Raw genomic sequence first — 288,358 nt, forward strand, 5'->3', positions numbered from 1 at the left:
ACATACAAAATTGAAGATGTTTTATTTCCTCTCTCTTTCTTCAGTATTTATCTTAAAATAAAATAAAACTATTAGCATACTGCTTATCCGATAAAAAGAAAGGTGTCTTTGTCCTTTCTGTCTTTGTCCTTCACCAGTTTATTCCCTACCCCTTCCCTTAATCCTCTCTTTGTCCTCTTCCCCTGTTGGTTTCTTTCTTTCTTCTCTCCATCCCTTGTCTACTAATCCCCTTACATCTATCTCTTTGTGTTCACCTTGCTTATTAACCTGTCTGTATTCTGTGCGTGTTTTGTCCCTTCTGTTACTGTTACTTGTCATTTAGCGTTTGAAGAAGATCCTTCTAGGATCGAAACGTCAGGCCAACTTACTTTTACACAGAATTTTTCTTTTCAGCTAGTTGGTTAAATTTCAATATTTTAATACGGATATCCCGCAAGAGTGAGTTGGTTAAATTTCAATATTTGAATACGGATATCCCGCAAGATGCCTCACTTTTGGCACCTGTATCTCTTACCCTCAACCCTATAGCATCAAACGCACATATTTACAGCATACGACTGTCGTGTTGTGTAAATCACAAGTTGTTCAATTGAACAACTTTCTAACTGTGCGTAATAAATCATGCGCGACTCAAGTAAACCCATTTACATTCTGCGATTCCAGGCGTCTTGTAATATGTTTTACTTTGCGCGTCAAGTTGCCCACGATTCAGTTTCTGCGAAAAGTCCATTCACACGCCAAGAATTTGTCGCGCACGACTGTCGTGCACGACAAATCGTGATGAAAATCGTGTCGTGTAAATGCGCCTTTATAATTAACTTTATGAGTGTACTGAGCATGGAAACGACACCATAATGTTGTTGATTGAATAGCAGCTTTTGTCTGCTCTGCGGCGGAAAGATTTGGTGTGGCTTTTTTACCTTGCTTTGAGTCTTCCACTAAAAGCTTCTACCAAATCATTCCGCAATGAACGTTACCAACAAGAATCTGAGCCCTCAAAGCATACATGAGACTAAAAAAGAAAGAAAATCGATCACTCTATTTCTGGGGAAATCTTAAAGAACTCTAATACAGATAAGCGCAGCTACGACCAGTGTAATCTCTGTATGGAAGAAAAGTTCTTCGCATTAATTAAGAGGCCGACAAAAGCTACAACTCAATCAACAAGGCGCAGCGAGTTTGTGTCTAAGAAAGCCCCTGATCGATCTCAAAGGGAATAGTCGTCCTTGCGAGATTCAGTTGCCTGATGATCGCCGCAGTGAAAGAACTCAGTGTGTGCGTGACACTCTGAGTTGGAACGCGATGGAATAGCGTGATACCGGTGACCAACGCCTACAGTAGAATTACGACCTTTCCTTACCGGTTTCGAACCTCTGGACAAACAATCAACGTCCATAGCCTAGTTGTTGGCCTGGGTTCGAATCCCGGTGGTTGTACTAGTCTCTACTAATTCTCACCTATATATATATATATATATATATATATACATATATATATATATATATATATATATATATATATATATATATATATATATATATATATATATATATATATATATATATATATATGGCAGTCTGAACTAGAGGTACACAGGATGTGAAACAGACTAGGGAATGGCAGGTTTGCCCCGCAGTTGCCGCTCACTGGCCAATGCTGCCATCTGTTGACCAACATCTTAGTTCCTCGACATGCCAGCTGACTGATTACCACCATTGACCAAAGTTGGTTCATCTCATGGTATCAGCATCCTACGACCTGCTGCCATCGTATTCACCGTTACCCTGGCACGGGACCATTACCAGGTGCTACCAGCCGGGTCAGCTATCATATATATATATATATATATATATATATATATATATATATATATATATATATATATATATACATATATACATATATATATATATATATATATTTATATATATATATATATATATATATATATATATATATAGCACAGGATTGGGGTATATGTTGTCACCCAGCAAGGTGGGGTATAGGTTGCCCTTTGGATCATGTGGGTATCATGTTGTACCTCGTATACCACTTGCCACATACCAGGGCGTATATGATTTCAAACCTATTTAGGGTTTAATTATATAACCCGTAAGAGAACGAAATATCCTTTTGGTTAACATAAGTCCAGAGCGCATTTCATATCCCCTATTCGGGGTGTTTGTTTACCACCAAACATTTAGTGTTATTATATATGATACCAATGATATCAAGGTGTATTTCTGGTCAGAAAATAAAAAAAAAACGATAAGGGAGGCTGCTCCCAATTTGCTTCTTGTGCAAAACCCGCCAATGCCAGGTATTGAGAGTGCCACACACGTTTGCTTTCTGCTCTCCTCCAACTGACTGTAGTTGAGCTCATCTCGAACAAGGAATATGAGGTTGACTTTCGGCCATCGATATCTCCTGCCCAGTCAGCATGCATCCAATGAAGTCTTTTGAGCCGTCTTTGGAGTAAATTAGACCATATTTGTGTTGGTTTGGCACTGAACCTTGTCACACTGCTCACAGCATATGTAGTATCTGGTTTTGTCACAGTTGACAGCAAACTAGGACTTAGGAACAGCAATCTGCTCACTGTGATTGGTACTGTCCATGATCTAGATATAACAGTCGTATTTTGCTTTCACAAACTTTGCGCTAGCATCGACTGGAATTGCAACTACTTTGGCATATTCCATGCCGGATGGGCAATCCGAATTGTTTCTCTATCGTGGTCCTGAATGAATAATTTACCCTTCACTTTAAACTGATCGGCTACAGGCCAGAAATGCTTCGTTTAAGTTTCCATACAAATTGTTCTTGGTAATTGACAACAAATACTTCTGGCTGTTTCATATACACCTCCTCTTTGATCGAGTAGGCCATTTAAGAAGGCAGTTGTCACATCCATCTGATGCAACTTCTGTCCGTTCAGCACTGCTAAGGCTATGACTGTTCTAACTGATTCAAGCCTGATCATGGGGAAAAGTTCGTTATAATCAATTCCAAACTTATGAGAGAACCCTTGTGCAACGAGACGAGCTTTGTACCTTTCAACTGGGCCGTCAGCACCAGCCTTGACTTTGAAAGCCCACTCTGCTGCCAACTGCCGTTCGATCCATTGGCAAGTCCACCATATCTCAGAAATCATTGTCACAGAAAGTTCATCTCCTTCGCCATGACAGTCTTCCATTTGGACTCATCTGGGCCAGCTAGTGCTTCTGTCACAGTCGGTTATTTGCTCGTTTAACATATCGCCTGCAAGAGTAACCCATTCTCTGTAATGACTGGGCTGTCTTCTTTCCCTTTCTGATCGTCGTAACTGTGAGTGTACATTAGTTCTTGTTCCTGGAATGAATCAATCGTTATGTTTCGTTTTTCTTCTTGCTCATCGGGCTCCTTCTCAACCCCATAACTAAGGATGATACAGCCGATATCCCTTTGTCTCTGTACCATATCTCAGGAGAATACACTTACTTGCCTTTGAGTCGAGTTTCTGTCGCTCATCTTTGGCTACATGAGCGTAATTGATACACCCAAATATTTGAAGGTGGTAAATATTTGTTTTTATGACCTGTCAAGTGTTCGAATGGTGTCATTCCTGCAATTGCTTTTGTTGGACTCTGGTTTCCCAAGACAAGTAAGCAACATTTGACAAGGCTTCTGCCCAAATATTTTGTTGCAGTTTGGAGTCGGCCAAAATTGATCGCACTGTCTCAACCAGCGTTCATCCTTTCAGCAACACTATTTTGCTCAGGTGTCTTTGGTACAGTTAGCTCTTGTCTTTGGTACAGTTAGCTCTTGTCTAACTTTTTTTGTTTTCAGGTAGTTTTCAAACTCTGCGGACGTATATTCACCACTACTGTGGCCCGTTGAACTTTCCGCTCTAAACATCGTTTGAGAACCTCATCTTTGCGCTTTAGGAAATACGCTCTCACATAGCGAGTGCTTTTATCAATAAAAGTAAAAAAATATTCAGCTCCGCTCAGAGACTGTGTATTCATCTTACCAAAGACATCGCTGTGCACCAAACCAAGTGGCTCTCCTGACCGTTTCACAGTGTCTGTTCGACTACGACCACAGTGATGCTTTCTTCTGCTCGCAGAAATTAATGTGTATTGATGAATCGTAGTTAAAACAATCAAACAACTTGTCCTTGGCCAAATTTTGCAGATTTTGTTCCCCCATGTGACCAAATCGTCGATGCCAGATAGTTTCCTTTGTCACCTATCGTGCATTCTTAGCTGCTTTCATCGTTTGATGGTGGGTCTGGCAATCTAGGTAGTACAAGCTTCCTACTCTAGTCGCCTCAGCAACCAGCTTATTGCATCCGGTGTTTCACAACTATCCTCAACCCGTGGCGTAATATAACAACCCACTCGTATACTTCGTTTAGGATTTACATTGTAAGCCCTCTGACTGACATGCGTCTCACCCCTGTGGCCTGAGTTATACTTCTTCTTGAGCGAGTTCTGTACTATTTCGTTGGCTGTGACCAACTTTTCTACAGTTGTAACAGTTTGGGTCTTTACTCTTTGTTTGCTGCTTCATTACCATTTCATGTCCACCATTCACACTAGCGCCAACCCGGTCGTTCATCTTCCTGTCTTCGTGTTACAATCTTTCCGTTACAATTTCCGTTTTGGGAACATCCGGTTATGCTTCAAATGCAGTCACTAACATGTTCTACGAATCTGGTGTCACGGGTCACGTAAGGCGGTGGACAGGAAATGAGGACAGTAAGGCTTGGTGGTAGAGTTTCTAATTCATTGATAAAATAAAACGAAACCCTGCAAGAGAAATAATAGAATTGCGAAAATGTTAGTATGTTCTCAACAAGTTGGAGTGTACACAATTCTGGGCCAATTTACTGTTAACTAGGCATTGGATCTTAGCTGTAAGCCGCTAAGACCCAATGCCTTGCCAATATTACCTGCACGGTATTTCTGAAACTAAGAGCATTGCAAGTGACATTTTTTATTGGCACCCTTGACATCATTCTATCTTCAATCACTTATAATAAAACAATACAATAAAACTTAAATTTTTCTTCTCTTTTCTTTCTTCAGTGAGTCTTCTACATTGTTAAGCTATTGTATGCTTTATAGAAGACTTCCTTTCACCTTGTATATTTGCACGTGAAAAAACAAAATAAATCAAATCAATCAAATCAAACAGTTCTAACATTCTGCAGGAGGTGATCCGAACTGCACTTTATTTAACGTCAACAAAGTCATCATATATAACAAAAATCCGAACAAATTTAAACTTCTGCTGTCCTCTAATAATTTTCCACCTAACTGCATGAGCCATTTTGAAATCGCTTAAATGTAACGTCCTAATTGTTTGTGAATACGAATAACTTGGAATATCAGAATATCTAGGAAATATGGTTCTTAGAAAAGTAGCCTTATCAGCATACTTAAATTAAAGTGATTAAGTGCGTACCGAAAGAGAAAAAACACATATGTTATATTTTTCATTGTTTCAATGTACCACCGGTGTTGTTCATGGGTGAAATATGTCATTTAATGACAGTGGTAGTTGTTAAACCTAACGGAAACGGGATAAATATATATATATATATATATGTTGTTGGAAAAAAACCCGGCTCTCATTAAAAGGGTTACACTACGCCTCTATATGAGTTTAGTAAAAAAAATACAACACTAATCAGCGACAGTATCACCGGTGTAACACATGCAAACTACTTAAGCTTTAGGTTTAGATTCCAAACTTGAGAGAAAATGTTGAATTGGAAGCCACCCGACGTGAAGTTTAATCCATAAGGCCTTACGGGTTTCTCCCACATTCGTGGTAGCTTAGTGCCGAAGAAATAACTGCCTCATGGGCCTGTATTTATTTACATCCATGGTCTGTCAGCAGTTTTCCGTACTGATTATAGTTGGTACTGTACACATACTACACACTAATCGTGTTACATAGTAGTAGCAGGAGCTATAAACCTGGGACTCCCAGGTTTATAGCTCCATTGTAGTAGGCTGCACTAGTAGTGATACCGGTTTCGTTCTCGACTTAATTATACCTCTGCGTTAGGTTTTATTACCGGACAACTATTTAGGTAGCGAGATTACTGCTGAAGTGAATATACAATTATGATGGTAAGTCAGTGTTCCTACCATCAGCTTCATCAAAACGTCAGTTAGAATTTGAGCTAACCGTTTTTGTTATTATATAACCTAACCAATAGCCTAAGTATAGGTTTAATATTAGTAGTCTAGTCAGAGACCTAGTTCTAATAAAGGTACGCTATTAGGTCTAGCCAGAGAGAGATTGTGAAGATGATCGATGGTCGGTAATACGAAGGGTTTAGTACAATGTTTGACCAAAGGCTAAGTTTTAAACATTTATTACTGTTGTCACCAGTCTGCTATTCCCATCGACGATCGGCGTTCTTCGAGCAAGGAGAGCTAAGTTGGTGCTAAATATGCATGGCAGTGCGGTTCTCTCATTGGCTTGTTTAAATCTAGAGTGCACCGGCGATTTATAATTTGGAAGAGCGCCCCTGTAATATTATGGTTGAAATAAAGGTACGGTGCCAAAGTGAAAACGACTTGCACATGGTACTGTGTGATGTACAGTATCAAATTTCAAACAAATATAAGAGATATTAAAAAAAAGGTTCGTCAGTTACAGAAGCAGATTGCTGTTTGTAGTCGGGGCAGTTACAATCGGTAGTAATCATTTTTAGCTTGTCTTTATGTATGCCAGTTGTTCACGTCACTGTTGGGAGATAATTGTTTACATGAATAGTGTTCGGCTGGGGTCAACGTGAGACGTTGTTTATTTTCTACGTGTTTATAACTTTTAATTGACTTTTATTATGTTGTTCGAAGAATTGGTATATTTGCTGACTTGTATTGTGCAACTGCAGTAATATTCAAGTTACGTAATGACATTGCCAGTTTCAGTCTGTGTGTTTACTATACACGGTTAGATTGTTCATATTTCTTTGTTGTTTACGAATAATATCCGGCCGATAGTATATCTTTATTTGTAAGGAGTTCTCTTGTTTGTTACCGACCGAAGTATGTATGAAGTCCGTAAGAAGTTTGTCCAGATAGTTTAATACGTCCGTCCATCAGTTTGTTGAATTTGGAGCTATAAACATAGTCACCTAAAAAATCTTGTTACGAGCGCTACGTTGAATTCCTCTAATGTATTTAGTGTCAATTGCGCCTACAAGAGGCACGGCGTAACAGAATACAAGAATGAGATTTGACTTCAGCGGATAAATCTTTGATACTTTCGATCAAAAAAATCTTAAATAATGAAACGTTTTTGGCAAAATTAGGATGGTAAAACTTTCTAATTGTTCGTGATTCGTCAGATTAGCAGCTAAAACGAAGTTATTTTTTTTCGAAAATGAACAGTTTCGAAACGCACAGAACCACTTTAAGGAGTTGCAATAACACTGGTGATCTTTATGAGGTATCCGGTTATGTTATGTAAACATGGCATGTATAGATGCACGCGATGTACGCCACATGTCATGTATCCTTGTGCAATGGCAATATCGTGTCAAATATATTTGTTTTGGCTAGACCTTTGACTTCCCTGTTGGTGGTAGGTTATCGGGTTGATAATGAAGCGATTTCAATAGTTATTGAGAAATGCTTACATACGTATTCAGCTAATATACCGTCTCCACTATGTACGTAACCTTCATTGTATACGGTAGCTCAGGGAAGACGTATGACATGAAATGGGATACGACGTAATGATGTCATTACTGCAGAGAACGAAGTAACGTAGACAGATAGAGGGCGGGGAAGGGTGCAATGAATAAATAATTATTTATGGGGATGCTAGTGGCAGCAAGCTATAGAGGAAAGGTGGACATTGTTCCTATTTTTGTAAATCATTATGTTGGTTTACGCCAATCTAAATTGTCTAATAAAAATGAATATTTTAGATAGACAATAGGAAAAATTAAGAAATATTCTCTAAATAATAAGAATTCCTAAACATATAATCAGTTCAAACTTTGCCAATGATAGCTTGCATCCAAGCCACCTTACATAATGAAAAAAATTCCCCTTCCCTTAGGCCCCTCACCCAGGACGGTATCTCCTGCACGGGGTCACAAAGGGAGGATCCTCCCCGGGTGAAAACTATTTTAGGTACGCCACTGAAGAGAGGGAGGTAGAGAGAAAACGAAAGACGAAAGACGAAAGAAAGGGGCGGGATAGTAAGGGGAGGAGAGAAGGTTGGGATGTCTTATATGTAAATGGTAGACAACTCTTTATTTCCTTCACAACTCATTAGTCATTATACAGGGCGAAAATAAGTGTCATTTTAGCACCAAAAATACCGTAAACCTCAGCATTTTCTGTGGTCCTGGACCCCGACTAGGGGACCTTCAGGTTTCAGCGGACCCGTACCCAGTACACCGTACCCCGTTGGACTTGCACTTCGTTTGTCAACATCTGTCGATGTTTTTTCCCCTTTTTGTAGGGCAAAACATGCCACTACACCCCCATATTTAAATGCTCTGTTGACTCCCCTGGGGGTTGGAATCTGTTTTCAAGCTCTAATTCTTCTGTTCTCAATCCCTCCATGAAATACAAATCTACCATAGGCATACCAGTTTGTATTGTCGGTAATTCATGGCATCCGTACGAATAAATGTGAGTTCACTGCGATTGCCATTCATCACCCACCTTACAATATACCATTTTACGAGTGAGTTTCTTTATCTACAGTTGTTCAGTAGCTTTATACGGTACATGTGATTGTACAGTACAGAGGAATACCTCAAACATATGAAGTACAGGAATTTGTTTAGAACTCTAGTTATTCTACAAAAAGTGTCACAACTATTTGGCTGAAAGGTTGAAGAGGTTTCGCATAAAAAAAAAACAATTTCTATGACGAATCGACGGGTTTTTTGGTGTATCGTTCTACACGGACTACATAGTCTGTAACGGAAGACATATAATGACAGGATTTCGAGTGACGTTGTTGATAACACTGTGTCTGGTGTTGTGCCAATCAGCAAGACATGCGGACAGATATTCCATTGCAATAGCCAGTGACGATAGCTCAATCGGTAGGTATGGCAATACAGGGAGTTGTTCCAGTTTCCTGGTAGGCTTAGTCAATTTACTGTCAAAATCATAACCAACAGTCTTTCATTACTGACAAGTTATCTGGCACGTATCTATTTGCAGAGGCTGCAAAATACCCTATACGTACTTCACCATTCGTTAGGTATATGTTGAATGTAATGGTACCCAAGAGACTTTTAGTATTATTTGTGATACATCATGATATAGGCCTAGGTCTATTTAACCATGAAGAGCAAATATGGGCTGATGACCAAGAACGTAACCTCATATAGGCCTAGAATATGCACTAATTAGTTATAAATTTAATTAGCTGACATAGCTTTGTCCAGGCCTGTTGCTAGGATACGGCACCAATTGGAATATATTAGCTTAAGTTCTGTTTTCGCAAATGCGGTACATTGTGTAATAAGCATGCAGGTTTAGTGTGGTATTGATCCTATGTCCAACTGACTTTGTATAAGGCTTAGCTGGTATTCTCATTAACACCAGTGAGGCTTGTGTATTGCATTTTTCCTTGGGAAAAGAATAAACAAATGTAGCACCCGACCAGGACTTGTTGGCATGATGACTTGGTACACTCGCAATCTTCCATTTTTGTATTCGTTTCTGATGAAATCTGCGAATTGCTACTTTCCAATATACAGTCTTATTCCTCTGAGAACTTGCTTGTTCTTAGCGGTTAATTCCATTCTTTTGTCAATGTAAATCACCCTCCCACTACCGACAAGAAGCCCCCTTCTCCCCGTATGGCAATAAAGTAATGGGACAGTCACTAGGGAGCAGTTTTTTCCACATTTCTTATTGTCGGCGTAAGAGATGCAACTGCATAAATTTATTCGTTTGAGGAAACTTAATAAAAGCCGTTGTTTCTGACTTTATAAGAAAATGAACAAGTGGGCACTTGATCATTGTATCTATCAACATGGCATGCCAGATGTAGAGGTTTAAACATGTAACAGTGGGTGGGTGTAAACTCAATAATTTATCCCTGCTCTCTCTTATCCTGTGATGGGATAAGAGAAGATCTCTTATAGTTGCAAATAACTTCAAAGTGTTTTCTTTGCTATCTTTTAATTAATATGAAACAAAAATGTTATCAAACTGCTAATCCACTAAGTAGTCTGCATAAGAGAATGTGTAAAAGTATTGTTATTGTTATATTTCATAGATGAGAGGCAAAGAGGGCGAAATTTGCTCTCCGCAGTTCTAACTGCCCCAAATATTCCGGAATACAGAATCAATTCAGATCTGACAGATATCCGCGGATCATCAACGACATACCTACGCAAGTAAGAGCTAACGCATAAGACTTGATGAGTTGTTCAAAACATACAGGTCTAAAAAGACTTTAAAACGAATAATGGTGGTGGTAGTGGTGGTAGCGATAGTGATGATGGTGGTGGTAAATGAATGAATACATACGTCAATCAATGAATCAATCAATCAATCAATCAATCAATCAATGAGTCAATGAATGAATCAATCAATCAATCAATGAATCAATGAACCAATGCATGCATAAATGAATGAATCAATCAATGAATCAATGAACCAATGCATGCATAAATGAATGAATGAATGAATGAATGAATGAATGAATGAATGAATGTATGAATCAATGAATCAATGAATCAATGAATCAATGAATGAATTTATGTTTATCTCTTTACATTAAAAAAAAAATTTCTAATGTTTTTTCCCTGCTGTCTTGATCGATGATAGCAGGGTTCTACGTATAAGTACGTAAATGTTAAAAATGTGGTATGTCTGTTCTTGATGAAGGTAACAGGGATCTATACGATGATGATGTGGTTTTTGTGTGTGACGTCTTGGCTCGTAAACTCGATAATTCAAGAAAGTTCATGATGCCTTTGAAGGTCAAATATACTTTTAAGTCACAAGAGTATAAAGTTTCGGACCATGTTAACATATCGTAACTACAAAATTAAAGCTTCCATAAACTGATACTCTGTATGTGGATGAACCGTACTATTTTCACACAAGATAGACCTTGGGCATGGAGACAAACAACTTTAAACCACTCTCAACCAAGGTCTCCGATACATAGATACCGTAAACAAGTGATCATTACTGTGATACATCGTCACTTGTGGTATTGTCATATTTGTAGGTCAAAGGATTTTGGACGTCAACATGAGTCTTTAGAGCTAATGTTAGTATTACGAAGTAAATACCCTCACCTCTGCTCTTGCGTTCTTAGACTTGATAGGCTATGTTCGCCATGGTTACACTACGTAGTACAGGTCACAATAAGTTTGGTCGTTAAGCTGTCCTCCAATATAAAAAGCACATACAACACTGGAGACCAATCTCACTCAGTTCCTATCGGTGGTGTTCGAATCTTTACGCCAAGCCGTAGTGGAAAGTTCCATTCAGTATAGTGCCGAAATTGTCGGTACAAGTAGTAGTAGTATATTTTGGTATTGGTAGGACGCCTATGGTTATTAACTAACGAGCAGCTGCTGCGCTTGGCTTAAATTAACTAAAGTAATTAACCGAATTACCCACTGTGCAGACTGAAGGTGAAAGTTAAAGAACCGAGATAAACTGAGCTCACAGAGCAGTAATCAATGTACGCGGGGCAATGCCGAACAAATAAAGTGAAAGCGTTGAAGTTCTACGCGGTAAGAATGTACTTACATGACTAGGTGAATTTATGCTGCGAATAAAGTTCCATACGTCGCGTAGTTCTCAAGGCAAGATTTTTCCAAAACAAAGTTCGAGTCCCTTAAACTATTTCGGGGCAACCCGTCACAAAGAAACTTCCAGAAAATTGGTATATGGCGCCAAGTACTTGAGCGTAGTAATCCTATGGGCATATTGGTATATGTCATATGTCATATTGGCATTGTATCATTAAAGGTCTCAAGTCGAACATTACAAAAACTCACTAAGATTGTTGGATTTCTGTTTATTTACACAGTTTTGTGTTCAGTAATATTCAAACCGGAAACTCAGTGAGATTCACGAAGCTGGATGACGTCACAGCGGAATTGGTTACTTCTGACCTCTCTTTAAATATAAGAGCTGACTGGGAAACGAGAGTGTCGTCACTATTGTAAGTTGCTACATCATATATATATATATATATATATATATATATATATATATATATATATATATATATATATATGTATATATATATATATATATATATATATATATATATATATATATATATATATATATATATATATATATATATATATATATATGAACTATACTTGTAATTTACAATAGTTGTATAATTTCCAAGTATAACGTTTGTTGGTAAACTGACATTTTAGTGAGTTGTATTCAGTACCTCCTTAACTTGGTATAGGGTTAGGTTTGGGATCGAGGGGGGGGGGGTCTGGCTTAGGGTAGCCGTATAACCGTCACTGTTGCTTATCAAACCTCATATTTGATTCCAATGGAAATAAATTAACAAGGGCAATAAGACACACGAACTTGCTTTTTCTTATTAGAATACAAGCGAAGCCAACTAAGGCTAAAAAAGTGAAAAGGTAAAGAAGTGACCCCAAAAAGGAATAATTTAAACTCATATTGGTTATTACCTTCTTTCATAGTTTTTCCGCACACGATACTGGAACGTTATCCTACCAGTTGGACCCAGCAAGACTAAACATTGTTTACAGCTACAGTAAGTTCTTATATTATTCATTTGTTTTTGGTTTTGTATAAGTGTCCATTTCACCCCTCCCCATCCCAAGACATTACTTTCTGTACATATAATACTTACATACATACATATAAACATACATACAACAAATACAATACATGACTTCTTATTTTGTATTCGTCAGAAACATTCTTACCATGCTATGCTATAATGATTAATTATGTAGTGTGGTGAAATGCTCCAATTTACGGTGTACAAAAGTTATTGCAAGCATCCGATCAAGTACCCTGTACTAATTAAATTTTGTTAAACGCATTTGAGATTTTGGGCGAAGATTTGAAAGTAATTTACACACCATCAAAAGTATTACGCTGATCCATGCTAAATAAATTGTTACCAATTTAAAGAAAACATGAGGTTACAGTAATTTTAGATATTTTCGTTAGTATGATTAATCCACAGTTCAAAACAGGTGCGAATGTGATGTTACATATTAATTGTAAGTATTTTCGGCATTTCTGTACTTAATCTGTATAATAATTATATTATACATCATAATTACCGTTACATTAGTGTTGAAATGATCAGTTTGATTAATAAGGTATTTAGTCATTCTCATTTACAAAAAAAAAGTAATTATTGCGCCTATGCAGATCATGGTCCACCAGGAAAACTCGAACAAACAAGGTGCACTGGAGATATTGACTTTTCTCATCCAACTACAACTGCCGACACAGGGTAAGATATGTTTGTCATAACTTTGATTTCATGCCCTATAACGTTACACATCTAGAAATTTGTGCAATCACATTTTGGCATCTTGAAATCTGTGCAATCACATTTTTGCATCCTAAAATCATGAAACGTGATCATGAAATTCATGAAATGTCTATTTTCAAGTTTGGTTTGTTGGTTACAGCTGAGGTGACACAATGTTTGTGGACTAACTTCAGGTGAAAGGGATCGTTAGTTGTTGCCAAACACTTAAAAAAAATATGGAATGTCGAAAAAGACTAAATTATACATGAAATAAATCTCCACTACAATGTTCGATCAATACTACTTTATAACGAGGGCACATGCATCGTCTGATAAAGCTATGCCACTTAAGCACCTTACAAGGACAGCTTGGGAACGGTTTTGTAACCACGTTTTAATTATTGACTACTTTTCAGTGATTCCTGGATGTACACTCTTGTCTTGGATTCAGTTTCAGATGATATTGAAGTAGAAGTCACTACGGGGGTTAGTATTCAAACTTGAAAACATCAAACTGACATGAAAGTTGTGCCAAAAGAATCGAATATAAGTCAGTGGCGCAAGACTCCTTAGAGAGGATTGTAAGAGGAGGGCTATGCCACTGCCTTCTGGAAATATTATTATGATTAAGGCTGCTTAGATGAAATATGGTGGTACTTTGCGACATTTAAATGTAACTATTTGCTCAAGAGTTTCCAATTTTTAGGTCATTCTTCCCGATGTTTGCTTTCTTAGGTCAATGCGATTTCTTCATTGAAATTGTTTTCCTTCACTATAGCAGAATCGTGGTTAATCAAAACTCCAGTAAAAAATGTTTCCCCGAAAGAAAATAAAGGGCAGTATTGTAGAAAAGTTAGCATACATAGGTTCCGGATGTGTAACCTGATTATTTCGCAGATGACATTGCAAGGGCCCTACCAGTACCGCTCAAGATATTTCAAAAGGGGTTATACACGTAATGCGTAAGGTTGTAAGATACTTTTTTGAGTAGTCACATCAACAAATACGTGTGTTTCTAGTACGTATTCTGCCATGCAACCAGTTAGTTTCGTTATATATATTTCGTATTATTTATTTATTTATATATATATATATATATATATATATATATATATATATATATATATTACGACTTTCCTTACCGGTTTAGAACCTCTGGACATACAATCAGCGTCCATGGCCTAGTTGGTTAGGGTGTCCGCGTACAAAGCGGGAGGCCCGTGTACGAATCCCGGTGGAGGCTGGAAGTTTTTCACGGTTCTTGATTTTCCAACTCATTACGATTATCATTTATATATATTCATTTGCCTTTGTCGTTTACCTCCATTTCATTAACATAAAGTCTGTTCAAAGTATCTCTTTCGAGATCCGGCTTTAGGAATCACAAATGATTTTCGAGTTGGTTAGCATCATGTTTGATCTCTAGAGTAAGGCAAAGTATGTCACCGAAAACAGAACTAGTATTGTTCGATACAGGTGGCAAACGCCTACAGTGGAATTACGACCTTCCTTACCGGTTTAGAACCTCTGGACATACAATCAGCGTCCATGGCCTAGTTGGTTAGGGAATCCGCGTACAAAGCGGGAGGCCCGGGTTCGAATCCCGTCGGAGACTGGAAGTTTTTTCACTGTTCTTGATTTTCCAACTCATTACGATTTTCATTTACATATATATATATATATATATATATATATATATATATAGATAGATATATAAAAAGATATATTTCCAAAACAACCTCCACGTCGCTGCAGTCCTGTGTTCTATCGCATCTTGACTATTGCAATGCGCCCCTTATTGAACTTAATGGACTTGAAAACATCAACATATAACACCAATTCTGAAAGAGGTCCACTGGCTTCAAATTGACGATAGAATCAATTATAAAATCCTAGTGCTAGTGTTCAAAGCAATAAATAGTTCAGCGCCGATCTACTTACATGAACTAGTCCAAGAACACAGGCCAAGTAGGGTACTACGATCATTATTAATATTTTCACTAGTTTTTTATTTGCGTTAACTTTTTGTTGTTTACTTACGTTACCCTATAATGGTACCAACCAAAGCTGCAGGTAAACCTCTTGGGAAATGACAGAGTGCCGTCGCTGGCCAATGGATTTGTAATAACAAAGTCTTCGGCTTTGAGTACAGCATTTTTGTATGTTGCCGTGTTGAACGAATGTAACCGTAATCATAATTACAGAGTTTGCGATCCGCGTTATAGTCATTACCGATTTTGCAATCCGAGGTCCCCCTCACAAGTTTGCAAGGTCGTTAGAGGTGACTCCATAGTGACTCCATATTTTTCCCTTTTAGGAAACCAAACAGGGAACATGCATGTTGTAAACGTTATAGCCTATAGTAGACAGAGTACAAGTATTTTGAATTTTGAATTCAAAATTGTTCAAATCACGTTCTAGCGCGTAACCTGATTGTTTACTCTCAAGTAATCATGATAATTCAATGACTCAATTATTTTTTATTTGAAAAATATCAATATGCGTATCACTGTCAATGAATATCAATCGTTGTATGTAAACAAATTTAAGTGCAGAGTATGAATTTTGGAGACGGCTAAATAAATTAGTTTTAAGAATACATTATTTTTGTTTGTATTGACAGGTTGAGCTCAGGCGCAAAACTAATATGTTGTATACGGTTTAAACACTTTATAGCTGTAGTTCTATAACACATCAACATTTTTATTTAGAAATGGCTCTTTAAAGAGCTGAGGTTTGTCAATTAAAGTGACTGAACTGTACACTGTATAACACATGCAGCTTGGTCAGTTCCACAGGAAAACAAAGAGTTTAATGTAAAGAAGCACAGATGTGACAAGCAAAACACGTGTTGAATATCAGCTCTGATGTTAAGTTAAATAAAGAACTTGGTTTTGTTGAATTATCAGAATTTATGAAATAATGAGTAAAAATTAACACTTAAGCCCGCTGCACACTGCATGACTGGTCCCAACTGGTGATCAGTCTTGCAGAAAGAGGAATTTACGTCATCATCAATTTAGCCTCAAAGGAGAATTTCAGACCTTTAACATATTTTGGTCCATTCTGTAATTTTCATGGACTATATTATATCAATACTAAAGTTATCACTAAATTTATCAATTGAACCGCTGTGATTTCTTCCCATGTAGATTTGTGGTTTGTTCGACCCAAGCGTTAACGACGTCGCGGCCATTGGCCTACAGGCGAATGTAGGTAAATACAACATTCCATTTGTAAGTGAACTGTATATGCAAGCTCATGCATTAGACATCTCGAATGACAGCTCATGGAACAAGAAAAATACACGTAAATAGGATACACAATGTACAAAGCGGGTAACATGTAAAGAATGTCGCTCGAAACCAGAAACCCAATACATTTACAGATGCACAAAAACAATTATTCTTACTAAACAAAACTGTTATTGGTCGGTAGAGATAATACATACTTTATTTATGACGATGTTGGTGGATTACATTACCTGTAGCTTACATAAAATGATCGCATAGACAACGAGTTGGACATTATGTAGATTATTTAAAGTAGTGAATAAACTCGAATGGATATAGTTTTATCTTGGTATTCAATTATTTCAAGTAAATTACAGAACGAAGAGGAACAAATTCCTTTGTCTTGAAGTTAGCTTTGTGATTTTGATTTGAAACATTCCATCAGTTGCAATTGCAATTCTTCTTACCAGATATGTTTGAGATCAAATGTCCACCTGTTCCTCACGCTATATTCGCCGGTTGTGCAAGGACACCCAATAGCGCATGCGCCGTGGCCTGTGAAGATGGTTACGTCACGAGTTCAGCTTTAGTTCTCAACTCTATCGTAATTTGCATGAGGGGCGGCGTTTGGAGCGTACCAGAGGATTCCGTGTGCGAAGGTATAGCCGTCTCATAATATAGGCATAAGTGTAAATAGAATGAGTAGTATAAATGAATATAGATAGTAAGAGACAGTGGTGAGTGGAGGGTTCATTCAACTTTGGGAATTGTTTTACACATTTCTGTGGCCCTACCATGAAATCTGTGTCATAATATTGAATGTTCATACTGCTCTTTTTTCAGTTCCATCTTGTGAAAATTCAGCTGGAAGCTGTAGAGGAGAAGGAGAGATATGCGTGGACGATACACCATCTGGTTTCCATTGCGAGTGTCGACAAAGTTATGTTAGGAATTCAGGTGACACCGGATGTATTGGTAAGGTTAATCGATGATAAAAAATAACAAAATAAGTAATATAGTGCGCGACTTTATATTATTTAACTGACGGATCACTATAGAGGCACAGTTTAACCCCTCGTCAAGAAGTAAGACAAATGTAGTTTAATTTTACATCAATTGTTCCTCATTTTCAATGAAACCTTCCTATTATCCTATTATATGAGTACATTTATTTTATTTTATTTTTACATAGTTTGCAAGGAATAGATATGTTGCTGTGTAAAGTGTTGTACATTAGGTTGTTCGTAACACAGTAACATGTGTTACAGGAAGTTGCAGGAGCTTCGATTGGGACGTACCATATGATTCTGTATGCGAAGGTATCGTCATCTCATAATATGAGCATATGTGTAGATAGAAAGATTGGTGTAATAAAATATAGGCCTAGATATTAAGAGAGGGTTGTGAGTGGAGGGTTCACTCAACTTGGGGAATTTCTTTCACATTTCTGTATCACTACCATGAAATATATGTCATATTTATCATATATTTAATATAAAGCATTTACTCGGCTCTTTTCTCAGTTGCTTCCTGTAAAAATTCAGCTGAAAGCTGTATAGGAGAAGGAGAGATATGCGTGGACGACACACCATCTGGTTTCCATTGCGAGTGTCGACAAAGTTATGTGAGGAATTCAGGTGACACCGGATGTATTGGTAAGGTTAACCGATGGCAATATAAATATAAATATATATATATATATATATATATATATATATATATATATATATATATATATATATATATATATAAGTTTAGTGTGTAAGTCAATGTAACTGTCGACCTAAGGTAGGATCCATAGTTATATATATATATATATATATATATATATATATATATTATACATATATATATATACACCTTAACATACGAGAACAGAGGTCTCTAATGCCGAAATTATGTTCTCTCACCTACTAAACACACTGTAATTTGAACCAGTGTATACTAATATAGAGTTCCTTAAACTCATGCGAAAAGTTTCTTCTGTTCATTCGTTTTATATACAAGAACTTGTAACGAGCTCAAGAAACTGTTTTGATTAGAAAGTTAAAATGTTAACAGAAATAATAAATACACTCAAACGTATCTCTGTTAAGTTTTTGTGAATAAAGATATGTGTAACAGTAATATTACCCTTACTTTTTCTACTTTTTTTCTACATGGATTAGTGTTCCGAAATGTTGATAAAATTGCATTTTATTTTGTAATCAAGATATTTATAAATTAAATATTTTATTAAGCATTTATGTCTAGCCGCTTTTGTCAATACTCTATAAATTTTTGCATCTGATACAATTGTCGACAATGCGTTCATATACTCGCTTATTAAATTTAAAATCTGTTAAGTTGTATATTTGTACACATCAATGTTAACATTCGTATACAATATCAATACAACCAGGGAACTTCAAGAAACTATTCCTGGTCTTATCAACTCTGTTGGAACTTAACCATCTAGTAGGCTATACAGAATTCACGAAAATGTGGTAATTTCGTCCGCAGTTTTGGAAGAGAGACTACAGTTTGTTGTTCGCCCAGGAGATGTTACTGTTGACAAAGGAGACCAAGCTGAGCTACTTTGCGAAGTTAACACTGACGAAGCAAGTCTGTATTGGTATAAAGGGACGCGTCAACTTCAATCGAGTAAACTTCTTCAGTTAATTATTTCCCTTTCTCACCAGTCATGATTTTTTTTTATAGTATATACACATAGTGATAGTTTAAGAGATGTTTGCCTTCTGTAATGCTATCGTAAATTCTAGATAGACAGAACATGAGAAACATTGCGTTTTTAAACTTAAAAATTTATGGATAAATCTATGAACAGGTAATATATGAAAATAGCCAAAATAAAGTTTGTACAATTTATCTGTAAACATTGAAACCCTCAAGAAACTTTTAGTTGATAGTGTGAGCTACTCTTGGTCAGTCGGGACTACCATTCTTATCAGGTATGTGAGACGACTAAACGTATGTCCAAGTTAAGTATCTTGTTGATGCGCCCCAAAAGACTACTTGCATGACTATAATGTTATATATACAACCGTAAATATTCTGTCGAAACTCATCCGTTACGTTGAAATATTCTACACTTTGTACGTTAACTTGTCCAGGTTAATTTCAGCAGATTTCCTAATATGATATTTTTCTGTATTTTTGTTTCCAGGAGATTTGGAAGACGGTGTTTTTGTTTCTAGTAACATGGTTACATTTCCCAGAACCGAGACCAAACACGCCGGCAAATACACTTGTGTAGCACGGTTGCCGGGAGGGACAGAAATTCGAGCGACAGCTTTACTAAGTATGCATTTTTTTTAAGACTTCGATGGGCACCAATAATTTAAGGAGGGTCACATTACATGTGCCATGTAACTTTTGAAGCTTGTGTACAACTGATGGTGGCACAGATGGAGGGGGCGGGGGAGGGAAGCCCCATATTTCCTGCAGGGAAGGGGGACGCTCCCCTTTACAACGTTCTGGCTACGGGCATCGCGGAAAATTATGTCATCGACGCCTCTATTTGAACTCTTTTATTTTTCGGACTTCTTAATTATTCACACCGGGCCCCTGCTGTCCCACACGACGCCCTCTCATAAGAAAAGCTTTGGATATATTGAAGCAGATTCAAATGTGGGGTATTGTTACTTCTTACAGCATTTTTTTCCATTGTGGATCATTGGTTCAGTTAGTGCACATTAGTTACATCATTATCCATCGATTTAAACGGGAAGAATGAAATATAATTACATAAATGTAACAGAAATACGGAGGTGCTGAAGGGACAAGTGTTGAAGACACAGTGTTGTAAAACATGAAAATACGACAAATTACAATTTTTGACTTGTTGTCAAGTTAAGTGTAACACAGTAACTCAGCAATTTGATATTTCCTTCCATGATTTAATGTTATCCGCGTAAGTTGTCAACTCTACAAAACGCGACAAACAATTCTATGTAGACGAAAAAAGCAAAATAGTTTCATTATTTGGGTCTAAACTAGAAAATTGATGTTAAAATGACTCAAAACGTGTCATAGATGGACAAACGGAGTAATTTTGGCGTTCTAATGACACATTTGCATAACTTTACCCGCTAACTTTCTGATTTATATTTTTTTTTGTTACAGGTATTGCCTCTCCTGACGTTACTACACCTGCCACCGTATTTGAGCCTGTCTTCAGTAGGCGCCCTGAAGATACCGAATTAACTCTCGGGCATGTTGCTCAGTTTCATTGTGATGTCGATATTGCCAATGCTGAAGTTAATTGGTTTAAAGACGATATCCAAATTACTGTCGGTAATAAATTGTCTAGATACATGTTGCTGATTTTTTGTTGGTTGTCATTACGTCATTCCCCCCCCCCCCCCAACGAGTTCATTGTAGGCAACTCGCAACTTGAGAAAGTAGGATTTTGAAGAAAAAAAAAGAGCAGCATCTAGACCCAGTCGCTGCTCAATCAATGGGTCGCCACCCAAACCCTTTACGGTGTTTCGTGGTATAGCGGTAAACAAGAGATGAAAAGATCGGTGAATATCGTCCCTCTCTCGCCAAGACCCCCCCCCCCCCTTCCACGTGGTGATTAACCATCAGTCCCCATTTTGTGATTTTAGGCATACGAAATGTATGGCTTGCGACTGTAGCGTAGAGAAATCATAATATAGGATACCAAGGAAATAAAATAGTGAAGCAGGGCTAAGATGAAGTTGGCGCCCCTATTCTCACTATTCCTCTTATAAATATGGGCACTTTATTTTTATATTTCTCACAGGAGGAAATTCTAAAGGACTTCTTATACTACTTGACAATAGCTTGGTAATAGCAAATACAGAAATCCATCATCAAGGTTCTTACCGATGTGTTGTGACCAGCTCAGATGGTAGAAGAGCCGAAGCTACTGCACTTGCTTGTGAGTTGCATTTACTTCTTTTCATACATTTTCTTTTTCAAAAGAATTATTCCTTTAAATAAATGCAACTGATTTGTACTGTCTTAATAGACTCAATTGGGAAACTATGAACGAAAAGTGTGATTTTTGTCTATTTCAACTTAACAGACTTTCCCACTAGCTATGTGTTCGAATCAGTTCCGTCTGATGGAACGGTTTTCGATGGAGAAGTCTACCACCTGACTTGTGCTTTGAGAATTGCAACGCTAACACTGAGTTGGTTGAAGGATGGTGCGCCGTTGATTTACAGCGAACGAATATTCAAGGTATTGCGTTTATGCCAGTTTTAGGAATATAAGATGATTTATCGTCTAGATGTAATATATGTGATATATGACAAGTGATAAACAATTTTTGGAAGGTGCTAGGGGTATTCAGTCTGATGCCAAGAGATCCCAAAGTTAGCCATTTTTAAGTGGGTCCATTTTCTGCCTTTTTGCCAGGTGGAAGAGTTGAATGGTAGGAGAAGAAAGGAAAAAATGATGAAATGGTATAAATTATAGCACTAATTTTACACGTAGATCCATACCGTATATACCATTATACTCTTGAACTCCTCTTTACAGTTAGGTGGTGACGTTCTGTTACGTGACGCTACAGCCAACGACACCGGTCAGTACGTATGCGTTGCATCCGATAGTGAGGGCCACACAGTTGCCCAGGCAACAGCAGTAGTCGAAGTAGTAACCCATAATCTAAACGATTTTGGTAAGTTATTGTACGGTCGAAACATATTCTTTATCTAAACTGGGCAACTAATTGTGTTTCGTTTCGTTACAAATCCGCACGACCTAAATATATAGGCAGACGGTAGTGTACTCTACACAATCCGAAACACGCAGTAGCAGCATAGTGTATTAACTTATACATGCAGGATTCCATTTCGTTGAATGACTTATTAAAACTACATTATAAACACATTTTTGTGCCATTGATTTTTAGTATAAAATTGAACTATTTGTAGTTCTTAATAGGTGATAAAATCTCTGTTGTAGCAGTTTCGTCCATCGTGAAGCTATTTACTGTAGGACTTTGCCGGGAACTAGTAACCAAACTAAATTAGGCTCTTTAAGACTCTGGACTGAAATTCTTGCAACAGTTCAACTGATTCTACGAGAGGTGACGAAGTTACTTGAAAACTTGTAAAACGAAATGAAACAATTGAAAGTATGACTGTTACGGTGTAGTAATTGCAGTAATGAAAACAGCATGTATTTAAATAACTGGTTTAGTGACTGAATTAATATTCCATAAATTAAACCTTAGACGGAAATGCTAGAAGACACGTTCAGCTTTGGTTTAACGGTATTCGACTATAGCTGGTGACAAAAAAGTTTTTCGAGTGCACCATACTAACTTTTCTCAGATTGACGCTATTACACGTCCTGTGTATATAAAAGTGGTGATATTATTGATGTTCAATCCTTTCTTACCTGTCTTCTCTCAAATCATGAACTTACCTATCTTCTTAACATGCCAAACTTAATAGCGCTTTTAGCAGTGCGCTTTGCTATGCCACTGCCTTCCGAATCTATTTTTCTAACTTAAAACACCAAAATTCAAGACACAAGTTACATCTGTTCGAATTGTCTTAGTTTTTACATGATTTCTAGTCTTCCTGCTATCAGCTAGTCCTGTTTTAGGGTAAACTTTACTATTTGTGTATGTTTTTGTCCTTAGAAAAGTTCGTTAGATGTATGCTTCGTAATCTTACTTTTAGATGGTATCTATAGAAGTATTCCCATCAATAGTATTGTCATGTTAACACGCAATTATTAAATTTCGTACTTGAAGACGAGAAAGTGGTAAGAACTGCTATCTTTATGAAATCATACCTAGAGCATCAAACGGTTCTATATGAGATATTGCTAGTTACCACTATATGGATACTGATTACGGTGGTCATTATAATGTTAAAACATCTAAACATTTGACTTTGCTGTAGAGAAATATCTCTGAAAGCAATTGGTTCACCACCTATGGAGAGCCGTTCTTTAAACTGACTGAAGCAAAGGTAAATAAATCAAATATATTAACTTTGTTCAGTTATCATTTGAGTTTATCATTCTTTTTTTTTTTTACAGATTGCGGAATTGTTACATCTTCTGAGGTCTTAGATGGTGCCAACAGTAGACGTTTGCATAGTGGTCGTGTTGTTGGTGGGCGGGACGCAGTGAGAGGCTCCGCCCCTTGGATGGCCAGGCTCTATATCAATAGACTGGGTGTTAGAGGTCACCTGTGTGGTGGTTCCCTCATAGACAGACAGTGGGTAGTAACCGCTGCTCATTGTTTTGATACGAAAGTTGAGTTGCGCGCCGAGCATCTATTTGTACGACTGGGGGATCATGACACATTGATCGACGATGAAGCTGAAATATCTATACGGGTAGAGGCCTTCTACGTGCACGAAAACTTTGTCAGCGAGACGTTTAATAACGATATTGCTTTAATAAAGTTAGCCACACCATTATCGAGGTACAGCGATTACATACGTCCAATCTGCTTGGCAAACAGGACAATCGATAAGCGACTGACAGCGGACCGTGTATCTGGGCGGGTAAACGGATGGGGATCTACCACTGATGGGGGTGCTGAATCAGTTTACCTACAAGAGGTATACCTGCCATATAACACATTTCGTAAATGCAAGAAAAAGTATCGCGAGAGAGGTATCATTTTTACGAAAAATATGTTCTGCGCTGGTTATAGGAGAGGTGGAGCCGATGCTTGTCAGGGAGACAGTGGTGGGCCATATGCGGTAAAGGAAGCTGATCGTTGGTACTTGATTGGTATTGTTAGTTGGGGAATTGGTTGCGGTGATGCAGGAAGTGACGGGGTTTATACCAGATACTCAAAGTATCACCAATGGTTGGAAAGAATAGTAAACGAATCTTGAATGCTTGAATTGATACAAGAGAGTGGTGTTTTGTATTTAGTATTCTTACTCATATAGATAAATAACTTCTTCAGCCTCTGAAGAAGATCCTGCTAGGATTGAACCGGCAGGCCCTCTTACCTTCACACATTTTCTTTGCTCTTTAGTAGATAAGCAGTTTGCTAAAAAATTTTCATTTAGATAGATAAGTTGACTGTTGTAACATATATATAGTTGTTACAGTACAGATATATCTTTTGTATAGATAATTAAAATGTATAATAGTTCAATGCGCAAACAAACCAATCTAACCGGGTTTCATGACATTATCCTCAAAGTTGTTATGGTTCGACCAAGGCCATACGGTAATGGTCCATCATATTTACATTTAGACACAAGGACAGAAAAGAAATTTTTATATAATGAATCAATAGTCCTGTTAAGATAAATGTATAACCTGTCGATCTAAAAATTGTTTACATATGGATAGATTTCACGAAATCTGTTGCTGATAATTAGTAAGCGAATGACCTAAACTCTTGTTTGAAGTGTTAATTTATAATGTTCTGATACAAAATATGGCAGAAATTATCCAGCCAACTGTCTTTCTGGTTTCATGATCATAGCTGCCTACTAAGTAGGACACAGAACAACTTTTGCGTTTCGTCAGTATGGCGTTACCAAACGATCGGGAATTCATATAGCCATCATAATTGCCTTTGACGTATTTATGAACTATATATTTATATGTCAATTTACATACTACGAATACACTAAAATGGAATAGAATCGAATAAAAATAATCAGAATCAACTAAAAAGTTTGTTGAAATAAAACGTGCCTTAGTGTTATTTTCTACATTTTGAATCCATCTAGATTGAAGTCATATATACTCTCATATACCAAAGCAAAAATCTTTTTCATTCAGAGTGATATGTAGATCACACGAATCTAAAACCTGAATCATTCGGCTGGATCCTTTGATATCCTGTGAAGAGTAACAGGCAATTAAATTATAATCAAGTTTATTTTGACGTACATAATAGTTCTTGAAGTAGGTGAATATGCAAAACTGTTGAAGTAGAATAACGTTACTTGACTGTTAAAAATGCCTGCGTTTATAAATCATCTGCTGTGTATCGATTCAACGGTAAATATTCATTTAGGGAAGGGTCGACAAGCAAGCCAGCTTAATTATGTTTTACTCACTTTTGGATGCTTCTTTCGCAACTACCGGTCTTGTACATTGAGTATCCGAAATTAAAATTGAGCAAATTCCACTACTGTCTCTTCCGGCAATGAGGGTTAATAATAATTGGATTGACCCAATTAAGAAGGGTAATATTTATGATAAGAAAAGCGTTTTCTGGTTTGAGAAGGGCCTGCTTCGATTTGTATGATATTCTACTACATGCTCCGCATAGGTATTGAATATAAAAAAAGTGGTTGAAATTATACAGCCACGTAGTAGAAATACATCGATTTACCTATATTTAAGTACATTACTTCCAACTACAATGTGCGACGTTTATTGAGTTCCACAGAGGTATATTCATTTTCTCTGTTGTCCCTAATCTAAGTATAGCAGTAACAATCGGGATACCTATTTGGCCTTAGTTTGATGACGTGGCACTCTAAGGCATGAACATCACTCATCTATACTTTGGGTATCATTATAATCGTGTTAAAAGCAGCGTAACAGGGTTTTAAATCAATGTAGGTAAGACTTAGTTTTTCAAAACAACATTCTATGCACATAAATATCCTCAAAATATCACAGGTAGAATTTTTTCTAGATATGACCTACCGGCACTGTTACAAATAATTTACACAAAAATATACTTCATTGGTTCGTTGTAGGTCTAACATTTAATGTGACAAACGTCGAACTATTCTTAGTTACAGGAAACTCTAGAGAAGGCACTTTTTTTTGGGGGGGGGGGGGGCTCACATGGCGACAAAAATACTTTTCCTGAACATATTTGGTTTACCACAACATTTCAGCCAAATCGGATGAAAATGACGAAATGTCAGTCATTCAAAGACGTTGGCAAAAGTGACAGAATTTTGGCAGAATTGCACAATAGCTATAGCTCAGCTGAAAGCTTTCATCTTAGTTACAAAAACCACATTATGAACGCTAGACGTGGAAAGGAGGATAGCCACAGCATTGAAAAATATTGAATGGTATATAATGGTATATTGTTGTAGTTTATTGATTATTTGATTTTCAGGTAGCCATTAGGGTCTTTCCCTATGGATGATAATCGACCTTTTGAGGAAGTTGTAGAGATGATCAATCTAACAGAAACTACAGGCCGGGGAAAAAATTCTATTAAAAGTATAAAAAGAAATCGTTGAATAAGGTACATCTGCACTTCACCTGAACCCTATTACGTCCGGTCCAAAGTGAGAAAATGTTGATACTGGAAAGTTATTGTTTTCATATGGACACAACTTTTAACAATTAATGTGAACCTCATGGAGTGCAGTTAACTCGGTCGGTGGTAACAGGTCTAGAGGCAGGGTAAGCGGAAGTGGTTGCATGTGTTTTACGGTTATTTTGTGGTGCAAATAATTCGGGAACAGTGATACCATGCAATGAGTTGGCTTTAGATCTGGTCATAACCGGATGAAGATTATATTCAAGGTCTGATTGTTCAGGGGGTAATTCAGATATTGAACTGTATGCTAATGGAACAACTTGACCCAGTTCAGAATCGTTGTTCTATGGAGCACGGGAGAGAAAATCAGCCAGTGGGATATCAGATTCTTTCTCGTATCGAACAATAACAACATTATCTGATTAAACGAAAAAGTAGCTTACGTAAACGGGCTGATGGTGGTGAATGTTTTGATTTCATTAGTTGAACTATTGCTGAATGATCTACAACAGAATCAAACTCACAATGTCTTAACAAATGTTGGCAGGCGGTGATATTTATGAGGAGACCGAATATCTCTAACTCTGTTACACTGTATCTTTTACACGCATCGGGGATTACTTTAGAGTAATATCCAATAATGTGTTCATGACCTTCACATGTTTGTGTGAGGTATGAACCTGTGGCAGTCCTTGAGGGGTCACTATATACAGAGTAAATCTACCTTGTTTTCTAGGCATATGTAGAATGGGTGGTCGAGTCATTAATTCTATGATGGCTTCAAAAGCTTTTTAATTATCCGTAGTCCATTTAAAGTCTTTTCGTTTGCGACTCAAGACGATGCAAAATTTATGAACTTTGGAGAAGAAATTAGAGAAACATAGATAACTGCACCTATGAAACGTTCTACTGCTTTAGGCGTTATCGGGACGGGTGTGGTTCGTACCACGATTGTTAAAGGGTTGAATACAAGCTTGGCTTTCAGAATTAATTGTAATAAGGTGATCCATATATGTTACTTCATTTAAAAAAAGTTACTTTTCTTGGGAGATATTTTCAAACCATGTGCAATTAGTGCCTGAAAAATCGATAACAACTGTTTTCGATGACCCGGTGTATCCTGGCTAAACACTGTGATGTCATCGTGATGACTGATGCAAAACCGAGAGGCATTGGGGATATCTCCAAGAATTTCATCCATTTGGGCTTGAAAAATTGCAGGTAAAATGTTCAATCCTTGCGGTAAACGCATGCGCACACTGAGTAGGAGGCAAAATAGGGCGGATTTTAAATCTAGGACACTGAGAACGTTTGCGTTGGAGTAACCAATTAATGGTTCTAAGAGTTTCATTCAGTTAAGGAAAAGGGTGATTGAAACGCTTGATACGATTGTTCAAATGTCGAAAATCAATAACGACTATCTTTTCTTTACTATCTTTCTTGGAAATTAGAAAGACGGGGGAAGCATAGGAATTGTGACCTTTTCCTAAGATCCATAATTTGACTGACTTTCCTAGCTCTTTGTCAATTGTTCGTTTGTCCATGGAGCTATAAACAGATTATAGCTCCATGGTTTGTCTAAGTCAGAAGTTAGGTAAGGGCGGATGAAAATGGGTTAGTAACAGTGAGATGATTATCTACTTGTTTGGGCAACTGGAAATTTCACCATGCGTAGAAAATCTTTCTTTATGTGTTTATCTAAATGTTGGTAAAAGGAGGTTTTCTCCTGGGGATCTAACACGCTGTCATGGAGGTGAATACTTTCACGAGGAACTTCGCGCTCGGTGAGGTCAATGAAAGGGTCGTTGTGATCTTAGTGGCAATAGCGTAATAGTTTTAATTACATTGATGAATACGTAATCTCCCATGAGATGTTTGTTTCCCTGCTTACAACTTCAGGAAGGGTGTTAAGGTGATCTTTTGGAATACTTGTAAAACTCTTACAAAGTCATTGGCATCAAAGTATGCTACAGAATTTGAAGGTGAAAAGGCAATTGGTTTGCCAGTTGCATTTGTGAAAAGAAGTCGTGTACGACCTCTGTCAAACTTTACAAGGGGAATTGAAGGTCATATGTAGTTGCACAATCCTATAGCCATGCAAGGGCATTTCCGAATTCTTTAATGGTGTTGTTATACGACCTTTTAGCAATACACATTTACGAAGTATGTTACATTCAAAATCTAGTTTTCTTTCAATTCGCTAAGTGTTTCTTTACCAACAATTAAATCAACACCAGTAAGGTTGCTGGCAACATACGCGATAAACTCAAATACATGATTTTGAATAGTGATTTGGAAAGATATTTTCTTATGTGCTGCTAGGAATGCACCATTACCTAATTTGAAGTGAATAGTGGGAACAGGTTGTGGTTGTAGGGAAGAAATATATTTTGAGGTATATACAAAATTTTGTGAAATGAGAGTGCGAGTAGAACCACGATCGAATAAAGAAAAGTAAGGATTTCCTATTGGGAAGAATCACGTCTGGTATAAATAACAAGCGCAGTCACTGGAACTCCCATTTAAAATGTTGGGCTGTATTTGAATTTTGGGAACAATTGTAATTAGGCTGAGGTGGCCTACAGTTTTGCTGTGGGAACTAGTGATAGTTTGTTCAATGTTCGCGCGCCTTGTCAGGTGACTTCACGTGATGTATCTTAACATGTCAATCATCATCAAATTGGGATTTGGAATATGTTAATGAGCTAAATCGATGATATGTTAATTTAAATAGGTATATGTCAATTTGAGTTGCTAGAAACTGGTATAAGTCCAAGGAAATTGACTTCTACCGATTTAATTCGACATATCATTTGGGATTTCATTTGGGATTTGGGCTGTAAGGCTGCACTCCATATCGCTCTGAACAGTTACTTTGATTTTGGACGTATCCGAACCTTTAACGCTTGCATTTTTGCTTGTGGAGTACCGTAATTTCATAATGTATCGTGCACTCTAACATCTGGACATTGTTCTTGAAATAAGTAACGGATTTCCGCAACGGTACTGGCCTATATTGGTTATTTGTAGGCTAGCCTATCGCCTGACTGTATGTGTATAATGCGGGTACCTTATTGTGACACTACATATTGAAGCAAACAAGGAGAAACAGTTTGTAATCGGTCAACCGTGGGTAAAGCCAACGTACAGTAATTGGCTCCATTAATTGTATCCAGTGTGGCAGCCATTAACAATGACACTAGCGTATAGCTGGTCGTTTTTGCTTTCCTTAGAGCCTTTCAGAAAAAAAAAACTTAGCAATTAGTCAACCATGGCAAAGACTCGCAGAGAAACTTAAAATCAGCCATTCTCGAGATGTGCCACGCACCAGGAGAGACACAAAAGCGGGTAGAAAATGAATACGAAAAATATCATCCATTGACCGCCAGAAAGCAATCTCCGTATCTACGCAGAATGGTGTAAATATAACAATCTGATCAAACTTATATCTGATCGGGGCAAACATGCATATATCGCCAGCGAATCCAGCCAGCTGGTTACCGAACTCGGTTCCACAACTGGTGTTTACGCTGTTTCCACGTGCAAGCCGTCCACGATACCACAAAGTCATACCAACTGCAACCAACAGTTTAAGACATGATAACTTGTAAGAGGTTAGACGTGTATCTAGGTATGTTACTCACATCAAACGACCTCTCGAAGTATGTTGCTTGAATCCCAGGTCAATTAAGAACAAAAGCATGTCTCTTGGGAATACATTCGGACAAATTACTAAGATTTGGTTGCACTTACAAAACCTGGCTCGATTCAACAGTCGACAACAAATGCACCAGTGAATTAGTGGCCGCCAGCTACTCAATAAATCTTGTCCCTCGTCCTGGAGGGAGACGCGTTGGTTTGGCGCTGCTCTATAAATCAGCACTAGATCTCCGTCTGCTGAGCTCCAGTACTGGTGTACACTACACAAAACTTCGAACATATGGAATGTGAACTAAGCAGCGAAAACCAAAGGGTTCCACTGGCTGTGGTGTACCGACCTCCACCATCTCAACAAAATGGTCTGACAACGGCTGCGTTCCTAGACGAATGGTCTACATTCCTTACAGACTACGCCATTGACAGGAGAGAGGTCCTCATCGTTGGTGATTTCAACTTGTAGTTGGATGTAGATACTGACAGCCACGCCCAATGTTTTCTGGATACACTGAAAACATGCGGCTTTTAACAGCATGTTCGTGAACCCACCCATGTTCATGGCCATACACTGGACGTTGTCATCAACAGGGACACGAGTGATGTTGTATCGGATATGACAGTTGCAGACCCCGTACTCTGTGATCACCTGGGGAAAGCATCACGTGACCATTTTGCTGTTTGCTTCACCACTAACCTGCCTAAGCCTGTCCCTATTTAAAAATTGGTATCCTATCAAAAGTTAAGCAAAATCGACGTGGAGCCTTTCAGACAGGATATTACCTATTCGCCACTGCTAGGTAGTACCCTGGCTCCGTGGACACACTTGTCAACGCATAAAATAATAGACTATCCTCACTTATTGACCATAATGCTGAGGCAGACTTGCCTATGGTATTGCGACGTACTGCACGACGTCAAACACGCACGGCGCAAATTGGAACAAAAGTGGCGAAAAAGTCGTAATTGACTACCAGATTTATCGGGATTACTGTGTTAAAATTCCGACGTGATCAAAGGGAATTTTCAATGTGGCTGAGCATCTGTTAGGCGACGACAAAGGTTCATGCCTTCGGCAAAACTACTCCCCCAGTGAACTCCCCGGTGTATTCAGCAGGTAAATTATTGGAAAAAGTAGTAGATGCCCGTTTGGAACACCATCTTTTGACCAATAACCTAAACGAGACGATGCAGTCTGCATATCGTAAATCACACTCAACAGAGACTGCACTACTTAAAGTACAGAGCGACCTCCTATCATCCCTGGACAAAGGATATGTAACAGCTTTAATTATGCTCGATTTATCGGCAGCCATTGACACTCTCGATCACAAAACCATGCTGCAACGTTTCGAGAACACATTTGGTGTTCCTGGAGATGCCTTGTCCTGGATGTCGTCATACCTCTGCGATCGCAAACAAGTTGTGACCACCGGTGATCATCATTCTGAACCGGTCATCTTGAAGCAAGGCGTGCCTCAAGGTTCAGTTTTAGGTCCTAAGTTGTACAGTATGTACACAGCACCGTTGGGCGATCTTATTCAACGTCACCGAATAAACTCTCACTTTTATGCTGACGACACATAGTTGTATGTGTCGTTTAAACCTAAGAGGATGCACAGAAGGAAGCAATGCATCTAGTATCCGAATGCATAGCTGATATAGAGAATTGAATGCACAAAAATAAGCTAAAGCTGAACCCTGCCAAAACGGAAGTGATGTTATTTTCCACTAAGCTCATCGAGAACGGTGTCAATAACATTTCATTAAATATCGACGATTCTGTTATCACACCAACGCCAACGGTAAGAAATCTTACCTTAATAATAATCTTATCTTACCTTAATAAAAAAATGTCCCAATAAGTTAAGAGTGTTTGTAGGTCTAGATACGCGAGTCTTCGAAAAATCGGTCACATAAAGCGTTATTTAACTGACGATGCAACCAAATCACTCGTGAATGGCCTAGTAACCTCACGTCTATTACTGCTTTTTGGTGCACCACAATCGACTTTGAATAGACTGCAACGTGTCCAAAACACCGCGGCACGTATAATCACTATAACTTCGCGTTTCTCTCACATCACACCTGTCTTTAGAGATCTTCACTGGCTGCCTTTTCACCGTCGTGTCGAGTTCAAACTGTTAGTACATGCATATCAATCCATTCATTTTCAAGCACCTCAATACTTAACTGATATGCCAACTGTGTACAAGCCTTACAGAACATTGAGATAGGCCAATTCCCTTACACTAGTGGTCCCCAGAGTAAGGACTGCTACATACGGCGACAGACAATTTAACTTTGCTGCTAGCAAGCTATGGAATGCACTGCCAAAGAATATCCGTGATGCCAAAACATTAGCCACTTTTAAGAAATTACTTAAAACTCACTTTTTTTTAGACATTTCACTGTAAATCTATACTGTTTTTAAAAATTTTCCTAAGTATATATATATTTTTTTATATTAATATTTAAGCTGCGTCCATTTTATTTTCATATTCATATTTTAAGGGTTTTGTCATTTTGTTACTTAAAATTGCTTACAACTCGCTTTTTCTTTTTAGGAATTTCACTGTAAATCTATATTGTTTTTAAAATTATTCCTTAGTATATATATATATATGTATATATATATATATATATATATATATATATTTATATTAATATTTGAGCATGAAAAGAGCGCTATATGAATGTGGTAAATAATAATAATATCATCGATTTAAACTAGTAGATGTCGATTTAAATTGACATATACCTATTTAATTTGACATATCATCGATTTAAACTCGTATAGGTCGATTTAAATTGGTATATGTTGATTTAAATTGATGATATTTCGAAATAATCTGGTATAAGTCGATTTGAATCGGCAGAAGTCAATTTAAGCTGCTGGAAACTGGTATAAGTCGAAGGAAATTGGTATATGTCGATTTAAATCGGTATAACTTAAAGTCGATTCCCCACGATTTGAGACTGATGGCCCGCCATAATCCTTAACTGGGGCGTCGGGGGTACGGACATAAGTATCGCCATACGGCAGTCACTTGGGATGCTTGGGAGAAATTTGTCCCTAACTTGAATTTGTCCATAATTGAGCTTAGTGGCTGCCTGAAAATTTTTGACAAGTGCTGTTCAGCACTGTCACCTTCTTATAAGTTAAATTGATCAACAAATTAATGTTTGCAATATAGGACTGGTTACGACTAAACCTACTTAAAATGTCCTGTCGTGACTCTTTAACGGTATGGCACTCCCTACCCTCTATCCATAATCTGGCGGTATCAGAGAGAGTTCTTTTACAAATGTTTACCATGTCAGCTATGGCTAGATCATGTGCTACCAAATAATCTCCAAACGGTAAAAAATGGGCTAGTGTCTCATCGTCTTTAATCTCAGAACCTGCCAACCGAGATGGCAGGAAGTTTGTGTTGCAAAGCGTAGATTTGGTCTTAGTGTCTGTCATTTTAAATGATAATTATAGAATCGGGGTACACAAAATATAAAATATAATACCAGAATTTCCAAAACGAAAGAGAAAAGAGCTATCTTTTTAAAAATAAAACCTTAATATTGAAGTGTCCGAGACAATTTTTCAGATCCTTGGAGAGTTCTGACTTAAATTATAGGATGGTATGTTATTTTCAACGGTTAGGTGTACATCTACGGTGTTGAGAGGTGGGGATGCCTTGAGCACTTGTTGGTGGTCGGAAAGAAGACATCCGTTCCCAATACAAGTAGAATGAGATCATCCAGAACCAAATAAGACTGCAAGGTTGTTGAGCTGGCGGTCAGGAAGGTACAAATAGGAGTGCTGTCAGGCTTAATGTATACATATTTGAGTATGAGTTGTGTCACAATGAAATGACGACTGTTACAAACAATGAGTATTCAGGTAGCGATACAGGAAATACTGATGTTCCTTCCAGAGTCACAGAAAAGGAAAAAAATCCGGCAGAGACTGCAAACTGTCTAGGTATTCATGGTTCGGCCATAGTTTGTTTGTGCAAAGATTACATCGCAAAGACCTGTTAGGGCGGCATGTTACGATGGGGTGCTCCTGATCAATTAGTTCAGGGCTCCGTTATTGAATTGGTAGAATTAAAAGCAGATACATAGAAACTCCAGACATATATAGTATTGTAAAATATAAGCTTTATTTATTTTGTGGTGATATTGTTGCTGCAGTGCAGATCCAGAATAGTATATTTGAACTACACTCTCTGAAGTCTGGAATGCTACTCCTTTTTCTAACTCAAAAAACTACAGTATTTAAGTCATTACAGCTTCCTGTGAATAGGCAATACCCTCTCTGTAACATATAAATCTTGGTCACAGAGTATTTTACCTATAATTACTAAGGCACATAGGAGAGGGCTATAACAACCTCATTTGTAAACACATGAGATGCTACAGGTTGTCATCTGTGGTTAAGCATGAATATTTCATGAAATTAAGACAAAAGAGGGCTTCTACAACTATGATGTGGGTGAGTGGTGAGTAAAGTCGGGAACAGGAAGTATAGTAGTTACTCTTAAGACAAAGAGGCACGGAAACACGTGTTTAAAGTAATATGATGGGGATATAACTACATACTACATTACATTATCCTCGAGGATGAGATATGATTCGGATCTGATTCACTGCTCGTCTCGCGGTGGCAGCAAATAACAAGACAGAACAACAGGTAAAATTGATATAATGATAAAATTAGCATTCAGTCTACAAGCGTCTCCCTCGTTATAATCATTACATGTGATTCGGCCATCGGCTATATGTTGGATTGTCAGTACCATACAAAAGTTGTCTTTTCGTAGAATTTTCCGGACTGGACTAACGAACAAGCATATTCGTGCTTTGATAGAAACATTTCTTCCCACAAACATGACAAGATGTGAACAAATGACTAGGCAACAAGGTAGGAAGTGTTGCAGATTGAACTAACACATATAAAACACTTAACGCTAGGGACTCTGAGTATGACGTTGGGTATACTGAATGAAATTGTTTAAACTTCGATTACGTTTCCAAAACCCGACTCTAAGGCCTTCTAAAATCAAATAATTTACTGTGTTTTATATTAAGGATATAAGGAAAAAATTAAAAGCACAATATGGTGCTTTAGGAGTAGGGAAAATAATACTAGTCACGTATGATCACAAACGAGCAGTTTTGGCTGTCGACGGCTACGAATAAAAGTGTTTGGTAATAAAGAATAGTTGAATTCCAAAATGACGAATTTATATTGAGTTTATTCACCAGAGAGCATGAATAGTTGTCAAATAAGAACCATGTTTTTGTCAATTCTATAAATTTGTTAGGAAGAATGGAAAAGGGACGTAGTTTGCTACAAGACGTTGCTTCGCAACTTGAAAGACATGTTCTAACCAAATGTTTCAATGCATATCGAGGTAACACAAATTAGTTTTACCAAATAATGTGTTTAACATGATATCATGTTTCTCGGATTGATGACGAACTTAGAAGAACTTAACAATTACAAGTAGTGGACCTGCTTGGTAACTCTTATTCTCCTTTAACTCTTAATTGCAAAATCATGTAACATTCCGGTTAGCCAAGGTCGTATCATTTTATGCATGGTAATGCTCTCTGACACAACAATGTTGTCTGACACAGGAATTGTGTCTGACACACAAATCCGCAAGGTCATGTAGTAAATCTGTAAACCAGGGGCTTCATCCTGTGTAATAAGTTCATGACACAACAGCGGTGCGTGAGTGGTATTTAATAGGATCACTACTGTTAGCATTGTCTTCTCAAAAGGAATTCTTATGGAAAAACTAAGGTAAGTGGCACTGAGTGGTTCTTCCCCAGTTTATCCCAGACTGCTACTCATGTGATAGTACACGATACATCACATTTCGCGTTTGTATTCTATTTCTGCAGCAATGTCGATGGTGTCTAACAGTTTGCTATATTTTGCTCACAGTCGGAATTAGTGGAACAAGGGCACCTTAACTCAAGTCTCAGATGGTACAAGCAGACAGTCAACACAGCGATAACCAGATTGAAATACATGTAACTCGGGCGGGTTTTCTGTGACCTGGTCGTATTGCCAGTGATATAAAAGTAAACGGTTCTGACTTCTGAAGAAGAGATGACGGTATTAAGCAGAGAAACATTCTTCTTGATAATTACTTTGTCGTGTTGGTTGTGTTATTCAAAAGGTAAATCCTCGCTATATACTTTTCTCTACTATACCTTCTTCATCACACAGAGGCCTATAGGCATTTCGAAGATGTTTTCGACAGGGCATCAATTAGATTTGTTCACTTGAAACAAACATGGTTGTTAGTAATAAGATTTATATCGCTATTTAGCACTGCCGTTGTAACCATAATTTTTAGAAAGAAATCTTTCATACATCATGGAAGGTTTCTATACGATGGTGTTGCAACAGTTTGAAAATATCAGCTATACCTTAAATAAGTTTCGAATGCTGAAATAACAACTACTGCGTCTGTTATTGTCAAGGTGTATGTTGTTGACAGTTGGTATAAATGCCTGAAATCTTCCACCTATATATATAATTATATATAATGATATATATATATATATATATATATATATATATATATATTGATATATAATGATATATATATATATATATATATATATATATATATATATATATATATATATATAGGCAATTACTGTGTTCTAAGTATGAATGTCAAACTGTATTGTAAAAGAACAGTAATTTATGAATTCATGTGTAATAATCTGTTCTTCTCTACATGACAGTCATTCAAAGCATTCGTCTCACTGGTGGACCAACGGAGAATGTTGGAAGAGTGGAAGTCTTGGTGAATGGAATATGGGGAACGGTTTGTGACGACTCATGGGATATTATTGATGCGACGGTTGTCTGTAGACAGCTTGGCTATCCAGGAGCTGTCCGGGCGAGATCTTCGGCGCTCTTTGGTGAAGGGTCTGGTGAAGGATATGGTGAAGGATCTGGAGGAGGATCTGGTGAAGGATCTGTAATGATCTGGTTAGATAATGTGGCATGCAAGAAGTCATCGGTTTCTTTACAAGACTGTCTTAAAAATGATATTGGAGACATTAATTGTGATCACGGTGAAGACGCTGCTGTGGAATGTTTACCATTGGAGGCTGCGTCAACTGTGACACCTGGTAAATGATGTAACCCGTCAAGGTTTGAAAATGGAGAAAGGGGAGGGGAGGAGGCAGGTACCAAGTATAAGGAGACACAATATCATACCTTTCGTCCAACGTTACATGCTACTTAAATAAGGGTTTTGTTGGACGCAACTCACGTGTATGTGATTTTACAAATCCCGATCTCATGATTACAATTCGAAATCAAAGAAAAAAAAATCCAGAATAAATTGCTTATTTTAAAGTACTTCTATATCTCAATATCGTTATCATGAATCACAATGCATTGTAGCAAATACCTCGTTCTTATCAGCAGTCGTGGTCCACCTAAATGCCTACGCATTAAGCAAACAAAATAAACTTGCTCTGCAATGAACTTGAAAAAATGAAACTTATAAATATGGTAGACCTTAGAATCGACCCTCTAAAGTATAAGCAGGATGTTATTTACAGTGTCAGTATATCAACGAACAATACCAATTACAAGAAAACGTCCCAACTCGTTTTTTCTCTATGCAATGCAGTCGTATAATTGTATATTTAGCTCATTGAAATTTTCATATATTGACGAATATCGTCTACCCAGTGGCAACAGAGTGAAGGTAGAAGAATTATTGTATATGTTATGATTTTAATCAAAACTGATTGGTCGTTTCAGGCATTGCAAGAATTCGTCTTGCTGGTGGAAGTACACCAAATGCAGGTAGAGTCGAGGTATATGTGAATGGTGAATGGGGAACGGTTTGTGACGACTCGTGGGATATCATCGACGCGCATGTTGTCTGTAATCAGCTGGGCTATCCAGGAGCTGTCCGTGCGGAATCGTCAGCGCACTACGGTGAAGGATCTGGAAGGATTTGGTTAGATAATGTGGCATGTGCTGTGTCATCGCTTTCTTTACAGGACTGTCCTAAAAGTGAAATTGGGGATCACAATTGTAATCATAAAGAAGATGCTGGTGTTGAATGTTTACCCTTAGATGTTCCAACAACTGTTGCTCCAGGTATGAAGCCATTTATTTTTCATGTGGGTGGTTGGTGGGCATGGGAAGCATCACGAGAACCTAACATTCTCTGCAGTCCTGCTTCGGTTGTATTCAACGTTGGATGCGCAAATATTATTTGCAACTCAACCCTGGCAAGACACAAATCATTGTATTTGGCCCATTCCTATATTAAAACTGATTCGCATCAAGAGTGTTATCCTTAACATTGTTGATTGTGTACGTTTTGACCAACTTGTTCGTAACCTTGGAGTTTATTTGGACGATAGAGAAAGCGGGGGGGGGGGGGGGGGGAGGTTGAGGAGAAAGGTACCAAGTATAAGGTGACAAATTTCAAATATTTTCGTTAGCGTTCTCATTATCGACAGGCTGCTTGATGCATTAACCAAAATGAAATTATTTAATGTTCAATTATTCAGTGAACAATTAGAGTCAAGAGCCAATGCATCAATAAAGTATATACCCCTGATAAAGGATTAATTTAACACAGAACCAAATCGCAGAGTTACAATGCTATGTCCTCAAGCATGTGTTTGATAGCCTCCCACACGACGACAGACCGACAATATCTCAACTGTTAAGATAACGAAACTTTCATAACAAATGAAAATGGGGGAAGGGGTCGGGGTGCTTCCGACGAGGAAGAAATTAATCATGTTTATTTAAACTTTAACAATCCCTGATCTCATGATTTCATTTCGTAATCAACAAATTATTTTTCAAGAAAAAATTGCTTATTAAAAGTACTTCAATATCTCATCATTATGATGAATCACAATGCATTGTAGCAAATACCTCGTTCTTATCAGCAGCCGTGGTCCGCCTAAATGTTTACGCATAGAGCAAAAAATATACTTCCTCTGCAATGAACTTATCATGAAACGTACACATATATTATACCTTAGTTTCGACCCTAAAGTATAAGCCGGATGTTTTTAACAGTTTGAGTATATCAATAAACAATACCAATTGCAAGAAAATGTTTCGACTAGTTTTTTCTCTATATGATGCAGTCGTATAATTGTGTATTTAGCTCATTGAAATTTTCAGATATTGACGAGTATCGTCTACCCAGTGGCAACAGAGTGAAGGTAGAAGAATAATTGTATATGTTATGATTGTAATCAAAACTGATTGGTCGTTTCAGGCATTGCAAGAATTCGTCTTGCTGGTGGAAGTATACCAAATGCAGGTAGAGTCGAGGTATTTGTGAATGGTGAATGGGGAACGGTTTGTGACGACTCGTGGGATATCACCGACGCGCATGTTGTCTGTAGACAGCTGGGCTATCCAGGAGCTGTTCGTGCGGAATTGTCAGCGCACTACGGTGAAGGATCTGGAAGGATTTGGTTAGATGATGTGGCATGTGCTGTGTCATCGCTTTCTTTACAGGACTGTCTTAAAAGTGAAATTGGAGATCACAATTGTGATCATAAAGAAGATGCTGGTGTTGAATGTTTACCCTTAGAGGTTCCAACAACTGTTGCTCCAGGTATGAAGCCATTTATTTTTCATGTGGGTGGTTGGTGGGCATGGGAAGCATCACGAGAACCTAACATTTTCTGCAGTCCTGCTTCGGTTGTATTCAACGTTGGATGCGCAAATATTATTTGCAACTCAACCCTGGCAAGACACAAATCATTGTATTTAGCCCCCCTCCTATATTAAAACTGAATCGTATCAAGAATGGTATTCTTAACATTGTTGATTGTGTACGTTTTGACCAACTTGTTCGTAACCTTGGTGTTCATTTGGACGATAGAGAAAGTGGGAGGGGGGGGGGGGGGGGTTGAGGAGACAGGTACCAAGTATAAGGTGACAAATTTCATACATTTTCGTTAGCGTTCTCATTATCGACAGGCTGCTTGATGCATTAACCAAAATGAAATTATTTAATGTTCAATTATTCAGTGAACAATTAGAGTCAAGAGCCAATGCATCAATAAAGTATATTCCCCTGATAAAGGATTAATTTAACACAGAACCAAATCGCAGAGTTACAATGCTATGTCCTCAAGCATGTGTTTGATAGCCTCCCACACGACGACAGACCGACAATATCTCAACTGTTAAGATAACGAAACTTTCATAACAAATGAAAATGGGGGAAGGGGTCGGGGTGCTTCCGACGAGGAAGAAATTAATCATGTTTATTTAAACTTTAACAATTCCTGATCTCATGATTTCATTTCATAATCAACAAATTATTTTTCAAGAAAAATTGCTTATTAAAAGTACTTCAATATCTCATCATTATGATGAATCACAATGCATTGTAGCAAATACCTCGTTCTTATCAGCAGCCGTGGTCCAACTAAATGTTTACGCAAAGAGCAAAAAATATACTTCCTCTGCAATGAACTTATCAGAAACGTACACATATATTATACCTTAGTTTCGACCCTAAAGTATAAGCCGGATGTTTTTAACAGTTTGAGTATATCAACAAACAATACCAATTGCAAGAAAATGTTCCAACTAGTTTTTTCTCTATATGATGCAGTCGTATAATTGTATATTTAGCTCATTGAAATTTTCAGATATTGACGAATATCGTCTACCCAGTGGCAACAGAGTGAAGGTAGAAGAATTATTGTATATGTTATGATTGTAATCAAAACTGATTGGTCGTTTCAGGCATTGCAAGTATTCGTCTTGCTGGTGGAGGTTCACCGAATTCAGGTAGAGTCGAGGTATTTGTGAATGGTGAATGGGGAACGGTTTGTGACGACTCGTGGGGTATCACCGACGCGCATGTTGTCTGTAATCAGCTGGGTTATCCAGGAGCTGTCCGTGCGACATCCAAAGCGTACTACGGTGAAGGATCTGGAAGGATTTGGTTAGATGATGTGGCATGTGGTGTGTCATCGCTTTCTTTACAAGACTGTCCTAAAAGTGAAATTGGAGATCACAATTGTAATCATAAAGAAGATGCTGGTGTTGAATGTTTACCCTTAGAGGTTCCAACAACTGTTGCTCCAGGTCTGTAGCATTTATTTTTCTGGTGGGTGGTTGGGTGGATGGGGGCGAGGGAAGCAGCACGAGAGAGAAACAAGGAAGGCACTTCATGTTATTGGTGAAATAGTGTAAAATATTTTACCATTGTTAGTACAAAATAAAACCATGATTTGCAATGTAGATCTATAATAAATTGGTCGTTTTTCTGTTTATTCAATAATAAAATTACGAAGAATTACGATCCAGATCAAACGATTAGTACTTTTTAATTACACATGTGGTTATCGTTAAAAGGTAGTAAATGATCGCAAGCATTTGGTATCCTTCGTTGAATTGTGCAAATATGCATTAAAGAAGCTTTGTGTAGCTTTTGCAGACGTTTCACATGAGATTAGTAGACTTTGATTAGATAATAAGAATTAGACACATGAGATAATTAGACTTACATGTGATCATGAGAAGGAGTGTTAGCTCAGTGGTTAACGTCGGTGCCTTCCAATCATAAGGTCCCCGGGTTCGAGTCACTAAAAGATTAATGTATGTCGTCCAGTTGAAGAGTTATTGACAATTGATAATTCATAATCATGGACGTTAAATATGAATCTAAGAGACTGACCTTCGGTGAACTTGCGGCTTTGATAAGCCAATGAGGCTTCTTCGCGAGTTCCTGCTTGCATGAGGATCTGAATTACATACATATATACTTCGAGTCCAAAACGAAAGAGAAAATCACGTGGAGCTTTTCAATGCAGGCGTTAAAAAACTAAACAAATCCTGGAAGAATTAGTGTATGTGTTATGGTTGTAATCAAAACTGATTGGTCGTTTCAGGCATTGCAAGTATTCGTCTTGCCGGTGGAAGTTCACCGAATGCAGGTAGAGTCGAAGTATTTGTGAATGGTGAATGGGGAACGGTTTGTGACGACTCGTGGGATATCACCGACGCGTTTGTTGTCTGTAATCAGCTGGGTTATCCAGGAGCTGTCCGTGCGACATCCAAAGCGTACTACGGTGAAGGATCTGGAAGGATTTGGTTAGATAATGTGGCATGTGCTGAGTCATCGCTCTCTTTACAAGACTGTCCTAAAAGTGAAATTGGGGATCACAATTGTAATCATAAAGAAGATGCTGGTGTTGAATGTTTACCCTTAGATGTTCCAACAAGTGTTGCTTCAGGTATGTAGCCACTTATTTATCTTGTAGGTAGGGGGAGGGGCATAGGAAGCAGCTAGAGGGAGAAACAAGGAAGGCACTTTATGTTATTGGTGAAATAGTGTAAAATATTTTACTCATCCGTATACTTTAATTGTTAGTACAAAATAAACCATGATTTGCAATGTAGATGGATAAGAAATGGCTCGTTTATCTGTTTATTCATAATAAGATGACTAAGAGATACGATCCAGCTCACACGATAAGCACTTTTTATTTAATGGTGTGGTTATCTTTAAAAAGTATCAAATGATTGCAAGCATTTGGTATCCTTCGTTGAATTGTGCAAATATGCATTAAATAAGATTTGTGCAGCTTTTGCAGACGTTTCACGTGAGATAATTGTATTTCGAGTCCGAAACGAAAAAGCAAACCACGTGGAGCTTTTCAATGCAGGCGTTCAAAAACTAAACAAATACTGGAAGAATTAGTGTATGTGTTATAGTTTTCATCAAAACTAATTGGTCGTTTCAGGCATTGCAAGTATTCGTCTTGCTGGTGGAAGTTCACCGAATGCAGGTAGAGTCGAAGTATTTGTGAATGGTGAATGGGGAACGGTTTGTGACCACTCGTGGGATATCACCGACGCGAATGTTGTCTGTAGACAGCTGGGCTATCCAGGAGCTGTCCGTGCGAGATCCTCGGCGCACTTTGGTAGAGGATCTGGAAGGATTTGGTTAGATGATGTGGCATGTGCTGATTCATCGCTTTCTTTACAAGACTGTCCTATGAGTGAAATTGGAGTTCACAATTGTAATCATAAAGAAGATGCTGGTGTTAAATGTTTACCTTTAGAGGTTCCAACAACTGTTGCTCCAGGTATGCAGCCACTTATTTTTCTTGTGGAGGGGGGGGGGGGGCATTGGTAGTAGTACGAGAGAGAAACAAGGAAGGCACTTCATGTTATCGGTGAAATAGTGTAAAATATTTTACTCATCCGTATACTTTAATTGTTAGTACAAAATAAACCATGATTTGCAATGTAGATGGTTAAGAAATGGCTCGTTTATCTGTTTATTCATAATAAGATGACTAAGAGATACGATCCAGCTCACACGATAAGCACTTTTTATTCAATGATGTGGTTATCTTTAAAAAGTATCAAATGATTGCAAGCATTTGGTATCCTTCGTTGAATTGTGCAAATATGCATGAAATAAGCTTTGTGCAGCTTTTACAGACGTTTCACGTGGGATAATTGTATTTCGAGTCCGAAACGAAAAAGCAAACCACGTGGAGCTGTTCAATGCAGGCGCCTTGAGCACCCTGTAGGGTGGATATGTGCGCATTATAAATCTCTGTTATTATTATTATTATTATTCAAAAGCTTAAGAAATCCTGGCAGAATTAGTGTATGTGTTATGGTTGTTATCAAAACTGATTGGTCGTTTCAGGCATTGAAAGTATTCGTCTTGTTGATGGAAGTACACCGAATGCAGGTAGAGTCGAAGTATTTGTGAATGGTGAATGGGGAACGGTTTGTGACCACTCGTGGGATATCACCGACGCGAATGTTGTCTGTAGACAGCTGGGCTATCCAGGAGCTGTCCGTGCGAGATCCTCGGCGCACTTTGGTAGAGGATCTGGAAGGATTTGGTTAGATGATGTGGCATGTGCTGATTCATCGCTTTCTTTACAAGACTGTCCTATGAGTGAAATTGGAGTTCACAATTGTAATCATAAAGAAGATGCTGGTGTTAAATGTTTACCTTTAGAGGTTCCAACAACTGTTGCTCCAGGTATGCAGCCACTTATTTTTCTTGTGGAGGGGGGGGGGGGGCATTGGTAGTAGTACGAGAGAGAAACAAGGAAGGTACTTCATGTTATCGGTGAAATAGTGTAAAATATTTTACTCATCCGTATACTTTAATTGTTAGTACAAAATAAACCATGATTTGCAATGTAGATGGTTAAGAAATGGCTCGTTTATCTGTTTATTCATAATAAGATGACTAAGAGATACGATCCAGCTCACACGATAAGCACTTTTTATTCAATGATGTGGTTATCTTTAAAAAGTATCAAATGATTGCAAGCATTTGGTATCCTTCGTTGAATTGTGCAAATATGCATGAAATAAGCTTTGTGCAGCTTTTACAGACGTTTCACGTGGGATAATTGTATTTCGAGTCCGAAACGAAAAAGCAAACCACGTGGAGCTGTTCAATGCAGGCGCCTTGAGCACCCTGTAGGGTGGATATGTGCGCATTATAAATCTCTGTTATTATTATTATTATTATTCAAAAGCTTAAGAAATCCTGGCAGAATTAGTGTATGTGTTATGGTTGTTATCAAAACTGATTGGTCGTTTCAGGCATTGCAAGTATTCGTCTTGTTGATGGAAGTACACCGAATGCAGGTAGAGTCGAAGTATTTGTGAATGGTGAATGGGGAACGGTTTGTGACCACTCGTGGGATATCACCGACGCGCATGTTGTCTGTAGACAGCTGGGCTATCCAGGAGCTGTCCGTGCGAGATCCTCGGCGCACTACGGTGAAGGATCTGGAAGGATTTGGTTAGATGATGTGGCATGTGCTGATTCATCGCTTTCTTTACAAGACTGTCCTATGAGTGAAATTGGAGTTCACAATTGTAATCATAAAGAAGATGCTGGTGTTAAATGTTTACCTTTAGAGGTTCCAACAACTGTTGCTCCAGGTATGCAGCCACTTATTTTTCTTGTGGAGGGGGGGGGGGGGCATTGGTAGTAGTACGAGAGAGAAACAAGGAAGGCACTTCATGTTATCTGTGAAATAGTGTAAAATATTTTACTCATCCGTATACTTTAATTGTTAGTACAAAATAAACCAAGATTTGCAATGTAGATGGATAAGAAATGGCTCGTTTATCTGTTTATTCATAATAAGATGACTAAGAGATACGATCCAGCTCACACGATAAGCACTTTTTATTTAATGATGTGGTTATCTTTAAAAAGTATCAAATGATTGCAAGCATTTGGTATCCTTCGTTGAATTGTGCAAATATGCATTAAATAAGCTTTGTGCAGCTTTTGCAGACGTTTCACGTGAGATAATTGTATTTCGAGTCCGAAACGAAAAAGCAAACCACGTGGAGCTTTTCAATGCAGGCGTTCAAAAACTAAACAAATACTGGAAGAATTAGTGTATGTGCTATAGTTTTCATCAAAACTAATTGGTCGTTTCAGGCATTGCAAGTATTCGTCTCGTTGGTGGAAGTTCACCGAATGCAGGTAGAGTCGAAGTATTTGTGAATGGTGAATGGGGAACGGTTTGTGACAACTCGTGGGATATCAACGACGCGGCGGTCGTCTGTAGACAGCTGGGTTATCCAGGAGCTGTCCGTGCGACATCCAAAGCGCACTACGGTGAAGGATCTGGAAGGATTTGGTTAGATAATGTGGCATGTGGTGTATCATCGCTTTCTTTACAAGACTGTCCTAAAAGTGAAATTGGAGATCACAATTGTAATCATAAAGAAGATGCTGGTGTTGAATGTTTACCCTTAGAGGTTCCAACAACTGTTGCTCCAGGTATGTAGCTATTTTAGTTTCTGTGGGTGGTTGGGGGCATGGGAAGCAGCACGAGAGACTTATATACTATGCAGTCCTGCTTCGGTTGTATTCAACGTTGAATGCGCAAAATATTTGCAACTCAACCCCCACCCCATCTAAGAAATATTTTTAAAAATGCGGTTCTATCAAACTAAGTCTGAGATAAACGCTATTATCCAATCCATGGTTATTTCTCATATTGATTAATGTAACTGACTTTATTTTAGTTTCAACCAACATTTACATGATCAACTATGGTAAAAGTAGATATGATAGTATGACTGATCTATTCCATGATCTTCATTGGCTTCCCTGGTGGAAATTTCTAGTTGAACTTTTGAACTGGGTTCAACTGGAATTTTCTATACGGAAGTTGGCCCAAATTTGAACTAGGTTGAAATGGGTGAACTGGGGTTCCCAACTGGTTCAACTATGTTTAACTGGGTCCAACTGGTTCAAGATCAACTATGTTTTACTGGGTCCAACTGGTTCAACTATATTTACTGGGTCCAACTGGTTCAACTATGCTTACTGGGTCCAATTGGTTTAACTACGTTTTACTGGGTCCAACTATGTTTTACTGGGTCCAACTGGTTCAAGTTCAACTATGTTTTACTGGGTCCAACTGGTTCAACTATGTTTACTGGGTCCAACTGGTTCAACTATGTTTTACTGGGTCCAACTATGTTTTACTGGGTCCAACTGGTTCAACTATGTTTTACTGGGTCAACTATGTTTTACTGGGTTCATTGGTTCCACTATGTTTTACTGGGTCAACTATATTTTACTGGGTTCAACTGGGTCAACTATGTTTTGCTGGGTTAAACTAGGTGAACTATGTTTAACTGCTTATATTTTTAAATATATAGTTTGAACTGGGATTCTCAACTGGTGTTATCTACACTTACTGTATATAACACCACACTATAAGAAGTTTTCATTTTTGAACAGTAGATCTATACTGTATGTAAGAGTGTTAGCCACTGAAAATAAATGTTTGTTCTTGATCAGAGAACTCTGGGTTTGGTGTGATGACCTAACACAGAGCAACACATAAAAAAAATGGAGAACTCAACTGGATTTGATCAAAAGAAATTATAATTATGAATAACAAACAATGTACAGCTGATCTGGGCCCAGTCAAAGAATTAAATGAAACAACTTACAGTCGTAAGGTGCGCACCCAAAAAATAAAGAAATACACTTAATTTAAAAGTCTGTTCTGGTGAGTTGGCCAGCTGGTGACATCAAGTATTCTACGACCTCAGATCTTCCACGACATCAGATATTCTACGACATCAGTATAGTTGAACCCAATAAATGGTATTATGAATGTCCGATCCCAACAAAAAAGTATCATTTAATTTATATGAAATAGTGTTCCAGGGTATCCTTTAAGTAAAATAATGTTACTTATTAGTAAAATAATATCCTTTGTAAGTGGTGGTGTCCTGGAATATCCTTTATTGTAAAATAATATCCTTTATAGTAAATAGTATCCTTTATAATAAATAGTTTCACAGACTGTCAGTTGAATATCACAACTTCCTAAAATAATAAGGTCTACAGTAACTTGAACTATGTAAATTAAGGTTTAAAACAAACTATCCAGCCATTAAACTACTTTTCTCTTCTTTTACAACTGCCTTGCTCAGATACTAATAGCCAACTGCCAATTCCCTATACCCTCACAAAACTCCTTTGTTCCTAAAATATATACACACAGACCCCATTTCCTGCGAGGGCGAATTTCCAGGAAGAACAAGAAAGTTGCCTAGCAACCCAGAAGAGAGAGAGCTGTTATGAAATCATTCCTTTTGCTGCCACAAGACAACATACAAATATACTGTATATATATATATATATATATATATATATATATATATATATATATATATATATATATATATATATATCAACGAATCGTATAATTGCCGTATAATTGTATACTATTATCGTCGCAGCTTATTGAAATGTTCAGATATTGACGAATTTCGTCTACCCAGTGGCAACAGAGTGAAGGTAGAAGAATAAGTGAATGTGTTATGGTTGTAATCAAAACTGATTGGTCGTTTCAGGCATTGCAAGTATTCGTCTTGCTGGTGGAAGTATACCAAATGCAGGTAGAGTCGAGGTATTTGTGAATGGTGAATGGGGAACGGTTTGTGACGACTCATGGGATATCACCGACGCGCATGTTGTCTGTAATCAGCTGGGTTATCCAGGAGCTGTCCGTGCGACATCCAAAGCGTACTACGGTGAAGGATCTGGAAGGATTTGGTTAGATAATGTGGCATGTGGTGTGTCATCGCTCTCTTTACAAGACTGTCCTAAAAGTGAAATTGGGGATCACAATTGTAATCATAAAGAAGATGCTGGTGTTGAATGTTTACCCTTAGAGGTACCAACAACTGTTGCTCCAGGTATGAAGCCATTTTTTTTTCTTGTGGGTGGATGGGGGCATGGGAAGCAGCACGAGAGACATACATTCTATGCAGTCCTGCCTCGGTTGTATTCAACGTTGGATGCGCAAATAATATTTGCAACTTAACCCCGGCAAGACACAAATACTTGTATTTGTTCCCCCTCGTATATTAAAACTAATTCGTAAGGGTGTTATTCTTAAAATTGTTGGTTGTATACGTTTTGGTCAACTAGTTCGTAACCTTGGTGCTCATTTTGACGACACTATGTTTTGTTTGGCATCAAATCTGTTCAATTGACTCCAAGTGTTTAAAAAATCTAAGAAATATTTCTAAAAATGCGGTTCTATCAAACTAAGTCTGAGATAAACGCTATTATCCAATCCATGGTTATTTCTCATATTGATTAATGTAACTGACTTTATTTTAGTTTCAACCAACATTTACATGATCAACTCCAAACTGTTCAAAAAGTTGCTGCAAGAATGATTTATGGTAAAAGTAGATATGATAGTGTGACTGATCTATTGAATAATCTTCACTGGCTTAAACTCAAGGAGAGTGAGTACTTTAAAATGATATAGATTGTGTATAAATCTGTTAGAGGACTGGGTCTTAATTATATCCATGATCTGTTGGTAACCTCTGACCGTAGCAGAAATATGTTATTAACGGTCGTAGTAGTATTACATATATATATATATATATATATATATATATCAACGAATCGTATAATTGCCGTATAATTGTATATTATTATCGCAGCTTATTGAAATTTTCAGATATTGACGAAATTCGTCTACCCAGTGGCAACAGAGTGAAAGTAAAAGAACTAGTGTATGTGTTATGGTTGTAATCAAAACTGATTGGTCGTTTCAGGCATTGAAAGTATTCGTCTTGCTGGTGGAAGTACACCGAATGCAGGTAGAGTCGAGGTATTTGTGAATGGTGAATGGGGAACGGTTTGTGACGACTCGTGGGATATCACCGACGCGCATGTCGTCTGTAGACAGCTGGGTTATCCAGGAGCTGTCCGTGCGAGATCCTCGGCGCACTACGGTGAAGGATCTGGAAGGATTTGGTTAGATAATGTGGCATGTGGTGTGTCATCGCTCTCTTTACAAGACTGTCCTAAAAGTGAAATTGGAGATCACAATTGCAATCATAAAGAAGATGCTGGTGTTGAATGTTTACCCTTAGAGGTACCAACAACTGCTGCTCCAGGTATGTAGCCATTCATTTAGCTTGTGGAGGCGGGGGGGGGGGGTGGGGGAGGCATGGGAAGCAGCATGACGGAGAAACAAGGAAGTTACTCCATGTGATTGGTGGAATAGTGTAAAGTATTTTACTCTTTCGTGTACTTTAATTGTTAGCACAAAATTAGCCATTATTTGCAAAGAAGATGGATAATAAATGGGTCGTTTATCTGCTTATTCATCATAGGATTACGAAGAATTACGTTCCAGCTCAAACGATAAGTACTTTTTATTTACTATGTGGTTATCGTTAAAATGTATCAAATGATCGCAATCATTTGATATCCTTCGTTGAATTGTCCAAATATGCATTAAAGAAGCTTTGTGTTGCTTTTGCAGACGTTTCACGTGAGATATTTATACTTCGAGTCCAAAACGTAAAGGAAAACAACGTGGAGCTTTTAACGAATGCGTTTAAAAAGCTGCACAAATCATGTACGAATTATTTTATGTGTGGCAACAGAGTGAAGGTAGAAGAATTAGTGTATTTGTTATGGTTGTAATCAAAACTGATTGGTAGTTTCAGGCATTGTAAGTATTCGTCTTGCTGGTGGAAGTACACCACATGCAGGTAGAGTCGAAGCATTTGTGCATGGTGAATGGGGAACGGTTTGTGACGACTCGTGGGATATCACCGACGCGGCGGTCGTCTGTAGACAGCTAGGCTATCCAGGAGCTGTCCGTGCGAGATCCTCAGCGCACTACGGTGAAGGATCTGTAAGGATTTGGTTAGATAATGTGGAATGTGTTGTATCATCACTAACTTTACAAGACTGTCCTAAAAATGATATTGTAGATCATAATTGTGGTCATAATAAAAACGCCGCAGTGGTATGTTTCAAATGTGAAGACTGGTAAATAATTCGCGAATGTTTCGAAATGAGCGAATGGGGTGGGATTTAAAAGGACGTAGGGAATATGGCAAATGATTGTGAAAATTAAATTAAAGATATGTATGTACGAATGAAAGTTGCATATATATAGTTATGCACTTATGAATTTGAACTCGACCACCATTACAAAGATTTAAAAGCAGTATATTTTCATATGAAGAACACACTTTTTGGCTTTGATCCTTCTTTTTAATTTGGAATATATGTGTCAGCACATAATTTATATCACACTTTTCTGAGGCTTGTGTCTATAAGTGAATCATGCGACTGAATGATATGCAAAATAAAATTACAATTAAACTAATTAAGACATTTTTCAATTTCTGCCAACGAGATTAACCTTAATTATTGAGTGATTCATGATTCATTCAATAGAACAATAAAAAATTGTCCATATATTATTAATTAGAAATGAAACTTTTCATTTTTCGTTTGCAGTTTGAAATACAATTGATAGGATAAACGTGTTGCACCCATGGCATCGAGGATCGTTTAAGTAATGAAGTCGTAACTTTGAAATTAAGTTATCATCACAAATTTAAAAAAAAATTATTATTTCATATTGATGAATTGTCACACACTAGTATGTTACCTATCACTATCTGCTGTGAGAAGAAAATGTTTACTCACAAATCAAGTTTCATCTTTACAGTCTCGCCTGAAACACTGCAATTTGTAGTGGCCCCGACTGATGTTACTGTTGAGGAGGGAGATGTTGTGCAGCTATTTTGTGAAGTCAACAACGAAGCAGCAAGTCGATTCTGGTTTAAAGGGATGAGTCAAATTTCATCAGGTATACCTTTAATTGAGCGATTTTTGAAATTATGCCTATTAGATCAGGGAGTTGGTAATAAATTTGCGTAACAGGTTGCAATTGACTAATGAAACGTCAAATACTGTGTACAGCACCCAGTTGGAACACTTTTTTTCCATACTGTACGTTCATGTTCCGCGCCCTAAAGCACTTGTACCGTCCGTATGAGCAGCATGAACGTCATGTTTATATCAGATGAAGGTTAGGAACTGTTCTTACTGTCGATACGAATGCTTTGAAGAATGATATGGGTGGACAGTTTAGATAGGTATTATCAGTAGAAAATTGTCCCAAATGGCTGTTTACAGAGATGTTTCATGAACAATTGCATATCTCGTGTGTTCGGTATGCACCTAAGAAAACTAAGGAATTGTGCATGTCACTTTGATGGGGGCAAACCTTGAAAGTTCAACTTAAATGGAAACAAATTGTAACAAATACGCCTATATAGTATGATTGGATATGCAGAAGAATTGTCACAATCATAAACATTTCATTTGAGAAATAAAATTAGCTATCGAAGTGGACCTTTATTTGCGCTTTTACGAATTACAAGGTGAATATTAATATTTATTCCATATCTAAAAGCTTTAATAAATTAGGAAACGAAAACGAGATAAAGGAGAACTTATGAGGGGAGATGCTGATAACAATCTACTTATACAAAGAAAAACTATTAAAGGCAAATAAGATATCAGACGACAAAAACAAATATATTTTTCGTATAATTTTAACCGTTGTATCCATGAAGACATCATAATAATACTAAGATAAAATATATAAAGTAGTATACTAATTTTATTACAACTTATTACCTTTTATTGTTGTTGTTATTATTGCAGAAGATTCCGAAGAAAGCGTTCATGTTACAATCGACGGGAATCTGATTTTCGTCAATACAGAGGTCGGGTTTACTGGCAGATACACATGTCTTGCCCGTTCTCCAAGTGGACAAGAAGCTAGAGCCTCGGCATTTTTAAGTACGAAATTTTAATGCTTAGTTAACAGAAGAGCCTAAGCCACAAATTGCGTTACCAATAATGTTATTTGAGACTAATTGAGACTGTAAATGAGAAGAAACTGAGAGAAAATAAAAGAAAGGAACAAACAAATGACACACATTTGCTTACTATGTCTATGCGAACCTAGTTTATAAACTCCTTAAGGTATGTCTGGTATAGTCCTGTTTCATTAAAGGTATTCTAGAACATCTAGTTCAATTCATTACGTGATACCGGTAGCTAAAAGTCTGAGAGACGGTATTTCATACAATTATAGTTTTGAACTTTTTAATTTTTAGCGTGCTCTTTTCAGCAGAAACATTAAAAATTTCATTTCAAAAAGCCAAAGCAATTTGCAGGGAGGCTTCAACTTGTTAAATTTACTTCCTTTTGTTGCTTGTACACGTTATGCAACGGTTCTATTTTTAATTTATAATCTGATGTAATCTTAACAGTTATTCTTAAAAATTAAGTTCGTTACATTCCCTTGGCGTAGGTGGATGTGGGGAATGATTGTCCCACCAAAAGAGCATATAGGGAGAGCATCTTGTCAGCAAGACTAGTAAAATTACTTTATCTTGTATACAATTCAGGGTGTAGATATTTGACGGATATAGAACAAAATAAATTGTCTCATAAAACAAGCATTTTGGTTCTTACAGCTGTTACTGCTCTGCACACTGCGACAAATGTTCCAAGCCGACAGCTTTATTTCTTGAAGCGCCCCGAAGACACCGAATTAGCTCTTGGAGATATAGTAGTATTCCATTGTGAAGTTGATGACGCGAGTGCTGAAATCACTTGGTTTAAAGATGATATCCAAATTGCTCAAGGTAATTAACATATCCGTCTTTAGTTACATATTAACGTACTGGTGCATGGGGTAAAGTGACGTGAGGCTTCGATCGATAGAAAACTTACTTAAATTGTCTATGTTTCTCAACATAATCCGACACGACAGAGGTAAATATCTATTTTCATTCAGCAGATAAAGTATCGACAGATAATAAATAATGTCCCATAATCGGTTTATTCAAAACGTACCACATGAATTAAAAGAGAATTATTAAAACCCAGATAGATCATTGCTGTTAAAATGAATATATTTATACTTAATCTGCCGATTTCTTACTAGTCCGATCTTGAGATTGTTAAACATCACTGAAATAATATCTATTATAGTATTATCCACTCAAGTTCATGAAATAAAATGGTCACATCACAGTTTAAAAGACCCTCCTTAGAAATGTCAGTATCTGTACAAATTACACAATTTTCATAATTATGATTGTCTACTGAATAATTTATTTTGGAACTTCAGAGCATGCAATACTTAATTGTCCAAACATTTCCAAACAATTCTGTAAGAATTCCATCTATAACTGAACCTCTTTTAGTCAGTTTGGTATCCTATCTTTTTATGCAGGGCTTATTAATGGACTAGTTCTGCTACGTGATAATAGCTTGATAATAACCGACATAGAGGTTCATCATCATGGGACCTACAAATGTGTTGCAACCAGCTCAGATAGCAGAAGAGCCGAAGTTACTGCACGGGCTTGTGAGTTTAATCTACATTGTTCTCTGCTTCTTGAAACAGAGTGCCTTTGGAATGAAATATTAATACATCGTGCTTGCTGTTTGCTTCTGCAAGCATGTCCATCATCTTAAAAAAAGGGTTGCTAAGGTTGATGACTCATACCTCTTGGCATGAGAGAGTAATTAAAATAAGTCGATTTGCTGAGTTAAGGGTAATTAGGATTTAGTCCGATGACGTCTATAACTAGCTATGTCATATTTAATGACTTGCATCTTTATTTATCAACAGATAAATCAAGTTATCTAACACATTTATTGACCATAAAAATGTATTTGCTAACTCGTTGATACAGTTAAAATTCGTAACTTTAACTTTATAGAGCTATATACATGTTGCATTTTCACAACGTTTGCTCTTCCATCCAAGAATAATGTCATTTTGTAAGTCCTACATTAAAAATATATTCTCATTTTATTTACACAGACTTCCCTACTAGTTATGTGTTTGACTCAAAGCCAGGCGATGCAACGGTCTTTGATGGTGAAAATCATATTCTGACTTGTTCGTCCAGTATTGCAACGCTTCAACTGAGTTGGTTGAAGGACGGTTCGCCCTTGGTTTACAACCAACGCACCATTGAGGTATTATGGATGGGGGTAATAGGACTAAATGAGTTAACTCATGTAATTCCAATGAGCTTAAGGAATGTATTGCCCTGTAAACATTGAGTATAATGAGGAAAAGTCAAAAGCAGAACACGATATCTTAGAATCGCCTTGCTATGCAATTTGTCACTTCAGCTTCTTCAAATATACTGATCAAAAGTGTCTATTTTGGTTACATATACGGAGATTTTTATCTCAATTTCTGCAATACATGCTCTACTAGTTCACATAGACGATATTATAACCTAGGCTTTTTTTATTTCATTTTCAAGACAGAAGGTGTGGCCCACTTTGCAATTGCCAATATACTAGGTATTCGGGATATAAACGAAACGAAGGAGCTTGTATCCACCGCTCGAGGCTAATGGTTTTCCAACTTCTTCTCACATCCTTTGTTTTATAGATAGTTGATCGCGTTCTTTTAAGAGACGTCACAGCTGACGACAGCGGTCTTTACGTTTGTGTTGCAGCCGACAGTGAAGGACATGTTGTTGCTCAGGCGAGAGCAGCAGTTGACGTTTTACCGCACACTCTGAACAATGATGGTATTTTGGCTAAACAACTTACGTCATTTGCAACACACATGAAAACTATAGCTTTAAACTGGAAGCAGCTCCGGTATACATGCACAATGTGTTGCAATGGCGAAATAAACAATGACCACACCAGGGAGCTGCTACTAGTAGCAACTCCCTGACCACACCATGGAGGTTATATTGTGTTGTCTGACATTGTTTGAAAATGTGATTGTTCAAATATTGCAACTCTGTTTCACTCATGAACAATCTTCAGCTATTTAGCACAGTGGAACTTGTGAGGGGTCTGTTATGTTATCAAAGTGCTTACTTTTCCAAAACTTATCATTCATACAATTTAATCATGTTATTATTGTAGCAGTGCTGTTACACTTTTGTCAAGTCTATTTCATGAACATTATCCAATAGTGTTTGTTATACATCAAGGTACTTCAAGAGTTATGAGTAATATGAACCTGCCAGGAAGTTAATCGTTTTATTGCCTGGCATCTTTTTTGCAAGTTCAAAGGGTCAACCTCGAGCGAAATGATGAAGTTTGGCTCTGATTGGAAAAGTAAGTGTACAGTGGAAAATAATTGCTGTCCATAATTTATAAAGGTAGAAAGAAAGAACACAAATATAAAATTCACTGCCACCTACTATATTCTGTTTTTTTTTCTCTTCTGAAGATTGCGGAATTGTTTCATCTCCCGAGGTCTTAGAAGATGCCAACACGAGAGGTGTACATAGTGGTCGTGTTGTTGGAGGGCGTGACGCTGGGAGAGGCTCCGCCCCATGGATGGCGAGGCTATTTCTAAGAGAAGGACTACACGGGCGTGGTGGCTTTGTATGTGGTGGGTCTCTCATAGACAGGCAATGGGTCGTAACAGCTGCTCATTGTTTTAACATTATTGAAAATTTGAGTGCCAGGCAATTATACGTAATACTGGGGGATCATGACACATTGGCAACAGAGGATAGCCAAATATACGTTTTGGTTGAGGCTTTCTACCTACACGAAGAATATGACATCAACACATTTAATAACGACATCGCTTTAATAAAATTAGCCACTCCCCTGCAGAGGTACAGCAGTTACGTACGACCAATATGCTTAGCAAACAGGACAATTGACAGAGAGCTCTTAGTCGTCGGTGTATCTGGACGAGTAAGCGGATGGGGAGCTACGACTGAGGGTGGTGCTCCATCCCTTTACCTACAAGAAGTGCAAATACCATTTATTCCATACCCTACATGCAAGGTAAATTTCCGTCCAAAATACGTTTTTACAAAAAATATGTTCTGTGCTGGTTATGAAAGAGGTGGAGCTGATGCTTGTCAGGGAGACAGCGGTGGACCGTATGCAGTGGAGAAAGCTAGTCGTTGGTTCTTGATGGGTATTGTCAGTTGGGGAATTGGTTGCGGTCGACACGGTAGTTACGGGGCTTATACCAGATACTCAAAATATCACCAATGGGTAAAAAGAGTAATAACGAGCTATTAAGATGCTTGTTAATTAAGATGCTTGTTAGATGCTTGTTAATTAATGCATGTTAGATGCTTGTTAGATGTTTGTTAATTAAAAGAAATGGAATATGTTCTTGTATTGAAATTTGTTATAGTCAAGCTTGCAGAAAACGTTTTTCTACAATTTACTTTCTAATGTATCACGAATTGCATACCAATCCAAAAAATACCAATGAGATATGTGAGGTTTTTGACATTGACTTTCCTGGTGAATGCGGTATCCTTTAGTACATGGAGTGGTCTCAATGATAAAAGTCTATATTAAATGCCATTACCAAGGGGCGAAGAGGCATCAAATACATTCACTTTCAGATAAACTAATGTGAGTGTATGGCATTTCAATCGTAGACAGAAATTGAAAACAAATGTGTCGTGATTGAAGCACAGTGACACGTTGTTAGCTGTGTCTCTGGGTTTTTTTTTTACACGTTTGTTTTTATACCTGTTTTCTTTCATATAAACGTAGGCCTATTTGCTTTAAGATAATGAAGAAAATTTGTACTAGAAAGTAGCAACTATGAAAGAGCAAGCTAGAATTAGTGCTTACGATACATGACGTCGCATCAGCTCTGTCCACGAGGATCGGTTGCATGGACTGTGCTTGTCAGTATGTGATAGCAAATCATCAAATAACTTCAATTTAATGAAAATATATGGTACATTTCATAACTTTATGACTGTACTGAGCAAAGAAACGCTATGCTAATGTTTTTGTTTTTGTTTTTTATGTTTTGATATTGTGAACATTAATATGATGAATTCATACAAGGGCAATGGTTTATTTACGCATAGTTATCCTTGTCGAAACGTCAGGTCCTACGATGACATTTTCAGCAATGGCAAACTTTCTAACACAAGTTATACAGGCTCCCTTAGGCAACCGTCCGGCTATATTTCCAAACCACTACGGTACTTCGTAAGAGATTACAAAGTGTTTGTATAGTCTTTGTATAGTGTAAACCACTATCGGTACCTCATATTAGTTTGTATAGTGAAGACATGGATTTTTAACATAGGGTGATATTTTTAAATGTATCTGGTAAAATCAGAGTGTATGATTTCATTACAGTTTTGAGCTGAAACTTCATGTGGATAAACTCTTAACACAGAGAACATTATTGAAGAAAAATTCCAAATTTATCCATTTCAAGGATGAATCAATAACAAGATTATAAAAGGCTGAAAAGGAAATGATTTAAGTAGTTCCGCAATGATGATATCACTGAGTAACTAATGTGGTACTTTTCTTAGACCAATCAAAATAGTTAGTTATAAGCCAATGGAACAGTGTGAACTGTTCCATTGGCTGTTATCCCGTTTAATAGTATGGTGCGTTATTCTTGAAAAGAAACATAAAATATGGCATTATCAATGTGCCATACATGGAGAGAGAGGATCAGAGGGGGTGGGGGGGGGGGTAACTCTGGTTAACTGAGAGGGAAGCAGAAATAATGGCACATGGAATGTATTCTAATGCTCATAACGACACTAAGGATAAATGAAGACTTCAGAATCGGGGTCCCGTGACATAAATACCCCCGTAACAGCCCCCTAGTTTGAATAGGAGAGAAATACCCCCATCTAAAAATTTGCTTCTCGACCTTTGGCCAAGACAATGTGTAGTATATGTTCCCTTTCGAGGGGAATCGTGATAAACACCTGACGATGACACACAGCCACCGTCTCGGTGCAAGGGGAAACGTGCAAGGGGAAACACACACACACACACACACATATATATATATATATATATATATATATATATATATATATATATATATATATATATATATATATATATAAATATATATATATATTTATATATATATATATATATATATATATATATATATATATATATATATATATTTATATATATATATATGCCATGCCAACAGCCGCCATGTGCAGCTACGATGGGGTCGAGGTATGCGAGCTCTTAGGACTTTACATCCTAAACATCCTAGAAAAAATAATATGGGAAGGAATGCATTGGTCTATACAGGGACGACGGCATAGCAGTCTTCAAAAACACCAGCGGAGGTAAAGCATACCGGATAAGAAAACACCTGACCAACTTATTCAAAGAACTGGGGCTCAACATCACTATCGACCTTCAACCTCAACACCGGAAAAAAATCCCTTACAGGGAGCCCAACCACCGCCCACTGTACATCCACAGACAATCCAACCACCAACCCAGAATCACCATGGTGACCTGCAGGTCCCTACCAGCCTCGATTAGCATCTCCGCCATCTCCCACGGACAAGGAGATCTTCAAGAAAGCCGCACCAGCCTACGAGGAAGCACTCAAATCAAGCAACTACACTGAGGGTCTATCATACATCGCTAACCAACCAACCAACCAACCAAGAACAACCGTTACAGTAGGCGCAACATCAACATCTGGTTCAACCCGCTCTCAGCAGCAACGTACCCTCAGGAAACTGAAGATATCAAGAACCAATCTCTAGTACAGCCATCATCGGTACTTTTACCGTTACTTCTCTTTACACTAACATCCCTCATGCTGAAGGTATCACAGCCACGTGTGCAGCCATGTCTAAGAATGTCCATCCTTGTCCACCTATCTCTGACATCAAAGTTCTCAAGCAACTGGTTCCAACCAAAAACAACTTCACGTTCATGGACAAGCATTACCTTCAAAGACACGGGGCTGCCATGGGTACCAGGATGGCTCCTTCCTTTGCTTGCCAGTGTTTATGTCCATCCTTGAAGAACGCATGTTCAGTACAGCTCCCTGCCGTCCTCTCATCTGGTGGCGCTACATTGATGACATCGTCTTCATTTGGACCAGTGATGAGGATAGCCTGCTCACCTTCATCAATCACATCAATTCTTTCCACAGCACCATCAGATTCACCTCTGATTACTCTCACCAACAATTTAAATTTCTCGATGTGACTGTTCGCAAGGAACACGGTTCTCTATCTATACAGACATATAGTACACAGGGGCGTCGGAAGCTTTTTGGGATTGGTACGGCAGATCAGAGTGTAGCCATCTATCATAATCAACGGGGGGACGTTTTTGAAGTATTTTTCATTTTGGTTCTTTATTTTTTGCCATTTTTTTTCTTAGTCCTACTTTTTGTCTTCTTTTTTGCGCTGTGAATATTAGTCCGACGCCCCTGGTACACCAAGCCCACAGAGTACAGACACACCAGTTTCTCCATTCTTCAAGCTGCCGTTCCCTGTCGTCACTGCAAGTCTGGAATTGTCTACAGTGTTCGTCTTCGTCGCATTTGCTGTAACAATTCCTCTTTCATTCGCCATACAGATGCTTTAGAAAAACACCTTACTGACAGGGGCCATAGTGCCAGAAGGGTGCGTGAAGCCATTCAGAGAGTCCGCTCTCTTTCCAGATCATTTACTTTGGCAGTGAAGGTCCAAAAAGGGACGAAATTGCGACAAAGAGCTCCCCCTGGTTGTTATTTTCCACCCAAATCTTCCTCCTCTTCAGCAAGTGACCTCTAACAACCACAACATTATCGTCACTTCAGATAGACTCTAATTCGAGCCGTCCCTGAAAAACCCACCATCGCCTACAGGCGACCACGCAACCTACGAGCCCTTCTTGTGTGTGTTGCTGTTCCACCTCGTACTTCTAACGTACCCTACACCCATTCAGCATGGTACTTTCAACTGTGATCGTACTTCGAGATGCATCCGCAGCCACCACATTGTCGAATCCAATTCCATCACCAGCCACAGCATGCAACTCACACACAAGAATAAGGGTCACATCTCTTGCAAAACCACTAATGTCATCTATCTGATCCCTTGTAGAGTTTACGGCATCCAGTATGTTGGCGAAACCAAAAACCACCCTCAAGAAACCAACGATCCATAGTCAACACCATGAAGTCTGAGACTCCAGTTGGAGAACACTTAATTAATTTAACCTTCCCAACCGTATCATCAACATGTCTCTACAGGGGATTGTATCCTTAGGTAGCCGTCCTGACCTAGTACGAATCAGCAGAGAGAGGCTGTGGATGCAACGCCTTCGCATCATTCAACCGCATGGGCTCAACATTCTTCTGCCCCCTCCTTCTCCTCTTGCCCCCCCCCCCATCACTCCTCTTCTCATAGCTCTATTCCGCCCTTTTTCTCCACACCTTTTTGTCGTTGTCCGTCTCCAGTTTATTCCCTACCCCCTTTCCTTAATCCTCTCTTTGTCCTTCCACTGTTTATCTCCTACCTCTCCTCTTCCCCTGCTGGTTTCTTTCTTTCTTCTCTCCATTCCTTGTCTACTAATCCCCTTACATCTATCTCTTTGTGTTCACCATGCTCATTAACCTGTCTGCATTCTGTGCGTGTGTTTGTCACATCTGATACTGTTACTTGTCATTCAGCCATTGAAGATGATCCTGCTAAGATCGAAACGTCAAGCCGTTTAACTTACTTACATAACATAACAACATAACAATTAATATTTATATAGCGCTATTCTATCTAGATCATAGCGCTTGTGACACAGACACAAATTAGCATGGAAATAGGTGAGTCTTAAGATTACTACGAAATTGAGAGATATTGTCAGTTTCTCTTATAGTACGAGGGAGATTGTTCCATGACTGTGGACCGGCTACACTGAACGATTTCTGACCCAAGACCTTGCTCGTTCTAGGTACATTCAAGCGGTTTATGTCATGAGTAGAGCGGAGAGTTCTTTGAGGAGTATAAGGTGACAGTAGATTGGATAAATATACAGGTGCAGTATTGTTCATGGATTTAAAGACAAAAAGACAGAGTTTAAACTGAATCCTTTCCCTTATTGGCAGCCAGTCGAGTTCTTTGAGTGTTGGAGTAATGTGATCTCTCTTGGATATGGAACATACCAACCGGGCAGCATTGTTCTGCAATCTTTGAACTCTGTCCAATTCATGTTCCGTAGCACCAAAAAGAAGATTTCCATAGTCGAGACGAGAGATGACTAAAGCCCTGACGACATGATGGAGAGTTTCTTTATCAAGATATCTCTTAATTCTCCAGATGTTTCTTAACTGGAAATGTGTTGATTGACAGAGGCTAGATATTTGTTTAGTCATAGTCATATTTGCATCAAACATTATGCCCAAGTTCCGAACCGACTGTGTTGGTTCAATATGTGAATCACCGATTTTCAGTAACACAGGTGGCAGTTTCTGAAGAAAATAGGGTGATCCAAGCACAATGAACTCAGTTTTGCTCTCGTTTAATTTTAACTTGTTGCAAGTCATCCACTCTTGGATTTCAGCAATACACAGTTGAAGCTTCTCAATAGCATGCTGCCGTGCACCTGGTATTTTTGGGTCAAAAGAACAGTACAACTGTGTGTCATCTGCATAGAGATGAAAGTCTAAGGCATGACGACGAATGATTTTACCAAGAGGGAGTGTGTAGATAACAAACTTTAAGGGACCAAGGATAGAACCTTGTGGCAGTCCATACTCTAAAATAAATCAACAGGATCAGAGTAGTTGTTGCCAATGGAAACACGGCTTTGTCTATCAGACAGGTAGGATTTAAACCATTGGAGGGCAATCCCTGATATTCCCAACTCTGTATTCATTCTCTTAAGCAGTACATCGTGGTCTATAGTGTCAAAGGCGGCGGACAAGTCCAATAACACCAGAAAAACAACATGAGACTTGTCCATCGCCTTAAGTACATCATCTTTAACCCTCAAGAGTGCTGTCTCAGTACCGTTATGTGTCTTATATGCAGACTGGTACGGCTCGTCGAGATTGTGCAGAGACATGTGTTGTTTCAACTGTGTGGCAACAGCTTTTTCAATGAGCTTTGCCACAAATCTGATATTTGAAACAGGACGATAACTACTTAAAGCATTGTGATCCAAGGAAGGTTTTTTTTTCAAAATTGGCGATATTATGGCTTGACCAAGAGAATTTGGGAAAATGCCGGATGAGAGAGATGCATTTATGATTGAGGTAAGTGCAGGCAACATGATGTCTAGATTGTGTTTTAGTAGCCACGTGGGAATGGTGTCAAGGGTGAATGTTGTCAGTACTTTTACACGATAATAATACTGTATTCGTTACAAAAGATAAAATCTATTTTACGCTGGGAGATTCATTGGCAATATCTTTGTTCGTTAATAGATATATACACCCAACAATATTTAATGGTTAATTCACTTATTGATGTATTAAATTGACGAGTACTTGTATCTTTTTGTCCTTTAGGTAAACGTATATCAAAAAACCAGTGGTGGATCGTCCATGCAGTCAGGGGGGGGGGGGGCGGATCCCCCCCCCGACGAACTCAAATGGACTGCTGGCGCCCTTTTCAGCTCTTTACCACGTTTTACTTATTCTAGATTATTGACTTTTTTATTGCGCTCTCATCTACTTATTGATTTTTGTTGGTGTAATTTGGCGATGACACCTATTTATTCTTCGTTTATCTGCAAATTAGCCAGGCCCGGAAAGGGTCATTTCCGGCGATCTAGGGGGGTATCTCTACAGGCTCACAAATTTTCTGTACGCTACCTGCCAAACAGTAATGGCACTCTACTTAGATAGTGTCGGAAGTGCCCCTACAGACCATTCTCGCCCCTCCTGACCAATACTCCTATAGCTCCGCCACTGCAAATAACTTCTGCATTGTAGGCAAATGTCTACAATGCCACTAAAATGCAATTTTATGCACACGGTAAACAAAACAAAAACCGCAAATTGTAAGTCACTCTGTATTTTAGGGTATATTGTCAGGTAAACAGATGTATCGATTTTCAAAATAAGTCAACAGCAACGTAACTTTACAAGAAGAAACACGTACAGCAAACCGTAAGTCAAAATATATGATACCCGCCCTCTTTACATGTAAGATCTCACTCTCATGACCTTGGCTAACGAAAATACTAACTTTGCACAGCCTCAATGTTTCTCTTACATAATATACCCCATGGTGCGAAACAGATTTTCCTATATACCAAAAGAGGGAAGAAAGCAATTATATGTTCAATCTAATCATGCAATGTAGTTTAAAGCAATTTCATTATGTTGTAGATCTTTCATTTGATGTTAGTGCAGGTCGCAAATTTCGCTATACCACTCCTAACATTAGAAAGTCATTAATAAAAATGGTTGAGCCACTATTTTAATACCTACGAAATCGGTTTAATAAAAAACATGTAACTGCAATGCATGGCTTCATATCAAGGTCGTGGGAACCGGTGGGCTGGGGAGGGGACGCCCCCCAGTGGAAAATATGGAGGGGCGGAAGTATCATTCGCCACTGCTTCATATAAATAAACGGACGATGTGTTACGCAATAGAGGCAAAATGTTCCAACTGTTGACTTCTCTGCATTAAATAAGGACTGGGCAGATGGCAAAGTAAAGCAATTATTACTTAAGTACTAATTAGTTTTATAGACAACTCAACAAGCTTAATTACAGTACACACGGCGATAAACCATGTCAGCCTTCCCCCTACTTCATGTCTTTGAGAAACGTAAACACTATAGCAAGTTTGCGCTATCAAATTATGGTCAAACGGTTTCATAGCTTAAAAAAATGGCCGACCATTACAACCCTTTCCTAGAAGATAACGAAGACGAAGTTGAGGACATAATTACCAATAGCATTTCAACGGCAACAGAAAACCTTGAAATAACAGAAGAACTTCCAGAGGAAACAGTGGACGATGTGTCTCATCTCAAATCAGAGCTAAATTACGATGCAATCGCCATCAAGCTAATCAAAGACAAGTTAATATTAACAGCTCTAGAGTTACACACTGAACTTACTGAGGCCGGGAGGCAGCTGTCGCCTTTGCGAGATTTTTTCTCAAACCCTGGCAACTTCGAAAAGCAAACCGGGGAGCAAACGTTATCATTGCGTAAGGAATTTGAACAACCTTATAAAACAACAGGAATTAGGCTACCCAAAAAGAAAGGACACTATCCAAACCTACGTTCGGTGGTTCTACAGTACACTCAAGCCTACAGTGTACACTGGTTACAGTAGGCCTAGGCCCTAGGCTACAATAAAATACTGTACTCAGCCCATCTGTACATGCAGTACCAAGCTCGTACCAAGATTAGGACTCTATATTAGGGTTGGGCGATATTTGCTTTTTAATGACACGATAAATAGTTCAAAAATTATCGCGATATTTCGATAATTACGATAATTTTTTCTTGTTGTTTTTAGTGTGTTCGCGAACACACTAAAAACAACTGCCATTTTCCCACCGGTGTTTTCGCGCAGCAAACACACCGAGCATAATGGAGTGGGGTTCAGGGGCCCGCCTTAGAGCCCCGTTGGGGTCAAGGGGTGGAACCCCTTGTGGGGGTCCAGGGGGCGAAGGACCCCAGAAAAGTTAAGTATTTTTGCGTGTCTGGCGATAAAAAATTCGCAATTGAGGATTCAAAATACTGACTAACTTTATGAATTTAAATTGTCACGAAACTGATGAAAGTTTTAAAATGACAAGTTAGAGTAGCTATATAATGTGATAAAATGAAAAGAGAATTAATCTGTCTTACAATCTTTTTTAACTTACAAAACTGTCGATATTATGAAACAAACTACGTTCGGCAAAGCCCCGTTTCTAGACTGCCTAACAATCAGTTTACAACTGCAGTGATTAACCGTACTTAAATATCACGGTAGGCTACATGCGCTTCCAATTTTCCCAGGTACCTTACCAAACAAGTTACAACCCCCCTGTCTAACACCTGTTTGTTAACATTTTTGGCACGGTTCCAAAAAACTTTTCATGGAGTAAACTATTTTGGCTCCACTCTAGAATTAATTAGGTCAGTCAGTAAAGGATCGGTAAAGTTATGCGAAATATTATCTTAGACGTTAAAGGAAAGTAGGTAAATATCCCCGTAACATTAAGGTAAGTAAAACACACCTCAAGCCAACCGACTCCTCCGCATGAACAAAACAATCTATTCCCCATGATACACGAGGCACAGTCTATACCATACAGACATAGCACGATATCAAGGCCCCAATAGCTACATTATGGCCATCTTTATGAAAGCAAACCCTGTAATTCCATGTTTTAGGCCACCAGGCATGATTAACTTAATGCTAAATATTGTTTCCATGTCCTTGTAGAAATCGTCAACTTCGCAAAATACAATTAGTTGTGTTTTTGTTGTTACGTGAGATCCGTAACCGACGAAGTGGTTAGGCTATTTACTATACACTTAACTATGGTAGGATATTATTATTATTTTATTTTTTTGGAAATTCTAGAAAATACTTTCTTTTCCCCCCGCTTTACACCATATGTGGTCTTCTGGTTTATTCATAAATGGGTGTACTAGAGCCTTGTTTACATGACACTTGTTGCATTTAGCACGATATGCCAGTTTCGCGTGAATTTTTCGAAAGTATTTTGCTCGATCTTTCGTAAAATTAGAAAGGTGTACCAACTTACTTTTCGTACACAATTGGTAATTTCTCTACTGATATTCAGAGTTTTGTTCTCTATACAGTCAATGTTGTAAAGGACGGGTTTTTTACGAAGTGCAAAAGTCAGTAAATGAAGTTGATAAACTTTATTTCTTTTCAACTTTCTTAACCATGGAATGCTAGAATAACATTTACCCATAAAATGGAGATTTTTTACTACATTTATTTCAAATTTCTTTCACAAGAAATTATCGTCATTTGTTCAATCCTCAAAAAATATCGTCTTGAAAAAAAATTATCACGATAATAATAATTTTCGATATATCGCCCAACCCTACTCTATATGTCGAATTTTTCAAACTGTTACTGTTGAATATATATGTCCAGTCTGTAACGTAGAACAAAAATCGCCCTTGCCAATTATCAAAATAAGTAAAGTCAAATGGGCTTCACTGTTTTTTGTAAGGTCCCATAGATTGATCATCCTTTTGACATGCCTCCCAAGTGTTGATGAGCGTTGATGAGCATACCTTTGCAGACTGATGACACCAACTTCCATATCCTACCCTCTCCCCTCACCCACCCTCTCTTCAATTTTCTTGTTGAACAATGGTCCCAAGGTTAAAATCATTTGAAGTACCAATGGACTGCTTTATCATAGCCTTTATAATTATGTTGGTGACATGTGACTGATTCTACTTCAAGTACAATCTTGTTATGAAAATATGTCCATTTTCACAGAACTTTACGAGTTAGACCCTAGTACTACCTCTCTGTGCAGCTAGCCTTCTCATATGCAGTATATGATCAGTTATATACAGTACCTATGTTCACTTAGAGGAATTGTCTGGTGGAAGATTTGATACATTGTCCTCATAGTTCTTATTTTCTCTTCCTAACCATGTGAAAATTGTCCCCATTCGGTGTTTCCTTCTTGTAGAAATCTGGTTTTCAAATTCACCAGTTTCTCACCAAAAGTGTACTAGGCTCTATTTAAATAAAAATATATATCAGATTTAATTGAATAAATCCTCATTTCTTTTATTTTTTTTCCAGAAAAATTACAAATCACTCATTCCTTCCTATATTGATATTATTACTGTATATATGCTGTGATCCATAGAACTTAATGTCATAGTACAGTGAACTATTGTATATATACATAGTGTTCTGTACGGTAATTCTGCAGGCTTGTTATCAATGTAGTGGGAGTCAATAGGGACTGTGGTACTCTACAGTAGTTCAGTGACATAGCTCATACTGTACTTGAGTTACTATATTACATTATTCATGACTCGAAATGACAATTTACAATATTGTTTTAGTAATCTACTTCATGAGTGTAGTTCAGTACTGTTGTAGTGCTGTAAGTTGATATTCTGTACATACTGTACTATGTAGTGAAGGCAACTATATTAAAGTAATTTGACAATCAAATGAGTCATGAAATACTTTCTAAAAATTAACTTTCATTTGGTACAAATTGTTCCCATAGATCGCACTTCAAGTGAGCAGACGTTTGATTCTTTAGATTTAGCCCGGTACTCAGATGATGGCAATGCCCAAAATGAGGACAAATGTACAGTGCTGGAGTTTGAACTACGCAAAGCAAAGGAAACAATCAAAGCTTTGAGGGCAAGTTTTACAGAGAAAGCTGGTGAGTTCATTGGATATTTGTTTGTATATGTGTTTGTATGTGCACATCAGAAGAATACATGGATACAGTGTACAGAACTGTATATGGAGAGTTACGACAAATAGTTTTCACGCATGTTCCAACCTTCATCAAGTATTTTAATGATTTTACGGCAATTTTTCGAGGATTTTCCATCAGTTTGCATTTGTCATTTACTGTCTTATTGAATACTTCTGAATGCATTGCCAGGGAAGTCAATTTAAAGCCAGTTTGGAGCTTTAAAAACTGTACAGAAAAATACACTTGAAAAATGTTGGTAACTTTGAATCATATGCTAAATTCTGGACCAACAGTACTCCCTGTGATCTTTTAACTGATAGTGAGTATTTGGAGAAATTTGTTCTTGAAACTTAAATTTTGCGAGCAGTTTAGTCATTCTAGATTCCTATGGTGGATACTGAAAGAATTGTGAATTCTGTTAAGATGTGTAGAGTAGGCCTAGATTTGTGGCATTGTTGCTCCCCCAAACATACTACAACTACAGTACAGTATGTACAGTTAACTTTGTATATGTCTGACAAGGTTACCTCGATCAATTCGTTTTGATGCCAGACTTATAGAGAATATATGTGCAATGCTTCATTTACCTGGGTATGTCAAGTATTTTCTATGGCAACCTAAGATTACAAACCTGACCTTTTTTTGGGGGGGGGAGGGTGGGGGGAGGGTGTGGGTTGTAGACAGGTTTTTTTAGGTATGGATTTATGTTACATTTCACTTTCTATCTGACTAGTTCAGGCACCGGAATGGGATATATTCCACTATATATATCGTTTATACATAGACTTCTAGGAAAAATTATGTGTTGAATATATAGTACAAAATTTAGGATATTAAACTCAAAAGACAGAGGAGAGACCTGTTTACCAAACTGGCTGGTCTTCTGTCCTCAGAGAATCCTGTGTATTGTAGGCAACTGTACATAGCAAAGTTTGAGTGTACTTGACAGTTCAACCCTATCAGGACCAAAAAAATACAGACCTGCCTAAGCATTGGGACAGACTGTTATGCAAGGTTCAAGTTTAACCAAAGTCTCTTATTTAATATAAAGTGTGAAATACAATGTGCATTTTACTAAGCTATCCATGCGTACAGTCACTAGTTTATAGTTTATAGTTTATATATATTGTGTACTTTCATAAATCCTGCAGCTGTGTGCACAAGTTGACAAAAAAGACATTTAAGAGGGCTTTACATTGTTGATCCTACAGTTAAAGAGGCCATGACACGAAAAATCCAACTCATCGAGAGTAACTTCCTCTGAATCTATGAGAAAATCTATGTTCAAAACTATCCTCAACACCTTGAAAACCTCAAGGACTAATTAGTAATTAACGTTTTAATATTCGCATCCGAAAATAGATATCTGAGAATGCGATTTCACAACAAGACAATGATGACGTCATGTTAGGAACACACGTGCAAAGCCCAGGCATGTATCGGATGCAGGCTTGGGGCGATTACATCTGAATGTAATCGATTACGATTACGATTACTTGAGAATGTATGATTACGATTACGATTACAGCCTAAAGTTGAAGTAATCGATAACGATTACGATTACATTGTAATGTAATCGTGATTACAATCACGATTACATTGTGGTTACTTGCACAATCCTCTGCATATCTGTTTAATATAACTCTCTGCCGAGAAATAGGGCAAAGGAAGGGCATTTACAGTATATACGGACAAAATTGTGGAACTATATCTACAATTCCTACCAGGCATTACACATTTATGCCTTAACACGTTTAAGATGTGTAACCCATAAGTCCAGTAAAAAATACAATTTAACAGACAAAGAGTAAACAGATAAATACTGTAGAGTAAGTAAAACAAATGAAGATTTTCATGCAACACCATATTTTGTTAACTAATAATTTCTGCATAGCAGCAAAACTAAAACTCTTTTACATTATAACACCAAAATAAAACTAAACAGCTTTGAAATGGGGCATTCCACAGTACATGGGACATGGAAGGCCAAAGTAAAAGTAAATTATTTTCATCAAAAAGTGGTCAACTCTGGTAAAGCAAATTCTGATCCACCAAAATACTTAATTTGCAGTGATTTTTTCAGCAACAAAGTTAATTACATTAATTAAAGAGGTGTAAATGGTGCAAAGTTGGATGGGTTATTGGACAATGGAATGTAGGCAAATTTCTGAATAACTTTTTTCCCCACAACATGAGATGAGTACATTTAACGTTTTACTAATGAACATTGAAATGTCCCGTCCGTGATGTTTTCACAAGAATTTTTATGCTAGCTGCAAATGCGTTTTGCTGTATTTCTGTACAAGCATTACTGCCATTACAGTATGCTATAACTAACACCTGAGCCTTGTGGCCCACTGAACATGGCAAATGGAATTATTTATCAAATTTACTTACTTAAATTTAATACTAATTTAAAGGGTGTATTTTGTCAGCCTGACTGTTATTGTTTTATAAGTGTTTAATATAGTACTAATGAAATAATTTTCTATAATCAGCACACCATGTCAACTAATGTCAACCAGTTGTGTATGCAAAAGGATTGTGAACGCTGAGAGGCAGCATTGAACAGAATAATTCAGGTGATAAAAAATCCTTGAATATGGCGATCAAATCCCCAGTACTTCTTAGTATAAGTTTATTGTGCTAGAGAATTCTAGAAGCAGGAACACTTCTTTGGTCACACTAAAAGCCAAAAGTAAGATTTAGTTTTAATCATTTCTACTAATTTTGCCCTTCTCATTCAAATTTCACTGTAATCATAAATGTAATACGATTACGATTACTTTGCCCTTGTAATCGATTACGATTACGATTACTTTGTAATTTTCAAAAAAGTAATCGATTACGATTACGATTACTTCAAAAAATGTAATCGATTGTAATCGATTACGATTACTGATTACGATTACCCCAAGCCTGATCGGATGCGCGACGATCATACCGTTCCATATACAGTACACGCACATTTACACTGAGAGAACAACCACTGTATTACGCTATATCGTTAGAAATTTCAAGTTTGTTTTACAACTGTTGTAAACTATCCGAGAGAAATGCCGGTCCGTTGTGTTGTTGGGGGCTGCATAAATATCATTACCCATGCAAAATTTTAGCCTTCATCCATGGCTGAAGGATGAAAAAAACACTGCGATTATGACCAAGTTAGTGCACAACACCAGCGCCGATTTCACTGGGCCTAGCCAGTATGCAGCTCCGAATGAAGCGAACACTTCGCGGAAGCATACTATGATCCCTCCTTTTTGTTATGAAATTAAACAAATGGACTTTAACGGTTCGACATAAAAGAGTCATTCTTCTGTCAAGTAATCCACAAAAAAAACTACTCTGAAGACCAGATCGGGGAACAGGAAACCTCCAATGGGGCAAGTGGCGATCCTTAGGAGGTAGCGCGCCGAGCACTAGTAGTACTATAGTATTGGCGTTACTACACTGAAGTCGCAATAGACGAAGAGATTTTACTGTATCATCTAAATTAACACCCCCTTCATTGCTCTATTGTCTACTAATAAGCTATGAAGTTAGCTTCAGAAGCGATGGGTTACATCTTCTTGTGAACAAATCTCAGTGCCCCAATTTATTTCTGGAATATGCTGGATCAGTTAGTTATAGCAATAATTTCTTATTCCTATTCCAGGAAAACCATTTTTTATGTTGTGGATGGAGTGGGGGTAATGGGGATGGGTCAAAATACGTAGGTAAAAAGATTTTATTCCAAAGGGTGTTTAATTAAATCTCAAAACGATTTATTTTAAAGTCACAGAGCCAAAAATTCACACAACATACTGTAGTTCAAGTGTTTAATCATTGAACAAAATTTATTCAATATCAGTTCTAGACAGTCATTCTGGACAATCTGAACTAACATTAACAACAATCATTGTATTATATGACATAAAAGTAAAACTACTTTCCATAAACATTATCATTCTTAAATTACACTAATGTAATTTGTGACATCAAAGGAGGTTAAAAGAAAACAACTTACATGAATTTTTTGGCTTTAAGCCTACAAAGCAGTTGCATGTCCATCGCTATCAATCGTTGTTATGACAAATTAATTAGAATAATCCAGAAGCAAATACAATACTGTAAAGGGTTATTTAAACCAAGAAACACTGCACGAAGTAACTCACATGCAAAAATGTTACACAAGCACGACGACACATACAACACTGATGGGCAATGTGAAACACAGCATCACACGCATTAAAACAATCGAAGACCATTAACAGGGTGTACAGCTGAGTTTTTGAAGAAAGACTACAAAACAACCCACCTGCTGCTGAAGAAACAAAGTCTAAACATTCAAGAGTTCTGCTGCCTCCATTAGTCTTTATTATGACTTTTCTGTCAAATATCATTGGTGATATGGATATTTTGGCTTCCAGATTAAAGGTACGAATCAAACGTCTGGGAGGTAAATGCCCCTAAAAAGGTCAATGCCTGTTCCCTTATGCACATATTATATGACATCACGGTCACGCCAATACTTGTGTCCAAATGCTTCAAAACATGCCTTTTCTTTCATTGTTGATGTTGGGTCTGGAAAATAACCTTTTCATCCTGAATTAAAAGTCTTGAATTTCAATATATCAACACTGAGGGAACCCTGACGGATTGATAATCCAACACAATCGTAGTTTAGTAAAGGTGTTTCTGGAGGAATTTCTCAACCAAGGCTTCCTATACAATGAGTTTTCTCCTGGCAACTTGAATCCAGTGTAATGACCATTGGCTGGAAAATCACTTCTGATCATTTGGACTGCACATGATGGTAGCACAACCCTGACGTGTCTTGCTAGGAACCCCAAGTATCATTGAACCTGTTGACCGTAGGCTATGTATCTGTACTGCCTGGGAAAAAATTTATGAAAGTTCAAAATGTATTAATGTTGGCCATGATGTCCACAATATCAAGCAGGCATACAATGTACAGTTATGGTTACATTTGTTGTGATTTTACACCTTCCATGTATCATGAAATATTCTTTTGTTTCAGAAAATTGATTTGCAAAACTCCAGGCCAAAGTACTAGCCAAGTAATAATGAGTATGAAATAACACATATGCCTACCTAGCATGGCTGCATAATGCAACTTACATCCCCGAGCCAAACTTTCAGTATGCAACCAACCCTACTAGTACTACACACTCTACATATGGGTTGTAAGTTACCGTAACAAAACGCACAATACGGTTTAGGGTGTTCCGCGAACTCCAACAACACATGCACAAAATGGACTGGATTTTGTTTTTAAATGCTTCGTTAATAAATTCTTACCACGTTGTATGTTCCTTGCAATGGTTTCGAACGGATTTCTTCTTCGATATGTTGTGGAGCTTCAATTTCGGCTCGTTTAACAGGCTCGAACTGATACGGTTCTAACACCTCCGCTCCACCCTCAACGTTCGGTTCAATATTGGAATGATCATCGCCTTCACTCTCTGCTTCGAATATGAGAAAGGTCACTCTAATTATAGCCCAATTTCACTGCCTAGTGAAGAACCATTATCACTTTGAACTTCGGTTGCCGCAATTGGTTCTGGATCCGCCATTTCACAGGAAATTTTGATTTGATATCGCACTTGTGATCGGTGTTTTGTTTAGTAACTACTAGTGGTATGTGTACTTGTCTACTGTGTACGTGAATGGTATGTTCGGAGGATCGTAAGCAGCGACAACAAATGTGTTCAAAACGTGACGTCACATTACGTCATGCGAATCGGAAAATTTTCGAGTAAACAAAGTTTCAAACGCCGAAAAGGGTAAATTCATTCTCAATTTTCGACTTGAAAAATCAAGTTTTAAACTGGCAGATTGGTTGGTACATGTTCTAGAGAACATTCTTTGATGGATCCCAAAAATATAGGACTTTGAAATTTTCGTGTCATGGCCACTTTAAGTTCTCTTGAGAAGGAACCTTGGTTCATGGAACATTATCAGCGCACTTTGACGGGCTTCCTTATGGGGGCTTCAGTGTGGGTCTTCAGTGTGGGTCTTCAGTGTGGGGTCTGTGAGGTGTGTTTCAGAGTTGCTTTCTACTGAGCAACCTCTGATAGCGAAAGTTGTGGCAATATATAATGCTTTTCTTCATCATCGGATATTACTATACAGCTTGTTTATTCTTCACTCAATAACAATACAAGGAAATGTCCAATTCATAAGAAATTGCAGGTTCCTCAACATTTATCCTATTAATCTATACAAAAAGATTCAAAGCAAACCCTGGCAAAAAATGCCAAGTTTTGCATGTGAATAAGTGATATGAAAAAGTGTCTGGGCAATAAAATGTTCAGAACCAAATAGAATCAAGCATTATTCGCCATGTAATATATACTGTAAAAAGCAGGGTTCGCAGGTTTCTTCCGGGGGTGGAAAAAACCGCGGAATAAACCGCGGTTTATTCCACTCGGAAGAAATAGGTTTCTTCCAGTTTCTGCCGGACAAAATGGAAGAAACTCATTTTTGGGGGAAAAACTGTTGATAAAGTTTCATAACAACCTGCAATGATTTCTAGCTATGTAATAAATGGACAAGAAGCACTATAGTGTCATCTAGGTAGTCTATATTTACTGTAGGTTTGAGGCACATGACCTGCTTCCAGCATATACTGTACACAATATAGTACTAGGCTACTAGCATCGGACAATTCAGGGAACAACTATGCATGGGCAAGCTATATTTTGCAGACCAGGATGGTCCTGATTATAGCCCAGTTCTTAGTTAAAAACTAGTTTCTGAGTGGAGGGCCAAGTGTTCCCTGGAAATTAGTGTACGCCTACTACAATGCACACTCACTACTACGATTACATTGACCACTATGACCATATTTTGCGGAGATTGAACTCAAGACATGAGGGTTACAGATTCGACTGGAAGTTGTAGTATGAAATGAGGGCTGGCTCGTGGCCAGCTGTGTTTAATTGTGGATGTTTGTTCCTTCTGCTGTTGGGATGACAAATCCTCCTGTTAACTACAAGTTGTAATTTAGGTGGTTGCAGAAATTAAACTGTTGCCTAAATCTAACAGATATAGTTCGGCTATTTTCTTGGTGTTCATTGTATTAAATCCTCAATTCATGGGCCAATCCAGGTTAATCATTCATACAGTATGGCCAGTTATGCAATTCTGGTTGATGGGGGGGGGGGGATCACGAGATGATAAGCAGTCCTTCAATATTGTGATATAAAGCAAACATCTTTTGGTGTATAAAAACAACCCAAAATTATAATCAAAACAAAAATATCATATTTTGATGGTTTCAATGGTTTGTATTTCAGTCAGATGGTGGTAAACTATTTGTCTTTTTATCATGTATGTGGGTTGTGCTGCTTATATGCCAATTTTCACAGTTTCTTCCGGTTTCTTCCAGTTTCTTCCGGAAGAAACTGGAAGAAACCTGGAAGAAACAGGTTTCTTCCAGTTTCTTCCACGTCCCCGAAAGAAATAGGTTTCTTCCGGAAGAAACCGAACCCTGGTAAAAAGTATTCATTTTGTTATTACCATCTACTGTACGGTACCTTAATGCAATCTTAATTTTGCTGTCATAGGAAAAGTATTTCTTAACTTTTGCTGACCGAATGTAGAAAATTTGCTCAAAGTATATACAGTACCGTTTGAAATGGATTTATCACTTGTACAGTACAGTACATATTTGTTCTCCAACGTAGCATTCGGTTTTGTATAATTTGTATCAACTGATATATTTAGCTACACTTGTCACTGCAGTAGGGATTATAACAGTAAGCCAGAGAGTTATAATATTGTGCGTTACATTCTAACTACAGTATGTATAGTTAAATATGTCAGTAACATATTGACATGTACTGTACAGTACTGTATGTACAGTACAGTACAGTATGTATACAGTATACAGGTACATGCATACTGTATGCACAGTAGTATGGCTGCTGCACTCTGAATGCTTTACCGCAGATACAGTACAGTGTAATCCAAGATGATTTGTGGATCTAGGGTTTCTCTTGTTCAATGCATTTAGTATACTGTACATACAGTATACTGCACCACCCTTACTTTAATATTTGAATACAGACATGTCATGTGCACTACAAATTCATGAACATTGGCATTTTGAAGTGACTAAGAATAGGATTTTTTAAAAAAAATTTTAAATGAGCCAGTTTCTTGTGTAAATCTTTTGCACAGAATGGTTGGAGTATCAAAGTAATATTTTAGTGTAAATTTGCATAGCAACTTTTATGTTTGATGAGTTTCCAAATGTGTTATGAACTTGTAACTGTACTGAATTCATGTGTGTACATTAACTGTATGTACAGTATACTGTAGGCCTACTGTAAAGAATCCATTTATTACTGTGTTTGTTTGCATAATGTAATGCATAATATTGGTGAAATGGTTTGCTCAGTCAGTCTTGTGTGAAATTTGTACAAACAAATGCGAAAAGATTCTGTGTTACGGAAATTTGTTTGTGCATCTTTGCATTACACTTTGTTGTACAGTAGTGTGGTCATTTTGCATTGCATTACGTGGGAATATTCCAAACCATGGAATAATTTTATTTGGTAACTACAGAAGAGTATATATAGTGTATAATGCATCTAGCTAAATACTGGGCACTATGCAGGAATGACAGTTTTTGTACACTGTTCAAAGCATACTAATATATTGTCAGTGTTTCATAAGAAGTTATAGTTAATTATTCCCTGCAGAAGAATTTAATATTTATGGTTTTGATGTATGATGCATAGTATTGGTTACAGCAACATAATGTTAAGTTGGACACAAATGTATTAAATTATTTCAAGGACTAACTAAACAATGGAAAACTATCTGAGAAATGGGATCAATAAATTACAGCAAATAAAATTCAAAATTTCATTCTTATTTTATCAGAAACTGCAACTTCATCTCCGGTTCATGTTCCCCAACAAGCAGAGGGTGAGAATCCTCAGTCAGAGGTAAGTTTTTATGAAAGAATGCTGTTAAAACCCAAAAATATGTCTTGTGGAAAAGGATACAAAATTTATCTGTATGGCTGAATGGTATAAGGTAGTACTGAGCCTGAAAACGCAATCTTCTTAAACACTTTATTCCACCAAAATTGTTTCAATGACTCACAGTTGCAATATTATCCTTTTTTAGATCATGGTGATCTTTCCTGGACTTCTTGTTCACTCCGTGTTTTAAGTACTACCATATTCTTTGTATATTTCAGGAGGGGATAAAACCACTCGAGAAAAGAGCTCTCAATTTTCTGGTCAACGAGTACATGCTGAGTAACAGCTACAGACTAACTTCGATAACATTCTCGGATGAAAATGAAGACCAGGTTAGTCCCTCACTATCTTCTCACTCTCATGAGAAGTCACTCATAGCAGCTTTCTTTAATTTTGTCAGCAATTTTGCCAACTCTGCCGACTATAACTAAGAATCAGAAGGCAATTGATCAAACCACACTGTAGTGATCAGCCAAACTCGTTGTATTTTGAACCAACTGAACGATAATGAACTAGAAATAAATATGCTTCTTTTGATCCTCAAAATCTCCTCACCCAGACAGTTTTAAGAAAAGTGATATAAAAACCAACTGAACGATAATGAACTAGTTATAAATATGATTGTTTTGATTCTTAACATCTCCTCACCCAGACAGTTGAAAAGTAATATGAAAGCCAACTGAATGATAATGAACTAGTTATAAATATGTTTGTTTTGATCCTCAACATCTCCTCACCCAGACAGTTTTAAGAAAAGTGATATGAAAACCAACTGAACGATAATGAACTACAGTTATAACTGTAGTTAAAAATATACTTGTTTTGATCCTCACCTGGACAGGTTTAAGAATAGTGATATGAAAATTTTTAACATTTTTTAAATATTCTCACTCCAGTATATTTAAAATGAAACTGCACTACTGAAACTATGGAACTGCATTGTTGTGGGACTTCACTATGCCATATTACCTGCAAAATATATCAGAACCAACTCGTGAAGCTGCTTTGCTACAAAAAGAACATAGGATACGGTTGTCTACATATATTAGATTGAAGTGCGTGTTAGGGTCATGGGGCAGTGACATCATTTGACAAAGATGAATGGATTTTGTTGCGACTATGAAGTATAATGTTCAGTTAAACAACGTTCAGGGTCTTCATCGTGGAGATCAATCATTGGCTAAATTCTATCTGTTTATTTATGGGTTTTTTTAAACTCTTTCCAGGATTTTGATGACTGGGATGATGTCGGGCTCAACGTCCCTCGCCCACCAGATCTGTTTCACCTTTATCGGGACTATGGCAAGCATGTGATACCACCCAAGGAGATGGTGGATGTCGGATGCGGTGATGACACCGTTGAAGAGGCTCAGCCAGAGGAAGCAGAGGCTGACATCGCCATGGCTTTCGACCAGAAACGCCTTCAAATGGTGAGAACATATACAGGGAGGTCTCAGAGTCGTTCCCCTCCCCCCACTCCCCCCTCCCCAGATAACCTCTCAACTACTTTATAAAAGAGAACATTTAGTGGGCTGTCTCTTACCATAGGTTGTGTTTTCCTTCATTGAATGTTTTTTGATCTTCCATTGTAAACTGCTGCACTTGGATCATGTGCTGTTATGTGCAAGAATTCCAGCATTTGGAAAGAGATTTTTAAAGATCCATGATATTTCTCATGATGGCACCATCTCTCGGCAATGTTACCAGAGACTTTGTTCCAATATAAAACAGGAGAAACTTGGTACATCTGTCATCAAACCATCTGGAATGACTTCATATATATTGAGTCAGAACATTTACGTTTTATTTGCATTCAAAGTTGAATATTTGATGTCAGATTAAAATCCCTTGAAGGACATATATTCATAAGAGTAAGCACAATATCTTTCCTACTTACACTGGATGTGTTGTACATATACAAGCAGACTGGAACCAGGACATCATTGATACAAGAACTTTGAATAAAAAATATGTACAGTACTGATTTCGCTTAACTCCCGTTGAAAAAAAATCAACGATCGATAAAAAACGTTGAAAATCGATAAAAAAAGTTGAAAATCGGTTAAAAACGAATAATTTCGTTGACAAGATTTAGACTACTGCGGGCACGGGTTGTCAGCGAAGTTTCAACGAAAATTCCACGAAAGTTATCGCGATCAAAAACCGCAAAGGCTATTCTAGACATATCAAGGTTGTGACTTGCGTTGAATCCTTAGTTTAACTACAGCCGTTTTCAGACTCTACCAGAAGTTGTAGAGGAATATTACAAATGTTACAAAAGTTTGATTGTAGATAGAGTAAGTTCTTTACTAGGTGTTTGAAAAATGATTTGGCTAGGATAGTAAAAACTAGTCTTGATCGATCGTAATAAGCACGTTCTACGATAAGTTATAGGCTAGTATTAAACTAAGATAAGTTTAGGTTAGCTCACCAAGGAACGCAGCGTCAGAAAAACTAGAAATAAAAAAAATATCCACAATGAAACAGTCGTAGCTGGATATCAAAGAGATCTTTATTTCCAATAAATTCCTGTGTTACTTGACGTACTACAGTACCGTTTACTACAGAACATCACTCACTAAACAAACTTTTCTGAGCGCATTCCGTACAAAAAATCTCCCCCAGCTTCAATGCACGCAAAAATAAAAAAACATCCTGTTATTTTCCCCCTAACCCGTTACTGTAAGTTGCCCGCGAATGCAGATGGACTGCCCTGGTATTTAGGTCGCAGCCTGGGTCTGGGCCACCTGCAGTTTGCTGCTAACATGTGTATTCCCTACCCTGGATATCCCCACCACCAAACTTTTTTTTGAGAGGCTTAGTCCAATCATAAACCTGGCTTTGTCAAATTCACGCCTACCATCTGTTAATTAGCATAGTATTTATCTGAACCTTTGGCTGGCTGCCTCTAGAAGCAAACATTATTTTACCCCTACTGTTCGTAATGGAATGGATGTTACCTGAAAACCAAATATTCATTCATATTATAAGTAGAACAATCCAGCAGGGATAGAAAGTTTATCTTGAATGAACCAATCAGAAGTCGTGCTATTAATAAAACTTGAAACACCTGGCCAGCAAGAGAGTTGCAAACAATTGTATCCATGACTACTAAGAAAATAAAGCAGTGACTTGGGGCCCACGTTGGGTAGAAATCTGTGGAAAATGAATATATTTTCATTGCTTATTTGAGTATTGTATATTGGGAAGAGCTGATCAAACATTAGTAGGGAGGGCTTTCAACTGGCCTGACGGCTTTCAACTGGCCTGACGGCATGTACATTTAATTTAATGAGAAGGGGGAGTTTTTATGAGTCTCCCGGTATGCGTCACATGAGAAGTAAATGTTTTTGTTTTTCGGTTTTATCATCGTTTTTCAAGTGGAACAGCTCATAAAATCATATCAAATGAAAATAATACATATTTGAATATCCTTCCTTAGTTTTACTAATCAGGAATGTTTAATAAAGCATGCAATGCATCGTTCGAAAAAGGTAATTTTAAAGTAGAATTGAAAATGAACGACATAAAACAATATCTGTGAAGCGTGCGGAGCACAACTTTGAATATTCGTTGTGAAAGAAAACATAGCGAACGATGCTTATTGCGTACAGTAAATAAATTTCGCGGAACTGGTATAGAGAAATTACGTACTGCAGCTTACGTCGGAGAAGCTCATAAATGACACAGGTGGATAGAGCGCATCAAAATTCGGTTTAGGAAATCCCTATACAGCCGACAAAAGTCGATATCTCCTTCCGTTTTCGAGTTATATGCGATTTTGTGTTTTTGCGATATGGTTTTTAGTATATTTTCATTCAATAAGGTCGTTTTTGTGTGTGTTTAAGTAAGGGTGTGACCCAACAGATATTTCGCTAACCGTTTCACCGTATCGCCTGCCGGTCGGTTTAACGTTTAAACGCCGTTTCCCGATCGCGGTTTTTTTCGACGCACGGTCACTCGACTTTTAATGAAAATAGGACATAATTAGTACAATAATTAAGGTTTTTTCCCCAGCAGGTAGCAATTCAGGCAACAAGACACTCGATCAATGTATGTTAATTACTAATTAGGCCCAATAATATTGCGAACCTTTCGTGTAATAATTGCTGAAAAGAATAACACACATGATCAGTATTCGTGGTGTTCAGAAGTTCAGATCACTGAATTTATATCACTCGGCCTTCGGCAACATCGTAACTTTTGAAGAAAAAAACAATATATTTGTCTATCTATCACAAGATTTTTAACAAAAACTCGCCTAAATTAGTATACTTACCCACCTTTCCTGCTTACTTATTAAAAGTCATGTTAAGAAAACAAATTACGCACGCACGTGTTGTGCGATGGGTTGTAAAAATCAAGTTGAAACTGGTTTGAGCAGCCTCCGATTTCATTTTCTTTCTCTTGTGTCACATACATGATACAGTACCTTACATTAGATACAAAAGTTAATTCAACAACAGCCAAAATTTGTGTCGCAATAGGTTAAGTTTTAATCGCGCTGCGCAGTACCATTCATAATTTGCATATAACATCAAAATTTACACTCGGCGTCCAGATGGCGGGAGATGTAACATCATGTTCAATCTGTTGTGTTGTTCCCATGGTGCGATGAACTTGGGCAAAGTTCAATGACCTACTTATGTTCTGTGACCAATGTCAGTGGGAATTATGTGTGTAAAATCTCGGGTTTTTCCATGTGTTATATATATAGAAGTTTTACGTAAGCGGAGCGAATTTTAAGGCGGCTCGTTGATTGTGAGGAAGCACTTATCTAAGCATCAATATTTGTGAAAAATATCGTAAGTTTTTCATTTTCATTCATTTTCTTTTATGTTTGCCGCAATCCCGCCCGCAATGCATGCACAGCATAATACCATGTGTGAAAAAAATGGCTGTACACGTGCAGACCTGAGAGAGCAAACTGGCCTTGTGTTGTTAATGTTATGACGGTACTTTCTAGAACGACCATTTGCCTCTTTTGGGGTCAACATATTTTCACACGGGATTTCAACATGCCATTGATCGATGTACACGGGTGATATGGTCAATTCCACGGTGACTTGCGTGACATTTTTACTAAAATTCCTCTCTATTTAATATCATTAAACAAATAAAGAAATTACCTGGGAGAAAAGCATTCATTTAGTCAGTAAGGTAAGCCTTAATGCTTACAACAGTAGACAAAAAATATTTATACCTCAAGTATTGGGGGTGAAATTGGCGAAAAACTAAACATGACTCGCGTGACAGTTACTATTAGCAAAAATCAGAATGCACACACAAATGTTCGATTTCTTATGTCTTATTAAAATATTTCCAATCACTTTTTGTAATCATACCGAAGTTGAAAAACACCTCTACCTCAATTGCTATGCAACTTTGAAAAAGTGTTGTAACGCATGAAAAAAACGATGCAGATGTATTGTGACTCGCGTGACAAGAAAACGTGACTCGCGTGACTAGTTCACTTTTCGGATAGTTCTAGACCAAATGCAGTAGTGAATCAAAGGTATAGATCTTGCATAGTGAAATATAACATTCATTGGTCTAGAAAGTGTCCAAAAGGTACTTCCCTTGGGAAAGTCCAGATGATATTATGTCCCCAAGTTACCTTCATGACTGCAGACAGTAGGTAATATACTGTACGGGTAGTACAGTTGTTCAGGCAATATATCTTGTCAATTAATATTTGTAACAACATTTATTCTGTTGAAGTCACTCATTTGAGAGTTATAGAAGAAAGAGATCTATCAAAATGTGATTCAAATTACCATTGTCATTTGTCATATTTGAATAAACCAAAAGTGTAATATTTGAGAAGATACATTCGCTCATGGGATTTTGGGAATGATTGAGCAGTTAAAACCTTAAGGTTGTCAAGTCATAGCACATGGCATTGCCAGATACAATGTTTTTGCATATTACTTAAAAATCAATGACAAGTGCTAACTTTCCAAATGTGGTGATAAAATAGGCATTACATTGCGAATAAATATTCATGATTTTAAATTCTGATACTTCAAATGAAATTATCATAATTAGTTGCTTTATGTGTGCCCATAGTATTCAAGTTGCCTAATTAAAGGGGAATGCATATATGATATCTTTAATCAGTGATTCATTCATCAAACTATAACATCCCTGCAAATTTCACACAGTAAATAGGTAGAAACACTATCTTGATTTGACGTGACTCGCGTGACGTGACTCGCATGACATTCGTAAAGGGTGATTTTCTGCAAAATTTGAATATCTTAAGAAAAGGAAAATTCAGTAATCCTTTTGGTATCTATGTGAAGACGTGATATTCATTATTTGGAGTAAAACTATTGTGCAGGCAAGGAGAAAAGAAACAAAAACAGTAAATTTTGTGACTCACGTGGCAGTAAATCGAGGGTGTTTACTGTTTTCAATTAACCACTGTTGTCTAATGCCTTGATGTCAAAATAAAACTGAAGCTATAAAGTGAGCACTATGCTATAGCAAATATAATTAGTCCAACACACAGTTAAAATAGGTAGAAACACTATCTTGAATTGACGTGACTCGCGTGACGTGACTCGCGTGACATTCATAAAGGGTGATTTTCCGCAAAATTTGAATATCTTTTGGAAAGGAAAATTCAGTAATCCTTTTGGTATCTATGTGAAGACTTGATATTCATGATTTGGAGTAAAACTATTGTGCAGGCAAGGAGAGAAAAAACAAAAACAGTAAATTTTGTGACTCGCGTGACAGTAAATCGAGGGTGTTTTCAATTCACCACTATTGTCTAATGCCTTGATGTAGAAAAAAAATTGAAGCTATTAAGTGAGCACTATGCTATAGCAAATATAATTAGTCCAAAACACTGATGATACCTATGATTAATATGTACAAATCTGCACAAAATGAAATTTCACTGTATTTTTCATAATTTAGTTACTACGGGAACCATTTGTTATTACCGACCCCATAATCAAACAAATGATGTTTCTGGGGTGAAAAAATTATTTTTAGTAACTACAAGTATTCTATTTATTGGAAACTTATACATTTTTAATGTACAATGATTTTAAATTTTTTGGTATGATGTTGACCTTATCATGGAATTGACCATATATGTCACACATATTAACTGGGAAAACGAATTGACGACACTATCATGAGCTTGTGACTATTAGCCTACTACTTGAGTTATATTGAACACATTATTCATGCCTAAAACATCGTTTTTCTGTTTTTTTATAGATAGTTTGCAGTACATTACTAAGTTCTTCACATATTTTTAAATAATTTTCATGTTTAAAATGTAAACAAAATAGAAAAAATAAAAAGAGAAAACGCCTTTTTGAAAAATGGAAGCGTCCTCGCAGAATGGGCGGGGCATCTTTATTTTGCTTCAAGTAACATGTTTTCGCTCGGAAACAAAGTTTCATACTTCAACTCTCATAAAAAAACAAATTTACATCTCTTAGAAATAACTATTTTTCGTATTCTGCAAGTAAACCAAGTTTATATGTCCATTCACTGTTATTTAAATGGTTAAACAGAACTTCAACTTATTTGGAAGGGTGCCTCGTGGTACATAGCTTTGACTGCAACCTCTCTAAAAGCCTGGCGAAGTTAAGACTTATGTCACTGTGTTTGGGGTTCACAGTCAGAAAACGTCCCCCGTCAGTTTAATTAAGCGTTTCTTTGAGTGTTACTACTCATATAAGCATGAGAATGCTTTCGAAAATATTCCCTCTTTCAAACGACTGAACTAAAGTCTAACTGATATAAATAAACGAAGTTACGCGTTTTCCGACGTTTCGTGTAACCACAAATTGACCTTCTATTTCGTTTAAAAAAGAATTTCAACGTACCGTTGAAAATTCCACGAAGGAAATGACTGAGATAACCAATCGATAAAATTCGATAAAAAACGATAAAAATCGATAAAAATCGCCGAATTTCGATGAAAAACAAAGAATTTCGGTTATTTTTCTTTCAACGAATTTTAACGGGAGTTAAGCGAAATCAGTACTGTATAGTATATCAACACATACCTATCCTGTTGGCTGTTATCTAGGCTCTGTCATTAGTGACAGATACATACCATAACTTTAGAAAAGAAGAATCCATGAGCAAATTTGAATATAAAGATCAAATTGAGCTTTTCCATGCTTTTGTTTAAACACAGACAAACCCATTGATAGTCAAAACTTGTGTGCTAGTATGTATGTTTACACATCTCTGTATTCCTTAATGTTAGATTAGTTTTCCATGTTACATTAACTAAGTCCTCTTTTGTCCATCCCCTCTCTCTGTCATATGCACACACACTCGTATACATTTTTTGGTACTTTAGGAAGACTGTAACATTGATTTGGCTGGCATAATGTCATAGATTCCGTTTGGCATAGTCTTGCATCAACACTTGTCGAATTGTTTCTGCAAATTTGGTTCTCTTCAAAACTGAATCTCTCCATATCTTATAATTCACAGGAGACCGACATTTCGAAACTTGAAGAAACAGTTCGACAGACTAATGAAGAAAAGGAGAATTTAATGAAAGAATTAGAAGCAGTTAGACAGTAAGTAGAAATACAGTTTGGAAGGCAGTTTGTACATGATTGGTTGCAAAATATATATATCAACAAGATCTTTAAATTGTTTCTCTCTGAAGCATTTTTTTCACCATTATGGAGTCAAATTTATTAATACCCTCTCACTCTACTGTGTCAAGAGTGAACTATGTCTAAATTGAATTGGTAGAGCTCTAAATTGAATTGGTAGAGCAAAATGGTAGAGTGAACTGTGTCTATTGAACTAGAGTGCTAAGGTTCTGAGGAGACAGTAAGCTCATCACTTGTACAATTAACCCCCAACCCAGTAAATGTTGGGATTTTCGAGCAAATTATTGTTAGACATGAAGTTTCAGTTTATAACAGTTCAGGGCTTGCTAGTGCTATGTTTAACTCAATTAGTAAGGGAACGGTTATTTCCTTACAAGGGTAAACATGTTACTCTTGTGGAATCGAGCACATTGAACTTTGAGGTATGAACTTTGGTTGATTTGCGAACCATGCAAAGTTCAGGACAAACAAAAAGGAGGAGGGGAGGGGGGGTCAAGATGGATGGATGCCATAAAAATGGAATAGACTAACTTAGTGAAGTAAATCTGGTTGTTTTAATGTCCTTTTCTACAGGGAACTAGAAGACTTGAAACATCAGAATATCTTAGCATCCAATGAACGAAAAGCCATGATTGCAAATTCAGAAGAGCCAGTAAAGGAGCCAGCTATCAACGGACCCTCAACGGAGAGGAAAGAGGCTAGGCAGAACCACACGCAGGAGCAGGAGGACAAAGAGGTACAAAATGATGAAGATGAGGCAGACATTGGAAGGACTGAGAGCGGAGGAGAAGATTCCGGTCCCGAGCAGATGCAAGACTCAGAGAAGAAGACCACTGGGAACAAGAAGAGGTGCGTAGAACAGCTAGGATTAATGAAAACAATGGCAAATGACTGACGAACAAAGAAACAAGTGGGGAAATTGTGGAAATAGAATTACATTACATCCATTTCCAACATGTATCTATTATAGTGTAAAAGACTCACTGGGTTTTATGATGTTAATTAAGTGATTTACTTCGCTCCTCGCTTACCTGTCTCCTCACAACCTTAGCACCTCATTCTACCGTGCCTATAAAGTCCTGGTAAATAAATAACACTGTGCGCCCTCTATGACCGGACCCCCCTTCCGGTCCCTCCTCCTTTTTCATTCTACCATTCCAAGTGCCTACACGCATATTTTTCTTGTGGATAGTTTCCTTGGAAATTTGTCTTGGTTTTCTTCGACGATCGCCGGAAGTTTTTTAGCTTCGGATCTTTAGAAGTTTGACAGTCCTTTCCTGACCGATAAGTATCCTTTTTGTCAAAAAGGGAGGGTTTTGGGGACTGTTTTCGTAGTGCGTTCCTCCTCGGGTTGGTTTGCGGCGGGGTTAGCAGTTCCGCGAAACTGCCTAGGTTCCCGCCCTATTCCTCCCCACGCTGAGGCGTGTTGTTGTTAGTGTGTTTTCATAGCTTGTTTACTCGCAACAAAGCAAAGAGGCCTCCCCCCAATTAGTTTTCTCTCGTCCCCCTTTTGGGGATTCATATTTCACTCTTTTTGTATGTATTTCTCGCTCTCTCATTTTCGTTTCAGCTAGCATTTTCTTGTTAGGCCACCCCGTAGCGTTACCTTGTTTACCGTTGCTAGGTTACGCTACGCTCCACCTAAGCCTAATTCCCTCCCTAGTTCTCCCTTCTTACGTTAAGCTTCTATCGTTGTTCATTTATCACTAAGAAGTAATCTTCCTTAATCCAGTTATTCAGCATGTCACGCAATCCATTGAAGTGCATCAACTGCTCTATGTTTCGCCCAGGCAGAGCCTGGGACGAACACGACCTTTGTCCGAAATGCAGATCCTGCACTCGACGAGACCCCTGCCTGGTGTGTATTAAGTTTACACCAGCTCAGTGGCAGGACATCGACCTGTGGCTTGAGGGCTTACGTAGCAAGCTCCAGGGAAGGCTGGACTCGATCCCGAGCGCAATCGGGGCGCCGGAGGTTCCAGGAATAACGGGAGATAGAGAGGAGGAGGGAGTAGTAGAGAGAGAGGTGGAGGAGAGTGGCCAGGAGAGGGCCGAAGGAGAGAAAGAGGTAGAGAGAGAGGAAAGAGAAAGAGAAAGAATTCCCCTAACGGCCCCGGCTACGTCCGGATCAGTTACGGCCAGAGGGAAGGGCAGGAGCAAAGGCAAGGCTCCTGCCAAGAAAAGACCTCCGAAGCAGAGGCACAGCTCGGCCGGACTGGAGACTCCGTCTCAGTCCGGGCCGCAGCTAAACAAACCCACAGAGCGCGTGGGAGGCTCGGGTCCAAAAGAGAGAGTAACCGAGGGGACGCGGAGACGGAGCCGGTCCCGTTCCAGGGAGCCGGACAGGGAGCCGGAGAGGCGGGTTCCGACGGAGATCCCGGCCCGAGAAAGCAGGGAGAGAGAGTCCTCCCGCCGACCCAGAAGGGAGAGATCGGGGTCGCATACAAAATCCCCAAGACGGAGGGAGAGGAAGAGATACTCTCCAATCTCCGACGAGTCCTCGGACTCTTCCGACGATGGATACAGAAGATCCAAGAGGAGGCGCCGGTCCCCGAGACGGCACCAGGAAGAGGAGCCAGCTTGGCTATCTAAACTCACCGGCCTGCTACGGCCCCTGCTGGAGCAAAGGACGTCCACGGTAGCCGACGTGGCACCGGGCCCTACCAGCCCCGTACCGACCATGACCCCGCAACCGGCCCCGGACCCAGACGCTCTGGATTGCAGAGCGTCGGTGAATCTTTCCGGCTTGGAGGACGAAGGGGAGCCCATAGATCCAGATCCTCTCGACTACGATCCTATGGAGGACAGCTTTGGCCACAATTACGAACCGGAGGAGGCGCCCGTGACAGGAGGAGCCCTCCCACAGGAGCTAATAACACGGGCGGCAGACATATTTAGACGACACCTGGGGTTCGAGGAACCCGAGACGCAACCGCAGAAGGCGGGCCGGGTATCAAAATTGACAGCGACCGGCGAAGCGTCATATAAGCCCAAAACTACCGCACCAGTAGACGCAACCTGCTATGACAGATTTGAGGCCATTGCCAACAAGACCAAGTGGACGGCCTTCCCGGCCAGGGCAGATAGAGCGGTCAGGGTACCTGACGAGGCCTGGAGGGATCTATTTAGATCTCCAACCATCCCCCAGGAGGCCAAGGAGAGGCTAAAAGCCGAACAAGGGGCCTCATCCACACACGTGTTCAAGACCCCGGACCAGAGGAAGCTAGAAGAGCTCTTGGTAGAGGTAGACATGGCAGCCCGTTCGGGCATGAAGTTCGCATCGGTACTAATGCTATCAGCCGAAGTCCTCATGCGACACCACCAACAACTACCTGAGGACAGCAGCCAAGTATCCAGGGACGAAGCGGGCCAGCTCCTCCTGCTGCTGGGCCCCCTCGTCAGGCTCGCGTACGATCAATTTGCAAGGATCGCTACCAGGTCCGTAAAGGCCCGTAGACAAAACATCGTCTCCGCCATCCATTGGCCTTCGACGGAGGCTAAGGACAGAATGTTGGAACTACCAATCCTCGGGGAAGACCTTTTCGCGGGCTGCTTCCAAAAGAAACTGCAGGAAGAGGTGGCCCGAAGGGAGACTCTGGCCAAATCAGAATTCCGACCCCCACCTACCCAGAGAACCAGACCCTTCCGCCCGAGGGAGAGCAGAGCACCTAGAGGAACGAGAGCAGCACCCGCCAAATCTATGAGCAGAGGAGCTCTCAGAGGCAGAAGCCGGGGGGGCAGCCTTCCGTCCGACCCGCCCCTGGGCCCCCAGAGGAGGCAGAGGCTCGACGTCGACCAGACGGGACAGTCACCGCTCCTCCATCCGACCAGCGTTCGCCGCCCGGCCCTAGGGGTGCCCACCTCACCGCGGCCATTCCGCCGGTGGGGGGGAGACTATCAAACTTCTCCCAGCAATGGGAATTTATTGGCGGGGACAAGTGGGTGTTGGACACAGTCAGACACGGGTACAAAATAGAATTCTCCTCCAGCCCACCTTTCGGGGGCGGAGGAAGGCAGACACTCACACCCACGGACCCCGTCAAACGCTTAGCCCTAGAAGGGGAAATTCTGGCCCTGCTGGCCAAGCAGGCAATTACAAGAGTTCCGGAAGAGACGGGACCGCTCTTCCGGTCCTCCTTCTTTCTGACCAAAAAACGGGACGGCTCCTGGCGTCCCATCCTAAACCTAAAACCCCTGAACACAAAACACATCAGACCAAAACACTTCCGTATGGAGACCTTAAACTTAATATTACCCCTACTCAGAAAGGGCATGTGGGCGGCGACCGTAGACTTACGGGACGCTTACCTGCACATATTGATACACAGAGAACACCGACGATTCCTAGCGTTCCGGTACGCAGAACAAGATTACCAGTTCCGGGCGCTCCCATTCGGCCTAGCCACGGCTCCCAGAACCTTCACGAGAGTCGCGGGAGCAGTAGTCGCCTACCTCAGAAAAAGAGGAGTCACCCTCTACGTATATCTAGACGACTGGTTGGTAGTAGGGAACAGCCTATCGGAAGCAACCAACAACGTCCACAAAACGCTCCAGACCCTTCAAGAACTGGGCTGGATCGTGAACCAGAAGAAATCACGACTATCGCCCTCCCAGACGATCCAGTTCCTCGGGGCCATACTGGACTTCACCACCGGGGTAGCCCGACCCTCAGAAGAAAGAGTCGCGGCAGTCAAGGCGACCACACAACAGATCTTGGTACACCGGGGGTCACCAACGGGGACATGGCTCCGGGCCCTGGGACTCATGGCCAGCCTCGTCGATATAGTGAGACTGTGCAGGCTACACATGCGACCCCTGCAACTGCACCTCCTGAGGTCCGCAGACCCTACAGACCCAGACAAACAACGCTCATCTACAGGTCAGAGGAGGTCACCCAACACTTTCGATGGTGGCTCGACCCAAACAACTGGAGTTCAGGGGTACCCTTTGCGATACAGCTACCAATGACATCGATAACGACGGACGCGTCACTGTCCGGATGGGGAGCTCATTGGAGCAATCGCACAGCATGGGGGACGTGGTCCCAAACAGAAAGATCTCTCCACATCAACATCCTAGAGATGAGGGCGGTCAAAAGAGCCCTGGAAGTTTTCAACGACCACGTACAGGGAACGATAACCACAATCTTCACCGACAACACGACAGTGGTGGCCTACATCAATCGGCAGGGGGGCACCCACTCAGAGAGACTGTGCTGACTCGCGTGGGAGGTGATAACAGCGGCCGAGGACTCCGGTACGATCCTACGGGCTTCCCACATCGCGGGCAAGCTCAACGTGATGGCGGACGCCTTATCCAGGGGGCACATAGACCCCAACGAATGGTCTCTGGAACAGGAGACCTGCGACAGAATCTTTTCGATCTTCGGCAAGCCCACGATAGACCTGTTCGCAACACACAAGAACAACAAACTCCAGACCTTCTGTTCCAGACGATTCCACCCCCTGGCCTACCACACGGACGCAATGTCCCTCTCTTGGGACCGCATGGAGGCGTATATCTTCCCGCCGCTGTGTATGATAGGACAAGTCCTCAGAAAAATTCGGAACTCCAAGGGCAGGTTCACACTAATAGCCCCGTTCTGGCCTCGCAGACCCTGGTTCGCCGAGATCCCTCAGCTCCTCATGGACGTCCCAGTGAGTCTACCGGACAAGCCCCACCTACTGTCCCAGAGACAGGGAACTCTCTCCCACCCAGACATCAAGGGGTTACAATTAGTTGCCTGGAGGCTGTCCGGTCTTCCCTACGACAGAGAGGCTTTTCAGAAGCAGCTGCCGCGATGGCAGCCGACGCTAGAAGGGGAACGACCGCAGCGACTTACGATTCCCGTCTGCGGAAGTTCGACCAATGGTGCCGACCGAGACAGATACTGCTGCCTGCTGCCTCTGTGACACAGATAGCCGACTTCCTCCTCTCACTCTTTGGAGAAGGGAAACAAGTCTCCACTATCAGGAATTACAGGTCGGCCATCGCCGCCATCCACCAGGGCTTCCCAGATGGCTCCACACTGAGCAATAACCCGTACATTGCACAACTCGTCAAAGGCATGGCGAACCGTCGCCCACAGATCAGACGGCTGGCCCCCTCCTGGGGACTCTCAGCAGTGTTACATGCCCTGGCATGACCACCATACGAACCAATGGCTAACGCCTCCCTGGCTGCCCTCACAAAAAAGACACTCTTCCTCGTCGCAGTTGCGTCAGCAAGAAGGAGGAGTTGCCTCCACGCCCTATCCACCAAGCAGAATCACATCAGATTTGAGGGCCACGGGTAAGGATGGTTCCAGACCCGTCATTTATTGCAAAGTACCAGACCTTGACCTTCTTGCCAGGAGACATTTTCATCCCGGAAATTAAGACCATGTCATCAGTAGCCGAGGACAAACGATGGTGTCCAGTCAGGGCACTGAAGTGGTACCTGAGCAAGACAGAAAAGTTAAGACAATCAACTTCTCTCTTCATCATACCACGGCCACCCTACGCAGCGGCCTCCAAAGACACTCTATCCAGGTGGCTAGTAGAGATCATACGCCCGTTCACATCGGGGACCTCCCGACCAAGGGCTCACGACGTCAGAGGGGTCGCGGCCTCTACAGCCCTATTCGCCGGCATCCCGATAGAGGACATACTCAAAGCAGCAGCGTGGAGAACTCCAACTACGTTCGTCGCCTGCTACTTGACCGACACTTTACACGCCGAAGCGGCATTTGGTAGCGCGGTGATGCGAGGTCCGGTGGGTAACAGGTCCCACCCCTCGGGCCTCCCACCATCGGGCAGTGCCACTCGGTGCTAAGGTTGTGAGGAGACAGGTAAGCGAGGAGCGAAGTAAATATTCCAAAACTTACTGGTTTGGATATTTACGAGTGACGAGCTTACCTGTCTCCATTCCCGCCTCCCTCCCCCGAGAGGGTGGTGGGACACAGCCGGACGGAGGAGCGGTCGCTCGACTTGACTCACGACTCCGAGCTTCACACCAGATAGACAGATCCACCTTCCACCAGAGAGCCACCGACAAGGTCTATCGGTGAGTGTACCTAGGTGTTTTCGTATGCGTTTGCGTACATAGTCTTCCACTTACGTTCTCACCTAAGTTGGTCTAAAGGTAACAAGTGGCGGACCGTAAACCTTTAGGCTCCTTGTTAGTTTAAGGGGTAGTTCCGCCTGCAGGGTTCAGGAGAGTGTCCCCCCTTCCCGCTGCGCCGGGGAGGGTTACACTCCCCCCTGCTAGGAAGGCGTCAGTGAATTTTTGTTAGGGGTTCACTTTGGGAAGTTAATTCGACGGGAGTCGTTGGGGGTGGCCAGACCTTGCCACCCCCACTCCCGTGTCCGTGAGGCCACTCTTTAGGAATGGTCTCATGAGAAAGGAGGAGGGACCGGAAGGGGGGTCCGGTCATAGAGGGCGCACAGTGTTATTTATTTACCAGGACTTTATAGGCACAGTAGAATGAGGTGCTAAGGTTGTGAGGAGACAGGTAAGCTCGTCACTCGTAAATATCCAAACCAGTAAGTTTTGGAATTTCTGTTGCATACCTGCATGGTTATTATGATGATTAAGCAATTATATGTTCTGTTGCAATACTATGGACATTCTTTATACCCCGGTCTAAAAGCAAAAGAGCTGCTAAAGTTGTCTGTATAGGTCTTGTGTCATACAAACAGAACGGAGTAAGGAGGTTGCATTTGTTCAAAGAATATTCCATGACTGTTGAGGTTGGTTCTAGGCCATGGTGATCTGTGGTATGCCTGTGCAACAGTGTTATTCTTGGTTTTGAACCCATGTGTTGAGAATTGCTACATTGCTTCATACTCACATGTGTCCTACTGAATATTTGTACTCTTTAAATATCTATTATGAACTATCTTCACATGTTTGAAACCACTGAAACAATCAACAGTTTGTTTTTTGAATCAATTTCTCTCCTGGCGCCAATGTTAATAAGCTAGCTTACTATTGGCAAAGGAATATTTCAATTTTATTCACTCATCTTCTAATAATTTCCAACCTTCACCAACTGTTTAGATCTCTCTTCTATAGCTCATCACCCATCTTCACATACGTTTGTTCTTCTTTCATCCCAAAGAACCCATTCAGCTGCATTCCATCAAGCTCTCCTTGAGACTATCATGCCATCCAGGACCACCGGAGAGACGAGACTCGTAGATGAAGTATCCCACATGAGCAGTTCCCTAGACAGCCTCGTCGAGATGTTAGCCCGCTGTCTACCCCACATCACCCCCAACGTACTTCTTGCCAAACGAGAGGTAGGTTTCTCTCTCATGAATCTTTTCTCCTCCAACCTCATCAAGACACCTCTACTTACAGGGTAGTGATCACACATTTCTCATCCTTTATACTTTTTTCTTCTTTTACCTTCAAGGAATTGGTTCCCCTGATTCTGTCAGCTGGTACCCTCCATCCTGACCCTAAGGAGAGAGACAAGCTCCTTAATCTTCTGTTCAACCTTATTAAGAAACCTGATGAAGAGCAGAGGTAACTTTTGTCTTTTCTAGATGTTAAAAGATTTATGTAAAATTTTGGTTTTATGTAAAATTTTGCACAATTTTGGTTTTGCTATCCATCATTTACAACAGTTCTTTGTTCATGGTTTCTGTCCTTCATTTGTAATGTTAAAGAAGTTGACCATAGTTCCATCAAAAGCCACTTGTTGTCACTCAAAAATGTGCAATTTCAGGCTATAAACGTAAGTCAAACACTTGTTGACGACAATTTTATTTGTCTCAAATCTTACAAGCAAATAAATAAACTTTTTTTGTCCTGTTCAAGATGTTGAACAGTAAAACATTTCGCAGTAACTCAAAATGTAAAACACGATGAATACAACAAAATACAATTTTACTCTCAAGTTTTGAACTGTTTGAAAAAGTGTAACATTACCAAATGCAGCCAATTTCTCCACTGATAGTCAGCTAGGTGTGAGTCGTCCACGAATAGTCACAGATGTTGTAATTGAGATGTATTTCCCTTTGAGGGTTCAAAAAATGTTTCTACTTTCTTTTTTATTTCTAACATAGGCAAGTCATTCTGAATGGATGTGTGGCGTTTGCTAAACATGCCGGGCAAGGCAGAGCAGAGACAGAACTGTTACCTCAATGCTGGGAGCAAATCACCCATAAATTCACAGAAAGAAGACTCTTGGTCGCTCAGTCTTGTGGTGCTCTCGCTTCATTCTTACCGGTAACCTTAACTCTTAAATGACCATTTGATTCATCACAATGCTTAGGTTTATTAAGAGGGCTACTTGTCTTGTGGTGCTATCACTTAATTCTTATCGGTAATCTTAACTGACCATTTGAGTCATCACAATGCTTAGGTTAATTAAAGAGGGCTACTTGTCTTGTGGTGCTCTCGCTTCATTCTTAGCGGTAAACTTAACTCTTAAATGACCATTTGATTCATCACAATGCTTAGGTTTATTAAAAGAGGGCTACTTGTCTTGTGGTGCTTTCACTTCATTCTTACCGGTAATCTTAACTGACCGTTTGAGTCATCACAATGCTTAGGTTTATTAAGAAGGATGCTAGTAGTATGGTGGTCTCACTTCATTCTTACCGGTAACCCTCTTAAATGACCATTTGATTCATCACAATGCTTTGGTTTATTAAAGAGGGCTACTTGTCTTGTGGTGCTATCACTTCATTCTTACCAGTAATCTCAACTCTAAAATGACCATTTGAGTCATCACAATGCTTAGGTTTATTAAGAGGGCCACTAGTCTTGCGGTGCTCTCGCTTCATTCTTACCGGTAACGTTTACTCTTAATTGACGTTTCCATCCATAACAATGCTTTGGTTTATTAAGAGGGCCACTAGTGTTGTGGTGATATCTTATGTCTTGTCATGCTCTTTTCATGCTTCATTTGTACCAACAAAATGATGTTTTATTCAGCGATTTGACACATCACGATGTGGGGGAGGGTGTAAGTACTTCAGTCACTCTCTAAATGGCAGCATGCTTCATAATTGAGATAATCATAATCTCACAATCACTGGCTAGGTTGACAATAGTCGACAGTTACAGCATCTCTTGGTCTGTTCTCTCCTTCAGTCTGCTATCGTTGGTTCGTTGGTGCTCTCCATGTTACAGCAGCTTCTGGATGATAAAACAGAGGAGGTCAAAATAGCAGCAGTGAAGAGTCTCGGGATGGTCTTCTCTCTGATTGAAGATGCTGATAAATACAACCAGGTAAGAGTCCTTCGTTCACTATCGGCTTGCAGAATTAATGATTTTGTCGAGCTACAAAATAGTGCTCTTCATAAATAGATAATATCTGAACTTGTGAAAGAATACAGTCCGACATCACAACAGTTTCCATCGAGCAGATGTATCTAACATATTGTTTACTGTTTCACCAGAGCGGCTTGCTATTTGTTGCTATTGGAAAATGGCTACTTTAAATTCTGGAGTTTTCCCCTCCTGTTATGTATTGTATGCTCATAATTACTAAGTTTGTTGGCAACGTTGATTGCTAAGATAGATATGAAGAGTACCCACAAAGTTTAGTCATAGTTTGTTGCAAGAGGTGTTAGAGGATGGGCCCAAATACTGCATATTCCATACAATAATAGACTTGCCTTATTAACACGCTTTGAGTTCAGGATGTGGTTGATAGTACACCACATTACCATGAAGTGTTCATAAAAGGAAAGGCCATACCTAACACTTTTAACATACATTGTGGTTGATGGTAATATGTGTGGTACAGTATGCAAAGTTATCAGAGAGTGTTAATAAATGAGAAGGTCTTTATATAACACTTTTAGCTTACATTGTGATTGATAGTAGGGCCTGACATTTCAATCCTAGCAGGATTTTCTTCAGAGGCTGAATGACAAGTTACAGTAACAGAAGGGACAAATGCACACACAGAATACAGACAAGTTAATGAGCAGGGTGAACACAAATGAGATAGATGTAAGAGGATTTAGTAGACAAGGGATGGAGAAAAGAAAGAAACCAACCAGGGGAATACTTATATTTAAATACTTGGCCAAGAGGTTTCCATCCAATTGTCCATGCACTTAATAAGTATCCTGAGATGTGTTTGTCGTATACACAACACAAAACAAGTTACGTTATCTCGTACGGTTCTTTAAATACATATCTTCTCTTGCGTTCATGTTCACACAGGGCCTAGACTTGCTCCTGAACACATTGAGGAACAGCTCACCTGCAGTGAGTTCTGCTGCCAGGGAGGTATTCCTTCCGGCATTTGCATCCTGGGCCCAGGAACTAAACAGACTTGAGACAAGTCTGGTAACTGCTATAGTGAAGCGTCTAGAGGTAGCAGCAGTGGTAAGCACATTCCCCTTCCATGGGCTGTATTTTACTTGTTATATATACATAGGAGGGGGTAACCTACAAGGTTTTAGTGCAATTAACCCTACAATAATAGATTTGTTGAAGCTTCATAGAAGTCCGTATTTCATTGGAGAGTGACACTTTTTTATATAACAAGAGTAGTCAGTTCCTTATGTGGTATATGGTTACCTCCTTCATCTTTCAAGGGTTGTATTGCTTTATATATATAGAGAGAGTGAGATGGGATGTTATGCTGCAATTATTCATTGGTTGTGGTTGTCTCATTGGACAGTGCTGTAGTGCCTACAAGTATGTTTGCAGTTGGTTCATTTTCTGGTAGGGTCTTTCCAAACAATTCAGATGATAAAACACTTAATATTTTGACTTTAGAGTCAGAAAATGGGAATGGACTGTTAAGGGTGTTGACAGAGATAATATTTACTATGGAAAATTGCTGTAAGTTAAGTCTAGATAGCAAAGGATTTGTAATGACATATTTTACTTTCTCCATGCACACTGATCTCGTCGTGGATGTACCGGAAAACTATTGTAGTATTAAAATGGGCTGGGAATTTTCTGGCTATAACACAGGATTTGAACAAGGGACCTACCTCATGATGACAAGCCCACCTTCCTTATTGCACTCTACATTTACTTATATTTTAAAACAGAAACATATTTAGAATTTTTGCACTTTGCAGACAGTTTTAAGGAATAAATTAGTTCTGGCATTTTTGTCATTGGCAGCAATGCCAAGCAATGATATGATCTGAAGCTATATATCCTGGTGTATGATAATAGAGTGATATGTGAACATCCATCTTCATTAATAGGACCTACAACGGACTTCTGCAGATTCTTACGACAATGAACATCTGGTTCAACTCTACTGCACATCATTACAATGTCTCGTTCCCAAGCTTTACATCTCAATAATGGAAACGGCTCCCTTCAAAGACTCCGCGCTGGCCTCAGAACATGTGGAGGAACTCCAAGGTAGGAGAACGTAGAAGGAGTTTGCTTGGTACTCACATGAACAGGGATGAAACAGAGGATGGGGATTTGGGTGGTGATGGAGCAACATATTTAAGACGAAACAATAATTAGGTAGATTCCAAAGTGAAAAAGCTTCAAAAAGAAAAAAGGAAAACTAACAACAACAAAAAACTAAAAATATGCAGTTTGAACATGTGTTTGTGGCATTGTGCCAGACGTTCCTTTCAAGCTCATCCAGCTACTGAAAAGGGAATGTACGAAGGAGTAACTAATGGAGAGGACCAGCAGTGGGTGCAATGGCAAGAGACTACTTGCTCAGCCTTCACTGCTATGAGGACATGTTAAAGATTTTCTTAATGTGTTGTGGTGGAATGTATCTGAAATTGTTTTTTTTTTCATTAGAACGGTCACAGAAGTTCTTAAGTTATGTAACTTCTTGAGCATTGAATAAGTCCAATTAGCATATCTATCAAGTTTTGTATCATTATTTGGTCTCAGTCAGGAATGATGATTATATTTTAGCTGGTAGCACTGGCATTTTAATCTCAGTCACTCTGAATCTCAATACCTCTGATTCTTTCTTCCTTTCTCTCTCTTCAGCTTCCCGATTTCCCACCCCATCATCAGCTCTCTTAGATGTCCACACCATCGTCGGATACGAGTCTAGGTTAGCTCGACTGGTTCGTGCCTTTGAGTCTCATATCAGCCAAGATGAGGTGCAATCTTGGGATAGTCTCACCTGGTTCACTAATGAATTGTGAGTGTTTTCATTAGCAGATTCATTGACTTTATAAAGTTATGTGATATATTTGATGTAGAAGTTTGGCTCCTGGAGACACAGAAGTTGCAGAGATTGGCCTGTGTTTTTTGGTACTATTTAGCTTTCCTGATCATTTCATAAATTTGTTATTATGGATGCAGTTATGTATACTAGGATTACAGAGTTGAAAACGTTTGCATTCGTCATGACAATGTTCCTTACCCATAGATTTTGATATTTGCATAGAAAACTACAAGTTTAGCTCAAAGGACACTTTTGATGTTTTTGCCAATTTTCACAGGAGCAGATACTATTAAATAGTGAAAATAAAACCAATGTTGCTATACAAAATGGAGAACTTTAGAGCAAATTAGAAATACTAACAAGAGTATAAAACAACAGTTTTAATATTTTCTCATGCCTTTTGGCTAACACTAGCAAGGCTGGTGAGTCTATATATCTCTCTGTTTGACTGGCATTTCCAAAATTTCAGACAAAGTTCTGAAGTTTGATGAAACCAAGTTGAAACTATGATTCTTGTCAGAATACTTTTGTATAATTTACTTTCATTTTGTTTTCTTTTTCCCTTTCACGCTCTTCCAGTATTCCACGATTGATAGAGGTGGTGGGCCGTTTGGAAGTCAATAACTCAGAAGTCACACAGAAACTCTGTTATTTGTTCTTCTTTATCTCAAGGACGTTCGGTGAGCACATCACAGAGACGAAGGTAAATATCCTACTTAAGATGTTTCAGTCTGTCTTGAAGAGTTATTATAAGCAGCATTTTGCATTGGTCAACATTTCAATGTTGAACCAGCTAGTGCTACTGTGGACTGGATTAAGGCAATGGCATTACATCTCATACAGGAAAACTCCTTGTTTTTCCATCTAAAGGATCTTTCAATTTGTAAAATTGAATCCAGAATGAGCTTAAACTGTAACTTAGGTAAGAGTTCGAACCAAAGAAGGCAAGGTTATAAGTCATCTGGCTTCTCTTGCCTTCCCGGCCAAAATGCTCTTCCCGGCCGATAAATTTGTTTACCCAAACCTCCCCAGAATTAACAGAAAACAAGATTTTATTTGTTCAAATGAAAACACCCTTCTAGTGAGGGTGTAATGAGTGTGTGATGAATAAATAATTTAATTCCTTTTGCAACATTTCCCAACTGTTTTGTATCTGAATTCATAACATGCCAGAAAAAGAAAAGAAAAACATTTTTTTTTAATGTCTGAAAATTTGTAGGTCATGCCATACTAGTCTTGTGGATTTTTTGCATCAAGAAAACTTAAGCATTGAAAATTGATCAATGTCGCCTTCCAAACAGGTAATTCTTACACTTACAGGCAATAATAGTTTATAGAAAACATTGCTGGTCCAAGGGCTGGTGTTGTTTTGTTATTTCTGTGCCTCTGTGATTTCACAATTTATGTTTAGCATGATGTAAGTACTCTTCAAAGTAATACAGACAGTGCAGTGTGTAATGATGTATGTGATAGAATCAGTCACAAGTGAAACCTTGGCAGACCTCTTTATTGACTGTAGTTTAGACATGCAAGATTTCTCTTATCAAACATATATTATATTTTGAAGTTGGGATTCTGTGGTTCTTAAAAGTGTATATTTGGTTCCATTCCAACAGATCAAGCCAAAATTCCAAGCAGTGCTCACAGTTCCACCTGACCAAGCAGGTTCGTGCTTATGATGTGTTGTGACATAACATGACATGATGGGGTGGGATGTGATATGATATGACATATTGCAGCAAGGTCAACTCTGACTATTGTGGATTTTGGTGGTCAAATGGAAAGGCATGGGACTTGCCGACTAAGGGTCACAGCTTTGCATCCTGGCCAGATCATTACGTTGTGTCCTTGTGCGTGGCACTTTACCTCCATTGCCTCTCTTCACCCAGGTGTATAAATGGGGACCTGCGAGGTTACTTTTTTTTATAGTTGAGTGCGCTGGTTTCTGGCTGCACCATATGAGATATGTAGATGTGGCAAATAGTAGTAAGTGTCCTGGGAGACTGACTGTTTGAATTGTGCACAGGAAGGGGGGGTCTGACTTACCAAGGGCCTGGGGTGAAATGTTGTAAAGAAAGCTGAGTGAGAAGGCCTTGCCTTGATGCAAGACCAACTTTTCGCTTTTATTTGCATTCCTTCTCAAAATTTAGCTCCTTTAATAATTGAGACCAATAGGGACTCCCATTTTCAGTTTGTCTTAACAGTGTTTGCCAACTTTTTGCACAACTCAAAATTATGACCACTGGATATATCCCTTTCTGACTCTCAATTTCTAAAGTTGATTTTTTTTTTTTTTTTAGGATTTTTTTTTCTTTTTTTTTTCTGTTTGTCTCTGAAAGGTTTGCTTGTTCTAATTTATGATTCAGTTCGATTAATGTAAGTCACTGGTACTTAATTTGTTGCAAATGCTCTCTTGTTTGTTAGTCGCTCACTTTTGCGTTTCTTGCTCGACAAGTTCTCGACAGGATATAAGGATGAACAAGTTTTGTTTTCAACCCCAGGCTAGCTCATCTTCATATTTTTTTAGTCTCACTTTGCAATACCAGTATATCAAGTCACAGAGCCTGCTTTCTACAATACAGCTTCATAACAGTGTCCCTCAGTTATTTTTATTTCTACAAATGTTGCTTTTTTCTCACTTTGTTGTATCCACTGATTAAATATTCATTTTCCCATTTTTCATCTGTGTGTAAAATCAGCCGGCATGGCCAAGTCTGGTCAGTATCCAATCACCAAGGCAACCCTGCCAGTCTACACCTGTGGTGTCCTGATCACCTTTGACAGTCCAGAGAATAGAAACCAACTGAGTACTTTCTTACAGGAGTCCCTGACCCAGCTGGCCCTGTCCGAAGCCCCCACGGAGAGTGTCCAGGTGGCCTTCAGTAAATTACAGTGAGTAATACTTGAGATAATAATAATAAATGCAAATTTATATAGCACCATTATCCAGAGGAAAACCAATGCTCAGTGGTGCTAGTGCTCAGGGAAGGCAGTCATAAATAGATAAGTTTTGAAAATGTTAACGTTGGGTGCCGACTTGATGTGCAGTGGAAGTGAGTTTCAAAGATGAAGGTCTCTATGGCCATGGTTGTTAGAGTAACTGCCTCCATTTGTCACAACCATTTAATTTAGGGTTTCTTCTGTTTGTTCATTGCAAAAACAAAAAGGTTTGTAGTTGTGTTCTTTCCTTTATATGGTAGCAACTTTATTGCTCATGGCTGTACTGCAGGGATGCTTATTGCCCTAACCTCCCTCAGTAGTTTAGAAAAGTGGTTATAGTCTGGGGTAGTCTCCCATCCATCTCTCATCCATGTGGATCTGGTGGTTCCAGGAGTAGAAAACATTGATGTGGGAACTACACGGTTACGTAGCTTTGAAACATGTAATCAAAACGTTTATGTATAAAGCAAGTTTCAAATGACAGTAATTACTGGTAGACCTGAATCATCTAGACCAGGGGTTCCCTAACTGGGGGTACATGAACCCCCAGGGGGTGCGTGAGTCCATCCCAGGGGGCTCGTGAGACGATTCTGAAAGTCAAAACTAGAGTACTTTTTGTTGAACTAAAATCTGATATATCATATAATTTAGTAATGTACAAAAGTCGTACCTATCGACAAACTCTACAATATTTCACTATGAACTTGATCTTTTACGAAGCACTGTTATGCGTATTGTAGTAAATAATGACTCAGATCGTGTCTCAAAAATGTGGGGGTTCGTGGACAACTCTGACATCCACATGGGGTTTGTGGGGGGATAAAGTTATGGAAACCCTGATCTAGACATATTAAGACCAAAACTTGTCCGGGATTGGAAAAACAGTTATAAAAATGCAGCTTCCTGAACTGTTGTAGTGTAGTCTGCTAATGCAAGTACGGCCCCTACATTCATTAGCTCAATGTGTTTGATAATGTGATACCCAATGCTGTAAATGCTGCTTAGTACATTCCCTCTCCCTGTTTGGTTTATGCTGCAACTGAATGGAAATAAAAAAATGTAATTGCTTGATTGATAGATGGATTGATTGATGAGAACAAAATTTTCATTATTATACAATAATGATGGGTTTGATATCAGATCTGGATAATCCCCAAATATTTAAATAATCGGGATGTGGTTAAATCCAGGTTTTTGTTTACTATGTTCTAGATTTCAATGTAATTTCCATGTTCTTAGTGGATAGATCAACAATTCTTCAGAGAATAAGTTCACTGTTGATAGCTAATCCAGGAATTGTGAACAGAAAGCTTACATCTTAAAATTTGAAAACAGTTGTGAATTGCAACCTCTACTTATAAATTATTTGTTATAAGTTTTGCTTTCACTTTATTTTCCCTTTTTTTAGGGCAACAAGTAAAGATATTTATTATTTTTTATCTAGAACAGGATTTATCTAGAACAGGATTCAAACCAGTAACTGGTACACAACAACAAAAATTGTTCCCCTCTAAAATTGTTTACAATTTTTCCAGTTTATTTTTCTTGTAGTTGATTCACTGATAATATTCTCTATCTTTGTCACTATTTCCTCAAGTCATGTTTTCCCTTGTTATTTTCTTTCATATTTTTGATATACTTTTACATTCTGTCATAGAGAACCATGACTTCAATCTGCCATGTTTTTTTCCTTCAGTTCCAATTCAGACTACCACGACTTACTCCTAGCCACCCTCTGGACCTGCGTGGTACACACCCAAGCCTCTGTCAGAATCCTCACTGCCAAGCTCTTTGAACTTCTCTCTGCTGGACTGAGTGAGGCCCTGGTATCTTCCAGGGTTGTACCAGCTCTGATCACATTGTCTGGAGATACCAATGTGTAAGTATGCAAGAAACTAAGCACTTTCTTACCCAGGATTGTTCCAATTAGAAATTAATACAGTTTATGTAATAATTTTGCCAGAAGTTAGTTACTTTGTCGAAACTTTTTTTGAATGTTGTCCTTTTACTGAAAAGTTTTTTTCATTTTCAGCTGGATTATCTAATTCTGATGAAAACTTAGTTAATAAGCAATGCAAGTCTTCTCCTTATTAATATCTTTTTGATTTCTTTTTGTTAGATCTGTCCGGGTGGCAACAATATCAGCATTTGGCACAATTTTAGAAAGAACTCCATCCAAAGAGGTAAGATGAAAGATTGTTTCTTCACGTCTCTTTTTTTGTGGAAAAATTCTTGAAGGAATCGCAACGACACAAAAACTTTTGTCATGGTTCACAGACTGTGACTGCTATTTTCAAAGTAACCATCGGGCAGTTGATATGAAATGTCCTGATCTTTCATTTTCCCCTAGTCTGTATATTTCTTAACCTGTTTTATGCAGGGGGAAAAAAATATTTTTTTATCCAAATTACCCCAGTTTTACATGGATAATATAAATAAGTTTATCTGTATTGCTTCTGTCTGGATTGGTTTTACCAGAGCGAGCCATTACTGTGTGAAGTTGTTCACAAATATGACAGATATTCAATTTACTCACGGTAATTTCTTTCAGGTGGTCGAGCGTGTATTCGCCCAATTCCAGTCGTTTTTGGATGATCCTCTTAACAAGGATGAGCTGATCATCATGAAGAAGACTATTCTTACGATGGGACAGGTCGGACCTGCCTCGGAGCCGAGGTTTAGGGACGAGTGTAAGTATTGACCAGATTAATACCCCATCTGATTTGTAGGGTTAGCTCACAGGACAGGACTCCCAGCAGCGCCGAGTAGAGGGCAAGGAATATACTTCTACTCTTCATATGTTGTGTAGCTATTTTGAAAGCTCTTGAGCTTTTGTCTTTGTCATTAAGTTCTATGGTTACTGTGTATGAAAACTGGTATATATCTTTACACTTGTATAGCAACTTTGCCATTTTTGGTTTGGCAATTTGCAATGCGATACCAGATATTAACTTGCCTTCCCTTACCAGCAAATTTATGGGGTGGGACTCCCAGTCGCGTTGAGTATAGGGTACAGAATATTTATCTTATCTGGGGGTTGATTCCATGTTAGGTTACAAATCTTTTAGAGTGCTGCTTTGAGCACTTCAGGTAAACCTATTAGATGAAAATTTACAGAATAAAAGTAATAAATGTTGCTCTGATTCTAAGTGAACCCCTCATTTCACTTTTGTGTTTTCTTTGACCCCCCAGTTATATTACCCAGGTTGACAGCCATCGCCCATGGCAACTGTAATGTCGTTGAGGAGTGGAAGAAGAGGGAGATAGCCATGGCTCTATTTGAAGCTTACAGTGCTCTATCCTGCTGTTGTATCCTTATATAATTATAACTGCTATTCATTATACAAACTTCTCCACATTAGGCAACAATAGTACAGAGAGGTTTAAAGAAACTCAATGGAGGAATGCCAAACTTAGATGAAATTCTGAAATTTAAATCTATGTCGGTGTCAAAATGTTTACATGTTGCAGAAAATGTATCAAAAGTGTCATCTATCTTGTTGATCTGACCTGCCAGATTGATACTTTCTAGCATATTGGAAGCATTCCTGATGGATTATACGGAAAAGTACGTTGGGAAATAATACTGGAGGGAAAACAAATTAACAAACTTTTTATCTATTGCAAACACCCTGAGTATGTAGTGTGTAAATGCAAACAGCCTGAGTGTGTAGTGTGTAAATGTAAACAGCCTGAGTGTGTAGTGTGTAAATGTAAACAGCCTGAGTGTGTAGTGTGTAAATGTAAACAGCCTAATTGTGTAAATGTAAACAGCCTGAATGTGTAGTGTGTAAATGCAAACAGCCTGAGTGTGTAGTGTGTAAATGTAAACAGCCTGAGTGTGTAGTGTGTAAATGTAAACAGCCTAATTGTGTAGTGTGTAAATGCAATCAGCCTGAGTGTGTAGTGTGTAAATTTAAAAAGCCTGATTGTGTAAATGCAAAACAGCCTGAGTGTTTAGTGTGTAAATGTAAACAGCCTGAGTGTGTAGTGTGTAAATGTAAACAGCCTGAGTGTGTAGTGTGTAAATGTAAACAGCCTGAGTGTGTAGTGTGTAAATGTAAACAGCCTGAGTGTGTAGTGTGTAAATGTAAACAGCCTGAGTTTGTAGTGTGTAAATGTAAACAGCCTGAGTGTGTAGTGTGTAAATGTATAAAAGCTGGAGAGTCTCATATCTCACTCCGAGCAGGTTCTTCTCAGTTCACCTTTGAGAAGAAGGTCCTGCCGTAGGATCAACATGTCAGGTCCTCCAACTTTCAAATATGAATCGTTCAAAAACTGATGGCTAGTATAAATCAGTTTTATTTGTTCACTGTCTGGTGTAATTATACTAGCAGTCATCTGGTCTGCTAAAGTGGTAAGCCGACATGATCCTGTTGAGTTCAATATTTCTGTAAATTGGTTATTCCATCATTTGTATTTTGGTGGCTTTCTGGTCATATCTGGCTGCCTTGATTGGTAAGCTGACATTGTCCTGTGAGTTTCATATTTCTTCAGTGTACCTGTGAGTTCGATATTCCATCAATTGTGTGTGTTTACTTTCTGTTGTAGTAGTAGTACCTGCCATCTAGCCTGCCAGAATGGTATAAAGCTAACATTGTCCTGTGAGTTTGATATTGCTTCAATGTACCTGTGAGTTTGATATTCCATAAATTGTGTGTGTTTACTTTCTGTTGTAGTAGTAGTAGCTGCCATCTAGCCTGCCAGAATGGTATAAAGCTAACACTGTCCTGTTAGTTTGATATTTCTTCAACGTACATATGAGTTTGACATTCCATCAATTGTGTGTGTTTACTTTCTGTTGTAGTAGTAGTAGTAGTAGTAGCTGCCATCTAGCCTGCCAGAATGGTATAAAGCTGACACTGTCCTGTGAGTTTGATATTTCTTCAATGTACCTGGGAGTTTTATATTTCTTCAATGTACCTGTGAGTTTGATATGCCATCAATTGTGTGTGTTTACTTTCTGATGTAGTAGTAGTAGCTGCCATCTAGCTTGCCTGGTATAAAGCTGACATTGTCCTGTGAGTTTGATTTCCTTAACACGTTTCATCAGTTATATCCGTTGAGCTGATTCAAAGTGCAATGTTACCAGGTCTCCGCTGCCTCAAGAGAGATCTCGATTTGCTTTCACCGGAACATGCGGTGAGTTTAACCAATTTACTCATTGATTGATTAAAATATTCATTCTTTAATTCATTCTCTAATGAATCAAATTATTTTGTGATATCAGATATTGCCAGGGGGGAGGGCTTATGGCATAACTTCTTTTCAAAGTTAGAAGACCCTATTGTAGGATTAGACCCTACATCCTAGATTAAATAATAGGATTAGATATATCATCCTAAGCCTAAAGACGAAACCCCTAGTAACGGTGACTTAGCAGTTTTCTCCATACTTTGCCACTGAAATGTCAAAAAAATAGACCCACTTCTTTGTGTATTTCTTGCCATTCCTACATTATGTACTGATCTTGTGAAAGACTTTTGAAAATGAATCATCTGGTATTATGTAATAGTGGACTTCTTTTGTAAACTTAAGTCCTTGACATGTATGTAGAACCTACTGTCAATGCTGCATATATGGAAGCCTCTTGTGGTAGTTATTTAAATTCTAATGAAACCATGAATACTGCTTTGAAGTGGTTAAATCATGCAGTAGTGAAACAGATAAAAACCCAAATTATTTGTCAGTGAAACTAAATGCAGTGATATTTTCCCCCTCGCACGTTGTTAATCAAATTATTTGTTTGCATTTCTAGGCTGTGGTTGGGTCAATGATGAAGGATTTGGAGAATAAAGTTTATGGAAGAGAGAGGTAAGTTTTAATATTTAACTTTTAAAAGGTAATTTGTGTCAGTAGCAACAGTCTAAACTGTGGAGACTATGAAACATCTACTATATGACTTTGTACTAAACTGATAGTGTAAGACTTCATATTATACCAGCTGTCTTCATTGCCAATGGCCACAATCCCCCCCTCCCATTCCCTTCAAAGTCATTGGAGCTGTGATCCAACAATGTACTGGTTGCCACTATATATTTGGAAACTGAATAATTTCAAATTGAACTGATAGGCCATTGGTAAATTTAACTTTACACAGATGAGAGAGGGGAACATATTTGAATAAATTTGTAAGCATCGTGATGGAACTTGCATACATTTTCTATGGCCTATTTCCGGTTACCAACAAGTTTAAGTTGTTACATATCGCACCAAAAGTGAATTTATGGTTACTAACAAGATTGAGTTGTTACATATCGCACCGAAAGTGAATTTACGGTTACCAACAAGTTTAAGTCAACAAATCGCACCAAAAGTCAATTTAGAGCAGATAGAAGGGATAGTCATAGATGTTCACTCACAATATATTGTTTTATGTTTAGCTTAGAAAAATTTGGTTCCAATTTTCTGCTTTCAACATTTGGATCCATCTAGATACGAATACACTATGGTCATTACTAAAATTTCAACTTTAGCAAACCAATGTTCAGTTGTAACCAGAATTCTGGTTCTCATATTCTCCTTTAGATTCTTCTTTCATACCTTACAATCAATTACTGTGAGATGGTGCCCCTATTTTTGTTTTTAATCTTGAAACGTGATACTATTCTTGACCCTGTTAATGTTGCAGGGCAATATCGGTTGGATCCACTTCACCCCCGAGTGCCACCCCCGGGGTGCAAAACTCTGTGACTGGAGACAGCGGCAGCTCGCTGAAGAACAAACTTGGCGCTCAGAAGTCGCGTGTCACCGGTGTCTTCACTCGTAAGAAATGAGAGCTGTCCGTCGTAAACCAGCCATTCATCGTAGATTCGGTTAAGGCTCAGGTTTCGGGGTTATGTGCAAAAGAAAATGTTTCAATCAGGTATTTAGAATCAAAAAGAAAAAAAAAATGAAATTTGATTGAAATATTAATTCATCATCAGGGTTTGAAAGCAATTATCATGATTATTATTTGGATATATTTGAAAGAAAGGAACTTAATGACGATCCTGTGATTTTTGGTAATTATGAGTATTGAATAATTTCCCAGACTCATTTGCAAGTTTGCAGACTAAATAAGAGGTCGCTGTTTTTATATAGTGCTCGGATAAATGTATCAAGACATTGAAGTCAGTCAGAATTCCAGTGAGCAGTGTAGACTTCAATCTGTGTTTCTTCACTGCCTTGCCAGTATATTTAAACACAGAGAGAAGTTTTGGGTGCATTCACCGAAGATTGTGAAAATTTAATATTTAGTGACCATTTTTCAAGATAGTGCTGCAAAGGTCAGTATTATAGTTTAGAATGCACACAGAGGGCACTGTTTGTGATTATTATAGTTTAGAATGCACACAGAGGGCACTGTTTGTGATTATTATAGTTTAGAATGGACACAGAGGGCACTGTTTGTGATTATTATAGTTTAGAATGCACACAGAGGGCACTGTTTGTGATTATTATAGTTTAGAATGCACACAGAGGGCACTGTTTGTGATTATTATAGTTTAGAATGCATACAGAGGGCACTGTTTGTGAGTATTGTATTTGTCGTACCCCTGCGTGGTTTCTCTACGAGGCAGACATAGCTATAAAGCAAGAAACATGGCCAGCGTGATTATCCGCCTAGTTTATTCGGTCCGTAGTATAACAGTGATGAAGATAATCTTTAAACTATGGTCTCTTTCACATTTTGAAATTCTTAAACCCTACATTTTCCCCCATAGTTAAATTTACGATTGACAACAGTTTTGTCATGCTGTCGCTTTTGTTGTTTTTTGTTCAGTTGAAGTTGTTTTTTGGAGATTTCAACGGATTAAATCCATACAAGATAGTCACTCTCGACCAATCAATAATTAGTAGTTTGTGGGGTCATCCTGCATCCTCCTCCTTACCCCTTGTTTTATGTTTTCACTGCATGTTCAGCCAGACCATCTGATGAAGGATGATTGGGTGCGGTTGTCATATGCTCTATGCCATTTCTTTTACAGCAAAATTTGAAATTCTGAACTGGTAAAGCATACTAAAGCCAACTGCAAATAATGACATCTTCCACATCTGTCCCTTATCGTCTACTGCAGTTTCGTCTGTACAACTAGTTGCGTCACCAGCTGATTTGAGGTCCTACGTGTTTTTTTACCCTTTTGAAAAGTTAAGTTCGCTGGGGCCAGCAGACTTCTCTGTATACAGTAATCATTTACACCACATACCAGTCCGTCCCTTAACATTTTGTTCAAGGTTCTCTGGTCATTACAAAATTCTGTTTGAGCCTTTTTGTCTGATACGACTGTTTAACTTGAATCTCTGTACCGTTTCTGATGGGCTGGTGCTATGTTGTGCGGATATAACTGTCACCAATTCCTTAAAACTTTTGTCCATTGTGTTGCTGGTGGAGCTCAGTTCCTCAGTAACTTATAAGCTTCTGGTCCAATAATGCTAAGAAATACAGAACATTTCTTTCCTTCTTCCGAGATTTCATGGGACGAAAAGAAATGTTGTAATCCTGTGGCCATTCCTCAAGTCCCTCACAAAATTCGTCCAGTATTCCGAGAAGCAACATGAATTTGCTTCACAAATAACAATTACAAATGAATAAATTTATTCTATCCCATCCTACTGTACGTCGCCAATTTATGTCTTATCATTGTATGGTTTCTCTACTGGACAGACGTAACAGCAAAGTATAAAATGAGACCAGCATTGGATATCCGTCTAGTTAATTAGGTCCGTATTATCACAGCGATTAAGATAATCTATAAAATATGATCTCTTTGACATTTAGGTTTGCTATATCAGTCGTTTGGTTTGAGTTAACACAGTATTTAACTCGCTTCACACTAACCTATTAACAAGACAACAGTTATTGTATAGAGTACTCATATGCAAACAGTCGCACATTACTTTCTCTCAGTGAAGAATTTGTTGTTCATTTGTCTGGCTTTGTGAAAATCACAAACAGTTCTTTCTTGTATGCCACTCTTTGGTCTCCCGTCTGGCGATGATTTACATTTTCATACATGTTTGTTTTTACATTCATTTGTCAATATTATTGCTTATTTTAGATGTTATGGAAAGAAGGGATATTAATGCCAGTGTGTATCCAATGACAGTGTAAAGTCATATTTATGTAACCGAGCTGCTTGTAAACTAAATTCTTTCAAAATAGTTGTTTTTTTGGGGGCCATTTTGGGTTTTTTCCTCTCACGTATTCATCATTTCTGTCCAGGGGAGCCATCTTTCTTTTGATCACCTTGAGAAGGGAGCTAGCCAAAAAGATTGGACCTACAGTATCTATAATCATCTATTCACATTGGTTTATATCTCAGTAAATTTTTTACACTCCCTAAACTTGATTTCGCTTTGCTGATGAAAAGAAAAGAAAAGAATACCAAATTAAGAGTCCTGTGTACACATTTAATTCAAGCAAGCATGCATGCCTTAATATGTTGTACTTGTTCGCAGAAAAATTGACATATTCTAAGTCATTTATTTGCGATTTACTTCCAGGGATTGAAGTCAGATTGATTGCAGAAAGTCTAGAATCTGTAGTAATAATAGAGGAGGGTTTTTTTCAAATTTTGTTTTGATGTTATTTAAATGAGTAGTAATCAGGGTATTAAGATTTCTATGTTAGGGAACATTCCACTTGAAAACAGGGGAACCCGATGTGCCAACATTATATTGGCTCGTTCTTTTTTCTTACATGTTTTTTTTTTTACATAGCTGTGAATCATTAATGTAATGTCTCAAAATATCCCCCTCCAAGCAAATGGCATTTTGTGCACTATGTGTACATTGCTTCCACAGAAGGATGAGACAAGGGATAAGGATGCCTGGGGGTGAGGGGGGAGGGGGGCACATAAAGTACCCGCTAGTGTTTTACCTTATTCAGAATGTACAGTAGCTACACTTGATAATGGCTACACACACATCAGCTGGAGTTGAGTGGCTTGGTTTTTTATGCTCGGGCTCTATCTTGGGTTACTCTTCTTAGATAGTACCAGGTTCAACAGGAAGTTCAAGGATTTAATAGCAAGTTTTTTGGTGATTTGGCTCCTTTGATAAACACCCAGCGAAATGGGCTTTTCTGTGAGGTTTAATTGACAATGGAAGAGTTTCATTCTGTATTAAGCTACTTGACCCTTTCCAGCTTAACTTTGTCAAGTACTTTGCAAAAGACATTTTATCAAAAGTCCTTTGATTATTTGTGAGTTTTAATTATCTTTGAGAGAAAGAAGCTTGGTTACTTTCGACCATATATCAATTACAACTGAGGTATGTTTGATACATATTGTGGTAAAAGTAAGTCTTTAAATGCTCATTTTACACTGTGCTGTGGGTACTGACCACAGCTGTATGTACTGACTGTACATTAGTGTCTAATTACCGACGGTAGCAAGCTGTGTGTGTATTTTCTGGGATCAATGGCGGTGTCTAACACTTCTGTTACACCTCATTCGAAACTAGGTCAGATTACCTGCATGAGACGTTTCTTTTTGTGCGAGTCTTCACACTCTTTAAGACAAGAAGAAATGTAAGATATCTATAAATTCCAATTTGACAAATTTCAAGACTTTGGAGGAATTCAGTGGTGTTGTGAAGTATATCTGTATGCAATTTAGAACTGGTGGAAAGAGTGGGTTGGGATGATGGGGTGGCGGTTAAAAATGTAATACCATAAAATAATGATTTGGCTGTGTTTGATGGTGTGTGTATTTTGTTCGTCACTCACTGTTTCAATGTCAGCCGTGGGAACAGTTTTCTCGTGAGATTTTCTTTCACTGCCAAACTTTATCATGCCAAATTGTAATGCCAATTATTAGTGAGATATTTTCTTAACACCAAATGTGCTACACCAAACTTAAATTTCATGGTTGTCTTGGACTCTGTGGGAGAAGGAGTTGGGAAGAGAAGGACTTGTGTAAAGATGTGCATATCAATTAAATTCTTTAAACAAGTCTATTTTGAGATTCTAAAAAGTACTGTATTTAATTGAAAACATGCACTGACATCATGTGCATTGTTTAGAGATGATTGATGGGGTGGGCAAACTGTGTGGAAACTATTGTTTATCTGTAGATTGCATGAAATCTGTGTGCAGCCAAAGATGATGAGCTTAATTTAAGGAATTAATGCTATTTTTTATTTTTTTACTTTTGGTCAAAAACTTAATCTGGGTCTGTTTTCCTTGTAAAATGTTGAGTGTCTTCAATAATGGGAAGATGCTATTTTTCTTATTCTGGACTTGAAATAAAAGTCATAATCTTCTCTTCTGTTTTTTCATTTAAAATATTTGAATCCTCTTTCATAACATTTTAAGGTCATCATGGGTAAAAATGTACAACTGCAACATTCCCTTTTATGTTTTTTATTTTGATATGATTTGTAAAAATTGTTGATGGGAATTGAATGGTTGTTACAAGATTAAGTAAAATGTAAGTGGAACCATCACACATTCTGAAGATGTTTGGTTCAGCCATGGTGACTACAGTTGACTTTTTGTCACTGGTCCTCTTTCTACATTGTGACATCCTCTTTCTACAATGGTCTCTTTCTACATTGTGACATCCTTTACACTACTCTACTGTGGTGAAATGAGCACACTACAGGGCACAGGCTTGTTTTGTGCAGTTTGCTGACCCACGCTTAATCTGTGTAAATGTGGTGGCCCTGAATAATCAAATACTGAAGTAAATAAGTTTTGCAGTTTAACATAGCAATGTTGCATTGATTCCACTATTATAGGAATACAGTGAGAGTTACGCCTGCCTGGTGTAGCGCTCGAAGCTATTCAGAGCAAAGTCAATGTAATGGATGCCGTTCAAATTATGCAAATTAACCCAATATGCAAATCACTGTTGCATACATTTAGGCTGCTGTCTGCTATTAAACCCTGAGTAGTCACTTTGGTGATAAATCTCTTTTACTTATCATAGCAGGGAAATCCTTTGGTAAATCCTACAAAGTTGGAATTTAATGTTAGACAACATTATCAGATTGATAACAGAGATGTGGCAGATGTTATCAATCTGTTTGTGAACAGTAAAATGTAAAAAGCCATGTTTTAAGCTGTCTGCTATGTAGCAGGCATATGTCATGTTTGTTTGTTTTTTTGAAAGCCTTGCTTGAGTAGCTCCATTATTAGTTGACAGGCACAATATTCTTGTCCTTCCTTCTGATATACCATGAACTCACCTCATGATTTACCCCATTAAAATCATTGTCTTTTGTTGAGTAGCAAAATTGTGCAAAATCAATACAAAAATCTGCTTGAAAGAAAGGTTTGAAGAAATTCAACAATTCTTCAAAAATGTGTCCTACAATAGTTGGAGACTTCTCATAGCCTGAAAATTCAGTTCATCCTAAGAACTTTTTATAACCTAATCATCATCAAATGTAGAAATAGCATTAAATCGATATGACGACAACAACATGATAGCCAAGATTAGTTGGGAAACGGTTGAAAGAATAGAGTAAAACAACATTTCGTAGTTATTTGCAGGTGAAGAGAAAAATAGTACTGTTTATATTTTATTGGGGGGAGGGGGGGGGGCAGGTGTGGTTAATTTAATTTCAAATGGAATTTTTCTTTCAACCTTTAAGTTGGAGGAGTTAATGCATTGATGTTGTATTATTTTTGTAGTTATCTACAATAGATGTGAAAATGAAGAATGTCTGTAAACAATCGCAGTTTTAAGAATCAGATTGGAGGATATTTAAGGAAGTTTCACGATAGGTATAAACCCTTTCTCAAAAAGCATTTTGTATTCAATGATTGTCATGGATTATTATTTTTTTGTGCAAACTTAATGAATTTATAAAGGATACTAAGAGAAATATTTATGTATATGTGACTTTATATATATTCGATGGAATAAAATAATGTGAAGGAGAAAAATTAATAATTTGTGTAAATTTTATTTTTCATTTTTGTGGATATTGCTTTTAATTTTATGTTAGACTATCAAATGATAAAGGGTTATGACTGTAGTAGAGTAGATGCTGTTAAGTTGACCTCAAAGCAGTTTAATATCGTGTTATGTAACTTGCAGAGTAAAAATAAGTTATTCTATCATCAAATATCACTGAAGATAAAAAATAAATTGTTTAATTTGCTTCAATGACTGATGCTAGATAAACTGTTGCAATTCAATACAAACATTAATGGGATATTTTGGTAGCTGAAGTTAATACTTGCTGCAATATCAAACACTGCTGAAAATGTTTCCCTTTACGATGACTGTTACTTCGTCTGCCGATACATTATCCCTTTCTCACTAAGACTAGACCAACATAGGCTGCTTGCAACTTATCTCAATTTGGCCCAGAAAGAAGAATTATACCACAGTCTTGCACTTATTGGATAAACTGTTGCAATTCAAGACAAACATTAATGGGATATTTTGGTAGCTGAAGTTAATACTTGCTTTAATAGCAAACACTGCTGAAAATGTTTCCCATTACGATAACTGTTACTTCCTCTGCCGATGCAATATCCCTTTCTCACTAAGATTAGACCAACATAGGCTGCCTGCAAAATAACTCAATATGGTCCCCAAAGAAGAATTATCCTAGTCTTGCACTTATTGGATAAACTGGACCCTCATTTAGACTGATTTAAGCTCGACATCAAGAACGAGACACGGTGACAAATTCATTTATGTCTCCTAGAATTCCAAATTAAACTGGCCAAAATTATCCTGATCACAAGATTCTCACATTCAATTGTCATCAGAACCAATTGTTGTAATTTGGTATAACTTTTCTAGAAAACTTAACAGAGTGAATAGCAGATAACATATATGAAGAATTAGTTACAGCTCAAGTTCACAGTGAGAACTGTATCAATTTACTTATGAAAATACTTTTCAGGCTTTTTTTGTGTCAAATTCGGGTCACTTAAAAATGTTTCTCTCCATATGATCAGCCATCCCCATATCTTTCATCCCCTCCCCTTCCACCCCTCCTGTTCCCTGCCCCCTCATTGCATTAAAGTAGTTTAATCAATGATGAGGTTTCTTGAATAGATCTTCCCAAGTTATATTGAATCAATTTGATCAAGGAGGTAAACTATTCAGTCCAAATGCTTACAAGAACTATCTGATATGGATTTCGTTATCAAGGTGACTTTTATAAAGAGAAAGAAATTAAGAAATTAAATTGGAAAAGTAAATTTTTTTTTTGTCCATTAGTATTTTACACTCTCCAATTAAGAAATAAATTAACCATACCAAATTGTAAGGTAGTAGAAGGAAATAGTAATACAATATTTTTAAGTAAAATAATAAATTTTTAATCTGTTCTGTAAAACTTAATGTTGCAAGTGCTAGTTATCAAAATCAAAATACCAATTTATTTCATTGCCCCGTATTTTTTTTTCTTTTCTTGAAGGGTAAAAAATAATTAATTACACACAAGTTTTACATGACTGATCAAGAATATCCTTTACTAGTTTTCACACGGGATACTAAATGATAATAAAACTAAACTCCTGTGAATAACAAACAAAGCCACATACCCTCCTCTTTTCATTCCCCACAGTTCAATATATTAAATTTGACAAATTTATCTGTAGACCTATAGACAACCTAAACTTCACTTCATCTTCAAATTTTGAACTATGTACCCTTTACATGGTTCCCTGGCACAGAATATTCAACAATTGAAATGCTCTAATTTGCTGCTAAAATTTCTCATTTGTGCATAAAAAACTCACCTCTACATGGATGAAGTTGGAAGGTAACGTTTTGAGGGGGCTCAGGCCCATAAAGTCCCCATTAATCATGCATATTATTCATGGATTAGGGAGGGTATGACTCATTTTTAAGGAGGGGAATGCCAGTCTCCAGTAAGCCACTCCCCTTCCTGTAGACACTACACTGGGGGAGGGGGGTGCTGTCCATACATTGCTCAAAGATAATAAACCCAACACAATCATGCAAACATATAAATCACACAAGTGTTCTCTGCAGTAAGGGCTAATTTTGCCAATTTTTCCCATTTGTTCATCAATGAAACATGTACACGTCCCCACAGTGTCCAGTCCAGTGTAACAACCTTCCACACAGTGGCTGTCTGATTGTTCCATCCAATTAAGAAGTTTCAAGTCTGTTTTAATTATTTGAATATGACCGAAGAGATCTTAAATCATGGCGGAGTGATGAGGTGTCATCAGGGTGAGTCAATCCCTTCAACAGACAGACAACTTGGATCATAGATAGTAACCGACGCTACGTGATGGTTTGGCATCGCCTGAAAATAAACAGGAAAAATTTTTTTTTTTTACTTTACATTTAAATAAAATAATTTTTAAAGTTATTATGCTCTCTTGCGACGGAAACTTTATATTTACATGTTCACCTTTCCAAATTGGAAGAAATTTGCTTGAAACATTGTGTAATAATGTCACGCCTCACGTTCCATTCTGTTGCTGAAATGAACAGACAAACTGCATTCCATTCTTTACAAGGCTCATTCAAGTAACCAGTGCAAGGTTAGTTAGAAATCTTTAAGCGTATGTAACAGCCTGGAAAGCACACACAGAAGCAGCAATTATCTTGTATAAGACAAATTAGCTGCAATTGTCTTGAACTAAAAATACATACTAAAGTGACAAATCATGACTTGCTGCAATTATCTCTGATTATAAGCAAACCAGAAAGCTGCAAATTATCTTCTTTAAACGTACTAGATGTAATTATCTTGTAATAAAAACACACACAAAATCAAAAAAAGGAGCAATTATCTTGTATTAGAGAAATACTACTGTAAACACCTTGAAATATTTAACACACACAAAATAGGAGCAAGTGTCTTGTATTAGAGAAAATAGCACAACTATCTCAGATTAAACACACAAGAAGCTGCAATTATCTTCCTTAGAATAACTAGCTGCAAATCATCTTGTATTAAATACACACACAAAAATGGGAGCAATCATCTTGTATTTGAGAAAAATAGCTGCAATTATCTCTGATGAAACACAAAAGAAGCTGCAATTATCTACCTTAGAATAACTAGCTGCAAATCATCTTGTAGTAAATACACACACAAAAATGGGAGCCATCATCTTGCATTAGACAATATAGCTGCAATTATCTCTGATTAAACACACAAGAAGCTGCATTTATCTTCCTTAGAATAACTAGCTGCACATCATCTTGTATTAAATACACACACAAAAATGGGAGCAATCATCTTGCATTAGACAATATATACTGTAGCTGCAATCATCTGTTACACGGAATGAATTAGCAAAGTAATAGTCAATGGAGAGTAAGACACAGCTTTTTCCAAGATCATAATTTACCTCTACTATCATGTTTCTGACACCATAGCAAAACGTTGACCCGAATGGGTTGGTTGTATTCATATGTGAGGACCGATTCAGAACCACCGGCTTCTGACTGGACTTGACCAAGTATGGACTGAGTGTGTCCCACTGTCGAAAAAATGGGATTAAAAATGGAATTATAAACTATTACTCTGATTATAGGTAACTGTATTTCTCACTTACATGTTGCTGTGTGCCCACAAACAATAGTCTAATTTTAGCCACTACATACAGAGAAGATCTAAAGCTGTACCAGAGTACCTTACCACTTACTGTACCTTACTGCAAGTGTTAAGAGAAAGATTGAGTACACCAGCTTACAAGTGTACCTTAATACTTACCTTACTGCAAGTGTTAAGAGAAAGATTGAGTACACCAGCTAACAAGTGTACCTTAATACTTACCTTACTGCAAGTGTTAAGAGAAAGATTCAGTACACCAGCTTCAGGGTCGTACATTACCGGTGCAACATTAGGCAGCGGGATTTCAAAATTACAACGATGGTATCTGAAAAGGAAAAAGTGTCAATGCTAATGTTATATTAAGTTTATGGGGTATCATAACGTAACAATGACCGTGAGGGTTCCGGTAAATATGGGGGAGTTGAAAAATATCACCAAAATATCAACAACTCCATGCACATAACACTTTCTATACATACCAGAAAGATCAGTTTAATATTCACAAACTATTATAATGCAATACTTGCTACATATAAGGAAGATACTTAAATGCATACAGAGAGAATCATATACAAACAAATGCTTCACACACAAATTTGAGAGAGCACATACTTCATATCTAAGACACTTCATATAGAAATAGTGCAATACTTTCTACACATAAGGAAAATACTTAAATGCATACAGAGAGAATCATATCAAGAAAATACTTCATACACAAATTTGAGAGAGTACATACTTCATACATGAGATAATATATAAACAAATAGTGGAATACACATAAGTAACACACAATAAGGAAAGGACTTAATACAACAGAGAGAATCAGATACAGTAAACACTTAATTCATATGCTAAACACTTCATACACATACTAAACACTTCCTGCACAATTTAAGAATTTGTATGTATCTACTACATAATTTATACATGTATACTTAAACGATTTTAATAATAGTTTATACACCAACCGCAGAATTAATGCAGCTATTATATACTTGATAGACCTAAATATTCCACTACACAATTATGAGACAGTTCAGACCTAGATTGAATTGACAATGTTTTGAGGATAATATTAAAGATTTGGAAACAACTTATCAAGAAGAATAATAATCAATTCATTTTGTCTTCATTCATTTTCTTCCACTAAGCAGAGAGTATTATAAATAAAAGTATTCTGGTTCATAAAACAAAAACGAAAAATCCCATAACAGGTGTGTACCCAAGATGTAATTTGCTTTTAAAGCAAAATACAGTTTATACAAATGATATGCGCTGTGTTTATCTATGCATTATATTCATTTCATTAATATCATTTCATTTCATTTTATTTGTTTCTTCACAACATTATTTACATATTTATATAACATATATACAAGAAAATAGCATTGGTACAGAAAATTTACAATCATATAAATATAAGAAAAAATTAGAATGAATAATATTGTGAAAGGAAGTGTTGTACAAAAACTCTGGAGAGCTTAACAGGGTACAACACTCCCCGATACAAATAATGATATATAATTAATATATTCGACCTCCCTATGATACCTAAGATATTTACAATATGATATATAAGGAAATAACCAAGCTTGTTTAGCGACACTAAGTCTGCTTATACTACACAACCAAAAAAAAACAATTTAGGTTTTATTAGCCTATTACAAATCTTCCCACTTGTGGGGTAAAAACTTTGACATTTTGCATACCATCAGGCTGTTCAGTAGCAAAAAAATTATTTCCCTGGTATTAATAAACTTACATATTAAAGTTATAATGCCCTGGAAAATTTCCATGTAGAATAAATTTCTTCACTTGATGAGTGTTTGCATCAAGTAGGATATCCTGAAAGAATAGAAAATACAAATCATTGTTTTATCTAAATGTTATGCAAAATATGTTGTTAATATTATGCAAATGTAACAGGAAAAGGCAAAGGAAAATATCTTAAGCAACCAGCACCTGCTAATTCAGCTTGGAAAAGTGCAATTGTGGAAGGGAGACAGATATGTCCAGAGGACATTACATTATTGTCGATACCGCATGCATCCCACCGCTGCCACCATACTTGCTAAACATGCTTTGAATGTTGACTTACCACACCGAGGGTGAAATAGTTGTAGAAGTAATCAGAGGTTTGTTGTTTGTCCACACTGAAAGACTTGGAATGTATCTTCATCTGAAATTAATGATATTGATCACTTTAGCTACACAATGTCAACTGAAAACAGCACACTCAAACTACCTCAGTTGAACAACTAATCAAACAAATTTAAATGGGCACTGTGTTGCATAGGACTATGTCTCTTAAAATTACCATACTGATGTTAAACTGATGTTTTGTTCCATCAAGAGCAGAATATTTTTTGAGGTCACACAAGTCTTTGATTACAACAAAATACTGGGTGACCCATTTATGGTACTTTTTAAGAAAAGTCAAACAGGAAAGAACCTGGGCACGAAAAACCAAACTACCGAACGACTGATCCGCTCTCAACCCGGTCCCCTTGCATCGGGACTGTGACTGTGTGATCATCGTCAGGTGTGTATCATGATTCCACTAGAGGGGGATCAGATACTTTGGGTGACACTTTCAAGAACTTTGTATTGTCTCCGATTTATTTCTATTTCTACTTTGGTGAATAACTCATACTGAATTTGCTTCATCTCATGAATATTTATATTTTTTCCCTTTCACTAGCAGAATATTTGATGAGGATCGTGTAATGCAATTATTGGTCAACTATTCCTAGGTGAATCATTCAAGACAGAACTTTATATTGTCTCTTCTTCATAACATTTGTTAAAAAACTGTTTGTTTCTCTAATGTATATCTATAATAACCTTTAGTTTCTTCTTATGAATATTTATGATGAACTTTTGTGTCTCCATATGAATATGTATGATTACCTTATCCTCTGACTTGTAGAATGTTTTATGAGGTGCACCAAGAGCACTGATAACATCCTGTACAGAATCACCAAACAATATCTGTCTGACGAATGGCTGTCTCTTGGCTTCAGGAGAACGACCCTGACTAGCATCTGCGGCAAAGAAACAAAGAGGGAGTGAGATAGCAAGGCAATTAAAGAATCTCCAGTCAAGCCCTAAATCAACAGAGGGCGCTATTATATCAGATTCTTTCTCGTTCAGCGAGACTTGACAAGCTCCAGTGTCTTGATATCACTGAGAATTCCTATGAGGAATCTCAGACAGACACTTTTTGCACATTCTCCAATTCACATGTTAGTGTGACATATTCAAACCAACATTTACCCCTCATAACAAGGATATTTTAGCAACACAATGTTGTCCACTGTTCGTTTGGCATCTGTACACAAGACTGGTTGTCAACCAATCAGAAAGGTATATTTATTCACGTCTGCTAAATGTGAGTTTCCGCAATGGAATATACTGGACCTATACCTGCGATTGTTTGTATGATTATTGAAGACAAGATCTGTTTAGCACTCACTGTCAGCAAGGAGATGAAACGTCATTCCCATTGGCAAGTCATTCTTTATGATGGCTTCAGCTTTTTCGGTGAAAACATTACCGCAAAAGCAAGAGTTTGGGATGGTTGGTACCCTGACAAAAGAAACAAAAGAGAGAGTTGACATATCAAAAGTGGAGACTGAAGTTGAAATCAGCAGGAGATATGTGATTCGACATTTGTAAATCATTAACAGTCTAAAGCAATTTACAAAACCTTGCAAACTATCCAATCCAGGTTTGTGCTCATCACTGGAATTTATCACTCAAGAAATCAAAATCATGAAATAAATATAAATACATAAGTAACATAATATAATTATATACTATAAAATGAAAACAAATATAAAAATAAAACATAAACCTATAGGGTCTTAAACACTTGAATTAAAGCATATTCTTTTGGACATTTCATTTACCCTTATGTATCAAAACTGTTTGGTTGTCTACTTCGCGAACAATCATAAGAAATCGCTCATACCAGCAAAAGTGCTTGTGACAAAAAATTCAGAATGGTTTCCAACCATGCCATTGCATTACTACAGTATTAGTCATGTGAAAAAGTTAAAAAGAAGTCAGTCTCAGGAAAGCCTGTTTATTTCATCATCAGTCAAGTCCAGCAAGTGCTCTGCAATGTAGAGAAACATGACCAGCATGCAGATTTCATTTTCTAGTTCTTTAAAATACCGACATAAAAAAAGGTTCTGCCAAAAGTTATCATTTGACACCATACTGAGGTATAGGTTCATTCATGCTAGTATCGGATGCAAATGGTGCTAATAATGTACGTATTACCTCAAATCAGACAATCCAGTCCCACCATAGATGTATATTTTATTCACATGTGCCGCATTCTTATTCGGCAGAGGAATTGAGCCAAGGCCGTGAACGTTTGGCTGCGTGAAAAACACATATGGATGGAAAATTAATATAAGTAAAACTTTACTAGATATTTTTATGTATATAAACTCATACACACACACACTTGGTCCACTTCATCATAGCACTGTTATAAATATTAAAATGTAATGCTTGAGAACTTTCATTTGCAAACTATTGTTTTTTTTTTTGTCTAGAGATTACATCACTCTTGGTGGGACATCCCTTGGCTAAAGTTGCAGATCATATTTACAGGTACACTGATATCCTTATCTCTCCTATCTAGTTGGTACTGCCACATGGCGACGAAGAAAAACCCTCAAAATACAATATTTTACGTCAAGGTCCTTGAACTGGCGCAGGGGAGTAACGAAACAAGTTCTGTGCAAAAAAAAATTAAACCTCTTTTAATTAACGTCACCTCAAACTTAGCATCCGCAGGAATTGGGAAAAGGAAGGCCAGCCCTCTGAAATTAACCGTGAAGAGTTGTTGGGTAGCATCATACACAGCTGGCCTTGTGGCACCGAATGAACTGTTAATCTTCTCAATGGTAGGTTGTACTTGTGGGGAGTTGAAGTGCTTACCACTTTGATGAGCAAGAGAAATGAAAGAAGAAACCAGAAAGTACACAGTTACTTCTAAGACTTTGCAAAAGAGGGCCAAAGACAGCTGCGAAAAACTTTTCTAAGATGATCTATAATTTCCGACAACGGGTCATGGACGAAAGGATGTTGTGATCATGTGAGGATAAATGTAACATAAATGTTTTATTTTGGTTGGTTCTAATTGGTAGTTATTTGCTATCTCAGTATGACCGCTCGTTAGTACATAATATCTATGTTGTTCTTTCATTTCCATAGCAACAGTATGCCCCCACAATGTCACAATTCTCGGCCCTCTACTCAACAAAAGCGGATGTTTCAATAAATGTTGCAAAAACGTTGTTCTCTTGAAAACCAATAATAATATTTAATACTTGATTTTTATAGCGCTTTACACCAGCGATACGTCTCAAAGCGCTTTACAGACGTTATATTACCCCTGGTCAATGACAACTTGTCCCAGAGACAATCCCTCCCGTCGGAAGCAGTTTTATACTGGGCCCAATGACAAGTTACCTCACAGGTACCCGTTTAACCCATGGGTGGAGAGAGGCAAGTGAGATATAGCATCTTGCCCAAGGACACAACGTAATGAACTAGGCAGGAATCGAACCAGCAATCCTTGGATCATGAGTCCGACGCCTTAGCCAATTGGCCACCACGCTCTCAAAAAACGAGGACATTTTCCTGAGGTTTGTCTAAATAAAGCAACATTGGTGTACAAAACAGACTGACATAAACACGGTCCTAGTTTGACAGCAATTTTCTGTCAATAAATTGCTGGCAATCTCACAGGGTATCTAATAGATGTACAAAAAGACTATGTGAGCATCTCAGAGTGCCAACCCACTCCTTGAAATCAGCTGGCAGTCTGTGGCCACTTCAAGTTTCAAGTTTATTAAAAATCCAGTATAAAAACATTAAAAGTACAGATTTATAAATAGGATATGAAAAACAGTTAAGAGTTATAAAGCACCCTGAATAAATAAGGCAGCCCTATAAAAGAAAGAATTTTTAAAACGTACCATTCAAAACCTAGTGAATGCTGTATTTACTTCTGAGGGTCAATAAGCCAACATTACAATATAAAATTTAATACTTACCAATATTTTAATTTCACTTTGCTCAAGTTGTAAATTTCAATAACCTGAAAAGAAAATAGAGTGACATTCATATTGACATAATTTCAATTCTTATGGAGGAAAATACCTGTGAAGAAAATGCTTATCTAATGCAAAATGCCTTTTTTTGGTAGGTGCAGTACATGATGGCCTGTGTAAAAGTATTTAAAATCATCAACAGAAATTTGATAATAACATGATCAGGTAACAGCGACAGATACAGTAACTTGTTTTTCGGACAAAAACTGCCTCTCTAACTCTATAATTTGTTGCCCACCCATGTCTATACTGTATCAATCAGTTCATCCATTCACAAGTTTGGCCACTGGGAATGGGCCACATGTTCCCTTGCTGCTACTTGAATCATAAATGTTGCATTACACTCAACTGTTCATCAGGCACTGTAACAAGTATGTTTAGCTTACCATAAATTCTGACAAGCCATAAATAACAAAAACAATTACCTTTAACCTCTGAGAAACTGAATCAAAGATTAACTTGGTGCCATCCTGAGTCAGATTCAAGACCATGTCCATGGACAAAGGTTGCTGAAGAATTGAAAGGAATTCACTTTACAATGTAAAATATTGTCAAAAGTTGTCATTTGAAGCAGATGGTTACATCTCAATTAACGTTGACACATACTCTAATAATATGTGTGAAAAGAAATACTTAGTAAAGCATTAAATAACACCAAGTTTCTAGTTCAATTGTACTGTGCAGCAAGAACACAGCCAGTATTAACACTTCACAGCCCAGACCTACAACATACACCTCCACAGCAGTGCTTACAGAAGGTTAAGCCTACTACATTTACTAAGTACTGTGCTTCAAGCAATGTCAATACTGTAATTTCAAACATCCAGAAACAGTTGAAAATATTCACTACTTACTGACAACAAAAATGAACTAACATATAATATCCCCTTTTATTTTATTGTAACAATACATGTTTTCAATATGTTTGGCTCCTATTGCAATCCCATTTCTCTATTCAATGGCTGTTACTTCACAGTAGGCTTTAGCAGTAACAATTGCAAACTCCCTCACCCCCCTCCCCCTACAAAATCTTCTTCACCATTGTCCTACCTGATCATGCTAAGACCTGCCTTTGAATTCCTCAAGCACAAAAAGGCAAAGATTTATGTGATCAGAGTAGATTTCCAAGTATTTTGAAAATTAAGAAGTCTCTCACTCTACACAAAGGTCTGGAAACTATGTACTAGTGCATTAAATTCATTTAATTTCATTTCTTGTTTCACATTTCTTTTGACCTACTGTACAACTCTCCTTGTGAGTATACATTAAAGACTATGTACAGTAACTGTTGCATGTGATGCACCCGAATTAGACAGACCTGATCACAATATATCACGTGGATGTCCTTTATCAGCCGGCACTGTCTCCGTAGAATGTTCACAACTTGACCAAAGGTCATTCCTACAAAAGAAAAACGCAAGACAAACACACTAGTTTACTGGAAAGAGAGAAGGGAAAAGATAAATGATATGTACCGTACAGTAGCATCATCATTTTACACCCCAGTAAGACCTCTGCTATGGTACTGTACCACAAAGGACATTAGGGACATTGAATCACATTCATTATCCTCTCTCCAGACCGCAACAACTTGTCTTTCTTTCTTCCGTCAGACAAAATATGGGAACCACAGGTAGAAAGGATTTAGTGTTACAAGGACTGGATTGTAATATTGTGAACTACAGTATTTTTAGACAAAGCTTTGTCTATATTTTAGTATCAGTAAACTATAGCAGTGAATAACTGTATTTATATTTTACCATACAAGTTTTCAATTTTTTTTAAAATCACTAGTACACTTGCACAGAAGCATGTACTGGGTATGTAGTATATGAAATGCCTAGTATGTCTTGCAGGGGCAAAAATTTTCAAGCTGCTTCTGTAATGTACTATAGTTCTACAATAACGGCAGCCAGCTGCTTAACTCTGTCCTGGATATTATCAGCACACAAAAAAACTCAAGCTTTTTACACTGCACAAACTTTTCAAATCGTAGACTGGATGCATAGCGCAGCAGCAAGATTGTATATATGGTAAATTTGTTATAGTATAACTTAAAAAAGGCATAAGGTGATATGTTCTTTTACTGTATTACTGTAGTTTCAAAGAATTGTGATGATCTCGCTGATGTTGTTCTGTGGTTTAGTTCTGTCCTTCAGCTATGTTGTAAGGTCCTATACTGTAGCTTGTTTATCCTATCTTAGGCTAGTCTATTTTACTTGCTGGCATGCATTAGACTATTCTGGTCACTAATAGCGCTAGTTTACTGAGGATAGTCATCTATGGCATTGTTGGTATTCTATATATTGTTTACACTGTAGGTTGAGTTATGTTTGGAAGCTTTTATGGCCAGGTCAATTGGAGAGTACCCAGGTGCACATACACTGGTGTGATCACATGTTATACAGGTGTAGATATTTGTGAGAGGTGGAATGACCTAGTGGGAGTGGTCCGTGGTTTCCACCTACCAATAGGATTGTGTTAAACTAGGGTGTTGATATATGTTAGTGTTAATTCGTTATGTATGTTGGCGATGTTACAAGAGAATAATATAGAGCAGAGCTCCTCCAAGCTGTCAACTTGTCTTGTGTCATTCTTTGTTGGTTGCATGTTTTAGTTTGTTCTAGCTGTTACTGCTTGGTCACTACAATGTAATTGCATCGATGGTTTGAATACATTCCGCCCAAAACAGCAAGAATTATACTAGTTAAGGTCGGTGACTCAATTCTGCTTCAGATCTTAATGTTACTATAAGACTAGGGTTTGATTGTACACTTTCAAATTGCGTAGTAAGCCTAGCCTAGGTCACAACATAGGCTTCAGTAGGCTTAAGTTATAATTATGCAATCAGTACGAGGGCACTGATGACTGATAACTACAGACAACACTAAACTTCTGATTACCGAGAATAAATTCCCACTGGTCACTTCCAAGCGATCGACCAGGTATCACCTCTAAATCCAGCATTTTTGTGACAGCTAGATTCCCTCCAATACAAGAAGAAAAGTGACATCCAGGGTTGTTCGTCATTTGTCAACAATAGAGTCGAATATCACCATTTGTTTATCGATTTGAAACTAGCAGCCAATGAAAGACGAAAAGTGACATCCGGGTTCTTTGTCATTTATCGACAATGAAGTAGAATAGCACCATTTGACGGTCAGCAGCCACTAATGACAGCAACAAACATTAGCCAATAATATAAAAGCCATTATAGGGGCGTCGGAGCCGGTACGGCAGGTCCAGCGAACGCCGGACCAATATTCACGGCGAAAAAAAAAAAAAAAAAAGTAGGACTAAGAAAAAAAATGGCAAAATAAAGAACCAAAATAAAACATACTTCAAAATGTGTTTCAGAAGAATAATCGGGTGGCAGGGGTCTTGTTTTCGAGTTCGGGAAGTGCCACAAACGTCCCCCGATAATTATGATAGATGGCCACACTCTGATCTGCCGTACCAATCCCAAATAGCTTCCGACGCCCCTGCATCAGCGTCAGTGTTCTATTTGTTTCGAATCTAAGTCGAATTTGTGTTTAACATCGTAACATGTGGCATCCAGAATAACTGGAGCTGGAGCTAGCACATGGTACGCAGCACAGGTTACGAAACCTGGAGCTAATACACTAGATTCAATTCTGCATGTGATGAATCCGCGGCATGTGCTATAGTGCTAGCTTCAGCAATTGATTTTCAACGTTGCTGCTCTACTGAATGCGTTGAATAACTACATCCAGAGAAACGATTTACGAGAGCCAGATTTACATATATTGGGTATATCAATAATTAAATTCAATACACTGACACATGACCCCCCCCCCCCCTCGTGTCATTCAACAATATGAAATATCAATGCCGATGTAATTTCTTTACTGCTCGAAATCCTGGAATGATGCATGTAAATCGAATAATGATAAAAAATAACAGTGGCGTAGGAAGGTACTTTTGAGTGGGGGCTGAAGACTGATGGCCGGCCTGGGGGAGGGGTTTAAGGGGAGGGGGTGTCCCCCTCCCCTTTGGATTTTTTTGCATTTCCAGGTGGCCTCAGATGCAATTTGGTGCAATATAGCACACTTCAACCCATCCACTCCATTTTGTAAACTTAATTTTGTATTTTCACCTGGCCTTAGATGCAATTTGGTGCTCCAAATGAGATTTTTTTCTCATTTAGAAATGAAAAAGGGGTTTTCTGACTTGCGAACCGGGGGGGGGGGCGGAATGATACTTTCGCCCCTCCACATTTTTCACTGGGGGCTGGCGCCCCCCAGCCCCCCCCGGTTCCTACGCCCTTGAAAAATAATCGAATAACACATTAAATCCATTGCTACAGTATACAGCACTCGGCAGTTTCGGTAGGGCCGATAAAATAATATGTGGCTAGGTATGTAAAGGTATGTTCAGCCCCCAATATTTGCCAAGTGCTCCAAGAAGTGGGGACCGCGGGAGAATTTCGAAGTGGGTGCTGAACATATTCTTGATCGGTCCAATGCACAATATACTAATAATTTTAGGGGTAAAGAACTGTCTAGATGCGATTTATTGTTACCAGAGGTGTCATTTTTGCTGATCTAAGATTTCCTTTTGCTTAAATTTCGACGCGCCGCGCCAACTGATGGTGGTTCACCCCTAAATAGTGACGTATAAGCTTCAGTTGTACATCACCATATAAGTTCTCCTATCCGTCCTCCCTAAATTTACACACGTTCATTAATTGTTTAGATGCAATTTAAAGCCTATATGGGTGTTACATTTACCGAGCTAAGGGTACCTTTCATCAAAAATTTCGAAGCTCCTTGTCAACCGATGATGGATGGCGCTCCGCTTAGATAGTGACGTATAACAAAAGTTGTACATCACCATCTGACCATATGTTCTACTATCAATCCTCTTCAAATTTTTAAACGATAATTAACTATCTAGATACAATTGCAGACATGAGATCCATATTTCAAGGATGGGTACATGCAGCTTATAGCACTCGGGAAGTGCCGTTTTCGGCCATCTGGAGGGTTGGTAAAGCCCAAAAATTGCTTGTACACTCCGCGCCAACTGATGGTGGCGCTCCGCTTAGATAGTCTTGCTTTCAGATTTGCCCTCCCCCCCCCCCCACTTTCACAACTCAAATCCCGCCCCTGGCTGTGCTTCTTCTTGGCAGAACGTTACTATTGGGGTTCAACAAGGGATTGTTTGGGGCCCTTGTTGATTGCTGCATGTACACAAAATATCTCCATCAATGTCATTTGTAAATGACATTGATGGAGATATTTTGTGAACAGCCAAGAAGTTTGATGATGACACCAAAATGTATTCTGAGGTCTCTTCCAAAAGCGGTTCTGAGAAATTCGTGATTGACAACAACGTTGGATTTGCCGTAAAATAATGTTCAAACTAAATCGTTTGCACATTGGTAGAGTACACGTGACGGTAAGTAATCCAGAAACTTCACGGGTATTGCTCAATATGGAGGCAACCCCACGTGACCTTTATGCATGAAATGCAAATGTAATCGATAGAACGTTTATATGCGTGGCTTAGCGTTTCATAATTAGCCATTTTGCTGACAAAAATATTCATCCTTTTTGCTACATGATTTTGTAAGATTCGAGACGTTTTTCGCACAAAATATGTTTCGTATACATGTTTAGAGTAGTGTAAGGTTCACGATTAATGGTACGCAGGCGTCACTTTGGGGTGATACTTAAACGCAATAATCCTTTAATTAAGAGCAGGCAATTGGATCAAACATTAATGAACACAAAATAGTATCAGTATGGAGCTAATACATTCGGCTTTCGTGAAATCTAGATTTAACATTGATAAACAAAGTATTTTTAAACGAAAGTTACTTTTAATAATTGACCATTAAATGCAGTTAATCGATATAATTTAAATCAATAACCAAACAAGTCAATAAAATATTGAAAATAGGATACCTTTATGAAAGAGATTTAAGAGCCCATAATACTACCATAGAAACATTGAAACGTTTCTCTTTCCTGTGATATAAGTCAACTATCAGTTACGAAGTTTTAGACCAGGCGAGAAATATAGGCACATACATCTTGATCCCATGGTCTGATTAGCGTGGATAAAGCATGAGTTAATCTGATATGGATTCGACAGGTTTTTTTATTTTTATTTATTTTCACCGGATTAAACAACCCAAGTTACGGAGTCTCTTGACGTAACTACATCCATGCACCTTTCATTCCCTAACCTCCACCATACGTGAAAACTTTAAAAGTATAGTTGAGGGTTTAACGATTTATATAATAGATTTGAAAGGCGGCAATAATACCATAAATGAGATGAGACTAAATCAAAATTAACAACCGCGTATTTTGAAAAGTGTTATGACGCCAGTTAATTCGAGCCCTGTATTGGGATGCTAACATATATAGGCATATTCGTAATCATACTAAATTTATAAGTCTTGGTACTTTACCAGTACTAGCTTACATAAATAAATATAGAAAACCATCTATTAAACAGATGAATGCAATACACATTAGTTATAGTAGCAGCAGTATAGTAACCGTATAAGCTACAACTGCGCATTTCTAGCCTACACTATCACATGCAGCGTCGTACTACTTCGTAAAAGGCAGTCAGAAGATGATTGCGTTATGACAGCATATATATATATATATATATATATATATATATATATATTGCTGACATACCTTACTGAAAAAATTGGTACCATTGTGGTATTTTACATTATCATATCGTTAAATGTGTATCCCGTGTCTATAGAAAGGGAAAATTTATAAATGTGTCACCCAAGATATACGAAATCCGGCAAGCTAGTTAACTGATCCACTCTTAACCCCAGTCCCGAGAGAGGGGGGGGGGTTGCAGTGCCACAATACTGTATAGATGTCATCACAAAATGCAGTATTAAGAAAATTTAACTATTCATCCTGCTGGTATCCGTTACAGACCCACCTAATCGATATACGCATATAATTATAATATTCTTCATAACACCATACAAGGATAACCAAATAAAAATCACTCCATACAAGGATACTTAAAACCAATCGTAAAGTTGCTAGACATTGTCTCCGATGCGATCACATTAATCGGATCATCACCAAAGAGCATGAAATCCCGGAAATAATCTGTAACAGTTCCAACTCGAACTGAGGTAACGCAAGAACGCAAGCTACTGGGCTGCCAGATTTGGCAGAGATTAGGCGCATAACGGCTCACTGCGCATGTGATATTTTCTGCGTGTGAGCAGAACTTCGTGGCAGAAGGATTACAATGGCAGTACTCGAAGTGAGGTTCGGGAGTTCCAAGTTGCAAATCATGAGCAACAAATTCATCAAATTCGTGTCGAACGATCGATGGTGGCGGAATACAGGGATGAGTTTGTCTGTCGAAGGTCACGCTAAATTCGTCATCACCTATCTGAACATAAGCGCCGTTGTCATCCAGTGTTAGCTTGTCAGCAGGAATGTATGGGTAGAGAATATTCGGTTTTGGAAAATCACCTCGACTGCGATCGTAGAATTTAGCGAGGGCCAGTGAGTATGCAGGGGGTCCATCTGGTTGGTCAGTCAATAAAGGAATAGTAACGGCGACTTCTATACCATAAAATAGAGGGTTTTGAGGGTCGCTACCATCTTCAAACTCAAAGAATGTCACGTATCCAAAGTCGATGTAAATTGGGTGTTGACCCTTGTTGAGCAGTTTTGGAAACACACGGTAGTTTGGTAAGAATAACCTGGGACCTGAGCAAAGAAGACGGTCAAATGTTTCAAATGAATGAATATATATGTACCAAATACACACCGCTGTAACTAGAAAATGTAATCAACTTTACTACCCAACTTGACACCAATACGGAAACCGAGAGGTTCTGGCGCTTGCCCCAACGATCGAGTGCGTTTACCACGACTAGTACGTTTGAATTCATTTTGCGTATGTGTGTATATGTGTAGGTGTGTGTATGCGCATGTGCATGTTGCACCTAACCATAGTCGAATTCTATGCTAGAAGTATGTACATTCAAGGTGATTGCAACTACGTTAATAAATTGATTTCAATTTCCACGTCAGGTCACAATAGTATACTGGTCATTCCAAAGCTGTTATAACAGAAAAACGAAAACTAGAAGGGAACTTTGCTTAGGAAGTATTAATCAAATGAAAGAAATAATTAAAAGTACGGATTGGGATGTCTTCAGAAAAAGTTGTGACAATATAAGTCATCTTACTGATGCGATATCAGAATATCTTGGTTTTTGGTTTTGGTAGACTAACAACTTGAAGTTACTGTAGGTAGACTAAAACTTGAAGTTATTGTAGGTAGACTAAAACTTGAAGTTATTGTAGGTAGACTAACAACTTGAAGTTACTGTAGGTAGATTAACAACTTGAAGTTATGGTAGGTAGACTAAAACTTGAAGTTATTGTAGGTAGACTAACAACATGAAGTTACTGTAGGTAGACTAACACTTGAAGTTACTGTAGGTAGACTAACAACTTGAAGTTACTGTAGGTAGATTAACAACTTGAAGTTATGGTAGGTAGACTAAAACTTGAAGTTATTGTAGGTAGACTAACAACTTGAAGTTATTGTAGGTAGACTAACAACTAATTAAAGTTACTGTAGGTAGACTAACAACTTAAAGTTACTGTAGGTAGACTAACACTTGAAGTTACTGTAGGTAGACTAACAACTTGAAGTTACTGTAGGTAGACTAACAACTTACTATCACAACTATCAGAATTGGCCTCGTGCCACTCGTCTAACCTCTTCTGAATGACTTCTTTGCTTACCGGGATGTAAAAACCCACTCCATCCCAATACACACTTGAAACATCCTTTACTGTGGCAGCTCCATTGTGCTGCACACACACAAGAAGACACAACACACAGAATACATAGTTTTCATAATTCATGATGAAAAGACTTTCAATTCAGTATGTCTGAGGAACCCTAATTGTTGTGAACTACTGTGACAACAGTTTTGAGTGATAAGTAATATATAACATGCAGTGTCCACTCACTACCGGATGCACTAGAAAAGACAATAGTAAAAACGGTAGTTAATTAGCTCGGGCGACTTTATGACTGCATGCACAATTAAACCAATTTAAGTAGTTTTGAAAGTAAATTTGAATTCTTTACGTATTTCGATGACAATCGTGCAAATATATATGAACTGTCGATATTTTCAACTATATGAACACGCAAGTTAAGTTGTTTAGTTGTGTTCGCCTATTCAATAAGTTAGCTCGTTACCCTCCCCCCCCCCCACACACACTCCCAACCACACACACACACACACATCCCTTTTTCTCTACCTCTCCCTGTCTCCAGATATTGGTAAATATATAAGTACATGACTTTAGGAAGTTTTCTTACTATTTTAAGATTGGAATGCCTAATCCCACCACAAATGAAAATTGTAAGTGTAGGTAAAATTTCTATAGATATTTCTGGGTTTGAAGATATTTTTCTTTAAGATATATGTCTGAACTGCTCATTTAACTTGCCATGTGTCTTAGTACCTTACATTGCCTCAATCTGATTAATCGATATAACATTAACACTTACCTGGCAGGATACCCCTCTGAAACCCCTCTGAGCTGTACAAGGTGACAACTAGTAGGGCTCTACACAGTTTGAAGAAAGAACCCTGCGTTACAGTCCTAACGCAACCGTATGGCCAGCCGTTTTACTTTATATTCTGTATTTGATGATTTCATCAAACATTTGATGATATCATCAATTCGATTGCTGATATCACCAATTATTTGACGATATCAGCAAATAATTGGTGATATCAGCAAATGAATTGCTGATATAAGCAATTCTACATATAGTGCTATTTAATTGGTGATATCAGCAATTGATTTGCTGATATCACCAATTATTTGATGATATCAGCAAATATTTGGTGATATCAACAAATAATTGGTGATAACATTAATTATTTGACGATATCATAAAATCGATTGATGATGTCAGCAATTGAATTGGTGATATCAGCAAATGAATTGCTGATATAAGCAATTCTACATATAGTGATATTTAATTGGTGATATCAGCAATTGATTTGCTGATATCACCAATTATTTGATGATATCAGCAAATATTTGGTGATATCAACAAATAATTGGTGATAACAATAATTATTTGATGATATCATAAAATCAATTGATGATGTCAGCAATTGAATTGGTGATATCAGCAAATGAATTGCTGATATCAGCAATTCTACATATCGTTAATGAATTGGTGATATCAGAAATTGATTTGGTGATATCAGCAATTGATTTGATGATATCAACAGATGATTTGATGATATCAGCAAATGATTTGATGATGTCACCAATATCCAGGAGATATGCCTTATTTGAAGATATCATCAAATGAATTGCTGATATCATCAAATGATTTGATGATATCATCAAATCATTTGTTGATATGTACATATCACTAATTTAATTGCTGATATCATCAATTGATTTGCTGATATCATCAAAAAATTGGTGATATCATCAAATACAGAATAACAGCTAATACGGCTTGCCATAGAGCTGTGTAAATATACAGGTCAGAGTTCTAATGTGGGTGCATCTGCATACAGCTCTGAATTTAAGATTTCTTATTAAAACAAATTACCGTTTCATGTGTTTTGCATCATAATTGCTAATTGAGCTTGACAAAAAACTATAATTGTTAAACTCACAGGAACTGAAAATTGTTTCTGTTATTTGTACCGGTATAGCACTAATTGGATTTCCTTCCATATTAGCAAAGTATAGGACTGTTAGTCTGTTAATAAGTAGAAAGACAATGGTTGTTTCGTAAATTGTATCAGCAAGTCGCTCAAGACTTATGTATCGTAGCTCCTGTTATCCCAATTTATCTAAGTCGAGGGCGCCGACACATTTCTTTATTCACTAGCGTGACGTATGACACCCACGTGGACGCCCGTGCATCTTGCGGTGGCATACACCTATTAGCGTCTATATCAATCCGCCCCATGTGTTTTCCTTCAGGAAAAGTGCCAAAATGCAGCAGGAGAACATCTTTTTTGACCTGTTATCAATCATGATCTAGTTTTTTTTGTGGCTTGAATGTTGACGAGCATGAATTGAAGTACATGTAGTGAGAACATTTTACATGTAGAGAGAAAATTGGGTCAATTGAGGCAAATTTAGACCCCTTTAAGGACTCCCAGGAGCAGCGTAGGAAAATTGTTTACCACTGAGTGAAGAGGTTTGTTTACAAGTGACGAAAACTTCCGGCTCGGATAGCAAAAAATCTACATGGTCATGATACGGAAAATTGATAGTGCCATGAAAGGCCAACTTGTCAGCTATCCGGTGATGGGTAGCGTTTAGCTAGTGAAAACTTCTAGACTTAGAGACCACATTACTTTTGTGATTTAGTGTGTAAGTCAATGGGGCCTTTAATGGGCGTATGCTACCTTGCGCGTCACTGATATTGTGCCTCGTGTTAAAGAAACGGGTTTAGACTCGAAAAAGTACGGACGCTGGTATAACGAGGCTCTTACTCTTGGTAAAAGAAAGGTCGACGGAGCTTGGGTTTCCATCATTTAGGCCTACTGGTGAGATTTATGTATCTTTGTCTTAATATAATAACTTAGTAAACCCGATTCCGCGGTAGTGAGTGTTATACTAATTATTTTAACCATAATGCTATCACCTAGCGGTATGGACCAGAAATATAGGGCAAGAATAAGGTTTTCCCTGTTTGATCACAACCTGGAAGGATTTGACCCTTATTTTAAGTGAATAATTGCAGGATTCCCAGTACGAGGAAGTATAGGGCGGCTCCGGGCCTATATCTTGCTGTAAAATAAGCTTAAGAACACTTGACTTTTTAGGATTCGTAAGAAGCAACCGGTTATATAAGGGTGCGTGCGTGCTTCACGTACAGATGAACTTGTTCTTACTGAGTGTGCGTGCGTGCGTCTGTTATAGAGTGAATCTCACCGAAGGTGCGTGCGTGCGTCACGTACAAAGGAACCTGTTCTTACCGAGGGTGCGTTTGTCGGTCGTAGAAGTAATCTCACTGAGGGTGCATGAGTCCGCTCTGGCGGGAATCTCATAGAAGGTGCGTGCGTCGGTGACGACCGCTACCATATACATTGTTATGTTGAATGTGATCAGATATGTAATTTTTCTGATATGTAAATACTTTAATCTTTATAATATACTGTGCCAATTGTAATTTTGTCTGTTTGGCTCTCGGTTTGCTTCCGTTGTCTCTTCTTCCTTGGATCATATTTTACGGCCCATCCTACTAAGAATTTACGTGAGATTGAGCGCGTTACAACTGGTGGCAGCGATGGGATGGGCTTCTAAACAATAATCTCGTAGGAAGAGACATGGCACACAGAGGCGTTACAACGACACGCCATAAAGAGGAGGAGGCATCACCCAACTGGGTTTTATAGATGAGTGCCACACGGATTCACCGCAATTGTGGAGTTCAAGTGGCGATGAGCAGGAAGAAGCAATTGGAACGAACTACCCGGTGAAGAAACCTCCAATAGTCGACGTTTCAATCCCCAGGGGGACCTACTGATGACACTGGGACAGCGAAGGGTACTGAAAATACCCCATTGCGTACCCCAAGGTATAGAGAACACAGGAGTGTCCAAAGTGAAACACCTCAGTTGACGTCCCATCGAGGAAATTCATTCTTTAATGGTCACCAGGTGTAGGATGCGCCCATCTCGGCAGGGGGTGGGTCACAATGTTTCCGACAACAGAGGGACCCTTTGGTGCTCAATAGAACAGGTACCACGGGTATTCGGCCAGGAACTTACGACGGTACAACGCCTTGGGAGGACTACCTCGCCCAGTTTGAAGTAATAGCAGAGTTGCATGGCTGGGAAGCAAATGGTATGGCACTCTGCCTAGTGGCTAGCCTGAGAGGGGAAGCTCAAGTCGTGGTTGCTGATATCGACGTAAGGTGTCATAGGAGGTACACAATTGTGGTTGGTGCTTTGTTACAAAGAATTTGTCCCACCCACCAAAAAGAAGTGTCCAGAGTCCAGCTGAAAAGCAGGCTGCGCAGAAGAGATGAGTCCCTACCGGAGCTAGCACATGGGATCAAACAGTTGACCTGACAGGCTTACCCGATGGCGCCCGGCGAGCTACAAGCCATACTGGAAAAAGTCCATAGCTTAGATGCTTTGGATGATCCAGACCTACGGCTTGGGGTCTATCAAATGAAAACCGTGAATCTGGAAGAGGCAGTCAAATCTGCGCTGGAAATTGAAGCCTATCACATTGCAGAGAGGCAGATATGCCACGATATAAGAAGGAGCGTGCGTATGGTTAGCCAAGGCAATGTACGAGAGGCTAGATAAACCACAGGTGAAACAATGTGTGACGAAATAAAGAAGCTGATGGTCGATGGAATACAGGGACAACGGACAAAATATGAGGAGAGCCCTGTCATCGAATAAAAAACACAAACTACGCCAGGGTAATACTGATGAAGCCGGAAAGAGACGTTTTCAGTACCGTAATAGGACATTCCCAGCCTACACGGACGACGGCACTCCGATCTGCTTCCAGTGCAAAGAACCGGGACATATGAAGCGGGAATGTCAAAGACTCCAAAGCCACAAAGTTCTTCTTTAGTGCAGGAAAACGATCCGATGTCGGGATGGGGGGTCGCAACCCGGCAGTATATCTTGGGCCAACTGTATCGCCGTGTTAAATGGGATACCTGAATTAGCCAAGCATGGCTTGAACCTGAAGAGTAAACTAGGAAACCAAGATGTGTCCTGCTCAGTTGACACTTGGGCCAATATTTCCTTGGTCCATGCAGGTGTGTTTCACAGTCTACCACGTGAGTTCAGACCACTGTTGCAACAAGAAGGTGTGTATATGATATATGCGGATGGGAAGCGCGTACTTGGTTTTGGGAATGGCTGTATTTGAGATCCATGTAGGCGGAAAGAAAAGACAGCATGCTTTATGGATTACAGATTTTGGGCCTCATTGCATACTGGTACTAGATTTCTCAGAAGTCACAATTGCATTATCCACGCCGGGAAGGCGCAAGTGGGGATAAATGACAGTTATGTGGTGGACCGTATAGAATAGGGAACTGATAATCAGACAGTGTCTTGTCGGATTGTTGCAGCAGAGACGCTGCTTTAGTTTTGCCACCATACTCGGAGATGGTTGTGAATGGCAGGGTGAAAGACTTCCACCCAGTACTCCAGCCAAAAACGGCTATTATTGAACCATCTCCAGTGCTCTTGAACAGGGAGAGTGTTCTAACGGCTATGTGTCTATGGGAAATCGAAGAGGGGAATCTTCCAGTTAGAGTGATAAACTTGAATGACCATGCGGTTACAGTGCACAAGAATACAACGTTTGGTGTGTTTGAAGGCGTCAAGGAGGTAGCTCCAGTGAGTGGTTACGAGGGTTATGTCGTCCAAGGAGACTCAGGTAGGGCATACGAGGTACCAAAAAAACCTTATGGAGCTGTATGATGATTGCACGGAGAAATCGGTTACTGGTCTGTTGTGCAGGTGGCGAGGGGCTGTTGCAAAAGGGGCACAGGACATAGGACGGACGCACGTTGATAGGCACCGCATAGACACGGGAACTTATCCACCGATTAGGCAAGCTGCAAGAAGGTTGCACCTTTACAATAAAGAAGAGGCCACTAAGGAGATCAATGAAATGCTCTCTGGTGGAGTGACGGATTCACATCCCCTCCCCAGGATAGACGATACTCTGGACTTGCTAGGTGGAGCGACATGGTTTTCCACGTTAGACCTTGCCAGTGGGTACTGGCAGATCCAAATGGACCCCATTGACCGAGCAAAGACAGCATTCTCGGCCCATCAAGGATTATTCCAATTCAAAGTCATGCCTTTCGGGCTCTGCAATGCCTGGCTACCTTCGAGCGCCTAATGGATCGAGTATTAGGTGGTCTGAAGTGGGAAAGCTGCTTGGTATACTTAAAGGATGTAATTGTTCACGGGAAGACACTTGAAGAACATCTCAAACGGTTAGAGGACGTTATCAGTAGACTACGCCAAGCCGGGCTGAAGCTGTCACCTGCTGAAGAGGAAAGTGAGTCTCCTTGGACATATTTTGAGCAAAGATGAAGTTCGCACCGATCCGGAGAAAATTAGAGATGTATCGGAATGGCCGACACCAGTGGATGTACGAGAGGTTACGAGCTTCATCGGTCTATGTAGTTATTACCGTCGGTTCATACGTGGGTTTAGTTCAATTGTAAAACCTCTGCACAGACTCACCGAGAACGGCAGATAATTCAAGTGGACTAATGAATGTGAAGAATCCTTCGAAGAACTAAAGAGACGACTAACATCAGCTCCAGTTCTCAGCTACCCGACCAAGGATGATCCATTCGTGCTGGATACAGAAGTGAGTAACGAGTTGTAATTGGGCACTACAGCAGGACACTGTATAAACAGGAAAGGCGCTACTGCGTTACTAGGAAAGAACTTATGGCTATCATTGATGGCACCAAATGGGCGGAAGTTCTTGATTAGGACTGATCATGGAGCGCTTCGCTGGTTGATGAACTGTCGCCAACCAGAAGGTCAAATAGCGCGATTGCTTGAGTTTCTATGTTCTTACGAATTTACTGGGTAGGGTTCACAATAATGCAGACGGACTGTCACGGAGACCCTGTTGTGGCTGTTACCATTGCGAGAAGCTGGAGAAGACGGAGTACTTGAGTGCTGAAATCTCTAACTTAGAAGAAGGAGCTGACATTTGTAGCGACAGAAGGGCTTGTCGTGGAGTTGCAATTCAAGAAGGGACTGTGGAGCAAGAGGAAACTTCATATACGCAATCCTGGTCATTTGAAGACCTGAAAAAGTACCAAAGAGATGATCCCGACTTATTGGCAGTTTTGCAGGGGAAAGAAGCCAGAGACCATTGTGGGGCGAGTTTTCTGGTGGAAGTAAGACACTACAACAATATTGGTTACAGTGGGAAAGCTTGGTTTTAAAGAGCGGCCTGTTGTATCGTAATTTTGAATCACAGGGGGCTACAAAATGTGGTTACAATTTGTAGTGCCTGTAGCAGGGTTCTGCCCAGGGTAGATTGAGTGCCGGCAGGACTATCTAAGCGGAGCGCCACCATCGGTTGGCGCGGAGCGTACAAGAAAATTTTGGGTTTTGGAAACCCCCCAGATGGCCGGAAACGGCCCTTCCCGAGTATTCTGAGCCACATATAGACAGCTTTGAAATGAGATCTCATGTCTGGAATTTTTCATAATTAATGAAAAAAGTTAGGACAAATATCTGGAGCACCAGAGTACAGACCAGCCGGTGGTGCCTATTAAGTATACTAAAAAGCAATAGCAATGCACCGTGCACATGGCTGACTAGTTCGTGTAGCCGTCACGTATAGTCACTACGAGGCGGAGTGCGCTGGTCGTGCCTAATGCAATATGATGTAAATTCACCCGCTACGAAGGTTAACGGCCGTATGTGTACTAGCTAGCTGGATAGTGCCTGTGTCTCGCGCGATAAAAATAGATATAAATGAAACTATCAAAAGTACGATCGGGAGTTGGAAACGGAAACAGTCATTGGTCTGGAATGCGGAACTCTGGTAATTTTTACTAAGTATGACACTGTGATGTGTTGGATATTTTGAATTTGAACAGTTATGAACTGGATTTCCCCTAGTCTCAAACAGATTGTTTCTGTACGTTCGACCCTCCGGCTATGGGGCTGTTTTTTGGAGTTCCTATCGAAAATAAGTGCCGGTCGGAAAAGTCACTCAGGCAGATTGTGGCGGTCGGTAATTCAGCGTGCTGGTCGGGCCCGACCGGCGCCGACCGGCAGCGGCAGAACCCTGCTGTAGTGCTGCGGAGGCAAATATGGAAGTTGGCCGATTCACATCCCTTGTCCGGCCATTTCATGTCAAAGAAGACTTCTAATCGAGTATAAAAAGAAGTTCTACTGGAGCGGGCTCTCCAAAGATGTAGTTCAGTGGTGTAAGAATTGCTCCGGCTAGGCTCATTCTTTTACGGTTTATAGATATATTATATTTTGTGCACCCATATTTTTTGTCGGAGATCCTAGCCGTTCTTATGGGGACCTTAGCCCCCCCCCCCCCCAGTGTCGAGGAAATCATAGCGCCACCCCTTATTTTAACGATAACATAGATCAATGAGGAATAAAAATGTATGGAACTTAGAATGTTGTTATCTTTTTTCAGGAGCACAATGGTTTAGGGCCTTTCTGAAGAGCGATTGCAGTGGATAGAGATGGGGAGGCTCTGTGAAAAGAAAGAGCTATGTTAACGAGCGACTTTAAAAATGGTTCGGAGACTATAAGGCTTATATCAGTTCCGAGGAGGTGGAAACTGGGTGGAAATTCTTAATGATGGTAGTCGCATTTTCTCCACTGGCAGGAAGCATGGAGAAAATGTTGGCCCCAGTAGAGACAAGGAACATCTACCAGTTGAGCAACACGGACTGGCCTGTGTGGACGCTACAGGGTTTTTCTTGGAGCCTTTGTTAATCTACCCGAACACCCGCTTCTGTTACGAACCCCTCTAGGGTGCTCCAGAGGAATGGTGCGTATCCTCGAACGGCTGGATTAACACGGAAGTTTTTAACGAATGGATCGCCATTTTTTTTTTACCGAGCGTTAAGAGAGAGGACATCACCTTCCCTATCATCCTGTTTGTTGAAGGGCATAGCTCTCACATCACCCTCGAGACTGCAAACTTCTGTGCTGAAAGCATATCATCCTATATTGTCTGCTGCCTATTCATCGCATGCACTTCAGCCGTGCAATCTGAGTCTCTTCAGAAGTTTATGTATGGTCTACTGTAATAACTCAAGCATTCCATATTGCACATTCTACGTTTATTTGAGTCTTATATGGGACGAGAGGAATTGCCCTTTAATATCTTTTGCCATGAATGCTATTGTGAAAGTCAGTTCATATTCGTTATAATTGAACAATTTTACAATTCACTTTAAAAATTTCTATTCCAGTATCCTATCTAAATTTGTAATGTTCTTGCCAAATAAAAATGTAGAAATCAATAGATTTCCTTTAAAAAAATCTGACAGAGGCTGCGGGGGGAGGGGGAAGCCCTGACAGGGTGGCAAAAGTTTATATATAAATGTTTATATATCTTTATGTAGGGAAATATATCTATATATAGGGTGAAGCACACAAAACATTTTTGTATATATATATTTTAGAGGGTTCCCCAAAGTTTTTATTAATTGAAAAAATCGTTGTGCAGAATTTCTAAATTTTCCAACTAGGAGTATTTGTTTATTCCTGTGAATAACCTAAGTATTTGCAAGTTTCAGTTAAAATTGACAGAAAATCATCCATTTTTACCACGTTTCACTCGTCAACTTTAACAAATTGTATCTTGCGATTCTTATACTCCACCGTACAAAACTTGGTATGAATTTTAAGATAGAATTACACTGTTTGCCGGCTTCAATTCTGCGTTTTGTGTACTATTTTTGTTATTGGGTGGGTCGACCATGTTTGCTAGCTTAAAATGAGTTCTACAATCTACATATACAAAGTCAATGCAAACCGTTCCGGTACGTCACACTTAACCAAGTTCTTGATTCTTTGCCAAAATGGTTTATATTTAATTTTTTTTTATACATAATTACACCCCTAACAGTTTAGGAATATTTTGGCCAATTTTAGACAAGGAAATATTTTAATAGATATTTTCCCAAAATATAGTTCAGGCGCACATGTTTTTTTTTAATTAATTTGCTTCAAAAGTTGCAATAGCACCAGATTATATCTATGGACCTTTAGTTATTCTCAAAGTTGAGGGAACACCCCTATTCTTAGATTCCTCCTCCATGACAGCGATCACAAATAACCTTAAACCTCCTGCTTCCTAAAAATCCGGATCCGCCCCTGTAGTTTTTTGTAGTTCAAGCGGATAACTTATAAAGTTATAATTAGTCGCGTAAACAGCTACGAGTAAGTTTGTGAAGGGAGGGCAATGGGCACAAATTTATCAACATAACCACAAACGTACCGACCATAGGCGTACGAGGTGGGGGCGTCTGTCCCTCCCCCCTCCCCCCAAAAAAGACCTAAGATACGGGCAAAAAATCTGCAAATTAGGGCAAATGATAGCACCATTTTGCAGATAATCCCCCATATATAAACAATTTTTTTTTTTCAAATGGGAGGGATACCCCCTTAGACCCCTCCACAGGAAGACGGTCTGAAGTCGGGCAACAGTTCGACTTTCCGTCAAGAACAGTTCTGCCCCCTACCCCAACCTTGGTCAAGTAGTTCTACCCTTCCCCCTCCCTCCCATCCCAGTCAGAAATGGACTTTTTTTTAGTTACTCCCATTATAGTAACTATGATTGCCATCCCATCACCAACCCCACCCCAATTATAGCCTATCCTATATTAAGTAGGGCATATGCTTAATTTAAGAAATATCAGCTTGAAGCATATCAATGATGTTGATGCACGCAAGTCTACTGAACCCGTACTTCGAATGCATCTGGCGGTCTGTCCATTGATCTAGTAAGTTGGTTCTCTCCCTAAATACACTTTCCCTTGGTAGAGCTCATTGGTTTTCTCTTTCAAGCAGCCCAAAAGCCATATACATAGCCATCATTGGCATCCACATTAAACACGTAAATTAGCAATGATGTGTTTTGATTGAAATGTCCCGCCTAATTGACATGTGACACTTAAGTGTGATGCTGATCATTCTTCAAGTTAAGAATGATTCACGACAAAGATAAGTATGAATTCTTCTTAAGTTGCTTCATGAAATAGAAGATAAGAATGTTCTGAAAGTTAAGAACAATTGCAGAATTAAGAAAGATGATTCTTCTTAAGTCCAAGATAAGAATGTTCTTAACTTTTATGAAATAGGGCTGTGTTCTTACTGGGGGTGCAGGCGTGCGTCTGTCGTAGAGGGTATCTCACTGAGGATACGTGCGTCCGCTCTGGCGGGAATCTCATAGAGGGTTCGTGCGTCGGTGACGACCATGCAGCTACCATATATATATATATATATATATATATATATATATATATATATATATATATATATATATATATATATATATATATATATATATATATATATATATATATATATAAATATATATATATATATATAAATATATATATATATATATATATACACATATATATATATAAATATATATATATATATATATATATATATTAAATATATATATATATATATATATATATATATATATATATATATATATATATATATATATATATATATATATATATATATATACCTTTGTGAAATTGTTCTGACTTACATAGTTATGTTGAATTTGATCTGATATGTATTTTTTAATAAGGGACAGAGTTGTCGGTATTGGTTAGGCTATCACCTACCTGCAGGGTATACACAACTATTTATCGAATTATCATCTAATTTCAAGGGCGGTGAGATATTTTACTTCACTCCATATCAGAAATATGAATATGTTTGTGTGGGCTTCTTCTTTTTTGGGGGGCCTAAATTGTGCGAAAAAGTCACGTTTGCGAACTCCTCCTACACCCCCAGAAGTCTGATCACGTTCGAACTGTGTGGGTAGGTGCCTGACCATGCAAACTCGTGTCTGCGTGATTGTTGACGTCATAAGTCAATTGTCAGAGGTCAAAGGTCAAGTACCCAACAAACTGGTTTTTTTTTTTATAGCCATTACCTGTTTATCAGTATGGAAAAATTCATTAAGCCACAAGCTTTGTAGAGAGTAATGGGACAAATTTTTAAGATAGCATCCAGATGCATTCAGAAGTAACCCAATAATCACTTCCGCCATGGAACAGATGAGTCTTAACGCCATTGATTGCCCACTTGTTTCACCTTTATATTTGTCCTACAAGAAAACTTCACCGTGTTTGAAATTATACAAGGCAATAAATTGTTACTAACTGCGGTTATTAAACACTATTTAGATAAGGTACGGACGTGTGCTTAGTGTTGCATAATTTACTTAAAATGGAATCTATCCACTCGTTTTTTGTTTTGTTTTGTATCTACATTAACACTGGAAGAAGTCCCCCCTTATGATAAGGGGTATGGGTTTGATTCCAGGAATTATTTGCTTGGGGCTAAAATCCTCCCCACCCCAAAAAACCAGAATATCAAAGGAAACATTGGGTTGCGATATATCAAGTTAAAATGGTAACTATATTCGTCCTAAAATTCATGTTTTTTTACGTAAACGATTATCAGGTATAGGTTTTATGTAGATGACATAGATGACAATATATATATATATATATATATACATATATATATATATATATATATATATATATATATATATATATATATATATATATATATATATATATATATATATATATATATATATATATATATGACATTTTATATCAAAATATGGAAACCGAAGGCTCATATAATCTGTGTTTTGTAAAGTTAACAATGTTTACAAGTTAATTGCACATTTAGTTACAAGACTGGCATTGACACACGTACACACGTACCATACAAAATGTTATTCAAATCTCCTATTTCTAATTATTTATTCTTAATACCAGCATTTTATACGAGGTCATTGTGACGTTGCAGGGCAGTAACCATTCACAATGAACTTTCTATGTAAATTCTCACTACAAACCGTTAAGCAAACTAGTTTACTTGTCGAAGTTATATCCTCTAACACGGTTTCAACTCTTTTTCATCATGAAGTACGAAAACTATTTATTCTGTGTATTGTGTCTTCTTGTGGTCACGCATTACAGTGGAGCATTGATAGAGGAAGATGTTTCGCGACTTTACTGGGATGGAGTGGCTTTCTACATCCCTGTCAGCAGAGATGTTATTCAGAAGAGGTTAGACGATTGGTACGAATCGAATTCTGATGTTTGTCAGGGTAAGTGTTCTCAATGATAAGAGTCAAAGGAAACAAAAATGTATGTAACGGTAATAAATTGCCTTATAACTCTGTAAATAAATGTGTGTCACAGGTGAAGCTTTGCGTTGGGTGTAACGTCGCATCATTTTGACCAAACCGTGACATTTTGAAGGTCGCTAAATTTAGCCACAGGTAACGCCGTTATTCGATTACACTAAACATTGGCTGCTCTTAAATATATCGCATTACTAACAAATTTAACGTATGGTGGAAGTTTTCGCTATAGTATTCATGGTAAGGTGGAGAGGGGGAGGTGGGATGGGTGATGTGGTTTAATTTGCTGTGCAGTAAGCTAAAGGTTATACTTATGTTGTTTTAACGATCGAGCATGGTATACATACACTGTATACAGGGGCGTATCCAGGATTTCTAACCCGGGCGCGAATTACTATCTAAGCGGAGCGCCACCATCAGTTGGCGCGCAGCATAGAAGAACATTTCTGGTTTTGATACCCCCAGATCACCGGAAATGACACTTCTCGGGCTTGAAAATGACCATGATCCTGTGGATCATTGTTTTTTGTAAGTGATTCTACGTCACGGCCCACAATACCCGACAGCCCCACTTTTGAAGGTTTTAAGACAATTTTTTGTTCAGAATTTCAAAATTCACATTTCTCGTGATTAAAACTCACTTCAAAACATACCCATAATGTTGCAAAAAAAATTCATCTATGGACAACCAATATAGAAAACCTCCTTGAACCCCTAACAGACTAGTCAAAATTGCACGAGTAGAGGGAAGTATGATGAAGAATGTTGGTCAGGAAATTTTCGAAAATTCAGACACAGTTAATTTATTGGTGTACAAATATTGAAACCTCTTATAACGTCTATAATAAAACTTCGTTGAAGGAAATGAAAAAAATACCAAATATTTCCGAAACCGAACACTACACACATAGGTGAAGGAGGCGGGGGGGGGGGGGGGCCTAACGAAATATTTCTTTCTGAAAATTCGTGCAATATGCTGAGAATTTTTCGGGCACCTATACTGAAAGAACAATACATTGCAATGATGTAGCTAAAAGAAATGAATAGTTTAAAAATTATCTCCTTAGTAATTAAAATAAAGTTCTAATCTTTGCCGACTGAATCGCCATTACTAATGTAAAAGACAGTTTTGACATAATTGGACCTCCATGCTTTTTCTCCATCTACATAGGACAATTCGTTGTTTACATGAGCATCCCGCGGTATACTGCGCAACTTTCACTGACCGTACGATACATGATGGCATGCGATGTAATAACCGATGCTTGCTTATATGATATTGACATTAACATTTTGAACGCGCGAAAATGTTGGTTATATATTTTTCGGGCAAGTCGTTACAGCTCCCAAAATCAAATTGGGCTCTTTTCGCCTTTGCCTACACACATAGACAGTTTTAAGGCTGTTCATCCTGGAACGTTTTTATGCTCACTGATATGATGAAATATCTGCTGTTTGCTTTACAAATTCGAACAGGCGCGTAACGAGGATTTGCCAAGGGAGGGGCGAAGCCTGTAGGCAAACTATCTAGGCGGAGCGCCACAATGATCTGGCGCGAAGCGTACAAGAAAATTTTGGCCGAAAATGCCTCCCAGATCGCTGGAAATGACACTTCCCAGGCCTTGTAAATTGCATGTAAGCATTTTATATTTTGATATTACTAGCGATATCATAAAAAACAAATTCGCTCGGGAGGGGCGGTCGACCCTTCCCGAAATGCGTCATGTTACCCGAAGACTCAGTCGAGTTCGAGACCAGCCACAGTTGGTTTCATAGCACAATTGTACAATTGTTTAAGGCGTCCATATACACACACACACGCGTTATGATAGACCTTATATAGTATATATATAGAGAGAGATACATTAGTGAGAGAGGCAAAATGGAAACGTCGAAATTGGAGTTGTCGGTCACGCCTCTTCCGAAATCCTCGAACCGTCACTGGCTACCCTGTGTATATAAAAGGGATCAGCGCTGTAATGATGTCACTGTTCTTCTTTCTCTTCCCGGTGTCTTGGCGTTTTTCTTTTACTCACTCCTTTTCTCCTTTTTCTCTCTTTCTCTCTTTCTTCTTTTTCTTTTTCCTTCCTCCCTCTACTCCTCCATTTTTCCCGGCCCTCTTTTTTCCCTTTTTTCTTCTCTTTTTTTCTCTCCTTTTTTCTTACCCGGGGGGCGCGCCCCCAACGTCCCCCCCTGGATACGCGCCTGAGTATATAACAAACTCAACTCTTTTTTTTATAACTTTATTTAAAACCTTGTTTATAGATGTATTGTAAAATGGCTAAAGAAATTGATATCAAGAAGAGGGTCCGGGAAGGGGGAGGGGGTGTTACACGTAAAAAGAAGCAGCTGAAAAGTAGATATAAAGGGAAAAGAAGGTTTGGTAACGTAACGGGAAAAGGGAGATGCGGCAAGTTTAGCTTCAACTTAAAGAAACACTGTACTTAATTGTGCATAAATTCCTTGATAAAAATCAAACCAAAACCCTTCCACCTACTGTTTCTCTATAAACTCTTACAAATGACTTTAATAAGTATTTTTACGACAAAATAGCACAAATACGTTCAAATTTTCAGGACATTGATAGAGATTCTAAACAGCTTGCTACTGCTTATCGTGGAGTTGTCTTATCTCAGTTTGAACCTATCACTATTGATGACTTAAAGGAGATAATTAATAATATTGGAATTAAATGCTCCCCTAGTGATATACTTCCGAGAGACCTCCTACAAACTAATATTGATCTTCTTCTTCCTTGCATATGTCATCTTGTTAATTTGTCTCTCATCACTGGCAGTATGAATGGTCTTAAACTTGCAGATATTTCTCCTGCCATCAAAGGGAATGGCTTTGATCATAACAATTTAAAAAAGTATATATTGATCTCCAATCTATCTTTTTTGGGTAAATTGATTGAAGGAGTTGACCTTAAACGATTGAATATCCACGTGCATTCTAATAGCCTCAATATTTCCAGGCAATCTGCTTACAAAAAATACCATAGTTCCGAAACCCTCCTCCTTTGAGGGTGACTAGTGACATATTAGTTGCCAGTGATAGTGGACATGCCACTGTGCTGGTACTCCTTGACTTAAGCTCGGCTTTTGACACCATTGACCATAATGTACCTTTGTCCGCATTATCTAATGAAATTGGTATCACTGGTATTGTCCTAAACTGGTTTAAAGGTTTTATTGTGGGCAGATCTCAAAGAGTTAGAATAGGGGGCTGTACTTCTGATCAGATTACTATTAAGTTTGGTGTGCCACAGATCTGTTTTTGGATCCGGTCTTATTTAACATCTATATTCGTTCACTTTACGATGAAGTTTCTAGAATGGGTTTAAATATTCATGGTTTAGCAGATGATCACCAGGTTAATAAACACTTCAGGCACCATAATCAAGGTTCAGTTCTGGTTGACTCTCTGCAATCCTCCTTTGGTTGTATTCAACGTTGGATGCGCAAATATTATTTGCAACTCAACCCTGACAAGACCCAAATCATTTTATTTGGTCCCCCTCCTATACTAAAACTGATACATATCAATGGTGCAATTCTTAACACTGTTGATTGTGTACGATTTGACCAAATTGTTCGTAACTTTGGTTATCATTTTGACGATACCATGTCTTTTCCGCATCAAATCTGTTCACTTATATCCAGGTGCTTTCAGAATCTAAGAAATATTTCTAAAATGCGGTTCTATCTTACTAAGTCCGAGTTAAGCACTATTGTCCAATCCATGGTTATTTCGCATATTGATTATTGTAACTCACTTTATTTTGGTATCGTCCAACATGATATGATCAGCTCCAATCTGTTCAAAATTTTGCTGCAAGATTAATATATGGTAGAAGTAGATATGATCATGTGACTGATCTATTCCATGATATTCATTGGCTTAAAATCAATGAGAGGGTGTACATTGAAATAATATTGATTGTGTTAAAGTCTGTTAGAGGACTGGGTCCTAAATATATCCATGATATATTGGTAACCTCTGACCGTAGCAGAAATACGTTATTGATAGAGCCTCGAGTTAAATCCTCGTATGGTTATCGCTCGTTTGCGAAAGGCTGGACCCAAAAGGTGGAATAAGTTTTCCTGACAGCCTTAAAGAAGTCCAAAATGCTGAGGAAATTAAAACACTGCCTATTTTTCAATGGTTCTGATTTCAGCCAGAATCATCTCGACCAGGTTTTAACTTTTGTATCGTTACTTTGAGATTTATTTAGTTGTTTTCCAGCACAGCAGTGCACATAGTTTTCTGTAGTAGTTGTGCTTATAAGCCTTTATTATATTATTATAACATATATATATATGGTTACCAAAATGGCACCGTCTTTTGCCAACATCTTTACGGCAAACCTCGAGAAAGAACTTCTATCTCGACAAAACTTGAAACCATACACGTGGTTACGTTTCATTGACGATATCTTCATGATATGGACTCATGGCGAGGCAAATCTAAAACTCACCATTGATGACATAAACTCGTTTCATCACACAATCAAATTTACTGCAGATATTTTTTTGGACATGAAGCTCACTTCCTGGACACCACTGTGACCCTAAAAAATGGTTCACTCAAAATAGACTTGTTCAATAAACCCACGAACAAGCACAACTGCCTTTTACCAAGCAGTTGCCATCCACGTACTCTACCAGAAATATCCCGTACAGCCAAGCGTTGCGCATTCGAAGCATTTGCTCCTCTGAACTTTTCTGAAGTCGATTTTGAAGCCTACAGTAGAATTACGACCTTCCTTACCGGTTTCGAACCTCTGGACATACAATCAGCGTCCATAGCCTATAGTGGTTTGGGTGTCCGCGTATAGAGCGGAAGGCACGTGTTCGAATCCCGGTGGAGGCTGGACGTTTTCTCCCTGTTCTTGACGTTCAAACTCATTACGATTTTCATATATATATATATATATATATATATATATATATATATATATATATATAGGGTCACGTAGCCTCAAGTTTGTACCACAGAACCACACTTAGCACTTAACCTTACTGTAAGAAGTTCTTTTCAAAATATCGCTGTAAAAAATACCATCACCTATCTGGATTTATTTTGTGTTCATCTTCATTCTCTGGCCAATTACAATACTACATCTTAGGCCAAGAACCCTGAATCGGCTGCTTGGCGCTACTCACAGAGGAAGTTGTACAATATATTGGATATATATATATATATATATATATATATATATATATATATATAATTAATTAATGTGTAGAAAGTGGTATGACCGATATATAGTAAGTTAATAAAGAATAACACACCGGAAAAATTCTACTTCACGACCGGTTTCGTCCTTTTGGGACTCATCAGTCTAAGGTAGGAATCGAACCCCGGATCTTTGTGTCACAAACCGAAGTCCGTATACCACTCGACCACAGTGATTCTACTGGTGTGTGATGCGTATAAATTGGCTATCTATAACTGTCAATGCGGGCGTTTTGTCCAAGTGTGTTTGGCTTGCCTATGAAGAGTGGTTATTCTGTGTAAAATTGTCAGATTCAAAACACCAGGGGTGCACTCTGTTCAATCATAACATTCCATATATATATATATATATATATATATATATATATATATATATATATATATATATATATATATATATATATATATATATATATATATACAAATTTCTTACCCTTCTTTGAAATTCTTCTCGGCTACAGCAGAGCGATTGACGTCATCATGGCTATTAGGCTGATTTTGTTTTTGATTTGATTTATTTTTTGTCCAAAAATGGGTTATGTGACTGATAAAGACCTATGTTATGTGACTAGTACATATAGTATGTGAATGGTATATTTTATATCAATGTTATATGTTTTACAAAAGGCACGGACTTTGCTAGCAGTATCCAACATCTGTTACTGAAGGTCATTCGTAGGTGACCTAGGTTTTACAGCATTCTAAACCTCGCAAATGTTCCATATTACTCACAGAGGGTCTTAACTGGTCCAATTTATGCACATATATTAGTATACATTATAACTTCCCTCTTTCTTTCTTTTTTATACTGTTTTCCAGGTCCTAGATTATTTTTACCAAACTTCCGTGTGTTTCCAGAGTTAATGAACGAAACCCAACACCCAATATACATCGACTTTGGGTACATGACGTTCTCTGACTTTGAGGATGGTAGCGACCCTCACAACCCTCTCTTTTACGGCATTGAAGTCGCTGTTACCATTCCTTTATTGACTGACCAACCGGATGGACCGCCTAAATACTCGCTGGCCCTCGCTAAATTCTACGATCGAAGTCGGGTTGATTTTCCAAAACCGAATATTCTCTACCCATACATTCCTGCTGATGAACTTACACTAGATGACGAAGGCGCTTCTATTCTGATAGGTGAGGAAAGGATGAGCGTTACCTTTCAAAGACAAAATCATCCCTGTATTCCGCCAGCAGATGTTATCCGTCACGAGTTTGACGCATTTGTGAATGAGGATTTTCACTTGGGAATCCCGGAACCGCATTTCGAGTACAGCAAATGTGATCCTTGCAAAAACAAGTTCTGCGCAGCGGAAGAGAAATTGCAATGCGCGGTGAGCCGTTATGCTCCTAATCTCTGTCAAGTCTGGGTGCCTATTGACGTCTTTCCTTGCGCTACCTCAGTTCAAGTTGGAACTGTTACAGATTACTTCCGGGATTTCATGCTCTTTGGTGATAATACTATTAATGTTATCGCATCAGAGACGTTCTTTGGTAACTTTACGATTGGTTTGAAGTATCCTTGTATCGAGTAATTGTTGCGGTAAACTTTACATGATGGTTTAGAGTATAGTATAGGGCTCTCATACGATCATATCTTTCTTTAATTAATTAGCATTTTAAATCAAACTCGGTGAAGGTATAGTTTATTGTGGCATTTCTAAAAGTAGATGTTGCAGGGCTTGATATTCGCAGAGAGAGAGAGAGTGACAGGTGGAGAGAGCGATGAAAGATGCACCCCGCCATTGACTTGTGTCATATTTCAACTACCTCCATTTATTTTTTGTATCCCCTCGATGTAGTATATGAGGGTTTTCTTAAATTCATATGGCGAACGTAGAAAACCGTACATATTTCCTGCTTCAAAACTTTCCAATGATGTAACTCCCTCATTAGAACAATAAACAGGTACAGCATTTTAAATTGTTTATATCATACTTATTTCTAGTATATATTCCCATGACCAAAAAATTACGGTTACAGTCAGGGACAAAGCCATGGGGGAGCAGGGGGAGCGACTGCTCCCCCCTTTCAGTGTCGCAAAAAATATTAAAAACTGTCGTTTTTTTAGCATGGGATTTTGTCAGTGCTCTTTTGATCTTGAATACTCGTCAGCTCCGTTAACTCGATTATAATCATAGTAACATTTAGGCTTACTGATTCAGCACTTACTTAGTTTGGCAGATGCAATTAGCTAAATTTAGCCTATAGCCTTTTACAAGCCTACAGTTGGCCACTGCGTATAAAATGCATATTGCCTACTTAACCGCACTCGATGGATTGTCACGAACCGTACGCACAACGACGTCGACAACATTCGTTCTCATCCTTTCTATGATTTGTCCTAACTTGTTGCACGAACAGCATGTTATGAAGCTAAGCTAGCAATCGCAAGTGATACGCGCTTCCTATAAATAATTATTACACTGCTAATACACTGCGATAACGATATTTGTTTTTAGGCAACTGCACATCTGGCTGTCTTACAAAATAAGAAAGTTTATATTGTCCCTCAGTTAAGATCGTCATATATATTAAAGTCCAGACATTGGACAATAAACAAGAAATATCCTACTGGAAAAATTGTAAAAGAGCACTATGTTTGTCTTTCTGATATATGTAAAAGTATATGTGAAAGAATTCAAACAGGAAACAAAATCTGCTGATAATAGGATATCACATAATAATGATGAAACTGGCAAAACATTGCACTAGATCGCATTTAAGGACCTTCAATTGTTCAAAAAACCTCAAAGGGGAGGGGGACACCCCCTCCATTTAGAACCCTCCCCCAAATCAATCGCAAAATGTGCTCCCCTCTTTCAAATTCCTGGCTACGTCGCTGGTTGCAGTAAGTGTTGTGCGCAGTATTCAAAGGCGAGGGGGAGGAGGAGGGGGGGGGGAGCCTAAATCAAACTTCCCCAACTGATTTAGGTATAGTCAAGCAAATACCTGTAAAAATATGGCATTTTGTCATACAAGCATTAGCTTTGGCACACATGTAGAGGACATAGTAAGAAACATTTCTGGAAGTTGAGCCATCGCGAAAAGAGCCTACATCAGCAATGGTGGCCATTTTCTAAAATGGCCGCCAAAATCGACATTTTAAGTGCAAAATCATTGATTGCACTGAATTTAATAGATAATGAGAGGTATTGATATACCTGAAAATCACCTTATATGTGATAATTACATATATGGAATAAAAGGATTTGAAATAGATGGGTACATGTCCTATGTGGTGGCCATTTTTAAAGATGGCCGCCAAATTTTAGTAATGAAATGGTAAAGTGTACTGCAGTCAGAATATAATTCGTGGAAACTACTCCTGGGAAATCACAAATAGTCTAGTATATATCTAGTATATATATATATATATATATTCGAACCCCGGTGGAGGCTGGAAGTTTTTTTACTGAGTGTTCTTGATTTTTTGAGTTTTAGATTTGAAGGTTAGGACTAATGTATGTATTTATGATGGAAGTGTGTTTTGCTGTGGTTGGGGTTATAGTTTTGAGAATAAAACAGTCATCAGTCGGAATCTGTATCGAGAACTTTGTCAAAGGTTTCGTTTCAAGGACATTATCTGTTTGTCTTGAATAGTGGCTGTAGCTGATATTGGCATTTCTTCATCCAACCCTGCGATATTGTCCTTGATGAGGGATGAATACGGCAGCATTAGTAGTTTCTTCAATGTCTCTTCTATGGATTTATATTCCACTGTGTCATGATCAGTTGAGCAGAGTAGTAGGAATGTTTTGTCTAGGGATGCAACGGATCAAAATTTTTGGATCCGGCCGGAACCGGATTTTGCCGGATAGTACATGAAATCCGGCCGGATAAAATCCGGCCGGAACCGGATTTTTTCATTACACAAAAATAAGAAGTAGAAGTATGAAACAAGGAGCAAATCTTAGGTGATGTATACGCATATTATAAAGAAGGTGAATTTAAGACCCCATTTATGAGATTAAATATGACTTGAAGTGGTGGTGTAATCTACATTCCTTAATAAAATAACTACAATATAATTGTTGACAAGCTTGATACAGTATGTAAATTTGTTTGCTGGAAAAAATACTGCATACCCTACCTATGAAGTTTGTTTTAAAACGGGAAAATGATTTCACTGCAAACTGTATTTGTTGTATATACTATAGCTTCATATTATTACAGTAGTTGTATTATTTTATTTTGGTTGATCTTTAGAAACAGTGGGTCAGACCATTGAGAAAATTAAATTAATCATGTTAAACCTAATTTTGCCTTACTTTGAATGTTTTTATTAATTTTTTATAATAGTTTACATTGATTTAAGTACCAACACTTTTTTAAGGAATAATTCAGGCCAGATTTTAAAAAAGATCCGGCCGGATTTTGAAAAATATCCGGCCGGAACCGGAACCGGATAATTTCTCACTATTCGGCCGGATAGTCCGGCCGGACCGGATATCCGGTGCATCCCTAGTTTTGTCTTCCACAGTGTACCCAGTGATTTTTAGGGGGTCTCTAATGCAGGTGTTGGTTTTACCTGAGAAGAGAAATGAATAGTTTATGAATGAATGATGTTAGGAAAGCATGGATATGTAGTACATTATCATTTCATGTTTGAGCAATTTTGAGGCAGAGAGGTGCACAGGAATGCATTGCTATAAGGAGCCTTGTTTTTATTTTGATCTTTAGTGTTTACATTATTATTTATGCAGTGCCTTATGCTAGAGTTAAATCCTTTAATATGGTGAAATAATTGGGACTATATTCAAACAATGGTCTTTTATAACACCTAAATGATCTTTTGAACGCAAGTTCTTGAACACGGACAATTAAATAGACAGTGTGTATGGACAGACAGGTAGACACACCAACAGAGAGACACATGCAGAGAGAGTGGTAGTTGTTATTCACCATAACAGCTCACAATAGCATATTATCAAGCCTCAATTTGAAGAAAATTAATGGTCGTCCATTGGAGAACTTGTGTCTTGTTTGGTTGTCCAAAGGAGACATTTGTTGTTGAAGAGGACATTCTACATGTTTTCACTTTGTTCAATAATTTCTTCTGTTTTATTTTCAGGAAAATGAGTTGTCAGAAATACATGAAACAGTTTCTGTTTGGTTGTCCATCTGTAATATTTGAGGCAAATGGATGATCATCAAATGGAGCCCTGACTTAACTTGTGTGACAAGTATGAATACTGATGTCACAAAATTACTAGAATATAGTGTTCTACATGTATTGTATAATTTGAAGGTTACAGTATATTGACTCACTGTTATTTGAGTGTTTTGGGTGGTTGCCACAGATGGTTCTTGGTAGAAAGCATAACTTTCATTAACATCAATGTGGCTTATTTCTCCCAATTTCCAAGCTTCGCTGGAGAGTCAGCAGCACTCCTCCATAGGGCAACTTCAATGTCTTTGGTGTAGGAATGTTTCTCACATATGAGGGTTGTGATTTGGCCATCACCCGTTTTGGTTTTTCATCTTTTATGTACAATATGGAAAAGAAAAATGTCAGAAATGAATTATTTTGACTTCTTTTAATATGAGGTTATCTGATATCTGAGTGAGAGTCATTGGTAATGGGGTATTAGTGTTCGAGTGATCAACCAAAATAGGCATTTCAATCCCCCTTAATTAAATGTTTGAGCAATGTTGGAGTCATCTTTTGGTAACAATATCTCAAGCAGCTACTGAAATCGATATGATTCTGATCACCGGTAACCACCTATAAGGGTAATAACAAATGGACACAATCTCCTCATTAACAGTACAGACTAAAATAAACAGTAATATAGTACGAGGCTATTACAAGTATGCCTACTATTAGGCCTACTAGGAGAGGAAGTTACTTCCATACTGAGTACAGTTTTGTCAATATTAAAACCTTCATATGATAAGAATCAAAACGACTTGCTGATGAGTTAAATATATTCCAACGAATCAACAATATCGATACGGACTAAATAGGACGAAGAATTCTAACCAGATTATCCAAATGTGAACGCAACACAACATTCAACAGTGCCACAGTAAAAAAACACTTTCACTGTGCGTTATTTGTTATATCAATCAGCGTTACCAGCGACAGTTGACGAAAAAACGCTAGATTTGCGAAAATAAAGCCCTAGAAAACGCTAAATGGTAGTTTCCCTAACATTCGTGTTGTTTGGAGTCAATTTAGCACAGATTCGTAGGATGAATGCGTCACCGATCACAAAATAGATTTTGAATAGTTGATTTGAGTGTAGTCTGACCCAGAAAATTTGAAAAAAAAATATGGAAATTTTCGGTAGGAAATTCCGAAGATTGGGCAAAAATACTCAAAATAAATTTGGATGGGTCTCCAAGTAAGAATTTTGTCTAAAAAATCTGAAAAGTGGTCAATTTTTGGCAAATTTAACTAGTTTTAGGCAAAAAACGGTAGAATTACCAAAATTAGAAAAAACGTGCGCTAGAACCCCACAAATGACTAAAAACGCTAGATCTAGTGTAAAAACGCTAACTCTGGTAACACTGATATCAATGTCATTCGCTTGTTAATCCCACATGCACAGCTTCATAGCAGACGAAAGTACACACTGCATTTATCGGAATTTGCAAAACATTGGTCGAAGTTTGCAGACGGTAAGCTCCGCCCACAAGCCACCAGTATAGAATGTAGAGTCCACGCTACATGCACTGTGTCAATGGTTGCTACCGTTCAATGTTGCTGCGCTGCACTCTAACCCCTATTACATACATGGTAAAATATTAATAACGTGTGATCAGTCGGCTACATGTCACTTAAAGTAAATGGCCTAAAACTACACAAAGAATACAGCCTGGGCATGAAATTGAAATAATCTGGTACTAACGTCAACCTTCTTCTCTGTATTTCCAAGTAACAAGACAACTTCACCGATACGCTTCCAAGTAACAACACATATGCAAGCGTGAAATGTGCAACTCGATATGCCACAAGGATGCCTTCGTCACGTCAACAAAGCCAGTACGTCGTATTGTTAACAATGCCAGAAACAATACAAATGCAACAAAATTGTTTGTGTATTTGTTCATATTTCCACCTATTTTGATCAGACAATGAAAATGAATAAGTAAACACGTTTACATTGTATAATAAGTAAGTAAAGAGAATATTTAACAACAACAAACGGAACATTATATTAAAATGTATATCAAGTTAAACTGTATCCAGACTTCAGTAGTCGTCTGTATGCAAATACGCGTCAACAATGATTCTTGATAATCGAAACAATCATGGCGTACGACAAACTCGAATGCCAGATAATATAAAGAAAGTAACGTTTTATAATGAAGTAAACATGAAGTAAACATTGAACAAATGTTAATTTAAATTTATTGACATGTTAAATGTTATATAAATATATTCTAAACACAATATATTATATCAATTGCAATTGGTACCAATCCTACCCTCATAAAAATGAACTTCTTTTTCTCTGTCTTCGCATATTCATGAGATTTACAAAGTGAACATTAAAATGATAATTTCTTACGAAAAACTGCATGAACTATACTCAGAAACTGTCGTTCCCGATTCCACTTATGTATCAATTATTGCGTTAAACAATGACACCAAAGATGCCTTGTAGCAGGAGATAATGCTGACGAAACATTTACGTCACGTGATCATAATTAGACGTCTAGGACGCATAACTGACCATGACTGATGGTCAGTAAATAAAAGTATGTTGAGATCCTTCACAAAATACGAAAAGTTTATATAATTGTGGGTTTGGGTTTTCTTCTTTTTTTTTCCTTTTTTTTTGGGGGGGGGGGCTAACTTGTGCGAAAAGGTCACGGTTGCGAACTCCTCCTACATTCCTAGAAGTCCGATCACATTCGAACTGTGTAGGTAGGTGTCTGACCATGAAAACTCGTACCTGCGTGATTGGTGACTTCATAAGTCAAATATCAAAGGTCAAAGGTAAAGTACCCCAAAACTGTTTTTTTTTTCATAGCCATTACCTGTTTATCAGTATGGAAAGGTCATTAAGCCACAAGCTATGAAGAGAGTAATGGGACAACATTTTAAGATAGCAACCAGATGCATTCAGAAGTAACCCAACAATAACTTCCGTCATGGAACAGATGAGTCTTTAAAGGAGAAATAAACTCTAGGTTTTTGGAGTGTACATGCGGTAGGGGATATTTTTCTGATACGATTTATGAAATTACTTAGCAAAATATAGTTTCCCTGAATTTTCCAATTTTTTTTTTTTTACCCATTTGAACAACGGCCATTTTGTTAATTTGAGTATTAAGGGCGCTTCAAAAGTGACGTAGGCTAGCCTCATCGTAACTTCAAAACAATGAAGCTTTGCATGCGAGTTATAGTCTATTCACACTATGTTCGAGCATCTTGCTTGCTTATTTCACCGGTTAAAATGCCCGAATGCCAAGCCTTTGGTTGTGTTAACCGAAGAGGGGAAGAGGGAGCAGAAAAGTGTAAAAGATATTTCGTTATTCCAGATGGAATAAAATATGAGAGTGAACTTTCACTGAGGTGTACAGTACCTATTCGTTATGTTCTCAGCAGCCGTAGGAAAAGGATTCTTCTTCTTGTACCTCAAGAAATTTACAAAACAGAGTTCTAAATGAACTGGCTGCAAAAATATCTGGGAGAATTCAGGTCTGTTGGTCAGACATTCTCCTGCGTTCAACAAAGCTATTTCTGCGAACAATCCACAGCAGCATACCCTCCCCTTGTCGCTTTCCAATGGCGAACAGAGTGCACACAGACACCATTCTTCGCAGTGGCTCGCGGAACCGGTATTCGTATCAGCATTGGAATTCGACACAACATTAACAACAGTCGCGGACTGATTCTTTGCACAAACTCCTCCTCTCGATATCTCAGTTCTTCCTCTGAATATTCTGGTTCGAAAAGATACGATTCCAATCCAAAGGCTTCAATTTTCTATTTTGAAGATAATAGCTCGACAGTATATTGGAGTGCAATGATGGACGTAAGTAACGCTATCGCTAGGACTGAGTACGGTATGCGTGTTGAAAGCAATCTAATTTAAACACGTTAAAAATCAAATCCTTGAAAAGATCCCAAAATTTATATTTCTACTGATACTCGTTCCAATAACAAATTTCACACACTTTTTAAGCATTTTTACAGATCAATAAAGACAAAAGATATTTTTTGATCGATATTTTATTTCACCTCAAAGAAGGGATTTTTATGCTTTTCTTTTGCTTTTACTAGAAAGACCATCTGTCAAAACGTAAGAATGGATGCAAAAAAAAAACAAAAAACTAGGGTTTATTTCTCCTTTAATGCCATGGATTGCCCATTTGTTTCACCTTTATATTTGTTCTAGAAGAAAACTTCACAATGTTTGAAATTATACCGAGAAATAAACTGTTTTATTCACTACAGTTATTAAACACTATTTAAATAAGACACGGACGTGTGCTTAGTGTTGCATAACCTACTTAAAATATAATCTATCCACTCGCTTTTGTTTTGTTTTATATCTACATTAACAATGGAATAAGTCCCTCTTATGATAAGGGGTATGAGTTTGATTCCAGGAATTAATTTTTGGGGCTAAAATCCTCCCCACCCCCCCCCCAAAAAAAAAACAGAATATCAAAGGAAACATTGGGTTTCCGATATATCAAGTTAAGATGGTAACTATATTCGTCCTAAAATTCATGTTTTTTTACATATACAATTATCAGGTAGGTTTTATGTAGATGGCAATATATATATATATATATATATATATATATATATATATATATATATATATATATATATATATATATATATATATATATATATATATATATAATTAATTAATTAATGTGACATTTTATATCAACATATGAAAGCGAAGGCTCATATAATCTGTGTTTTGTAAAGTTAACAATGTTTACAAGTTAACAGCACATTTAGTTACAAGACTGGCATTGACATGTAAAGACGTACACTAATTACTTTCAATTTGGTTGATATATAATATCTTATACACACGTACCATACAAGATATTATTCGAATATCCTATTTCTATATATTCTTAATACCGGCATTTTATACGAGGTCATTGTGACGTTGCAGGGCAGGGCAGTTGCTTAATGAACTTTTCTTTTAAACTCTCACTACAAACTGATTGGCAAACTAGTTTACTTTTCTCCTCTAACACGGTTTCAACTCTTTTTTATCATGAAGTACGAAAACTATTTATTCTGTGTATTGTGTCTTCTTGTGGTCACGCAGTACAGTGGAGCATTGATAGAGGAAGATGTTGCGCGAGTTTACTGGGATGGAGTGGCTTTCTACATCCCTGTCAGCAGAGATGCTATTCAGAATAGGTTAGACGAGTGGTACGAATCGAATTCTGATGTTTGTCAGGGTAAGTGTTCTCAATGATAAGAGTCAAAGGAAACGAAAATGTATGTGACGGTAATAAATTGCCCTATACCTCTGTAAATGAATGTGTGTCACAGGTGAAGCTTTGCGTTGGCTGTAACGTCGCATCATTTTGACCAAACCGTGACATTTTGAGGGTCGCTAAATTTAGCCACAGGTAACGCCGTTATTCGATTACACTAAACATTGGCTGCTCTTAAATATATCGCATTATTAACAAATTTAACGTATGGTGGAAGTTTTCGCTATAGTATTCATGGTGAGTTGGGGGAAGGGGGTGATAAGGTGTAAATTCTGTGGAGTAAGCTAATAGGTTATACTGATGTTTTTTAACGATCGAGCATGTTAAGCATACACTGTATATATCAAACTCAACTGTTACATTTCATATCTTTATTTAAAACCTTGTTTATTGATGTATTGTAAAATGGCTTAAGAAATTGATATCGAGATGAGGGTCCGGGAAGGGGGAGGGGGGGGGGTTACAATAGATCAACCAATCTGTTGCAAATCTTTTCAATCTCCCAAAATCATTTGATTGAGAATTTGTGTGTTATTGCCATTGACCAAAACGATTCTTTGAAAAGATCAATCTAGAAAAGGGAAAGAACATTTCTGGGAACTAAACCTAAAGACCACGGCACCATTCAGTTTAAACATCAGAAACGGTCTGCCGTCCCAGATAAACCAAAACAATTCCTTTGAAATTGCAACGGAATCGGATTAAAAAAATCCGACACGGATTAAAATAATCCGATTTTCCAAAACTTCTGATACATCCAGCAGAAATCAGTAAGTCGTATTGACTTCAATGCCATGCCGACACTCTTTTCTATTAATACATACATACATACACACATACATACATACACCCATACATACATACATACATACATACATACATACATACATACATACATACATACATACATACATACATTCACCCATACAAACATAAGTCATTCGTAGATGGCCCAAACTGCAGGTTGTACAGCATTCTAAACCCCTAAAATGTTCCAAAGTACTTACTGAGGATCTTACTTGGTCCAAATTGTACACATATATTAATAAGTATACATTATAACTTCATTTTGTTACTGTTTTCCAGGTCCCAGATTATTTTTACCGAACTTCCGTGTGTTTCCAGAGTTAATGAACGAAACCCAACACCCAATATACATCGACTTTGGGTACATGACGTTCTCTGACTTTGAGGATGGTAGCGACCCTCACAACCCTCTCTTTTACGGCATTGAAGTCGCTGTTACCATTCCTTTATTGACTGACCAACCGGATGGACCGCCTAGATACTCGCTGGCCCTCGCTAAATTCTACGATCGAAGTCGGGTTGATTTTCCAAAACCGAATGTTCTCTACCCATACATTCCTGCTGATGAACTTACACTGGATGACGAAGGCGCTTCTATTCTGATAGGTGAGGAAAGGATGAGCGTTACCTTTCAAAGACAAAATCATCCCTGTATTCCGCCAGCAGATGTTATCCGTCACGAGTTTGACGCATTTGTGAAAGAGGATTTGCACTTCGGAATCCCGGAACCGCATTTCGGGTACAGCAATTGTGATCCTTGCAAAAACAAGTTCTGCGCAGCTGAAGAGAAATTGAAATGCGCGGTGAGCCGCTATGCGCCTAATCTCTGTCAAGCCTGGGTGCCTATTGACGTCGCTCCTTGCGCTACCTCAGTTCAAGTTGGAACTGTTACAGATTACTTCCGGGACTTCATGCTCTTTGGTGATAATCCGATTAATGTTATTGCATCGGAAACGTTCTTTGGTAACTTTACGACTGGTTTGAAGTATCCTTGTATCGAGTAATTGTTGCTGTAAACTTTGCATGATGGTTTAAACGGGCGGGGAGGGGTTGATTGAGATCCCTACATGTATATATGTCCATTGTATGATGTAGCCAATGACATTACTAGCGTCGACAGGCAGCAGGCTTTTGTCAGCAGTGTTAAAATGCTCTCATTCTATCATATCTTTCGTTAATTAATTAGCATTTTAAATCAAACTCGGTGAAGGCATACTTTTTTGTGGCATTTCTAAAAGTAGATGTTGCAGGGCTTGAGATGCGCAGAGAGAGAGAGAGAGAAAGTGGAGGGGGAGAGAGAGGTGGAGAGAGCGATGAATGATGCACCCCGCTATAGACTTGTGTCATATTTCAACTATATCCATTCATTTTTTGTTTCCCCTCGTTGTATTATTTGAGGGTTTTCTTAAAAGCATGTGGCAAACGTAGAATACCGTACATATTTCCTGCTTCAAAACTTTCCAATCATGTAACGCCCTCATCGGAACAATAAACAGGTATAGCATTTTAAATTGTTTATATCATTCTTATTTCCAGTATCTTTTCACATACCATAAAGTTACGGTTACAGTCAGGGACGTAGCCAGGAGAGCGACTGCTCCCCCCCCCCCCTTCAGTGTCGAAAACAAATATTAAAAACTGTTGTTTTTTAGCATGGGATTTTGTCAGTGCTCTTTTGATCTTGAATACTCGTCAGCTCCGTTAACTCGATTATAATCATAGTAGCATTTAAACCTACTGATTCAGCTACTTACTTAGTTTGGCAGATGCAATTAGCTAAATTTAGCATATAGCCTATTACAAGCCCACAGTTGGCCGCTGCGTAATAAAATGCATATTGCCTACCTAGCCGCACTCGATGGAGTGTCACGAACCGTATGCACAACGACTTTGACAACGTTCGTTCTCCACCTTTCTATGATTTGTCCTAAGTTGTTACACGAACAGCATGTTATGAAGCTAAGCTAGCAATCGTACGTGATACGCGCTTCCTATAAATAATTATTAAACTGTTATTCACTGCGATAACGATATTTGTTTTTAGGCCACTGCACATCTGGCTGTCTTACAAAATATGAAAGTTTATAATAATAATAATAAATGAACTTATAAAGCGCTAAAATCTACGAAGTATGCAATAGCGCTGTACAACCCTAATAGAACGCCAACTTGAAAAATGAGTCTTCAAACAAGACTTGAACTGACTGAGAGTGGGAGAACTCCGCAGAGATATTGGCAGACCATTCCAGAGCTTGGGCCCGGCTGATTGAAAGGCACGGTCGCCATAGGTTTTCAGTTTAGTTCTGGGAACAGTGAGAGTGAGTGTATTGCTAGAACGCAAGGTATAACGATTATTGACCTGGAAGGACAGATCGTCTGACAAATAGGCGGGTGCCATTCAATGAATGCACTTATACACCAGGAGCAGTACTTTGAACTTAATATGAACTTACTCTGAATTCAACAGGCAACCGGTGCAAAGAATGGAGGATACTCAACGATGGTGTGTTGAAGTCATAGCAGTCTACAACAAGCCTGGCTGCGCTGTTCTGCAGACGTTGCAGTTTCTGAATCAGATACCCTATATTGTCCATCAGTTAAGATTGTCATATACATTAAAGTCCAAACATTGGACAATAAGAAAGAAACACCCTACTGGAAAAATTGTAAAAGAGCACTATGTTTGTCGTTCTGATTTTAGGTATATATGAAAGAATTCAGACAGGAAACAAAATCTGCTGATAATAGGATATCATATAATAATGATGGAACTGGCAAAACATTGCACCAGATCGCACCTAAGGACCTTCAATTGTTCAAAAAATCTCCCTTTAGAAACCTCCCCCATATCAATCGAAAAATGTGCTCCCCTTTCAAATTCCTGGCTACGTCGCTGGTTACAGTTATTGATGTGCGTAGTATTTCAAAGGCGAGGAGGAGGGGGTGGGGGGAGCTTAAATCAAACTTTCCCAACTGATTTAGGTATGGGCTTAAATCCTTATGGAAGGAACAGAGACGAATCAATGATTTTATAAGGGAGGGGTGCTCCCTCTCATATCATCATATTTACTGACGGATAGCAAGCCCTTGGATCTCAATTAATTCGAAGATTTTACAGACAGTTAATTAAAAGCCACTGTGATAAATACAGGTTGTATTTCGATACCACTTATATTCTTTCTTTTTTCTCTCTCTATTTTCTAGAAATGATACTTTAAACATTATAGAGTCTATTAATAAAAATGGCGTAACTATGCCTACAGTATAGCACACGAACTATATATTTTTTAAATACGAAAACATAGACTTTTAACTTGTTAACCATCATGTTATTCGAGTGCACATGATGTTGAATGGCATACATCGATGCTCTGTTCTAAAAAATATATTAAAAAACAAAATCAATATGAAATTTGACATTAACGGATTACGTTAGCAATTCGGATCGGACTAAGATATGCCAAATATAGCATAAACGTGTTCTTAAAGCTGTATATTACCCGTTGCAATTGCTCCAATCTCTTGAGACAGTTCTCTGCCGACAAAGGAAATATACAGGTGCGGATCCAAATCAGGTTAAACGTTAAAATTGGGTCGGGTTACTTTTCAGAACATGTCACATAATCAAGAAACACACTATGTGTCTCGTTCCACATGGTAATGACACACACACACTCTCACATTACATTTGAACCCCAGACCAGCCCAACCCCATTATTGTCATCGTGGTACACTTATTGTACAGCCTACTGATGTACACTGACTCACCAAGAGGTGCAATATATCATCCCAACAACAGAACAGTGTTACAAGTTTTCGTGTGACATTGCGTCGAAATATAAATGATTAACATATATATTATAAACAAATCACAGGCGCATACAAAATCATCATTCAAGCCTTTTTTTTTGGCGACTGTCAATAATTGTGAGTGTGGGGTAGTGATGCAACTAGTTCAAGAAGGTACATGTGTAACAGTTACGCATGTCCAGGCATAACGAAGTACCTTCTTTGTACAGTAGGTAAATACCAGCCGTAAAATGCAGCAATATTGCTATTGCTACGGTGGAATTGTTAACGCTATACTTCATTTATAAATTCTTATGTGAAAGCTCAAACCAGATATTTTCATTACGAAATATGTGACCTCAGCATAAACCAAGGGTACCTGTATTAATGAAAATAATAATTAAATATGCACACAATTGTTTGCTGTACTGTAGGAGCAATCGAGGCGCGGGGGGGGGGGGTCTAAATGACTGAGCATTGATAAAACTGAAATGAGCGCCTTGATGCCGAGCCGGGTCGGTTCCATTGGCCCTCCTTGGGGCCCCAGATTGCCCAGAGGCAAAGCTCCGATGGGGTCCCAGGTGCGGACTCACATCTAGAAATCTTTAAGTTGCTTCTGTTCGGTCCCTGAATTGATATATCAGTAAACATGTTTCTAATATCACATGTGACAAGTGATTAGACGTAAATTAAGAAAGACTTTGGGCCTTTACCAAGATCAATAAAACTGAGACTTAGCCAAAAACGGAAACAATCTTAAAGTTTGCACACAATAATGAAATCACATTGTTATACAGAAAGTCTACAACACGCATGCACACATATGGTATCAAAAGTGTAATTAAAAAGAACTGTTGGGTATCCGGGTAAATTCACTTTATCGGAAACATAAAAAACTATAAAATAAAGATACTTCGGGGCAGTAGCCTAGGTAGAACCTCTAGGGAGCATATATGGAACATCGAGCAACATTATGTATCTCCCAAATGTTACATAATGATGTTTTGATGTGTGTTTATGCCAGCTGGGCCATTTTCAGAAAGTTTTAGACTGCCATTTCCCTAAAGAGACTATCATGACACCAGAGCCGTATATAGAGAGAGTTTGGCCAACTGGCGATTTGTGACGTCACACGCAAACCATGGGCATCAAAATAGGTCCAGTTGTCGTTACCAGTTTCGCGAAACACGAAAAACACCACACACAATATATAGCAGCTTTGCACACTGTGCTCGTTGCGAACAAACGAAGCGACTCAGAATGTCAGATTTTGACAGGCATACGAGGAACAAAATGGATATCAGGTAATGAATTAGAGTATGCGTTAGTTAATCACATTTACGTTATCTTCACACCTGAAATGCATAGAAAACTAGCTGAAAACCTGTCATTACACTTGTTTTATTTTACGCCTCATACTACTAGTCCTACTTTAGTCATACAAACGAAAAGAGTCCTGGCTAGGCTAGATTACAGACGCACAACTATAGCATCAGGCCTACATTAATAGATCCTTCAATTAAATAAAGTAGGCCTACACATAAAATGACAATTTATGCTTCACTGATCTTTTCAGGTTTGCCAAAAGTAGTTGTACCAGAGATTGTATTAAACTCCAGAAGTTACATAGTAGGATTAATATTCGGCATAACTTTTTCTCTAAAGTCTAATACAACTTATACAAGGGTTGTGAATGGATGGAATGGTTTGCCTGAGAAGGTTGAATTGCAAGTAGTGTGAATGGGTTTAAGAATACTTTGGATGAGTACATTAAGCATTGTAATTGGGTATGACATTTGATGTCCTCGGTTTTATTCCTCTCATATAGCCTTAGGGTCCTTAATGGGGACTTGAGTGTCTCTCCTGGTCTTTTTTTCTACTAAACTAAACTATATACTTGAGTGTAGGAGTTAGCAATAGTTGGGAGTCTGTGGGCAAACCTAAGACTGATATTGTGGTGTTAATTTCTCAGGAATGTAGTACTAGGCTATAGTAGGTGTAACAGATTGAATGGGTCTGTCGAGAAGAAAAAAACCTGCAACAACTGAATACTGGTGTATGTTGTAGCTTATTTATTTTCCATTAACATATATACTATATGGTCATGTCCTTAATAAGGTTTCATGGATCACACTGACATAGTGTGCCTGCTTGTCAGTGTTGTCAACTGAGCACAGGGCTGATGACATCATTCAGTTTGTTATTATGCAGACAGCAAATGGCCATAATGATAATTATTAATTGTTACTTATTCTTCATACTGCCCTTACTGGCCTTACCTGAACAGTGATGTATAAAAATGCAAGAAGTCGTTAAGCTTTCCATTTAAGAATCGTTTCAGCCTGTCCTATTTCAAACATATGATTGGCAGGTTTCCACGTTACATAGCTTATCAAAATGGAGCTGTTCTGTAAAGCAAGAAAATCACACATATGCATGCATACAAACACACTCATATAACAATTTCTGAATATCTTTTCAGCTGCCCAAAGGTACTGGAATGCAAGCTCTGTTGGGTGAATTAAAAAACCCTCATTGTACTCTTTTATTATGGTTGGCGTAGCTGGAACCAGCAATGATGGTGATGTGGATTTGACAGTACCTAGACAAGAATTCAATAGCTGCTTTGTGTTGAAGTGGGTTCAACTTGCTCAAGGCCATGACAGGATGACGACTAGACATCAGGATGAATTATCTGTTGCAGAGCTCTATAAACCAGGCAGTTGTTAAAACATCCATTGGGTGACCCTCACAGTCTACCAGGCACTGCATCGCAGAAGCAAAATGAAGTGTGTGTGATACCTTCGTCTTATGAGAGTGGAATGGTATCAGTGTGGCCTCTATCAATTTGGCTTGAAGTCTTTGTTTTCTTGAAAGCTGAGAAGATCTTTCAGTGGTTTTACACTGACCTCTGTACTTGACAATTCATGTGTATTTGCCAGCTCAGGAGGAAGCCAGATTTTAATTACATTAACCAATGCTGACTTTTTTTTGGACATGTGGTACATCTGCAAGGAGGTGAAGGAAGCAGTTGGAGTTGCATGGATGTGGAATCTTGTTGATAGTCTGGCAGTCTTATCCACAGATTATCCCAAAGCTTCTCCACATTGCCACATTCAGAACTTATTACATTGATAAACTTGAAAATTGCAGGAATCTAACAAAGCACCCATCAAGGGAATTTGTTTGTATAATTATTGAAAGCTGTGACCTTCTGATGTGACAGACTAATGTGAAATAAAGGGCAGTAGATTACCTTGTAAATGAACCTTGTTATTGTTTGATTGTATCTAATGTTTGCAAAATTTTAAGTTGCATGCTACCAATTGAAACATAATTCTTTCTCTATTAATGGGATATAAATACTTCTCCTTAAAGGGTGTGGAGACTCCTGCACAAAGAAACGTCTCATGCCGGTTATCTGACCTAGATTCGAATGCGGTGTAACAGAAGTATTAGACACCACCATTGATCCCAGAAAATACACATACAGCTTGCTACCATCTGTAAATAGACATTAGTGTACAGTCAATACAAACATCACAGTCAATACCCACAACACAGTGCACATAGCAGCGTGGACATCTCAGGTCTAGATAAAAGATAACAAGGTATCGGGTTTCATTACTGTCTGCATTTTGCAGCGACACAAACAAAAAACTTCACTTGCAAGCAACGGAAAGTAAACTTTTTCAGAGCGCGGCATGCAGTTTAGGGCAAGTCTTCAATACCTTTAAATATACTGCATCGGTTGTTGTCACTTGATCATTTGCTTGTGTGTGAGCTAAACAGCTTAAATAATATGTAAAAAAATAATACAAACTTTCAAATTGCCAGATATTTACTTGCTCAAAATCATTATCCAATCATGATTTGTTGCTATCCTTGAGTCCATTATTCAGATGATGAGGCAGATTCCCTTCGACTCTCCATGATGAAGGTAAAACCTTATATCTTAACCAACTGCCATTGAGTGTCCATTTGAAAGTTTCAAACACACAAGTGCATTGATTAAAACAAAGACTTTATTGCTGTGGTTGCAGGAACTGGATTTCAGTCTAGAAGTCACTCACCAGGTTTGTCATTATCACAGTCTGCTAACTGTGGCTTTTTATGTTAGGAGTTTTTCTTCAGAGCACATGTCACCTTTGATTTGTAAAAAAAGTCCTGAAGTTCAGGGAGTTAAAATTTACTGTCTAAAGATAATTTAAAAAGGTTTTTTTTAACTTCAATCGTCAATGTGGGTGTCAATTAAGGGAATAAGGAGGTACTGATGCAACTTTGATAAATGATAGTTGACTGCATCCAAATTAAACCAAGGCCTAGGCTATACTTTTGAAGAAGAAAAAATTAGGCTGAATTCATGTTAGCCTAAAAAGGCTAGGCCAATGCTGACAATTAACACAAACCAAGATCATTTAACCATTTGGGCACTTGTTTATGACATACTAAAAGGGTCTATATAATTAGGCTTGTATGTGTACACAACCCACAAGTTGCCAATGAGTATAGACCTAGCCTAACTAGTTTAGGCCTAGGCTACTTTGTTTTCCTTAGACCTAGTTTAATTGGGCCTTATACTGTGCCATATTATGTAATGTGCTATAACAGTTGTAGTAATAGAAAGAATGGTCCAGGTCTAACTAAGCCCAGGCTTAACTTATGCTTCGGGCTTAACTAAGGATTAGGGCTTTACGTGATGCCTAGAGGCTAGCCCACCCTTTTACATAGAACTAAAAGTGATACTTTTTTAGGCTAGGCATAGCCTAGGCATACAATAACTAGGAATTAGGATAACTATATGTGCGACTGAAACTGCCATGCCTATGATTAGGAGAGCTGGCATAATGAAATCGAATTTGTGGATCGTAAAACGAGAGAGAATAGCCATGCATGTAATTACAGAAACCAGTTTGAACGTAAAATTCTCGCATTGCTTGTACATTACTCGTATTACACTAGGGCCTATGGCTAGTAGTATGGGCCTAGGCTACACAGACTTTTTTTCATTAGATCTCCATCTTGTTCTTTCTACTTCCAAAAAATTCCTCTTCTTTTATGGTCAGTCGGATAATCAAACAACAATATCCATGTTCTGACCGATTGCAGCATCCCCAGCACCATTTCTTTCATAATTTCGTACTTTTTTCGTGTACAAAACGATAGTCTATACACTGTGAGTATGCGTGTCGTCTGCTATAAAGTTTTCAAGTGGACCTATTTTACCACCCTGTGTGGGCGTTTTCCCTCTCGACCAATCCAAATCGGTTACACGGTTGGCCAAACTCTCTCTATATACGGCTCTGCATGACACTAAACGAGAGCGCCACCATCTGTGGGCACGTAGCGTGGCGATTTTTTTTGCCAATAATAGGTACAGTACCTCCAGATTACAGTTACACCTCTCTTTAAATGACTCCAATTCGTCATGAAGATAACAAAGAAAGGCCATGTTCGGGTATATCAGTAGACCTACTTATAGCAAAAAGTTACTAGATACGACTTCATATTACAATCACGTATTAAAGAACTCACACTCAATGATTAGATACAGCAACTACTCTCCCACAACCGTGAATCAGTAATAACTACTTTGTATTCCTAACATGTGTATCAGGACATGAACAGTAGTTACTTATGAGCCATGAGTACCGGTTGTTTTTGTATACAATTAAGGTCTCTGCTGTGACACTGTTTTAATGAATACTCCAGAGGCATGCTATGTACAGGAATACTCTAAAATTAGACTATATAAAATGAAATGTTTTTGTAAAATGATGTCCACTCTATAAAATTGTCATATATAATAGAAGGGAGTTATTTTCTGTATGGCTGATGTGATGAATTCGCTCACAAAGACTCACATTGGTGTTGCCATATATATACATTCTTAAAAGTTCACTAAATTATAAGATCACTTCTCCAAAATAAAATATGATTTATGGATATTGTTTCAACATATGCCTCCAAAAATGTATGGCAAGTTGTTAATTCAATCACATCCTAACATCAGCCTCGTCGTTATTGTAAAATGTTCACAAAATCGGATAAATAAGGGGATTAGGGGAGGCATTAAACCCAGTTCCCTCTCCCACAATGGATCCATCGCAAGGTTTCACAATAGAAAGATAGTTTCAGTCAGATCTGGCCAGTCAATCTCATTACACTGTTCCTGCAGTAGCTATACACTGACAAAATATGGTAGGAAAATTGTACCAATTATTAGTGCCGGACTGGTTGCCGGGGGTACTTGGTAAGCACCCCAGCCTTGGCCCCTGAATCATCAATTTGAAATAAAAAAGTAAAATTTTGAACCACTTGTCAGATCTCCTTTGTTTCTTTTTCACCTTTTTGTTTTTCTAAATTTTTCCATTTTGTAGCTAATATGGGCCTGTCCCATCCCCACCAACCCCCCCCCCCCCCCATACCGTTATCTGAAAAATCTGCTACTGTGTCACACTTTTGTCAAAAGCGAAATTGTTGATCTTTGGAGGGGAACGCATTTCCCGACAAAATATGTCCCTCCAAAGTGAAGAATATTACACCCATTATGTCATATTGAATTACCACTATGCATTACATCAGTGAAAATACCTGAAAATATAAATCAGCATCACATCATGCACTTGGCCGACCCAAAAATTTAAGAATTTGTTTGCCCACAGTGCAGAGGTGAACCTTCAATGTGTGTAAAAATTACCCCCATGTCTGACACTACAAATTGTAACAGGTCATTCCAAGTAGAACATTTAACAACTCCCTTGGCATTCTCCAATAACATAAACATCTAGGTCTATACAGCATTCCACAGTCATTCTACTATGATTGAGGTGAAACAGTTCTTTTCACTGCCTGAGCTTCCCCCCCCCCCCCACACACAATGGTACAACCCCTAATCGGACAGAATCAGAAGTTGGAGAAAAATAGAGGGCGCCTGACATTAATTGCTTGGCTGGATTCATTGTATAGCCCCTTTAAAAATTGCCGGAAATGGCACTTCCCAGGCCTTGTAAAGTAACATCTAGGCCTAAGTACTTATATTGAGATCTCAAGTTTTAGAAGTTTACACCCCCCCCCCCCTAAAAAAAAAGGTAAATTAGAAGAAGAAAAAAATTAGGTAGAATCCCTTTTTAGAAAAATAGGACTTTACATTACTTTATAGACTCTGCATGATCCATTGTTTTACACAGGTAATTGAAGATATAAAAGCAAGTCAGTGCATTCTGATGGTAGCCGTAGCCTATATATGCTGAGGGAATCCATATAGGGCATTTAGGTGAAATTAATTGTGAGGTTTGTATTATTATTTGTTTCACATAACAACAAGGGACCTACGGGGGGGGGGGGGATGAACTGAGTGGGTTGGGCCGTGTAGGGGACTGCGTGTCAATGTTTTTAGTTAAAACATGTGAGCACTGATGTAGAGGCAAACAATGAAACTGATAGGCCTCCTATAAACATATTGACGTAATTAATATATTTATTAACCGTAGTTTTACATTAGACTGCTACACTGTTCACTCAGGTTAAATCTTAGGAGCTCTCTGCGTTTAATGTTATTCAAAACAAATTCATGAAACCCAAAACAAACGCACGGTCATCGCATCCTCAATCCTGCATATATACGTAATGAGCGACCTTTTGGCTAAGATAATATGTAGCATTATGTTCCCCTTGAAAGGGAATCGTAAAACACACCTGACTATGATCACACAGTCACAATCTCGATACAAGGGGACTGGGCTTGAGAGCGGATCAGTCGTTTGGTTGTTTGGTTTATTTCGTGACCAGGTTCTTTCTTGGGTCACTTTCCTTAAAGAGTCTCAAAACTCCTATGAAACATATAATTATCTCCAAAACACTTGCAACCTATCATGAGTGGCATTGCTCATCAATCTAAATGCACATTATAATTTACATATAGTGTTATTTTGCTTGTGCGTGAAACGAAACAAATTATAAATATATGGAAAGAAAAACGAATATACTGGAAAGGAGATTAGCGAATGCTGCGGGCTTTCAATATCTGCTGGCTTAGCAGATAATCTCAGCGGTGTATGCATGGCACAGTTCCTCATTAATTTACGGTATAAAAGAAAACCGTCATTCTTACTTCAGCCGAGCTGAGTAGTTTAATTTTTCATTGGGGAGGGGGGGGGGGGGTTCGAGCGGTTGAGCAGATGAGAATAAAACATTACTAACTACTAATCTCATAGCACAATGTTTGAGCTCCCTTTAGGAGAAACACGAGTCATTGTGAGCCTGAAAGGTCTTGCGCCTACACGATTCCGTTACTAATCCCGGGGGGAGAGACATTTGATATTGTGACCCCACCCTTCAAAAAATGGTAGACGTGTCCCCGCCCCCCTGCCCCCAATTGTTTGACGCCCCTGATGTACCGTGCCTTATTGCAGTGAATGAGTATTCAGATAGACGAGGACGAAGTCAGAGTCACTTTTTAGAGACAAAATTATCCCTGCACTCCACCCCAGATACCGTTGGGCACGAATTTGACAAGTTTGAAACCGTGGATTGGCATCTTGGAGCAGATAAGTTAAAACTTCATGGTAGTCCGCAAGATTAATTTCGTGCCCACCACTGATCCATAGATGGTGAATCTGCATGGCCTATAGTTATTAATTATTATGACTATAATTGTGGTGTTCCACAAAATACAAACAGGTGGTGCTGCACGGATTTCTAGTCTTCTCTTTTTATCCATTTGTATCGACTATACATTTTCGTGGAGAGAGATACACTTATCTGGAATTTTCGCTCTTTGGTTACGTATAGTCCCCTCACTCTCCCCCCCCCCCCCTCTCGCTCTCTCTCTCGCTGATGTGTATATGGGAATCGACCGGTTCTAGCTGCATGCACTCCGTGAAACACCTTCGGGAGGAGTAAAAATTTGGATTCTGAATTATAAAAATGACTTTGATAGTAGTATTGACGAAGAGTGCGTTACATATCGATACTGTTTGTTACAGATGGAAGCAGGAAAAAAAGGCGGGAAAAAGAAACAAAACATGAACAGGACACCGAGCGGGAGAGGAGCGCTAACTCCTTTACACTACATGATTTTTTTTTTTAAATTTATAGTATGTTGTATGTTGCTCGTACATGCACTATAACACTATACAAAATTATATTGTGCATTCAGTTTGGTTACCAATGCCAATCATATAGGAGTTTTGAGACAGCTGCCTATATGGTGCTAAGCCTGGGTGCTAGGCTGGTAGTCATGTTGTTGTTATAACCATGTTACTCATACTACCTTAAGTCCTTCACTTTAGTAGTTATTTACATAATTATGTTCACAATTTTTTCTATTTTTGATTAAGTTAACTGATGCCAAGTACAGGACCGTAGCCTGTGGGGAGCGGGACAGCTGCCCCTTGCTGAGATTTCCACTTCCTAAATAAAAATGAAAGACAATGTGAACACCTGGACAGTATTTCATTTAGTTTTAGCTAAAGTTTCATACCAGTCTTTTGGTTTCATTAGTCAGTATTGTGCAACCTCAAGATTTTCGGCACGTATTGCAGGAATGGAGATAAAAAAGTACACATAGTTAATGTTAACGACTCATTACTCTTAAGTACGATCGCGAATGCGATGACCGTGCGTTTGTTTTGGTTTTCAGGAGTTTTGTTAGAATAACAATAAACGTATAGGGAGCTGCTAAGATTTAACCTGCGTGGAATAGTGTATAGCAGTCTGATGTGAAGCAACCGTTAATATATATATTTATTACATGTATATGTTTCATGTAGGCCTATCAGCCCATCGTAAGCCTCTTTATCGGTGCCACAATGTTTTAACTAAAACTATTGAGGCACCGTCCCATACGCGGCCTACCCACTCATCCCATTGCCAACCCCACTCCAACCCCCCCCCAACATTTTTTTTCTTTTTGGAAGTGAACAATTTTTACAATGCCTTGGAATTGCCATTTCTTGCAAAATGGGAGACATTTTTGGTAATCATTGTCTTGCTACGCTACCCGCCAATTGATTGTGGCGCTCCGTTTAGATAATGAAACGGTTGTCACTTTTAGTAAATAGCCTAACCAAATAATAATTTCTTAAAAATATATGCTATATAGGCATATCAATGCATCACTGTATCACATTTGATGATAAGTATAATGTTTCTCGATGCTCCCGGATGTTAAATTAGATAAGTCTTTCTAAATTAAAGTCCAATCACTTGTCAGATGTGACCCTCGTTACCATATATCTATGACTGACATGTCAATTCAGGGACCAAACAGAAGCAAACTTGAACATTTCTAGTTGTGATTCAGCCACATGCCCCCTCCCCCCCACCGGGTCTTCGACATTGGAACCCATCTGTACCCCTATGGCAGGCCCTGGACCCCATCCGATAAAGGCTTTGCGCAATGGCGCTCGCAGTGTCCCCTTCTCCTTCACTCCCCCTTTAAGTACACTTGAAAATGGATACGTACCAGACAAAAGTGACACAATATTTCAGTACTTGATTTTTTTCATTCAACATAAGTGCATCCTATGATCACGGCTGAGTTTTCAGTTATAAAGGTACATTTAAATGGTTTGAATCACCAAAACTTTTCTTTTATTTGTGCCTTCAAGTTTAATGGTCTGATTCGTTGTTGCCGTTGTTGGAGTTTGGCGGTAACAAAAAACAAAAACAAAACGTGAAATTATTACTCACCAGTTCGCCTAGCACAGCAAAAAATAAACTCCGGTTCACTGCGTGGTCCGTTGCGAATGAGTTTTACAGAAAATACAGGATCCATCCATAACTAGAAATGCGGTTACGAAAATTCATAACTACTCTGCCCATAAGTCTTGGTCTATAGATCCAGGTAATTGCTTAGTAGCCATTTTCGTCCTTTCTTCCATCATTCAAACTATTTAACCGGATTTTCGACATGATTATTAACATGTATACTCAAATAATACAAACAAATGAATTCAAGGGATACTTGGTTAACATTCATTGATTGATTGATTTATTTGTTTTATCACGTGAATATATACAATGTGATAGAAAGTCCTCTAAAAAACCTTCAGATGGGCTAAACAAAGTAGAGGACTCCCTGTAAAGAAAAGGAAAAAGTAAACTAAATATATAAGAAAATATGAACATGTTCAATTAATAAGATGCAATAATTATTTGAATAAAGTTTCTTCTGAATGATTTTGCAGAAGGTTTATTTGTAAGGTCGTCTGAGAGAGAATTCCATGTTTTGATTGTACGTGCCCCTAGTGATAACATCACCATTGTAGAATTATACCTGTTATAATGTGCATTGCCTGAAAATCTGGTATTGTGATGATGAATATCACTGTTACATATTAAGTAGTCATTAAAAGCATTTGGTAACAGTCCATTTCATGCCTTATAAGCAAATGTATGAAAGTTAACCCTAATAATGTCATCAGGTTTTAACAACTTAGAACGCTTAAAAAGAGGATTTGTGTGGTCCTGTGGTTTGGCATGTGTTATATGGCGGACTGCTCTCTTTTGTGTAATACAAATGGATTCAGATTGGTTTGTCTAGTGCCAGACCATATGTTACAACAATACGTAATATGTGGACTAATGTCTGAAAGAGAATCTTTAATATGTGTTTTGGCAGATAATGCTTAAGCATAGCTAAAACACCGGTGTTTTTTGCAACTTTTTTTACAGACAGTTGTAATGTTGTTGGCAATTAACAATTAACAATTCATAATCATGGACGTTAAATATGAATGTAAGAGACTGACTTACCTCCAAATATACTCAGAACACTCTATATAACTCTGATTTTACCCCAATTAACTTATTGCACGACTATTTGGTCAGGAACCTATTCTACAAATCTTAATCACCTATGTGTCCTCCAGAAGAGAGCTATCCGCCATATATCACATGCTGCACCACGTGATCATACTAGCCCATTATACAAAAGATTAAATTTATTAAAACTAAATGATATTATAAGAGTCCAGCTTGCAACATTTGCATATAAAGCATGGAATGGATTGCTACCCGAGGCTTTTAAAGATTTTATATATAGTAATAGACTAATCCACAACCATCAAACACGCCATTGTAATAACGCCCATGTTTTATCCCAACGAAGTACTTTAAGTTCTTTTAACCCTCGTATTCGTGCTGTAAAAACGTGGAATAATCTCCAGGATAATGTTAAGAATAAGCCTTCTTACTCTGTATTCAAAAGGAATCTCCAAACTGTAATTATTTCTCACTATTAATGGATTTATTCTTGTGTGTGTGTTTGCGATTAAGATCATTATAAAGATTGTTAGGATCGCTTATTAACATTATTAATTTCTAGTAGAGTCAATTCGATTATTTCATCATTGTAGATGCTACTATTAACTTTTCATTTCTATTCTTAAGTTTTTCTTTCTTTTTTCTTTTTGGGGAGTCTCCTACTTTGTTAAGCCTTACAGGCTTTATAGGAGACTTCCCGTCACACTGTAAATTGTGATGAAACAAATAAATATACAAATACAAATACTTAGGTCAGCTTGCGGCTTTGATAAGCCAATGAGGCTTCTTCGCGAGTTCCTGCTTGCAGGAGGATCTAATATACATACATACATACATACAAATGTGGTCACACCATTTAAGTTCATGATCTATATATACGCCTAAAAATCTAGTGCTATTGACTTGTTGTTGTCGTTTACCACCCATAGTAATATCAGCATTCCATGTACAGATTTTAGAAGTATTAAAAACTATATAGTTTGTTTTATCAATATTCAATGATAATTTGTTGCCAGCGAACCAGTCGCTGAACTTGTCTAATTCAATTGATATTTCAATATGAAATAAAGTTCTCGATTGTGATACGAAGAAAATATTTGTGTCGTCAGTAAACAAAACAACTTTAACTTTATCAGAAACATTGGTAATGTCATTGACATATAGGATAAAAAACAATGGACCAAGTATAAAGCCTTGTGACATACCACATTGAATTCTCTCCAGTTGGGAATGAGCATTTTTGTAGGATGTATATTGGTAGCGGTTTGCTAAGTAACTGTCGATCCAATTTAGGGGGGTTCCTCTCATGCCGTAACGGTGTAATTTATTAAGCAGAATTGTGTGGTCTATTGTGTCAAAGGCCTTTGACAGGTCCATGCAGGAAAACACTGACACAAGTACTATTCTTGTCAAGATTACTATACAAATTGTCAATGGCATAAAAATAAAATTAAAAAATGGCGCTGATCAAGAGCGACACGGTCACTAGAGCTCTCCTGTTTTTAATGTTATTTCATGTCGTCATTTCATCTGTATCGTCCACTTTCCTGCAATATTCCAGAGAGGATTTATTACGATTACGCCAGGATCCTTTCTCGCAATTCGACGGTTGCGGACTCAATGAAAGTCAATTTTCTGTGGACTGGCCAACCGATGCCCCTTGGAATGAGCCTAAGCCTAACGTAAAGCCTACACGTAAGCGGGGCAGGAGAGGTGGCAAACTAGTAAAACTTCGTCGCAGACATCAGAACACTCCAGTACCCAGTATTATCGTAGTGAACGTGCAGAGACTTTTCAACAAGACCGGTGAGTTATTTTCGAGAATCGCAAACTTCCGTGGTTATGCCGACTGCAATGTGTTTTGTTTAACTGAAACCTGGTACACCACAGATCACCTCGAGCTGGTATCGGTAACTCTGATCACAACACAGTGCTACTTATCCCTATTTACAAACAAGAGTTGAAGATAACGAAGCCAGTGAAAAGAACGGTCAAAGTGTGGACTCGGGAAGCGATCGATAAACTACAGGATTGTTTTGATGACACGAATTGGGATTTGTTCAAAGAGGATAATGATTTGCATTCATTCACAAATACGGTGACCGCGTACATCAATTTCTGCCAGGACATTTGTATACCAACTAAGACTGTCACACAATACCCAAACAACAAACCGTGGTGTGACAAAGCTGTCAAAGTAAAAATAAAGGCCAAGGATGAAGCTTATCGGACTAAGACCACTGGACCCAGATAGATACCAACTCGCCATGTCTGACCTCAAGAGAGCCATTAGGAACGCGAAAAGAGCACAAAAGGAACTGATTGAGCAAAAGTTTGATACTGTTAACCCGAGAGAAGCATGGGCGAACACCGGGGAGATTACCAACTACAAAGGGGTGAAGAGGTCAGCGGATAGTGATGATGCAGAGCTGCCAGACAAGCTTAACGAATTTTATACCCGGTTCGACAAAGATAATAACAGCAAACCATCTCCAGCCAACAACACAAATGTCACCGCGCCATTTTTCATCGATGTGACCTCGGTGAGGAACAATTTCAAACGACTCAACGAACGGAAAGCGCCAGGACCCGATGGCATCACTCCAAAACTGCTCAAAATTTGCGCCGAACAACTTGCTGGCGTCTACACTGACATATTCAATTGGTCGCTGAGCACGTCAGAGGTACCCCGGTCATTCAAAGATGCCACCATAGTACCCATCCCAAAGAAGGACAAAGTATCTGGCTTGAACGACTATCGACCGGTCGCGCTTACATCTGTACCGATGAAAACATTTGAACGTTTTATCCTTTCTTTTAGCATATCACTTTTACCCGACCGTTTTGATCACTCGCAATTCGCCTATCGCACGAACAGATCGGTTGAAGACGCTATTTCTATATGGTTACATGGGACCCTGGCTCACCTGGAGAGGGAGTGTTCCTACGCTCGGGTACTTTTTATCGATTATAGCTCAGCTTTTAACAGTATTATTCCTTCACAGTTACATTTTAAATTATTGGAACATTTTAAATTCCCTCCTTCAATTTGTAATTGGATCCTGGATTTCCTTCTGGAACGCAAATAGACTGTGAGGGTCGGTAACAATTATTCAGCGGCTGTCGTTCTCAACACGGGCACCCCACAGGGGTGTGTACTTTCGCCACTGATGTACTCCCTGTTCACACATGATTGTGCAGCCGTCCACCCAAACTCGCGGATCATCAACTTTGCAGACGACACCACAGTGACTGGCCTGATCACAGATGACGATGAAAGCCACTACCGTGATGAGGTAAACCTTCTAAACAAAAACACAAAGGACCATCTGATCATAAATGGTTCTGTTGTAGAGCAGGTGCACACATTCAAATTATTAGGCACATTCATTATGGAAAATTTGTCTTGGAATGAAAATTCACATGAAATATTGAAGAAGGGACGTCAGAGACTATTCCTTTTACGGACTCTTAAATCTTATGGTGTTAGTAATCTTATTTCAGTGAATTTCTATCGTGCAATTATGGAGAGTATTTTAACAACAAACATTTTAGTCTGGTTAAGTCGTGTGAGTCAGAGGGATCTAGGGAAACTTATCAGGAGTACTGAGCGTATAATTGGCACTAGTCTACCGTCCCTCCATTCACTATATCAGGAGCGAGTACTGAGGCGTGTAGATTGTATTATGAAAGATCATTCCCACCCAACATTTGTGCATTTCAATGTCCTTCCCTCAGGAAATAGATTACTAGCTTTTAGAGGTTCAAAGCGTTTTACCAACAGTTTTTATCCATCTGCAGTGAAGATTTTCAATGCGCATCATAGTCCCTAACTTATTTATCACTCCCTGTATCTTATGTCTTATTTGTTCTGAATACTCTTTTATTTGAATTAGCGCTCTGTTTATCGTACAAGTATACATTATATGGTTCATGCCGTACATATTTCTCATCATTCGTACTTTTTTAAATCGTCACTTTTATCGCAATGTTTTTATACCATTGTTGATAGCCTACCGGTATTTATTACTCATGCAATATCAATTTTTATATGTGTTTCATCGTTATGTGTTTCAATTTCATGTCTGTTTTAGAGCTCTTGTGTTTGAACAATTTCCATTGTATTTTTTATGCATGTGGCTGAATAAATCATCTATCATCTATATATCTATAAAGTTAAAAATACGATTATACATAAGCCTTTCAACTATTTTGGGAAAAAAAAACATGATAATAATGATAAAGGTCGATAATTTTCAAAGTTTTCTGAATCTTCTTTCTTAAAGACAGGGATGACCTAGGCAATTTTTACCATATCAGGAAAAATACCGGTATTGAACGACAAATTGCAAATATGGGTTAATGGTTTGGTAATAAATAGGATAACTTGTCTTACACTACCAGGCCTAAAATCATCGTATCCAGCTGCTTTATCGGGTTTCATGCAAGAGGTGGCTGTTTTTAACAACTCCTCCTCACTGACAGGATGAGAAAAACATGGAGAATGGAGAACATGGAGAGAAAACATGGAAACATGGAGAAAACATGATTATTTCTTTCTTGAAGTTCGTTAAATCGCTTGATTTTTTTGGGAACATTTTGGAAAGCTTAATGCAGAGGTTGAAACTAAGAAGAAGTGGATAAATGTGCATAATCATTACTATGACAAGAGCACCAATGGTGCAGTAGTTGATAATATAGCAGTATCATTGAACACAAAATAATAGTGCGGTTAGTATCGTAGAAGTTGGTTTATTGATGGGCAGAAGTTTAGCTGTACGGCAAGAATGGTTTTAGTACTGTAAAACGTTATTAGTTTGTTATTGACGGCTAGAAGTGTAGCTGTAAAGTTGGAATGGTGTCTGTACTATACAAAGTTACCAAAGGTGAGATGTTAAGGTAGGAATGGTGTTAAGACTGTACACGGTGGCCAGAAATTTGTAGCGATAGAGGCAGTATGTTATTTTAAGTATGTTAAGAATTGAAGATGAAAAGGATGGAATTGTGTTAGTAATGTTTTATGCTTGTAGTGCTGTTTATGTTGGCAAGAGTTTTAGATTTAAAGGTTAGGACTAATGTATGTATTTATGATGGAAGTGTGTTTTTCTGTGGTTGGGGTTATAGTTTTGAGAATAAAATAGTCATCAGTCGGAATCTGTATCGAGAACTTTGTCAAAGGTTTTGTTTCAAGGACATTATATGTTTGTCTTGAATAGTGGCTGTAGCTGATATTGGCATTTCTTCATCCAACCCTGCGATATTGTCGTTGATGAGGGATGCATACGGCAGCATTAGTAGTTTCTTCAATGTCTCTTCTATGGATTTATATTCCACTGTGTCATGATCAGTTGAGCAGAGTAATAGGAATGTTTTGTCTAGGGATGCACCGGATCAAAAATTTTGATCCGGCCGGAACCGGATTTTGCCGGATAGTAGCCTACATGAAATCCGGCCGGATAAAATCCGGCCTGAACCGGATTTTTTCATTACACAAAAATAAGAAGTAGAAGTATGAAACAAGGAGCAAATCTTAAGTGATGTATACGCATATTATAAAGAAGGTGAATTTAAGACCCCATTTATGAGATTAAATATGACTTGAAGTGGTGGTGTAATCTACATTCTTTAATAAAATAACTACAATATAATTGTTGACAAGCTTGATACAGTATGTAAATTTGTTTGCTGGAAAAATACTGCATACCCTACCTATGAAGTTTGTTGTAAAACGGGAAAATTCAGGATAAAAACGGATAATTCAGGCCAGATTTTGAAAAAGATCCGGCCGGATTTTGAATATTTCCGGCCGGAGCCGGAACCGGATAATTTCTCACTATCCGGCCGGATAGTCCATCCGGTGCATCCCTAGTTTTGTCTTCAACAGTGTACCCAGTGATATTTAGGGGGTCTCTAATGCAGGTGTTGGTTTTACCTGTGAAGAGAAATGAATCGTTTATGAATAAATGATTTTAGGAAAGCATGGATATGTAGTACATTATCATTTCATGTTTGAGCAATTTTGAGGCAGAGAGGTGCACAGGAATGCATTGCTATAAGGAGCCTTGATTTTGTTTTGATCTTAAGTGTTTACATAATTATTTATGCAGTGCCTTAGCTAGAGTTTTTTTTTTTTTCTCCTGTTTATTTCTTCGACAGTATATATACAAAAACATACAATGTCAAATGTTAATTTGTTGTTACACAATAATTAATCGAGAATGAAGCTGTTTTTTAAGTCATCATATAAATAGCGTTTCTTACAGTACTGTTGAACTTTTACAGCAAACTTAAACTTATAAAAGAATGTTTCCGTGTCTAGTTGTACATTCCTTCTTGAGCAATCAGAAATATAAATCTTCATATGTAAAATCAGAAAATTATATGGACTATATTCCTGATATAGAAAACCAAAGAAAATATCTTCTTTCGAAAAGAAAAACTGCTTGTTCAATAGTCGTCTCTCAATATCTAAAATAAAATAGGAGACCAGGCTACAATCCCAAAAGAGGTGTTCAATAGTCTCCTCATGTAGTTTACAAAAAGAACATTTTGGCGAGTCTACCATATTCATTTTAAAAAGCAATTTCTTAGTAGGGATAATTCTATGCAAACATTTGAACTGAAAATATTGCAAACGTGCTTCAGTAATACTCTTGTATGGCATCCTAAACAACATCGCCCACTGCTCAGATTCAAAAGAATAAACAGTGTTCCACTTATTAAGTGAGGTGGGCAAAGAGGTTACCCCTTTTAGAAAAACCGGATAAAGTATGTGGGAAACGGAATAATTACCCATAATTTTCTCAAGTAAGAGTTCACTGACAGTAGGGTTATTATCGGTATCCTGTAAGCCGATTTTCCAATGACGAGGAATCGCTTTAATTAAACCCCCGTAGTGAATAAACGAAAAATTACCAATATTGTAGGTTCTAACAAAAGTAAGGAAATCAAGAGGCTTAGCTAGAGTTAAATCCTTTAATATTGTGAAATTATTCGGACTATATTCAAACAATGGTCTTTTATGACACCTAAATGATCTTTTGAACGCAAGTTCTTGTACACGGACAGTTAAATAGACAGTGTGTATGGACAGACAGGTAGACATACCAACAGAGAGACACGTGCAGAGAGAGTGGTAGTTGTTATGCACAATAACAACTCACACTAGCATATTATCAAGCCTCAATTTGAAGAAAATTAATGGTCGTCCTTTGGAGAGCTTGTGTCTTGTTTGGTTGCCCAAAGTATACATTTGTTGTTGAAGAGGACATTCTAAATGTTTTCACTTTGTTCAATAATTCCTTCTGTTTTGTTTTCAGGAAAATGAGTTGTCAGAAATACATGAAACAGTTTCTGTTTTGTTGTCCATCACCTATCTACAATATTTGAGGCAAATGGATGATCATCAAATGGAGCCTTGACTTAACTTGTGTGACAAGTATGAACACTGAGGACCCAAAACACGTCACGCTCTCGAGCGCAACCAAACGCGCCACGACAGCAGCTGATATAAATCTATGTTCGTTCCTAATACTTAAAGTTCCAGAGACCGTATGAGATCGCTGCAAAAGCAAACTGCCGTGGTCGGGTCTCGAGCCCAGGACCCAAAACACGACACGCTCTCGAGCGCAACCAACCGCGCCACGACAGCAGCTGATATAAATCTATGTTCGTTCCTAATACTTAAAGTTCCAGATACCGTATGAGATCGCTGCAAAAGCAAACTGCCGTGGCCGGGTCTCGAGCCCAGGACCCAAAACACGTCACGCTCTCGAGCGCAACCAACCGCGCCACGACAGCAGCTGATATAAATCTATGTTCGTTCCTAATAGTTAAAGTTCCAGAGACCGTATGAGATCGCTGCAAAAGCAAACTGCCGTGGCCGGGTCTCGAGCCCAGGACCCAAACCACGTCACGCTCTCGAGCGCAACCAACCGCGCCACGACAGCAGCTGATATAAATCTATGTTCGTTCCTAATACTTAAAGTTCCAGAGACCCTATGAGATCGCTGCAAAAGCAAACTGCCGTGGCCGGGTCTCGAGCCCAGGAACCAAAACACGTCACGCTCTCGAGCGCAACCAACCGCGCCACGACAGCAGCTGATATAAATCTATGTTCGTTCCTAATACTTAAAGTTCCAGAGACCGTATGAGATCGTTGCAAAAGCAAACTGCCGTGGTCGGGTCTCGAGCCCAGGACCCAAAACACGTCACGCTCTCGAGCGCAACCAACCGCGCCACGACAGCAGCTGATATAAATCTATGTTCGTTCCTAATACTTAAAGTTCCAGAGACCGTATGAGATCGCTGCAAAAGCAAACTGCCGTGGTCGGGTCTCGAGCCCAGGACCCAAAACACGTCACGCTCTCGAGCGCAACCAACCGCGCCACGACAGCAGCTGATATAAATCTATGTTCGTTCCTAATATTTAAAGTTCCAGAGACCCTATGAGATCGCTGCAAAAGCAAACTGCCGTGGTCGGGTCTCGAGCCCAGGACCCAAAACACGTCACGTTCTCGAGCGCAACCAACCGCGCCACGACAGCAGCTGATATAAATCTATGTTCGTTCCTAATACTTAAAGTTCCAGAGACCCTATGAGATCGCTGCAAAAGCAAACTGCCGTGGCCGGGTCTCGAGCCCAGGACCCAAAACACGTCACGCTCTCGAGCGCAACCAACCGCGCCACGACAGCAGCTGATATAAATCTATGTTCGTCCTAATGCTTAAAGTTCCAGAGACCGTATGAGATCGCTGCAAAAGCAAACTGCCGTGGTCGGGTCTCGAGCCCAGAACCCAAAACACGTCACGCTCTCGAGCGCAACCAGCCGCGCCACGACAGCAGCTGATATAAATCTATGTTCGTTCCTAATACTTAAAGTTCCAGAGACCCTATGAGATCGCTGCAAAAGCAAACTGCCGTGGCCGGGTCTCGAGCCCAGGACCCAAAACACGTCACGCTCTCGAGCGCAACCAACCGCGCCACGACAGCAGCTGATATAAATCTATGTTGGTTCCTAATACTTAAAGTTCCAGAGACCGTATGAGATCGCTGCAAAAGCAAACTGCCGTGGTCGGGTCTCGAGCCCAGGACCCAAAACACGTCACGCTCTCGAGCGCAACCAACCGCGCCACGACAGCAGCTGATATAAATCTATGTTCGTTCCTAATACTTAAAGTTCCAGAGACCCTATGAGATCGCTGCAAAAGCAATCTGCCGTGGTCGGGTCTCGAGCCCAGGACCCAAAACACGTCACGCTCTCGAGCGCAACCAACCGCGCCACGACAGCAGCTGATATAAATCTATGTTCGTTCCTAATACTTAAAGTTCCAGAGACCGTATGAGATCGCTGCAAAAGCAAACTGCCGTGGCCGGGTCTCGAGCCCAGGACCCAAAACACGTCACGCTCTCGAGCGCAACCAACCGCGCCACGACAGCAGCTGATATAAATCTATGTTCGTTCCTTATGCTTCAAGTTCCAGAGACCGTATGAGATCGCTGCAAAAGCAAACTGCCGTGGCCGGGTCTCGAGCCCAGGACCCAAAACACGTCACGCTCTCGAGCGCAACCAACCGCGCCACGACAGCAGCTGATATAAATCTATGTTCGTTCCTAATACTTAAAGTCCCAGAGACCCTATGAGATCGCTGCAAAAGCAAACTGCCGTGGCCGGGTCTCGAGCCCAGGACCCAAAACACGTCACGCTCTCGAGCGCAACCAACCGCGCCACGACAGCAGCTGATATAAATCTATGTTCGTTCCTAATACTTAAAGTCCCAGAGACCCTATGAGATCGCTGCAAAAGCAAACTGCCGTGGCCTGGTCTCGAGCCCAGGACCCAAAACACGTCGAGCTCTCGAGCGCAACCAAACGCGCCACGACAGCAGCTGATATAAATCTATGTTCGTTCCTAATACTTAAAGTTCCAGAGACCCTATGAGATCGCTGCAAAAGCAAACTGCCGTGGCCGGGTCTCGAGCCCAGGACCCAAAACACGTCACGCTCTCGAGCGCAACCAACCGCGCCACGACAGCAGCTGATATAAATCTATGTTCGTTCCTAATACTTAAAGTTCCAGAGACCCTATGAGATCGCTGCAAAAGCAAACTGCCGTGGCCGGGTCTCGAGCCCAGGACCCAAAACACGTCACGCTCTCGAGCGCAACCAACCGCGCCACGACAGCAGCTGATATAAATCTATGTTGGTTCCTAATACTTAAAGTTCCAGAGACCGTATGAGATCGCTGCAAAAGCAAACTGCCGTGGTCGGGTCTCGAGCCCAGGACCCAAAACACGTCACGCTCTCGAGCGCAACCAACCGCGCCACGACAGCAGCTGATATAAATCTATGTTCGTTCCTAATACTTAAAGTTCCAGAGACCCTATGAGATCGCTGCAAAAGCAAACTGCCGTGGCCGGGTCTCGAGCCCAGGACCCAAAACACGTCACGCTCTCGAGCGCAACCAACCGCGCCACGACAGCAGCTGATATAAATCTATGTTCGTTCCTAATACTTAAAGTTCCAGAGACCGTATGAGATCGCTGCAAAAGCAAACTGCCGTGGCCGGGTCTCGAGCCCAGGACCCAAAACACGTCACGCTCTCGAGCGCAACCAACCGCGCCACGACAGCAGCTGATATAAATCTATGTTGGTTCCTAATACTTAAAGTTCCAGAGACCGTATGAGATCGCTGCAAAAGCAAACTGCCGTGGTCGGGTCTCGAGCCCAGGAACCAAAACACGTCACGCTCTCGAGCGCAACCAACCGCGCCACGACAGCAGCTGATATAAATCTATGTTGGTTCCTAATACTTAAAGTTCCAGAGACCCTATGAGATCGCTGCAAAAGCAAACTGCCGTGGTCGGGTCTCGAGCCCAGGACCCAAAACACGTCACGCTCTCGAGCGCAACCAACCGCGCCACGACAGCAGCTGATATAAATCTATGTTCGTTCCTAATACTTAAAGTTCCAGAGACCCTATGAGATCGCTGCAAAAGCAATCTGCCGTGGTCGGGTCTCGAGCCCAGGACCCAAAACACGTCACGCTCTCGAGCGCAACCAACCGCGCCACGACAGCAGCTGATATAAATCTATGTTGGTTCCTAATACTTAAAGTTCCAGAGACCGTATGAGATCGCTGCAAAAGCAAACTGCCGTGGCCGGGTCTCGAGCCCAGGACCCAAAACACGTCACGCTCTCGAGCGCAACCAGCCGCGCCACGACAGCAGCTGATATAAATCTATGTTCGTTCCTAATGCTTAAAGTTCCACAGACCTTATGAGATCGCTGCAAAAGCAAACTGCCGTGGCCGGGTCTCGAGCCCAGGACCCAAAACACGTCACGCTCTCGAGCGCAACCAACCGCGCCACGACAGCAGCTGATATAAATCTATGTTCGTTCCTTATGCTTAAAGTTCCACAGACCCTATGAGATCGCTGCAAAAGCAAACTGCCGTGGCCGGGTCTCGAGCCCAGGACCCAAAACACGTCACGCTCTCGAGCGCAACCAACCGCGCCACGACAGCAGCTGATATAAATCTATGTTCGTTCCTAATACTTAAAGTTCCAAAGACCGTATGAGATCGCTGCAAAAGCAAACTGCCGTGGCCGGGTCTCGAGCCCAGTAACCAAAACACGTCACGCTCTCGAGCGCAACCAACCGCGCCACGACAGCAGCTGATATAAATCTATGTTCGTTCCTTATGCTTAAAGTTCCAGAGACCCTATGAGATCGCTGCAAAAGCAAACTGCCGTGGCCGGGTCTCGAGCCCAGGACCCAAAACACGTCACGCTCTCGAGCGCAACCAACCGCGCCACGACAGCAGCTGATATAAATCTATGTTCGTTCCTAATACTTAAAGTTCCAGAGACCCTATGAGATCGCTGCAAAAGCAAACTGCCGTGGCCGGGTCTCCAGCCCAGGACCCAAAACACGTCACGCTCTCGAGCGCAACCAACCGCGCCACGACAGCAGCTCATATAAATCTATGTTGGTTCCTAATACTTAAAGTTCCAGAGACCGTATGAGACCGATAGTTATATATCTAATCGGTATCAATATATCTCTTACAAAAACTCTCATTCTCATCTTTCAGAAATTCAATGTGGTGTTCCACAAGGCTCAATTCTAGGCCCTTTACTGTTTATTATATATATCAATGACATCTGCCACGTATCAGAAATCGCAAACATTACGTTATTTGCCGACGACACAAATATTTTTTTCGAATCAAATGAAAATGAAAATTTATTTCATATTAAAGTGTCTTCTGAATTGAATAAATTTAACGACTGGTTTGCCTCTAATAAGCTATCGCTTAACATTGGCAAAACGAATTATATCGTTTTTAATACATCCCGAAATTTTAGCTGGGATAAAGATATTTTTATGGGAGGTAAAATTCTCAAAGAGGTATTTTCTAATAAATTCTTAGGTGTACATATTGATCATAAACTTTCATGGGGTGATCATATTTCCATAGTATGCAAGAAAGTTGCAAAGAATATAGGAATATTATCGAAATTGAAACACTACCTGCCACAACACATATTAAAGACACTTTATCAAACTTTAGTGGTCCCACATTTTTCTTATTGCTCGATAATTTGGTCTGGTACACGTGATACTAATCTTAAGCCACTTATTATATTACAAAAGAAAGCTGTCCGCCACATATCACATGCTGCACCACGTGATCACACCAACCTTCTATTCAAGGATCTGAATGTATTGAAAATTAATGACATAATACGTGTAAATCTTGCCACCTTCACTTATAAGGCTTGGAATGGACTCCTACCTAATGCATTTCATAATTATTTAATCAGTAACTGGGATATACATCACCACAACACAAGACATGCAAATCATGCGCATTATCACAACACGAATACCTCAACAGGAATGTTAAGCCTCAGAAATCGAGCAATAAAAACCTGGAATTCTATTACTGACATTATTAAAAATAAATTATCGTGTAGGACATTTAGAAAATGTTATATTAAAGAAATAATTGCATCATATTAATTAAAATATCATATAATTGATTTATTGTCGAAACGCTTAATTTGATCTTTAATTTTTTTCTTCTCTTTTCTTTCTTCAGGGAGTCTTCTACATTGTTAAGCTATTGTATGGTTTATAGAAGACTTCCTTTCACCTTGTATATTTGCACGTGAAAAAAACAAATAAATCAAATCAAATCAAGATCGCTGCAAAAGCAAACTGCCGTGGTCGGGTCTCGAGCCCAGGACCCAAAACACGTCACGCTCTCGAGCGCAACCAACCGCGCCACGACAGCAGCTGATATAAATCTATGTTCGTTCCTAATACTTAAAGTCCCAGAGACCCTATGAGATCGCTGCAAAAGCAAACTGCCGTGGCCGGGTCTCGAGCCCAGGACCCAAAACACGTCACGCTCTCGAGCGCAACCAACCGCGCCACGACAGCAGCTGATATAAATCTATGTTCGTTCCTAATACTTAAAGTTCCAGAGACCGTATGAGATCGCTGCAAAAGCAAACTGCCGTGGTCGGGTCTCGAGCCCAGGACCCAAAACACGTCACGCTCTCGAGCGCAACCAACCGCGCCACGACAGCAGCTGATATAAATCTATGTTGGTTCCTAATACTTAAAGTTCCAGAGACCCTATGAGATCGCTGCAAAAGCAAACTGCCGTGGTCGGGTCTCGAGCCCAGGACCCAAAACACGTCACTCTCTCGAGCGCAACCAACCGCGCCCTGACAGCAGCTGATATAAATCTATGTTCGTTCCTAATACTTAAAGTTCCAGAGACCCTATGAGATCGCTGCAAAAGCAATCTGCCGTGGTCGGGTCTCGAGCCCAGGACCCAAAACACGTCACGCTCTCGAGCGCAACCAACCGCGCCACGACAGCAGCTGATATAAATCTATGTTCGTTCCTAATACTTAAAGTTCCAGAGACCCTATGAGATCGCTGCAAAAGCAAACTGCCGTGGCCGGGTCTCGAGCCCAGGACACAAAACACGTCACGCTCTCGAGCGCAACCAGCCGCGCCACGACAGCAGCTGATATAAATCTATGTTCGTTCCTAATGCTTAAAGTTCCACAGACCCTATGAGATCGCTGCAAAAGCAAACTGCCGTGGCCGGGTCTCGAGCCCAGGACCCAAAACACGTCACGCTCTCGAGCGCAACCAACCGCGCCACGACAGCAGCTGATATAAATCTATGTTCGTTCCTTATGCTTAAAGTTCCACAGACCCTATGAGATCGCTGCAAAAGCAAACTGCCGTGGTCGGGTCTCGAGCCCAGGACCCAAAACACGTCACGCTCTCGAGCGCAACCAACCGCGCCACGACAGCAGCTGATATAAATCTATGTTCGTTCCTAATACTTAAAGTTCCAGAGACCCTATGAGATCGCTGCAAAAGCAAACTGCCGTGGCCGGGTCTCCAGCCCAGGACCCAAAACACGTCACGCTCTCGAGCGCAACCAACCGCGCCACGACAGCAGCTCATATAAATCTATGTTGGTTCCTAATACTTAAAGTTCCAGAGACCGTATGAGACCGATAGTTATATATCTAATCGGTATCAATATATCTCTTACAAAAACACTCATTCTCATCTTTCAGAAATTCAATGTGGTGTTCCACAAGGCTCAATTCTAGGCCCTTTACTGTTTATTATATATGTCAATGACATCTGCCACGTATCAGAAATCGCAAACATTACGTTATTTGCCGACGACACAAATATTTTTTTCGAATCAAATGAAAATGAAAATTTATTTCATATTAAAGTGTCTTCTGAATTGAATAAATTTAACGACTGGTTTGCCTCTAATAAGCTATCGCTTAACATTGGCAAAACGAATTATACCGTTTTTAATACATCCCGAAATTTTAGCTGGGATAAAGATATTTTTATGGGAGGTAAAATTCTCAAAGAGGTATTTTCTAATAAATTCTTAGGTGTACATATTGATCATAAACTTTCATGGGGTGATCATATTTCCATAGTATGCAAGAAAGTTGCAAAGAATATAGGAATATTATCGAAATTGAAACACTACCTGCCACAACACATATTAAAGACACTTTATCAAACTTTAGTGGTCCCACATTTTTCTTATTGCTCGATAATTTGGTCTGGTACACGTGATACTAATCTTAAGCCACTTATTATATTACAAAAGAAAGCTGTCCGCCACATATCACATGCTGCACCACGTGATCACACCAACCTTCTATTCGAGGATCTGAATGTATTGAAAATTAATGACATAATACGTGTAAATCTTGCCACCTTCACTTATAAGGCTTGGAATGGACTCCTACCTAATGCATTTCATAATTATTTAATCAGTAACTGGGATATACATCACCACAACACAAGACATGCAAATCATGCGCATTATCACAACACGAATACCTCAACAGGAATGTTAAGCCTCAGAAATCGAGCAATAAAAACCTGGAATTCTATTACTGACATTATTAAAAATAAATTATCGTGTAGGACATTTAGAAAATGTTATATTAAAGAAATAATTGCATCATATTAATTAAAATATCATATAATTGATTTATTGTCGAAACGCTTAATTTGATCTTTAATTTTTTTCTTCTCTTTTCTTTCTTCAGGGAGTCTTCTACATTGTTAAGCTATTGTATGGTTTATAGAAGACTTCCTTTCACCTTGTATATTTGCACGTGAAAAAAACAAATAAATCAAATCAAATCAAGATCGCTGCAAAAGCAAACTGCCGTGGTCGGGTCTCGAGCCCAGGACCCAAAACACGTCACGCTCTCGAGCGCAACCAGCCGCGCCACGACAGCAGCTGATATAAATCTATGTTCGTTCCTTATGCTTAAAGTTCCAGAGACCCTATGAGATCGCTGCAAAAGCAAACTGCCGTGGCCGGGTCTCGAGCCCAGGACCCAAAACACGTCACGCTCTCGAGCGCAACCAACCGCGCCACGACAGCAGCTGATATAAATCTATGTTCGTTCCTAATACTTAAAGTTCCAGAGACCCTATGAGATCGCTGCAAAAGCAAACTGCCGTGGCCGGGTCTCGAGCCCAGGACCCAAAACACGTCACGCTCTCGAGCGCAACCAACCGCGCCACGACAGCAGCTGATATAAATCTATGTTCGTTCCTAATACTTAAAGTTTCAGAGACCGTATGAGATCGCTGCAAAAGCAAACTGCCGTGGTCGGGTCTCGAGCCCAGGACCCAAAACACGTCACGCTCTCGAGCGCAACCAACTGCGCCACGACAGCAGCTGATATAAATCTATGTTCGTTCCTAATACTTAAAGTTCCAGAGACCCTATGAGATCGCTGCAAAAGCAAACTGCCGTGGCCGGGTCTCGAGCCCAGGACCCAAAACACGTCACGCTCTCGAGCGCAACCAACCGCGCCACGACAGCAGCTGATATAAATCTATGTTCGTTCCTAATACTTAAAGTTCCAGAGACCCTATGAGATCGCTGCAAAAGCAAACTGCCGTGGCCGGGTCTCGAGCCCAGGACCCAAAACACGTCACGCTCTCGAGCGCAACCAACCGCGCCACGACAGCAGCTGATATAAATCTATGTTCGTTCCTAATACTTAAAGTCCCAGAGACCCTATGAGATCGCTGCAAAAGCAAACTGCCGTGGCCGGGTCTCGAGCCCAGGACCCAAAACACGTCACGCTCTCGAGCGCAACCAACCGCGCCACGACAGCAGCTGATATAAATCTATGTTCGTTCCTAAGACTTAAAGTTCCAGAGACCGTATGAGATCGCTGCAAAAGCAAACTGCCGTGGTCGGGTCTCGAGCCCAGGACCCAAAACACGTCACGCTCTCGAGCGCAACCAACCGCGCCACGACAGCAGCTGATATAAATCTATGTTCGTTCCTAATGCTTAAAGTTCCAGAGACCCTATGAGATCGCTGCAAAAGCAAACTGCCCGTGGCCGGGTCTCGAGCCCAGGACCCAAAACACGTCACGCTCTCGAGCGCAACCAACCGCGCCACGACAGCAGCTTATATAAATCTATGTTCGTTCCTAATACTTAAAGTTCCAGAGACCGTATGAGATCGCTGCAAAAGCAAACTGCCGTGGCCGGGTCTCGAGCCCAGGACCCAAAACACGTCACGCTCTCGAGCGCAACCAACCGCGCCACGACAGCAGCTGATATAAATCTATGTTCGTTCCTAATACTTAAAGTTCCAGAGACCCTATGAGATCGCTGCAAAAGCAAACTGCCGTGGCCGGGTCTCGAGCCCAGGACCCAAAACACGTCACGCTCTCGAGCGCAACCAACCGCGCCACGACAGCAGCTGATATAAATCTATGTTCGTTCCTAATACTTAGAGTTTCAGAGACCCTATGAGATCGCTGCAAAAGCAAACTGCCGTGGCCGGGTCTCGAGCCCAGGACCCAAAACACGTCACGCTCTCGAGCGCAACCAACCGCGCCACGACAGCAGCTTATATAAATCTATGTTCGTTCCTAATACTTAAAGTTCCAGAGACCGTATGAGATCGCTGCAAAAGCAAACTGCCGTGGCCGGGTCTCGAGCCCAGGACCCAAAACACGTCACGCTCTCGAGCGCAACCAACCGCGCCACGACAGCAGCTGATATAAATCTATGTTCGTTCCTAATACTTAAAGTTCCAGAGACCCTATGAGATCGCTGCAAAAGCAAACTGCCGTGGCCGGGTCTCGAGCCCAGGACCCAAAACACGTCACGCTCTCGAGCGCAACCAACCGCGCCACGACAGCAGCTGATATAAATCTATGTTCGTTCCTAATACTTAAAGTTCCAGAGACCGTATGAGATCGCTGCAAAAGCAAACTGCCGTGGCCGGGTCTCGAGCCCAGGACCCAAAACACGTCACGCTCTCGAGCGCAACCAACCGCGCCACGACAGCAGCTGATATAAATCTATGTTCGTTCCTAATACTTAAAGTTCCAGAGACCCTATGAGATCGCTGCAAAAGCAAACTGCCGTGGCCGGGTCTCGAGCCCAGGACCCAAAACACGTCACGCTCTCGAGCGCAACCAACCGCGCCACGACAGCAGCTGATATAAATCTATGTTCGTTCCTAATACTTAAAGTTCCAGAGACCGTATGCGATCGCTGCAAAAGCAAACTGCCGTGGCCGGGTCTCGAGCCCAGGACCCAAAACACGTCACGCTCTCGAGCGCACCTTTTTTTTTTTTTTTTTTGAAAGTGAACCCACTGGTTTACCCATTCACTAAACAATATATACAATGAGTTCCTACAGAACTAAATAATAAAAATAAAAATATATTTACTTGTTAATGTTCTTATACTGTACTTTGAATGTTACTCAGAAATACCTTTAACTTAATTCGATTGTAATCTCATATCGTATAAAACTTGGAAATGTTGTTCAAGTCGATAATATATCGTTGAAATAGTACTTAGCTTAATTTTTACAGATAAAGCCCTACTTAACTATGCGTATACAGGCATAAGTAAATTATTACAATTTATCATACCATTTGTTGGCTCAAAAAAATTAGCCTCTATCTAAATGGTACTGGTAGGTATGGTCTTTGTCGGCTAAAAGTAGAATATTACCTTTTCCAAAAAACTGAAAAAAATGATCTAAGTTGTTATGGCTCGCGTAAACCTCATACATAAAACGTAACTTCTTCTTCATATAATTATGAAAATATGCTGTAATATTCATAGTACCACCATTATAAATAATTGCATTGCGGCTTTTCCATATTACAGTTTTATAGATATTGAATATATAGTCTATAAGGAGACCATCTTGATTTTTTGCATTAAGACCCAGACCAAATAATGTACCTAAGGTCCAACCATAATGGCTGTCAACAAAATGTAGTTTATTCAGTTTGTTGGTTAAATTTTCCCAGAGTGGGAATAACTTAGGACAAGTTATAAAAAGGTGATGTATTGTTTCAATCGAACTTCTGCAAAATGTACACATAGGAGAATCAATCATTTTGAATTTATACAATTTCTCATTAGTAAATAAAATGTTATGTATTATTTTGTAGTCGATTTCAGCTTCTGTATTACTCTTAGGCGATTTAAAGACATTTTCCCACCTAGTTTCAAAAGATAGATCTGCATACGTTTTCTTCCAATATATTTCACCTTTAGGGGTATTATTTCTTAAAGTACGTAAAAGGTCAGATGCTCTCTTACAAGTTAATACAGCACCATCAATAGTGTCACAACCACTTTGAAAATGAACGGCGTATTGTAAGTCCGATTGTGTAGATACCACAATGTCGGATGAATTGATCTCTGTCAACCAGTTCTCGGGTAATACATTCATTACCATAGAAATAACCGTTTCTACCTCATTCAAGGAAATGGGATTATCGGGATTAGTGAGTGTTATGCATTCATGAACGGCTTCTGATGGCAGTTGTGTTGGGATGACCTCATACATAAGGTCACCAACCATAATTATACCTCCATCAATAAAAATACTGTTAAAAAGAGTTTCACCGTTCTCATCGCGTAGGAGAGGGTTATGAAAAATTGGTTGGATAAGCATCTCCTCACGTGTGCTAGGTTCTACAAAATAGCCCTGTGTAATATTTTTCCATGCGAGTAGCATTTCTCTGGCAAAAGGTTGCATAGTGAGTAAAGATTTAGTCTGAGGGTCAACTTGAAAAATACCCAATCCAAGCTTCATATTTTCGTACTTATTAAGAAAATATAACATACATGTCTTCAGTTTTACATTAACACTTCCATTTAGCAGTTTGCTAACTAATTTAATCCTTAAAGAATCTCGCTTAATTTCTAAATCACATAGTTTGAGCCCTCCTTTACTTATAGGCAACATTAATGACTTAAAACTGATTAGAGGTGTTTTCCCATCCCATATAAAATCAGTTACTGCCTGACGAAATGAGTCTAATACCCAACCTGGCACAGTCAAAATACTCATTAAATACGTTAACCTAGATATTATTAAAGAGTTAACAACTAAAACTTTGCCTTTAAGTGATAACTTCCTAAATGTCCATCTTTTTAGTAAGGATGTACATTTTTCTATTTTATTTTCCCAGTTTTGGACTTCAATAATCCCATTCACATTACCAATAGAAACACCTAGAATATCAACATAATCTTTCCTCACAGGAAAGTTAAAATCGTGAGGTTCATCCAGTTGGTAATTGCCTATAATTAATAGCTCAGTTTTTTCCAAGTTACATTTTGAACCTGATGCTTGTTCATAAATCTTAATTGTATCTAAAATTGCATATATACTTGTAACATTTGAAACGAAGAAAGTTGTATCATCAGCATGCTGAAACATTTTAACTTCGGTGTTGCAGATCTTAATTCCTGAAATTTCAGGATTATTACATATTATTTCATGAAAGGGTTCTGCGCTCAGAACATATAAAATAGCTGAAATTGGGCAACCTTGCCTCACTCCTCTCTTAATTGGGAACAGGTCAGAGACAAAACCATTATGTTTAATACATGATTGAATATTAGTATAAAGAATTTTAATCCATTTTTGAAAACTTGGTCCAAAACCCATTTTGTTAAGGACATTAAATAAATATTCGTGGTTAACACGATCAAAAGCTTTGTATTGGTCAATTTTTAGGATGAATCCATTTAAATGATTTTCTTTGACATAATCGATAATAAGGTTCATTGTAATAACATTTTCACTAATATCATTTCCTGGATTACAACATGTTTGATCATCAGATATTAGGTTACTTATTACGTTATTAATTCTGTTTGCAAGGGCTTTACTTATTATTTTATAGTCTGTATTAAGAAGACTTATTGGTCTCCAATTATTGAGTCTTGTTAAGTCTCCTTTTTTAGGGATTAAAGAAATAACACCTACTTTCATGGAATCACACAATTCCATACTATAGGACATTTGTTTGATAAGGTTATGAAAAATATCAGTAAAATCCCACCAAAAATGTTTGAAAAACTCCGCCGTCAGGCCATCTAGTCCTGGACTTTTATTTGCTTGCATAGAGTCTAAGGCAGTCTTTAATTCGGCTGTTGTTAAATCTTGTTCGCAAATTTCGGTTTCAGTCGGGGAAAGCATTTTAGAGATTTTTGGTAAAATAAGTTCTTGTGCATTGCAATATGTTGCTTCCGCAGTATAAAGGTCAGCATAATATTGACATTGGTGTTTTAATATTTCATCTTGATTATGGATTATGTTACCCTGTTCGTTAACTAATTTTCTTATTACCTTCTTTTTTTGCCTGCTCCTTTCAAGTCCAAGGAAAAACTTTGTAGATTTTTCTCCTTCATCATACCACTGAATCTTAGCTCTAATTGCAGCTCCTCTGAGCTCATTTTTGGTTATTTCATCTAATTTTTCTTGCAGGTTTTTAAGTCTATTAATAACATAGTCGGCATATTTGTGGGCCTTTTTCTTTTCAAATTTGATTTCTTTGATAAGTTTCAGTTTCTGTTTGTGTAGTTTTTTTTGTTTTAGTCTACTGAAATTGATTGAAGTGGATTTTATATCTTTTTTAAGTAATTCATACCATTCGAAAATATTTTCAGTAAAACTGTCTTGCCTTTTCCTAAAATTAATAATTTCCCTAATTTGATTACAATAATCTTGGTCTAACAGTAAGGCGCTATTAAATATCCAATACCCCTTTCCTCTTGGGATGAGAGATAAATCCATTGTTAACTCAACAAAATTACGATCTGAATAAGGGTACGGTAAATGTCGGGAGGATGTTATATTAGCTTTCAAATCGTTAGAAATTAAAAATCTGTCTATTCTTGAGGAACTATTATAGTTCATACAATTTCGGTTACAAGAAAAGTCTGCTTCTTTTGGATTTCTCTCTCTCCAAATATCGATCAAATCAAAATTGAGCATAAGGTCCTTTAAGGTCTTTCTAGACACATCAGAGAAGTATTTAACCGGATATCTATCTAAATAAGTATTGATTATGTTATTGAAATCCCCAGTTACAATTAATTTACTTTTATTTTTGTGAAGTCGTTTGTGTACATCTAAAAAGAAGGATTTCCTTTCAACCGTATTATTTGGAGCATAAATATTAATAACAGTAAAAGTTTGTTCTTCTATAACTAGATCGGTCAGGATAATTCGACCTGTTTGGTCAGTTTCATAACTTTTCACTTCAATATCTGACTCTTTTCTGATTAGTGTGGCAACACCTCTCCTATTCTGGAGAGAATACATAGATGAAAAAATTTTACCATCCCATTCTTTCGTGGCGATTTGAAAAATGTCCTCATCCCAAAAGGTTTCTTGAAGAAAAATAATATCGTATTTCCTTTTGATTAAAGTTTCAAAAAGTTCGTTCCTTTTGTCCTTCCTTCTTAGACCGTTACAATTTAATGTTACTAAACGGAATGTTAAGTTTTATTTGTGTTTATCCTCTGTATAAAACGTCTTGCCACGCTAAGGTTTGGGGTGGTATTTGCTCCTCTTTTATTGGTATTTACAAAAGTGTCGTCTTCGCTTGAGATTGGTCTCTTCATTCCGGTCGGTTCAGGAGTTCTACTTGCTGTACTAATTGATGGCTGAGATGCTGATTTATGTTCAATTTTACTGGATGACTCTGGCTTGGTTTTATCTTCTGTTGTTTTGGTCGCATCTTTCTCCTTGGCTGCATTTGCTTCCTGATTTAGTTCAGAACTGGTTTCCGCAGGTATTTTGGTTACAATAGGGCTGGCTTCTTGTTGTATTTCATCTTTGCTTAGTTCATTCTTGTCCGGATTACCAGCGACGGTAACGTTGTCCTCCTTTCTGTTTTCAGGGCACTGGAAGCTTTTGTGGCCATCTTTGTTACACTTGTAACATCTTATTGTATATTTGTATATTTATTTGTTTCATCACAATTTACAGTGTGACGGGAAGTCTCCTATAAAGCCTGTAAGGCTTAACAAAGTAGGAGACTCCCCAAAAAGAAAAAAAAAGAAAGAAAAACTTAAGAATAGAAAAAGAAAAGTTAAAAGTAGCATCTACAATGATGAAATAATCGAATTGACACTAATTGAAATTAATAATGCTAATAAGCAATCCTAACAATCTTTATAATGATCTTAATCGCAAACACACACAAGAATAAATCCATCAATAGTGAGAAATAATTACAGTTTGGAGATTCCTTTTGAATACAGAGTAAGAAGGCTTATTCTTAACATTATCCTGGAGATTATTCCACGTTTTTATAGCACGAATACGAGGGTTAAAAGAACTTAAAGTACTTCGTTGGGATAAAACATGGGCGTTATTACAATGGCGTGTTTGATGGTTGTGGATTAGTCTATTACTATATATAAAATCTTTAAAAGCCTCGGGTAGCAATCCATTCCATGCTTTATATGCAAATGTTGCAAGCTGGACTCTTATAATATCATTTAGTTTTAATAAATTTAATCTTTTGTATAATGGGCTAGTATGATCACGTGGTGCAGCATGTGATATATGGCGGATAGCTCTCTTCTGGAGGACACATAGGTGATTAAGATTTGTAGAATAGGTTCCTGACCAAATAGTCGTGCAATAAGTTAATTGGGGTAAAATCAGAGTTATATAGAGTGTTCTGAGTATATTTGGAGGTAAATAATGTTTTAATTTGCATATAATACCAGTATTTCTAGCCACTCTGTTACAGTGCGCTGATATGTGATCACGCCACGAAAGTTTATTGTCTATGTGTACACCCAAGAACTTAGTAGTGTTAACCCGATTAATAATTTTATCATTCATGGTAATATTGTGATCCCATCTGAATGAGTGACTAGCATTAAACACCATATAATTAGTTTTTTCTATGTTAAGAGATAATTTGTTTGCCGCAAACCAGCTGGAAAATTTAGTTAGTTCAGTAGAAACAGTTTTATGTGATGAGAGTAGATTTTGGGAATCGAAGAAAATATTTGTGTCGTCGGCAAATAATATTGTTTTAGCAATATCGGAGACATTAACGATATCATTGACATAAATTATAAATAGTAATGGACCTAGTATAGAACCCTGAGGAACTCCGCAAGCGATTTTAGCAAGTTCAGATTTAGAATTTTTATATAAAGTGTACTGGTATCTATTTGAAAGATAACTATCTAGCCAATTTATGGTTGTTCCTCTGATACCATAAAAAAATAATTTACTTAGTAATATTTTGTGATCGATGGTGTCAAAAGCTTTGGATAGGTCGAGAAATACGCCTACACAGGTATTATTCTTATCAAGACTATTATAAATATTGTTGACTGCATCTGCTAAAGCTAATTCTGTAGAATGGTCAGGACGAAATCCGTACTGCTCGTTATTAAGAACATTATATTTACATAGAAAACTGTATATACGATTAAACATTAATCGTTCAATGATTTTTGAAAACACTGACAATAAAGATATAGGGCGGTAATTCTCAAAATGGCTGGGGTCTCCTTTTAAAGATTGGTTTTACCTTTGCTATTTTAAGCTTATCCGGAAAAATGCCGGTGTTAAAAGAAATATTGCAGAGATGAGTTAAAGGCTTTACAATGTATGGGATAACTTGTTTAATAATACCTGGCTTAAAGTCATCATAGCCTGCTGCTTTGTTTGGTTTCACATTTGTGTGAGCAACTTTTAAAACTTCTTCTACTGTTACTGGATATGTAAATATGGAATGGCATACTTTGTCATTATTATGTAAAAAATGTTCCGCTTTTAGTTTAATATTAATCTTACTAGCGAGGTTATAACCAAGATTTACAAAGTATTTGTTAAAGTTGCTAGCGATGTCATTATCATTGCTAATTTCGCAATCATCATTTTTAAATGTTGCTGGATATGATGAGTCTTTACCGTTTTTATTGAGAATTTCATTAATTGTACTCCAAGTACTGTTTACGTTGTTTCTACTCTGCTTGAATTTATCATAAAAGTATAATCGTTTGGAATATCGTATAACATGGTTTAATTTATTACGGTACATTTTGTAAATAGACTTAGTATGTTCAGTAGGATTCTTCAAATAACGTCTAAATAATATGTTCTTCCTTTTGATTGATTTTAAAATGCCCTTAGTGATCCAGGGATGTTTTTTAGTACGTTTCTTTTTTGGATTGAACACTTGAGTAGGAAAGCAATTATTATACGTAGTATTGAAATAATAGTATAATGTATTATAAGCAGTATTAACATCTGGTTCGTTTAGGACATTGTCCCACGTAGTTTTCCCAATTTCAGAAGTGAAATTTTTATATTATTATCACTGTAATTACGTGCATAGATGGGATTATTTTGTCGGCGATTAGTCTCGAGGGCATTGACAAACACTGGAAAGTGATCAGTGATATCAGTTACAAAGATACCTGATGAAAGTTTAGAATTACTATTGGTTATAATATTGTCAATCAAAGTTGAAGAGGTACTGTTCACTCTGGTTGGTCTTGATATTGTTGGATAGAAACCATTTGAGTAAAGGTTATTTAGAAACTCTGGTGATTTGTTTTTATTTAACAAATCAATATTAAAATCCCCCATAATGTAGGAAGTACAGTTTAACTGATTAATGGTAGTACAAATATTTTGCATGTTATAATAAAATTGTTCTAAAGAACCATTTGGAGGTCTATAAACAATACCAATAATTATTTTCTCTTTAGAATTTGGCAAGTTTGCCTCAATAAATAAGGATTCAATGATATCGTTAAATGTTGATAGATCTGGTTGGTGTTTAAAGTTTAAACCATTGTGCACATATAAGCAGACACCGCCACCCCTTCTATTAACACGATGTTTTTCTATAATTTTGTAATTTTTCATATGAATAAGAGGTGATGGGTGGTCACTTAGCCACGTTTCGGTGAAGCCAAGTACAGAGAATTCATTCTTTAGTAGTGAAATAAAGGTATTTATTTCGTTGAAATTTTTGTTCAGACTTCGACTGTTTAGATGGAACATAGATAGGCAATTATTTGGTGGTAACCTGTTGTAAGAATCTACGTCAAAATACTCACAAAGAACACTGCTATCATTTGAATCCTCGCAAACATTATCCATTAAATTAATATTGATTATTTAGCGAGGTTGCGAATTCCTGGCTTTTCGCAGATTTGGAATGAATGACTTTTTTTCAGTCTAACAGTTCTAAATTCACCTTCGTCATAAGACATTTGTCGTTTCAGATGTTGAGGTAATTCCATGGCTGGTTCCTCTGACGTTGTTTTGTTACCGGTGGAGTTAGTGGCTTCAGTCGCTTTGTTTCCTCTAGTTGCTTTTGTATTCTCAGTATCCTCTTGAGTTGGTTTGGTGGGTCTTTGTTCATCCCGTTGAGTTGTCTTTATATTCTCGTTTTGCTTCTTTTTAGTCTCGTTGGTCTCAATGGCGCTGCCTTTTGTTTGGGATAACTGGTCCATGGCTTCATCTTTTGGTTGGTCAGTGTGTTGGACGTTGGCATGCTTAGGTGGGCTTATGGTGTTTCTGCCTGTTGCTGGGTCACCGTTACCATGGTGATCATTGTTGTCATCTCCGGCTTGTGGACAATTGAAACTTTTGTGTCCTAGATCGTTACATTTAAAGCATCTTACTTGTGGACATTTCGCTTCCCAATGACCTTGTGAATTACACTCCCTGCATACATATATTGGGCAATTCCGCATAATATGGTCATTTTCCAAGCATAAATTACATACCCTGGTTTGTCCATTGTGCTTTAGTCTCATATGTACTCCATTCAGTGTCATTGCATATGGTAGACTTTTGCATTCGGTTGGCAGTTCCAGTCGTATGTAACGAATCCCATTTTCAATATTGGGAAATTCCGGGTATGTGTTGTGGTGCCATTTCCCTTTAAGTTTACAGCCGAATTCGAGTAGTTTTTCTGAGAGTTCATCGTCGTCAATGTAGGACGGAACACCAAATAAACTCACAGTTAAAAATGATCTCGACACTCCATAGACGTTGCAAGTGCAATCGTTTATAACTATACCTGTCTCTATTAATAGGTCTGCATCATCCTTGTTTCGTAAAGTTATTATCCAGTTTCCAGATGACTTCACACAGCTTAGTATCTTTCCGTTCCCAATATCGTTAATGATTGATTTCAGCACATCCTTGACTTCATATGAATCGTCCATAACTCTTACGCTACACTCCTTTAAGGCACCCATCCTTTCATGTTTCGCGGAACCCATCTCAATGTACCGTCAGGCAGACGAACGCCGCAAGGCGTCGTTGCAAAAATTAAACAATTTATAAATTCCGTATAGTATCCGGAAATGATAAAATAATGGTGCAAGACAACGTGTGGGCAGTACTCCAACAATATTCCGTCGAAAGCACCAATCAGTTGGTGCATATAATAGGGAAAATAATGGAAAATAATGAGGTACTGAAAACGCTGACTACTATCGATGACTACTATCGATGACTACTGACTACTGATTTTGTTGGGCTGACTATTGTTGACTACTGACTATTGTATTTGTATTTGTATATTTATTTGTTTCATCACAATTTACAGTGTGACGGGAAGTCTCCTATAAAGCCTGTAAGGCTTAACAAAGTAGGAGACTCCCCAAAAAGAAAAAAAAAGAAAGAAAAACTTAAGAATAGAAAAAGAAAAGTTAATAGTAGCATCTACAATGATGAAATAATCGAATTGACTCTACTTGAAATTAATAATGTTAATAAGCAATCCAAACACACACAAGAATAAATCCATCAATAGTGAGAAATAATTACAGTTTTTAGATTCCTTTTGAATACAGAGTAAGAAGGCTTATTCTTAACATTATCCTGGAGATTATTCCACGTTTTAATAGCACGAATACGAGGGTTAAAAGAACTTAAAGTACTTCGTTGGGATAAAACATGTGCGTTATTACAATGGCGTGTTTGATGGTTGTGGATTAGTCTATTACTATATATAAAATCTTTAAAAGCCTCGGGTAGCAATCCATTCCATGATTTATATGCAAATGTTACAAGCTGGACTCTTATAATATCATTTAGTTTTAATAAATTTAATCTTTTGTATAATGGGCTAGTATGATCACGTGGTGCAGCATGTGATATATGGCGGATAGCTCTCTTCTGGAGGACACATAGGTGATTAAGATTTGTAGAATAGGTTCCTGACCAAATAGTCGTGCAATAAGTTAATTGGGGTAAAATCAGAGTTATATAGAGTGTTCTGAGTATATTTGGAGGTAAATAATGTTTTAATTTGCATATAATACCAGTATTTCTAGCCACTCTGTTACAGACTGCTGATATGTGATCACGCCACGAAAGTTTATTATCTATGTGTACACCCAAGAACTTAGTAGTGTTAACCCGATTAATAATTTTATCATTCATGGTAATATTGTGATCCCATCTGAATGAGTGACTAGCATTAAACACCATATAATTAGTTTTTTCTATGTTAAGAGATAATTTGTTTGCCGCAAACCAGCTGGAAAATTTAGTTAGTTCAGTAGAAACAGTTTTATGTGATGAGAGTAGATTTTGGGAATCGAAGAAAATATTTGTGTCGTCGGCAAATAATATTGTTTTAGCAATATCGGAGACATTAACGATATCATTGACATAAATTATAAATAGTAATGGACCTAGTATAGAACCCTGAGGAACTCCGCAAGCGATTTTAGCAAGTTCAGATTTAGAATTTTTATATAAAGTGTACTGGTATCTATTTGAAAGATAACTATTTAGCCAATTTAGGGTTGTTCCTCTGATACCATATTGTTGGGCATTTCGTTGGGCATCTCGTTGTTGGGCATCTCGAGCGCACCTAACCGCGCCACGACAGCAGCTGATATAAATCTATGTTCGTTCCTAATACTTAAAGTTCCAGAGACCCTATGAGATCGCTGCAAAAGCAAACTGCCGTGGCCGGGTCTCGAGCCCAGGACCCAAAACACGTCACGCTCTCGAGAGCAACCAACCGCGCCACGACAGCAGCTGATATAAATCTATGTTCGTTCCTAATACTTAAAGTTCCAGAGACCGTATGAGATCGCTGCGAAAGCAAACTGCCGTGGCCGGGTCTCGAGCCCAGGACCCAAAACACGTCACGCTCTCGAGCGCAACCAACCGCGCCACGACAGCAGCTGATATAAATCTATGTTCGTTCCTAATACTTAAAGTTCCAGAGACCGTATGAGATCGTTGCAAAAGCAAACTGCCGTGGCCGGGTCTCGAGCCCAGGACCCAAAACACGTCACGCTCTCGAGCGCAACCAACCGCGCCACGACAGCAGCTGATATAAATCTATGTTCGTTCCTAATACTTAAAGTTCCAGAGACCCTATGAGATCGCTGCAAAAGCAAACTGCCGTGGCCGGGTCTCGAGCCCAGGACCTAAAACACGTCACGCTCTCGAGCGCACCCAACAGCGCCACGACAGCAGCTGATATAAATCTATGTTCGTTCCTAATACTTAATGTTCCAGAGACCGTATGAGATCGTTGCAAAAGCAAACTGCCGTGGCCGGGTCTCGAGCCCAGGACCCAAAACACGTCACGCTCTCGAGCGCAACCAACCGCGCCACGACAGCAGCTGATATAAATCTATGTTCGTTCCTAATACTTAAAGTTCCAGAGACCGTATGAGATCGCTGCAAAAGGAAACTGCCGTGGCCGGGTCTCGAGCCCAGGACCTAAAACACGTCACGCTCTCGAGCGCAACCAACCGCGCCACGACAGCAGCTGATATAAATCTATGTTCGTTCCTAATACTTAAAGTTCCAGAGACCCTATGAGATCGCTGCAAAAGCAAACTGCCGTGGCCGGGTCTCGAGCCCAGGACCCAAAACACGTCACGCTCTCGAGCGCAACCAACCGCGCCACGACAGCAGCTGATATAAATCTATGTTCGTTCCTAATACTTAAAGTTCCAGAGACCCTATGAGATCGTTGCAAAAGCAAACTGCCGTGGCCGGGTCTCGAGCCCAGGACCCAAAACACGTAACGATCTCGAGCGCAACCAACCGCGCCACGACAGCAGCTGATATAAATCTATGTTCGTTCCTAATACTTAAAGTTCCAGAGACCGTATGAGATCGCTGCAAAAGCAAACTGCCGTGGCCGGGTCTCGAGCCCAGGACCCAAAACACGTCACGCTCTCGAGCGCAACCAACCGCGCCACGACAGCAGCTGATATAAATCTATGTTCGTTCCTAATACTTAAAGTTCCAGAGACCGTATGAGATCGCTGCAAAAGCAAACTGCCGTGGCCGGGTCTCGAGCCCAGGACCCAAAACACGTCACGCTCTCGAGCGCAACCAACCGCGCCACGACAGCAGCTGATATAAATCTATGTTCGTTCCTAATACTTAAAGTTCCAGAGACCGTATGCGATCGCTGCAAAAGCAAACTGCCGTGGCCGGGTCTCGAGCCCAGGACCCAAAACACGTCACGCTCTCGAGCGCAACCAACCGCGCCACGACAGCAGCTGATATAAATCTATGTTCGTTCCTAATACTTAAAGTTCCAGAGACCGTATGAGATCGCTGCTAAAGCAAACTGCCGTGGCCGGGTCTCGAGCCCAGGACCCAAAACACGTCACGCTCTCGAGCGCAACCAACCGCGCCACGACAGCAGCTGATATAAATCTATGTTCGTTCCTAATACTTAAAGTTCCAGAGACCCTATGAGATCGCTGCAAAAGCAAACTGCCCTGGCCGGATCTCGAGCCCAGGACCCAAAACACGTCACGCTCTCGAGCGCAACCAACAGCGCCACGACAGCAGCTGATATAAATCTATGTTCGTTCCTAATACTTAAAGTTCCAGAGACCCTATGAGATCGCTGCAAAAGCAAACTGCCGTGGCCGGGTCTCGAGCCCAGGACCCAAAACACGTCACGCTCTCGAGCGCAACCAACCGCGCCACGACAGCAGCTGATATAAATCTATGTTCGTTCCTAATACTTAAAGTTCCAGAGACCGTATGCGATCGCTGCAAAAGCAAACTGCCGTGGCCGGGTCTCGAGCCCAGGACCCAAAACACGTCACGCTCTCGAGCGCAACCAACCGCGCCACGACAGCAGCTGATATAAATCTATGTTCGTTCCTAATACTTAAAGTTCCAGAGACCGTATGAGATCGCTGCAAAAGCAAACTGCCGTGGCCGGGTCTCGAGCCCAGGACCCAAAACACGTCACGCTCTCGAGCGCAACCAACCGCGCCACGACAGCAGCTGATATAAATCTATGTTCGTTCCTAATACTTAAAGTTCAAGAGACCGTATGCGATCGCTGCAAAAGCAAACTGCCGTGGCCGGGTCTCGAGCCCAGGACCCAAAACACGTCACGCTCTCGAGCGCAACCAACCGCGCCACGACAGCAGCTGATATAAATCTATGTTCGTTCCTAATACTTAAAGTTCCAGAGACCGTATGAGATCGCTGCAAAAGCAAACTGCCGTGGCCGGGTCTCGAGCCCAGGACCCAAAACACGTCACGCTCTCGAGCGCAACCAACCGCGCCACGACAGCAGCTGATATAAATCTATGTTCGTTCCTAATACTTAAAGTTCCAGAGACCCTATGAGATCGCTGCAAAAGCAAACTGCCCCGGCCGGATCTCGAGCCCAGGACCCAGAACACGTCACGCTCTCGAGCGCAACCAACCGCGCCACGACAGCAGCTGATATAAATCTATGTTCGTTCCTAATACTTAAAGTTCCAGAGACCCTATGAGATCGCTGCAAAAGCAAACTGCCCCGGCCGGATCTCGAGCCCAGGACCCAAAACACGTCACGCTCTCGAGCGCAACCAACCGCGCCACGACAGCAGCTGATATAAATCTATGTTCGTTCCTAATACTTAAAGTTCCAGAGACCCTATGAGATCGCTGCAAAAGCAAACTGCCCCGGCCGGATCTCGAGCCCAGGACCCAAAACACGTCACGCTCTCGAGCGCAACCAACAGCTCCACGACAGCAGCTGATATAAATCTATGTTCGTTCCTAATACTTAAAGTTCCAGAGACCCTATGAGATCGCTGCAAAAGCAAACTGCCGTGGCCGGGTCTCGAGCCCAGGACCCAAAACACGTCACGCTCTCGAGCGCAACCAACCGCGCCACGACAGCAGCTGATATAAATCTATGTTCGTTCCTAATACTTAAAGTTCCAGAGACCCTATGAGATCGCTGCAAAAGCAAACTGAAGTGGCCCGGTGTCGAGCCCAGGACCCAAAACACGTCACGCTCTCGAGCGCAACCAACCGCGCCACGACAGCAGCTGATATAAATCTATGTTCGTTCCTAATACTTAAAGTTCCAGAGACCGTATGAGATCGCTGCAAAAGCAAACTGCCGTGGCCGGGTCTCGAGCCCAGGACCCAAAACACGTCACGCTCTCGAGCGCAACCAACCGCGCCACGACAGCAGCTGATATAAATCTATGTTCGTTCCTAATACTTAAAGTTCCAGAGACCCTATGAGATCGCTGCAAAAGCAAACTGCCCCGGCCGGATCTCGAGCCCAGGACCCAAAACACGTCACGCTCTCGAGCGCAACCAACCGCGCCACGACAGCAGCTGATATAAATCTATGTTCGTTCCTAATACTTAAAGTTCCAGAGACCCTATGAGATCGCTGCAAAAGCAAACTGCCGTGGCCGGGTCTCGAGCCCAGGACCCAAAACACGTCACGCTCTCGAGCGCAACCAACCGCGCCACGACAGCAGCTGATATAAATCTATGTTCGTTCCTAATACTTAAAGTTCCAGAGACCGTTTGAGATCGTTGCAAAAGCAAACTGCCGTGGCCGGGTCTCGAGCCAGGACCCAAAACACGTCACGCTCTATGTTCGTTCCTAATACTTAAAGTTCCAGAGACCGTATGAGATCGCTGCAAAAGCAAACTGCCGTGGCCGGGTCTCGAGCCCAGGACCCAAAACACGTCACGCTCTCGAGCGCAACCAACCGCGCCACGACAGCAGCTGATATAAATCTATGTTCGTTCCTAATACTTAAAGTTCCAGAGACCGTATGAGATCGTTGCAAAAGCAAACTGCCGTGGCCGGGTCTCGAGCCAGGACCCAAAACACGTCACGCTCTATGTTCGTTCCTAATACTTAAAGTTCCAGAGACCCTATGAGATCGCTGCAAAAGCAAACTGCCGTGGTCGGGTCTCGAGCCCAGGACCCAAAACACGTCACGCTCTCGAGCGCAACCAACCGCGCCACGACAGCAGCTGATATAAATCTATGTTCGTTCCTAATACTTAAAGTTCCAGAGACCCTATGAGATCGCTGCAAAAGCAAACTGCCGTGGCCGGGTCTCGAGCCCAGGACCCAAAACATGTCACGCTCTCGAGCGCAACCAACCGCGCCACGACAGCAGCTGATATAAATCTATGTTCGTTCCTAATACTTAGGGTTCCAGAGACCGTATGCGATCGCTGCAAAAGCAAACTGCCGTGGCCGGGTCTCGAGCCCAGGACCCAAAACACGTCACGCTCTCGAGCGCAACCAACCGCGCCACGACAGCAGCTGATATAAATCTATGTTCGTTCCTAATACTTAGGGTTCCAGAGACCCTATGAGATCGCTGCAAAAGCAAACTGCCGTGGCCGGGTCTCGAGCCCACGACCCAAAACACGTCACGCTCTCGAACGCAACCACCGCGCCACGACAGCAGCTGATATAAATCTATGTTCGTTCTGTAGACTCAAGACATAAAGAAATGACAAAACACGTGGCTTGTTGTGTTTCTGCGCTCATGTTGTTGTTGCAACTCTCTCTTTCTCCATTATAGGATCGTAGACTATTTCAACTGGTCGAGAGGTTTACAACTATATCCAACTAGGGCAGAATTTTAATTAATTTATACCGTGATCGCAATCGATCGTAAAGTTAGCACTTTTCTTAAGCAGAACAAATTTGGTGGCGCTATTAACCAACAACGACGCTACATTCCCAGCCCCAATGAGCTAACTTGGGGTTACTCGTTCCCTTTAATTTCTTGCGACGTTGTCAACACTGCTCCCAATTTCCCAAAGAACTAAATACACTTAAAAGATTACTTACAGATATAAAGCATTAACTGAACATACAAGAACTGAAATGGATGTAAACATTTAACATACTGCAACTATATGCAGAACATAAGGACCGATAACATTTGAATACATGTCTTTGCTGAACGTAAACTAACAAGACCTATAAACTGACGTGCAGTCAATTACTCACTATCAGCCTCCTCCAATAGGCACAGTTTCACAATTGGGCGCTTGTAATATTGGGAACCCACTCTTATTTCTACCTGCCTCACCCGACCGAACCTATCTGGGAACACCTGTTCCACCCTTCCAACGGACCACTTCCCCCTGGGTAAGCTCTCATTAACCATGAGAACCAGGTCGCCAACTCTGAGGCTTCTCTTTTCCTTGTTCCACTTCTGACGCGTCTGCAATAATGGCAGGTATTCCCTTATCCAGCGCCTCCAGAACTGATTTGCCAAGTACTGGCACTGGCGCCATCGGCGACGTCCATATCCATCGGTCTTAACAAACTCTCCTGGAGCAATATTTGGATTTCCTTTCAAGAGGAGCAGGTGATTCGGCGTCAATGGTTGGTTATCTCTTGGATCCAAACTGATCTGTGTTAGTGGCCTGGCATTGAGGATTGCCTCTACTTCGGTCAGCAATGTGGTCAATACCTCTTGATTGATGAGCTGCTCCTTCACTAACGCCTTCAGAATGCGTCTCACAGACCTGATGATTCTCTCCCATATGCCACCCATATGGCTTGCTGCCGGAGGATTAAATTGCCACTCAATTTCCTTATTTAGCAGGAAATTTTCCGTTCTTGCGTTGTTCAGTGACTGCACCGCTTCTCGCAGTTCTCTTTCTCCTCCCTTAAAGTTGCTGCCGTTGTCACTCAGAATTTTCGCTGGAGTCCCGCGCCTGCTTATAAATCTTCTCAAAGCATTCAAGAAGGAGTCGGTATCCAGGTTATCGGCCAACTCTATGTGAACTGCTCGCATGGTCATGCAAGTAAAAACACATCCCCATCTCTTGACTTGGCTTCGACCCTGCTTCACCCACAGCGGCCCGAAGTAGTCAACACCTACAAATGTAAATGGTGGGTTTTCCGGTGTCACTCTGACTGATGGCAACTCTGACATAAACTGGGAACCGCGTGGGGCATTTCTCCGCTTGCAGTCGAAGCACTTTCCAATTACCTTCCTTACTGCTGCTCCTCCCTTCAGTATCCAGAATTTGTTTCTGAGGGAGCTCCAGGTCATGCCCGACCCTGAGTGACCTACAAGGAGATGGTGATGGATAATGATCAGAGATGTCACTCGGTCATTGGATGGTAGTATGATGGGATGCATTTCGTCATATGCAACAGGAGCATTTCTCAACCTCCCACCAACCCGTAGGACCCCGTCATGTAATACCGGGTTAATCTTGTTGAAGGCATTGTTACTCCACAGCTTACTGACCTTCTTCTGCCTGAGAAGATGTAGTTCTTCATGAAAGGCCTTCTGTTGGACGTACTTGATTACGGCTAATTCAGCTTCTTTCAGTTCTTGCAAGGACAAGACAGTCTCCTTACATGGTTGTTTACCCCTGTATCGTGCTACAAGGTATTCCTTATACCGAAGAATCCAAGCAACCCCTCTTTTCAACCGAGTCCATGATGAGTATTTCTCCAGCAATCTGGCAACCACACCATTGGTCGTGTTAAGGTAAGTTTGCTTTTTCACCTTACATTCATCCTGGATATCCTCAGGTAATTCCCTCCCCTCTAGGTTTTCTATCCCAGAAGGAATCTCTGGCCAATTCTCCTCGGCATCCCACAGAAATGCAGGTCCATTCAGCCACCTGCATGTACTCGTTAGGTCTCTAGCATGTAGTCCGCGCGAACCATCGTCAGCTGGGTTCTGATGAGTGTCGACATACCTCCACTGGTCTACGGTACTAGCTTCTCGGATGGCAGCCACTCTGTTTGCAACAAATGTTTTAAACCTGCGACCCTCATTGCGGACATACAACAGGACTGTTGTGGAGTCCGTCCAGTAAGTTGTACTCTTCAGTGGGATGCTCAACTCCGACTGCAGAACCTGGCCGACCTTGACAGCCAAAGTCGCTGCTGTTAATTCTAATCTTGGCACGGTTACTTTCTTAATGGGACATACTCTGGCCTTGCCCATCAACAGTGTACAATGAACCTTCCCTCCGGAATCCTTTGTCCTCACATAGGCACTGACGGCATAGCCTCGTTCTGATGCATCCCCGAATATGTGAACATCGTAACTCACATCGTCGAAGTATGGTGGTTTGATGCACCTACTGATCTCAGCAGACTCTAAATCTGGTAATTCCTCTAACCAGTTCTGCCAACGTCGAAGTTCTCCATCCTTCACTGGTTCATCCCAACTCAGGCCTTGCGCACATAAGTCTTGTAGCAGAACCTTCCCTTCCAGGGTAAATGGGGCGACAAGTCCCAAGGGGTCATAAAGTGAGCTCGTTGCTGACAGAATACCTCTTCGAGTGTTTGGGACGTCTTTGACAGCAACCTTGAACTTGAACCGATCAGACTCCATGTCCCACAGTACCCCTAGTGTTCTTTCTAGTGGCAGATGAGTAAAGTCCAAGTCTACCACCGATGACGCTCTTTCAGCAGGAGGGACCATTGATAGTACTTCTCTATCATTGCTTACCCATTTGGTAAGACGAAATCCACCTAAGCTCAACATATCTCGCAGTTGGGGGATTAATCTCCTTCCATCTTCCGTTGTTCGTACTGACCTTAAGCAGTCGTCAACATAGAAGTTGTCATACACTGTTTGCCTAACTTCCTCATCAAAGCTGTCTTGATTGTCATCTGCAGTTCTGCGCAAGGCGAACCCCGCGCAGCTCGGCGATGATGTGGCACCAAAAAGGTGTACACACATTTGAAATTCTTGTGGTGACGTTGTGAGATCGCCTTCATCCCACCACAAGAACCGCAGAGCATCAAGATCCCTTGGTGCCACTCTGACCTGGTTAAACATTCCCTCGATATCCGCTGCAATGGCAATCTTCTCTTCTCGGAATCGAGTTAACACCCCAATCAAGCTATTGGTATTGTCCGGCCCCTGCAGGAGCTGACTGTTCAGGGATAATCCTTGGTATTGCGCCGCACAGTCAAAAACGATTCGCAATTTATTTGGCTTATTGGGATTAATCACAGGATGATGTGGAAGGTACCAGATCTCGCCTCGCTTACATACATCTCCGCTCACGTCTACCTTGCGTGCATATCCCTTTCTCAGATAGTCTTCCATAACGGCCTTATACCGCTGATGGAGATCCTCATCCTTGAGGAGCCGCTTCCTCAAGCTCCCAAGTCTTGACTCAACCATTGTCCTATTATTTGGCAAGGAAGGTGGATAATGGCGCCATGGCAACCTCATCTGATAGTGCCCGTCTTTGAGAACGACGCTGTCTTTCATGATCTTGCGAGCCCTTTGATCATTAATAGAGTTGCATACTCTTTCATCTGCAGATCCCCCAAACCCATGGTCCAGCTCCCAGAAGCGCTTTACCTGTTCTTCGAGCCTTTCATGGGCAACATGATTCACTAAAAACGACCTGGGTGACCCACATGAACCAGCTAGGGGGCCCATTACCGTCCAACCTAAAGGTGTTCTCACTGCGTACGGTTCCTTTCTTTTTCCCTTTCTCTCTTCGAGGACCCAAAATGCCTCAGGGGTATCACTCCCTATAAGAAGTTGAACCTTCTCCCTATCCATAGTCTGGAACTCTATGTCCCTTAAGTGTGGCCATTTGTTCACCTGGTCTTGGGTAGGAATACTACGCTTTGTTACGGGGAGACTTTCGACTGACCATACATTTAGCAACTCAATATTCTCGTTGCCTTCCAGGCCTACGACCTCAAGAGCTATTTCTACACCCTTTGTCACAGTGGCAGGGGAATTAACAGTACTTAGTTCATATACTGCACTTTCTCCCACTATTCCTAGTTCTCTGACTAGCTCATTTTCACAAAGAGATGTATCACTGCCCTGATCAAGTAATGCGAGGGTAGTAACTTCTCTACCATTACCTCTTACTTTAACAGGCAATACTCTGAGACATACTCTTGGAGACTTAACTGTCGAGAGACTAACTCCTTGAGTTCTCTCATTTGATTTGTCCACCTCCCCGGAACCTGTCTGGGGACTCTCGCTGTTACGTTCAGTAGGGTAAATATGCAAAAGAGTATGATGTCTCCTATTGCATCCTTCTACCTGACATCCAGGTTGTAACCTGCAATCACTTGCGATATGCCTAGGCTTAAAGCAATTATCACATAACCTCAGTTTACGAATCAACTTAAACCTATCTCTTTGTGACTTGCTCTGAAAATCTTTACATACTTCAAGGCTATATCTGAGAACAACATGGACATTTCCATGCTACCTTGTTTACATAGGTTTCCCTTTGGGAACTCTGCGTGGTTAATGTAGTCAACCTTCTCCCACCGTTCATGGGGTACTTTACTCCCCTAGGAAGTTGCTTAGTTTCCTTTACTTGTGTGCCCATATTTCTCCCATAGATACTGTTTCCTACCTGCACATACTCTTCCACAAACTCTGTGATATGCCTGAAATTAGGAACAATGCCCCTTAGCATGTTAGACTGTGCTCTTTTCGCCCAATCTGATTGCATATACATGGGCAACAATTTTTGGACCTTCAGCAAGGTGTCACTAGAATGCAGGTCTGCCAAGTACCCTGTTTGACTCAACGTTATCTCACATTTTCTCATACTTCTTGCAAGGTCAGACAACTCTTTGGCATCGTTAGGCTTAAGCTGGGCTCTATTTAACACTTGTTCAATCAGAGCATGTGCGACCACATGCGGTTGCCCATACTGTTTTGCTAAAATGTCCCTGGCACGCTGGTAGCCTTCTGTAGGCTCCATGAGCACACAACAACTTATGCTGTCCTTTACCTCATTCTCACAGAACTGCAACAAGTAAGTTAATTTAACTCTGTCGTCACTCACCTTACTGGCAATGCTTGCCTCAAAATTATTAATAAAGCTCCAGTATTCTACTGGATTACCAGTAAACACCTCTAACTCTGGTTTGGGCATGTGAACAGACAAATTAATGGCCTGCATGAACTGTGACAGATTACTTTCATTTGACAAATTTCCATTGCCCATAGAATCATAAACAGTCTCTACATTATTAATGAATTCTGGTGCATTAGGATTTAGTGTAACACATGGACCTTTAACTTCCCTAGGCTTGTCACCAACCTTCACAGCATCCTCAGTTCCTTTAGGTTCTTCACCTCGGCCATCTTCAGTACGTATTTCTTCTTGCCATATGTGTAGTTCGGCTTCAGCACTAGCAATGTCGTTCTCTACTTCAGCCCGAGCAAGTTCCTGTTCTAACTGAAATTGCTGTTCTCTCAGTTTCTGCATTTTAATAAACTGCTGCCTCTTCAGATCTGCCAATGCCTTCTTTGCCTTAGCCTCCTTCAGTCTGATTGATGAAGTGTCGCTTAGCGCACTACCCTTTGACCGATAGCTTCTAACGGATTCTACTTCTGTGTCGCATCTCGTTGGCCTATCATCTTTGTCTGGGACCTTCTTGACTTCCTGGAACCATTCTGTTATTCGTTTGTCAAACTCAACTTTGTTTACACGGTTAACTTCAAACTGCTCAGAGGCTACATCTGCCTCCTTCTCTTCCAGCTTACTGGCGTACTCATTATACCTTGTCACGTAAGACTCAAATATTTTATTCAGCTCAGCGTATTTCTTAGAGGCCAGTTCATAATTCATGGGGTCTGTTAAAAGCGCCTCCAGCTCCTTGTAATACCTGGCTAATAGACCCACATATCCACAACAGGATCTCTTCAACGTTGTAACGTCACTCACACCGCTATCTTCAACCGGCTTTGGTTCTGACTCAGCCATACCTGCACCGTTGCAGTTGTAAACCTTTTATGTAGACTCAAGACATAAAGAAATGACAAAACACGTGGCTTGTTGTGTTTCTGCGCTCATGTTGTTGTTGCAACTCTCTCTTTCTCCAACATAGGATCGTAGACTATTTCAACTGGTCGAGAGGTTTACAACTATATCCAACTAGGGCAGAATTTTAATTAATTTATACCGTGATCGCAATCGATCGTAAAGTTAGCACTTTTCTTAAGCAGAACAAATTTGGTGGCGCTATTAACCAACAACGACGCTACACGTTCCTAAAACTTAAAGTTCCAGAGACCGTATGAGATCGCTGCAAAAGCAAACTGCCGTGGTCGGGTCTCGAGCCCAGGACCCAAAACACGTCACGCTCTCGAGCGCAACCAACCGCGCCACGACAGCAGCTGATATAAATCTATGTTCGTTCCTAATACTTAAAGTTCCAGAGACCGTATGAGATCGCTGCAAAAGCAAACTGCCGTGGCCGGGTCTCGAGCCCAGGACCTAAAACACGTCACGCTCTCGAGCGCAACCAACAGCGCCACGACAGCAGCTGATATAAATCTATGTTCGTTCCTAATACTTAAAGTTCCAGAGACCGTATGAGATCGCTGCAAAAGCAAACTGCCGTGGCCGGGTCTCGAGCCCAGGACCCAAAACACGTCACGCTCTCGAGCGCAACCAACCGCGCCACGACAGCAGCTGATATAAATCTATGTTCGTTCCTAATACTTAAAGTTCCAGAGACCCTATGAGATCGCTGCAAAAGCAAACTGCCGTGGCCGGGTCTCGAGCCCAGGACCCAAAACACGTCACGCCCTCGAGCGCAACCAACCGCGCCACGACAGCAGCTGATATAAATCTATGTTCGTTCCTAATACTTAAAGTTCCAGAGACCCTATGAGATCGCTGCAAAAGGAAACTGCCGTGGCCGGGTCTCGAGCCCAGGACCCAAAACACGTCACGCTCTCGAGCGCAACCAACCGCGCCACGACAGCAGCTGATATAAATCTATGTTCGTTCCTAATACTTAAAGTTCCAGAGACCGTATGAGATCGCTGCAAAAGCAAACTGAAGTGGCCGGGTGTCGAGCCCAGGACCCAAAACACGTCACGCTCTCGAGCGCAACCAACCGCGCCACGACAGCAGCTGATATAAATCTATGTTGGTTCCTAATACTTAGAGTTTCAGAGACCGTATGAGATCGCTGCAAAAGCAAACTGCCGTGGTCGGGTCTCGAGCCCAGGACCCAAAACACGTCACGCTCTCGAGCGCAACCAACCGCGCCACGACTGCAGCTGATATCAATCTATGTTCGTTCCTAATACTTAAAGTTCCAGAGACCGTATGAGATCGCTGCAAAAGCAAACTGCCGTGGCCGGGTCTCGAGCCCACGACCCAAAACACGTCACGCTCTCGAGCGCAACCAACCGCGCCACGACAGCAGCTGATATAAATATATGTTCGTTCCTAATACTTAAAGTTCCAGAGACCGTATGAGATCGCTGCAAAAGCAAACTGCCGTGGCCGGGTCTCGAGCCCAGGACCCAAAACACGTCACGCTCTCGAGCGAAACCAACCGCGCCACGACAGCAGCTGATATAAATCTATGTTCGTTCCTAATACTTAAAGTTCCAGAGACCCTATGAGATCGCTGCAAAAGCAAACTGCCGTGGCCGGGTCTCGAGCCCAGGACCCAAAACACGTCACGCTCTCGAGCGCAACCAACCGCGCCACGACAGCAGCTGATATAAATCTATGTTCGTTCCTAATACTTAAAGTTCCAGAGACCGTATGCGATCGCTGCAAAAGCAAACTGCCGTGGCCGGGTCTCGAGCCCAGGACCCAAAACACGTCACGCTCTCGAGCGCAACCAACCGCGCCACGACAGCAGCTGATATAAATCTATGTTCGTTCCTAATACTTAAAGTTCCAGAGACCCTATGAGATCGCTGCAAAAGCAAACTGCCGTGGCCGGGTCTCGAGCCCAGGACCCAAAACACGTCACGCTCTCGAGCGCAACCAACCGCGCCACGACAGCAGCTAATATCAATCTATGTTCGTTCCAAATACTTAAAATTCCAGAGACCCTATGAGATCGCTGCAAAAGCAAACTGCCGTGGCCGGATCTCGAGCCCAGGACCCAAAACACGTCACGCTCTCGAGCGCAACCAACCGCGCCACGACAGCAGCTGATATAAATCTATGTTCGTTCCTAAAACTTAAAGTTCCAGAGAACCTATGAGATCGCTGCAAAAGCAAACTGCCGTGGTCGGGTCTCGAGCCCAGGACCCAAAACACGTCACGCTCTCGAGCGCAACCAACCGCGCCACGACAGCAGCTGATATAAATCTATGTTCGTTCCTAATACTTAAAGTTCCAGAGACCGTATGAGATCGCTGCAAAAGCAAACTGCCGTGGCCGGGTCTCGAGCCCAGGACCTAAAACACGTCACGCTCTCGAGCGCAACCAACAGCGCCACGACAGCAGCTGATATAAATCTATGTTCGTTCCTAATACTTAAAGTTCCAGAGACCGTATGAGATCGCTGCAAAAGCAAACTGCCGTGGCCGGGTCTCGAGCCCAGGACCCAAAACACGTCACGCTCTCGAGCGCAACCAACCGCGCCACGACAGCAGCTGATATAAATCTATGTTCGTTCCTAATACTTAAAGTTCCAGAGACCCTATGAGATCGCTGCAAAAGCAAACTGCCGTGGCCGGGTCTCGAGCCCAGGACCCAAAACACGTCACGCCCTCGAGCGCAACCAACCGCGCCACGACAGCAGCTGATATAAATCTATGTTCGTTCCTAATACTTAAAGTTCCAGAGACCCTATGAGATCGCTGCAAAAGGAAACTGCCGTGGCCGGGTCTCGAGCCCAGGACCCAAAACACGTCACGCTCTCGAGCGCAACCAACCGCGCCACGACAGCAGCTGATATAAATCTATGTTCGTTCCTAATACTTAAAGTTCCAGAGACCGTATGAGATCGCTGCAAAAGCAAACTGAAGTGGCCGGGTGTCGAGCCCAGGACCCAAAACACGTCACGCTCTCGAGCGCAACCAACCGCGCCACGACAGCAGCTGATATAAATCTATGTTGGTTCCTAATACTTAGAGTTTCAGAGACCGTATGAGATCGCTGCAAAAGCAAACTGCCGTGGTCGGGTCTCGAGCCCAGGACCCAAAACACGTCACGCTCTCGAGCGCAACCAACCGCGCCACGACTGCAGCTGATATCAATCTATGTTCGTTCCTAATACTTAAAGTTCCAGAGACCGTATGAGATCGCTGCAAAAGCAAACTGCCGTGGCCGGGTCTCGAGCCCACGACCCAAAACACGTCACGCTCTCGAGCGCAACCAACCGCGCCACGACAGCAGCTGATATAAATATATGTTCGTTCCTAATACTTAAAGTTCCAGAGACCGTATGAGATCGCTGCAAAAGCAAACTGCCGTGGCCGGGTCTCGAGCCCAGGACCCAAAACACGTCACGCTCTCGAGCGAAACCAACCGCGCCACGACAGCAGCTGATATAAATCTATGTTCGTTCCTAATACTTAAAGTTCCAGAGACCCTATGAGATCGCTGCAAAAGCAAACTGCCGTGGCCGGGTCTCGAGCCCAGGACCCAAAACACGTCACGCTCTCGAGCGCAACCAACCGCGCCACGACAGCAGCTGATATAAATCTATGTTCGTTCCTAATACTTAAAGTTCCAGAGACCGTATGCGATCGCTGCAAAAGCAAACTGCCGTGGCCGGGTCTCGAGCCCAGGACCCAAAACACGTCACGCTCTCGAGCGCAACCAACCGCGCCACGACAGCAGCTGATATAAATCTATGTTCGTTCCTAATACTTAAAGTTCCAGAGACCCTATGAGATCGCTGCAAAAGCAAACTGCCGTGGCCGGGTCTCGAGCCCAGGACCCAAAACACGTCACGCTCTCGAGCGCAACCAACCGCGCCACGACAGCAGCTAATATCAATCTATGTTCGTTCCAAATACTTAAAATTCCAGAGACCCTATGAGATCGCTGCAAAAGCAAACTGCCGTGGCCGGATCTCGAGCCCAGGACCCAAAACACGTCACGCTCTCGAGCGCAACCAACCGCGCCACGACAGCAGCTGATATAAATCTATGTTCGTTCCTAAAACTTAAAGTTCCAGAGAACCTATGAGATCGCTGCAAAAGCAAACTGCCGTGGTCGGGTCTCGAGCCCAGGACCCAAAACACGTCACGCTCTCGAGCGCAACCAACCGCGCCACGACAGCAGCTGATATAAATCTATGTTCGTTCCTAATACTTAGGGTTCCAGAGACCGTATGCGATCGCTGCAAAAGCAAACTGCCGTGGCCGGGTCTCGAGCCCAGGACCCAAAACACGTCACGCTCTCGAGCGCAACCATACGCGCCACGACAGCAGCTGATATAAATCTATGTTCGTTCCTAATACTTAGGGTTCCAGAGACCGTATGCGATCGCTGCAAAAGCAAACTGCCGTGGCCGGGTCTCGAGCCCAGGACCCAAAACACGTCACGCTCTCGAGCGCAACCAACCGCGCCACGACAGCAGCTGATATAAATCTATGTTCGTTCCTAATACTTAAAGTTCCAGAGACCCTATGAGATCGCTGCAAAAGCAAACTGCCGTGGCCGGGTCTCGAGCCCAGGACCCAAAACACGTCACGCTCTCGAACGCAACCACCGCGCCACGACAGCAGCTGATATAAATCTATGTTCGTTCCTAATACTTAAAGTTCCAGAGACCCTATGAGATCGCTGCAAAAGCAAACTGCCGTGGTCGGGTCTCGAGCCCAGGACCCAAAACACGTCACGCTCTCGAGCGCAACCAACCGCGCCACGACAGCAGCTGATATAAATCTATGTTCGTTCCTAATACTTAAAGTTCCAGAGACCGTATGAGATCGCTGCAAAAGCAAACTGCCGTGGCCGGGTCTCGAGCCCAGGACCCAAAACACGTCACGCTCTCGAGCGCAACCAACCGCGCCACGACAGCAGCTGATATAAATCTATGTTCGTTCCTAATACTTAGGGTTCCAGAGACCGTATGCGATCGCTGCAAAAGCAAACTGCCGTGGCCGGGTCTCGAGCCCAGGACCCAAAACACGTCACGCTCTCGAGCGCAACCAACCGCGCCACGACAGCAGCTGATATAAATCTATGTTCGTTCCTAATACTTAAAGTTCAAGAGACCGTATGCGATCGCTGCAAAAGCAAACTGCCGTGGCCGGGTCTCGAGCCCAGGACCCAAAACACGTCACGCTCTCGAGCGCAACCAACCGCGCCACGACAGCAGCTGATATAAATCTATGTTCGTTCCTAATACTTAAAGTTCCAGAGACCCTATGAGATCGCTGCAAAAGCAAACTGCCGTGGCCGGGTCTCGAGCCCAGGACCCAAAACACGTCACGCTCTCGAGCGCAACCAACCGCGCCACGACAGCAGCTGATATAAATCTATGTTCGTTCCTAATACTTAAAGTTCCAGAGACCGTATGAGATCGCTGCAAAAGCAAACTGCCGTGACCGGGTCTCGAGCCCAGGACCCAAAACACGTCACGCTCTCGAGCGCAACCAACCGCGCCACGACAGCAGCTGATATAAATCTATGTTCGTTCCTAATACTTAAAGTTCCAGAGACCCTATGAGATCGCTGCAAAAGCAAACTGCCGTGGCCGGGTCTCGAGCCCAGGACCCAAAACACGTCACGCTCTCGAGCGCAACCAACCGCGCCACGACAGCAGCTGATATAAATCTATGTTCGTTCCTAATACTTAAAGTTCCAGAGACCCTATGAGATCGCTGCAAAAGCAAACTGCCGTGGCCGGGTCTCGAGCCCAGGACCCAAAACACGTCACGCTCTCGAGCGCAACCAACCGCGCCACGACAGCAGCTGATATAAATCTATGTTCGTTCCTAATACTTAAAGTTCCAGAGACCCTATGAGATCGCTGCAAAAGCAAACTGCCGTGGCCGGGTCTCGAGCCCAGGACCCAAAACACGTCACGCTCTCGAGCGCAACCAACCGCGCCACGACAGCAGCTGATATAAATCTATGTTCGTTCCTAATACTTAAAGTTCCAGAGACCCTATGAGATCGCTGCAAAAGCAAACTGCCGTGGCCGGGTCTCGAGCCCAGGACCCAAAACACGTCACGCTCTCGAGCGCAACCATACGCGCCACGACAGCAGCTGATATAAATCTATGTTCGTTCCTAATACTTAGGGTTCCAGAGACCGTATGCGATCGCTGCAAAAGCAAACTGCCGTGGCCGGGTCTCGAGCCCAGGACCCAAAACACGTCACGCTCTCGAGCGCAACCAACCGCGCCACGACAGCAGCTGATATAAATCTATGTTCGTTCCTAATACTTAAAGTTCCAGAGACCCTATGAGATCGCTGCAAAAGCAAACTGCCGTGGCCGGGTCTCGAGCCCAGGACCCAAAACACGTCACGCTCTCGAACGCAACCACCGCGCCACGACAGCAGCTGATATAAATCTATGTTCGTTCCTAATACTTAAAGTTCCAGAGACCCTATGAGATCGCTGCAAAAGCAAACTGCCGTGGTCGGGTCTCGAGCCCAGGACCCAAAACACGTCACGCTCTCGAGCGCAACCAACCGCGCCACGACAGCAGCTGATATAAATCTATGTTCGTTCCTAATACTTAAAGTTCCAGAGACCGTATGAGATCGCTGCAAAAGCAAACTGCCGTGGCCGGGTCTCGAGCCCAGGACCCAAAACACGTCACGCTCTCGAGCGCAACCAACCGCGCCACGACAGCAGCTGATATAAATCTATGTTCGTTCCTAATACTTAAAGTTCCAGAGACCGTATGCGATCGCTGCAAAAGCAAACTGCCGTGGCCGGGTCTCGAGCCCAGGACCCAAAACACGTCACGCTCTCGAGCGCAACCAACCGCGCCACGACAGCAGCTGATATAAATTTATGTTCGTTCCTAATACTTAAAGTTCAAGAGACCCTATGAGATCGCTGCAAAAGCAAACTGCCGTGGCCGGGTCTCGAGCCCAGGACCCAAAACACGTCACGCTCTCGAGCGCAACCAACCGCGCCACGACAGCAGCTGATATAAATCTATGTTCGTTCCTAATACTTAAAGTTCCAGAGACCCTATGAGATCGCTGCAAAAGCAAACTGCCGTGGCCGGGTCTCGAGCCCAGGACCCAAAACACGTCACGCTCTCGAGCGCAACCAACCGCGCCACGACAGCAGCTGATATAAATCTATGTTCGTTCCTAATACTTAAAGTTCCAGAGACCCTATGAGATCGCTGCAAAAGCAAACTGCCGTGGCCGGGTCTCGAGCCCAGGACCCAAAACACGTCACGCTCTCGAGCGCAACCAACCGCGCCACGACAGCAGCTGATATAAATCTATGTTCGTTCCTAATACTTAAAGTTCCAGAGACCCTATGAGATCGCTGCAAAAGCAAACTGCCGTGGCCGGGTCTCGAGCCCAGGACCCAAAACACGTCACGCTCTCGAGCGCAACCAACCGCGCCACGACAGCAGCTGATATCAATCTATGTTCGTTCCTAATACTTAAAGTTCCAGAGACCCTATGAGATCGCTGCAAAAGCAAACTGCCGTGGCCGGGTCTCGAGCCCAGGACCCAAAACACGTCACGCTCTCGAGCGCAACCAACCGCGCCACGACAGCAGCTGATATAAATCTATGTTCGTTCCTAATACTTAAAGTTCCAGAGACCCTATGAGATCGTTGCAAAAGCAAACTGCCGTGGCCGGGTCTCGAGCCCAGGACCCAAAACACGTCACGCTCTCGAGCGCAACCAATCGCGCCACGACAGCAGCTGATATAAATCTATGTTCGTTCCTAATACTTAAAGTTCCAGAGACCGTATGAGATCGCTGCAAAAGCAAACTGCCGTGGCCGGGTCTCGAGCCCAGGACCCAAAACACGTCACGCTCTCGAGCGCAACCAACCGCGCCACGACAGCAGCTGATATAAATCTATGTTCGTTCCTAATACTTAAAGTTCCAGAGACCCTATGAGATCGCTGCAAAAGCAAACTGCCGTGGCCGGGTCTCGAGCCCAGGACCCAAAACACGTCACGCTCTCGAGCGCAACCAACCGCGCCACGACAGCAGCTGATATAAATCTATGTTCGTTCCTAATACTTAAAGTTCCAGAGACCCTATGAGATCGCTGCAAAAGCAAACTGCCGTGGCCGGGTCTCGAGCCCAGGACCCAAAACACGTCACGCTCTCGAGCGCAACCAACCGCGCCACGACAGCAGCTGATATAAATCTATGTTCGTTCCTAATACTTAAAGTTCCAGAGACCCTATGAGATCGCTGCAAAAGCAAACTGCCGTGGCCGGGTCTCGAGCCCAGGACCCAAAACACGTCACGCTCTCGAGCGCAACCAACCGCGCCACGACAGCAGCTGATATAAATCTATGTTCGTTCCTAATACTTAAAGTTCCAGAGACCCTATGAGATCGCTGCAAAAGCAAACTGCCGTGGCCGGGTCTCGAGCCCAGGACCCAAAACACGTCACGCTCTCGAGCGCAACCAACCGCGCCACGACAGCAGCTGATATAAATCTATGTTCGTTCCTAATACTTAAAGTTCCAGAGACCCTATGAGATCGCTGCAAAAGCAAACTGCCGTGGTCGGGTCTCGAGCCCAGGACCCAAAACACGTCACGCTCTCGAGCGCAACCAATCGCGCCACGACAGCAGCTGATATAAATCTATGTTCGTTCCTAATACTTAAAGTTCCAGAGACCGTATGAGATCGCTGCAAAAGCAAACTGCCGTGGCCGGGTCTCGAGCCCAGGACCCAAAACACGTCACGCTCTCGAGCGCAACCAACCGCGCCACGACAGCAGCTGATATAAATCTATGTTCGTTCCTAAAACTTAAAGTTCCAGAGACCCTATGAGATCGCTGCAAAAGCAAACTGCCGTGGTCGGGTCTCGAGCCCAGGACCCAAAACACGTCACGCTCTCGAGCGCAACCAACCGCGCCACGACAGCAGCTGATATAAATCTATGTTCGTTCCTAATACTTAAAGTTCCAGAGACCCTATGAGATCGCTGCAAAAGCAAACTGCCGTGGCCGGGTCTCGAGCCCAGGACCCAAAACACGTCACGCTCTCGAGCGCAACCAACCGCGCCACGACAGCAGCTGATATAAATCTATGTTCGTTCCTAATACTTAAAGTTCCAGAGACCGTATGAGATCGCTGCAAAAGCAAACTGCCGTGGCCGGGTCTCGAGCCCAGGACCCAAAACACGTCACGCTCTCGAGCGCAACCAACCGCGCCACGACAGCAGCTGATATAAATCTATGTTCGTTCCTAATACTTAAAGTTCCAGAGACCCTATGAGATCGCTGCAAAAGCAAACTGCCGTGGTCGGGTCTCGAGCCCAGGACCCAAAACACGTCACGCTCTCGAGCGCAACCAATCGCGCCACGACAGCAGCTGATATAAATCTATGTTCGTTCCTAATACTTAAAGTTCCAGAGACCGTATGAGATCGCTGCAAAAGCAAACTGCCGTGGCCGGGTCTCGAGCCCAGGACCCAAAACACGTCACGCTCTCGAGCGCAACCAACCGCGCCACGACAGCAGCTGATATAAATCTATGTTCGTTCCTAATACTTAAAGTTCCAGAGACCCTATGAGATCGCTGCAAAAGCAAACTGCCGTGGCCGGGTCTCGAGCCCAGGACCCAAAACACGTCACGCTCTCGAGCGCAACCAACCGCGCCACGACAGCAGCTGATATAAATCTATGTTCGTTCCTAATACTTAAAGTTCCAGAGACCGTATGAGATCGCTGCAAAAGCAAACTGCCGTGGCCGGGTCTCGAGCCCAGGACCCAAAACACGTCACGCTCTCGAGCGCAACCAACAGCGCCACGACAGCAGCTGATATAAATCTATGTTCGTTCCTAATACTTAAAGTTCCAGAGACCCTATGAGATCGCTGCAAAAGCAAACTGCCGTGGCCGGGTCTCGAGCCCAGGACCCAAAACACGTCACGCTCTCGAGCGCAACCAACCGCGCCACGACAGCAGCTGATATAAATCTATGTTCGTTCCTAATACTTAAAGTTCCAGAGACCCTATGAGATCGCTGCAAAAGCAAACTGCCGTGGCCGGGTCTCGAGCCCAGGACCCAAAACACGTCACGCTCTCGAGCGCAACCAACCGCGCCACGACAGCAGCTGATATAAATCTATGTTCGTTCCTAAAACTTAAAGTTCCAGAGACCCTATAAGATCGCTGCAAAAGCAAACTGCCGTGGTCGGGTCTCGAGCCCAGGACCCAAAACACGTCACGCTCTCGAGCGCAGCAACCAACCGCGCCACGACAGCAGCTGATATAAATCTTGTTCGTTCCTAATACTTAAAGTTCCAGAGACCCTATGAGATCGCTGCAAAAGCAAACTGCCGTGGCCGGGTCTCGAGCCCACGACCCAAAACACGTCACGCTCTCGAGCGCAACTAACCGCGCCACGACAGCAGCTGATATAAATCTATGTTCGTTCCTAATACTTAAAGTTCCAGAGACCCTATGAGATCGCTGCAAAAGCAAACTGCCGTGGCCGGGTCTCGAGCCCAGGACCCAAAACACGTCACGCTCTCGAGCGCAAGCAACCGCGCCACGACAGCAGCTGATATAAATCTATGTTCGTTCCTAATACTTAAAGTTCCAGAGACCGTACGAGATCGCTGCAAAAGCAAACTGCTGTGGCCGGGTCTCGAGCCCAGGACCCAAAACACGTCACGCTCTCGAGCGCAACCAACCGCGCCACGACAGCAGCTGATATAAATCTATGTTCGTTCCTAAAACTTAAAGTTCCAGAGACCCTATGAGATCGCTGCAAAAGCAAACTGCGGTGGTCGGGTCTCGAGCCCAGGACCCAAAACACGTCACGCTCTCGAGCGCAACCAACCGCGCCACGACAGCAGCTGATATAAATCTATGTTCGTTCCTAATACTTAAAGTTCCAGAGACCCTATGAGATCGCTGCAAAAGCAAACTGCCGTGGTCGGGTCTCGAGCCCAGGACCCAAAACACGTCACGCTCTCGAGCGCAACCAACCGCGCCACGACAGCAGCTGATATAAATCTATGTTCGTTCCTAATACTTAAAGTTCCAGAGACCCTATGAGATCGCTGCAAAAGCAAACTGCCGTGGCCGGGTCTCGAGCCCAGGACCCAAAACACGTCACGCTCTCGAGCGCAAGCAACCGCGCCACGACAGCAACTGATATAAATCTATGTTCGTTCCTAATACTTAAAGTTCCAGAGACCCTATGAGATCGCTGCAAAAGCAAACTGCGGTGGTCGGGTCTCGAGCCCAGGACCCAAAACACGTCACGCTCTCGAGCGCAACCAACCGCGCCACGACAGCAGCTGATATAAATCTATGTTCGTTCCTAATACTTAAAGTTCCAGAGACCCTATGAGATCGCTGCAAAAGCAAACTGCCGTGGTCGGGTCTCGAGCCCAGGACCCAAAACACGTCACGCTCTCGAGCGCAACCAACCGCGCCACGACAGCAGCTGATATAAATCTATGTTCGTTCCTAATACTTAAAGTTCCAGAGACCCTATGAGATCGCTGCAAAAGCAAACTGCCGTGGCCGGGTCTCGAGCCCAGGACCCAAAACACGTCACGCTCTCGAGCGCAAGCAACCGCGCCACGACAGCAACTGATATAAATCTATGTTCGTTCCTAATACTTAAAGTTCCAGAGACCCTATGAGATCGCTGCAAAAGCAAACTGCCGTGGCCGGGTCTCGAGCCCAGGACCCAAAACACGTCACGCTCTCGAGCGCAACCAACCACGCCACGACAGCAGCTGATATAAATCTATGTTCGTTCCTAATACTTAAAGTTCCAGAGACCCTATGAGATCGCTGCAAAAGCAAACTGCCGTGGCCGGGTCTCGAGCCCAGGACCCAAAACACGTCACGCTCTCGAGCGCAACCAACCGCGCCACGACAGCAGCTGATATAAATCTATGTTCGTTCCTAAAACTTAAAGTTCCAGAGACCCTATGAGATCGCTGCAAAAGCAAACTGCCGTGGCCGGGTCTCGAGCCCAGGACCCAAAACACGTCACGCTCTCGAGCGCAACCAACCACGCCACGACAGCAGCTGATATAAATCTATGTTCGTTCCTAATACTTAAAGTTCCAGAGACCCAACCACGCCACGACAGCAGCTGATATAAATCTATGTTCGTTCCTAATACTTAAAGTTCCAGAGACCCTATGAGATCGCTGCAAAAGCAAACTGCCGTGGCCGGGTCTCGAGCCCAGGACCCAAATCACGTCACGCTCTCGAGCGCAACCAACCGCGCCACGACAGCAGCTGATATAAATCTATGTTCGTTCCTAATACTTAAAGTTCCAGAGACCCTATGAGATCGCTGCAAAAGCAAACTGCCGTGGCCGGGTCTCGAGCCCAGGACCCAAAACACGTCACGCTCTCGAGCGCAACCAACCGCGCCACGACAGCAGCTGATATAAATCTATGTTCGTTCCTAATACTTAAAGTTCCAGAGACCCTATGAGATCGCTGCAAAAGCAAACTGCCGTGGCCGGGTCTCGAGCCCAGGACCCAAAACACGTCACGCTCTCGAGCGCAACCAACCGCGCCACGACAGTAGCTGATATAAGTCTATGTTCGTTCCTAATACTTAAAGTTCCAGAGACCCTATGAGATCGCTGCAAAAGCAAACTGCCGTGGCCGGGTCTCGAGCCCAGGACCCAAAACACGTCACGCTCTCGAGCGCAACCAACCGCGCCACGACAGCAGCTGATATAAATCTATGTTCGTTCCTAATACTTAAAGTTCAAGATACCGTATGCGATCGCTGCAAAAGCAAACTGCCGTGGCCGGGTCTCGAGCCCAGGACCCAAAACACGTCACGCTCTCGAGCGCAACCAACCGCGCCACGACAGCAGCTGATATAAATCTATGTTCGTTCCTAATACTTAAAGTTCCAGAGACCCTATGAGATCGCTGCAAAAGCAAACTGCCGTGGCCGGGTCTCGAGCCCAGGACCCAAAACACGTCACGCTCTCGAGCGCAAGCAACCGCGCCACGACAGCAGCTGATATAAATCTATGTTCGTTCCTAATACTTAAAGTTCCAGAGACCCTATGAGATCGCTGCAAAAGCAAACTGCCGTGGCCGGGTCTCGATCCCACGACCCAAAACACGTCACGCTCTCGAGCGCAACCAACCGCGCCACGACAGCAGCTGATATAAATCTATGTTCGTTCCTAAAACTTAAAGTTCCAGAGACCGTATGAGATCGCTGCAAAAGCAAACTGCCGTGGCCGGGTCTCGAGCCCAGGACCCAAAACACGTCACGCTCTCGAGCGCAACCAACCGCGCCACGACAGCAGCTGATATAAATTTATGTTCGTTCCTAATACTTAAAGTTCCAGAGACCCTATGAGATCGCTGCAAAAGCAAACTGCCGTGGCCGGGTCTCGAGCCCAGGACCCAAAACACGTCACGCTCTCGAGCGCAACCAACCGCGCCACGACAGCAGCTGATATAAATCTATGTTCGTTCCTAAAACTTAAAGTTCCAGAGACCCTATGAGATCGCTGCAAAAGCAAACTGCCGTGGTCGGGTCTCGAGCCCAGGACCCAAAACACGTCACGCTCTCGAGCGCAACCAACCGCGCCACGACAGCAGCTGATATAAATCTATGTTCGTTCCTAATACTTAAAGTTCAAGAGACCGTATGCGATCGCTGCAAAAGCAAACTGCCGTGGCCGGGTCTCGAGCCCAGGACCCAAAACACGTCACGCTCTCGAGCGCAACCAACCGCGCCACGACAGCAGCTGATATAAATTTATGTTCGTTCCTAATACTTAAAGTTCCAGAGACCCTATGAGATCGCTGCAAAAGCAAACTGCCGTGGCCGGGTCTCGAGCCCAGGACCCAAAACACGTCACGCTCTCGAGCGCAACCAACCGCGCCACGACAGCAGCTGATATAAATCTATGTTCGTTCCTAATACTTAAAGTTCCAGAGACCCTATGAGATCGCTGCAAAAGCAAACTGCCGTGGCCGGGTCTCGAGCCCAGGACCCAAAACACGTCACGCTCTCGAGCGCAACCAACCGCGCCACGACAGCAGCTGATATAAATCTATGTTCGTTCCTAATACTTAAAGTTCCAGAGACCCTATGAGATCGCTGCAAAAGCAAACTGCCGTGGCCGGATCTCGAGCCCAGGACCCAAAACACGTCACGCTCTCGAGCGCAACCAACCGCGCCACGACAGCAGCTGATATAAATCTATGTTCGTTCCTAATACTTAAAGTTCCAGAGACCCTATGAGATCGCTGCAAAAGCAAACTGCCGTGGCCGGGTCTCGAGCCCAGGACACGTCACGCTCTCGAGGTACAGAGCACAACCTCTTTTTTTCTTTTTTCTTTTTTGGTAGGCGAGTCCACTGGCTCACTTATCTCAAAACTGTTTATATCAATGTTTATATAAACTGTAAATATAATGTTCTTAATAACGAGCAGTACGGATTTCGTCCTGACCATTCTACAGAATTAGCTTTAGCAGATGCAGTCAACAATATTTATAATAGTCTTGATAAGAATAATTCCTGTGTAGGCGTATTTCTCGACCTATCCAAAGCTTTTGACACCATCGATCACAAAATATTACTAAGTAAATTATTTTTTTATGGTATCAGAGGAACAACCTCAAATTGGCTAGATAGTTATCTTTCAAATAGATACCAGTACACTTTATATAAAAATTCTAAATCTGAACTTGCTAATATCGCTTGTGGAGTTCCTCAGGGTTCTATACTAGGTCCATTACTATTTATAATTTATGTCAATGATATCGTTAATGTCTCTGATATTGCTAAAACAATATTATTTGCCGACGACACAAATATTTTCTTCGATTCCCAAGATCTACTCTCATCACATAAAACTGTTTCTACTGAACTTACTAAATTTTCCAGCTGGTTTGCAGCAAACAAATTATCTCTTAATATAGAAAAAAACTAATTATATGGTGATTAATGCTAGTCACTCATTCAGATGAGATCACAGTATTACCATTAATAATAACCATTAATAATATTACCATTAATGAATAACTTACATTTCATGAATTGGATACAGTGCTATATCTTACATAATCAGAATTATGATAAATTTATCAATGTTTTTAAGGGTGTTGCAATCATTTGATATTTACTAATATTATCTGAATGAAACCGATGTATTCTCATTATCATATAAATTGAACCAAAGCGAACCTTTCTCTATCTTCAAATGACAACTCAACAATTGACCAATTTTCAAAGGTCATGTTTAAGTTCGGTATATTCATTGGGTCTAGAGCAGTGAACACTGGCTTTTGGTGAGCTATCTCCATCGAATGTATTCACATGTTGACATGTCGTCTGTATTTTGTATAATTGATTCAGTCTGAAAAGAATGTATTTTTTAATTGATGGAGTAAATACAGGCACAACTTTGAAGACTATTTCTGTTTAAAAAATATTTCATTTTGTGTGAAATGAATTACAATAGAAGTGTTATACTAACGAAAACAAAACATATATTCCACACATTTGAATACCCCCCCCCCCCCAAACACACACACATCACTTGATAGCTCCAGATACGGCTGTATTAACTGTTACTTGCCAGATGAACTTTTTATTATCATTTTAACTGTTACTAAAGAATGGATTGCAATGTCATTTCTTATGTTAGAAAATGTTAATAGTTTATTTCTAAAGTTGGTTGAGTCTTCCTTTAAAAGTCTTCTTTTTTTCTCTCCTTCATATATTGGAATCATATTTCATCATTTCACAGTCACTGAGAAGTAATGGGGGCTACTCTTATACATGGTAAAATAATTCAGAGAATGCATTTTTGGGGCTTCATAAACAAAACATTGTTCATTTTCTGGCTCAAGATTCTCAAAAAAAAAGTAGCGTGACACATATTGGAAATATTTGGTGGATGTTCTCTGATGAGATTTTTTTAAATCAAAATGCCTCTTTTTCATGAAGAATCTTCATAAAGTATAATAATCCCTTAGTCTATAAGGATTTAAAATGTTACAAATGGGGAAAAAATACCATACATCCGTTCAGCTTGATGGATGATGTAACTTCTGTTGAAAGATATATTTATTAAACTTAAAAAAGTTTACATCTTTGCAGCTCGATAACAAGCTATCAGGTATAGAGATTTCTGCTGATGCAATTTCTGCCATCTTTAGACTCATTTAATATATAGTACATGTTTGGATCTCTTACCAATGCAACATTCTTTGTGTCATAGTGAAATAAGTTCATGGAAGGTTTTTCTGGTGTTATGGTAATTATTTGACAAAGGTCAAATTCTACTGCCACTTGTAAGAATTAGGAAACAAGAAACTGAAAAGATATTGACAACATCCGGGCTCAACTTTCACATACATGTTAATGAATTTCAAAGAGTTAACTGCTTTGTAAATGCCATTTTAATGCCTTAAATAACTCAAGAGTAGGGAGCTAGCTTGGATGGTGCATAGCTTTATTACCAAGCAACCCCCCTGTTTCCATCAAAGTATTGCGTAGTTCTTTAAAGAGATGCTCATCATAGCTGAAGCATTAGGGACCTCCCCAAGCTTTTGCTTGCTGGCTTACTCCTTTACAGATGTATCAATCAATCCTTCTTTCTCCCATGTACAGGGAAAGATGCAAAGTAGCAATCTCATTCAAAACCCAGGCGCGTATCCAGGGGGGCGTTGGGGGCGAGCGCCCCCCGGGTAAGAAAAAGAGGAGAGAAAAAAAAGAGAAGAAAAAAGGGAAAAAGAGGGGGAAAAAGAGGAGGAGGAGAGGAAGGAAGGGAAGGAGAAAAAGAAGAAAGAGAGAAGAAGGAGAAAAGGAGGTAGTAAAAGCAAAAAACGACAAGGGAAGAGAAAGCGGAACAGTGACATAATTGCAGCGCTGATCCCTATTATATACACAGGGTAGCCAGTGACAGATCGAGGATTTCGGAATGAGCGTGCGCCTCACCTTACCCCTTTCACCGACAACTCCGTTTTGGACGTTTCCATTTTACCTCTCTCACTAATGCATCTCTATATATATACTATATTTGGTCTATCATAACGCGCGTGTGTGTATGGACACCTTAAACAATTGTGCTATGAAACCAACTGTGGCTGATCTCGAACTCGACCGAGTCGTCGGGGAACATGACCAGGGGCGTCGGAGTTCACCGGACCAATATACACGGCGTAAAAAAGAAAAGAACAAAAAAACAGGACTAAGAAAAAAAAGGCAAAGAATAATCTGGGAGGTATATTTTTTCAATAATTTTCAATAATGATGATGGCCAGTACGCTACATGCGACTACTCTGGCAGGTCTTGTTTTCAAGCTCGGGAAGTGCCATTTCCTGCAATCTGGGAGGCATTTCTGCAAAATTGTCTTCATTACGCTACGCGCCAACCATGGTGGCGCGTAGCGTAGTTTTACCTACCAAACGTCCCCCTATATAATTATGATAGATGGCCACACTCTGGTCTACCGTACCAATCAAAAATAGCTTCCTACGCCCCTGATGACGCATTTTGGGAAGTGGAGGAACGCCCCCCACCGAGTATATTTGTTTTTATGATATCGCTAGTAATTTGAAAATAGAAAATGCTTAGATGCAACTCACGCGGCATGGGAAGTGTCATTTCCAGCGAGCTGGGAGGCATTTTCGGCCAAAATGTTCTTGTACGCTTCGCGTCAACTCATGGTCCTGGGAAGTGCCATTTCCAGCGATCTGGGAGGCAGTTTCGGCCAAAATTTTCTTGTAAGCTTCGCGCCAACTCGTGGTGGCGCTACGCTTAGGTAGCTTGCCTACAGGCTTCGCCCCTCCCTTGGCAAATTATTCGCTAAGCGCCTGTTCGAATTTGTAAAGCAAACAGCAAATATGACATCATATCAGTGAGCATGAAAATGGCGGTTCCAGGATGAACAGCCTCAAAACTGTTGATGTGTAATCTATAGGAACCCAATTTGTTTTGGGGGCTGTTACGATTTGCCCGAAAAATAACCTAAATTTTTCGCGCGCTCCGCGCGCGTTCAACATATTTCAGTCAATATCATATAAGAAAGCATCGGTTATTACATCGCATGCCATCGTGTACCGTACGGTCCATGGAAATTGCGCAGTATACCGCAGGATGCTAATGCAAAGAACGAAATGTCTTATTTAGATGTAGTAAAAGCATGGAGGTCAAATTATGTCAAATTATCTGTTTTACCATCTGTTTTTACCCTCTGTTTTTACCTCCATGCTTTTACATTAGTAATTGTCTGTTTTTACCTCCATGGTAATGGCGAATTAGTCGGCCAAGCTTAGAACTTTATTTTAATTGTCAAGGAGATTCATTTCCTTTAGCTCCATCATTGCAATTTATTTTTCTTTCAGTAGGAGCCCCCCCCCCCCTGCCTCCTACGCCTTTGTGTGTAGTGTTCGGTTTCGGAAATATCTGGTATTTTGTCATTTCCTTCAACCAAGTTTATAATAGCCGTTATAATAGGGTTTAATATTTGTACACCAATAAATTATTTTCGAAAATTTCCTGACCAACATTCTTAATCATACTTCCCACTACTGGTGTAATTTTGACCGGTCTGTTAGGGGTTGAAGGTTTTTTTTCTATATTGGTTGTCCAAAGATGACATTTTTTGCAACATTATGCGTATGTTTTCAAGTGAATTTATAATTCGGAACAAATAATGGGCTGAAAACCTTGAAAAGTGGCACTGTCGGGTATTGTGGGCCGCGACGTAGAATCACCTACAAAAGCAATGATTCACAGGACATGCGATGAGGTCGAACATGATGTGTGGAGATGACTGGTGAAAATCTTGAAAAAGGTTATGGATGGGGAAAACACTATTGGGAAATACTTGGTTCTCAGGCTGAAGTGTACATCTGGTTGGTTATTTTCAAGCCCGAGAAGTGCCAATTCCGGTTATCTAGGGGGTACCAAAACCAGAAATTTGCTTGTACGCTGCGCGCCAAACGATGGTGGCGCTCCGCTTAGATAGTAATTCGCGCGCCCCGGGTTAGAAAATCCTGGATACGCGCCTGAAAACCTAATACTGGACTGAAACTGACAAAGCCATTTACCCTGTATAGGGTAAGGGATGAAATAGCCTACTGCCATACAGTGTAACAGGTCTCAACCACACCTCTCCTTTGCAGTCAAAATTGTCTCCACTGTTTCTGGTCCAGGCACCCTCTCTGCCCTTCCTCTTTTTAATGTGCATCTGATTAATTGTATCACTGATAAAACATGTCATTGCAGTAGATTATATAAAGAATAAAATGTAATTCCTATCAATGAATTTCTTCAAATCAAGGATGAGGCATGCATCCCATGATGCATCAGACTTTCATTAAGAAGTTACAGAGAATAAGGATCAGCCACTTTGCATAGAATCTTTTTAAGAACTTCCAGATAAGTTACACCAGACGCCATAACAGTTATTAAATTCTTTTAATGAAAGCAGTCGAATTATATCAAACGAAATGGAAAACTGTGAAACAAAGACACCTTTGATATTGGAAACAATATTAAAGACCATGAAATCAAATAAACCCCCTAAATTCTGATTCAGGTTTATGAGAACCTGTTGACACAATTGATGTTCAAAAGGTTTAACAGTTAACAAATATTTCATTATGTTGTCATTCAGTGTCATAATTTTCTACTGTTGCATATAAAACATGTCAAACTTTAATACTTCAGGTAATATTAAACTCCATTCTTTCAATAAACCCCACCACCATAAATGAGCATCATAAGTAAATGTTTCAATACCTTCATTGGTTGTAATTATTGCTGCTAAATTTGCATGATAGCAGTGAAAAAAATGAAATGGTAAAAACAAAAGGAAGTAAAGCAAATAGTATGATAGATTCTATCTTAAAAAGCACAGAAATCTACTTTACAGTTTCTAATTTAGAGCGTGTCTCTTGCTTCACCTACTTAATAATAACTGCATCGATTTTCAGTTGTGAAAAACATTGATGAAAACAGAAAAAGGATTTTTTTTATCCTGTTCAAGCTTTGAAGAGATTATAATTACTATTACACTAGGAATCAAAATTTATTCTAATTTAAAAAAAAAAACAACAACACAGATAAACTGTGAGAGTTAAAGTTAGTGCTTTGCCATCCTTGTATTTACCTTTTGTGTGATCAACATCATTAAACTGAAACAGACGACAATGAAAGCTGCATATCTCAGGCAAATTCAGATACATTTTTTGACATCTTTATCAGGACCATATAAGTATCCTGCTGATGATTTTTACAGAAAGAGAATGTAGGTAGACCTTTAAGCTTGTCTCGTTAAGTTAAACAAATTTCCTTTAAATATTTCCGAACACTGCCGGCAAAATTTTTTTTCAACAGATAGTTATTATGTATAGTAGGCAGAAGGATTAGAGACCAGCATTACTTGAACTAATTTTTACTATATTATCTTTTATCAATCTTTTATCTATGTGCATAGACTATTACATATGAAATGCTACAAGCATTGATGTACAAGAATGTTCTTTAAATGTCTTCCTTTGCTAAAAAAAGGAAAGAAAATTTATATCCAAAATAGCCGTAAGTGCAACGAAGATAAAGCTTTTATAGTTTAATACTGTACTCAGTTGATGATAGCTACTTCGTCTTCCTTCACCATCTGGTTTTGTTTGAAAAGATTTTTGGAGACCTGACAGAGGGCAATTGCTAGAATGCCAATGATGATAACCAAGACACCAACCACAGCCACGAACGGTAACTGCCGATTGAACTCCACACCATTCCCGTCCGTCTGGTCAACTGGGTGAGAAATCAGAACCGGAAGCATGGGAAATTATGATTGAATTTATTAACATGTTAATACCCACCAATCAGTCTAAAATATCCTGTGATATGTAATAATAGAGTTGAGGATAATAATGCCCCACCCCCCCACCCCTCTTCCTCCCACACCCATCCATCCACCACTCCAACGTTCCTGTTTCATCATTTTCAAATACTATTCAAAATTGTCCGTATGATTCGAGAGTCTCCAGATGTAGGAAACAAAGAAGGACAAAAACAAAAACAGGTTGAAACTTTTTTCTCTGTTGGAGAAATGATTAAAAGGGAGGTTGACACTTCTCGATCAACCTAATAGATGTGTAATACATTACAGTTTGTATGTATATGAGGTAAAGCACCTACCTTCACATAGCATCCCACTGTACTCTTCGGGACAGTGGCAGAAAGATGTACGTCCGTCCTCTACGTTAAGGCAAACTCCTCCATTCAAACACGGACAAGCTTTCGTTTCCGTAGATAGAGAATGAATCAAAATAAGAAAAGTAAAAGAAATTAATGGAATAAAAAAATACTAGTTTACAACGTATAGCTACTTGATACGCACACGACATTGCAGAACACAACATAGCAAGCAAGAGATTGAAGGTGTTTATACATTTAGAAGATAACAGTTGTTCACAATCATTGAGAAAATCATGAGAAAGATCATGAGAAAAAGATTGAAAAAAGGTGTTCACATTTATTATACACTGACATTAAAAAGCAGGGATCAGGTCTTGATTGCGCCCCCCCCCCCCCTGTCCCAATTCCATGAAAGAAAATAGAAGTCTCAAGACACAGAACTATGAAGTCTATAAAAAAATGCAATGTTTGTTTGTACATCTATGGATTGATACAACAGACCTATGATATCACTGTACATTAAAACATGAGACCTGCTTTAAAATATAATATTGAATTTTGCTGTAAGTTTCTTTGAAGGGAGTAATGAATTATGCAACATACCTTGCTTTGTGAAAGTGATATCGACATCTTTCTTTCTACGTCCTGTGCCTGTGGCTAAAAGTTCGAAAAGGGGGGGGGGGGGGGGAAACGAAAAAAATACAAATTATGAACATGGTGTAAATTATTCCTCAAAAAAAGATTTATATATATATATATTTTTTTCACTTTGGGAAGATTCTTGGAAGAATAATTACAGGATAGTAGACTAGAAGCTATTTTAAGATAAGTTGAGATCACCATGTATCACTTAGCTATACTTGAAAACATTTTCTAAAATTATTAAAAATTTGTTATTCATAGACCCAAACTATAAATAGGAGTTGACATTCCATCTTAAGGTATATTATGGTCAGGTTGAAATGGTCCATAATTGATGTTAAAAATATATAAAATTTCCAAACTAAATGAACTATTTATATTTCCCTCCTCAATTCTTCAAAATGATTGTACATGAACACAAAATTGAGACATTTCAAAAGCACTATAAAATGGTGATTCAAGCAAATTAAGGTAGTTAACCCTACTTATATGAAGCCCATGTGACTTAGTTTATAGCACAGTAAAGCTTACAAAAACAAAGGCTGTCATCAAACAAAACTATGCATAGCATGTAAATAGATATTGCAAACAGAATCCCTCCCCCCCCCCAACAAAAAGAGGGTTGAAAATGGTAACAGAAATTTGATATTTTGTGATCATTTTTGCATATATCAGGGATGAGCCTGGGTCACGGAAACTTTGCAAAACTTGCGGTATAGGCTCCAGTTTGCGTATATTACAGTGTGTTAGGGATAATAGTTTTTGTCCCCAAGGTTTAAAAGAAATCACGGATATTCCGCGAATTCGCGGAAAACCTCATACCTGATATATAGATTTTTTTGGGGTGTCACTACAGGAGTCTCTTTAAACTTTAATATGGAATTACAACTTACTCTGTAACGAAATCAAAAATTCACAAGTGGCAGCATTGCCTGCAAGATCAACTATTGTATAGACCACATTGGTGATGTCCCCGACTCTGAAACTATCTCTAGGAGAATGGGTTTGATTGGCCCTGATGGTGCCACCTTCATCATCATAAGTTGGTTCTGTCCAGGAGATGGGGATGGAAAGCCCAGCAGCAGCAGGTGGTAAGGTATTGAATATCATATCATTGGGACAGGACAGGAAGACGGGTGGTATGGTGTCTGTGAATAAAAACAAAATAGGAATATTTGGAAAATATATATAATAATAATGACGACGACGACGATAATAATAATAAAAATAATAACAAAATAATAATAATAGTAACCTGCCATTTCAATCAAAATTCCAAGGCAATTTTCACATTTGCCCTAGAAATGTTGACCCTGTCCCTAACGATTGGTAATTTGAGCCCCGGTATCAAGTAACGGCTTTCTACTTTTGAATCATGGAAACATTCTCCATACTGCATGCTCCGATTCAATTTCAAATAGCAACCAACAATGGTGCATTCGTTTTGATCACAGAATTCTTTCTTTCATGTTTTGTTCGATAAACGGTGAAATTACACAGTTTGAACTACCAGTGGCCCAAAACTAGTTACAGGTAATGTGACATATATGCAATTACGTCTTGAAGGTTCTTCATTTCATTTTTCATGAATGTTGACAAATATCGCATCTTTGTGTATGTTATATGTCCTGTTCATGAAAGGTTCCTCTATTATATTTAACTGTTTGTGTGCGCCGGCCTAGTATACTAAGGGGCAAATGAATACTTCCAAAGAGTGAAGGGAGGGGGGGGGGGCAAGTAACATAGTCGTCCCAGGGTACCAACGTGGACGCCACTGTGTGTATGCTTTTCTAGATGTCAATGTGTGTATGCTAATGTGGACGCCAATGTGTGTATGATACTCTGGAAGCCAATGTATGTATGCTACTTTAGATGCCAATGTGTGTATGCAACTGTTGATGCCACTGTGTGTATGCTACTCTAGATGCCAATATATGTATGCTACTGTTGATGCCACTGTGTGTATGCTACTCTGGACCCCACTGTGTGTATGCTACTGTTGATCCCACTGTGTGTATGCTACTGAGGACCCCACTGTGTGTATGCTACTGTGGACCCCACTGTGTGTATGCTACTGTGGACCCCACTGTGTGTATGCTAAATTCGAATAATTTCAACCTTCAGTTCCCAATTCAATTCTCTGACTCTTAGTTTGTGTCTTTTTTTTTATTTACAAGGACCACAAAGAATCAAATTTGACAACTAAGTACAGACACCACATTTTTTCCACTGTTATGAATTTATTGACTTTTGAATGATTAATTTTTGTGTCAGAGATACAAGTTAAACCCTATAAGAACCAGTACTGCAGACTTCACAACCAAAAATATACCTTACCTCTTAGGGGAGTCGTAGGTAATGGGCCTGTACCTATTAGAAAGAAACCAATAGAGATGGTGAAAGTTATAGGTAGAGAACAAGGTGCCACCACAAAATCACACAATGTTAACCCTCCAGATCTTTGCATAATATTACCAGAAACGAGAGCAGCAATGCCGTGCTTGTACGGTTATGACGAGGACGAGCCTGTTCTCATGTGTGAAAAACAGCTACTTCAGGATGGAGACATTAACCCAGTACATGCAGCTAGTAGCAATGGAATACTAATACACATTTCAAGGCAAAAGAAAAAATTGCAAAGGTTGGAAACGATACATAATGGAGTAATATTATCGGAACACAAAACAAATATGTTATAAAGTTATTTGTGATTAATGATGTTATAATGTTATTATAAGTATGGAAGAATAAAAAAGAAAGTTGGGTTCCCTGGATGATGTGCCAGACATGGCAAAAACACCCTTCGTGAGACAAACACTAATCCAATAGGCCCTTCTGGTTGCCGGAAGGTTACCCGGAGGGATATAATTAACTGACAGGTTTGATATTACCAAAAATATATGAGGCAAGTGATGCTGTTAAACTCACCAACCAGTTTAATGGTGTGCCACCAACTAAAGGGAATTGAACTGGCCAATCGATTTAATGCTAAGTAACTGAGAGAGTCTAACTAACCAATGAGCATGATGGTAAATAACTGAGAGAGTCTAACTAACCAATAAGAATAATGGTAAAGAACTCAGCGAGTCAAAGTCACCTATGAGAATGATGGTAAAAAACAGCGAGAGTCAAAATGACCAATGAGAGTGATGGTAAACTACTGCGTCTGTTGGAGGTACAACTTCAAAGAGCGGACCGCTCACCACACCTGCGATGGAGGAAAAAGTATCAATAGAGGCTAAGAAGATAGGTGCCAGTAATAAGTCTACTGTCTGGGTCTTCGACAGAAAGGACGGATCTGGAACCAGTCCATCCCGTGCAGTTCAAATCTTGTGTCCGAGCAGCACCGACAGAGGGTGGAGGGCACTCCAATGTCCAGCCGATGCTGCCGTGAGAAGATAGGCCACCTCGTTAGACAATTCTAACAGAGGACAAGAAGACAGGGGCTCAAAGGGGGAGAAGCCATGAGGACCGCCTTCATGACCCACAAAGTGACCTAAGTCGTGGCCATTTTGAAGCAATGGCACAGACCTGGAGCTCTAGGGATCGAACAGATGGAACTACATCGCCTCCTGGAAACCCCTCATGGATAACACAAATAGCAACCCTGAAGGTATTGACCTGCTTCCCGTCCTCAAACATCCCGACAGTCGACAAAGTCGGAGGAACCTGGAGATCAGCACGCCATATTTGGTATACTCGGAGTCTCGAATCATACAGGCGAAAGTTGGAATGTCGCCTGCTGTGGGATGCCAAAGAGGCAGCCTCCTCCGCAAGGCCATCGTTTCGGAGGGAACGCGTGACAATTTTCATGCAACCAGGTGGAGACACTCGAGGTGATCGTGGACCCTGTAACCACAGTTTTATAAAAGTTGCAAATTTTGTAATTGCATTTACCCTTTTTGTTACTGTCTTTGATACAAACTGGTTATGCCATGGTAAACACAGGTCAGTCTACTGTGCGTGGCAATACCAACTAAATTGGGTCTTGTGCCCAATGTGATGCATCCACACACCAAGTATGAGAAGTATCAATGATTTCCATGGTTAGATATCATGATAAAGGCACTTCAGAGGTTGACCTTTGCTGACCTCAAATGAGATTTGACCTCATAAGCAACAGCATTCTTGTACTCAATATGGCAAATCCATACACCATGTAGCCTATGACAAGTATCAAAGACTTCTACCATGCGAAATGTTTTCAAGGTTTTCAGGCCTGACAAATGTTTATAATGCACTCGCTATTTGGCATGACCGAGACTAATAGTCTACCCGCCAAAACGCAAAATTCACTCGCCACTATGACTGCTGTTCAATCTCCATAGTACAGATCTACAACATCAATACTTTCTATGAACAAAGGTTATAGTTACATGGTGCTACATAATTGCACATTGGCAAGTTTCTATGCAGTATAAAGTTAAACTTTTTTCCACCAAAAGTAAGTGATGAACAAAATAAAACATGTCGCAGAATCATAAATAAGCAGCTTGGCAAAATGTAGTGTCTTAAACAAATACAAATAAAACATCTGCAAAAATACCTACAAAGATAGCTTGGCTTCTGTTACAGAAGGGCTCCACTAAAACAAGTCATATATGAAACAGTAGCTATAGGTGTGCGTGAGTACCTCACTGCTACTTTGAAACGCTACTTACTAATTAGCACGAGTCATACTATTTCCGAATATGTTATTTTGCATTTTAGCTGCAGATTGGTGTTCGAAAATATCGCTATTACGTCATTTATCACTGCCTCAATCAAAGTGATCGTTTACGCACTGCCAAACTAGACCGTTTTACACAATTAATTCGCATTTAGATTGGTCAACCTTCCAATAGCACTGCTGTATGTACAAATACACCTTTTTGCACGCAATGTATGTAGCCAAAGTATGCTCCGGAGTTACGCAATGAGGGCTATGGGGATTTTTGCGTGGGTCTTGATTCGATTCTATGGATGACCAAAAGCCTACTTCCAATGCCAACAGCCCCGTGTGCTTACGAGGCGTACTGCACGTGTTATTTACTAGGCTGGTCGTTGGGAGATACGGTAGATTAGGAAACAAGATTCCACAATTTGGACTCCACATGACCTTTGAAATTCATAGAAAACAATATACTAATTGTACTTAACATGTCACAACTACATACTTAATGTGAGACTTGTCCAAGCTTCCCTTCTTGAGATATCATGCTTCCAATATTTTCAAAATTTGAGCGTTACTGACCCCAAATGACCTTTGACCTCCACATAAAATAATAGGCTTCTTCTACTTAATGTGGTACTTCTTCACACAAGATACGAGATTGATCCAAGCTTTTCTCCTTGAGATACCGTGATTTCACGGTTTTCACAATTTGACCCCTGGTGACGCCAAATGACCTTTGACTTCCTATAAAAACGATTGCCTTCTTCTACTCAATGTGGTTCACCTACCCACCAAAAAAGAGATTAGTCCAAGCTTCCTCTCGTGAGATATCGTGTTTACAAGCATGGCATCACACACATACGCACACACACACCTAGGCCAGGTGTGTTTTACATTCAGAAAGAGGATCCCTTTGTTTTGCAAAGTGCACGTACCCTAGCCTCAACAATACTCCATAACAATAGAATTCTTTCGAGGACGTGGTGATTTTTTAGAAATCACATTGTTCAAGTCCTCGCTCATAATACAAACAAGTGCACCCATACACACATACGCCATCATGAATGCAAAGGTCACGATATTCATCAAACCAAAAACCAAGAAATATCGAACAGATCAACGTAAGGACAGCATAGCCAGGAAAAAGAGGTCCCTACCTTGTGAACATGTTGTCCCTGTGAATCCAATAGGACATCTACAGGTGAAACCACTGCTATCACTAAGACTACAAGTACCACCATTCTGACAGGGGTTGGTGCTGCAGGCATTTTGACCTGAAATATGAGAATTAAACATTTTAATGTTGAAGACAACATCTAAAATAATAAGTGTTTCATTCCTTGTGACTAAACTAATGAACTTAAACTATTACTAGAGCCAAAACAAAATACAGGCAGCAAATGGAATACCAGAAATTTCGAGAGGGTCAAAAATAAAAACATATCAACTGAATCATTATTTCATCTGTGCATTTATCTACCATTTGAACTCAACTTATTTGTACCCACCTAATTTGTTCTCTGGACATACGTTTTGCTTCCCATGGTAATATAAACTCCCCCTCCCCAACCCTAGATGTAATCCCACCTAATCCTAAAAAACCTTGGCTTAACTGAGTTACATACTAGTGAAACAATAAATAAGGACTTTTAGCCCGATATAACACTCTTATTCTTAAACCTCACCTTGTTCACATCTCAACCCGGTGAATGTTCCTTGACAAAAGCAGAAGAAATTTATAATTTCGAGAGCAATGCAAAGACCTTGATTCAGACAAGGGTTTGGTGTACAAGGATCAGCTGCAAAAAGGAAGGAAAAATATCTTTAAACAACGCGATAGCAGATAACATCGCACACAATGAGGAGCTATTTGGATATAACACTAGCATTATCCTAAAAAGGAAAATCAACTTTAACTCTTGTTCTTCTCTGTTAAATATCAATCAAATGTACAACGATATCACTGCAAGCTGGTATGGAAGCCTTCTAGGTACCTATGCCGTCTAAGCAACATCTACAATTCTAAAGTGAGTTGTATGAAGCAGAAATTGATCAACGCAGTACTAACTTAAGTAAATTCTGTAGAAGTGATCCTTCTCTTCTAATCTCAAAAGTAATTATTTTACAACATACTGTAAAATATAATAAATGGACAACAAATGTCATAAAAAGCATACCATTTATATCATTAACAATCACATCAAATGTAACTGTTAATTGATTCCCTGCAGGGTCTGAATACAAATATTCAACAGCAGTTCTTCCAACACTGAACCGAGATGCGCCAGAGAAATGTGACTGGCGGAGTAGTGTGACAGTTCCTGAGTTATCTGTGACCACAGGTTCTACCCAATTAGCAGTTACACTAGTTTGACCAGACTGTAATATTAGAACAATGGTGTCAGATTGACTGATGACTGAGGGTGGTAAATTATCACCAATCACTCCACCTAAGGCAAGAATAAAACAGTTCGGTTAAGTGAAAAACAGGGTAGATATGAAAGGGAGAGAGTGTGGGTTGGTAAAGGGCAAAGAGAAGGGTGAAATAAGGACAAACTAACAACAAGATTACACCAAACTGATCCGATGAAGGTTTGAATGCTAGTCCCAGTGGAAGAGCTTGCTGGTTTTCTAAATTATACCTGACACATTGTTGGAATCATAAAATCACAACCAACTTAAGAGTGACTCAGAGCCGTCCGCAAATGATTGATATAAATCAAAGCAAGCATCGTTTATTTTTCAACTGAATCCAACGTTTTGTCTGTCAAATTTTCTTTTCAAATTCTTTTCAAGATTATCACATACAAACTCAAAATCATCACACTTTCTTTTCTGTTCAAAGTGTTTTCTTCTTGAAATTTTATATACACGACTAGTTTGATGTGAATCAAGTAACATCTTTGTATATACAATGCTATGTATATTACAAATTTTGATAAGCAAATCACAAGATATTCACAATTTATTATGAAATGGACTGTCACCCTACCACATAACAAATCAACAGGTTTTCTTCCTTGATACAAGCCCAAGATAAGAACAAGTTCTTTTTCGATGAAGAAGTTTTCTTCTTTCAAATTTTCTATACATGACCACTTTGATGTGCATCAATTAACATATTTGTATTTCCAATATTATGTTAATTACGAATCTTGATAAGAAATTCACAAGATATTCTCAGTTTAAATTGAATTGTCACCCTTCCACATAAGAAATCAAAAGGTTATTTTCCTGAAAAAGAAATAAAACAAAAACAAAGCAAAACATATGGTCAACATAAACTTTTTTTTAAGTACAGCAGTGTTTTATGAACGACGTTTATATGAAAGACCAATGAGACATTTGGGAGACATCAGATTGTAACTTACCAACTCTAAGAGTGAAAGTACAAGTAGAGATATCTGTCCCAGAAATGAATGTATAGGTTATCATCAATTCCTGATTTGGGGATAAAAAGACTGGAGGATTCCTATTAACTTGTGGAATGATGGCATTATTTAGCCTGTCAAACCCTGTGGGTGGTGTCCAGGTGAATTCTGTCCCAGCTCCTCCAAATCCCGCCGGTTGTGTAATATCATTTGGACAGTTCATTATCCGGATTGCAGCTGTAGAAACTAAAAAACAAGTAAATGGTGAAATATTCAATATCTTTCCAAAACAAAGCAATATATATGCATGCTTGAGGAAACTAATTACTGTACATATTTGGAATTTGCAAATCAAATTTGATTTTGCATACTTGCTAAAGGTAACTTCAGTGTCTTACACGAGAGACATTCATCGATATCACAAACACATAACTACATTTGAAGATAACAGTCTGTGATGTGCTGATCGAGTGACCTACTTGATTAGCAACAAATTTTTCACTTGTTACCAAAAGAAACTGTTGTACCAACATAGCAATAATAAACATACTACAAAATTCTATGCTTCTTGACTTTTATAATAATACACTAAAATACAACAAAGAAATATCAAACACAATACCAAACCAGTATCATCATTTAAAGTAGTATGATAGTAACTTCTCTGTCATTGACCTACCAGTGACAATTACAGGGAAGGTACAGGTCTCCATGTTTCCAGAGTTATCAGTAAATGTATAGGTGACTGTTGTTGATCCCACTGGGAACGGAGTTCCAGGCTGATGGGTAGATACTCTCATTACAGGAGGATTGGCAACAGTGCCTTCAGGTTCAGTCCATGTGGCCACTGCTCTCCCGTTAGGATCCGTTGTGGTGACTCTGACCTCATTTGGACAGTTTCTAATAGATATGCCAGTTTCTTCAAAGAAAAAGGAAAGTTGCAATTCATTAACTTACAGTGGCCTTTAGCACTGCCAGCCGAGTATTAAAATGCATAGCAAAAATATATCGCCTAGCTTAACACTAGTACCAATGATTAAAACTAATTACTTGAAGATATTATCATGAGTTTAAATAATAGTTACTTATATATGAAGTACTTAGCAAACGATGCCTTTAATTATTCTATCACAGTGTATCATCATATATGTAAGTTCTGGAATACTTAAACTGCAACATAAGATCTCTTTGCAGCCTGGCTTTCAAATTCTTTTAATACCTTTAGTTATTGCATATATAGCTACTGTGTATCATCATGATTTGCAGCTTAAGACACTTTCAATGATATGTTAAATGTCTTTGTGGCCCGATTTTCAAAGTACTTTATAATGCCTTTAATTTCACTAACATTGGCTATACCAAACAAAAATCTTGCTTTATGCCTTCACATAAAATGTGAATTTAAGGTCCATGGGGTTTTCTTACTTCACAATTATCTGTGCCTCTGTATCTAAATTGTACCAATGAGTGTTTTGGTATACAAGTCTACTACAGGCCATTGTATATGTACTCTGTAATAACGTTACACACTACGACTTGAAGAGGACTGTCAAGACTTAAATTATTTGCGTACTGAGAATGTATCATATAATGCAACCATAATTTGAACCCATTATTCACAAATTATCTACCACCGAAGCTTCATCGATAGTCACTGACATTCATTGTATTCATCTTCACTGGGTAAAACAATTGACTCAGATCATGTCAATATTGCATTGAATATAGTCCCAAAACCAAGGTTTTCTTTCTTACCAAACGCTACGTTCACAGTGAAGATGCAGGAAGCTTGATTGCCTAAGTTGTCAGAGTAAGTATAGATCACAACGGTTGTTCCCAAGTTGAATGATGATCCACTGAATTGGGATTGCATCGTATTCAAAGTCTGACCACTACTGCTACTTGCTGTTGGACTAGTCCAAAGAGCAACTGCAGAACCTGTAAGAGTTCTTAAATAGATATCACCTGGACACCCAACGATTGAGATGGCAGGGACAGTCACAGCTGAGAAGGAGGAGGAGGCGGAGAAGAAGAAAAAGGGAAGATATATATTGAATTGTACAGTAGGTAATATCTCATTAGATTGCCTACTCTCATGGTTGGGTTAAATTGAAAGAGACAATTATCTTTACACTGTTCAAGGATCACCTTTAGCAATGCAACATCATAGAGAACCAGCTTCCTTGTTATTAATGTAAAGTTGTGCAATTTGTTTTATTCTATGTCAACAATATCATTGTTATTTTTTACATGTGAATTGTGGTGCATTGGTAAGCGCAGTGTATAGGAGGAGGAGGCAATGCAAGAAAGGAATGGGGTTGGTGGGAGGAAGGGAGGGGGTGTTGGCCTGTGTAATGTAAATAAAGTTAAGGGTGGAACAAAGTGCATTAATTGTCATGTAATAATTGTAAAGCATGGGATACTTAAGTGACCAGCTGTGTCAGTTCCCTCGGGTTCGAGCACCACCTCGGCGTTTGAGCACCACCTCAGGGTTTGAGCACCACCTCAGGGTTTGGGCAGCACCTGGTAGCGTGGCCTCACATTGTTAATGAAGGTGTATTTGTTATACTTACATCCAAGAACTGAGACGACAAAGGAGCATGCTGCTTGGTTGTTGGATGGATCAACATATATGTAGGATACTGCTGTGTAACCAGGAGGAAACAGGAAACCAGACATGTGGGACACGAATAAGACATCAACAAACCCGCTGTCATCAGACGCTGTAGGTGCTATCCAGACACCCACCACAGGCTCATTAAATCGACTGTTCAGTACTATGTTCTCTGGACAGTTCCTTACAACTGGAGCAGTTATGTCCACTGTAATACACAGAATAAAGAAAATAACAAACTTTACCAAACATATGAATACTAAATATAGTGAAAAGGGCAAAGTTCATAAAGATGTAACAATTTACAAATGATGAAAATATAACTAATCTGATGATAGTGAGATCAATATAAGCTCACATTCCATAAAAACCCAGACTAAAGAAAGCAACTATCAAGTTAACGTTACATAATAAAACTTATGAACACATAATAATAATAATAATAATAATAATAATAATAATAATAATAATAATAATAATAATAATAATAATAATAATAATAATAATAATAATAATAATAATAATAATAATAATAATAATAATAATAATAATAATAATAATAATAATAATAATAATAATAATAATAATAATAATAATAATAATAATAATAATAATAATAATAATAATAATAATAATAATAATAATAATAATAATAATAATAATAATAATAATAATAATAATAATAATAATAATAATAATATTTATGTAGCGCATAATCAGCAAAGCTGCTTAAAGCGCTCTACATATGTAAAACCTAAAAACCAAAACATTAAATATATAGAACCATTAAGGCAAAAACTGTAAAAGCAACAATAAAAAAAATAATAAAAAAAACAAAAAAAAACACATGTACTAAACGACACTAAAATAAAACAAAATAATTAAAAAAACAAGTAGCCCAAAACGCAATAGTCCAAAACAAATTCAGAAGTACGTAAATAGTAAAATAGATTCAATCGTAGTCAATGTTTAAATATAAATAAGTATGAGAAACTATAGCATAGTAGGACAATTAATGTAAAAGCCTAAAACAGACTAAATATATATAACGTGTACTCCAAAACAACTGTTGAGTTGTGGGTTACTCACAGGTTGGTATATGACAGAACGTGCCCATGAAACCAACATCACAAGTACATATGAAGTATTCCTGGAATGAAGTACAAGTTCCTCCAAACTGGCATGGAGCACTGTTACAAGGATCAACATCTGATAATAAACAACAGTCAAATAAAAAATCAATTACTAATGAAGTGATTGATTTGTATTCAATGAATATGATAAACATTCATTGCCATTAATTATTTACATATTGGGTCACATCATAAATAGTATTGAACCTACAAGTAAACTCTTTTGGTCACTGGCCCAATTTAAGAATTTCAACCAAAGAAATATATATTTCTTGTGATTCTGCTTTTTTTAATAGAATTATAGTGGACGTGGCACCTCAGGCATTCTATGTTGACAGTAGGTCTGGAAATACTTTGTTTGAGGATATATAGGTTTAATAAGACAATTTGCATAGAGATGGAATTAAAGCTGCCAATAACAGCTATTAATATGCTTACATGCCCTCTCACAGTTCTTCCCAGTATATGGTCTTGCACAAGTGCAGACATAGTCCACGTCTCTTGAGAAGCTGTTGTAAGTATTAACACACTTTCCTCCGTTCAGACATCCAGACCCCGTTGACTGACTACAGGGATCCATGTCAGGAGCTACCAAGGCTGCAGAGAAATCAGCATCATGTATTACTCTCCATCCCAAGAAGACCTTTGCCTATGAGATTCTTAAACCATTGATTCAAATGACAAAAGAGAATAGTCATGTATTACTCTTAATGACAAACCATCTCAAGAAGACCTTTGCCTATGAGATTCTTAAAACATCATTGATTCCAAATGACAAAAGAGAATAGTCATGTATTACTCTTAATGACAAACCATCTCAAGAAGACCTTTGCCTATGAGATTCTTAAAACATCATTGATTCCAAATGACAAAAGAGAATAGTCATGCTTCCTCTTATGACAACCATCTCAAGAAGACCTTTGCCTATGAGATTCTTAAAACATCAGTGATTCCAAATGACAAAAGAGAATAGCCATGTATTACTCTTAATGACAAACCATCTCAAGAGACCTTTGCCTATGAGATTCTTAAAACATCAGTGATTCCAAATGACAAAAGAGAATAGCCATGTATTACTCTTAATGACAAACCATCTCAAGAAGACCTTTGCCTATGAGATTCTTAAAACATCAGTGATTCCAAATGACAAAAGAGAATAGTCATGTATTACTCTTAATGACAAACCATCTCAAGAAGACCTTTGCCTATGAGAGTCTTAAAACATCATTGATTCCAAATGACAAAAGAGAATAGCCATGTATTACTCTTAATGACAAACCACCTCAAGAAGACCTTTGCCTATGAGATTCTTAAAACATCATTGATTCCAAATGACAAAAGAGAATAGCCATGTATTACTCTTAATGACAAAACCATCTCAAGAAGACCTTTGCCTGCCATATTACATTAATAGCTAATCAAGTGAAAACTATTGTCAAAGCTTTGAACTTTTAACAAATGATACTACCTTAATGATCATGATCATCATATGTGTATGAAACAGTATTAGTTCCTTCATGGAGTGAGTCATCTGATTTTACATGCAAGATGTTCAAGGGCCTAAGTTCAGTTTCTTCTATTCAATCATATTAATTGAAAATGATAATTAGTAAACTACCCATCTGATAATGGTTCATGAAATATGCTTGCTATGTTAATAGGTAAATAATCATCATTTTATTGTAATTCAATTTTTAGGTTAACAAGTGGCACATGAATAACAAAGTTATTTTACCAGTATTAATGAAACAGTTGAATCCAGTAAACCCTGCTGCACATAAACAAACATATTGAGGTTGGTAGAAACCAGCTGGACTTCCACTATCAAAGCTCACAAAACAGTTTCCACTATTCTGGCAAGTGTTGCTTGAACACAAGTCAGCACCAGGAACTGAAAGAAATTAAAGTTAAGGTATGTGGTTCTATGTAGAGATGTACACTTATTCCATTGTATGTAATGTAAATAAAATCTTATATAGCGCTCTACGCATCTGTGCCCTTTACAAACAATCTTGACTATACAATGACATCAAACAGTAAATGCATATACCATATACAGATATACAGGAAAATGAGATCGAAAAATGATTAAAAGCACCGGTGAAGAGTAAAGCGATAAAACAGATTGACTACAAAATCTACAATTGGAATGCTAAAACTTGAAAATTCCGATTGAAGCCAGAACCTAAAAACCAACACAACAGAACATCATAAAATCTAAAAAATCCTAGAAACTATCATTATAGTGCGCTTGAAAGAGATGCGTTTCATTAACCAGTAGGGTTACTGTTAAGAACACATTTTCGATCCAATAAAACAGATATTATACCACAAGCAGTAAGTTTGTTGTACTCTTTGGACATGCTAAATTGCCTGCAATGCTTCAAAAGTCTAATACAGGACACATGATGAAATAAAATCTTTATTGAGTTTTGTTTGCTGACGGTTTAATAAACTTGTACTTCTGTATTTGAATTTGTATATTTATTCGTTTCATCACAAGTTACAGTGTGAAGGGAAGTCTCCTATAAAGCCTGCAAGGCTTAACAAAGTAGAAGACTCCCCAAAAAGAAGATAAGAGAGAAACAATTTAAGAATAGAAAAGAAAAGTTAATAGTAGCATCTACAATGATGTAATAATAGAATTGACGATGAAAATAATAATCTTAGTAAACAATTCTTACAATCTTTATAATTGATCTTAATTCCAAACACACACAAGAATAAATCCATCAATAGTGAGAAATAATTTCAGTTTGGAGATTCCTTTTGAATACAGAGTAAGAAGACTTATTCTTAACATTATCTTGGAGATTATTCCACGTTTTTATGGCACGAATACGAGGGCTTAAAGAACCCATAGTACTTCGGTGGTATAAAACATGTGCGTTATTACAATGGCGTGTTTGATGGTTGTGGATTAGTCTATTACTATAAATAAAATCTTTAAAAGCCTCGGGTAGCTATCCATTCCATGCTTTATATGCAAATGTTGCAAGCTGGACTCTTATAATGTCATTTAGTTTTAATAAATTTAATCTTTTGAATAGTGGGCTAGTGTGATCACGTGGTGCAGCATGTGAAATATGGCGGATAGCTCTCTTCTGGAGGACACATAGGTGATTAAGATATGTAGAATAGGTTCCTGACCAAATAGTCGTGCAATAAGTTAATTGGGGTATATTCAGAGTTATATACAGGGTTCTGAGAATATTTGGAGGTAAATAATGTTTTAATTTGCATATAATACCAGTATTTCTAGCCACTCTGTTGCAGACTGCTGATATATGATCACGCCAAGAAAGTTTACTGTCTATGTGTACACCCAAGAACTTAGTAGTGTTAACCCGATTAATAATGTTCTCATTCATGGTAATATTGTGATCCCATCTGAATGTGTAACTAGCATTGAACACCATATAATTAGTTTTTTCTATATTAAGAGATAATTTGTTTGCCGCAAACCAGTTGGAAAATTTAGTTAGCTCAGTAGAAACAGTTTCATGTGATGAGAGTAGATTTTGGGAATCGAAGAAAATATTTGTGTCGTCGGCAAATAATATTGTGTTAGCAATATCGGAGACATTGACGATATCATTGACATAAATTATGAATAGTAATGGACCTAGTATAGAACCCTGAGGAACTCCGCAAACGATTTTAGCAAGTTCAGATTTAGAATTTTTATATAAGGTGTACTGGTATCTATTTGAAAGATAACTATCTAGCCAATTTAGGGTTGTTCCTCTGATACCATAAAAAGATAATTTACTTAGTAATATTTTTTGATCGATGGTGTCAAAAGCTTTGGATAGGTCGAGAAATACGCCTACACAGGTATTATTCTTATCAAGACTATTATAAATATTATTGACTGCATCTGCTAAAGCTAATTCTGTAGAATGGTCAGGACGAAATCCGTACTGCTCGTTATTAAGAATATTATATTTACATAAAAAACTGTATATACGATTAAACATTAATCGTTCAATAATTTTGGAAAAGACTGACAATAAAGATATAGGGCGGTAATTCTCAAAATGACTGGAGTCTCCTTTTTTAATGATTGGTTTTACCTTTGCTATTTTAAGCTTATCCGGAAAAATGCCGGTGTTAAAAGAAATATTGTATATTTTGCGTATATATTGCATACTTCTTATTTATTTTTGATGTTGATGTTTTCAGTGTTGATATTACATGTGGTACTAAATGAAGCTGTAAAGTAAAGTAACAACAGAGATTAATTTAAAAAAGTGAAATGTTTTTATGTGCATTACTGCTACACACAGATGTTTGTATTGGTTCTAAAACAGATATATAGGTTTGTATTGTACCTGACATCATATCGCAGTTGATTCCAGAGTATCCAGATCTGCAAAGACAGACATAAGTAGTCTCACCAGGAGCAGACATACACGACGCACCATTCCGGCAAGGGAAGCTGTTACATGGATTCGCCAGTGCTATGACCTCTGTAATAGACAAAAAGATCACTTTAGTGCATTGTATTCCAACAATTTACTACACTGATTTGGAAGGTAACATAGGTTCTTCTTTAGTACAGGACAGCAGTCAGTATAGACCAAGATTGATCACTTCCTGCACCAACCTTATCTCCATCAGAAGTCAACAATTGTTTTATTTAGATGATTTTAGTATCTTCTTACTCTTCAAGTGATCATCTAGCACTGATCAATACACCAACCTACTTAATTGTCATTGAATGCTGACAAAACTTACATCGAGGATCATCAGAATAATTTAAACTCAGCATAAACTGAATGGCTTACGTTGCTCACAGTTGTCACCATCAAATCCTGTTTGACATCGGCATGTGTAGGAAGCACACACTTCAATATTTCTGGTACAGGTTCCTCCATTCAAACAAGGGAAATTATCACATGGGTTTGGTATGGCTGAAAGTAGAAAAAACAGTCATTTTTTAAAAGAACTTTCAATGTTCAAAATGGTAAATTTGTGCAAAAGTTAGCAATGGATCAGTCCATATAACTTTCATGGATGTATATAGCTCTGGATAAACTAAAGAAAGGAGCATTGCTTTATAAAGCACCAAGGCAACTAACAATAACTCTAACCTCCTCCATTGTTCACTCCTGCAGGACAATCATTTGACATTTGTTCGGGATAATTTGAATGGTGTCATGAAAAACGAGTATAATTGAAGTTTCTGAAAGGCTGGGTAAGAATATGCAATGTACTCTGTAACACATCACAATTGCTTAGGTTCCTTTCCTTATGGAACCTTACACACTAAAACCATGCAATCCGCATTAATCTCCACAATTTGCTGCAATCCTCCATCAGAAGTAACGATAAAACAAAACTAGCAATAACACTATATGAGTCCATGAGTATTTCCAAATATTGAAATGTTTCAGCGTCTTCTTGAGAGTTATAAATTCTTTGAAGACTCTCAAGTGTGTGCTACCTCCCTGTCACAAAGTACATAACACATTGTGTCAATATACTGCTATATGCAGGGGCATAGCCAAGATTTTCAAAGTTGTAGGCACGACTATATGAGCGGAGGGCCACCATCAGTTGGCGCGGAGCGTACAAGAAAATTTTTGTTTTTACAAACCACCCAGATGGCCGGAAACGGCCCTTCCCGAGTGTTCGTTCTGGTTCCCTGGCCTCTTGCTAACTTGAGACACCTCATTCAATAGCACTTTTAAACCCAAACATCAAACAAGTTAAACTAGTAATAGTGATAGAAATGACAGCCTAGATGGCAAAAGAATAGGTCACCTAATTTAGCCATATTCTTGCTACGTTCATTTCAATAGTTCTTCCTGTCAAGACTCTTAAACTCGTCCAGCAAGCTTATGGATTTGAATTATGGGTGTTTAAAAAAAATAGTAACTTGGCCAAAAAAGTGTAGGCCTGGGCCTACAGTGCTACATACTGGCTACGCCCCTGATATGATCATTGCGCAGAAAAGAAAGCATCGTCACCAGTTTGTATAATTACTGAGTGTCGAGACAACATAATGAATTGGTGAAGACTGGCGGTATCAGTGAAATGTATTACTAAAGAAATTATCAAAGCTACTGGAACATACGTAGTTCGCAGTTATATCCAGAAAAGCAGCCAACGCAATCACACCGATAGGCACTGCACTCCATGATGTTAAGATTTGAGCAGATTCCATTATTGACACAAGGGTTTGGAACACATCCATCAGCACCTGTACGAAGAAATCAAACCCAGAATAAATATTCAAAATTACTGCACGAGAAACCATCCAATTGGATATTAATATCCATGGACAAACTACAATGGGTTTGGAAAGGGTATTTTGTGCTGTTCAAAACAAATCAAACAATTTAATCAAATACTGACTTGAATTATGAAAACCCTTTTTTGGGAATCAAAAGCAACGAAACTAAGACACTATTCTCTGTCTTACCTATGTGTATTGGCACAATTACTGCAACATGTCACATTCCCCATATCATAAACTGTATTGAAATTTATCTTGGCATTGGGACAAGCTATGGGGACAGGGGTTAAACAAGTGCTTCTTTTCATTTGCCCTGAATTAAAAAACAATGACCGTCTTCAAGACTTTTGTTCGATTTATACTGGCTCAATTTCGGTTACATATCCTTTAAAGTCATATATATGTTCGACCGAAAATATAACCAACATTTCTCTAAGGTCATGTTCAAGATGTTTTGCATATAAAATGTCGTCATAGTTTGATGAGGATTATTGCATGTGGTTTAGACCAGTTGTTGTTCAAACATAATAATAATATGATCATAATAATACATAATTTTTATATAGTGCCAAACAAACTATGAAATAATTCTTGTAGGGCTTAACAGAATAATAACAATTATAACACATGTGCTTATCATTGGTAGTAATAAAGAACTGGCTACTAACGTTGTTCACAGCTTGCTCCAGAAAAGCATGGTGGACACTGGCAGACATACAGTGTACAATCAACTGGATCAGGCTGGCAGACAGCTCCATTGACACAATCATTGGCATCACATACGTTACCAACTGAAACAAAAGTATGAGTTGAATACAATTGATTGATAATTTCAACCTATTACATTAATTGCAAATATTTAAAAATGGTTAAAGCAGAGTTCACTTTACAAGCACAATATTTCAGAAAAGCTGACACAATTAAGCAAAAACCAAGTGAATCAAACGTGAAAAAATTCATAAAGCTAAGAAAAAATAATGGTAGGCACCATACAGCTCGAAACAAGTCAAAATAACAAAGAAAGCTGGCAAAGTAATGACTCGGGGTCTATTTATTAATTCATCTGGTGGCATCTGCTGTGACAATACATTTCAGCTTGAAGAAGACTGTTTTGTTATCCTTATTGTCAAAGATACAATGTTACCTGCTGTACAAGGAATTGTCAATTTCCGGAAAAAACCTCTTCAGTAAGATGCAAACCACCAAATTACAAAGCAATGTTGCACCATTATCACTAGTGTACCTTCATATGCACACAACGTTGAACATGAATGCTAATTAGGGTTAGTGGTTCCTCGTCACATTGCACAAAGACTTTTAAATTTTGAATTTATGCCCAGCAAGGATTTTCCACTAGTACGGATCTACCTACATTAACTCCACTCAAGTATTACATTTGAGTTAACTATTTGTGTTTAAAAAGGTTTCAGACTTTTGTTGACCACGAATAACAATTTTTACTAACACTGAATTTAAATTCATGTAAACTGGAAGGTACTGCAACGTACAAAGGTGGATCAACAATCCATGAACAAATTTTATGCAAGCTATATCTATTGAAGATATCATGTTGCGAGATTTTTAATATTTGATCACTGTTGACCTCAACTGACCTTCAACGTCCACTAATATTAATAGGGTTCTTATACTTACCTCGGAGGGTCTACATACTTTGTTATGAAGTTCCACCAAGATCTCTTTGTGAGGAAACATTTTATCCAATTATACACAAGTTGCACAAAGTTCATATTAACTATGCAACTAGGCCAAATATAGGCAATATTACTGCTGATGAAATACAGATATCAAATTCATTAATTGAGCTTAGTTGTGAAAGAAATTACCTTCTGTGCAAAATTGTCCCATGAAACATCTAGGACATTCACAGGTGTATAAGGTACAGCTATATGGAACAGGGATACAGGTTGATCCTGAGCCACAGAGATTCCCCTCACATGGATCAATAGCTGAAAGACAAAAATCAATTATGATACTCTTTACACAACATCTTGTCATTTAATGAGAAAGTTAAGCAAAATGTAACTTGCTTCTAGTATTGTCAAAGCCATGTGTCTGATACTGTAAGAGTGTGATGCCCTAAGCATCACCCTTTGAGTAGTTTCCAGTAGTTTAATCTGATGATTATTGTTTTAATTGTTTTCAGTGGTTATGTGACACCCTCCCTCCCCCTCCCCTCCCAACTTTGGGTGTATAGCGTCATGCTATGGCTTCATATGCTAATTTGTTTGTTCTCTCCTCTTGTCAGCTGTCCAGCTCTCATGAAAATATCCTTCACAATGGATCCTCCTTAGCCATGTGGAATGTTCTAGCCACGCGAGGACAGAGGTCTCTTGAAGTTATGTTTAGTTAGAACACTTGTGTCTTTGTTCTCTAAAAGAGCATTTTCGTTGTATATGTTTAAAATGATGCCCAATGATGTCCCTTGGCCAGTTCTTCATGTAACTTTATGTTCGTCATAGTATAAGCAAGCCCAAGTCTGTGTTCTCATTGTACTATGGGCGCATTGCCCTTAAAAGTATTAATTACAAACCTAAGTTTTAGGAGCAAGGTAGAGTGAAATTATCTCCATGCCCTGTGAAGTTTTGTTGTGTTTGTTGACTTATGGGTGGGTTCCGCTTTGGGTTAATTAATGATTTTCACTTTTAATGAATATCATTGTTTATGTGGATTGTTAATTTGCATTGTTACTCGTGCAATATTGGTCAAATTATACGGTTGTTTGGACTGCAATACCGCCCCACATTGTATGGCTAAGTGCAGACGGTATCATAAAGAGCTGAGTGTGTTGGGTAGTATTCTGGTCGTACAGTAAAAGAATGTGTCTGTGCTGGAGCATTCTTCTATCATCATTATACAACTAGCAATGTTGTGGCTTAAGGAGCATGGACCTCTGTGTCAGCTGTGCAGTCCAAATCTATTGCATGAATTGACATATTGACTATTATTTATATGGTTGACCTAGTAGTGATGGTGCTCCTTATTATTGTTACATACATATTGAGGGTTACTGTAATGACCTCAAGATATAAAAGTTATATAGCTTCATATATGTAGACACTTTGGTGGCAGTTCAGTATCACATTTCCTTTGTCTGTGAAATTCAATTTTTTGTTTTTGTTTTATTAGTTCGCAAATTATAATTGTCCCACTTTCATCCTAACCAAGGGTGGCCATACAACTGCTTCATCCAATTCACAACTTTTTGGCAAGTTTAACCCTGTTAGGGGCGTTACAAGAGTAATATCCTGAGACTGTCTTTGTAATATTTTATGCACACTTTTTATCCAGAAAATGGTGGTAACAGGAATAACCTTTTGAAGAACCAAATGAAATAACCTGCATCCTTTATTTTACATACTCACCAAACTGGCAGATATCTCCTTCAAAACATCGTGGACAGACGCACATAGTAGTATCCAAGTCCAAAGCAATACACGATCCACCATTCAGGCATGTATTTATTTGACATGGAATGTCTGGAGGAAAGTCAATACAAATGGACAGTTGAAGTGTGTCTTAAACAGGTAATTGAAATATAAAAACAGTTATCGTAACTTTGTTACTCACTGTAACCTTTACGCACAATACTCCAGTAACTGGTATTAATAGCCGACTCCATCTCACTAGTTTATATCATATAATTTTAATACTTTTTTCTCGCCAAAAAAAAAACTGGATTGTGGAATAGTCTGAAACTAAAGTCTATGGTGAGTGAACATACAAAAGAATGTAGGTTGTTTTATATATATAAAAAAAGACCAGGAGCGTAGCCAAGGGGGGGGGGGCAAAGGGGTCGCCCGCCCCCCTTGAGCATTTTTTGGTATGTTTTTATGATATCGCTAGTAATTTCAAGCTTAGATGCAACATACAAGGCCTGGAAAGTGCCATTTCCAGCGATCTGGGAGGCATTTTCAGCCAAACTTTTCTTGTACGCGTAGCGACAACTTATGGTGGCGCTTCGCTTAGAAAATTTTCAATGCCGAATATACTGCTCTGATAGTTTGCCTACAGGTGCGCCCCTCCCTTGGCAAATTCTCCTCGCTACGCGCCTGCAAAATAAATCTATTAAATATCATCTCATCAAATGTATGAAAACAATCAATTTTAAAAAGTGTTACCTGTGACAATAATAATGTCATAACTGCAAGTTGCAACATTTCCAGATGGATCTTGATAGGTGTATAACACTGTAGTTGTTCCCACAGGAAATGAATCTCCTGACTGGTGAGACTGGCTTGCCAATGACACACTGCCAGAGTTATCCATTACGACAGGCTCAGACCATGATACAGATCTCTCTGTAACTCCATCCAGTACTGTCAATACTATGTTTCCAGAGCAAGTCAGTGAAGGTCTTTGGGAATCAACTAAAACAACAATAACATGACAATTTATAACCTTGTAAGAACAAGCACTGGGATCATAGAATATTAAGAATGAAGGATGACAAGTAGAACAAGCAATGGGATGAATAAAACCCTACAATCATTATCTATATAGTCATTAGTCTATGTTCAATATTTCATCATTGAATATTAAAGAATGAAGGATGACAAGTAGAACAAGCAATGGGATATATAAAACCTTACAATCATTATCTATATATTCATACATCTATGTTTAACATTTCATCATTTATATTAAAGAATGAAGGATGACAAGTAGAGCCAAGCAATGTGATGAATTAAACCTTACAATCATCATCTATCATTTCATACTTCCATATTTAATATTTTATCATAAGATACTGTATTAAAGAATGAAGGTTGACAAGTAGAGCAAGCACTGGGATGAATAGAACCAATACAATCATCATCTATCAATTCATACTCGCATGTTCAATATTTCATCATAGAATATTAAAGAATGAAGGATGACAAATAGAATAACACTGGGATGAATAGAACCTTACAATCATCATCTATCAATTCATACTCCCATGTTCAATATTTCATCATCTATAGCAACCTTATTGCCAAGTTTATCTTCTCTCTGCTAGATGGTAACCAGTGGAGGGTTGATTCATCATAATGCTGAAGGCAGTCTATATTATACAAGTCAGTATCCATACGTGTATTGCTTTGATTATACTTTCGAGCCACCAATATAGCAAAATGATCAAATTTGATATACTCACTCTCCTCCACAGTGACAACAAAAGAACACGGAGCAGAATTCCCAGAAGGGTCACTAAAGATATAGGTGACGGTAGTATCCCCAGTCCTGAAGAATACTCCAGGTGTAACTGTACTGGAAACAACACTAGCTATACCTGAATTATCAGTTGCAGTGGGTTCTGGGAAATCAACCGCAATTCCACCGCTATTGATAGGGGCAACAGCAGTGAAGTCAATACACACAATTTGTGGGGGTTCATCATCAACTGCAAAAGATAATCATCAAATGCAAAGTTAGAATAAAAAGCAACATAACTTTAGAGTAACACTTTTCACAGAAGATGACATAAGATCAGTGCAGCATCACTGCACAGTTAAGATTACAACACTGACCGTAATTGTATACACCGCTGACCAGCATGGCAAAATATTAATGCTGAGTATCTAATGTTTACCTTTGTACAAGAATGTTATTTTTTTCATATTCTTAAAGTGATACAACAAAGTGTGTTTGGATAGTTATCCAGAATTATTTAAAGTGCTCGGTTTACTGCTACCACATTAGAAAACAATAAATTAGACTCAAAACTACAAACTTTGTTTAAAATTTTTAATATATTGTAAAAAATAAGTTATACATGCCCTAAGTGGCAGTAATTATACTTCCTATTTACTTTTCATTAATATTTCATTTTACCACTACAACAGCAGTGGACTCATTTTTTTTTTATATAGAAAAGTACATCATGCAACATATCACTAAAAATGTTCAAGATCAGTTGATTCTCAAGCAACAACCTTTTTGTTTCAACCACACATTTACTCTTACTGTTTTCATCCTAACAGCTTTTTTATCTCTTACAAAACACTTTCCAATACGAGACACAACTCTATACACTGTATTGCTAACTTATCATATTTGTTAGCAACAACGCTATTATGTTCTGCTGTATGTTGCAGTTTAATTGGTTTTATTCTAACTGATGTACTTTCTCACCAGCCGCTGTGTCTGGTTTGCCTAAAACATTCCTTAAATTTATTTTCAGGTAACATTCTTCTTATGGATAAACCTGGATTTGACAACAATTTGTACAAAGGGCCAGCTAGAGTACATAGGTCGTATAGAAGAGATATGATAACGGTGATGGGGGACATACACATGAAGTGTACTTCAGATATATAAATGATACCTCACCTTGCGTAATGGTAATTGGGAATGAACAAGACATCTGAAAATTGTCAGCATCAGCAAAGGTCAATGTCACTTCTGTTGTGCCAACATTGAAGGTCTGTCCAGAACGGTGGGAGGATGAAATTTGTCGAATATTGAATTGCTGAAGATTGCACACCACTCCCCATTCAACAACGATTCCTCCAGAATTCAATGGCACTTCCCAAAAAATTGGGGAGGGACAGCAACTTGTCACTGAACCTGATGAAAAAATGCATATATACCATCCACTAAATCAACTGAAAACAAAATCACTGAAAAGAAACTGAAACACAGACAGATCTTCTTCATGGTATAATAATTACAGAGCATTGTTCTTATCTTTTTATTTGGGCAGAATGATTTGCTGTTTAAGATATTTAGCAACTTTCAAAGTTTACTTAGCTGTACATATATCACAGATTTAAGCCAGTAAATTGACTATACATAGATCTTTCATGGTATCATATGTCAACATCATTTTAACCTGTTGAAGCGAAATGTGAAAATTGTATATACAGTTCGCTTTCTCCTTCCCTCCATCCACCTTGTACTGTATATGGCATACTATTATTTTTGTTGTATTTATTTCCAATTCCGCTGTTACTCTGTGCTCCACTGTATCATACATACACAATATACAGGCTAAATAGTACTATTCTAACACAGATTCAGTTTTATCTAGGAGTTGAGGATAGTTTATTTCCTGAATGTAATCCTTGGGTCATTCCTTTATCTCTCAAGTAGCTCTTCTGTACAGCAAGTAGATCAGGTAGTGAGAGGAAACCACACTAATTTACATAACTTCTCTAGTCACATGACTGATACTCATAAACAAAAGGTAAAAACATATTTCTCTAAGATATGGTTATTAGGGTTTTAATTCATTTCATTTATGTTTCATTAATGTTTACTGAGAAACAGACCAAAGGAGTCATATGCTAAAACTGTCAGAGTGTTATGTTTATGGCCATGCTTGTTGTAACAGATGTACTTTATACCTCAGTGAGTCAGTGTACTGGGCCATATGGTCTTAATTCCTAAATACCTTTGGTGAGCAGTACCTTCGTTCACTGCCATATTGTTCATAGAAAATGCACTTTTTGCTCATATGGAAGATTTGATGAAATTGCTGTACCTTTACTGACTTTAAGTATAGATTGGCCGTTATAAAATGGTAAGTGCTTAATTATTGTACTAAGAAAGCAATGATTTTACTATTCTTGTTATTAGTTAGAATTATTGGCCAAGAACTTGTGACAATTTGTGGAATACACATTTTGGTGTAACTAGGAAAAATTTACAACCATTGAAAACTCACTATTACCTTATGTTTTAGAGCTATTTTCAAAGGAATGTCAGAATTACTTGCTCTGTGATCCCAGAAATAGTGTGTATTTAACAAATTAAACTAATTTTGATACTTGCATCACAATGTATGGCCACTCTTGCAGAAATTCAGTCGACATGCTGGTGTTCGTGTTATGATTACCCTAGAACTACATGTATTAGAGTATCTATTAAGAATTAAGAATCTGTTTATCAAACACTGTTCGTTCTTCAAGGTGGGATCTTTAAGTGGTTTTCAACTTCCATATCATGAGGTAACACACTTTTATGTTTTTATCAAGATTGTAAATATTCTGTATCAGGATTATATAGACTATAAGCCTAGCCTATATGCCTGTGTACTAAGAAATGTTTGTCTATTATCATTCTACATAGTTTTTCTCGGGTGACAATCAAATTGTCACGTAAGACAGTTTACTTTCTTTCTAAGTGTCATATGCTAGACTAGGTGGACATTTACATTAAGAGCATGGCAAGTCTAGACTATGTGTTAAAAGATTGTTACAAAAACTAGCAAACTTCCTGAGTATAAACTGTCCATAATGACATTCTTCCAACAAAACTAGCAATAGAGGCAATTCCAAGGTACTTTGCAATAAAATGTTCATGGTTTTCCTTCAACCTAGATGTTGTAGTTTAATATGAGTTAGTTTTGCTGCCCCCCTTTTTTGTGGTAATAAAGTTAAAGTTAAAGTTGAAGGTTTACAGTCTTGTATGAGGCTAATGCTCCTCACACGACTTTACAACTTAACCCCTGGTCATTGGTAACTTGTCACACCCACACACCAAAGTGTGCACAATTCAATCAATCTCTCCTGGGGCACCACAGTGCACCACAACCACGTGTCCCCCGGGGGACTTCCCATAGGGTGCAGCCACAAACCGGCGCACGCAACTATATTTACAAGTTACCTCGCAGGTCCCAATTTATACACCTGGGTGAAGAGAGGCAATGGAGATAAAGCGCCTTGCCCAAGGACACAACGCAGTGATCTGGCCAGGGCTCGAACCTGTAATCCTTAGATCACAAGTCCACTGCCTTAACCAATCGACCACAACGCCCTCCCATAATAACCATTACGTTTCAGGCTTTTACTTTGTAACATTAAACAATGGTGACATGTGCTCCTCTTTAAGTTATGTTGCTGTGCTCACTTGCATTTCAAAACCAGAAAGTCAAGAGGAGGCATTGTGATTCCTCACCTTTGCAGTTTATATATATGGAATCACCTGATAGCAATACAGCAAAGTCCTAAGGAAAACGTGTCCTAAAGTCAAGTACTACAAAATTAGAAGAGTTTCAGATAACTTGACCCGACTGAAAATTTGATGAGAGCAAGATCTTGCTCATTAATGATCGATCATTAACTGGGACTTACAGTAGGTTCCAGAAATGTTCACCAACATAGGGTAACATCTTCAAGTAGCTCCAAGTGTGAAATGTGGCAACTCGTTACTTCAAGCAAAATATGAATTTGCCAAAGAGCCCCACACAACCAACCCCTTCTCAAAACAGATAAAAAAGTAAACCATTGTGACCTGTGCAACTTTGTCGAGGAAGGTATTTTAATCTGTGGGTATTTGTTTTGCTTAAATGCAGACAGTACACATTAAGGGTAATCAGTCTCCCAACTACAATTTTTACCAACTCTGTAGTTGGGTAAGTTTTTTAAGTTCATTTTGCCCACTGATCACCTAAAATGGCATTTGGTCTCTGTAGAGACAGAAGGGTTCTTCTACTCAATAAGATGGATCTACATACAAAGTATATAGTAAATCCAAGCTTTCCTTTTTAAGTTAGAGTGTATATAAAGTGCATCCATGTACTTCATATGGAGATCATCCAACTTCTGCTCTGTGAGTTAACATGCTTACAAGGTTTTTGGACATTGACCTCTGTCACAACCCGTTCGGGGATAACCCCCTCAAGTATTTTATTGATTGCTTTACGTGTTTATTTAATTGGATGCTAATTATTTAGCCATGGTTTTGTGCATCCTTAAGCATTACGTAATCATTTCTTTGTTAACGAGTATCGGCATTCCGTCGGCATTGGGTATAAATAGAACAGTAAAGCCACGTGCTCTCTCTTTTCAATCTCGGTCTTGAACCGAAAAGCAAAACCGTAAGTTGCTCTTGTTTAATTATAACATGTTAGCTCAGAATTTTAGTTCAAAAGAAACCAATTTCCACCTTCATTGAGATAACATGGACTCATTACTTTAGGAATTAAATTCGGTGTTGACCTCATATGACATTTGAAATCACAGACAGCAATGAGTTCTTCTACCCAATATTGTGCATCCACCTACTAAATATGAAGTTCATCCACTTGTTTTGAGTTATCGTGTTTTGACCTCAACAGAAAACAATAGGGTTCTTCTACCAAATAAGGTGCATCCATGCACCATGTATGGAGTTCATCCAACTTCTGCTTTGTGAGGAAACATGTTTTACATAAGTGTATGACTTGACCTCTGTTGAACTTTGACCTTTACAGAAAACAATAGGGTTCTTCTACCCAATGAGGTGCATCCACATACTAAATATTGAGGTTCACCAACCATATCGACTTTCTGAATACAATCATTTCAAATAGTTACCTGTATGAAACAGAAATATGCAATGCCCATGCAATCATTTCAGAAGTTAACAGCTAAACCAAAATCATACACTTGCAAAGGTGAATCTAGAGTGTGAATGTTTGACTTCAAGGAAAAGATTTAACAACTGACAGGATCAAACAGTTTCTCTAGAGATTGTAATTGCATCAATTTATAAAATGAGCATGGTTGTTAACTATCAAAGGTTCATACATACTTATCATGTGAATCTGACTGATGAAAAATCTTTATTTTATTGTATCTCTTGGTTTTGGCCACCACTAATTAATTTTGGTACAAAAGGTACTACATATGAAATATATGTTCAACTAAGGCAAATCACAGCTATTATATTAAACAATGCTAAGACATGTACATCAATTTGGACCTCGAAACAGGAAGAAATAACTGCCTAGGAAACAATGATCATTACTTTATTGAAAACAAATGATCATTTGTTGAAAAAGCAATATCATTGATGATTTATTCATGAACTAAAGTTAAGTCGCTATTCTTTTTGCCCCCAGCATCCTCTATTAAAAGACATTATATTTTCAACTTGATCATAAGACAGATATGAGGGAAGGTACATAATGAATCTTACCTGTACTAACGATCACATTGAATGTACATTCAGCTGTATTTCCACTGCCATCTCTATAAGTGTACATAACTTGTGTTTCTCCCACAGGGAACATTGAATTGGAAAAATGACTTTGTGTTACAAGTACCACAACCCCAGAGTCATCTGTGGCAACGGGATCTGTCCATGTAGCAGTGCCACGAGATTGGCCAAGTTCAACAGACACACGGACATCTGGAGGGCAGATGACCTGAGGTGGTTGGTCATCCACTGCAAACCAAAATGAACAGCAACCAAAATCAGATCTAAAATTTGACCTTATACATTCTTTTCAGGTTGTCTGTCCATCAAAGTTTCTTTTCAAGCAAAGTCGATATGAAATGAAAGATATGATGTGAAAAGAATCTTTCTAAAATAACAACGAACAGCCTTTGGGTAACCTTTCCAATACATTTGCTTCCTCAAAAAGAAATCTGGTTTGTCTCTAACAATTGACTACATAGTAAATCACTAATTGGGAGAAAAAAATGTGATGTGAAAAGAATCTTTCTAAAATAACAACGAACAGCCTTTGGGTAACCTTTCCAATACATTTGCTTCCTCAAAAAGAAATCTGGTTTGTCTCTAACAATTGACTACATAGTAAATCACTAATTGGGAGAAAAAAATGTTTGGGAACAAATGAAAAACATCAACATCCAAAGCCTCATAACTTGATAGAAGCAGTAGGATAAAGACCTTAAACTATCCAGTTATTACCTTGTAGAGTTTGAGAAATGAACTGGGATTAATCTCAGTCATATCAACCATCTGTAGCTTAGTAGCATATTCACATAGGATGCATCAAACAAGAGCATACTGTCATGTTTCTTTGTTTGATTCTTTAAGCAATCAAGTAGAGCACTGACGAACGTTGAGTATCAACATGTTATCCTTTATTATGTAACATAGTCATGCTGTACAGGCATAGAAGCCCAATTTGATTGGGGGGGGGGGGGCTGTAAAGACTTGCCCGAAAAATATAACCAAAATTTTTCGCACGCTCCGCACGCGATCAACATGTTAATATGTGCACATCACGAAGGCAATCATCGGTTATTACATCACATGCCAGTAACATACAATCATTTTCTGTGTTATTACCCTTCCATATTGGTTATAATTATTGGGAAGTCGTTACAACAATATTGATAATAATATAATTTTATCATTGAAAAACACATTGCAAATTATTCTTCTTTCAGTAGGTGCCCGAAAAATTCTCAGCATATTGTTCAATTTTGCACCAAAAAATTGATAAACACACTGCAAATTATCCTTCTTACAGTAGTTGCCAGAAAAATTCTCAGCATATTGCCCGAATTTTCACCAAAAATTTAAAAACACAGTGCAAATAATTATTCTTTCAGCAGGTGCCCGAAAAATTTTCAGCATGTTGCAAAATGTTCACCAATTTTTTTTTTGGAAAAACACATTGCAAATTATTCTTCTTTCAGTAGGTGCCCAAAAAATTCTCAGCATATAGCCCTGATTTTCCAAATTTTTGGGGTTGGGGGGGGGGGCTGCAGGCCCCGTCTCCTACGCCTATGTGTACAGGACAGATATTGGACGACATGTGCAAGATTACGTGTTGACAGATGGAGAGACAGGATGAACAAGGACGAGCAGACGGCATGCTTTAACTTATATACCAATATGCAAATGCACAGCTCAATAACAGACAGGTGCAGATGCTACAATGTAGTGCATTGTTTGCACTCGTGTGTTGTATGCATTTTCAATAACATTACACATACATGTATAGTTTACAGCCCATAACTAAAGCATGATTCACAGTTAAAACAATACATGGATGCTCCCCTGCATTGCCAACAAAAATATAGATGGAAATAGTATAGAAAAAACCTTTTGGGAATTTTTAAAACACCTCTTGATGAATTTTGACAATATGTTCCAACTAAACTAGAGAGTTGACTTTTACACCACAGCAATTGGTGCAGAAAGACATTCAGAAAAGTAGCTTGTGTACAAGGGTTTTATTATTGACCTCAAACTATAACCTTTGACCTGCACTATAAACAGATACTTGAGGATCTGTTCTAGCTCATTAATCTTCACATAACTGTAAGATTCACCAACGATGTAGCTGTTGAGTATGTTTGAAATGTACTCATTGTTTTGGCAACTGGTGACCTCAACATGACCTCTCCCAATATCTCAGCTGAGAACTCAACATAAGCGGCTATATATAACAAATATGAAGTTCATGCAAGTTATGCCCAATGAGTCATCGTATTTACAGGCCAAGTGTACTACATGTAAACAGATGCACGGACATGCAGCCAAAACATGTGATCACCTTGTATATATATTCCTTCTGCATTCAGCAAAGGAATCAAAATTGTCATCTTGCACAAATTCTTCTTTTGATATCACTTTAATTTATGCTTGACAATATAAGACCCAGTAGGCTGAATAAATACTGTAACTGTTTATTAACTGATTTTAGAATTTAGAAAGAGAAATTTTGTAGAGACCAAAGCAATCATACAACACACTACAGGTATAAGACTTTTCACAACTAATTGCAAACCTCCAGTCATGAAATCTCCAAATAATACTGGTTCTCATTGAGACAATCTACAGCCCATTCAAACGTCTGTAAAAAATAACGATAAACTGTTCTTTGGCTAAAGTAGTGCACTGAGTCCGGTCAGCCTTTCAAAAGTTGGATGCATGAATACAATCTTTCCAAACACATGTATGGCAACATTTTAACAGTATACATAAGTAATGGAAAGAAAGAACAAATTTCAATCTGCATTTCATGTCTCAAGTGTATTTATTCCATCCCCGTGTCAATAGTAGTTAACAGGCTTTTAGGTCTAGCAAACAGCAGAATCTTACACTTCCTTCATTAAATATTTCTATTCACTGCCCATACTCAACCAATGTCATCAAACTGTTCCTAACAACATATCTGAATGAAAACACAGACTTCACACTTTGTAATTTTACATTGAGGTAGCATAGTTTTACTTACCCTCCACTACTATGATATCAAAAACACAATCAGCTGTGTTCCCACTTGGATCTGCAAAGATGTAAGTCACTGTTGTTGTTCCTGTCTGAAAGAACTGTCCAGGTCTTCGTGTAGCTGACAGAACTGATGCTGTTCCTGAATTGTCTGTAGCTGTTGGCTCTGTAAACTCTACCACAGCACCAAAGCTATTTAGCGGTATCTCTTGTGTTATATCATTGATGCAGCTGACCACAGGTGGTATATTGTCCACTGAGGAAAAAGAGACATTACATTAACGTACATTGTTCAACATATTAACATTAAATATAGATGACTAAATGACTAATAGTAAATAACTTGGGGAGTTAAAACTCATCAATCAGGGTGGAGAATAAATTTAGTTTTATTAACCTTAATGTAGATGATAATAAAACCAGAATGAAAACATTTCATGGTTCGTCGCTACTGCTCATTGATTTGAGTAAGAGGGAAGACTCCAAGTATGTAATGATGAAGCATTCCCTTAAGTTATGTGTACAAACTGTTGTTACCAAGTGTTGGCGCGAAGCGTGAAAGAAAAGTTTGTCCGAAAATGCCTCCCAGATCGCTGGAAATGGCACTTCCCAGGCCTTGTTAGTTGCATCTAAGCATTTTCTCTTTTGAAATTACTAGCGATATCATAAAAACACAAAAAATATGCTCAAGGGGTTGGGGTGGTAGCCCCTTCGCCCCCGATTGGCTATGCGCCTGCGGTTAGAAATCTTGTAGGAAATAGGCTAAATTGAAACACAGTGAACCCATATCGATGTGGATCATATATATGAATGTATGTTCTCACACTCATACACAACAGATGTACAGACATTATGATAATAATCATGAGTGACAACTTGCTTTATGGTGACATGTTACAGAAACGACCACGACGCTTCATTTATCTCATGCAGCATGTGATTGGATGAAGTTTAAGCAGGCGCCTAGTATGATTTGGATAAATAATATCACGGATTATTTTATATTAATAGCAAAAAACCAAAAACAACTAATACACCAAATATTGGTGGGGATATTAGATAATATATCCCCCACCTAAAATATTGGGTGACATTCCCTCGTTCCCCCATGATCGCCACCCATGGCTTCATACATATGCATGAACCATTGGTAGCACATGTCAGCTTGTGTCTGCTATTAGCTACAAATATCAGTGATCTAATTTTGAAGATCAAACATATGGTTTCCACAGAAGTGACTGCAAGTTGATATATAATCCCTCACCCAGTAAACTCAGCATTGGTCATGACATAAGCACCAAAATTAATTAGGTTCACCTGCTCACTAAAAATGGCAATGATCAATAATTGCCGTATGAAATGATTAATCATACAAACTTGTAACCTAACTAAAACAAAGCCACATATTCCCATAAATACATGTTATCAATTGCAACACTCATCGCTATGTGTAGGCTACCTACCAATAACACACTGACGTTTGATGAAACTGTGACTTATGATTGTCTTCTTACTGCAAATTTTAAGATTTTGACATTTGACCCTACGACCTGATTAATATATATGAGCACCAAAATCAATGGGGTTCATTAACTTATTATGGACCACACCCACCAGGTATCGTGGTTACAAACTGATTAATAACTACTCTAACACCTGCAGCACCACAGGTCAGGTGGAAGTCAGGTTCTGCGTGTAGTAATACAACACACTGCATGATCACCTAGTGAACTTACTACAGGATGGAAGCTAAAATCCATGAATATCCCTAACTGTTGTGGATTCTTTTAAAAGTTGACATAAACGAACCATGCATGCCAAAGTGCACCCATACACACACTATTATGATTACAAAGGTTACGATATTCATCAAACCAAAAACCAAGAAATATCGAACAGATCAACGTAAGGACAGCATAGCCAGGACAAAGAGGTTCCTACCTTGTGAACATGTTATCCCTGTGAATCCAATAGGACATCTACAGGTGAAACCACTGCTATCACTAAGACTACAAGTACCACCATTCTGACAGGGGTTGGTGCTGCAGGCATTTTGACCTGAAATATGAGAATTAAACAGTTTAATGTTGAAGACAACATCTACAATAATAAGTGTTTCATTCCTTGTGACTAAACTAATGAACTTAAACTATTACTAGAGCCAAAACAAAATACAGGCAGCAAATGGAATACCAGAAATTTCTAGAGGGTCAAAAATAAAAACATATCAACTGAATCATTATTTCATCTGTGCATTTATCTACCATTTGAACTCAACTTATTTGTACCCACTTAATTTGTTCTCTGGACATACGTTTTGCTTCCCATGGTAATATCATCTCCCCCTCTCCCATCCTAGATGTAATCCCACCTAATCCTAAAAAGTCTTGGCTTAACTGAGTTACATACTAGTGAAACAATTAATAAGGACTTTTTGCCCGATATCACACTCTTATTCTTAAACCTCACCTTGTTCACATCTCAACCCGGTGAATGTACCTTGACAAAAGCAGAAGAAATTTATAGTTTCGAGAGCAATGCAAAGACCTTGATTCAGACAAGGGTTTGGTGTACAAGGATTAGCTGCAAAAAGGAAGGAAAATATCTTTAAACAACGCGAGAGCAGATAACATCGCACACAATGATGGGCTATTTTTTTGGATATAACACTAGCATTATCCTAAAAAGGAAAATCAACTTAAACTCTTGTTCTACTCTGTTAAATATCAATCAAATGTACAACGATATCACTGAAAGCTGGTATGGAAGCCTTCTAGGTACCTATCTTGTGAACATGTTATTCCTGTAAATCCATTGGGACATCTACAGGTGAAACCAGTGCTACCAATAAGACTACAGGTACCACCATTGAACTGAAATATGAGAAGCAAACAGTTTCAAACAAACACAAACATTAACTATGATAAAGGCAACAAATAGGAAAAAAACCTTCTAAATATCGAACAGATCAATGTAAGAACAGCATAGCCAGGAAAAGGAGGTTCCTACCTCGTGAACATGTTGTCCCTGTGAATCCAATAGGACATCTACAGGTGAAACCACTGCTATCACTAAGACTACAGGTACCACCATTCTGACAGGGGTTGGTGCTGCAGGCATTTTGAACTGAAATATGAGAAGAAACAGTTTATTGTTGAAGACAACATCTAAAATAATAAATGTATCATTCCTTGTGACTAAACTAATAAACTAAAGCTATTAATAGAGCCAAAACAAAATACAGGCAGCAAATGGAATCAGCGTCGTAACGATGAGTCTGAGGGCCCCTGGGTCCAGGGAAGGAAGGGCCCCCTGGCTGCTGCGGAGAATCAACCGATGTGCGCGCAGCACAAATTACGAGCGCGGAGCGCAAAGTCCCAAAGGCGTGGGCCCAGGGCCCGCTTAGGGCCCTGAAAGCTCTGGAGTTGTACAAGCTCTCTGGTGCAATCTATGCCGTATATGGAAGTTAGAGATGGTCAAAAATAAAAAAATATCAACTTAATGATTATTTTCATCTGTGCATTTATCTGTCATTTTGAACTCAACTTAGCTGTACCCACCCAATTTGTTCTCTGGACATATTTTTGGCTTCCCATGTCAATATCAACCCCCTCCCCCATCTAAGATGTAATCCTACCTATCTCCAAAAAGCCTTTGCTTATCTGAGTTCTATACTAGTGAAACAATTAATAAGGACTTTTTGCCCCCTATAACACTCTTATTCTTAAATCTCACCTCGTTCACATCTCAATTCAGCGAATGTATTTGATACGCATAAGGCCTTTAAACTATACGATAGCAGATGTGTTTGAAACCTTTATTTACTACTATCGACATGTATCCCTGTTACTTCAGGAAAATATCGCTATTACTCCATAACACTGCCTAATTTAAAGCGATCGCTTACGTACTGCGAAGCTAAGACCGTTTTACACAATTAATTCGCATTGAGATTGTTCATAGTCAAAAATCTAACAAGGCAAAAGTTAAGTTAAACTACATCCAAACCAGAAGTTTTTATTTGACAGTGAATCTCGACAATTGCAAAATATGGCGGAAACCTTCCAATAGCACTGCTGTATGTTCAAATACACCTTTTTGCACACAATGTAAGTAGCCAAAGTACGCTCCGAAGTGACGCGATGAGGGTTTTTGCACGGGTCTTGATTGGATTCTTTGGAAGACCATAAGCCTACGTCCAATGCCAACATCCTCTTGTGCTTATAAGGCGTAGCGCACGTGTTATTACTAGGCTGGTCTTGGGAGATACGGTAGATTATGAAACAAGATTCCACAATTTGGCCTCTGGTGACTCCACATGACCTTTAAAATCCATAAAAAAACAATATACTAATTGTACTTAACGTGTCACAACTTCATACTCAATGTGAGACTCGTCCAAGCTTTCCTTTTTGAGATATCATGCTTCCAATGTTTTCACAATGTGAGCCTTAGTGACCCAAAATGACCTGTGACCTCCACACAAAATAATAGGCTTCTTCTACTTAATGTAGTACTTCTTCACACAAAATACCAGATTAATCCAAGCTTTCTTCTTGAGATATCGTGTTTTCAAGGTTTCCACAATTTGACCCCCGGTGACCCCAAATGACCATTGACTTCCTGTAAAACAATTAGCTTCTTTTACTTAATGCGGTACATCTACTCACCAAATATGAGATTAGTCCAAGCTTTCCTTCTTGAGATATCGTGTTTACAAGCAAGGCATCACACACACACAAACATGAGCACACTCATGCCATTTGTGACTCACATTCACATCTCATTAATACTCATTAATATTCATTATATGAGCACCAAGTATTACAAACTGATTAATAACTACTCTGACACATGCAGCTCCGCAGGTCAGGTGGAAATCAGTTTCTGCATGCAGTAATACAACACACTGCATGATCACCTAGTGAACTTACTACAGGATGGAAGCAAAAATCCATGAATATCCCCAACTGTTGTAGATTCTTATAAAAGTTCCCCATAAATTGGGGCGTTGACATAAAAGAACCATGCATGCCAAACTGGGAGGAAGTATTACTATGCATGTTAGTTCACTCTCCATTTATGCACACTTTTGCAATGAAAATTACATTCTATAAGTGTTAAAAAAGAGAAAACTGTTAGATAAAATGATGTGAAGAGGTGTCCCAGTTTGGGTATTAAAGAAAATGCACCCAAAACTGGGCAGATTATCTTTATGTTCCATATAATAATTATCCAGTAAGTGACATATTTGCCTTAAATTTTCAAAAACATCTACCACATGTTACCTTTGATGCCAGCCACAAAAAAAGACTCAAACCAATATAGGATACAACTAAGACACCAATTCACAGAAAGCACATTACAATAACTCAAAGACATTGAAAAAATTATAAATGTTAATTGGGTACATATAGCATTGGTAGTTTCTTTTTGAGCAAGTACAATAGTTCCTTGTCTTGATTTTTAACTTCGTCCTTCCTGAATATTACTGAAATATTAGGGAATGACAAGGTTTACCTCTGTCCCAAAGATAATGTGCTCAGCTATGAAAATGTGATTAGCTGATCCATTAATCTACTCACATGTTCTACCACAACAAATTTGGAGTGCATATGTCTAAATTTAAGGTTTGTGGCTTATACATCTCAATTTCTTGTAAGAAACTATTCCCACTTGATTAGTGTGGCTACTTACAAGGGAACGACTGACCTTCTGGACAAATTACTCTTGCCTTTTCCTACGCCATCGGCGCTCAACTCACAAAAGAAAAACTACCAACAACTATACCGTAGCCTGCCGAAGTCTATGCGGGGGCTAAATAAACCAGATTAGGCAATACATGACTCACTGTTACATCCAGGATTCCAAAGAAACCGGGCAAAACTGGATTGGGCAAAACATACCTCACTTTGACATCTAGGACCTCAAAGTATATGCGGGGGCTAAATAAAACAATGCATAACTCAATGTGACATCCAGGACTCCAAAGTCTATAAGGGAAGTGGGCGGGGGGCTAGGGGTGGGGGATAAACCGGATTAGGCAATAAATTACTCACTGTGACATCTAGGACCGCAAAGTCTATGCAGGGGCTAAATAAACCAGATTAGGCAAAACATGACTCACTGTGACATTCAGGACTCCAAAGAAACTGGGGAAGAAACTGGATTAGGCAAAACATAACTCACTTTGACATCTAGGACATCAAAGTCTATGCGGGGGCTAAATAAACCAAATTAGGCAATGCATAACTCACTGTGACATCCAGGGCTCCAAAGTATATAAGGGAAGTGGGCGGGGCTAGGGGGTGGGGTGGGGAAGAAACCGGATTAGGCAATAAACTACTCACTGTGACATCTAGGACCGCAAAGTCTATGCGGGGGCTAAATAAACCAGATTAGGCAATACATGACTCACTGTGACATTCAGGACTCCAAAGAAACTGGGGAAGAAACTGGATTAGGCAAAACATAACTCACTTTGACATCTAGGACATCAAAGTCTATGCGGGGGCTAAATAAACCAGAATAGGCAATGCATAACTCACTGTGACATCCAGGACTCCAAAGTCTATTTGGGAAGTGGGCGGGGGCTAGGGGGTGGGCTGGGGAAGAAACCGGATCAGGCAATACATTACTCACTGTGACATCTAGGACCGCAAAGTCTATGCGGGGGCTAAATAAACCAGATTAGGCAACAATGACTCACTGTGACATTCAGGACTCCAGAGAAACCGGGGGAAGAAACTGGATTAGGCAAAACATAACTCACTTTGACATCTAGGAAATCAAAGTCTATGCGGGGGCTAAATAAACCAGAATAGGCAGTACATAATTCAGTGTGGCATCCAGGACTCCAAAGTCTACAAAGGAAGTGGGCGAGAGGCTATGGGATGGGGGTGGGGAAGAAACCGGATTAGGCAATACATTACTCACTGTGACATCAAGGACCTCAAAGTCTATGCGGGGGCTAAATAAACCAGAATATGCAGTACATAATTCAGTGTGGCATCCAGGACTCCACAGTCTACAGAGGAAGTGGGCGAGAGGCTATGGGATGGGGGTGGGGAAGAAACCGGATTAGGCAATACATTACTCACTGTGACATCTAGGACCTCAAAGTCTATGCGGGGGCTAAATAAACTAGATTAGGCAATACATAACTCACTGTGTTATATAGGACTCCAAAGTCTATGCGGGGGCCAAATGAATCCAGATTAGGCATCAAAATAATTTCAGGTTATAGTTATAAGTAACATTAGAGTACATACTTTAAAATGGTGGGGCTCCTGTTCTATCTTATAACTTTGTACAATGAAACTAAGGAAGGTGTACTTGGAAACGTTCTTGACTAATGCATACAATTATAAAGTAGATTCCACCTCAATGCAATGTTTGATTACAGTAGCACAAGAGTAAATACCTTGTGTGCAAAGGTTTCCAGTAAATCCATTTGGACACAGACAGAAAAATACGAAACTGCCAAAACTGATACAGGTACCACCATTTTCACATAGATTGTTCCGATCTCCGGCACAGATATTCTGATCTGAAATTGGCAAGAAAATACATCTTGATTAATTATACTTTTAAAGGTTAGAATGACAAGGATTGAGAGTAATACATTCTAGGCAAAACTGAATTAAAACAGTAGAGTATTACATAAGTTATAATTTACATCATTATAATAAATGCTTCAGCATGTGTAACGTTTCAATTGGTTACAAACAAGAAACTAAGGGGCTCTTGTTCTATCATATAACTTTGTACAATGAAACTAAGGAAGGTGTATCTGGAAACTTTCTTGACTCATATTTATTAGGGACGTTCTACCATAAACAGAAAATTAGCACAATGACAAAAGTAAGATTAATTGAAACAGCAAATGAAGAAATAACCGAGATTTCGACTTATTTCACAAGGCTGGCATTTCAACTTCGGTAAGACCTCACTTTTTGTATGGCATAGTATGTATACTAGCCTATAAAAGCAGTGAATTACAAAATATGACCAGACGTTCAACAGCTTTTTGAAAGATAAGTAACTTTTAATTGAAGAATTGCTTCCCAAAATGAGTTAACAAATGTGTGAATTATTCTAACAACCATTCCTTTCTCTCCTAGCTGCATGTTTATTGAAAGAGTGAAGTTAATAAATGGTTCAATTTCTATATAAAGTACGTGCAACGTTCATTGTCATTGTTTCGCCTTTGCAGTACACTCCGCAGAATAACGTCACATAGTGACCTGTCATTCATGAGCTTTTAAGCATCAACATTTGTGGTCAGTGTGAATCTGCTAACTTAGACATGAAATTTTACTAAATTACTGTCTTTTTCGAGTGTTCGGGAACCACAATATTCTTTTTCTACTAAAATAATTAAGTATGAGCCAAAAGAACATTTGTTTATAAAGAGCATTTGTTTTGTTCCAGCTTTACATTTTAAACTCCATAGACCAAACCAACAAGAATTCTTTCTACCCAATGCAACCAGAAATTGAGCCAATAAAAAACATTGCAAAACACTGTTTTACATTAAATACCATAGTTACAAAAATCAGCACATTGACAAAAATACACAATTACCAGCATTCACTGAAATGGTAAATTCACATTCCGATGTTGCCCCATCTAAGTCTGTACAGGTACAATGATTGGTTGTCTGGCCAACGGGAAAGAGATCTCCACTCGGTTGATCACAGACTGGAGAAATAGAGCCATCTTCACTGTCTAAACAGCTACCAATATCCCATGTTACAAACTGACCAAAGTCTCCCTGTAAGCTGGTGACAGGTTCAATGTTGGGACAAGTAGGTGGAGATGGAGGAGTATTCACAGCTGTGACAAAGGACCAAAAAGAAACTTTACAAAGAGAACCATATCAAACACGGGTAATTAGGCACAAAATAAATAAACATGGACCAATAGTGTTGAGCTTATTTCTGACAGCAAACTTCAGAATTTGATTCCCAGTTTGAAATGCGTTTTCTTTGTTCTGGTGGGAAGTGATTAAATGCGGGTTTATAGAGCGAGCACGACAGCATGTACATTCACTCACCCACTCTTTGTTTTACTTGGGAGTATTTATACCCCACCATTCTTTGTTCTGGTGGGTGATATTTATATATTACTTAATGCATATAATCTTAATCTTTGACACTTTCGATCAATTAACCACTATCTCAAATCTCCCTAGATGCTGACCTTCAGTAGCCAGGTTGTTAAATGGCCATCCTTGCTTGAAACTATAGCATAGGTTTACATTACATAGAGAGAAGACAACAAAGCTATGACATACCTTCAGTAATGATAATGTTAAATGAACATTCGGCTGTATTTCCTGATGGATCTATAAACACATATGTTACTTGTGTGGTTCCACTCTGGAAGAATTGTCCTGGAGAATGAGTTCTTGATTGGACACTTGCAGTCCCAGAGTTATCAGTAGCAGTGGGTTCACGGAATTGGACCGTGGTGCCAAATCCATTCAGAGGTATGGTCTCTGCTACATCTAGTCCTACACAAGCTATCACTGGTGGTACCTCTTCAACTGAAGATTTAAAATTTGAAATTTTTCATCAACTTGGCAACTCAACTGTGACACTAAGTTTGCTAAGAGCATATATTTACACAGAGCGCCATGTGTAATCTACATCAAGAATTTTCTTTAAATTGGCATTAAAAGAGCAAGGAAACTGTCAATTAATTACAGTTTAAGCTGAAAATACAATATAAATAAACGTTGGCATCAACTTAGATTTAGCTGACGTAGAAATAACAATGCTTGCATGCTGTTAAACTTCTGCTTAAGAAGCTTTGTACAAAATCATTTCCATCTACTATAGGCAGTATCCAGGATTTTCTAACTCGGGCGCGAATTACTATCTTAGCGGAGCGCCACTATCGGTTGGCTCGCAGCGTACAAGAACATTTCTGGTTTTGACATCCCACCCAGATCACCGGAAATGGCTCTTCTCGGGCTTGAAATGACCAACCAGTTGTACACTTTTGCCTGAGAACCAAGAATTTCCCAATATTTTTTTCATTCATAACCTTTTTGAAGATTGCCACCATTTTGTACACATCATGTTCGACCTCATCGCATCTTTTGTGGATCATTGCCTTTTGTAGGTGATTGTACATCGCGGCCCACAATACCCGTAAGCCACATTTTCAAGGTTTTAATTCCATTATCTGTTCAGAATTTGAGAATTCACAATTCTCGTGAATAAATTCACTTCAAAACATGCCTATAATTTTGCCAAAAGTTTCTTCTATGGACAACCAATATAGAAAAACCTCTTTCAACCCGTAACAGACCGGTAAAAGTTGCACAGGTAGAGGGAAGTAGGATGAAGAATGTTGATCAGGGAATTTACGAAACTTCAGACACAGTTAATTTATTGGTGTACAAATATTAAAACCTCTTATAACGGCTACTTTAAAACTTTGTTGAAGGAAATTAAAAAACACCATATATTTCCGAAACCGAACACTACACACATAAACAGTTTGGAGGCTGTTCATCTGGAATGCCATTTTCATGCTTACTGATATGTGCTGTTTGCTTTACAAGTTCCAAAAATTGAAATCAGACTGAAATATAAGACATTCTTTGTTTTCTTTGTTTGAAAACGGTAAATGAAGTGTTAAAGTGCTATTTTTCCCCATGATCTAACTCCGCCCATATCCAGGAGCACAGCATCAGACTCGTTCATGCCTTTTAAGTACCATTCCATTACCATATTCCATTTCCATACCATTAAAGGTAACCTGTTTTAAAGTATGGATTCCTCCCCTGTACCAGTGACAATGGATTTCCTTGAAATGGATTTGGAGAGATAGAGAAGTTTATCAGAAATGTTACAATGATTCTAATTGTTGTTCTTTTAGATTTGCTTCTAGTAAATCACTCCAAATCATGTCAGTGTAGCAGATATATAACAGTATAGCAATGCAATGTGTGGTTGTTGACTCCATCATTTTCTATGTGAGGTAGCTATGAGTCATAGATCAAACTGGTTACTGTAACATTTTTATTTTAAGTGACTTGATATTTCGGTCCACAAGGGTGCACATATGATACTTGTCAAGACAATTGACTACTACTGCTATCATTAAAATGTCACAAATGATGGTCAGACTGAAACAGGTTTTCAAAGAATCATATATCTTATCATTTATGATAAGTCTACCTGTGGAGGAAATATCATTACAATTAAAAATTTGTTTTAATAAAAAAGACTTCTTGCAACTTGCACCTGTTAGCACTGTGATGGTGAAGACGCATTGATCACTGTTACCCGATGAATCAGTGAAAGTAAAAGTACAAGTAGTTGTTCCTACAGGGTATCTGTCTCCAGAATTACAGCTTGATTCAACATTAATGGAGTTGGAGGCATCCGTGGCTGTTGGTTCATCAAATTGAACTATCGCTGAAGTTATGCCAAGCTCTATGGTAGCCATGACACTTGGAGCATCGATGTCCGGGCATTCCAGGATTTGAGGCCGAAGAGTATCAACTGCAGGAGAAATGAAAGAATATTACCACCATCTCTAATGCTCTATCATTTCAGAGAACTAAAAAACAATATACGAACAAAGGTATAAAGTAGGCAGTTGACTTTCATAACCATATTTCTAATTAAACTTCCAGTATTATTTTGTGGAAACTCTGTGAAATGTTTTTTCGGTTCATAAATTTACTTTGAGGCAGTATAGTTAGTCCCAGTATACAATGTCAATGATGCCTTTATACCTGTTTTTCATCTGCAAAGAGAAGACCATATCCAGTTACCTCTGCTATGACAGTGTCATAGCAATAAATTCAGAGCTGATCATTGTTTTCAAATGTAATGTCAATTTTTGAAATGTCTGTTATAACATCCATGCAATAAACCAACAGAGTAGTTTTTTGTTGAAGAATACATCTGATCCTTGGAGAAATTATGCTACAAATGCAAAAAGCTCTATGAAAAGAAATAATTCAAATACTTCTGTCACCTATCACCTTGAAGGCAGTGAACAGTGAAAATAACCACCATTCTTTGAAAGTTTTTTTTTCATTTGTCACATGAGGTATAAGAGACTGATAATGTTCAGATTTCACTCATATTTAGAAAGCTGCCAGAGACACATTTGATATGCATTTGTCAAATTGTATTAAAGGCAGGGGAAAAAGTCAACTTGTTATTAAAAACAAAGGAAGCACAAAACTGAAAAAAGAGGTGCATCTTATTGATAAGTACATCTTTTGATATGTACTGAAATATTTCATGAACCATCAATGGTGCAAAATTAAGGAATTCGTTTAAATTTCTCTTCCGGTTGAAAAAGCTCTCATATTCTAGTTAGTTACCATTGTAAAATCTGATAACAAACTTCGCTTTTAACAAAGAACAATAAATCAACCTTGTGACTATTATATCACTCACTTGAAAAGACCTGGACAGGAAATGAACATGTGTCAGAATTTCCTGATCCATCTGTGCAAGTGTAGGTGACTACAACATCTCCTACCAGGAAGAAGGAACCTGGCAGATTGGATCTGGCTGTCACAGAAGCTACGTTTGATATATCTTGACAGTTAGGCTCAATCCAAGTAACCGGGCGCCCTGGGTTACCCAACTCAGTGCTTTCAGATACAAAAGCTGGCAAATTGACACATTCTGGAGGTGTGGTGTCAACTGAAAGAAGAAAACCAACCCTCAATTAGCCAAACAGTCATCAAACAGTACTAGGTGATACTTTCCAAATTTTGAAAATTCAATATGTATTCTATATCCTTTTGTTCCTTCATCATGATGAAAAGTACAACAATTTCCTTGGAATAGGTGAAACTAATCTGGATATTAACCAGAGATGAACATTTACCAGTTGTTATAGAGATAGTAAAGCTGCAAACGGCCCCATTCTGACTGCTCTCTGTGAAGGTGTAGATCACTTGGGTTATTCCCACTGGAAAGAAATCATTTGGTGCGTGTGTCCTGTCAACTAACACAGCAGTACCAAATGTATCTGTGGCTGATGGTTCAGTCCATGTAATGATTAGTCCTGGTACACCCAACTCAACCTGTCTTTCAATCAGGCTGGGACAATTCACAATCATTGGTGGAGTTGTGCTTCCTGCAAATGTGAAAGATGGATACATCATTCTTTAAGAATTTAAGATTCATAGCAAGCGGAAGCCACATTGAGACCTGTACGCAGCACAGACAAGTCTTGGAGAGTAATTGTCAAGTACTGAGATTTGTCCATTAAGCAATTCCCAAATGAGTAAGTCACAGACAAAAAGACTCACATACACATGGATACTTGTCATTTTAAATGTGTCCTTGTCCTATTACATGAACAGATGCCTTAGCAGTTAACCTTACCTAACATATTTTTTTTTATGTGTACTTCTCCTATTATATAAATAGATACCTTACCTGTTAACCTTACCTAACAAATAATTTAATATGTGTACTTGTCCTATTACATGAACAGATGCCTCAGTGGTTATGCTAGCCATTAAATAACTGATATGGATATATTGGTCCTGATACATAACCATACATCTTTGTGGATATCTTTCCTTATATATATTTATAGATGAATATATTGGTCCTGATGCATGACTATATATACCACAGCGGCCATAAATTGCTAAATTGTATATATATATATTGGTCCTGATTCATTACCATACATGTTTATAGCTATCCTTTTCTACTATATATTTATACATGGATATATTGGTTCTGATACATGACTATATATCGCAGCGGTCACAGATTGCTAAGTTATATGGGTATATTGGTGCTGATACATAACCATAAATCTTTGTGGATATACTTTTCTACTATATATTTATAGATGGGAATATTAGATGGATATATTAGTCCTGATACATGAACATACACATTTGTGGATATCCTTTCTAAAATATATTAATAAAAAAATAAAAAATTGCAAAGTTTCCAGGATATATTGGTCCTGATACATAACCACACTTCTTACTGGCTATCCTATTTACTATATATTTATAGATGCCCTAATATTGGTGATGAAGCATATCATCTACACAGTATCAATCAATACCTATGGTAAATTCCTAAACAGTGATTGGTTATCACTATCACTGGGTACTAGTCTCTGTATGAAGCTAATCTTCAGCTGTGCTCATCTTAAATATAACATTAAATATGATTACAGCAATCATTAACCTTAAAGGCTAGAATTTGTCAATCTTACCAGTAATGACAGTTACTACAAAGCTACAACTAGCAGCATTGCCACTTGCATCTGAAAATATGTACACCACAGTGGTCAGGCCAATTGAAAAGCTTTCTCCTGGTCCTTTAGAACGTGATGCCATTATGACTGTTCTAGATAAGTCGGTGGCTGTTGGTTCCGTCCATCTAACAACAGCAGTTGGAGTTCCTAACTCAATGACAGCAGACAGATCATTGGGACATCCAGAAATTGTTGGTGGAACTGTATCTTCTACGAAAAAGAAATAAATGCAACATGCGTTACCCAGCCATTGAGCCAAAGTATTCAAACTCAGGATTCAACTTTGGACATTGGATCCATTGATTTAATGACAAAACTACACATTTTTAGTAAATATGTTGTTCTATTCTCTGCCTGGACTTCAACTTGCCTCTGAAAACCAAAATTTCATGGGGCAACATTAGAAACATGAAATATTTGCTAAAGAGCAGAAATTGGTCAAATCTTTAGTTCATATGGCCAGCCACTGACTTACCACCTAGAAAATCATTTCAAAACAGAATTTCTAATTTCAAATGCCAGTCTTTAGCTACTTTCTTTACACAGAACGTCGTCTAACAGCCTGCACCTTTGGTATATGCCTCACCTTGACCGTGTGTTGTATATGTTATGCTTAAATTACTAGAAATCGGTAGAATACGCTAGAGCAACAAATAATTTTGATGGAGCAATATTCAGTCCCAGCCTCAACGATTAAATTGAAGAAGAAAATAAGTGTGAAAAGAATATAGTTGGAAATGTTTACAGGTACAGTAAAGAGTAGTTTGAGAGAAAAACCTCGACCAGTTAGCTGACAGTACAACAGTCAGTGTAGGACTTTTGTCCATGTAAGGTAACCTAGACCAGCTAGCTGGAAGTACAACAGTCAGTGTAGGACTTTTGGCTATGTCAGGCAGCCTGGACCAGCGAGCTGGCAGTACAACAGTCAGTGTATGACGTAAGTCCATAAGGCAACCTAGACAAGCTAGCTGGCAGTACAACAGTCAGTGTAGGACTTTATTCTATGTAAGGCTAGCTTTACTGTCCTAGTACTCAATTTAGGTATAGGTATGCTATGTAGTGCTCATGGCCATGTAATCTAAATTTGTAATTCAATTTAAATGTTTTATTTGTTTGTTTTTTTCTTCAAAATTAGACCTTGTATGAAAGAAACTCTAAGGGCATCCCAATAACTCATTAATTCATATATCTTTGATCGTAAGAAATGGGTTAGAATTTCTTGGTTTGGATATAATTTAGAACAATATCAGTGTTTTATTAAACAAGAACTAAATCCTTATACATATAGCTGATAATGTTAGGGTATGAAACAGACTACAGATTCTTTGGCAGGTTGTCATGAAAAGGTCTCCCTTTGATAGATGTAAATACCAGCTTGGAAATCCATCGACTCAAAGCAACAGAACATATGTATATAGTGAGACCTTTGGCACCATGATTGTTGCAGGGTAAAGTTGACATGCAGATTTAGTTAGACTAAGATGTACCAGAAGAAATGGTTCCTATGTAGTTTTCCAAGTCTTAGGGTTTCATGATCGCTAAGTATGGCAATGGAAAATTGTTGCCCAAGAAATGCAAAACTCCTGTGGCCTGATATGATAAATGAACAAAAGTGAATACTGTTTGCAGCTTCACATTCAATATATATGAAATATTTGCTAAAGAGCAGAAATTGGTCTTCCAAATGTAATTTGAGAGGGTATTGTAGACGCAAATGAGTGCAGTGGTCATAGTTTGAGCTGTTTTAGGAAATTGTTACAGTTAAACAATGTTCCTCTTCAATGCGATATTCCAACATATGTTAAAACTATCT

At 39.3% G+C, this 288,358-nt stretch overlaps 10 protein-coding genes across 23 annotated transcripts in view; 6 read left to right on the forward strand and 4 right to left on the reverse strand.

Moving 5' to 3' along the window:
• The first annotated feature begins 8,690 nt into the window (after positions 1 to 8,690).
• LOC139965377 (uncharacterized) lies at positions 8,691 to 24,619 on the forward strand. Its single transcript, XM_071967677.1, has 17 exons — positions 8,691 to 9,076; positions 10,264 to 10,384; positions 12,040 to 12,174; positions 12,686 to 12,759; positions 13,392 to 13,476; positions 13,914 to 13,983; positions 16,650 to 16,713; positions 17,201 to 17,389; positions 17,574 to 17,705; positions 18,254 to 18,385; positions 19,233 to 19,373; positions 19,897 to 20,031; positions 20,856 to 21,026; positions 21,499 to 21,636; positions 21,784 to 21,941; positions 22,242 to 22,383; positions 23,760 to 24,619. The coding sequence occupies exons 1-17, from the start codon at positions 8,965 to 8,967 to the stop codon at positions 24,569 to 24,571; spliced, it is 2,811 nt and encodes a 936-aa protein (XP_071823778.1). The 5' UTR covers positions 8,691 to 8,964; the 3' UTR covers positions 24,572 to 24,619.
• Positions 24,620 to 36,301: 11,682 nt separating this feature from the next.
• On the forward strand, positions 36,302 to 57,782 carry LOC139965376 (scavenger receptor cysteine-rich type 1 protein M130-like). 4 transcript variants are annotated; one of them, XM_071967673.1, is made up of 20 exons: positions 36,302 to 36,397; positions 36,542 to 36,779; positions 37,357 to 37,749; positions 38,393 to 38,737; positions 39,885 to 40,229; positions 41,375 to 41,719; positions 42,526 to 42,870; positions 43,381 to 43,725; positions 44,301 to 44,645; positions 45,221 to 45,565; positions 46,077 to 46,421; positions 48,521 to 48,865; positions 49,745 to 50,089; positions 51,667 to 51,807; positions 52,671 to 52,808; positions 53,492 to 53,662; positions 54,256 to 54,390; positions 54,853 to 55,010; positions 55,438 to 55,579; positions 56,239 to 57,782. In XM_071967673.1, the coding sequence occupies exons 2-20, from the start codon at positions 36,710 to 36,712 to the stop codon at positions 57,051 to 57,053; spliced, it is 5,613 nt and encodes a 1,870-aa protein (XP_071823774.1). In that variant the 5' UTR covers positions 36,302 to 36,397; positions 36,542 to 36,709; the 3' UTR covers positions 57,054 to 57,782. The 4 variants fall into 4 exon arrangements, with proteins under 4 accessions (XP_071823774.1, XP_071823777.1, XP_071823776.1 ...); XM_071967674.1 differs by lacking the exon at positions 36,302 to 36,397 and having other exon boundaries at positions 36,431 to 36,779; XM_071967676.1 differs by lacking the exons at positions 48,521 to 48,865; positions 49,745 to 50,089.
• A 6,810-nt stretch (positions 57,783 to 64,592) lies between these two features.
• LOC139965386 (RAB11-binding protein RELCH-like) lies at positions 64,593 to 114,727 on the forward strand. The gene is made up of 24 exons (XM_071967704.1): positions 64,593 to 64,947; positions 67,975 to 68,136; positions 77,074 to 77,138; positions 77,396 to 77,509; positions 78,404 to 78,607; positions 85,653 to 85,741; positions 86,357 to 86,632; positions 93,885 to 94,065; positions 94,182 to 94,294; positions 94,837 to 94,999; positions 95,870 to 96,007; positions 96,953 to 97,117; positions 97,957 to 98,119; positions 98,720 to 98,876; positions 99,483 to 99,606; positions 100,520 to 100,568; positions 101,603 to 101,795; positions 103,540 to 103,722; positions 103,963 to 104,026; positions 104,395 to 104,533; positions 105,036 to 105,152; positions 106,897 to 106,985; positions 107,602 to 107,657; positions 108,475 to 114,727. Exons 1-24 carry the CDS (start codon positions 64,623 to 64,625, stop codon positions 108,617 to 108,619), a joined length of 3,474 nt encoding a protein of 1,157 aa, XP_071823805.1. The 5' UTR covers positions 64,593 to 64,622; the 3' UTR covers positions 108,620 to 114,727.
• On the forward strand, positions 86,684 to 89,759 carry LOC139965387 (uncharacterized). Its single transcript, XM_071967705.1, has 2 exons — positions 86,684 to 87,071; positions 87,524 to 89,759. Exon 2 carries the CDS (start codon positions 87,525 to 87,527, stop codon positions 89,757 to 89,759), a length of 2,235 nt encoding a protein of 744 aa, XP_071823806.1. The 5' UTR covers positions 86,684 to 87,071; position 87,524.
• Positions 114,728 to 115,271: 544 nt separating the features above from the next.
• Positions 115,272 to 127,553, reverse strand: LOC139965397 (phagosome assembly factor 1-like). The gene is made up of 13 exons (XM_071967724.1): positions 127,378 to 127,553; positions 125,793 to 125,875; positions 124,900 to 124,983; positions 124,418 to 124,461; positions 123,133 to 123,298; positions 122,628 to 122,728; positions 121,816 to 121,928; positions 121,251 to 121,384; positions 120,439 to 120,519; positions 120,103 to 120,185; positions 118,560 to 118,662; positions 118,132 to 118,263; positions 115,272 to 117,074 (listed from the first exon to the last, which is right to left on the reverse strand). Exons 1-13 carry the CDS (start codon positions 127,502 to 127,504, stop codon positions 116,994 to 116,996), a joined length of 1,332 nt encoding a protein of 443 aa, XP_071823825.1. The 5' UTR covers positions 127,505 to 127,553; the 3' UTR covers positions 115,272 to 116,993.
• Positions 125,884 to 154,530, forward strand: LOC139965401 (uncharacterized). Of its 2 annotated transcripts, XR_011792230.1 has the most exons (3): positions 125,884 to 127,186; positions 146,264 to 146,394; positions 152,491 to 154,530. XR_011792230.1 is itself a non-coding variant. In XM_071967730.1 (2 exons), the coding sequence occupies exons 1-2, from the start codon at positions 146,205 to 146,207 to the stop codon at positions 153,213 to 153,215; spliced, it is 915 nt and encodes a 304-aa protein (XP_071823831.1). In that variant the 5' UTR covers positions 146,172 to 146,204; the 3' UTR covers positions 153,216 to 154,530. The 2 variants fall into 2 exon arrangements, 1 of the variants encoding a protein (XP_071823831.1); XM_071967730.1 differs by lacking the exon at positions 125,884 to 127,186 and having other exon boundaries at positions 146,172 to 146,394.
• On the reverse strand, positions 130,272 to 133,419 carry LOC139958536 (uncharacterized). Its single transcript, XM_071955669.1, has 2 exons — positions 133,194 to 133,419; positions 130,272 to 132,210 (listed from the first exon to the last, which is right to left on the reverse strand). The coding sequence occupies exons 1-2, from the start codon at positions 133,381 to 133,383 to the stop codon at positions 131,486 to 131,488; spliced, it is 915 nt and encodes a 304-aa protein (XP_071811770.1). The 5' UTR covers positions 133,384 to 133,419; the 3' UTR covers positions 130,272 to 131,485.
• Positions 154,531 to 161,751: 7,221 nt separating the features above from the next.
• LOC139965400 (uncharacterized) overlaps positions 161,752 to 288,358 on the forward strand; it is a 310,151-nt gene continuing 183,544 nt past the window's right edge. Inside the window, exons 1-2 of the mRNA XM_071967729.1 lie at positions 161,752 to 162,075; positions 163,201 to 164,417. Of these exons, the coding sequence (XP_071823830.1) occupies positions 161,886 to 162,075; positions 163,201 to 163,925 (915 nt within the window). The 5' untranslated portion in view covers positions 161,752 to 161,885 and the 3' untranslated portion in view covers positions 163,926 to 164,417. The remainder of the gene's footprint in view (positions 162,076 to 163,200; positions 164,418 to 288,358) is intronic.
• LOC139965630 (uncharacterized) lies at positions 212,638 to 218,380 on the reverse strand. Its single transcript, XM_071968201.1, has 2 exons — positions 217,029 to 218,380; positions 212,638 to 216,634 (listed from the first exon to the last, which is right to left on the reverse strand). The coding sequence occupies exons 1-2, from the start codon at positions 218,378 to 218,380 to the stop codon at positions 212,638 to 212,640; spliced, it is 5,349 nt and encodes a 1,782-aa protein (XP_071824302.1).
• Positions 234,088 to 288,358, reverse strand: part of LOC139965384 (uncharacterized) — a 135,062-nt gene continuing 80,791 nt past the window's right edge. For 3 of the 10 annotated variants that reach the window (XM_071967697.1, XM_071967694.1, XM_071967692.1), the window contains 36 exons: positions 286,504 to 286,755; positions 285,142 to 285,393; positions 284,703 to 284,954; positions 283,530 to 283,790; positions 281,567 to 281,818; positions 280,855 to 281,106; positions 279,692 to 279,817; positions 275,278 to 275,394; positions 274,738 to 274,851; positions 274,210 to 274,326; positions 272,276 to 272,524; positions 269,254 to 269,502; positions 264,682 to 264,918; positions 263,507 to 263,752; positions 262,488 to 262,736; positions 261,732 to 261,845; positions 260,193 to 260,315; positions 259,017 to 259,139; positions 258,187 to 258,312; positions 256,895 to 257,020; positions 256,439 to 256,576; positions 253,840 to 253,995; positions 252,543 to 252,701; positions 252,061 to 252,180; positions 250,931 to 251,179; positions 250,113 to 250,361; positions 249,037 to 249,276; positions 248,358 to 248,603; positions 247,164 to 247,436; positions 246,672 to 246,785; positions 246,144 to 246,260; positions 242,670 to 242,702; positions 241,226 to 241,480; positions 240,294 to 240,347; positions 239,691 to 239,789; positions 234,096 to 239,303 (listed from right to left, as the gene is read on the reverse strand). In XM_071967697.1, the coding sequence (XP_071823798.1) occupies positions 239,128 to 239,303; positions 239,691 to 239,789; positions 240,294 to 240,347; positions 241,226 to 241,480; positions 242,670 to 242,702; positions 246,144 to 246,260; positions 246,672 to 246,785; positions 247,164 to 247,436; positions 248,358 to 248,603; positions 249,037 to 249,276; positions 250,113 to 250,361; positions 250,931 to 251,179; positions 252,061 to 252,180; positions 252,543 to 252,701; positions 253,840 to 253,995; positions 256,439 to 256,576; positions 256,895 to 257,020; positions 258,187 to 258,312; positions 259,017 to 259,139; positions 260,193 to 260,315; positions 261,732 to 261,845; positions 262,488 to 262,736; positions 263,507 to 263,752; positions 264,682 to 264,918; positions 269,254 to 269,502; positions 272,276 to 272,524; positions 274,210 to 274,326; positions 274,738 to 274,851; positions 275,278 to 275,394; positions 279,692 to 279,817; positions 280,855 to 281,106; positions 281,567 to 281,818; positions 283,530 to 283,790; positions 284,703 to 284,954; positions 285,142 to 285,393; positions 286,504 to 286,755 (6,515 nt within the window). In that variant the 3' untranslated portion in view covers positions 234,096 to 239,127. Of the gene's footprint in view, positions 239,304 to 239,690; positions 239,790 to 240,293; positions 240,348 to 241,225; positions 241,481 to 242,669; positions 242,703 to 246,143; positions 246,261 to 246,671; positions 246,786 to 247,163; positions 247,437 to 248,357; positions 248,604 to 249,036; positions 249,277 to 250,112; positions 250,362 to 250,930; positions 251,180 to 252,060; positions 252,181 to 252,542; positions 252,702 to 253,839; positions 253,996 to 256,438; positions 256,577 to 256,894; positions 257,021 to 258,186; positions 258,313 to 259,016; positions 259,140 to 260,192; positions 260,316 to 261,731; positions 261,846 to 262,487; positions 262,737 to 263,506; positions 263,753 to 264,681; positions 264,919 to 269,253; positions 269,503 to 272,275; positions 272,525 to 274,209; positions 274,327 to 274,737; positions 274,852 to 275,277; positions 275,395 to 279,691; positions 279,818 to 280,854; positions 281,107 to 281,566; positions 281,819 to 283,529; positions 283,791 to 284,702; positions 284,955 to 285,141; positions 285,394 to 286,503; positions 286,756 to 288,358 lie in introns of all 10 variants that reach the window. The other 7 variants (XM_071967700.1, XM_071967699.1, XM_071967702.1 and 4 more) reach the window with 6 other exon arrangements.

Source organism: Apostichopus japonicus, chromosome 3 (genome assembly GCF_037975245.1).
Source record: "Apostichopus japonicus isolate 1M-3 chromosome 3, ASM3797524v1, whole genome shotgun sequence".
NCBI classification, from domain to species: Eukaryota; Metazoa; Echinodermata; class Holothuroidea; order Aspidochirotida; family Stichopodidae; genus Apostichopus; species Apostichopus japonicus.

What these genes read in the sequence shown, in the direction of transcription:
- LOC139965377 (XM_071967677.1), top strand. Translation starts at nt 8,965, where the DNA reads ATGACAGGATTTCGAGTGACGTTGTTGATAACACTGTGTCTGGTGTTG. An exon ending in CAGTGACGATAGCTCAATCG is followed by an intron (nt 9,077 to 10,263) that starts GTAGGTATGGCA and finishes TATATTTCATAG; the next exon opens with ATGAGAGGCAAAGAGGGCGA. An exon ending in TGGCCTACAGGCGAATGTAG is followed by an intron (nt 16,714 to 17,200) that starts GTAAATACAACA and finishes TCTTCTTACCAG; the next exon opens with ATATGTTTGAGATCAAATGT.
- LOC139965376 (XM_071967673.1), top strand. Translation starts at nt 36,710, where the DNA reads ATGACGGTATTAAGCAGAGAAACATTCTTCTTGATAATTACTTTGTCG. An exon ending in ACCAACAACTGCTGCTCCAG is followed by an intron (nt 50,090 to 51,666) that starts GTATGTAGCCAT and finishes TCATCTTTACAG; the next exon opens with TCTCGCCTGAAACACTGCAA. An exon ending in GATGAGTCAAATTTCATCAG is followed by an intron (nt 51,808 to 52,670) that starts GTATACCTTTAA and finishes TTATTATTGCAG; the next exon opens with AAGATTCCGAAGAAAGCGTT.
- LOC139965386 (XM_071967704.1), top strand. Translation starts at nt 64,623, where the DNA reads ATGGCCGACCATTACAACCCTTTCCTAGAAGATAACGAAGACGAAGTT. An exon ending in GTGAGAATCCTCAGTCAGAG is followed by an intron (nt 77,139 to 77,395) that starts GTAAGTTTTTAT and finishes TGTATATTTCAG; the next exon opens with GAGGGGATAAAACCACTCGA. An exon ending in GTCTAGAGGTAGCAGCAGTG is followed by an intron (nt 97,118 to 97,956) that starts GTAAGCACATTC and finishes CTTCATTAATAG; the next exon opens with GACCTACAACGGACTTCTGC.
- LOC139965387 (XM_071967705.1), top strand. Translation starts at nt 87,525, where the DNA reads ATGTCACGCAATCCATTGAAGTGCATCAACTGCTCTATGTTTCGCCCA.
- LOC139965397 (XM_071967724.1), bottom strand. Translation starts at nt 127,504, where the DNA reads ATGACGAACAACCCTGGATGTCACTTTTCTTCTTGTATTGGAGGGAAT. An exon ending in ACGTGATATATTGTGATCAG is followed by an intron (nt 124,984 to 125,792) that starts GTCTGTCTAATT and finishes TCAATTCTTCAG; the next exon opens with CAACCTTTGTCCATGGACAT. An exon ending in ACTGGATTGTCTGATTTGAG is followed by an intron (nt 121,929 to 122,627) that starts GTAATACGTACA and finishes TTCTTTTGTCAG; the next exon opens with GGTACCAACCATCCCAAACT.
- LOC139958536 (XM_071955669.1), bottom strand. Translation starts at nt 133,383, where the DNA reads ATGAATTATGAAAACTATGTATTCTGTGTGTTGTGTCTTCTTGTGTGT. An exon ending in CAATTCTGATAGTTGTGATA is followed by an intron (nt 132,211 to 133,193) that starts GTAAGTTGTTAG and finishes TTCTTTGCTCAG; the next exon opens with GTCCCAGGTTATTCTTACCA.
- LOC139965401 (XM_071967730.1), top strand. Translation starts at nt 146,205, where the DNA reads ATGAAGTACGAAAACTATTTATTCTGTGTATTGTGTCTTCTTGTGGTC. An exon ending in GAATTCTGATGTTTGTCAGG is followed by an intron (nt 146,395 to 152,490) that starts GTAAGTGTTCTC and finishes ACTGTTTTCCAG; the next exon opens with GTCCTAGATTATTTTTACCA.
- LOC139965630 (XM_071968201.1), bottom strand. Translation starts at nt 218,380, where the DNA reads ATGGCTGAGTCAGAACCAAAGCCGGTTGAAGATAGCGGTGTGAGTGAC. An exon ending in ATCACAGAGTTTGTGGAAGA is followed by an intron (nt 216,635 to 217,028) that starts GTATGTGCAGGT and finishes TGAACGTAACAG; the next exon opens with CGAGAGTCCCCAGACAGGTT.